The sequence below is a fragment of the Aphelocoma coerulescens genome, chromosome 2, assembly GCF_041296385.1.
Source record: "Aphelocoma coerulescens isolate FSJ_1873_10779 chromosome 2, UR_Acoe_1.0, whole genome shotgun sequence".
NCBI lineage: Eukaryota > Metazoa > Chordata > Aves > Passeriformes > Corvidae > Aphelocoma > Aphelocoma coerulescens.
Window position 1 is genome coordinate 53,537,160 of NC_091015.1, and position 288,358 is coordinate 53,825,517.

Here is a 288,358-nt window from a genome sequence, read left to right on the forward strand (position 1 = left end):
CTCTTCTAAGGACAGAAGGCAGCCAGGTTAGCATGTAGGGAATATCTGGGTGGAGGTTAAGTCTTTTCTCTCTCTACTATTTCTCTCTCTACTGCAGTAGCAGGATTACTCCTAAGTGTGGCACTTTGATTTAGGATGGTTATTTTGGGTTGCCTGGGTCTTAGGCGATGAGAGAGAAACAAGATAGTGTTATTCTCTCCCAAAGCCTGTGGGTCTTACAACCTCAGCCACACATAAACTGCGTAATTTCTGATTATTTCCTGATCTAACTACTGACTTTTTTTTCCCTGTTTGGTAGGACATACACTAAACCTCCAACTCTCTGGGTAGGACTCTGTCAGAAACTCTCCTTTAGGTCCATCAATTACGTCTCTCAGCTATTACAAGTACTCAGGACCTGGGCCAAAGGCAAGTATAGGTGCAAAGAAACAGAGTCAACTCAAAATCCAAAGATCTCCAGTAATACAAAAGAGGATGAGAGAATACAGAAAATGAATGGAAAAGTAAATTATACATAGGTAAAAAAGCAAATTTATGCATAGATACTGATGCTGCATTTTTTATTTTTTTGCCCTAATGTGAAAGTCCCTCTTTGAAGTAAAATTAGCAGTAGCATAGTACTTTGTGTTTAATCAACATGGAAACTACAAATGAAAGGGCAGCTAGATAGATAAAGAAAGTAATTATATAATCTGAAGAAAACAGTAGCAGTAATTAACTGAAGAGTTTTATGGCTTTGGACTTGGATAGGAAATGAAAATACATAAAGTGCAAAACTTAATTCTAAAAATGTAGACAGATGTGGTGAAATGCCACAACATTATTGTTGTCTGTGTGACACTGAAGAAAGATAGGGGTATGCTTCTAATGGATAAAGAGTTCTTTTCAGAGAAAACACAGTAAGTCAGACAGGAAACTACAAAGCACAATTGTTTTATTCAATTTCAAATTTGAAGCTAGTTGAGAGAAAAACTGATGCCAGTGGCGGCAACAATACATTTTGGGTGGCTGATTATAACTACTGAATTAAATGTATAAATTATTTTGTTGAAGAAAGGGAATGTTCTCTGCCTAAATCCTTGTGACTTAGTTTGGCATTGAGCAGAGATACACACAGTACAACAACCTAAGGAAATGTTTCTTTCTAGAGCTTGTTTGATCTTCAGCTGAGGCTGGAAAGCAATAAATCAAAGCATCTCCAGCAGATGGCAACTATTCAAATTTCTGCTTTCTTTCCTGCCTGTAATGCAGGATGAATTGCTCTTACATTTTATCCAGCAGAAGCTAGTAAAGAGGGAAACAAAATCTAGCTATTAGGGCCTGAAGACTGTGGTGGCAAAGAGAGCACCTGGCTTCTCATCTCAGTTCTGACAAAGATGAGTTATGTGATCCTGAGAAAGTAATTTAACTACTCCATGAACTGTGAAGATATAATAAACTCAGCACATAAGACACAAGTGGGTAAAAGTCTCATTGTGCCAGCATCCAGCAGTGGTAGGAGCACCGGATAAAGTCTCTAGAGGTACTGAGCATTGGCTTTGCATCATCATCATTTTTTTTATTATTTTTGAGCAGCTCACTCTATTTATATAGAGGTAAAACCACTGACCTATCAGACTTCATAAAACTGTCCATCCAGGCTTTGTGCTGTGCAGAGGGTTGTTACTCATATATAGCGAATTTATTTATCCAAGTCTTGTGTGTGCTTTGGATTACCTGTGTTCAACCTGCACCACATGCAACAGACCAAACCTGCTGCTGCTGCCTCAGTCCACAGGGCTTCCCACCACTGACAAACTGCTGCACGATGGTCTGTTCACTGGGCTTGGTCAAAAACCACCAGCAAGTCATAAGTGTTTGCTTGCTCTGTACCACATCCTTAGAGTGACACATCTATGTGTGACTGTCATTGCCTCTTTTGCACACCCATGTGTGCTTTGAAAGACCATTGTTAGCCACAGCAGAGAGTCTTCTGGAGCATCTGCTCCTTCACTGTCTCTGCTTTGTTACATCTTCTGCATGGTACTGTGTGTCTCAGGTGGAAGCACTCGCACAGACTGCACTGGCATTCCTCCAAAGCCCACGGGTGGCACAAGTTGACTGTGACTGGAGACCAGCTTGCTTGATATTGGCCCCACATAAGTAAGCAAACCTATTTCTTCAGACTGCCCATGACTGAATTTGGTTACTCTTGTTTTGTTAAACCATTTTGTTGTGGCTGTTCATTAAAAGATGGTTAACAAGTGAAGTGGTTTGGTCTTCATTAATTCACATTCCTGCAAAGAGAGAAACCACTTGTAAAGGAGCCACTTGTTTTTAAGCTTGGTCCAGGTGTGGCAGTGTCCCTGGAGCAGCCTAGGCTGATGCAGCGGGAAGCATTAATTCATAGCAGGGGTACCGTAAGACTGGCTGATCCTTGATTAGGAAGGGACTAGCTATCCCTATGAAATGATTCTACTCTATTTTTCTGTGATGCAGCAGTAGAGGAGCTATTTAACTGCACTGCTTAATTCTGCTGAAAATACTGATGTCTTCATGTGTTATGAAATCTTGAGGGACTGAGTGAACAGTATCTGTATTCAGAAAATTAGGTTCCTTAGCCCTGAAGGATCATGTTTGATCAAGGTCCTCTAATGCTTTTTCCATTATAATAATTTTGCAGTATCATTCAAGACAAGCTGGGAAGATCATTTTATGAACTATTAGTTGGCTCATTTGTTCTTTTGCCTTTAACATCTGAATACCTCTATACTAAAAAAACTTTTCCTCAGGGACATAAATAACTAGATGCTAAATGGTGGTAACTTAATTTTGAAAATGTACAAATTGGCCACAGAGTTTCCAGAACTGAATTGCATTACCGCATGTTTTTACACAAGTCACTGTAGTAAATTCTGTAGCAGAGCTCAGAAATAGCAGGGATAGCAGCACTCACAGGCAGCAAGATTTGGCTAAACTGACTTCTTACGCAACCTCCCTGTGGCGAGGTCTGACTTTCAGAGCTATATTCTGCTCACTCCAGAAAACTGGTATTGATTAACTTTGCTTGCACAGAAAAACATGTTCTATTGCTTTCCGTTAATGACCAAAACCAAGGTTTATGCTCAAACTTTTTGTTAAGTCAGGAGGGAAGCTGCAACAGCACCTCCTGTGTAAAGATGGCCCTGAAGCATTTGAATCATGGCCATTCAGTCCCCCCATACATTTGCTATGTGTTGAAGTCCCAGTAAAGTAACTGCATCAAAGTGGGGAAATACTAAATGAGCCCTAGAAGATGGTATCTCAGAAGCTTCAGGCTAGAATAGTGAGGGTAAGTGAACAAGAGAGAGTTCCAGGGACTTTGTGAATAGACATTGCTCCAGAAAGCCTTGGTTTTCCTGGCCCTTTCCTCATCCAACCCACTGGGCTTAGGGCAATCCCAGCACCTATCTCACAAGCTCTGTCTCTCAGCAACAGTTTTTTCCAGCCAGTGGTTCTTTTAACCTTTACCCCAGGTGGAACTTTGCCCCCAATACTCAAAACTATCAAAACACAAATATCATGTTCAGTGAAATGTGAAGCAATTGGAGAATCCAAATCCATCCTCCTCATGGCACTTTGATATTTTCTGCCTCTTGTTGTGAGGTTTCTAGATACCTTGCCAGCACTCTGGCCCCAGCTATCCCCCTCCTCCTCACCTCTCAGAGAAGTGCTGCTGATTATTTTACTCAGATATTTACATAAATATGACACACTGAGAATCTGAGCTTAGTGCCTTTGCTTTCAATTCATCTTGTTTGGAGGATAATTGCTAAGCTCCTGTTCAGTGAGCTGATGAGGTTATTGTTTGTGGGCACAGAGGCAGTTTTCCAAACACTGACATTAGTGTTTTTATTAACATTAAGATGAACTGGCTGGGGTTAGAGAAGAAAAGTGGCTTGTAAAAGGACTATCAAGCAGCACAGGGAGATCTAGGATGTCCAGCCCATGTGGTCTTTGGGCAAAGCAGCCCTGGAGAGGCAAGAGAAAACAGCCCTAATCCTGACTTTAGTGCACACACAGCCTAAATCAGTGTTCTGAATGTTGCACCAGTAAGGGAAACAGCATGTCCTGCATCACTTTTTTCTCAAATTTCTTTACCTTGCATGTTCCCTTTCAGTTTCCTAATTTCCTCAGTGTCACTGGTGAGATGGCATCTGCTGTGGTGACACACGTTGACCGTGGACCTGCCATAATGGTCCCGTGTCAGCAGCGCCCTGGGACCACACTGTCATCCTCCCTCTCAAGGGACCTTTCTGCCAGTCAGGATGGGGAAGAGATGGGACAGCAGCCCAGTATTGTGGTCATTAGCTGTCTCCTGCTCTGGGTGCTGGGGGTATAGTGTGGGACTCTGGACAAGGTCATGTGGATCTGATGGTTACTCCCTCATTTCAGTGCTAGAAACACCTCAAATAACTTTTAGAAAAACATTTTAAAGGTCTTGTCACAATAGAGTGTGTGGGATTAGATCTCCTCTACCCTCATCCCTATGTGATCTTCATGGCTATCTCGCTAGCCTAAAGCCTTCATCCTGATCTACTGTGACAGGTCAGAACAATTTGTGCTATTTAGGGAATCAGCACTGGGCCCCTCTCTCACCTTTGTCATTTAATTTGGCCCTGAAGCCATTGGCTCAGATGATTAAATCAGCTCTGGAATTATGAAGGGCTGGGATTGGCAGTAAACATGTCATTTTTTGGTGGGTGTTGATGTCATGCTTGTGTACCTTCATGGACCAGTCACGAAAACCCCGGTGTTCTTCTGGGCTGCAGAAAGTGGCAGTAAAACTTTGCAACTCAGTTCCTCCAGAGCTCTTTTGATAGAAGCATCCCTGTGTTTCACAACAAGGAAAGTCATCAGGGGTGGTTGACCTGTTTCTCATGCCCACATGCTCTCCTAATGAGGGAATTTCCCTGCAGGGAGAATAGGAAGGTTTGTGCTGGCTGTACCATTCTGTCATGTGCCTCCTGAGACAATACATACTGGCCCAAGGCTGCTGAAATCTGAATGGGACCAAAAATATCACTCAACAAATGTCCTTTATGTGAAGTCCAAGGATGTTAAAGTGCATGAGAGACTGGAAATGTTTAAGATTTTGACTATCTAATTCAAGGTATCTGATGTGGTTTAGTGAAGGAGGTCAGGTCTTTCTAGGGAGGTAGAGGAGAATAGCCAAACCAGAACAGTCGCTGTAGAAATAGCTGTCTCAAAAATCACAGCTCTTTCTTGAGTGACCACACTTTTTAAAACTGCTTTTTTACCCTGTTCAATTCTCTGTGTACGTATATATTTTTAATTCTTTTATATCTCAGCAATTTCATTAGCAAGAAACACCTGGTTTGGCCCCAGAGGGGAATGCAGGGAGGTAAGCATATCCACTCTGATCTGTGAGCAGCTGACTTTCCCACTCTGATTCAGATGGCTTAATACTGAAAAGGCATTTTGCAGTTTCTCTAGTTTAGGCTACCACCTCAGTAGATGTAGGCAACTGAGATGGAGGCTTTGCTCCGGCTATTTCGTGTTGTGCCACGGAGTGACGTCACTTTTCCGCTGCGAGATAATGGGTGCAGAGGTGAAAATTGGCTCACTAGTTATGGGTGGGAAGGCTTTGATAATGAGTCTGGGATGTGGCCATGTGGGAGGGCTCTTCTTCTGTCACAAGAAGTGGCAGCTGCCATCCCGCTGTGCTTCAGGGCAGCAGGGAGCTTGTCCCACGGCACGGCGTAAATACACGGCGTAAACTGAGTCATAGCAGGGGCTGGGGGGAACCCTGGCTCTGGTGTTCAGTGTGCAAGAGCCAAGAGACCAGCACAAGGAAAGCCACCAAAACCTCTCATGAGCCCATAAGGCTTTGCTCATAGGCAAGGATTTCAGAGTATGGCCATGTCATAGCAGTGGACTTGTCATTACAGGGAAGAATTCTGCGACCCCACAGGTATCACAGGAAAGGCTATGACTCAGGTTATCCAGAGAGGTTCTGCCACCTCCATCCTTGGAGGCTCTCAGGACCTGACCAGCTAAAGCCCTGAGGCACCTGATGTGATACAATAGCTGACCATGATTTGGGCAGGAGGCTGGAGTGGATGTCCTCCTGTGGTCCCTTCCTACCTCCCAGGATTCCACAATGCTGTGACCTGAGCAGGCAATGCTTGCTGTACTGCCTGAGCCAGTGGGCAAAGCTGCAATGGAATTGCATTTCATCTACTTTGCCAGTCTTATGTATATGAGATGAAACACATGCCACTTTTCTGTCATTTCTCCTGACTCTTCTTCACATTTCCCTAAAGCTATTTCCACTCCAGGTACAGAAAGGAAAAAACAAGAATAGGTGTTTTCAACAGAGATGCAGGTGTGGTATCTAAACTTTGAAAAGAGGCAGATTTCACAGTAAAAGCAGAAGGGGCAATACTGGGGGAAAAACCACTCAGAAAAACACATACAGAGATGGTATGAGAGACTTTATCAGTTCAATATATTCAATCTTTTTCTTGTGGTCAACGTCTACCAAAAGAAACTTCTCCTGGTACTCTCCAGAAATTCCTAAAATAATGTTCCTGTACTTGAGCAAGAGATGCTCTCTACATCAATTTAAGCTAAATAATACTTTAAATATTAATCACCTCTCTCAATAGTAATGCTGCAATTTGGGATGGCACAGATTAATAATTTGCACCTGATATAGCATCATCTATATCATCAACATAGCCATATTCCAACCCCGAAACAATCTTTTGGAATGATTTCTTCAATCATTTGAATGTTTCTCTGGCTTAGGGAACTTCTACCAGAAGCACACTACCAGAAGTTAATTTTAACAAGATTTTTTTTGTTTAGGAGCTGCAAGGATATTTGCAAATGAAAAATGAAAATACATTTGCATTTTATCTACACTGGGATGTCGATTTGCACCTAACCCAGACCTGTGGCATGAATTTGCAAACAGTCCTTTGTCACCAGTCTTGGAGGAAAAGGTGAGTTACAGGACACAGTGTGCTGGGGTTTCTGAGGTGCCACTGGGCTGCTCCCTCCATGCTTTGACCCAGCTGAGTGGTAGATGCAGCTGAGACTCCCCCTTGTCACTGTGCCTCTTTAAGCTGTTTTTTTATACTTAAATTAGTTATCAGGCTGCAAGGATGCGCTTCAGAGGTGGGCAGGATGGATGGTGGTGCCTGGGAGTGCTGTGGGACTGGCTGTGCCAAGCACCACTTACACTGGCCACACAGGATTTTGCAGAGAGTCAGAGCCAGTGATCCTCCAGTCTCATGGCCCCCTTTTCAGCAGGTGAAAGGTGTGTCCCTACTTAACATTTTTCTGTACACATCCAGCCCTGGAAACAAATGGGGGTGGGACAGGAACAGCAGGATGTGTGCCTGGATAACACTGAGCAGTTCTGTCTGCGGTGGGTGGTTATAAGCAGGGTTTTTTCATTCTAGTTCTCTTAGCATCATCTTCTCTGCTTTGTCTTTTATTAATTCTTGAGTAAATGACAAATATTTTTACTGCCTCTTACACCACCTCTCACTTCTTGTTAGTATTCTCAAACTTTTACCTCTCTTAGAAAGGATTTTTTTTTTTTACTGCCAGCATCTGAGGGGGGAAAAATGCAAATACTTGGAAATCAGTTTATCATGGTTGTTTTATTCCTCCTTCAGCTAGGAAATTTTGCAAAGGCTGTATTTCTGCTGGACGGTTTACAGTCTTCTAAGATCTATGTATATTTTTCCTGAGATTACATCTACCTCCAGAGAAAAATTTAAAAAAATATATAGTCTGTGGCTGCTCACTAAAGAGTAGCCAGCTTTTGCTGAAGCCCAGGGGTGAGACCATACCTGTCAAAATACATACCTTATGGAAAACAGGAGAAATTCACTTAGATTTCAACAGCTGTAAGAATCAAAGTCTTCAGAAAGCTTTGCATGCCCTTGTGATTTATTCCTTTTACAGCACCATGATGATTACCCCACAGCAATTTAAGCTGTTCAGTTGGTAACAGATCCAAGGAAGCCTGCTTTCTGACAGATTTGGATTTTTGGCTCTTGTATTTTTCCCTGCATATCTCAGCAGAATTATGCAAGTGTGGATATAGCAGTGGCCTGTGCTCGTTGCCTGTAGGGCAGCTCTTCTCCATCCTTCTGCTGCCCTTCTGCCTTCCACATGTTCTCACAGGCTTTGAGGCATGGAGTCCTTGCTGAGATGTAGTTGAAATTGTCCTTTGGATTAAAAGTAATTATGTGGGCACTCACAGATAAGACGATTCTATACCTCCTTTTCCTAGAAAAACAGGGTAAGAGAATGTGTCACTGATCAGCAGCATAGAGCATTTGCATTAAAGAATGAGAACAGCTCTGGGGTGTCAGGAAAGTAATGTATGCACAGAGCCTGAAATGTAATAGCAGGATACACTCTTCTGCTCAGATTTGTTAATAAACTGCACAAAATAGTAATTTAAATAGTAACAGTAATAAAATGGGATTGCACAACCTGGGGGCATCACAAATGACACCCATCTGGACTGCTAATGCACAATCTGCAAGGATTTTTTTTTTACTGCTTTGCCTCTGAGTGTGTCTGCGAGGCCCCATTTTTCTCTTATATACCCCCTTTTTAATATAGTTGTGTATAAGTTATGATATCTAGAAAGAATAAGTAACCAAAATCACTTATTGCGGCAAAATCAGTTATCGATCCATTTTCATTGGAACATGACAGCCCAAATCATTTACAATGGAGGACACTTCCTCTCTCAACATTTTGTTACTGTAAAGCAAGAAACCCTAGAAGTTTTAGTGTAACAGACAAACCAAAACATTTCCTCCTACCATCACTCAAGGGAATGGAACAGAAAATTCAGCTGAAACCTTCCCTACTTTCTTGCAAAGGAGCTGTCGTCACAATTTTAGCCAGAATGGTTTAAATTTAACGCATTTAAAATAAAAATAAAAAAAAACCCCAAACACATATTTTAAAGGAACAAGCATTACAGCTTGAATGCCATACTTGCCTGTACTAAACCTTAGGCTGAACTAGTCTGCCAGACTTCAAGGCAGGTTGGTGCAGGCTGTGGTCAGAGAACTGATAGGTTAGTGGCTGGGGTATAAGGGGAAGGGTGGCACATTCATAGCAGCTTCCTAATGAAAATTGTGGTTTACCTTTCAAAACTTCTTTTGGCAAGCTGTGAATTATTTACTGTGAGGGTGGTGAGGCACAGGAACAGGCTGCTCAGAGAAGTTGTGGAGGCTCTATTCCTGGATGTGTTCAAGGTCAGGTTAGATGGGGCTCTGAGCAACCTGGTGAAGTGGGAGGTGTCCCTGCCCATGGCAGAGGGGTTAGAACTAGATGATCTTTAAGGCCTCTTCCAACCCAAACCAATCTACAATTATATGATCTGTGTGTGGCTATTTTTAAACTATAAAAATATAATTTGAATTTTGGAAGCCTAAATATGGTGTGATCTTAAACCTCTTCATAGAAGCGTGTGTTGCAATTCTGATGTCTGACTGGCTTCAGCCTCATGCAAAACCCAAGAGGCTCTTTCTGTGCTTGTTTATGCCTAGTGTAGCCTAAAGGAGAGTGTTCGCAAACATTCCAGCAAGAAAAATTTGTTGCTCCTGTAATGCCATGGGTAAGAGGGCTGGTCTTGGAGCCCTTGGTTTTCTTGGATACCACTCTGTTTTTGTGCAGGCTGTGTGAGAGCTGAGCTTCCTGAGATTCCCCAATGGAGGCAGTTCCAGCAACCTGCTGGGCAGGAGTCCCAGGACTGTGGAAGCATCTGGGCTGTCTCCGGCTGCTCTGTGCTGGCTTGGACCCAACTGCTCTGGCTCCAAAGACTGCCCAAATCAGCCCTCACCTTTCTTAGGTGCAGCACATGCAAAAAAAAAACCTAATCAGTCCTATTCCTCACTGTTTCTGTCAAACAGGAAATGAAATCCTTTAGTCCAAAGTGACTGTTCAGAGCTGTGGCTATTTTAGAAAAGCCCTTTTTTTTTTGGTGTTACAGCCTTTTTATATAAGAAAAAGTTGAATCTATCTCCTTTAGCCTCTAAAAGCAGCCTTGTTCTGACAGCTTTGTGACTGGTTGCTGAGCTGAGCAGCTTCAAGGAAAGGAAAAGAGAGAGAAGAGACCACAAGGTACCCAAATATTAAAGGAGAGGGTGGCTATGTGGGGGGATTGCCATGTTAAAAGACAAAAAAAATCAACAGGAAATGCCATCTGGGTCCAGCTCAACTCTGAAATTTGGATGCAAGTGAGAGTGTTTCCCTGAAATGGAAGTAGGAAAAAAGTGTTGCTCTGCGTCCAGCAAAACACAGCGTCTTCCCAGAAAGCAGCTGTTTACTTTCAGGCACTTGATATCAAGCAAAGGAAGTAAAATACTTGATTTGCAGAACTGCTCACGAGCAGCCCAAGGCTTTGGGCATGCATCCAGGGGTGCTGGAAATCAACATTTAACTCCCATCAATGCCTTAGGGAAAACAGACCTCAGAATTTGGTAAGCTTACAAGACTCACTTTTCAGAAAAAAAAATGCCTTTGCATGTATTTGTTTCTCTTTCATCTGTCACTTATACTGTGGGCCACCATGAAAGTTAAGCAAGCTGTTATTTTTGTGGTACCTTAGGGTTTAGAAAACAAAATTAAGGTGATATCTTTGGAAATGGCAGTAGGAAGGTGGAGAAACAAGGATCACCTTTCCATGCATAGCGGTGGATTCCTAAAAGCACAGAAAATCATTTGAGATCCCAGTACTACAACTTCTACTGCACAGACACAACTGAAAACGTAGTTTCTGTGTCTTAATTTGCTGCACAAAAGCCACAGGAGCAGACAAGCTGGCTAAGGATTAGCTTCACTACTTGAAGTTTCTAAGGGGAATCACTAGAAAATCTGTTTATCTTGAGCCTCGAGGGAAAAACCAGAATGGTATTGTCCGAAATCACTGCCTAAGCAGTGATGATTTTTTAACTGTTAGCACAGCTTGAGAAAAGACATATTGCATGCAATGCTGGGAGCTGATTGTTGCTGTGTTGGGGACGAATTGGAAATTAAGACTCATTTGTGTTAAAATTGGAACTTAAGAGTCATTTGTGTTAAATTAAAAAAACCACAAAGCCCTAAAAGTATTGAATTGGCTAATTGCTATGTTTATTATCTCTGGGCTCAAGCAATAAAAATGTCTGCTCTACTCCTGCTTTCTAACTGCAGGGAAAATGGTCTGAAAATGGACTGAAAGGACAGAAATGCTGCTGTTTCCCTGTAGTTACCTCCTTTGTAGCCTTGGAGGGGCAGCCAGCACACAGACCAGCCAGGTAGCAACGTGGTTAGTCCATGAAATGAACAGAAGCCCTGTACCCACGTGCTGATCCACTGCCTTGTAGGTCCTGTCCAGTTGTGACTTTTGGGTGTCTGCACTCTAGGTCTCTTCAGTGTAGGTCCTTCCTGACCCTGGATGTGCTCCCTTTACAATGGTGCCATGCAAGGATGCTCTGTCTTGGTCATAGGCATGCAGGAGGGATCTCAGGAGATGCAGCTGCAGTGAGCTCTCTGTACAGTTACCCACACGCCTTCATCAGCTCTGTCAGATCCACAAATCCTTGTGTGAAACACTCAAGTGGCACGTGAGCCTGTAGATGCTTGGAGAGATCTTCCATTAAGGAAAAAAAAATGTCCCCTACCTTGTTTTGTTGGTGGGTGTTTAATCACTAGTTTGATACATTTCTGTTTGTCAGCAGGCTGGTCCTGCAATAAGCTGATCTGTGAGCTTCTGTAAAGGACACCTAAAAATGTAATGTGCCAGTTTGCACCAGCTCCTCTCAGCTTTTATTGTGCCATCCATTCATATTGCTCTGCTAGACATATTTGCAATCCAGCCCTGTAATCAGGAGTCTGAAAAGAGTGGCTGCACTGGATTTGCACAGCATATGCCGTCCCAGAACCACTGCCTTGCCATCAGCCAAATCCTGGACTTCATTTCTCCCCATGCCAAGTCAGACAGAAAACTCAGGAAAAGAAAAGGTCATCCATACAGAAGATGTGACATTTATAAAAATGGACAGGTTGGAAGAGGATTTGCTATTTAAGACAGACACAATTAGACTAGCTTTGCCCCTCTAGGCTCAAGCGAGTGTAATTTTGCCGGAGGAACTGGAAAACTGATGAAGGAACAGTGAGCCTGGGTATGGTAGAACCCGCCCACTTTCCCAGTGCCATAAGGGTTTGCACCATTGGTTTGCAGTCCATTGCAGATGTTGTACCAGTAGCACCTGGGAGACTGGCTGGAGAGCTTAGTGGCTCCAGGTAACCCAGCTAAACAAAATCAATCTCTCTTAAAAACAGCTGGTGAAGGAAGCATCACAGCAGAGCAAATCTCTGGACATGTTTAATGGAAAGCACTTGGTGCTCCAGAATCCTACCCAAGAGCAGCATTCAGCATGTAAAAGAGTGTAGGTGTGTGTGAGACAGGAAAAAGATTGTGGGGGACCAGTGGAAGAAGATACTGCTTTTCTTCCAATTATTATTTTGGATCCATCTGGTGTTTAAACCAGTCTTGCCAAGTCATAAGAGAAAAGATCTGCTCTTCAGCAGTATTGCTGTGAGTCCCAGCTGATTCATGTTCATGGATCATTAGGGAAGTACCTGGGGAGGAAAAAGCCCTTCCAGGACCAGGAAAGCTTCACAACTTTCCCCTTCTTATGCTGTGTGAAAAACAATCTGGAGTTTATAGGGTCAGTCACCCACTCTGACTGCACTGCTACTAAAAGGAACTGAGAAAATTATTTTCTTAAAATGTTATATTACTAAAGGTGGTCATACCTCAGTAAGGTCAGGAAAATCTAAAAAGTCCTATATAGGTAAAATACAAGTTCTAAATATAATATAGATAATTAAGTATATGCATACTGTTTACTTTTGGCCACATCAACATTTTGTCTCAGCTGACACCTATTTATCAGCCTATCCCAGGAACATATTTTGTTATGCAGTGTGGAAATTCAGGTTTGAACAAATGGTGGTATTTTATATAAAACCATGAGTTGAAATTAAATTTTCTAAAAAATAATTGCCTGTTTCTGAAGACTATTACAGCAATTATCTGGGGGCAGCTTTTTGTCCAAGGATTTTTTTTCAGAATTTTATAAGCAGTCATTACTGAAGAACTGTATCAATCTGTGGGGAGGCATAATTAAGTTCATGAGGCAAAAAATTAGTGGAAACATCCATCTTTAAAGACTGAATAGTTCAAAACTTCTGATTTGCCCATCTGACTAAAGTCAGCTTCAGAAAAGGTTTTGGTTTTTTATGTCATCTTTTAATAAAGATTTCTCACATCTTTTTAAATTCTAGGAATTGCTAGAATAAACTAGAAAAGAGAAATTACAGGAGTGGGTCAGTCTTTTCTCTGCTGTTCTTTCCCAGACAGTAGGGCTTTCCTTTTTCTGTCTCCTAGAGCATGTTTTAATATTCTCATCCACGACACGTTAGTTTATATCAATGTGAGATTTCAGGGGAGTTGTCTGTGAACAGTGATTTCATTATTCCTTCACTAAAGCTTCCAGGTAGAACACGTAATTTGGAGCATTTTGCACAACAGGAATATAATTTCAGGTTTTTCACAGATAGTTTCAGAGTTTGAAATTATACAAAATACAAGCCTTGGTCCCCCAAAGGCCAGTTCTGACCCTGGTAGCTCACTTCCTCTTCCAGAGGGGACAGGGTGGCTGTCCCAGGTAAATCCAGTGCAAAAGCCAAGGATGTGTTTTGTGCACACCCAGAACACTGTGGGGCATTTGAGGATGCTGTGTGATCCAGCAAATCTCAGCCTAAATCAAACTCTCCAGATATGGGGCCACACATCTTCCCTTCTCCAGGCACCCCTGATCCCTAAACTGCCTGGGGCAGGGAGGGTGGAAGGAATGTGTGCTGTTTGGTGCAGCATCTCCCACTGGGCAGGCATTGAGCTCTGCCTATATTCCCTCCAGCCGTGAGTCCGCTCCATGGGCAGCCTAGACCATATAGGATTGTCACTTAGGGCAGCAGCAACACACTGGTTTTGAAATGGGCTTGCTTTGGGTTTCTGTGTGCCCAGAGCAATCCTATGTGATAAAGATGCTCCCTTTCCCCTCAAATATTGGCACAAGACTGTTCTTTTTTTTCCCCTAGAGCTTTTTTTGCATGCATGTTTGAGAGAGTGCAAACATACCTATTTAATCTAGATGATTTAAGACTGACAGGTCGCATTACCAAGAACATGCTTAGTCTCATCTCATGCATAACATCTGTATGAGGAAATTTGCCAGTGCATCATTACAAACACTGCTCCAGGAAAAATGCAGAGGTGGAGGTCTCAAAGGAGAGGCTGTTCGCTTGACTGTGTGGGCATCACTCCTCAGGACATTTTGGCTAAAAAATTTAGGTGCTGGAAAATACCTTGTTCCTTACATGGATGGAGAGAGTAGGTGAGAAGCAGATCCTGCTTTGGGACCAAAGGGATTTCTGGTGGAGGAGCTAGAAGTTGGTGTTAGTGGGGGGGGAACCCATGCAAATACACCCACTGCCTACTCACAAAGGACATCCTTCCTTAAGAGAAACAGAGGGAAACAGTGCAGTCAGCAGTGTGATCAGAGAGATACTGTACCCTGTACTGTGGGACTAAAAGCCTCCTGCTAAGAGAAAGGTGTCTGCTTAGATTGAATCTGTTGCAACTGAACAAGCAGCAGACTGGCGCTCTTGGAGGAAAAATATAACCTGTGGGTGGTTAAGCTCCTCCGGAGGAGTGAAGGAAAGAACAGAAAATTTATAAAGGTGTTACTTGGGAGAGAGATAAAAGGGAAGTGTATTCCTGCAGCAAAAATAAACTGCATTATAGATTAAAATGGGAATTTGTTGTCAAAATTTTAGGGAAAGTATGATCAGTAATATTTGGGTATTAAAAAGCCTGTGAGTAACACAAAGTTTATCAAGCAATAGTGCAAAGAGCCAAATGTAGCTAGGAAAAAACATGATGTTGAAGGCATTTAAGCTAGGAGTTGTTGCTAGAAAGGGCTTCTGTTCTTAGTGCTTATGTAAATAAATAAATAACACTGGCTTCTGCCAGATACTGGGTAATTTTTTTTTCTTTTCCACATTCAATAAAGTACTGGCTTGTAATGTGCAATGCCACTGTTTTTTCCTGAATAGTAAATGACTCTGAGCTTTGTTCCCAGCTGTTGTTTAAAGTTACCAGAGTTTAAAGGAATCCCTGCCCTGTTAAAACAGAATTTGGAGCTTTCTGGTTCATTTTTTGTAGTCGGGGATGGGGGAAGCTTTCTGCTACAGTTAGTGCAAACACATCTTGAGTATATTTGTCCATGCCCTGCAAAGATTTAAAGAAATAATAATTTTTTCTGCTCATTAATAATAGGAATAATTAATTTCCTATTCTCAATGTCATCTGCTGTTCTCCAGCACTCCAAGATGAGATTCCTTTTTAGGAACGAAGCAGGTGAGGGAACTTCCTTTGTTTCTTCTGGGACTGTGTGATGTGGAAAAGTAGAAAACACCTCTTCACACTTAAGACAGGTCAACTCCACCGATACCCTGGATTTATCCATGGGTAGGAATCAGGTCTGCTATGTGTGATACTTCACGAAAGTAATATAAACATCAGACATCTGTTAAAACAAACTCAGATCTGGGGCTGGCTGTGGTGTGCAGGTAAGCAAACATCACTAAATTGGTGCAGGACTACCAAAGTCCCAGCAAAAATATTGCTGCTGGCCTCCCCAGTGCATGTGCTGGTTGGAGTATCTCGCTGAACCAGTTCTTATTTTGTAGCCTAGGATTAAGGTGCTGAAAACAAAATTCCTTTTACAGTATAATTCACTGGTGACTGTGAAGAATTACTGAGTCCAGTGTGTATTTTTAAAGTGAAGTTCCTGAGTGTATTTCACTTTTTTAGTATGCATTAGTTGAGTATTTGATAACTGGAGGGTTTTTAATTTTCCACTGATATATTTTCCCTGCAAAATAAGTATTTAATATAATGCTATTGAATTCCTATCACAACAGTTGTCTCTGTCTTAATGCCAATAAGAAATTTAATTTGCCTCGCACGCCCTTCTACTAACCATGGTATAAACTTATTTAAATAAAGTGGTTATCATCTCCTTAGAATTGCCAATGCCTTCTTCTTGGTTGGCAGAGCTGAGTAGATAATTTATTTTCAGCCACTGTTAGAGGCAATAGGAAGAACTTTCAATTAATTGCAGCTGTCTTGGCAAATCTGATCTTTCGAGGCAAGCCAAGACTGTGCAATAGTCTCCATTAAAGCTGCTGCTGAGGAAAATTGCAGACAAAACTTATAAATTGGTTGTTAATTGTGTGCTTGATTGGTTAAACTGTTTGTGATGTTGTGCACAGTTCCTATTATTTTACAGAGGGAGACAAAAACCACAAGACTTGTGTGCATTATAGTAGTTTACAGGAAGCTTAGAAGGATGACTTGGAAGGGGAAAAGCCCAGCCAAATTGTAGCAAATCTCTGCTCTGTTTCCAGGTCTTAATCTGTCATGCATATATCAAAACAATTTGCAGTAACTGATGTGTCAATTTTTCTACTGCAAATATGTCAGGAAACTGTGTAAGTGATAAAGGCAAAAGGTATATGATTTTTTTTGCAGTGTTGGATTTCTGGATTAGATAATGATCCCAAACCATGAAATACTAGTATTTTTACCTAGAGTGTGTCTTGTCATCCTAGTTAAACATATATAGTAAATTATGGGGTGACCCTACCAGCATTCTGAGTGTCTACAGAAGCTGCATGTGGGGGAAGGAAACTTAGTCCATCTTTTTGTACCCTTTGCAGCACATCTATTTTTAAAACCTCACAGAGGATTTTGTCCCCATCCTCTTCAGAGCACATACACGTCAGCACTGCTTGTCACTTTTATTTTCCTCTGACTAGAGAAACTTGTAGAGGGAATTTCAGAAGTATGCAGACAGCTGACATGACATGAGCACAGTCAGGGTCTGATGGCAAGCAGCTTTAAGCCATGCTTGGAAATGGGATCAGGTTTTTTTCCTCCTCCCCCAGATTGCCTCTTTCTTTTGTTTTGTTTTTTTTTAAAGACTGCAATTCTGCTCAGCATTGTGTTAGGGAAATTTCCAAAATCAAGATGTCCTGGAGAAAGCCAAGAGAGAAGAGGCAGAAGCGCACTGAAACTGCTGAGAAGATGAGGTCAGGTCCAGCCCAGTGAGGTATGAAGGGTCTGGCCCACAAAGGGTGGCTTTGGGACAGCAACTGCTCTGCATCCTGAGTGCACAGTGAGGAATAACAGAGTTGATCCACTGCTTGGTGCCTGTGCAGATGCCACTGAACCCCACGGTGGAATAGGAGCAGCACCCAACTGAGCTGCCAGGCTGCGATGTGCAGTGCAAACAGGGGTTTATTTGGGGTGAACTACTGAATGATGGCCACAAATTAATTGGGTGAGAGGATGTGGGTCCTTCCAGCCACTGAAAATCACAGAGGGTATTCAGCTGGTGGGGTTAAATGTCTATAATTGTATGGAGAGAAATGAGCAATTGGCAGCCAAGCAGGAAGTTCTGGACACAGTTTATTGTGTACCAGGGATGTTTCTCGGTACCTGTTAGAGCCATGCATACAATTCCTGCTCTCCTCGTTTAGCAGCTTGTGGCTCCTTACTCCCATAGACACCCTGAGCATGTCTCTCCCTGGTCACAGAGCATCCCTTCCCTGGGCACAGCCGGCTCTAGTGACATTTCCTTTCTCTTCTCACAGCTGGCTCCTGATCAGATTGCTGTGTGTGCATGCACCCAGGGCAGGGAGTGTTTTTGCTCAAAATCGCTGTGCAGGTGGTACCCAGTTGCTCTGTTTAAGCACTGTGGGGAATAACACGGGCACAGCCATCAGCTCTACCAGTGCTGAGAAACCAAAGCCTTTCCTGCCTGTTTGAGTGGGTAAAAAAGAATTTGGCACCCACTGCAATCCTCATCTCTCTTACCCTGTCTCATGGCAAAGCCACATCTTCTCCTTGCAGACTACTTCCTTTTCTGAAAAACTGCCTCATTTAGGGTGATTTGGGAGGAAGCAGTCCCTGCTCTTCGTGCTTTCTTGCCCATTCATTTCACCCTAACATGCAGAGATGGACGATGTGAGATCAAATGCATTCAAAGGAATGGGATGCTGAATGTCTCCTTGTACAGCCTGGACACTTTGTTAGGACATGCCTTGGTCAAACCACGGAATGAGAAAGAGCACAGGGGTTTGTAATGCTTTTCAGGGAAACTCTGAATTTAGCTCAGCCCAGCTAGCCTGGTTACATTTTATCATACACCTGGGAGGGCTGAGGCCAGGAGAATGTGGTGCCTGCACCCTCAGGATTAATTAATTATCGCTAATGCAAGAAGAGAACCTTCAATTTAGGTGTGCAAGGCCTGGGCTATAAAATGCCCCAGCTCTTTAGTGCAGCACCAGTCTGTTCTTGCATTCTTTGCTCTCCTAGAGGAAGGCTGCACACCCCAGTCTAGCTGCAGAGGGGCTCAGCCTCAGGTACCAGGGTTAGCAGGTTGTGATAGTCCTGAGGAGCTTCCCCTGAGTGGGAGCAGCCTAAGCTGGCTGGGGAGGGCAGATGAGGCTGGGTGGCTGCAGGACTCTGAGGTATGCAGGAATATATATCCCAGTGTGGGCTGACCTCTCTCACACCTGCCTCGGTATCAGTGGAGTAAGACAAGAATCTAACGTGGAGATAGGCATCATTTGTCCCTTTGCTTGTTCTTGTCTTTGTAGAGATCAGAAGGATCCACAAATGAGAATTGATGCAATATTGCCATTAAGATGTGCTCTGTAACTATCTAATTCTGCGACTCATGGGTTGCTTCCAGAGTATTTCTTTCCTTTGCTTGGCCATGTGGGTTTAGTATTAACTCCTTTTATTTTTTCCTGCCTCACATCTCCTGGCTACCTTTCCAAATTGTGATTAGCTTTAAACACTTGCTTAGCCATCCTTGACACTGAGCAAGGCTTCTCTCTTCTATCTTAATAGTCTTTTCTCCTCTGACAGCAAGGTTATATACTTTCTCACACTGTCAAGTATATGATCCTCTTCGCTGAACTCCTCAGCAAACATTTCATATTGCCATCAAGACTAATGGTGCTTACAAGCTGAGTTTTTTACATTTAATTTTAGTAATCTCCCTCTGTTTCTACACTCAAAGCTGCAAGCTGCCAGGCTGTGATGGGAGAAAAAAACCCCCATTAATTTTATAGGCCCTGAATAACTGGGTTCACTGAGGTTGTACCTGTGAAAGCAAAACAACCCGCAGTGCAGAAATTAATCTGGGCTCACCATGCAAAGAGCTGTATGATGTACCCAGACTTGGAAATTTCCCCTGTGTCTCTTCTCCCTCTCATCCAATTGATTGTGCAAATGCAGTGGATTCCTGCTCCAGGAATAAAGACCTCAGCATCCTGGTGCTGTGATGCGGCTACTTGCTGTGCTGCAGTGGCTGCCTATGCCGGCCTCTGGAGAGTTCAGCCTTGAAGGAGACCAGGGTTTGTTCCTGTGGCTGAAGGAACCCATTAACATAAGCCTTCGTCAGTGGAAAACAGTGAGGTAAAAACTTGTCAATGAGTCATGCTGAAAATCAATTTCCTCTGTAGTTTAAATCATAAGGAAGATGGATGTCCAGGGTATGCTGATCTGAGCATAATCCTTGCTGACATACTCCCTGCATTCCATGGGACTATGTGGTGGCCTAATCCAGAGAGTATGCAAGTGGACTTCAGTGTTGACACATTCACCTGTGTGCTGGCACTGTAGGTTAAAGGACACCTCTCAGGCCCAAAGATAAGCCAGGGACAGTGTGATTGGGTCCTTCTGGAAGGAGAACATGGGAAATGTGGTAGATGAAATTAGGGCGATATTGGGGAAAACGGGGAACCTGAACGTGTCAGAGCTGTGATCAGGCTGTTATTCATTCTCTCATCAAGCTGACTGAAGTGCAATTTGCTGGATTAAAAAAATAATTTTTGGATGGCATTTTTTGGCCCACCACATTCTGTGAGCTAGCTCACTATGTGAGTGCCCAAGGAGAGAAATCATGACTGAGGAGGAACACAGTGGCAACGTCATTTGAATATAGCCTCAATGCAGACTGGCTTCTCTTGACTAAGGAATCCAGCCTCAGAGAATTTGGGCTATTCTTACCATTACAGTGTTTAAAATGGCAATTGTCCCACCTTTTCCCATTCATGTGTTCCATTTTGCTTAACAAAGAGCAAACTTCAAACAGCAATTCGCTCTCATCACTTGAATGCTGTTCAAGGTGACGTATAAATCATGGATTTGTGATTTATTCTCATGCTATCACATGACTATTCAAGCTCAAATCCCTACAGAGAGGAGGTATTTTAAGAAGAAATAACATAAATGTGACCAGACAATTGAAGATGTCTGTTGTCCTTGTCCATGGACTACAGGGGCATGCACTTCATGAGTACTGCAGAGAATGAACTCCAGGGGCATTGTGCTTTCTTTGCTGTGGTGCAAACACAAAGGTCAGATTTTAATACGAAAGGTCTTGACATTTCCCGTAGGGAAGATTCTGTTTCAGACCAGTAGAGGGAGAAAGCAGGCCAAAGACATAAATTAGTGCTTTTCATGAAGATTTATGGGGGGCGGAAGTCTAATTTATCTCTATAGTTAGAGTGCAAGAACAGTTGTCTGGGTTGCTGCTGGGCTCTTTGCTGGTGCCCTTTATAATTCCATTCATTAAAAAGCTAACCAATAGTAAGTACATGTTATATTTTCCGGGCAGGGGAAAAAAATGACAATTTCATTTAAGAAACAAAGTTTTAGTAGTCAGTAGCTCAAAAATGCTATTTTGGCAAGGTAAAAGGAAACTATTTGCACCTATGAAACACTTGTTGCAATTCAAAAAAGTTAATCTTCTGGAAAGTGTATAAGGTGCAGTGTCCCAGAAGACCATTAAAGAATCTTTGAAACAATAAAACATAACAATAAGCAAAATAATAAATGTAGTCACAGATTTTGGGAAGTGATTGAAGTTATCACTCTCATTCATGATCGATTTGGTACAACATAGGCAGAGAGGGGTAGAATAACTTGCACATTCAGACCCTACAAGACAAGGAACAGGCATTTAGGAGAACTACCAAAGTAATCACACCCAGAGAGTAATGAGGTTGTCTGAGACTCATCTTGTTGGTGCACTGTTTCAAATGTAGTTGCTCTGGTACAGATTCAGATATCACGCTCCTCACACAGTCTATTCTCATTTCCTTGTAGAAATGGATGTGACTGTCATTTCCAATGGAGTGTATTCTCTCCTTCCCTTGGTGTCTGTAGGATGTGCTCCAAAGTGTCTGAATCTTATTGCATTTACTTTAAAATGCATATCATATCAAATATTAAGACAAATTTGAAGCAAGCAGCATGATTTTATAGCAGAATGCAGGTGGGTTTTTACTGTGTGTCTCTCTCAGCATTGGCTCCATAGGTAAGCAATACCTTTGGGAAGCTCTGTCTCCTGCCAAGGCCATAACAGGGGAGCTTCAGAGGAATACTCAGCCTTGATTTCTACCCCAGAGCTTCAGAGGACCTTTTATACGCTGATCCTGGGTCATTACAGAACTGGAAGAGAGGAATGAGATGCTGCGCAACATGGTAATACCAGGGCTACATCGGGCTTCAGAGCTGCATTGCAGTGTCCTGATGTTGTTGGAAATTCTATAACAAGGCCAGAATATTGTTCACTGCTTTGGGGTGGAGTCTCTTAGTCAAAATGAGATCCTGTAATTCTTGAGGGGAATGGCGAGGAGGAATCCGACTTTGTTCCAAAACAATGGTATGACCTCTCCAAAAATGATGTGTGACACCTGTAAAATGAGAGTTTGTTGCTGTTGAGAGCTCTTGGAAATGTTTTTAGGGATTTTTTTTCTTCCCATGCATCTTTAAAATTTTGTCTTTCCCGAGTTCAGCTTTTGATGGGTGAACTGGTCTCAACCAGAACCTTGGCTGTTTCACTGTTGTTTTTTTCTTGTATTGCTGAAACCACCCTTTCACATAACTTTTACTTGAAATAATAAATTTAAGTAGTAATCCTGCAAAGTAAGACACAAGTTATGTCCCAACATGATCACACAAGGGAACTTGGAAAGGTGTGAGTTTATTTTCTGCCTACGGGAATCACTGACTGTAGTCTCTCTCATCACTTGTTATTACAGCACCATCTCTCATAACATACCAGGCACTGTGTAAGCAGAGATGGAAAAATTGCAGATTATGTGATTTTTATCTGTTCATCTAGTGACTTTAAAGGAAGACCGAATGAGTCTGGAAAGACAACTCGTGTGTATCCATACATAAGGACTATCTTGGTTGAGATGCCATATTAGCCACAACCTATTGGGAAAAAGATTTTAAAAGTTTTAGCAGATTCCCTGACATCTACAGGCCTTGTTTTATCTGAATGGCAGGATCTGTGGTCTACAGTTAGTTAATTTTCCAGTGAAGATAAGGAGGATAGATTCCCCCATTAACAACTGAACACAGTACCTAATTTGTACTTCATTTATAGTTTTTGTTTTGCCTTTCCCTGAGTTCCTTAGATCTGATATACCAGCTTCCATGAGTGCATGTATCTGGTCCCCTAAAATTTTCCCAATAAGTAGGAATAAATGTTGAGCTGACCTAGAGCTGACCACCAAAGCTGGTGCCTCATGTCCTGCTCTCGAATTCCACTTGGTCAATAGACTGAAGGAATTTAATTATTCATGCAGCTGGTAAAACCCTATGTATTTCTGTCTTCTTATAAAGAATTCATCCTTATCCTCACCATTTTCTGTTCAGAGAACCTCACTTCACAGATAAAGCTGTGTTTGGGGGCTACAGGGAGCCTGAATTTTCTCTGTTTATCCATTTGCATTCCCTTTCACTTCTCCACTGGCAAAATGTACCCTTCCACCAACTGAAGAACCTTGATAATGCCTTTGAGAATGGAGTACTTTCAAATTGTTTGGTACTTCATATGGAGATTTTTTTAAATGTTTATGCATGTAGTAGAGGTAAGATTAAATTGCTAGAAAGGGCAATATAGCTGCAAGTGAAACAAATGAACCTCAGATATAAAAGCTAAAGTCTTTCAGCAACACTGGCTTGACAATTTATTTGCTATGCTGTTTGAGGGTTTGGTTTGGGTTTTTTTTTGAAAGAATTATAGCTTGCAGTGGAGCTATTTGCATCAAGTGCATCGACAGGGTATTGAAAGTGTAACTGAATCTATTCCCATTAATGCCATTTAATATAGACCATCGAATGGTTTGGAAATAATGAAGTCACATAATGCTCATGGTGTATGCTGGGTCACTACTAATAGCTGCTGTGGAAACCTTATTGTCTCTTCTACCACAGCAGTGCATAATTGTAGCAGGTTTGTTTTTTCAAGGATTACATTCCAGAGCATTTCAGAGAAAAACAGAAATTAATGACCTCCACCAAAAGTAGTTTCATTAAAGGAGAGCAAATTTCTCACTTTTCTGTGACAGGTGTGGTAATAGGAGTGAGGCTGCATTTCAGACACCACCTCAGGACCACTCCAGCTTTCCTGCTCAGGCACAGGGAGATAAAGCTACAGAACCAGGAGCACTTGAAATAGAATGGGCTGAAATCTCTAGTAAGAGCTATGGGCCATCTGCTGTTCCAGAAATCAAGCAGTGATGGCTGTAAAAGTTTAATTGCACATTGATGGAGGCTGGCTCTAAATGGGTTTGCATACAGGGAGGATCCAAACAATGCCAACTTGTTACAGGGAGCATGGTAGCACGTGAGCAGCACACTGATACCAACCTACCAGCACCTGGAAAACTCACCTGCCCAGGAAGGCTGTTGATGGCCATGATCTGCCTAGGTGTATTTAAAGAAAATAAACACTGGTCTGCAGCTTTATATTTCAGTTAGGGTCTAATGCTTGCCCAGTTGGGCAACCATCCTTCTAGCCATCCCAAGTCCTGCTGTGAGGGCCACAGGCATCTTTCCTCACACAGAGATTCTTGTCAGCAAAGAGCCAGTACATAAGAATAATTCCTCATAAGAATGACCACAAGAAAACAACTAAGGACTTTCAAAGTGAATGTCAAAGGGGTTTTTTTAATCAAAAATATTGTTGGATTAAGGCTTGGCTGCAGAGCTTTCTGTTCCTGGTATCACAGATGGCCTGGGCACAATAAGACTAACTATTCTCTGTGCTAGACCCTATTTCAGTAAAAATTATCTATAATTGTTTTAATGACTTCGTTAATGATTCACAGATATCTTATATGCACTATTTACTCATCAGCCTTCATTACCCCACGGCCTACAGCAGAGATGCCACCGAGGAGAACAACAATAATTGTACTCATAGGAAAATGAACAGTTTGAGCTGTGCAATTAGAGACTGGTCTCTCCCCTTAAATACTTAATTAATAGATGTGGGTATTCTGCGTTTTAAAATTCTAGTGGTTGTATTTTTATACATTCACCAGGAACTTGCATGAGGAAATGAAGCTTAGTGTATAAATATTTGTCTGGAGTGACACACCTATTGGTCTGAGAGCTGAGAGTTTCAGAGCTGAGCCGGGAAAGAGGATGTATGTCATCTGGGCCTGGGTCTGCTGGAGTGCTGGCATATGCCAATTTGCAAACTGGAAAGGTAGTTCTCATAGGAATAATAAAACCAAGACATTCCTGTAGTCTAGCTGTTGTTTGGGCAGAGGGGAAGGAGTTAAGGAATAAGCCTTGCAGGGCTGATGCTGGTCTTGCAGAAGAGGAGTGCATCCGTGCAGTGCCTGCAGCCCTCTGCAAGGACAATGCAAGGTGAAGTGACACGGTCCTGTCAGACACAATACCTTTAAAACAAGATGGAAAAGTAAAATGGCTTATCTGAGGTCCCAAGGCAGATCTAGAAAAAAGAAACTTGGTTGTATTTGGGACAATCCCTGGAGGATTTGATTTGAATAAAACCACACAGTCATTTCTGCAGCTTGTGACAGATATAATCCTTCTCCAGTACATCCCATGCTCTTTTGGGGGTAAATTAAATAAGAAGAATTTTACTTTGTGTGTGAGAAAACACCAAGGAACAAACTGATTATAGAAAATCCAGGGAGAGGAATTAAAGTGTTCATGGGATAAGCTCTTTGAAACAAGCACAATGTATTTTCTATGTGCTTGTATAGAACAAGCTCAAGGGGTACTGAGCATAATCAAGGCATGTGAGAGGTTGTGCAAGAATATGTCAAACAGTAACATGATTAGATGTGCCAGCATCCAACACATCTACTTTCACAATACTTTGACTCAGTCCTTTTCTGGAATGGTGCGCTGGCAGGCAACTTTCTTTTAATTGCTTTGACTGTTGCTGATTTGTCTCTAAGCTTTGGGTTTGGGAACAAAGAAACTATCTTTCTGAAAGAGTCATCATGGAAATAGCTTCTTCTTGGTAATTTTTATTTTAATGTCCATCTCTGCTAGATGTATCATGGAGAAAAGATTCTCAGAATATCTGTTACTACTGCTCCTGGGTAAACCTTACCTGTCAGTGTATCCAACTAATATGGCCCAGAAACATTTATGAACTAGCCTGTGTCATTTGCAAAGAGCTTGCTTCACTGTCACTAGGCATTTTTGCTGTTCACAACATCCATTTTTTCCTCAGCCATGTGCCACTGATTCTGAACAGATGAATACCACAGAAGGGACTTCGATGTAAGATGGCTGCATAAAAGTTTATACTGTGCACAAAATTGTACTGATTTCCATCTGATGCTCTAACGGGAAGGGGAAAAAAGTGAGCAAACTTTTTCTCTTTGAAAAGATGAATTTTCTCTTTGACTCAGAAGTGGTTAAATCCTATATCCCCAAATGATTGGTTGGAAAATTCTGCTGATCTGGTTTTGTTGACCTTATTTCCATGCGGAAATTGCTGGCAGGATTAGGGTTTCTTTCAAAAAAAAAGAAAAAAAGAATTTCTGAAAACTACTTTATTCAGGATGTACTAAAATATAAGAAATTAATATAAAGTATTTTAATTTTGACTAATCCTCCTTAAAGAAATTCACTGGTTTTGTACTGCCTAGGATTTTTAAGACTCTGTTCATGAGGATTTGTTACATTATTGCTGTGGTTTTGCTTGTAAAATATAAGCATAGAATTATATAATGTATACTCTATGCATCTGAGGATAGTTCTTCTGTATAGAGTTATATTAAGGTACAGAAAAGCATTTAACACTATCACCTTCATTTATCAGCTTTAGCCCAAGGCAGTTGGGTTGATGACAAGATCGATTTTAATAATTTCAAATAATGGAAAGCATCAATTTATTTGAATAATAGGTATTTTTATGAAAAACAACCTTCTAGAGTGTATTCTTGTAGTCTGGCTCTAGGTATCAGAGGTGTTAAGTAAAATAAAGAATTCTTGATGGTGCTAGAGAATTGAAGCAATGAACCCAAAAGAGAGCTGCAGGCATAATAGTTTTAGATGGGTTTGTTTTAAACCCAAAATTTCACAGCCATCTGTTGATTCTGGTACAAAGAAATCAAATGAAGCTGAAAGAAAATACCACTAAACACAAGAGATCAAGAGCTAAACCAACACTCGCCCGTTTGTTCAGCGCTTGAATCTGTGAAGTCAAATCTGCCTTAACATGAGCATTTTCCTGTTTAGTTGGAGACTTGCACAGTTTTTCTTATTCCTCCCCTGGGCAGCACTGAGCTTTTTCTCATTTTTTTAGTTTGTGAAGAAGAGAGCGGAGCTGAGCCTTACTAAAGATGCTGCCACATCCTCAGTGCCACTTTGCACAGGACACAAATGCAGCTCTATAGAAAAGCTTTGGTGGACATATTCCTCCGGCTGCTGCTCATCCTCGGATTGGTGACTAAGAAGGAGTTATTGCATGAAAGGTGGGGCTAAGTAGAGAAAAAGACTGAAAAAAAAAAAAAAAACAAACAAAAAACTACCCCCTGAGGATGAAGGACACTTCATGCATGTGGACATGAAGGACACAAGTTGCATGTGTTTCAGCCACTGTCACAAAATGAAGTCCATTCTTCGGGGAAATTGAAGAAGTCACCACACCTTTTTAAGAATTTTCTTTTTACTTGTGGAAATGTAGGACCTTAATCTTGTCCTCACCCATGCGTGTTTGGTGGCAGTCATAAGGGAAGAGCACTGAATCTTCATTTCTTTGCATGTAGCTTCTTCCACAGACACCTTCAAGCTTGCATTTATGCACCCTGAATGAATGAGGAAATCTGCAGCAACAGCAATACAGCAGCATCGTATTCTCTTCTGCAGCTTATTCCCATTCTGATTATTCCCATTCTTTCCAATTATTGTGGAAAGAATTTCCCTATTTTCCCCTACTTATTACGTATCATATGTTTTTTCTCTACCATCTCTCTTACTAACTCATATTCCTGTTGTTGCCTTTTCATTGACCACAAAACCACAACCACAACAACAAAAAAAAGGCCCCTCCTTTCTCTCCCTGCACTGATCATAAATTGTTTTTTCTGCATTAGTTACAGTTTGTCTGCAACTGTTTTCATTCCAGTTGTGAGAGTTTGGTAAGTTTGTGTCTTTTCAAAGGGTTCGCTTCCCTAAGTTCTGTTGCTGATAGTTAAATACCACAACTCCCTCAAGCTGTCTCCTTTACTAGTGTAGGTATGTAACCTTAATTTTCTCTTCTCTCAGCTTTCCTCTTTCTCTTTTCACACTTAGCATTTGTCAGAGCTCCTCCATACACTGTGAGGCTTGCAGGGCAGGGAGCATGGCTGTTGAAATCTCCAAAGAAAAGTTGTGGCAAACTGCAAAAGCAAATTTTATGCCCTGTGTACCGGTTTGGCCAAATTTAGAAATATATACTCTGAGAGAAGGCACAACCACCCCTCCCCCACCAGGTTCGGGAAAAAAAATAAATTTTCCTCGAAGGAAAGTGAAGAAGATAAAACAATTTATTTAACAAACACACGGGAAAGGAAAATGAGGTTAAATGGTAAAATCTTTTGCTGTGGAGGAAAAACCTGGGATAGCGTTAGAGTCCTCCCTTTGGTCTCCTCGGAGCTGGGGCTTGGCCCAGGGCCAGGCCCTCTGTGCCCGACGAAAAGTCCTCCCAATGTGCTCTGAGGCTGAAAAGCAGTCCAGTAGCAAAGGGAGAAAAATCCGGAATTCTAGAGAAGGGAAAAAAGCAAAGTCCAACTCTCAGTCTCTCTCTGGAGAACCAGAAACTGAAACAACTGGCCAAAAGCTGACTGGAACACCAAGCTGGGTGCTTCCTCACTCCCCTGCCGCGGCTGGGAAGAAAAAAAAACCTCCTATCTTTAAGTGACCTTGAACAAGCTGCAAACTGCTTTGAGAAAGTTTTGCTCAGTTTTTTTCTTCTCCCTCTCAGGCTCAGTTTAGAGGCACAGAAAGGCACAAAAATTAATTCCTGGGCATAGGCAGCGATATGGGATACACATCATAACGTCACCCCAAGACACCCTGCCACCTAAATACTGTTAAAAATGTGTCCATTCTTTTCACTTCTTTCTCTTCTTACTCATTTTCTTATGTCCTATGAATAACTTCACTATTTTAACTTATTTATTATAATACTCCATGTTTTGCATAGATATTTTGTAAAATTATTTCTATTTATTAAGTTCTTTAAGACCCTAAGATAAAAAGGTTACAAGGACTTCCAAGCTATTACCATCAAATTATTGTTAACTACATTTTGTGAAAATACTCTGAGGTCTTAAGAGATCAACTAAAAGCAAGAGAGACTTAATTACTTATTACTGTCTTTATTTGCTGCCCTGACATACCAGTAGGCTGAAATAAATTCATAATTGGTCTCTGTGGCTAACACAGCAGCTGGTGGCTTTTCAGCAGGTACTGTCCACATTTGCATCTCCAATTTCCTTACTGAAAAACCCTACTTTAATTGAGAAGGATAGGACACTTCATGCATGTGGACATGAAGGACCCATGTTGCATGTGTTTCAGCCACTGTTGCAAACTTCACAAAGTCCTCCTGGAGTGTTCTGTGATTGTCAATGAATAATCCAGCATGACTGTGTGCATTGGCTAACATCATATTTCTGCATCCCCCCGTGTATCCTCTGAGGGAATACTAAACCAGCACAAATCTTATTTTCTCAAAAGCCAATATATTTGAAGGTTTTGCAACAATCGTCTGCTGTACAAAATATGGCCAGAACGCCTGATCATATGAACTCCAAAAATCTTCCTATGGCTAGCAGCCCCATTCCATGGATGCTGACGGCAGCGGGAAGTTCTTTGTAGAGTGGGACCTCCTGCCCTGAACTCTTGCTGTAAGACTAAGGCAGGGTCCCACAGGTCCTGACATCAGCCTGTCCTGACCTCCTTAGACCAGTACAGCCAGCTGGGTACACAGCACATCTTAGGGACAGCCTGAAGAGTCACCTGTTGGTCACTGCAGCCTTGGAGCCACACGTTATGGCATCACTGGATTTAGCGCTGAGCATTCCAAGCAATACGAGCCTCCTTATTTCAGTCTACATTTGAAGGCCTTTTTTCTTTATGGAAAAAGGCTGTATTGTGACAAGAGAAACTCACCACCAAGAAAACACATTATTTTCTTGTCCTGCACCCCATTATTACCAGATCTGCCTCCCATTTTTTACAAGAATTTTCCCATGCTGCTGCTTAAGCAGCACCATATGGCAACATGGTTGGTGTTTCTACAGATGTGTTCCCCGGGTCTGACTTCATTTTTGCTTCTCTCCACACTGAGGTTATTATCACTGAAAGATTGCATGGTCTGTAGTGTAGCCTAACCATGGGGAACATAAGGAAAACTGAGAATTTCAGAGCTATGTGAGACAAGCATGCAGGCCAGTCAGCCTTCCCTGATGACCGCTCACTCTTGCCAGTATCCCTTGCACCTCTCAGTGCCCTGCTCCTCTCTGCAACTGCCAGGCACTGGGTGGGAAGGTGCTTGGGCATGTGTTGCTTGTGGGGTAAAAATTCCCATGCCACCACTTGGGACTTGTCTTTGACTGGATACTTTATCTTCCTGAGACTTCTGTTTATTCTGCACACTTATTCAGATACTTATTTTAATTAGTCAGTGGCTATGTCTCATGTGATTCCAGTGAAAGCCTGGCATATCTCAGTTTCCCCATCTATGATCTGGCCTATAGGGGTGAAAAAGATTTTATGCAGGTTTGAAGTTCTTATTTTGGTTTGGTTTTTTATTGTGAATAGCATCCATCAAAAATACTTGCTACAGACATAAAGAGAAGTCGATTTCTTTCCAAATGAGACACCAAAAACCTGTAGATGAGGACCAATAGGGCATCCAACAAGTAGGGTGGAGATACAGCCAAATAGAGAAGTCCAGCACAGTATCCACAAGATGATTACAGTATTTCTTCACTTATGCATTGTTCCCTTTCCCCTCTTCTAGTTCTCTCAGTTGTTAATGGCTGGCTTAGCTGTGCAATAGATTAATACCTTCCCCGTGGAGTACTGTTGCAGTAAAAACATGTAAATGTAAACATGTAAAAATATACTGATTTACATGTAAACATGTGAAAACATATTGATTACTTTACTGGTGTGGAATGAAAGAGTCTCAAGTCCAACACTTTACCTCCAGTGGAGTAGAATGCGAAGTATTACCTAGAAAGGAAAAAACTCCCTGTGTACCTAGTTGCACAATGTTGAGGCAAGGGCATGACATTACTCTTGCACTCAGCTTAGTAGCTTGAGTGTGAGGAGCAGGATGTCAAACAGTTTCATCTGTTTGACCTCATGGTTGTATAATCATAAGCACTATAGAATTATCGGTGTTGGTGGCTAACATTATTCTTCCAGTGTTTCAGCTGAAAGTGTAAGACTGGAGAGGGGTTTCTATCCAAATGTTTTTTCAATTATTAAAAGTGCTCAGTGTGTTATTGATTACTCTTCTAATACAGGCCATATGTGACCTATCGGTTAAGTCAATCCCTGATTTGTTGCCATGTCACATTGCTCTTGAGAAAATGTTACTGCTGAAAAAACCTGGTTCCTTTTCTTGTTTTCATTTAAAGAAGTAATAAGTTTCTTCTGTTTGGGAAACATCAAGACATGTATTTACCTATAGATGTGTTTGGGAAATACAAAATGATGTTTGATGCAGAGTACTTCCTAAAGTTGTTTTTGTTTGTTTGTTTTTTGTATACACATTTAAAATGAATGTGATGTCTGCCTCAGAGTGGCACCCATTTTACTAACACAGGCAAGTGTAGGTTAGCATAGAAGTAAACGTTTGCTAAACCAGTTTATTTGTAATACCGTGAAATTAATGTAAACAAAAATACTCTCCTAGAAAATATTTTCTTTGAAAACCTGCCAAGATTTATTGAATTCATCTGTCTTGACAGAGCACTTCAGCTGAGATCAAATAAACCCATACCTTGCAGTGAACAGCTGCAGCTATTTTAAAATGAAGTTAAGCAAGCATGGAAAAAGAAAAAAAAAAAAACGGGAACGACAAATAACACCAGGGGAAAAGTATTAGCCTGATACAATACAATCTGCAGTGATTCAGGACATAAAAAAGCGCTTCCACGTTACAGCGGTGACTCACTGATGAGCTAAACGACTGACCAGGCCGCACCTTCCTTATGACTGCCCGATGCGCCGCATCCATATGGCTGGAATTCTCGCCCGTTCCCAACAACCGGCCTCTCTTTTCCTTTGCTAGACACCCGCCACGGGCGGCCCGCACCACGGCGGGACCCTGACAGGCACCGCCTGGCAGCACCTGTGCCTCTCCCGGCCAGCTGGGGCTTAAGTGGCGCACGGGCCGCAGGTGTTCCCCCGTCCAGCTGGCGTGCCAGCGGCGGGCGGCCCCGGGGCATACACCGCGGCGGCGGGAGCCCGCTCGTTGCCTGTCGGGGGCGCAGCTTTAGGGATGGATGCGCACCGGGGCGCGGGCGGGGGGAACGCGGAGGTGCGCGCAACTCCCGCCCCTGCCGGGCGCGCCGCCCCCGCCCCCCGCCCGTCCCCTTCCCGGCGATTGGCGGCAGCGCCCGAGCAGGTGCCGGTGCGCGGCGGGAGCTGCCGCCGCCGGCACCGCAGCAGCACTCGGTGGCGCGTCCGGCGGGGTGGGGAGGGCTGAAGGCGGCGGCGACGACAGCGACAGCAGCAGCAGCAGCAGCAGCAGCGGCGGCGGCAGAAGCGCCAGCAGCAGCAGCAGGAGACAGCTGCTCTCGCCTTGCGCCGGCCGGTGCGGAGCGGGACCGGGGCACCTGTGCCCGGCGGCTCCGCGCAGGTTGTGGCCGGGGCCCGGCGCGGGGCGGCCGCAGACCCCTCCGTGCATGAGCGAGGGGACGCAGCCGCCGGCGGTGGCTCTGCCCGTGCCCCGAGCGCGGGGCACTTCCTGCCTGCCTGCCATTGTGGTGCAGCCCTCGCACTTGGCCGGGGGTGAGTACGGCCGGGGGCGCGGCCGCCGCCCCCCGCGGGCCGGCACTGGGCCGGGGTGGGGGCTCCCCCGCCGCGGCAGCGCGGGGCCGGCCGGCGCCGTGGGGCGGCCTGCGGCAGGGCCGTGGTGCGGGGCCGCAGCGCCCGTCGGGGGCGGCCGGGCTCGGGCCGTGGGGGGGCCCCGCGCCGCTGGGGAGGGGTCGGGCGGGGCCGGGTGTCGGGGCGCGCTGGTGGCCGAGGGGCCGCCGCCCTCCGCGGCGTTCGGGGGTGAGGCGGGCCGCTGCTCCGCGGCAGCGCGGCATTAGGCTCTCCTTTAATTACCGGACAGATGTCTGAGCAGCTTCGTGGTGTTCTGCTGACAGCGTGGCTATTCGAGCGCTGTCACTGCAGTGCATCATCATCATTATCATTGGAGCGCTTTAGTCTTGATCAACTTCCCCGGGAGCCCGGGGAGGGTTTCAGCGTGGCGCTGCCGCTGTCCCCGTTTCATGGGAGCATCCCGCCACGCTGCGCTTGTAATTTATGCCTCAGACAGAAGCAGCGTGCGTTTTCCTAGTATCAAGGTCAGTTTATCGTAACTGCTGAGGAAAATACCATATGGCTCAGACTGACTTTTCTTAGGGAATCTAATTAAGTAGGAGCCTGTGTTGTGCTGGGATTTGTGTTATGTTTCAGGCAAGCGTAACCGAATTAGATTGCAAAATGCCTTAGAGTGTGCGTGCGTCCCTCCTCAAGCATGTTTGTGAGGACATTAATTGTAACTAGCAATCTGTTTTGACATACTATGCTTTTTGCCTTGTATCTACCATTTTACTATTTGCTGCGTTTCTGAAAATGTGGGTAGCTGCCTTGCTATGGAGCCAGGAGTTTTTTAGAATAAGCACAGCAAAGATTTTAGAAATAGAGGTTTTTACTCCTTCCTCTCATAAGCCTTCTGGAAGGCTAGGGAGAGAGAATGGAGGGATAGTTAGTCTAGCTCACACTACCAGATATCTTTCTGATTTTGACAGACCTGTTGTCAAACTGGACAGGACTTTATAGTTGCTTATTTATGGTGATAGCTGTTCTCAGTGAACTGCATTGAGACCATTAAGTCTCTGCTGTTAAATGTCAAACAGTAGTGTTTGCCGCTTAATTCTACTTTTAGAAAGTAAACAGAGCTGTGCAAAAAGCAGAAGATGCTGCATCTTGTACGTAGTCCCTCAGGCTACTGCCTTACCCATCGTTACTCAGGTATCAGATTGTATCAGAGTATATTTACTGATGCCTTATGCCCAAGCATCTAAAAATGTACTTGGCGGTTCTGTTGCCTTCCTGGGGAGTTTGTCAGGTAACGTAGTACAATGCAGTAAGAAACAGGGGAGTATCATTTTCAATACCTGTGGTACGTTAATTGCCAGTAGTGAGAATGCACACAAGTCCATTCCACCCTGGTAACCCTCACGGGGGTGAAAGATACTTAGAACACTACATCCTGTGACAGGATTTGCCTCTTGGACCTGCTGCCTATTCAAATGACACAGTATTGTCCTTTCAGGCAGGGTAATGCTTTTTTGTCTTCATCTGAACCAGTGATGTCTGGATCTAGAAAACTAAGTTAAAACTTTCAATTATTTTCCTGAGTTGGTTTCTTGCTTCCATGCTAACCTGATGAATACATCTGAGTGCATTACATAGAGTGTACCCAAGTGTATGAACGCAGTAGGAATTCACCTTTCTCACTTCATACTTGCAGTAAACAGAACACTTGAAGGGCTTGTATTTAAATGAAGAAAAAAAAAATCCCCAAAGTATGCATGAGTGATGATGAAGAAAGGCTGTGTGTACCAAGTGCACTATTGTTCATAAACAGTACATCTGTATGAAAATGTGACTCCTTTGTATTGCTGCCAACATTAACATGCCCTATTGTTATAAGACTGGAAACTGCGGTTGGGCAGCGTAAACCACCTTAACTTGCCCTTGGAAAGCTGGACAAGTTGAAAGAAACTAGTTGAATACAGTTCCATGAAAACCATAGGGACAGCTTTTCTCATTGAGAAAACCCATTGAATTGTTTGAGTGGATTAAAGCTGCCTTCCCGTGGAATGCTTTATTCACCTTCCTTTTGGATGCAGGTAGATTATTTTTTTAGAAAGATTCTTAGGGATAATAAAGGCTTCTGGCTTACCTGTGAACCAATGACAGCCAGAGAATAAACCAAGTTTCTTATATTCAGAGATTTATAGCAGCTTACTTTCAGAAGAAGCATTTAAGGCTTAAGGGATGAGGAATATGACTTTTTGGTGTGAAGTGAAGCACACCATGCTATTCCTCAGTTTACCAAAAAAACTTTACCTTTATGATATAATCAGGGAATTTTACAGAAGGGCTGAATACAATGTAATTTGATAAGACTTCAAACGGTGGTCTAGTTTTGTGCATCTCTTTGTGAGATTGGTCAAAGATGCCTATATCCAAAATTTTGTGAATTTACAGAAACCCAAGAGAAAAACCTCCTGTACATGTCTGACATACCAGTAATTTCTGTTGTTCATATGGTAGAGTAGTGATTACAATGTGCTTGCTATTTAACTTTCAGTTAAAACATGCTGGGTTGTTTTTTTTTTTAACAATCCTGTAGAAAAATGTCATGCTGTATTTTTTTAAAACTTCATTTTCAGTAAATAAATATTATGCTTGACATTCTGTGTCCTGAAAATAAATAAAGCACACTGTAGTGGAAAGCAGTTTAATGAACCACCTTAGCAGTTTTATTGTAGAGGAAGAGAGTATAAAGACTGCAGTGGTTTGACTGGTCAAAAGCTGATATCAGCATTATTGCAATAATGACAGATTTTTAGATCTTATGGATACTATTCAGGGAATAGGAACACAATAAATTTCCAGGCTAATATGCATTAAATTTCAACAGCACAGCTATATATATATATTATACTTATTCAAGAATGTTACTCTAGGAAACCACCTCATCTAGCAAGTTTTTACTGACCAATTAGCCCCTGAACTGAGTAAAAGAAACAAAATCTCTTGTTACTTTTTATTACCTTTATGCTTCACTTACCTTTTGATCCATTGACCATCATAAAAGGAAAAACTAATATTGGTGTTTGGTGTCAGATTATTGGAGTTATTACTATCTACTGGTTGTTTGAAGATATAAAGCATTACCAGAGGAAATGAAATACACATTCTTCAAGGCTAAGTATACCTCCAAACAAAACATCACCTATTGGGGTGGAGCTGACTACTGTGGAGATTAATCTTGATGAGACACTTTCAGTGACATTGTCTCCACTGGCTCATGGTGATCAGTTAGTTTTCTAGAGTTTTGCTGGCGTTGACTGGAAGCAGGAAGGCAGCTCTAGCCTGTCCTCTTGCTGAACACCCAAGCTAAAGTTCTGCTGTGGAGCACATTCAAGAAACTTGTTCTGGACTCTTCCTTGCAAAATGTGCTGCTTATTGATGGAGAAGTATAAATGGCGCACCTACAGTTTCTGGATTAAGTCTGTTTAAAGGGTGCTGAGGTAATGTTCTGTAGAAAGTGAAATGTAGTATCTTCTTGTGGTAGCAATCTGAAACATAAAGTCTCATTCAAAGGCTGTTCAAGTTCATGGCATTCCCACTGTCTTTAATGAGTCTTGAAGCCAGGCAACAGCCTGAAATCTTTGGGGTTTTTTAATAATAAAACAATCCCTTCCCCAGCACCCTCCACCTGTCTCCATGCAGAATAGTAGGTGGTTCTGCTGTTGTAAACCAACTTTCTGCTCTTGGAGGAAGACAGTACATAATCTGTTGTTTTCTTTCTCTAAAGCAAAGAAAGCAAAATATAACTTGTGGAATAAGTGAATCTGCTCTTGTGATGAGTTTTATCTCTTCTGAAACTAATACAAGAGCTTCTTTTCTTATTAGGCATTACTTGAGGGACAGAAGATGTTTTTAGTGGGGTTTTCTTCTGCCGCTTTTGAGCTGTATGAACAGGACTTTGTGTCCCAGGGTAATCCAAAAAGGAAAGTGCCGGTTTGTGCTATTATGATTAATTGCTACAGCGTGGATGTGCAGTGTATGATTCAAGTGCTGTTGACAGAGATGCAACTAGCACTGACCTGAAATACCTCAAATTTCAGAGGTGTACCTATTTTTCTAACCATTGTTAATCTTGAAAGAAATTGATTCCTTTCTTTTCCCTTTATGAGAACTGGTCCTTTTGCCCCTCAGAGATCATCCCCAGGAGTGTTTGGTGTACCTTTCTGGAAGTTCTTTCAGTGCTTGTATCTAGCTGTCATAAGTGCTTTGGTATTTGTTTGACAGACCGTGACTTGGATTTAAGTTAAATCATAGTGTGTGAATTGGAGCACCATCAGGTTTCAAAAGCAATTGAAAGAGCTTTGGGGAGGATTCAAAAAGGTGATGTTGTTTTTCACTATCTCAGCTTGTCTTGATCTAAAAGTCAGTGACAAAATTTGTCCATGTGTTGATTGCTGCAAGCACAAAAACCATGGGTTGAGTCCCAAATGAGAAGAAAGCAGTTCACCTCTAGAGGAGGATAAGCCTGATTATTCCATCTCCCACACTTCTTTTCTAATGTTTACTGGTGAGGTTTCATATTCCTGCTGCAAGGTAGTATTACAGCTCAAAAAGAGGCAAATCATTGGAAATACTGTGGACTTAGGTTCCACACATGATTAAGTGAGGATCCCTAGTTAGTTCCTAAAGATGATGGCTTGGTTATGCTGTTCAAGTAGTAAATTATGTGGGACTTTAAAAGGTGCCTGTGCTAGCTGGATGATTCCCCGAACCTGTAAGAGGATGAACTGGTTCTGTAGCTTAAACTAAAGGAGCTGTGACACTGCTCCAGTTTGGATCCAAGTATCAGTGAAGCAGCAGTCAAAACCTGACACTGAAGTTGGCCTTTGAACTCCAGAAGTTGACTCACTGTGTCTTATGCTTGAATATAAAAATTCTTTATTTGTATAAACTTATGATCCAGAACTTCAGATGTGTTTATTGGTCTAGTTTCAGGTTATCTCCATGTTGTGCAGTGTAAATACAAAAAAAATTAGCCAAACACTGGTCCAAAGCAGAGCCTCTTTTGAGCACAGTGTGGAGTTGGTCCCAGTGTCAACAAACGAATCCATTAACTCCTCCACGTGACAGATTAACCCAGCTCCTTTGGTTTGCAGAGGCTTTTTCCAGCTCTGGCTCTATTTTACTCTTGTTTTATACCACTTGACAAATAGTTATCTAAACAAACCAAAGACAACCTGCTCCTGAAATCCTTTTTTCAGTGCACAGGGCATAAGGTGTGTGTCAGCCAACTACAGCTCATCACAAAGTCTCAGTGAAATGGGACATGTGGCTTTATGCATGTCACTTCATTGTTGTATCTGTTATGATCCTTGCATTTTCAAGGATAAATCAGGGTTAGAAGCATTTTGCACAGTGTGTCACAGTGAATGTGGAAGGCACAGTCTTAGGAACTTATTTTAGCTTTTTTTTTGTTCATTTACTTGCTAATCTGTAAAATTCAGTAATTTGCAGTGGGGTTTCCTGTCAGTGGTTTGAATTAACAGTAATTTACTGTATTAAATTTGTTTTCACATCTGGCAGCACTAGAGAATACTGCCTCATTGTGGCAACTGCTGTTGGAAGCATTTTCTTACTTCTAAAAATAGAACTTTTGTCCCTCTTCTAGTCCTGTAGGAAGATTCTCTCAGTGAAAGTTTAGCTCTTGGCTAAATCTTAATGATATGTTCATGGTTGGTATTTCACAAGAAGGATGAGGGATATCAATTAGTGCAACAGATGTTGTGGGAAAAATATCCATTTTACTGTGTAGGATATTTTAAGTATGCCTGTGGTATGTTTGCATATTGGTTGGATTTTATATTATGGATATTTTGGTAGCAGTCAAGAAATCCACACTTAATTGTTTACTTTTGTATTTTGCATGGATTAATCACAGTATGTCTTTTAAGTTTTGATGAGTTTCTTAATTTATCATAACTCTTTTGCCTGTATTATTGAAAAGCAGAATTATATGCAGATGCAAAATGTGTAGTGCTTCCAGAGCTGTTTGAGTTTTTACAAAAGCTTCACCTTTTGTCTGTGGTTTTTTTTTTCCATATTAAAGATGTTAATAACTCAGATGAGAAGGCTTATCATCATTTAACTCAATAGTGATACTTTGGCATCTTGAAGTTGTAAAAGTATCTTAGTGGACCTATTTTCATGGTTAGTTTGTTGAATGTTATCTGTAGGAGGCTCCTCTCTAGTTCTAACACACAGTGACTGCTGTGGTGCTGGGGAAGGCATTTAACTTTGAAATACATACTTGTCACATGCTGCTCCACAGCTTGTACAGTAGTGGAACTTCTGTATCATTCGGTTGCTTCAGGTCATACAAAAACCAGGATGTTGGCATCTGAAATAGGGATCTGCACAGTAGTATCACAGAATGGGTCAATTTAGAAGGGACTGTCTGGTCATCTGGTCCAACCTCCCTGCTCAAGCTTGGCCATCCTAGAGCACATGGCACAGGATTGCATCCACATTGTTCCTGAGTATTCCTGATGGAGGGAGACACCACAACCTCTCTGGGCAGCCTGTTCTAGTGTGTGGTCACCTGCTTGAAAAAGCTCTTCCTCATGTTCAGGTAGAACTTCTGTGCATCAGTTTCTGCCCGTTTCCTCTTGTCTTATTGCTTGGCACCACCAAGAAGAGCCTGGAAACATCCTCTTGGCACCCTCCCTTCAGATACTTAGAGACATTGATGAGGGCTCCTCTCACTCATCTCTTCTTGAGGCTGAATAGGCCCAGCTCCCTCATAGGAGGCCCAGCCTTTCCTCTTCGGGGAGGTGCTTCAGTCCCTTAATCATCTTTGTAACCCTTCACTGGACCCACTTCTTGAGCTCCATGTCTCTCTTGAACCCAGGAGCCCAGAACTGGACACAGCACCCCAGATCTGGCCTTACCAGGCCTGAGTAGAGGGGCAGGATCCCCTCCTTTGGCCTGCTGGCTGCACTCTTCCTAATGTACCTCAGGACACCATTGGCCTTCTGGGCCACAGGGACACTCTCCTGACTCACGGACAGCTTGTTGTCCACCAGGACCCCCAGGTCCTCCATGGAGCTGCTTCCCAGCAGTTTGGCCCCCAGCCTGCACTGGTACATGGGGTTATTCCTCCCCAGGTGCAAGACCCTGCATTTGCCTTTGTTGAATTTTGGACAGGTCCGCTCTGCCCATCTCTCCAACCTGTCAAGGTCCTTCTCAAGGGCTGCACAGCACTCTGGGGTACTGGTCACTTCTCCCAGGTTTGTGTTGTCAGTGAACTTGCTGAGGAGTCATCTGCCCCATCATCCAAGTCACTGATGGATAAGTTAAGTAATATCCTCAGTTGTATTCTCTTATTCCTTCCTCCACAAGAAGGGAGATTAATAATTGAGCCTTCCCAGACTATGGCATTGAACCTGAGTTTTTTCTGGGTGCAAGTACTAGACTGGTATTTCATATATTTACACTGGTAAAGTGAGTGCTCACTTCTCTGCCTGCCTCTTAAAATGAGATAGAAACCCAGCAATTCTTTGAAGGAACCAAGAAGTATTCACCATTTCTTTCATCTCCCTTCAATCCGTGTGGCTCATTTGAGGGCCATTGATTGTGAAAGGCTGGGACTACAGGTGTCTCAGGAAAAGGTTGTGGCGTGTGTAATACAGCAGAGGTGGGTGAATATATCTTTGCAGTCCTCACTCTTGAGCTAATGCTGAGAGGAGAGGTAGGAGTACAAATGAGCTTTTTGTTTAGTATTCTCTTCATACTGGCTCAAGCTTAGAAAGTACAATGTGAAGCCTGATTTTCCAGGTGTACTGGTTTGTGTTTTGATGCAAAGGTGGAAGAAGGGGCATAACTCAGTTCAGTGGCTGCTGCTCTCTCTGTGCAGGGAGTCTGGGTACTGGGCATTAAGGTCTTAGCCCCCCTTTGCAGGTTAGGCATTCAAAGGGAAGCCCTTGCAGTCTTGTGCTTACAGATGTGCAAATTTCTGGTTGTGTTGGACTCTGGGATCAGTTGCATTCCCTAAGTGCACACGCTGGCTTTCTTGCTGGCCTGTGATGATTCACTCTGGAGTTGGTTGACAGTCCGTTACAGTAATGAGCTGAATTTCATGCTTTAGATTGAAGGCGCATGGAGAAGAGGCAAATCATCCAAGATAAAATTACGTGTCAGCACATTACTGCTCCAGTTTTGTCTTTTTCTCCAAGCTGTCTTCATTTCTGGAAGAGTGATAGTCAGTCTCACACAATCAGAATACTGTCAGACCCATCATCTTGACTACACATTCTTCCATAAGACAGTTGCTACTAAATAGAGAAAATAGAACTGAGCATGATTTGCCTAAATTCAGCATAAACAATGGAAGAGGAGACTCAAGTAAAATGAGAATATACACTAACTGGAAATCCAGTTGCTGTGAACTATGTGCTATCAGTATATGCCAGATAACCTATGATCTTTAGCAGCTGTGGGGACAAATTTTGGATAAGACTTTCCTCTAGCTCAGTTTAGCAGAGAAGATTATTCTGGTCAATCAATTTAGTTTTTGTATCACATTTTGAGTTCCCAATGGGATTTATACTTGTGTTAGGCCTCACACATAAGTATAAAATAGTCATCTGCTGTTGTTCAGATTCTCTTTTTAATATGACTTTTTTTGAACCATCAGCGGTAGATGACAGAAATTATGTCCTACAGTCCTAATCTTTAGTATTTTCTAATTTTTTTTTTCTATTTAAATGAAATGGCTTCTATTTTTTTAGAAACAGTTTTATATGCTGTGTTCTGCCTTTGGGAGAGTGCTATCCTTAGATGAGAGTTGCCATTCTTTCTTGAATGGAATGTGACTTCAGTGAGATTTTTAATTCTGTGTCATGGTTTAACCCACAGCACTGTACCAGCTACTAAGAAGAAAATGAACTCTATCCCAGCTGTCACCAGGACATTCTGCTGTTTCATATTCAGTACTTAAAATAACATAAAATATAGAAGCAAGAAGAGTGTGAAACTCATGTTCCTAAATAGATCAAAATTTAAAACCATGCCTTTGACCTCTGAGGTTTACAATTTCACCCATTATAGTATATTCCAGCACTCTTTTAGAAAATGTACATATAATTATTGTGATAACTTGCATTAATAAGGAACATTTCTCCCAGAAGGAACTGAATGATCTTCATGGTTTTTTTTTAAAACCTGCTGCTTTACCCCTTACCATCCCCAGTGGAACAAATGTAACTTTGCTCAGAAGCTTGCCAGCTGTTGGCCTTGCTTTTTTGCAAATCTCACATAAAATTAGTCCAGGGCTGAAAGGAAGATAATTTTTTTTTTTTTTTTTTGCTTTTGTTATAGACTAGGAAATAAGTGCAGTAAAACACAGTTAAAATCAGTGTGGGTACAAAAAATAACATCCTCTTTCAGATCTTTGTCTTACATCACATTTAAAATGTGATACAACAGATCCAAGTTCCATGTTGAAGTCAGGTGAGCTATATTTAATTTTTCAGTCAAAGGGGTGGCTTTTTATTTCTGATGAGTAGATTTTCCCTCTTCTTACTTTGAGACATTTGTTCATTTCTAGTGTAGAGAGAAGAGCACCCAGTGGTTTTTTGTGCAGCTTCTGGACATTCTTGAAGTTTAAAAAAGATTAAGAAATTTGTAGCCAATATTAATTATACATCATTTTAGACTTAATGATGTGCTAGCTGTAATAGAAATTAATTTAGACAGTGATTTTTTTTAAGTGTTGGGTTTTGGCTAAAGTCTGTTTTGTTCAAGTGTGTTGATGTAACTCAAAGCACTATTCAGATCCTATTTTTGTCACCTTATATTTGTCAAATAAAGTGTGTGACATTATGTAATTTATATGCTAAATGTTGTGACATCTGCATTAAAAAATTAGTATAATGACCTCATGTGGGCAGTGTGGCAACTTCTTTTGGACAGTTCAGTAAACAAAACTTTTTAAAATATGAGGGGTGGTGAAGGAGCTGTGTTGAGGACAAAGTGCTTGTCTTCCTCTTTGGCTTAGAGATGTGACTATCTTGTATGATTTAAAAGAAAAAAATGTCCACCAGTAAGATTATACAAGGAATTCCTTGTACTACTGAAAGAGTTCTGGAAAGAATGACAAGAAAGATTGAGCAGTATTATTTGAAAGACTGCTGAAGGAAGGAAAGATGAGCTTGTTGATGACAGAATCAAAGATCTAATTACTCGTAGGTTTCTTCTTCTTGATTTTCTACCTAGAAAATACAGAAGTGGTAGAGTAGCAGAACAGAATAGAAAAACTCCGGTGAAAAGTTTGGTTGCTCCAAAGCCGAGACCATGTGGGGGAAAGGTATTCTGTATGAAATATTTCAGTTGCAAAGAACTGGGTTGAAGGAGTTTGTGGTCTTGGTTCCTCAGTTATCAGATTCCATCAACGCACATAAGCAGCATTTTAAAGCAAGACTTATACTGTGTTGTGGAAACCGGTGACATCTTGATTAAAAATGTGCTCAGAAATGGAAAGAATTGTAGGATATTCTTGTTTGGGGAGCTCTCTTCCAGATACACACTCTATATATCCCTGAAGCCTTCTCTTCTCCGGGGTGAGCCTGTGAAAGTTGCTCCCGTCCCTTAACCATCACTGTGGCCTTAAGTATCTTTCTTGTTCTGGGGAAGCCCAAACTGGACACAGGATTCTAGATGCAGCCTCACTTGTGCTGATTGTTTTGCTACAGCATAATACTAAGAGGTCTGTGTTGTACAATATTCAGGGTGACCACTTGCATAATTAGCTTTATAATGTGGTTCTTTGTTAAGCAGAGAATCTGTCTTAAATATTAGTTGGCACTTAGCCCACAAAACTTTTTTTTCTCCCCACCACAGTAATGCTAATCATCTGCTGAGACTCCAAGTCCAAACAGTTTAGCTGTCATATGGGTGACTAGGAAATGCACTACTTGCCCTTGTTTCTTGTGTTGATGCCCTTGTCCTTGTTAAAATTCACAAGCATTGTGTTCAGTTCTTGAAAAGCATTTAATTTGCTTATTTTTCTTTTTGTTTGGGTTTGGTTTTGTTCTTAAGCTTAAATTCAAGAAAGGTTTTCAATGTAGAAGTTTTTAGATTTTAAAATAGACTGTCAGGAGTGCTAAGATTAGAGTATTATTCAAACAATACCCAATCGTTTCTTGTAAGCCTAGGCTTTCCTGTTGCAGTGTTTTAATTTGTTGAGCAAAAGTTTTCTAGGGAATAATACTATTCCTTGTAAAGTCTGTGAGATCATAGATTTTTTATTCAGTTTGAGATTTACCAAAGAATTACTCATGAAGGCTACAATCTGAACAGCCTCATGTAAGTTATTTTAATTGAAGCCAGAAGTTATTTTAGGCTGAGAAGCTATTTTGTTGTCTAGTTGGGGTTTTTTTTAAGTATAACTTGTTACATTTCCTCTAGAGGATTTGCCATTGTGAATTTCCAAAATGCATAATCCGGATCTACCACAAAGAGGACATTTGAGAATTGTTTATAAATATTTATAAACTGCTGTGATACTCCCAGATCAGAGGTGATTTAGTAATGTGATGAAAAATTATTTCCTGGGAAAAAACACAGAAGTTCCTTAGAGGTTAATGTAATATTGGAATGCAGACTGAGAATACTATAGAGAAATAAACCACATGAAAATCAGAAGTTAAAGGTGCTTGTGATTTTAAAGCATATATACTTGGAATTAAGTCTTTGCCAGCCTCAGAAAATCAGAGGTGGTGGGGCTGCCCACTTATTCCCAAATTTAGGGGTAAATTTCCCCTTCTAATACACACTTACAATCAGCAGTGGCAGCTGAATCAAAGGGATAATTTTCTTTACTGATGGACCAGTTTGCATGTGTGAAAAAAGATTATTTATTTTTACACCATTTCCAAAAGGATTTTCATGAAGACCTGAAGGGAGAACTTATTATGAAAATGTTAATTACAGTTGTTAACTTGATGCTCGAGATACTAGGAGATCAAAGATGGAATTCCAGTTACGTTCATCATCTTGTGTCCCAGAAGACTGTAGCCCTAGCATGAAGGTGTCTCCACCACCTTCAGGAATTGCTTAAAAATGTTTTATTTCCTTTTACGTTGTATCCTGTATTTTCCCTTTCAGTGTATGTGTGTGAAAAAAATTACTTGGAAAAGTCCTGCTTACTTCCCCATGGATGTGGCTTTCCTGTAGTGAAGCCCTTCCATGCTTTTAGAAAGTCAGAGGCGCCTTTGCACCCAAGTGCTTTGTGTGGGAAGAGCTGAGCAGCTATCCCACAGCTGAGCAGATAGCCTGAAGGGAAGGATGTGTCCCACGGTACTTCATGCTCTGTGTTTGAGCTGCAATGTGAGTGTAACCTCAGCAAGCCCTTCTTTACCTTTTCTTTTGCTTGCCAGTGCTCAGTGAGGTTTTGGTACAAGGACTGTAGGTGAAAGGACAGAGGAAAATCTTAATATTCTGGTGAAAATTTTGAGAATATTTATGAACCTGTGTGGCATTGAAAAAAAATCTTGCCAGTTGTTCCTTGCTGTGTTCTAGCCAATCTTTAACATATATTCTTGGTCTTGCAAATGTGATTAATGAAGACCACACATAGTCCTTTGTTTCTTTGGCACTTTTCTTGTACACAAATCAGTGTAATTTTTTTTAGAAGTACATTTTTATAGCCTTTATTAAATATTCGTTGTTATCTTCCTTAGTAGATTCAGAGTCAAGCCAGAACATTGTGACCTTTTTTTCTTTGTTTTTGCTGTATGGTAAGCATGTGTCTTGTTGGAGGAATCTTGTCATCTTGATTTCACCTAAGCTTGTATTACCATCTGCTTGGTTTTGGTGAAGTGTTGTTTTCTTGAACAAAGAGTTTTCTAAATTTCATGGATAGCCTAACCAAAACAGAAAAAATAAGCAGGGCCCTCCTTCCATGTAGGTGTATTTTTCTTGTTTGAAGAGTGGCAATCAGATGATTGTAGGAAGGTAAATATTGTATTAAAAAAAAAACCCCACCAAGCTAACAAAAAACCCAAACAAAACCCAACCAACCACATGCCACATCATTATCTGAGTAGCAAATGAATTGTTATGTTTAGAAAATAAAGCTGATCTTTTTTCCTCCATACTTCTACTTGCTATAGTACTTGGTGCACTTAACTGTATGCCATAGCAGTGTTCCTTAGAGGTGGGTTTTTTTTTGGGCCAGAACCAGCTTAGTTGCCTTATATAGCCTCATTCACTCACCACTCACCATGGATCAAGAGGCAGTAAGAGTTGCCTCTTCTATATAGTGTAGGAACTATAGTGTGTTCATGGTTATTATATGCATTGCTGGGAGCTCATAACAGAGGTTCAAAAACTGTCTCATGCTTCTGAAACCATAACACAATGCGGAGATGGACACCTCATGATTGCCCAAATAATTGCATAAATCAAATGACAAAAGTAAATACTGAGGGCTGAATTTACTAGAATTCAATTAAATGAGTAAAAGCCACGAGAAGATAAATTAGAACAAATTTCATTAGTGAAACTTAATGGACCAATCTCTAGTTCTTTATTGTACCTTCAATTCATCCATAATATTAACTACTACTTTTTCTCCTCCAAATATGGGAAATAATGATACAGTGATGATAGTGACATCTAAATCTTTCCAGTCACTCTGGAAAATGCATTGAAATTTATATGCTTACTTTTTAAAATGGTGTTTTAAAATAATTCCTGTTTTCTTGGTTGGCAGTATAAAATAGTTTTTGAGTGTTACAGCAGAGTATGTTTTCTGTTCATACACAGTCACAGGGACCGCGCTGCAAAGAGTTTTATAAAATCATGGCATAAAATCTTAAATGTCTAAACCTGATTTGACCCGACTTAGTTAAACATGTTCCTTTTTGAGAGCAACACTGAGGTCTGTCCTCAACATCTCTTAATATCCCAAAAAATGTATCTTTTCTATTTATATTTAAGTGGGAGGTGATTGCTTTCAGTGCATGGAACCTGAAAAATAATTCTGAAATGAACCCTTCAGGTTGTACCAGGGAAGTTTAGATTGGATTTTATGAGCAATTCCTTCACTGAAAGGGTTGTCAAGCATTGGAACAGGCTGTCTAGGGAAGTGGTTGAGTTGCCATTCCTGGAGGTATTTAAAAGATGTGCAGGTGTGCCACTTAGGGACATGGTTTCGTGGTGGACTTGGCAGTGCTGGGTAATGGTTGGACTCAATGTAAAAAGTCTTTTTCAGCCCAAAAGAGTAAATTGTTTTCTTTTCTGATGTTTTCAGTATCAGCTTTCTTTTTGTTGGGCAGTTATGCTTGTGATCTCAACACACTTATGAAAAATATGAGTGCTTTCAATTTATTTTTCTATTTTATTTTCTGTTTCTGATTTCAGATATTCCTTATAGTTGTTCATATCCAGGACCCAGTGTATAATGGGGAGAAAACTGGACCTTTCTGGCTTGACTGATGAAGAAGCAGAGCATGTGCTCCAGGTGGTTCAGCGAGATTTCAGCCTTCGTAAGAAAGAAGAAGAAAGGCTGAGGTAAGGATAAAAACAGGATTAAAAATATTGGTCTATTTTGATTGTTACAAACTGGCTTTGGAGGAAACCAGAGAACACAGCTTTTTTGTGGAGTTCTATGCATTAATATTCATTCCTGTCACAGAAGCAAGAAATATTCAAACTCCTTCACATGAATTCAATTATTGAGTAGTAATTAATTTTTGCATTTAGTCTATCCTAGATTAAGCCACAGCAGTGGTCTCTAAATCACCTGTGTATATATCCTGGGTAGAGGCTAAGTAGTGTTTGATGTAGCAAAATCAAAAGTTTATCTTAAGGGAATTTTTTGCCTGCTGTAGTCAGTTCCTTTTTTTTTTCACTCAGAAACTTTGTCTGCATGCAAACATCTCAAAGTGGAGAAATTAACCCATCTCTTTCCCCTGAAACAGTTAAAGGGATATGTTATCCATTGTATTGAGTTAACTTTGCTTTCAGTAGTCTGTGTACAAAATGATCACAAGCAGAAATAATCCAGAAGAAAACAGTTGGAACCTGTTGGCAAGGTAGCTGAGGAAATTCGGTGACAAGGGGACTACGGATAGAGACCTGAATTGGTAGATGCAATATTTTTCTTTCTAGTTTCAACAATATTTTCTTGAATTATTATGCCTGATTTTTTTATTACCTTCTTTGAACACATCATTATTTATTATCTAGAATGCTCTCTATCTATGGTTGGCAAATGCACATTCTCTTGCTGTGCTACTCATATCTCAAGCATCATCTCTTTCTTTTTTGTTTAGTATCAAACTGAAGTCAACAGAGCAGGAAGATGACTGAAATCAACAGAAAACTAGGCATATATAATATGTGCAATTGAAACTGAGAGGAATCCTGTCTCACCTGGAACATTAGGAGCACAAAATGTGTCTTGCAGCATAGGCCTAATTCAATTTTGACATGCTGTGCGAGTTCTTTCTTGGGTTGGGAGTGCACGCTTGCTGCAGGGAGAAAAACTGGATGAGGATGGCACACAGAGGTTTGGTTTGGTTTTTTGATTGTTTGTTGTATCATGAGTTGTTCTGATTACTTTGGTAATTTTTCACAACACAGCCAAGAGATTCTGGAAACATTTTAAGGAGGGGGTAGTGCATGAGCTTTCTCTCTCTTTTTATACTGTGACTGGTTCTATCTTACTGGAGCAAGCATACCGTGGTTAGGAAGTGCTGGGGCATCTTGCCTGTTCTATGCAATAGATCATAGTGGCAGGAGGAGGAGGAGGGATGGAAGACAGGCACAAGGAAAACTGGCCAGAAAGCCTGGATAGATAAAATTTTTGCTGGTGTTTGTGTTTTGCCATTTTGCTATTGAAGTTTTTCACGAGACTTAATTGAATGATCACAAGTAGAAAGCTGGTGTGAGAAGACAGCTAAAACACTGGAAAGGTAGGAGAAACACATGGATGCAACTCAGCTTGTATGTGAGTATGTATTTCAAGTATATATGACTTTTTTCTCCTTTCAAAGTTTTGCACGTATTAAAGTATGTTAAAGTGCTGCAAATAATGAGCTGTACTGACAAAGTAAAAGTTCTGAAATTCAGCTGATATTTAAGATATGAATTTAAGTAGTTTTAATGACACTAAAAATTGCCAGTGAAGTTCAAGGCTTACTTCTGACTTAAAAGCTATGACTTTTTTTTTTTTTTTTTTTTTTCCTTTTTTAAATCAAGCTACTTTGGTTGGTTTTGGTTGCTTGGTTTGCAACACATTTTTTTTTCTTACTATGTGATTGAAAATATATAAGAAAATTATATGATCTTGCTATAGATTAGATTTTTCAGCTTGTAAGAAAAGAGATTAGATCTGCTTTGATCTTCTGGGCTCTATTGTGTTTGTGTTTAGAATGTTATCAACTGGCAAAGTTTACAGTATAGTTTCACTTTAGAAGTGAAACCCTGTAAGGCTTTGTAATCTTTTCTAAGATAAAAAACCTGGCATATATTTTACATGTTAGACTTCTAGACTTCTTTTAACAAATTCAAAACCAATCTGAAGGTCTGGTTTTGTGTTTCTTTTTTTTCTTCCTGTAATTAATTTGAGGTAGCAGCATTAGACTTTAAATGGAACTGTTGAAGCTTTTGCATGTGATATTTTTCTTAAAATAGGATTTCTGTATAATTCTTGATATCATAGATAGTTTTATTTTTTGGTGCTTTTCCCCACCAAGATTTAAGTAGCTCTTTCACATATCTCTCTCTGTATTATTCCCATTGATAACAATTTTTCCTAAAGATCAAGAAATACTTAAGGGAATATATGATCGATTTCCCCTGTATCAGGAGAATAATGAAAGCTAAAAAAACTGTGAGTGGTTGATAACTTCAATTTTCCTTTGCTAGTGGCAGCTGAACAATTAACTAGCCACAAGAAGTGAGGCTTATCTTTACTTCTAATAAATGTTTTTAAAGTGATAAAGTAAATGACAACCATTTTAGAGCTAACAGTCCAGTGTTTTTTATAATATTGCTGGTTTTACATGTTAATTTATTTTTCCATATTCTGTAAACAAAATGACATATTGTATGGAGAAACCATACTGATGATCTGCATTTTCTGCTGCAAAGCTGTTTTAAATTTCTCTGCAGTGAGGTTTCTTTGCAGTGGTTCTCTAATTTAAGTCTTCCTCAGAACTTTTATCTCCTACTGTTATCAGACAGGTTGCTCTTGTACATTTTGTGAAAGAAAAAATTAGTTGGCTAAAACCAGTAAGATAACAGTAAGATAAAAATGTGTATATGTTTAGTGAGCAGAGTGGTTGCTTTATTATGCCTTACTGCTTCATACTGGTTTAGCTTCTTTTTTTACTAAGGCTTTTGGCCTGATATGTCTGATAATAAGATTTTGGTCTGATAATAAGATTTACTGTGTCACTTTTTCACCCATTATCTTTCTATTTTGATTACATGTTCATTTTGTTCTTTGGCATTAGTGTTATGTTTTTATTTACTTCAGTGTTAGCATAGTCACCCAGAGCCATTGTGGCTAAAATTATAACAACGACTTGTAAATAGATGGGCTGAGTTTACTGTGAATCGATTGAAGCAGACAAACCAGGCAGATCTGGCATAACTGGGAAGGTGATTGGTTTGAGTTTCTTGGTGTGTGTGCTCAGGACAACCTTGTGTACATCCCTTCTGCCACTGAAGCTCTGCAGGCTGTCTCTGGGCTCCTGGGACACTAAGAAATCATAGGTGGCTTTTTGAGGAAGTTGACTGGACATGCTAATGATTTGTTTCCTCATGTACAGATTTATTAATCTTGAATTTCAGACTGCATGCAGCTGCAGGATGTCAGCAGTCGGGAAGATTGGGCTGTGTTGAGGGTTAAACAGCTAATATTTTGCTGTGTATAACATCTTTGTCATATGTGCCGTTTGGGAGGGATTGTGTACTCTTTATTAAAATTTTTTTTCTAAAGAAATGACAGAGGAGAGATAATAAGAGCTTCCAAGGTCAAATGTGTGTTTGTGAGGTAGGCCTTTATACATAAACAGGTGTGTAAAAGTGTTTGCTGTCTTTTATTTGTTGCCTGCTTATTTAGTTCTCAAGACTAAATGTACCACTGTTTATTCTCCTCCACTGTGGGCAAAATCAAGTCCTCCTTTGTTTTTTTTTTTTTACAATTACTACTGTATTTATAAACATGTGTATCCATTTGTTGTAGGTCAGGAATGCTGAGAAGTCAAGGTGTTTTAAATAAGTGAAATTATAATTTCACAGCAAATAATTGATGGATCATCTTGTTGTGGTGGATGTTCCTGATCTGTTATGTTTTAGCCATGTGGACAGGTTAAAAAAGGGCTGTTCTGATTCTGAATTTAACATTCAGAATGACTGCAAAGGGAGGAAAATTAGAAGGGCAGAAGGATTCAGGCATAGAAAGGGCTCAGTGCTGATCAGCTGCAAGAAGAGCAGATGCTTTGCCTGTCAGCAGCTACTTCACTTTGGAGGCCATGGTTGGAGTGACTTCAGCTGTCCTGTATTCATTGGCTAAGAAAAGTTTCCATCACGATAGTGAATGCTGGATCAGCCATTTGCATGGTGGTATTCTGGTGGTAAACCTTAAACTTGCATTGGGCAGGGATGAAAAATGCTTCTTTGCAGGCAATGTGATTCTCTTTTTGTTTAAACCACTGCTGTTAATCACCACTGCTGAGAAAATGTATTTACAAAGGAAAACTACTGGTGCCACAGTACCAGTAGTATCAAAAACTACTTCTGGTGCCACATGGATATGTGATCGTAACACATTAAAAATTAATATACTTATGTGGGGTTTGCTGGAACAGCACAAGGAAAGTGTTGAGAATGACTGTTCCCGACAGGAAGAAACATCACTTTGTCTTGCTTGGTATTGTGTCTTTCCTAGCTAGGTTGCTGAATATCAGCTTTGCTACCTGTTTTCATACAGTCACATTTTCAGGTGTAGTAAAGACAAACGCAGCAATTCATTATCAATTTTCCAGAAGTGTTTTATTTGCAGAAAAAAATGAGGTTCCTGTGCTCACTGGCAGGCCCTCTCTACTCTGGTTGTTCTAATTACCTTTTTAGCCAAAGAATGGGTAAGGGATTAGACCAGAGCCTTGTGTAGAATATTATGAAAGGGTTTAAATTGCTTTTGCCTACTTTCTTCTTTTTGCTCCTTTTGCAGCATATCCCATTGTAGAATGAGTAGGCCTGTGAAGAGGCTTCTGAAGAAACAAATTTTCATACCTGACAAAACTCAGAAACCAGTTTGACACTTTCTTGTCAGACTACAGTAGATTTCAGTGTTTTTACAGTATGTGTCATGGGTCTTGTAGTGGATAAAATATTGAACTCCTTCCAAAGCTGGCTAATCAAAATATTGTCAGTGTGAGTCATATCAAACTGGCAAAATGCCAGGACAGACATTTGGGTAGCTATCTGTTGATTCTACATATCAGTTCTTGTTTGTCCTTCCTGTGGCAGGCTTGTATCAAATACCTTAAACCAAATAAAAGCCAAGCAAGAAAAACCCCTGTCTTCCTTCTCCTCCTCACCTCCCCACAAAGCCATTTTATAGCTATTTTCCTAGTCAGGAAGGAACAGGAGATTGGTCTCATTGTGTCAAGCATCAGAGTTCCAGCAGATGAACTTCTGATCAATACCTTATTGCTTGAAGTGATTTCATAAGGTCAGCCTTCCTTCCCTTCACTCTGATGAACAGTGTGGGGGAAGCCCATTACTCTGACCTTTTCTTTTTTTTTTTGTTTTTGAGCAGGTAGTCACTGTTCTTCTTCCTGTGCCTGCTCATTAACTCCCCAAGGGATCCAGAGAAGGAGGCTGTGAAATACCACTTCATATCCCTGCTTCTGCCCATGAGGCTTGAAAGGAAGGCCACTCTGCGCTGAGGAGAGTGGCTAGCACATCTTTAGGGGCTGTCCTGACAGACATGTTCTCTCCCTGTGATAAAAGGTCTTAGAGCAGTTTACTCCTCTGAGAAAGTTGCTCTTTGTGATTCCCGTGTTAACACAGCTGCACACTTCTCCAGTGCAAGGTTCTGCTGAGCTGTCAAGAGTTTAGCACTCATATAGCTAAAATTATTTTTGGGTGCAAGGAGTGATTCATCAGAATCCTAGCTGCGTCTAAACACATTATTTTGCCAGTGCTTTGACTTGTAAAACAAGATTAAAACATATGTAGGGATAGGGCACTACAGCTGTTTCCTGGAAGTAAGGGTTTATTAACAAGATTAAGAGCAAGACATCTTTTTTTATAGCTTATCACCAATTTTATTACATAAGGTTCCAAGATGCAAACCTGTTTTCTGTCTCACACAGACTGTCAGGATTAAGAGTTGTCAATAACTGCATGTGTGTACTAGATGACTTACACTGTTACTGTGTAGCCCTCTCTCAACAGCTGTGTTTAATATTTTAACATATATCCCTTAGCGGTGTTTTAGGTCAGGATAAGTTGCTTATCAAAAAATGGCTACTTGGATGAATTCTGCATGAAAGTCAGATAGCTGGTGGTTGTTTTTGCTGCAGTCAGTAAGGAGGCACTTTAAAGTGCATTTAGAAACTGTTACTTGCTTCTAATTTCAGGAAATATTGATCTAAGTGTGCTGCTTGCTATGGAATAATGCTGTGTTTGGGGTCAGACCAGGAAAGAGGTGTCTCAGCAATGATGCAAGGTCTTACCTCATGTGCAGTGCAGCAACATTTTGAGTCCTTTCTGTGGTTTGCCCAAAACTCCCTGCTCTGACACCACAGGGTCCTGGTGCAGAGATGGTGAGTGTGTAGGTTCTGCTGACTCTGACATTGATCCCTGCCTCACCGGTAAGTGGAGAAAGTGATTGCGGCTGACAGGACAGTAGGATCTAGTTCATGCTTTACAAGACAGAAATCAGGGCGCTGGAAAGAATCTGGCTTTTGAAGCAAAGAACTTTCATCTGGTTTAAGTTAGAGATTTGGGCCCAATTTTTATTCTGCCTAATGGAGGAAAAAATGCTGGGGTACTTCCAAAGAGCAACTTAAGCTTAGTTGCCTCTCAAACAAGTTCTGCACATCTTGCTAGTGCGTGCCTGTGACTATCATGGGAACCCACTATGACTGTTCTTGCCATCTGAATGGCATGAAGATGCTGTAGGAGAAGCACAGATGGAACTTCTCAACAAGTTCTGCCTGCCAAGTATTTGAATATAGGCAATTCCAGATGTGAGTTTTGGCTTTTTCAAGATGTATTTACGAATGCAGTTACAACTGAGAGGAAATGCTGGTAAACCAAGCATCATCTCTCATGTTTCTTCATGCTTATGAAAAGGTGCAAAAGAAAAAGCCTGATTTTACGGGATATTAGAGAAACTTGTTGAGAAAGAAATGTCTCCAGCTCACATTTCTAATATTGGACAGGCCACGGGAGATGTAGCTGAAGTGCATCCCACATTCAGTGTGCCAAGCTTGCATGAACTCTGGGTAAGTCTTTAAAGGAAGCAGCCTGATGTTGTGGAGATGTTATAAAACTTATTGCAGGCTTTTTTTGTGTAATTTGGTCTTCATTGTGGGTTATGACTAATCAAATTATTGGCTACAATTTAGCTAAAAGGAATGAGTGTTCCTAGCAATAATGAATAGCTATAACGTAAAATCAATATTTAATCTCCGATGTCTCGTGTATGAAGAGTCTGAGCTGTTAAATGTGACTTGTAGCAGTAATCTTCTCTCACCTAACTGGCCCTGCAGTGTGGGAAAGAGACGTTCTCTTGCATATGAACTCCTGTCTTTATAGTTTAGTCTACCTAAGTGTTGGATTCTCTGTTTGCTGTTATTATAGCAGTGCAATTGGTACTTTCAAGTTATGGCAGAACATATAAATAAACATGAGAAGAATGGCTGCATAATGTCTTTTATTCAGGATTTATTCTTTGTATTAGAGTTTGGAGAACAGGGATACTGTGAGTGCATTTCCATATAATGTTCACTAACTTGTAAGTAGTGACAAGTGTTACAGTTTTGGAAGAAGTGTTGTATTTAAAATGTGGGTTGATTTTTGGTTTGGAGTTTTTTTATGACAGAAGGGAATGGTTTTGCTGTAAGTTACTATAGCAACATGCCATAGGCCTGTCCTTGTCTGCACCAATCTGGATGGATCTGCCTGAAGCTGCAGGGCTTCCTATCTTCACTATACTCAGCTTTGGTTCTCAAGAAAATAAGAAATACTGCTCATCATTATGAAGTTAGCTCATTATCAATCTGAGCTATGACTTTTCATTTAGATCTAAAATTTGGCTTGTAATCCTTTTTTTCAGAAACATGCATTGCAGAAGTGCAAAAGTACACCTTTAAGAAAAACTAATGGCTGTGAAAGGAAAAGACTTCTGCTTTTACCTACAAAGTAGTAATTATTCTTAAGAAGTATTGTAATATTTCAGAGATAGGACATTTAAGGAAATTAGTATTGACTTGAAGTTGGATTTGTTGATGTTTTTATTTCAAGTATTGTTGGTGAATCAAGGGATAGTCTTTGCTTTGCTTATGTCAAGCATTTCCATGCTCTGTGTTCTCCATAGACAATGAAATTTATCTGGTCATTTTTTGTGGCCAGTTTCTGTGCCCCCATCTGGGAGTAAAACCAAGAACAGCTGTTAAGAAACAGCACAGGAAGGTGACAGAGTGAAAATTGGCTGCTGTGAAGTTGAGTTGCCCTTGCAACTGAGCAGCTGACTATGGAGCTGTATCCTACTGTCCATGCTTTTGATTATAAAAAGGTGCATTTTGAATACTTCCTAATACTTCCTTTCTAAAGCATATGAAGAACCGAAAGCATCTTGGAGTCTGCATGACACATAAATGTTCTGTGTGTGGAAGGAGCACTTTGGGGAGGTAAGGCTGCTGTATTAGAGCAACTTGAGTGTTTTGTTCACTATGCCAAAGCTTAGGGAGTATGTCACGAGATCTGCCTCAGCCTATTGAATCAGCAGAGGTGAATGTTAATAAATGGCTTTGGTGGGTTTGTATTCACCTAACACCTCATCCTTCAGGTTCTCTAGTACTCTTGTCTTGTGCAGCTTCCTACTTACAGATGTGTCAGAGGAATAAGCTACTAGATGGGATATGGTTCTTAGAAATCTGTCCTGAGTCCAGGAACCTGTGTCTTGAGAGGTTCATGGAAAGACAGCTGCTTTATAAATTACTTGTGCCAGGTTCTTCACTATTATACCTCATTTCAAAATGAGTTGTTGCAAAACAAGTTGTAGCTTAAGGGGAGGTCAATTTTTAGTGTTTATGAGTATTTATACTTTATAAGTACTTATACTTACGTGATTATGGCAAGTTCCAAGGACTACCAGTCAACTCCTGTGAGGAATGGAGCTGACTGATTTGAGGTGTGTGTTAGAGATTGCTGATCTCTGTTTCAAAAATGCCAAAATTTTCAGCATGAAGTTTTCTAAATGAAATTGGTGAACATTTTCAGCTAAGGGAAAGAGGGATATGCATGTGTGGGAGAACACCTCAGATGTCAAAACACTTTGTCAACACTTCCAAAGTGTAGCTTCAGAAATATCTTTGGAGGTACTTTTTAACTGTAACACATTCTGCCACTTGTTGGTTCATATTTGAAATAAAATGGATTTGCTTTTGTTACTTCTGTGAAAATAATAAAAAGAAGAGTAGTAGTAGTAGAAAGTAATATGTCAAGTTTTGCATTTATAATATTTAGATATACAAAAATAGTCTGCTGTATCTCAGCTGAGGGTATTATGCAAGTTAATATACCACAAAGTTTTGCTGCAATGGGTGTTGCCTAACCCTTGCCTAACCCTATGATAAATGCAAGATAATTATAATTTACCCTTGAGGGGTACAGTAAGGAGCTTCATGTTTGCCTAAGGGGGAAGGAGCTAACATATGGGCAGTTACTGCAGTCATACTTTTTGCTGTAATTTAACTTGGGGTAAATTGTTAATCTACTGTTGTCTTTATTTACAGTTGGTATGTATTTGGCTCTGTGCCTGAGGCGAGAGCAAGTCTTTGAACTGCACACTAGAGTTGGTTTTGATAGGAATGAATTATAACTGCGCAATATATTTGCTTATGCCTCTTTTCCTTTATTGCTGTAATAATTTGATTCTCCTTCTAGTTATGACTTAAAGTTCTCCTGAAAGCAATTGAATTCAAATATACTTTTTTAAGCTGTTTCCTCTATGGTACTTACTTTACCCATTCTGCTATCCTAACTTAATAAAGGAAAATAATAAAATGTCTTTATAAAGCTGGTTTACAACAGAATTAGTATCTTAGAGCATCATAGTAAGTCTTCATTAATGCAGTTCTTCAGTGCATTAGGAAGATGCAAACCTAATGCTAGTTTATGGCAAATTATGTGTGGTTCTTGGTACTGTTTGGATACAATTTGGCTAGTAAATATTGGAAGATATAGACTGCAAATGATGTGGTGTTTCTGCAGCACTTTCAGCTTGAAAGGATAGTCTAAATTTATCTTGGTTTTGTGAAGCACATTGGAAATGGAATGAAGCACAGAAGTCAGTGTTTGCATCTCAATCAAAAGAAGCGTAAATCAGGAAGCAATTAAAAGAAATGCCTGATGGAGGTGGCAGGGATTTAATAATTTTTTTTTTTTTCTGCTGTACAGAAACACTTTGATTGAGATTTAACAAAAGAATCTCTAATGTCTCTCTGGGCTACTGTGTGGCATTTGTCAGCGAGGGTGGTTGATTATGTGCTGGTGGCATCTCTCTCCCTTATCCCCCTTCAGTTTTCATCAGTGCATGATGGACTTGAAGGTTTTTCTCAGAGCGTAGCACTAGGAGAGAGGGGACCATTGTATTGTGATAGAAGATCTGTCATTAAAGGGAGGTAGCTCATTAGTGTTGCCACTGTGGTCCTATGCTTTAGGGTTCTTGAACCTGAAGGAGGTGATGAGTTATTTGCTTCTGTTTTGATTTTGTGGGTTTTTTTTCTCCTTTACTTTCCCATTTAAGAAAATAAAAATAAACTCACGTTCTTCTAGTAGGAATGTACGATGAATTTTAAAGGCTTTTTTGTAGCTGCATGTAGGCTGCCAGTTATCCTGGAGATAATCCTGTGGTAATTCTTCCATTACTATGGTCACACAAAAGAGTGAACCTGTCTTTTCAATTGATGTTCCTTCAGCTGATAGCAAGATGTCACCTGTGACTCTGTCTTTTGAAAACTTGAATTTATTGGATTGTGGACTAATATGAAGATAATCACACACTTGTATGGCAGGTATGGAATAGCTCTTGTTAGATAGGGGAATGTAATCTAAATAATGTCACTAATAAAGAAATCTGCTCCATGCCATAAAATACCATTTGAAGTTTCTATATGCTTCATAAATATTGCCTGTTGTTTTTTCATGGTTATATTATTACAAGTAGCCGAATTCAGTGCATAAAAGTGGCATGTGAATTTGTGTTTCATGTATAGCTAATTGATTATCTAGATTTTAAAAAAAGTAATTTTATAGTAAATTAATTAAAATTACTGTGAATTTGCATTTTTTTTTATTTTCATATTTTACGCACCTTGGTTCTTGGGAACAATTCTTCAGTGCTAACATGAAACCTAGTTATCTAGTCTGAGCTGTGAACTGACAAATTTGTTCTATGGTAAGTGGTCAATGTGTAAAACTGAGTTTCTTTTAGTTCAAAAAGGAGCTCTTAAACAGTTTATATATCAGTCCAGACTTGTGAATTTTCTGCGTCTCAGCAGGCAAAGTATACAGTAGCCTGAGCATTGTTTTCCCTCTGCCACCTGGACTTCTATTATTTTCCTCATAAGTTTTAATGTTCTATTATTATTATTATACAATACTAATAATATTTAATATCTACTAGTTTTCTACTAGTACAGTATATAATAGAATACTAATCAGTACAACCATGCTAGCAAAGTGTGCTTTCAGATTGCTAGAGCAGGTGATAAATTAGAGGAAGACAGCCTCTGAAATAAGAGCTTTATAACAAGTCAAACATGTATCTTCATGTTTGCCATTAACCCAGGCTAGACTTGAAGTTTTCCAAAGATGCAAACTTGAGATTTGAAAACTAGCTTAGAACTTGGAAAGTAGCCCAGTTTCAGAAAGGCTGGACACTGAGATTGAATTAACATTCATGTGTTTGGAGTATTGTTAAGCACAGATTCTTTTGGATGACACTTCTGTCAGCAAGCTGTAAACGAGGATTTTCCTGGCTTAGATTACGTCAGCTTTCTCTAAGTACCTGCTTGAAGGTGTTTTTAGTGTTTTATAGTGAGTCTGAGGAGGAATAGCCTTTAAATTCTTTACATTTGCCAAATTTTAGTTTAGTTCCAGGCTGGTATTTTTATCCTTTTGTAATCTGAATGAAAATGAGGACAGAACACAAGTATTAGTAACACAAGAGGGAATAATCTTCCTTTCTAATCAAACAAAATATTATTCTAGGCCTTAGTAGCGTCTATGATCGCCAAAAGTGTTCTTGTGGCTGACAGTTCTCTCAAACTTCATTTGTCTTTAATCAGTCTAGGAAGCAGTTCCAGGCACTCTGATGCAAATCATTTCTGCCCTTGGGTAATGTAAAAAGATGCAGCATTCTATTAATCAACTTAGGACTCAGTTTCATAGAAGGAAGGACAGCAACTCCACCATCATAGAAATTTACTTTGTGGACTTTTTGGGAGTACTGTGCTTTGACCTACATTTCTCTGGCTAAGCTGATAGCATTGGCACTTTTTATGATAATATACACTGTTTTTCAAAATTCCCCTCGGTCTCATGTTTACAATAGCTGAGTTAAATAAGGTAGGTTTCAGATGCATATCAGTAATGACTCCTGCTAGGAATGGCAAGTAGGACTGCTGAGATTCAGCAGTTAAGTGGTCTTGTAGACTATTGAACAGGAAATTCCTGACAACAGCACTCTACATTAAAATGCTCTTTTAAGCAAACAGGCCATACAACATCTACTTTGAATGAATTAGAGCAGAGGATAATGTTGCAAGAGGAGAATGTGATGTCATCACTTTGAGCAGAAATTATGATCTTAAATGTATATATTATCTTGGTATGGCAAGCATTGCTGCTTTAGCATCAATTATTGACATTAGCATTAATTACAATTAATGTGATGGGCAAATCAGCAGTACATAATTGTAGTGTATATGAACAGGTAGGAATTTTTAAAACTGTTCTGATGCTTTTTTCATTCAGTGGAAAATCCTCTAATACTGATGTTTTTTGCAGAATAATAATTTCAGAAACTTGCAGAGCATTTCAGTCATGTATTCAATGTCTCTGCATTTAACTTGCAGCATTTAACATGGTGGCATTTTCCTTTGATTAGTTTGCTTCAGCATTTTAGACTTTGTAATGGTGATTTGAGTTATCCAAGACAAGGGAGATTAGGAAAGAGATGAAGAAGGAATATCATGGAAGTCACTGTTATCTGGTGAAATCTGATGTTCTCTTTATCTTCTTATGTTCTCTTGATTTTGCTGCCTCTATTGTGGTTTATGAGTTTAGCTCAGTTGGCTTGGCATGGATAAAACTCCTCTTCAGTACTATGGATTTTTTCACTCAAACAAATACTTTAGTTTTAGATAACAGCAATTAGCATGGAGGATGTAAAGTCAAGATTTAGCCTTTTTCTTTCTGAATAATAAAAACCAAATGGTGAGGCACTACAACTCCAAGATACATATATATTTAAGTCTTTGCATTTTGTAGCTGCCTAATGTAGCAAAACTTGAGACCAAAACAACTTACTGTAGAGATGCTTATGGATATTGGGTTTCATGAAGCAGACAGAAATTGGGTGACAGAAATTACAAACACTGTATCTTTTTATATGCTGCACATCTTGCAAAAACAAACATTTTCCATGGCTGTCTGTGATGAGAAAAAGTCATGATGTGTGTTGGTGCTGATTAGATCTACGTATTGATACATATGGTACATGTTATATGGGTCTTCTCTCTTTTTAACTCTTGTTTCCAAGTATTCTGCTGCTTTGCAAAGCTTTAAATTGGGCCTTGTGCTCATTTTCCTACATGGCTTGTGAGCTACTATTTACTACCTCATGTTGATCACACATGATGTGCTTCCTAGAAAAACATTTAGGTTTGCTTTAATGGATAAGCAAATGTTGAGAAGATTGCACATATTGTGCACATACAGTTTCAGAGTTTGAGAAAGTAAATCCATTTCTATGGCCATAATAAACCACACTGTGGTATTTGTTGCAGAACCTTTGAGTTATATAATTGCTCTCTCTGTCATCAATGTCAGAAAAGGCAATGAAAATACTGTATTTAAACCAAGCTCATGCATAGTCCTGATGATGGGTTGTTTAAAAGTGTATGTTGTTTCCTGGAAGGAATCATTTGACGGGGTGTCCACTTTCCCTCCACATAGTGTGAAATCTGGTGAAATTACCCAGGAAACTGACTGGAAGGGGAGCCTCACACAGAAGGAAGTTGTGCAATGAGCAGCTGCCATTAAAAGCAAAAAGGCCCAGTGTTTCCTGTGTACCAGAGCCAGAGGCCATTGGCATTGCAGTGATCCAGGCTGTTGGTTTAAGGCAGTGAGTGGGTAGGAACTTTCTTCTGGCACTAGGATTTTGTCATGCTATCCTTAGTATCCTGCTTCTTCCTTGGCTCATGAAGCATGTGGTAGGGGAAAGAAATTGCACTCATCTGACTGAAGTGAGTGTCTGTGTGTGTGTACAGAGGATTTGGGATGTGATCTGGAAGCTCTTCTGTGTGATGCCAGAATGGACTCACAAATCTGTCCTACCTTGGGGAAGAGAGGAAGGCTTCACAGTTTGGCTGACTGCGATTTAGCAAGGTACAGCAAGGTGTGATGGTGATGACTTAATGAAACCCTTTAATGTACAGCTGGTACAAAAAACTTGAATGTAAAAATTCTTATTTGAAGTTCCATATTCACTGTTTCTTGGTATTTTTTGATCAAATGCATTCAATATCCCCTTGATACTAACTGCAAACTTGACCGCTGCTGCAAAAGTTGAGCTGAGTTCTTTCAATTCGATTCATTGCTGTCCTTTAAAATCCCTGAAGCACTGGTGAGATGGAAGTATTGCTTGTGCAGCCTTTTCATCACCAGTAGGGTTGCATGACTGTGAGAAATTAGATTTTTTTTTTGTAAAATACTGCACAAGAAGTAATAAAGCCATCTGTGTTTTCAATTTAGCAATGTTATGTCTTCAGGGCTTCTGAGGAATAAGAAGTTATATACTGATTTTCATCAAACAAGTATGAATACTCACTGGGAGAGAGTCTGTAGCTTAAAAATTCGGAGAGTTGTATTTCAACTCAAGTTAATATTTCTGGAACCATCATCTCACAAATCCACCCCTGCGATAGTAAGAGTTCAAGAGTTAAAATTTTAGACGTATTGAGCCGTTTAAGACTTGTTATTTACAGTTGTTCTAATGTTTTTAGTTTCCATGGGTTAGATACAAATCAAGTACCATTTCTGTGTCTATCACATAAAAGGCTTTAGCTTTCATTACAGACCTAAATCTTCAATAGTTAGTGAACTGGGATTGTGTCTTTCATCCATCCATTTCCAATTGTCACTTCAGTGTTAATTATGAAGAACTAAATTGTCACGTGAAAGGCAGTTTTAGTTGATTGAAAACACCCATATTGTGGACAATATTCATATTTACCCTACTTCAGCTGGTTTCCACTAGCATTGGCAGATAATCTGTCATTAAGTTTTGTACCTAGAAGTGAATTTGTTATTAAAATGGTTAACAGTGAAGTAGGCTTTTAAGGTCTTTGTCTGCTAATATTTGTCTTATGCAAGAAACAAACAAAAAAGACAAAATCCATATGACATATGATTGTACTAGAAATACTTTGATTTTTTTTTTTTTTTTTTTAATTTCTGGACTCATCACAAGGATTTTGTATGTGAATATGTAAAATTTAACTTCTTTTTTCTGAACACTGAATTACACTATTGATTGCTATTATACTATTTATTTCTATTACTTCCAGTCCATACTGAAATATTTGTCTATACATCGTGCAGTAAATTGCTGTAGAGAAAGTTGAAAGTAGCGACTTACAGTTGAAAGTCTCAGAATTTATATCTTGTGGCAATTTCTTATTTGTTCATATAATAAATAAATTTCTATTATTTGATTAAATTTTGGCTATAAAAATTAATTTTCCTATACTTAAAATTGTGAAAGATGTTAATCTTACTGTTAGTTGGAGGTGGAGTTAGTGCAACTTTTTCCCCTTTTCTTCCTAATTTCATTGACCAAAGGAGAATATGCTCATCCTTCCTTTTTCTCCTCCCTGTTTCCAGATGCATTCTCTGTTTCATGCTTTGGGCAAATGCAGAGTTTGTACCTCCAGTCTACTGTACCTTTTTGCTAATGAATTTGATTACAGATTTGTTTGTTATTTAGTTACTGAACACAGCAGTGCAGTGTAGGCATTGTATTGATATCGGGCACTGAGGCAGTTTTTCAGCATTCTGTGTGGCTGTTGTTGCTGTTAGATGTATCTGTAGGGGTAGTTACCTTTCTAGGGGATAATACTGTAAAAACTTTATTGCCCATCTGAAGAGAATTTTAGATGGCTGAAGTCTATATCCTCACCAGCAAATGACTGTTGGAAGAAGTTTATCTACTTATATAAGAGAAATGGTTCCAAACTCAGTAGATGGTAGCTAAAACACCCTCACTGCTTTGAAACGGGACAGGCATTCACTTAAATATTCTTGAAGCCTTGCCATGGGCCAGTTTTCCATCTTGACAGAAAGAGAAGAGGGACTAATCTTCTGAGTCAAGACACTCTAACGGGGACAAATCAAAGCTCTGTTCACTCACTTGCATTTCTCTGTACTTCTTTTCAGCTGGTCTGGTATGGTTTCATTAACTCTGAAATGAAGAGAGTGGAAGATCGTAGACAATTTAGGTCAATGCTTCCCAATAACGAAGAGATGGGAGAGCCTGCTTGTCTCTTACCTGTCCCTTCTTACTGGTAGGAGGTTGAGAACACTTGTAGAAGAGGGACCTTTCTTGAATTGACTGCCATATTCTCTGCCCTCCTTCGAAAGCTTTTCCTTTTCCCTACAGATCAATGCATCCCCCTACATCCCCTTCGTGTCATTGCATTGAATGGTCTCAGGGCTGAAAGGAGCATATTCCCTGATAAGTCCCTGCAGGGCTTATTAGCTCCCAGGCAGTATGAACAAGACGAAATTGTTCCTGGAGTCAAACAGATTTGTTGTGTGTCTTACTGTGTCCAGCATAGATGGAATCCTAGAAAAAAAACCCGTGCAAAGTGTGTACATGGAAGAGCCTTGCAACAGAGAATCGACTGCTTTTGTGTAAATGGTGTTTCATTGTAACTGTGTGTAAGGGAGAAGATAAATCACCTCAGTATTGTCAACCCAGATATTAAAAATACAACTCATCCTCCAGTAAATAGTTTCTTAAAAACCTCTGGGTTAAAAAAGGCAGAGTTATTAATTTTCCTTTTTATGTCCAAAGGATAGCATTTCCTACTCTGTGTAGAAAAACAAAACCTAAAACACTTTCTGTTCCTAGGCAAATAGAACTTTGCTTTTTAGGAGTTTTGCTGTCATCTTTCAGAAACACTCGGGGAAAGTAAAAAAAAATACAGTGTCGGTTTCTCATTTGTATGAGCCTCATCTTGTTCAACAAGAACTTGAAATGTGTTGCAGTGTTAAATAATCTATTCCTGACCTAAGAAAAGCAAACTTGTCTCTTCTGAATGTAAACATTAAAACATGGCTATGTTTTTAAAAATGTCTCTTACTGTAAGCAGTATATGTGGATTTATATTGCTTGCTTTTATATAATTAGCTTGATGACAGCTATAAGTTGCTCATTCAGTTGGAAGAGCAGACCTTTACAGTGTATCAGAAAAGTCTTTCAGTTTGGTGAACTCACCAGAACTGAAGTTGTGCAGTGATAATTGGTTCCAATATATTTAGCTGCCAAGTGTGTTAGAGTGGCCTTTTTTTGAAATGTGAGTCACGCATCCCTGGCAGAGATAAATGCAGGATCTTTGAGGGTTATTTAAGTTCTATAAAATCCCCTGTAATCAATTTGATAGTATTTGAGGGACCACAGATGACAGAGGCATGGGTCAGATGGAGTTCAGAAAGGTTTCTTTATTTTGGGGAAATAAGCTTAATCTGAGTTGAGTGTGCTCTTTGTTTTTTCCTCATCCCCTGCAACTGATTTTTAAACCACACTTCTGATAGAGCATTTCATAGTAAAGGTATTCTGGGAGAGTTTTGTAGTTAGTGGAATAAAGTATTTCACAGGACAAATGCAACCTTCACACTTCTGGCATGTTAGTGCAATCGCTCTTATCTCCATGAAACGTTTCTGATTGCTGTTGCAGTAGCACTGCTTTGACCTCATCTCTCTCTGCTGATCTCACTGCAAAGTTCTTCTATAAAAATGTTGCATTCACACTGTATGTCTAATTCTTATCTGTTTCTGATTAATCTGTGTGTACTGCCAGCCTCTTTCCCTTGCAGGCTTGCACCTTTTCTTTCCTGAGCATTTGGGCATGGGTCAAGAAACAGAAGAGGGTTGAACCTGTCCCAGGAGTGAGGAGTACTTATCTCACTGTAGCTGAAGGGAAGCTCTAGTACAGTGTAAATAGTGTAGCATTTCATCTGAAATTAACTCTGCTATTAGCTGCTATGTTTATTACACAAATTCAGAATTGGTCTCAACTTTGCTCTGCCTCAGGGGAATGTGGGACAAAGGAACTCATTTGCTTTTGTGGTCCTGCTCTGAAACTGGCAGCCCTGTGTCATTCTGAACTGTGCTGCTTCTCAGAGGTCTCCAGTCTGGCTACTGACCCTTCATACAGGAATTTGAAACCGGACAGGATTGATGTAGGTAGAGGAGAAGCTGGTAGCCCGTTTAAGCACCCTGGGAAATAAACCTGATCCTCATCTAGTAGACTTATAAGCTTAGCTGAGCACATACTCGACCCGAGGAAACCAGCAGTGTTCTGTGGGTACAAAGGCTGTAGCTGGGTAGAGACCCTAGCAAGGGATTAGCTGGGTTCAATGATGTGGGCTCCAGCCTCAGCCATCCTGAGGGTGTGTTGGGGTTTTCTTTGTCTTCTTGAATTTGAGTTAGGACTTTGGCCTTTCTTGAAATAAACTTGTGTATCTGATTTAACAAGGTTTTGTTCTTGCTCTTTGTAGTATTAACAAAAACCAAAGGTTTAATCTTGAAGACACAAGCTCTATGGAACCATGCACCCATGGAGATTTGTCAGCTTTAATCCTCTGTGACCTTCTCAGTAGACCATAAGAGGACTATTGTTGCTGTTTTGGCTTGTACTCTTTACGTGTTGTAGCAATGGGTCCAGTGATTTAAACTTGAGTTTTTTTCCTTTGTTTATTAAGGAATTCTGTCAATTAGCTATCAACTCGGTTTTTATTTTAATGAAGTAATATATAAATAAGTATTTTCTGTTTGCCTCACTACCCCCCAAATTGAGGATATTCAGTTAATAAAGAAATGTTGGAACAGGGGATACTGGCAGAAAGAGAGAGTTTGTCAAGCTAGAACAGTTTCTTTGAGGGAATGGGAAATGGAGGACAAATAATTTTGCCTGTGTCAGGCTACAGTAGAGGAAGCAAAACAAGTCAGATTAGAGTGGCACGCAGATTTATCCTTGTGTATGAACTTTGACACATTAATCAGTGCTAACAGCTGGAAGAGTTGGGACAAAAAAGTTTGGGTAATAATCATATAAAGGCGTGAAGGTTTTTTGTGGGGTTTTGATGGAGAGTGGGGAAGTTGTAAGACCAGCTTTGACCTGAATATCATTTTATGATGTCTTTTTTGCTAAACTTTAGTTTCATTCTAGTTTGCTATCGTGAGGACTTCTTACTCATTTCATTCAAGAATTTGTGTATTTAATACTCCCTTTTTCACTTTTAACCTTTCCTTCATCCACATACTGTCTTGTTTTCTAACTGTCAGAAAAGCTAAAAGATGCCAGTCTTAGAATCATGTCCTTCACACTGTTACAAATAAGTCTAAAATTCTAAGAGGCTATAGCTTTTGGGGAACATTTTGTGCGTAGATATTTCTGATGTGAGTGAGACTTTTATCAGACTTTTCACAGGTGGAGTTGGTCATTGCATTGAACCTGTCCTTTGTTATCTATTAATTGTGAGGTTAATTTCAAAAATTAAGTGGTATGTGCCTGTAAAGAAAATATATTCAAGCTTCATGTTATTTGTGCTTCTGTTTAAGATGTTGTTATTATGTTTTTTCATCGTGTTACTAAGAATTTAGGTTAGTTGCTGGCACATACTGACAGGTTCATTCCCAACTGGTTTTCAGCATTGTTTGCTCCAAAGTATTGATAAAATATTAACATTTTCAGAGGTGCCTTACCTTCTATGCTTGACAACCTCCACCCTCAGCTAATAGCATTGAAGTGCAGTGTTCTCTGGGCCGGACATGTCGTGCTTAACTGATACCTGTGAACCTCAAGCATCCAGATCCTGCTTTCAGAAAAGATGTATTCCAAGTGACAGGTTGTCTATAAGTATATATGTTGTTCATTTAAAGTCTGCTTGGGACAGTTTCTCTGCAAAGCCGCTGACCTTGGCATGAATACAGCTATAAAACATAATTTTAGAATACAGTGTTGGAATAGCAGCTGTTGTTGAAAAATAGATGGAGGACTTGAGGTTTTGATTTTCTTCACAGTCTTCCACTAAATTTCAAACCTTTAATTTTTAATGTTTGCGAAACACTTTAAAGTGTGGCAAAAAATGTCAAAATAATTTGTTATCTTTCTAGTAAGCTGAAGAGTGTGCTAGTGTAATTCACAGTGGGCACAGTTGCAGCAGTTGATTTAACTTTCTACATATCCAGTAGAACTATTACCGGACCCTTTTTTTAAATTTCAGCTTCATTACATGAAGGCCACAGGAATAATGACTGTTTTTTGTCTGTGTTTCTTCAACAATTTGTTGTCAGCTTGTGGAGCCCCTTACGAAGATGCAACAGCAGCCCAATTCGTGGTATGTTCCCAGTGCAGCTGCTTTGGGTGAAGCTGCCATCCACCTCTGCACTGAGTGGTCTTTATTTCCTATTGTTTGTCTCAAATTACAGCATCTCTTGTGGTGGTGGTAGGAATTGTCCCAGGTGAAGGTCATTTGAGTACAGCATCCTGCAGAATCCCTCTTCCCTTGTGTGCTGGACTAACTGGGGCAATAATGGCTGCACTACTCCCAGCACATGAAGAGTGCCTTTGGCAGCAGAAGCACACCTTGGTGGCTGGTGCTCCTTCTCAGCAAGGGTGGCTGAAGAAGTAGGTTATCTTTTTTTGACCTTTTTTAATACATGGCACTTAATGGCTATCTTTATGACTGAAAGTATCAGGAAGCAGATCAGTTGAGTAGAAATGTGTGGGTTTTTTTCCCTCGTAGAGGTAATTTTGTAGTGAGCAGCTGTTCTTTGGTCTGTTTGAAGCTGATGTGTATTATTCATAAAGTCTAGATTTGTTTTAATAAAGATAATTCTCTTCAGATAACATAGGAAAAAATATTCGGTTTTATTTGGTTCCGGATCTTTGTGAACCTGGGGCACTGGTCATGAACAATAGCTCTGATATTGTAGGTTTTTTATTTGTGTTAAATTAAATGGTCTGGATTTTTTTTTTAATTTTATGTTTTTAACTAGACCCCTTCCATAATTAAAAATGTCATTTGTCCTTCCTCCTTCTGTATGTTGGAGGACATCCAGAAAGTTAAATGCAGGCAGCATGAAGTAGCTAGAGAGCTTGAGAGGGCCAAGTTTCTTTTTCAGCTTCTTTTGGGACACATTTAGTTCAGGCTCAGACTACCTTTTCAAACTAATGAGTGTTGGGAACACTTCTCTTGTAAGCAAAGCTGATATATTGGTGATTGTGTGTGTGTGTATATATATATATATGTGTTTGTATATATATATGTGTGTGTGTGTGTATATATATATGTGTTTGTATATATATATGTGTGTGTGTGTGTGTGTATATATATATGTGTTTGTATATATATATGTGTGTGTGTGTGTATATATATATGTGTGTTTGTATATATATGTGTGTGTGTGTGTATATATATGTGTGTGTGTGTATATATATATATATATATATGTATAGCTCTGCTCTACTATAGAGTTTTATCAGCCTACCGATACCGGTGGCTTCTGACTACAGCATGTGAAATAAGGGTAGCTTCATACTGAAAGTACAAAGACTCTTATTAAAAAGTCAAAAATACCCTGAAGGTCATCAAGACTCTGTATTGGTGGGAGATTTCAGGAGTATCTTGAAGCTCTAACCTGAAATAGTGTGATTAAAAACTGACTCCTGATGTATGATTAGTTTGTGACACATTCTGTGTGAATCCATGTACTTCCTGACACTTGTTTAACTGTGCAAGCGTGACATCCTGTGGTGCTACTTTTTTCAGTAGAGTTCTCATTTGTTTTTAATTGGGAGTAAAAATAAATTTCATTGTCTGGGAGAATTTTCTCATCATTGTTTTTTCCATGCATTAGGCTCAGTAAATGAAGCCAGGGGTGCTTTCTAGTCCTGTCTCATTAAGAGGCTGTTTCAGAGAAGTATGAAGTGTCCCCAGCTCTGATTCTCTCACTGAGAGCTGAAAGCACACAGTCCCTGCACAGCAGGTGAGGAGTATGACCCCACCTCAGTGAGAGGGTGGATCCTGTAATGTTATCTTGTTCAGGAAGGGTGCAAAATTGAAAGAGTTGCATCTAGTTTGTGGTTTCAGAAATATTTTGGGATTTTTTTTCCCCAAAATCTTGGGCATTATAATCAGAGGGCACTTGTAGAATAGTGTATCCTCTACTTAGTGTTGGATAATAGAGCTGATGAGTTTGAGCCTAAGCAAGATGTTTTGGGTAGTCAAACCAAATTAATGATTCATTTCATGTGAGGCCTAGAACTGCTGTGGGGCTGTTCCAAAAGTTTTGATTGAATGCCTTGGGGCATCAGGGAACATGTTTTCATATATTTGCTTCCAGATTTTTATTCCATCAGTGGTTAATAATTGATGACTTTAAATTTGCAATGGGGAAAATCCAGTGGTATTTAAACTGGCGTACTGTAGATGGATAGTTCCGTTCAGATGCACTTTAACATGAAAATTGATGGATTAGAGTTACTGTATTAGGTGATGCATTAGAGTACTGTATGAAAGCTTTGTCTTTGTACTGTGCTTGTCCAGCTCAGGGTCTCATTTTGGAAGCAATGTGGTCTTTGCCTGGCCTTTAATCTTCGATGGATCTTTCTTCTTGTCCTCTATTTCTGCCATGGGTAGCATTATTCCTGTGAGAATTTCATACTTGATTGATATTGCCTTATTAATTAACCTTGCCAGAGGCTTATTCAACACTGTGATTTATATTTAATATCAAAGCATAGTAAGAAAGTAGAAATTTTTTGCCTTATTACTTCTAAAAGTAATTGTCAAACATAATTTCATCCATTTTAATTAAAGTATTGATCCAATAATAATACTTACTCAGAATTTTGCCTATCTATGCATATTGTGCCATCTTCTAAAGAGTGCTTCATTGATGAGAACTACAGCTCAGCATTTAATAAGATTGCTGAGGTTTGAACAGCATATGAAATTTAGAGTGCAGTTTATTCTGAAAATGGTAAATTGCGATGCTGCTTACTTTCTTTGATGTTCACAAAATCATAGCATTGCTGGAAGGGACCTCTGGAGGTCATCTTGTCCAACACCCCTGCTGAAGCAGGACCACCTAGAGCCAGTTTCCCAGGGCCATGTTAAGGTGTCATTTAAATTTCTTCAAGAAAAACTCTGCAACTTCCCTGGACAACCTGTGCCAGTGCTCTCTTTATCGTGGAGGTGACTGCTGTTTCCTGATGTTCAGGGGTAACTTCCTGTGTTTCAGTTTGTACCCATCACCTTTGATCTTGTCCCTGGGAACCACTGAAAAAAGCCTGGCTCTGTCTTTTGTGTGCCCTCCTTTCAAGTATTTTTGAAGAACCAATGAGATGCCCCACTGAGCTTTCTCTTCTCCAGGCTGAACAGTCCCAGCTCTCCTCATAGGAGAGGTGCCATAGCCCCCAAACAGTCGTAGTGGGCCTGTGCTGTACTCCTCAGTATGTCCATCTCTCACTTGTACTGGAAGCCCGGAACTGTCGGTTTCTTACGGGTATCGTGAACGCCCCGTTTGTTTCAAAGTTTGATGTCGACATTTTTTAAATGGTCATCAATGTGATTAACCTATAGCAAGGACTCAGTCTCCTGTAGGACTTTTTTTTTTTTCCATCAAGAGAGGGGAATGAGCCAGTCCCATTAGGTGTCAGAGGGAGGTCTCATATTTTGCATCTCTGTAAAGCCAGTCCCACTGACAAGATGCAGCTCTTGTGTGGGTCTGCAGGCTGACTGACTTTTCAGGAGCCATGGTATTGGGAGGTGGTCCTTGAGGAATGATGCTACTTAGTAAGTTATGACACTGTACAAAAATGGCTGAGGAAGAAGGAGAGCTACCAGACCTCAATTTGCCCCTTTTTCGTTTTACTGAAGACTTAATTTCACAGAAAAATGTATTGTAAAGACAAAAGTCAGTCCATTTCATGAAGTGCCTCAAGTTGCAAACTTGCTAACAGCTTTGAGAAGACAAGACAGAGTAAAACTCCGATCAACCTAAGCTACATGGTGCTTCTAAACTAGAACCTTCCTGTCTGCACAGTTGCTTGAGACTAAATCTGTTGTAGAGAGCTGTGAAAGTACTTTTGATCCAGGGGAGTGCTTGTTGCTTTTGAGTTGGGTTTCTAAGGATAGGTGTAGAAGAGGTCTTGGATGGGTTCAGTTTGCTCTGATATGGTAAATACCATTGCATGAGGATTAAGTCAAGGTGTAACTTGTAGGCACAGCACAGCCTCCTGTGAACTGTTTGCAGAAGTAGGACTCAGTAAGTTTGGCTTTCTGAGCTGCTCTGAGCATTTCAGTAGTGATACGTCCTTATTACCCTCTATTTGTGTTTTGTTCTCTACTTTTAAAAAAATTTTAGTTAAAAGGGATCAATAATAAAAAGATTGCCATAAAAGATTCCTGCTACTGCATTCTGGGAAGCGTATGAAAAGATACGCTCATGTCCTTTTCATAAAAACAGGATCAGTGGTTCTTATAAATCTGTCTGCTCCTGCTCACTTCCAGTGTGACATCCTAATCCTCTGCATATGACAGACAATCCTTTTCACAGCAAGCAATTGTGAAAAATATTTACGATTCAGAACATTAATGCAAGTTGGGTTTAGGCCTAATTAATTGTTATTAATGAATATATTTTTCATTACAGGGAACAGAATTTTAAAAGATGTTGTGAAGGTACCTTAGGTATATGTTACTTTAACGTTGGCAAGTCAGTTTGTACTGGCTTTTTTTCATTTATTGAACCCCAGCTTTTTAGCTCAAGCAGCTTTCTTCAGCTGCATATAATCAATATTCTCAAAGTATAAATGGTCAATTACGTGAGGTTGACTTGCAACAAGTCATCCTGGAATACAAATTCATAGTGCCTGAAAGACCTACTGCAAAAGCATTTATTTCTTACTGGAAGAAGATGAAAACACGTTTCTCAAGATTGGATTGGGTTGAATTGTTCCTGGTTGGTTTGGTTATTTCTTGCTAACCAGCTGTGTTTCTGTATCACAGTTACTAGTTATTTGAATCTCTGTGATTTATCTTTTCTTGGCAGAAAAGAACTTATGTTTAAAGCCATTCCCCCTTTGTCCTGTCACTCCATGCCTGTATAAAAAGTCCCTCTCTTGTGGCCCCTTCAGGTACTGGAAAATGCTCTAAGGTTTCCCTGGAGCCTTCTCTCATCCAGGCTGAACAGCCCCAACTCTCTCAGCCTGTCTTTGTAGCAGAGTTGCTCCATCCCTCTGATCATCTTTATGGCTCTTCTCTGGACTCTCTCCAACAGGTCTCTGTCCTTCCTGTGCTGGGATCCCAGAGCTGGATGCAGCACTGCAAGTGGGGTCTCACTAGAGCAGAGCAGAGGGACAGAATCCCTTCCCTTGCCCTGCTGGCCACGCTGCTTTGGATGCAGCCCAGGACACATTTGGCTTTCTGGCCTGCAAGTTCATGCTGCCAGCTCATGTCCAGCCTCTCATCCATCAGCACCCCCAAGTCCTTCTCAGCGGGGATGCTCTCAATTCATGCTTTGCCCAGCCTATATTTATGCTTGGGATTGTCCCGACTGCATGCAGGATCTTGCACTTGACCTTAAAGAAGCTTATTCTATTATTTAGAGGGGATGACTTAGCAAGCTTAACTATAGAGGTGCACAACACAAAATTCTTTAGGGGGAAAAAAAAGAAAAGATGAAAGGCTTGAAATTTCCAGTAATCTTTATTAATTAAGGATAGAAATGCTTTGCATTGCGAAGTCAAGATAATGTGTAATCCTGGAGCTGTTGTGTTATAAGCACACAATAATGTTTAACTTGCATTTGTGGTAAGACTAAGCAAGTTTTCTCTTCATAGTTATGTCACTAGTTAAACAGTGTCCCTGAGTTTTTAAAGCTTGTTAATTTTTTGGACTAGATGTTACATGTCTTTTGCCTGAGACTGAGGAACAATGGCTGTGAATATAGAAGCCTTTTTTTCTTTGCAGAGCAATTTTAGCAGAGGAGGTTAGTGGCACTGCTGTACCCTTGTTTTACTTGCTGTACCCTTGTTTTAATCTAGTGTTTCTAGTTACAAATAGGATTTTAATTTAAAAAAAGAAATAAAAGGAACAGCTAAAAGGGAAGGTGCTTGGAGTCAGGATGAATAATGGTGAAAGTTAGAGCCTCAAGTAAATGTGTCCCAATTAAGGGTAAAGTCTAAAAAGAAAAACAAAAGCCTCAGAAAGCTGAATGGAAGATCTGTTGAAAATAAAAATGCTTCCTTCAATCAGTGAAAGCAATATCCACTGAAGAAAATGGAAAATATGTAAACTCTGACATTTTAAAGACAAAATAACAAAAAAAAAAGACCTAAATTTGTAAGTGCATAACAACTATTAATACATAATAAGCAAGAAACAAGTTTGCCAGGGAGCCAGCAAATCTAATAATTAAAATGAAAAGGAAACAAAATAGATGGATAATGTGACTGCAGCACAGTTAGTTTAAGTATTTTTTCATTGGAGTTCATGTGTGAAAAACTCAAGAGTGTTTGCCGCATTTAAATATTAGGCGTTTGCAATATGTTGACACTTTTTCATTATGGAGAAAGATTCTTGTGATTCAAAAGCAACTATGAAAACTTCCAGGGGACTTTGTGGTTTCAGTATTTAAATGCAGGTGGAATTAAACTTTGCTAAGTACCAAGCACTGTACGTGGTGAAGAAGAAAAAAAACCTTAAAAACCTTAACCTTTAAATTAATAAATCAGCTGTTACCATTAAAGAAGGACTTACGTCTTAGGAATTGGTTCAGTACTCAGTGGCACTGGACTGTCTAGAAGGAATCTAATAGGATATTTGCAATAGACTAGTAAAGGAATAGAGAACAAATCAGAAAACTTGGCTAGTTCAAATGCATGAATCACTAACACATCCACTTTTCAATATTATGCGCTTCCCTAATGTTATAGTTATCTTTAAAATATGACAGCAGTAGTAAATGAATAGCAAAGGTTGTCATACTTGATCAAAGGTATGGAATATTTTCTGTCTGAGGACTAAAACTTCTCAGAAAAAAACCCAGCTGTATGGGGATAGATCAAATAGGTTTTCAAAATCCTGTGTGTAGTAAAGAGTGTGACTATAGACTTTGTTTTCATCATTTTGCATTGGTGGTGTAAATTATAGTACATGGTTGAATAGGGAGGAAACGGGTTATTTAAAAAGAGCAAATGAATGAACAAGCTGATGACTCTCTTCCTTCAAAGACCTTAACCTGTTCGTAGTGGTAGTGCGGCCAAGATTGTCTACAGAAAATAAAAAAGTATAAGATTTGTAGGAAGAGGTTATATCCTTTATTACAGCAAAAGTCACAGTCATTAAAATCAGAGTAGTCTGAAAAAAGCCCTGTGTGTCCAAAATGCATGTCTTCCTTCTTCACCTCCCCTGCTGCATTAGCTTTTCAAATAACCAAGTTGTGGAAGTTACCATGGATTAAATAAACATGCAAGTTATGTTTAAACTGCATAGTTTAACCAAAGGAAAAGCATTTCTTTAGAATGCAGATTTTCTTGCATCTGTACTGGGTTCTTCTAATGACTCCATGTCTCTCCATGATAGTGTCAGCATTACAGATTGATGTGTTTGTGTCAAAGGCCCAATTATTTCACTTATTTTTAATCTTTCTGGCAGCTGTTGTGCCAGTAATTCATTTTACTGTAATCTTATTTTTAGGCTATACCTTTTAAGTTTGACAAAGATTTAAACTGATTATCCTCATTTCCAAATACGTGGCCTAGATATTGATAATGTCTACATGTTCTTAATATGCCCAGTTTTGAAAAGCTGTATGACTTTGTACAGCATGTACAAATTATTGTATGATCAAATTATTTGATCCATATTTATGGCTAGCTGTAGTCTGGCAAAAACTCATGTCTTTTGCATTGTTTGCCTCTTTTTCTTGAGGAAAACTAGTCTATTCTGAAAGAGTCTAGTTGGCATGCCTGTTAGATGGAGTCCCTTTAGAAAGGGAATTAAAGGAGACCTACTAGTAAGCAGGGATGTGTATGAATCATCTACTCTTTATACCAGATATGAAAATATTACTGTGTCAAATGGCAGAAGGATCTGTACACTCTTTACTATATGTGAACATCTCACAGTTAATCCTTTTTGTCTTGTCCCGAAGACTGAACTGATTTTTATTTTCATTCTATAATTCCCAAAACCTTCAATATATGGCCTCTAATCTTTCAGATTTCAAGGTCTGGAAATGATAGCATTCTCCACTGATAAATCTTTAAAAAATATAAATATAGCAGTGGTATTTTAAGAAAAATTAAAGTAGTCTTGTGTAACTAATCAGTGACTTGAACAGATAGCCCTCTGGCTTGTCAAATTATTTTCATTAAACATGAGTACTGTTAAAAAAAGATTGCAAATTTATTTTATTTTTCCTTCTGAAAGTTAAAAACTGACATATTTGTTTCCTAAGGGAAAAAATGGGCCATTTCAGTACTCTTGTCCATCCAGATGTAAAGGCAAACAGTACATCTTGCTCATCCTAGTGTTTTGGTGGCCTGTCAGATTTCAGTTTGCTTAATTATTTTCTACTTTTTCTGCTTATATACATATGTTCGTTCTTGTTGTTTCTGCTATTTTGTTGGTCTTTTAGACTCTTAATATTTTGGTTCCTTGCCCCCCTTAATGTTTTCAGCTTTTTGACCTGTAATTATATGTTGTTTTCCTGGTTTTGAATTGTACTGTTCTGCTTTACAAGAACAGCTTCTGGCTTCTGAAATGTCACGCTTAAGCCTTTCCTTCCTCCAATTGTTGCTTACCTCACTGAGAAATAAAGAAAATCTCAACTAGGAAATTGCTTGACCCTTTCACTCACTTGCAAATCATCATATTTGTCAGGTTGGAAAACTGTACAGCATTAATTTTTAATTCACAAAATACTTATAAAGTAATATGGAGTTGACAATAGTATTGTTCTGTTTGGAGAAATAGATAGAACATTAAATCAAAGAAGCAAATGTTTAATTTGAGAGAAGAAATTTAAGGATTTAACTCATTCTCTCCTTGCCCCTTGATCCTCTCTCAAGTGAGGCTCACCGTTTTAGTGTGACTTTATTTCTTGTACCATTGACTTTATTCTGGTCTGCTCACACCCTGAATACTGAATGAACTGTGCCTTGGAATGGGGGCTGCTTTAGTGGCAGGTGTTGCTGCAGATAGTGATGGGCATCTTGTTCTTCAGGAGGGTGACTCAGGAGGATATAACAAGTCATGTGTGCTGCTTCAGGAGGGCTGAAAAGCAAGGACTGGAACAGGGGGTGTTGAAGCAATGTTTTGGTACACAGCTGCCATATTGAGAGCAACTGGTTAGTGGCCTTGTAGTTTGAAATCTACCTTTCCAATCAAATTGGATGGCTGCAACCCCTTAAAGGGAACGTAGTGTCCTCCATCACCTCTCAGGAAGAAGGGCAAACACCTCTGTGAGATGGGCACTGGCATGCTGGATGTGGACAACTACCAAGCAGACATAGTGTACCCGGCATCCTCATTTTCCTAGTGCACCATCTACAAGCTCACCTCACTATTCAGTTACAAACATGCCTTAATCTAATAGAAGCCTTTATATCCTGTTAAGTGTCAGGAGAAAGTTATACTTTTACATGCCAAACATCCAGATGAGCTCCTGTTTCATGATCTTGGTGGGCAGATGGCCTGAGATGCTTTGTGGACATGATCATCTAGACAGAAGAATGCTTTGACTAAGGCCAAAATGGAATCTAGCAGTCACCATAAAGTAATGGCTCAACTACAAAAGGCAAGCTTATTTCAACTGAAACTTTCAATTGAGACATAGAACCTTTACTGTCTTGCTTAGTTTTATTTGTTATTTACTTGTATTTCACTGTATCTGGTTCTTACCTGGAGAGCCGAGTGTACAGTGAGACTGTTTAAAAATTCCCTGTGGTCACTATAGCTTTGAATAAATTTTTAGAGTAGGGACAGGATTAAAGTTGTTTGCAGAACTGGGGTTTTCTCCTCAGCTCCCACTGTTGGTGCGTTTATTTCTTTCAGTAGTTGGTGCATTCAGGATGTCAGGGTTATGTGTGTGTACCTGTGTTACATCTCAAACACCAGGGACTGGATTGGATTCACTTTTTACTGTGATGAACCCTTGGGGAAGGCGGTGAGTTTGTAACATGTGAAGTGTGAGAATAAGAAATACTCTGTGCCTTTTAAATAGTGCAGAAGTTGTTCTTATGAGGGTATGGAAAGGGAGAGGTTGCAGCTAGAAATGGTACAGGTGGAGAAACTGGATAGCTGTGTGGAAAGGGCATTCTTGTAAGCAGAGCATAAGCCTGCTGCTGACCCATTGGGCAGCTAGAGACAGCCTTGCAGCAGTCTTGTCCAGCAGAAAACTTGATTCTGTATTGCTTGTCATTGGCTGTTCTCTTTTGTGGCAGTAATAACTCTTAGGTAGGAGCTCCAGAGGCAGCATTTGGTTCAATAAACTTCCCAGACATAGGGAACCATGTATTGCAGGTCTCACAAAGTGTAATGACAGACATCCCTGTTCTGACAGTACAGCTGACAGGAAATGCTCCTCCCCAAAAAGGCTGGAGTAGAAATACTGTCAAAACTGAGGGAGTAAGAGGAGAAGGAAGCAGTTGGTACCATCTGGTTACACACACAATATTACAGTCCTCTCCCTGGTTATCCTTTCTTTTCTTCCCCATCTTTGGGGGCCTCTTTGGGGGCTCCCCCTTTGCTTTCCTGAGCTATATTGTTGTTGGAAACCACTGGAGGGGTCAGACCCCAGTGAACTCAAACTGAAGCTGGAAATCCTGTTAAGTACCAGTCAGCATCACCATCCTCAAGAGGCACTTGGATTATGAATTTATAGGTTCTATTGATTTTTTTTTTTCCAAAATAAACTTGCGGATGTTGCCATGTGATACTTGAAAAAGACAAGAAGCAATCAGTGCACTATATTTGAACATTGCAATTATAAATAGACAAAATGGGTGTCTTTAAATGATTCATTAAATATAAGTAATGGAGCAACTTTGCCTCCTTTTTTCTAAAGGAGAAGAAACAAAGTGCACTAATGCTTGACTAAAATTTTAGTTCGAAAAGACACTCTCAGTACTGAGGTAACATATTTACTCTTTATTATCCTTTATCTCAGGATCTAGATAGTTTAGCCTGACCTGGTTGGTGACTTCAGATAATTTTTAGCTGTAATTCCATAAAGCTCCAAAATTTTTTTGTGCCTCAGGAAGACCTGGGTGTTAGTATAGGTCTGAGAGTAAAGGGCAGCATTCTCTCCTGTCTCCCTGTATCAAGAGTTTAAATGAATTTATATAGAACACAAAATGAAAAGTATTTAACACTATGGTTTAGTGCTGCAAGATTTAATTGTTAGATAAATATTTGAGTGCTGAGGCCTCCATCTTATTTGAACATGAAGTAACCAGTCAGTGGTTGGGGAAGAAGAAATCCATGTAACTTTTTTTTTTTTTTTAAGAAGAAAGAAACCCAACAAAAGAATGCAGTTAAATACAGAACTATTTTTTTGTTGTCATAACGACACCTACTTGTTTCTGTATCATATAATTTAAATTTTGAGGTTAAAATGTTACAGACATACTAGCTAGTACTTCTAGAGGAAAGGAGGAGAAATTAGAGGCCAGGTGGAGGGGGTGGATGCTGCTGTTGGAGTGCAGTCGTGTTCTCTTAGACAGCCCCCCAGGAGAAAGGCATGGAAGGGAAGGGCAAAGACCAGAAAGAGCATTTATTTCTGCAGCCAGTGCTCAGTGCTGAGGGCAGGTGGGAAGCATGTTCCCTCCTTAATTCTGCCTGGCAAAACTTGATGAGTTTGTGTCACCACAGGGCTGCTTAAGGCACTGGCTTCAGTATTGCCTTGAGCTGCTGACTTGCAGCAGTGTTGTGCAGAGGAACCATCCTGGTTACTTAGATTACACTTTAAGCAGAGGGCATAGAGAGGCTAGGGGTGAGTGAGGAATAAGAAACCTTTCAGGATTTAGCTGGTGCTGGTATCTATGAGCCCTCTCCTTTACGCTTCAGGGAGAGAAGAAAAAGATGCTATGACTTTCCTTTGATGCGTCAGCCATAAATGCTCTCTCATGAGGTCAAGATTGGCCCCAAGATCACTAAAATATAGGTAATGAATTTACCTCTGTTAACCAGCATTCTCCAAACAAATATTCATGGCTTCTCTTGCAACTCTTAAAAATTTATGTATATTTCCAGTCAAACAACTGGTGTGAGTCAGGTGGTTTAGCTCTGATGTGTTTGGTTCCAGTACCCTGCTGGCCCAGTTGAGTTGGCCCAGCAATTAATGCACAATCTTCATCTGGTGACAGTATTTGGAGAGTGAGGTGGTGCTCTCACAGCTGATAGCAAATCATCTTTGAGGAGATGGCATAAGTTAGAGGAGCTGAAATTATGGGAATGACAGATAATTGCAAAGAGGGGGTAAGCACAAAGTGGGAATGTGTTTTGGACGTGTGCCCTGCAGGTTGCAAAATATCTAGGAGTACTGTGATAACAAAATGCAGACACGAGTGGTAGAGCATACAATAAGAAGTCATTTTAAATTAGAGTACCTTTTTGTAAATTGTTTTAGTACTGTAGCATGCAAAATAATGTTTACCAAAAAAAGTTAGAAAGGAAGCTGTTTCTACAGTAATTGCAGTAATTGTGGAAATTCAGAAATGGAAGAATGGGTGTTAGAATTTGCTTGGCAAATTTTTGACTGGATTCCATTTGTTTTAAAGGTTAACAAGAAACATTTCTCCTAGGTTTACAGTAGCCAATTCATTAAGATTTTTTTTTCTTAATGAATGTAAATTACTTGTTTTTTTGTCAATGTCCTGCCATTTTCCGTGGTCCTTGTGAAAATCAAAGCTTCTGTTTTGTCTCTTATTACTTCCTTAGTTGAGCCTGTGAATTTGGACTGCTGTTGACTCAATATATTTTGTTGCAGATTGTTTCTTGTGGGTGTTTTTTTTTTATTATGCAGTGTGTACTGTAATGAACACTTTTTTTTAATCAAGTTTGCAGGTTCTACTGCATCTAGGGTCAAATGAGGCTGTGCAACAAGGCAATGTTCGTTCAACAATATCTCATTCCTAAAAAATCCCATCATTTTGCTTTCATTTACCTCAGTTCTTTCTGCACTATTATATGCAGTTAAAAATAGCATCAAAACCATCTCCTTTGAAAGCACACAGAGTGTAGGGAAACTTCTCTGTGAACAGTGAGAGCCTGCTCTGTGTCCTCTCCACCCTAGCAGTGCTAGCTCCCCAGGTATTTTCCTATGGCTCCCAGGCAAGGAGCAGTACTGGAGGGAGCTCTCCTGGTGCTGTTGGGGTGATGGGGTGTTCTTACTGCCAGGCCTGTCAGTGATTACCAAATAGGGTAGTGGAATAGCTTAGCTTTTAGGCTAAACAAAACTGCTGTCCTCTCTGTTGGAGTCTAACCCTTCTGGTCACCTAATTAATTCTATGCAATCTGGACTTTACCTCTTTCTTAAATAGTTTTGAAACCTGCTAACAGTCTGAACCCACATCAGAAATACTGCTCTGAGAGAAACATCTTGCAATAATCTACTAAATGCAGGCAGATCCAGATTTCTTTTCTCCTAGATAAGAGTATTCAGATGCTCTTAGACACAGCCAATCTTGGGATTATGCTGTATCTGTTAAGAAGTGCTTCTTCAGCACAGTGATTCATTCAAGTTTCTTTCTGTTTCATAAGTTTGTCCTTCATACCCTGTGGCTTGCCATTGATTGTGTTCACAAAAATTTGTTGGTCTCTGAGTTCCTCCGATTTTGCTATGATAAAGTCATTTCCTACATTTTAAAATTGATTAGGAAGAGACAAATTTCTGTATTTCATCAATACAGTACATATTTGATATGTATAGGCATAATTTATGGGTCTAATATATCGTGCTGTTTTTTGACCTAGAAGCAGTGACATTCTGTTTCTGTAGTTGCTCCTTAGACACATCAGAAACAGTGTAATTTTTCTCTATATCTGTATAGAGAAGAGTATGATCTTGTACTACAAAGTAATGGATCGTTTTTGACTGTTCTATAAAGCATTATGAATCCTCTCTAAGGAGAGGAAATGAAGTTAATTAAGCACGGTATTAAATCAAACTGTTTATTTTTCAGTTCCATTTAGCTGAAAGGCTACTGTTAAATTTTCATGTTGGAAGTAACTTTTATTAAATTTCAGTGTGTGGTCAAGATGGCTATACAGGAATTCAAAACAACATAATAGACTCCATGTTCTTCATTCATACTTTCTTGGAGTAGGGATATAGTTCACCAAGGGGAAGCACAAAGTCCTGCCCCTGGAGAGGACTGGAGGGGGCACCAACATATGTTGGGGGCTGCCCAGCTGGAAAGCACCTCGTCAGAAAAGGACCTGGTGAGCACCAAGTTGAATGTGAGCCAGAAGTGTGCTCTTGCAGCAAAAAAAAAGCTAATGTTGTTCTGGGCTGCATGAGCCAAAGCAGTGTCCAGCAGTTTTAAGGTGGTCATCCTTCTCCTCAGCACTGATGAGGCTGCACTTGGAGTGCTGTGTCCAGTCCTGGGCTTCCCAGTACAGGAGAGATATGGGCATACTGGAGGGAGTCCAGTGAAGAATATTAAGGAACCAGAGCATGTCCTATGGAGAAAGGCTGAGAGAGCTGGGACTGTTCAGCCTGGAGAACACTCGACTCAAGGGGAAATAACCAATTTTTCATAAATACCTGAAGGTCGGGTACAAGAGAGGACGGAACCAGGCTCTGTTCAGTGCTTCCCAGTGACAAGACCAGAGGTGCTGGGCACCAACTGAAATGTGGGAAGTTTCCCCATGAAAATCAGGAAAATTTTTTTCACTCTGAGGGGTGACCAAGCATGTTGCCCAGGGATGTGTTTTGAATTTGCAAGCCACTGTAGTAAAAGCAAAGCAGAAGTGGTAGTAGCTAAATATACTCTATATGAGTATAATGGAAAAGAACAAAGTAAAGTAGTACTCTTACATGTACTGTGGTAATATAAAGGACAGTGACACATATATATATGTGTACAAATGTCACATTCACTCATTCTGGGGGTTTAATTATGCAAAACATTTTGTAATTAGGAACACTGCCTCATTAAAACTAATTGCAAAATATAGAAGTTTAGAATATCATATACATTTGTCACTCTTTAAGAATGAAACTACTGACAAATAATTAAATTGCCAATAATAAAGCCATACAGCAGCTAAATAAACCCCTCACTGTAATTGGGTAGGATTGTACTTTGTGATAATTAGTAAAATATGAGGCATTTTTACTCTTTAATCATTTCAGCTGAAAAAGACAGGATGCATACATCATCTGTACTGCTGAGAGCCATAGATATCACAAGAATATCATCAGCAGAAGAACAGAAAAACTGAAAGGTACACTATGTGCATCACATTTTGTGGCAATGACTCTACAGACCCCTTCCTCCAGAATTTTTTTCAACAGCCTTTGCCATTCCCATTAGGGTTCCTATGTTTAAAGAATCAAATAATTATAATACATCGATGACAAGGATATAAAGCTTTTTGCCTGAAGATCACAAGTTCAAATTTAAATATAAGTGGCAATGACAAAGTAGTTGCCCTCTGTTGAGCAGTCTGTCTTAGAGGGAGTTGTTGGTCCTAGCCTGGAGCTCTGTGGAAACATGCCCATGTAACACATGGCATAGGAGTGATCAGCTTGCCAGAGGGCAAGAATTAAATGGGCATCTGGACACTTAATTATTCTGACTCCTACAATGTATGTTTATTTTTGAAAATATGTGGTCAGAACAGCAGTCGAACCCAGTTGGACTGCCTCTGAGTATTTTCTTTGCCCTGACTCTTTCTGAAGCTGAGACGTGATAAGAACAAGCTCAGAGATCTGTGCATGCTTCTTTAATATAATGCACAAATGGATGTATTAAGTGAGATATGTTTAGGGAGAATTAATTTTTCATGTATTTTGCTTCGACTAAGCTTCTCCAGTAATGTCAACTGTAAAGCTGTCCTGACTCTTATTATTCATAAATAAAATGTCTTGTTCATTATTATTTATAAATTTAAAAAAAGAGCAGTTGTTTGGATGGGAGATGAGTTTTTTTCCTTTTAAGTATTAATGAAGAGTTTTTTGCTTTTATGAACCCTTTCTTATAACTGCAATTCTGTGGCCAAAATGTATTCTTGTAAATGCCTCTTGCATGCTTTTTAATCTAATAAAAATACCCATTGGCATGATTAAGTTACACTGGAAAAATTTGGGGTTAAAACTGGCTTTTAGTGCTACAACTAAAATCTTCCGAAAAGAGACAAAGCTTTTTAATTTTACACTTTTTTTCCCTCTCACTTGTATTTCAAATATTTTTGGGGTTTATTTTGTTTGGTTGGTGGTTTTGTCGTTTTGTTTTGGGGGTTATTTTTCAATTCTTTTAAAGCAGCGGGAAAGATTCAATCATGAAGCCCCTACTACGTTTCAGGTTATGTGCTTTTCACCCTTTATTATGGTCTACCACTGTTGCCATATGGTCATTACCTATACAAGGGTTCTCAAGTCTTCAGTTGAGAAGTCAAAGGATTATTGTGGAATGTTTTAACTGTTTCATCATTTGGGGGTATTAATTGTGTTCATTCTTTTGCTTCATAATGCTTCCTGCATTTCACTGTTACAAAAAATATTCAGCTATCCCTCAGCTCTGTCTAGTTACCAAAGAAGCATCCTTTTCAGTCTCTTCTCTTACCCCAATAGCTTCCAGTTATAGCAGTGAATATTTTCACTCTGAAAATTTACTATATTTTAAGAACACAGTAAAATGTGGATAATAGAATTTAAATAGGGCTACAGGCCTAGCATTCTGAGTGATTTCCAGCCCTCCCCTGAACTAATTAAACCACCTCTTTGCCATCACTGTAGTCTTCAGAACCAGAGAAATCTTTTGTCTTGAAATCTTGACAGAGTGGAGAAATCTGTCTTCATTTTCTTTTCCTATCTGTTTTTGCACTCACTTCGGAGGATTTCTCTTTTTCGTGTGCTGGTTTTGTCTTTTCTTGTGCATCCTATAAGATCTGTTCCTTGCTCTTTGATACTGTATATCTAATTGTAGGACTGCTGTCCTTTTACTGGTAATGAGTTGATCCATCTGTACCCTAGGCCTGTCTCCTTTTTGGATCAAACTCAGCCTTCGCCCCTGAAAAAAACCAAAATATCTGTGGGACTCTAACTACCTCTTTGTAGCTAAAATGGGGCTTCCAAACTTTGCTTGGTCTGCCTTCTGCTACCTTTTTCCTTGCCACAGATGAACTCATCATCCAGCCCATCACTTTGAACCTGTAATCTACTGGTACTTTTATGTCCTGGCCTCTGGGCTGTATCAAAAGGGCACATAATATCAGCTAGTTGAGCTGCCAAACATTATCTTTCTTTTCTGTATACCTTCAGAACTGTAGGCCATGCCATGATTAAGATTTCATCTGTACAGTCTGCATGCCTATTGCCTCACATGCTTCAAGCATTCAGCAGCAGGTTGATTTTGCTTGTTGACAGCCATGTTCCAAAATGCTGAAGTGATGACTAGAACTTATGTGTATGGGGTTAATTTTTTAAGGAAAAGGTGTGTTAAAATAAAGAAATTAAATGGAAATAGTTTATTCCCTGAAGATAGTCCTTACTGTGTACAAAAGCAGTAATTTCAGATGGATATGCTTTACTATGTGGTATTTTCAAGGGAGATTTTTCAGTGATGCTCATTTGAGAGCAGTGCAAGAAAGAAAGATAAAATAGCTGAGATTTACAGTTGTGGCCTGCTGAATTTTTATTATTTGATTCGTCAAAGCTGAGCCTAGACAGTTTCCAAAATGTGCCTGTTCTAAGTCTGCTGTCGTGTCTCAGCTGAATCCTTCTAGTTAAATATTATTGTTTCATTGCATTAATTAGGATATTTTTCAGACTACAAAGACAAAATAAACCAAAACCCAAATTTCCAAATATAGCTATTCCAATGAAAATTAAAAGACTAGTCTGCCAATTTGAGTTCACCTTTTATTTGGCTTTTCAGTATGTAATGAAATGTTTCTTATTTATTTTCTCACACCTGTAACATGCTGTAGTTGTAAATTATGCTTCATTTGTCTGGATCAAAGTAGGGATATCTTTTACTATGGCAAAGAGAACAGTGAACAAGTTGGAAAAGATGCGTCTAAACAAATTTTATTTTTCACCCATCTGCAAACACAATTATTAAGTTAACTGAAAGAAATGTTATTATATCAATTCACAAACTACTGTGAAAGAATCTTCATTGCTGAGTCCAGTCATCCTAGAAGTCATGTGTATTTTGAAATCTGGACACATTCTAAGGTGTTAAAAATACAGCCTTTAAGATACTCTGAATTAGACTGTCTAGGAATGTTATCTGAAGTTGGTCAACTATATCTTGTGTCACTTTGGAATACTGAATGCAAAACCTCTGAAATGAAAAAAGATGCATTGAAGTTATACAGTGTGACATTTGATAAACGGGGAAAAAAATCTTTTGCCCAGTGTAAGGAGTGCCCTCCTACTAGTTTGCATGTCTCTGCATTTAAAGTATATTGAAATGTAAGTAATAAACTTTTTATGTTGCCTCTTCAAAACAGGGGTTACTTTTCAAATGTAAATACAATTTTCATTTTTACTCTGTGAAGTGATCCCAAGGGTTGGCACTGACATTTTCAGAGTCAGAAAATCAGACAAAATTGATCAATCATTTCTCGGCTTACCTCTGTGTGAAACATTGTTTTTTGTAATTAGTTTATTTTACAAACCTGCTCAGTCATTTTCCTCACTATATGCACAGTCCTAATCCTTGGATGCTGAACTAATTTTTGAAGTCAGATTAAGGCTTTAATTTGGTGTTTAAGTATGAGATACAGAAAAGAAAACTACCCAGATGTACATGTCAGCATACAGCTGATGTGTTCTTAGAGGAAAAATCCTTGAGATACCTTAAATCTGTGAGTGATGATGGATGCCTTCCTTTTCTATTAAGAGAGGAGAAGGAGCTGCTGTATCTATTCCACAATTCCGTTTTCTTCACCTCAAAAATGATAAACTTTCAGGATGTACCTGAGGGAAAAAGAAATTTTGATGAGATACATTTGGATGTGCAGTTTTATTCTGAAGAATGGTGCATTTCAAAGCAAAGGATCTATTAATAAGAAATAACCACACCTATTTCACAAAATAGTTTGAAAGTTGGGGGCTAGAAGATCTTATCTGGGTCTGTGTGCTGTGGCAACCACAGCAGCTATGGAAGGAGTTAATGTGGAAACATTCCCATTTTTAAATAGGGGAATGTTATTGGCAAGTGTCAGTCTACTTGAATCAGGATCGTCCTCAATTTTCCTGGTCAGGTCTGTTTGTTATGTTCTGTGCCCCCCTACCCAATCTTCTCATTTTCTCCTTATTCCTTTCCCTGCCTATGAATTTCAGCCTTTTAAAAACATGCCAAATACATATGGTGAGCATTTAATTTTAAGAAAGATGAAGAGACATAGAAGGGACCTTTGGAAATCATCCTTTTTTTCTAGGCTTAATAATTTTTATTAGGTAGATATTCTTTTTTAAATATTTTTTTTCCTAAATCTCAGATCATTCCAGTTGAGCTGCTGACTGTATTTGCTTGGTGCCTATATTCCTGAAAAAGAGTACCTTACCCTGGTTTGATAAGCTCAGCTGAGACCTTACCTGTGTAATGCAGGGTGATTTCAGGTGTCTTTTAGGCTGTTGCTTTGTCAATGCTTTGTGTTTTTGCAGTAGTATTGTAAACATTGTTGCCTTGTACTCAGCTTTTGCTACTCTTCTGGACTGCTCCACCACTGTCTTCATCCTGTGTTTGCACAGTCGATTCTCTCTGTGTAAGTCTCCTGCCTTGGATTTGTCCCTTGCTGAATTTCACAGAGGTTTCTTTTCAGACAGTTTACCAAATCTCTGTTATTTTGAGTTTCTTCTGACTGCCTTTGTCATCTGCAAACAAACATATTCTTTCTTCAACCTCATTAATTAACAGTGAACAGCTGGCAGTGCCACTTTAATCTCTTTCCCTTTTGAGACGTCCATTGAAAGCTCCTCTTTGACTATAATTGGCCAATCCATTCAGCATCTACATTTCTTATGTCAAGACTGTGCAGCACAGATTAGCTCGACTTTATTTTTAATGGTTTTTATAAATGGCATCTAAATATTTAGCTTGTAGAGTTTTCATTAAAAGGTAAAAGAGAAGCTTGTTTTGAAGGTCACTGAAAAGCTCAGAGTTAGTTCTTGCTGTAATAAAAACAGCTTTTTCTCTCAGGTGCAGTTAATGTGAATTGCATAAGGGAAGTTGATTAGCTTGGATTTTGCTGCAGGTTGATTGCACTTAAATAGGACATAGTAAAAGAATTTAAATGTTGCCACAATTTCTTTGTTCTGTTAGAAGCTGGGTTGCCTGATACTAAAGGGTATTGTTTTTAAAACTGACTGACTAATCTACATCACCCCATTCCCTTAAATGGTCAAAATGCTGAATTATTTAGTGAGGTAATATGGGAGACCCTCTGAACTAAAGCAATTTTGCTTCCATGTTCCTCATGCTCATGAGAACTCCTCAGTCCCTACATTAGTCTTACACAGCCTGGTTTGCTCCAGTGGTCTCACAGAAAAAAAAGAAAATCCTGTGACCAGAGGTGAAGTGGAGCTTATACAGAAAACTTTGATGTCTGACCTTCGGGAAATCAGTTTGTCCCACACCGTTTGGAGATACTTGAGTCCTTACTTCCACTGATTTCCTTAAATGTCTAAATGCCTTTGAAGGGCCAAGCCTTTCCATGTATTTTGAGTAGTTGAAGTTGATGGAAGGCTGTGCTCAACACAAATGTGAGGCTCCCTGCCATTGCAGGCAGTGATCATAAGTGATCTCATGTTTATCTGAGTGAAATCTGACCCTCCAAAAAAGAATTGCCATTCAAGTGTCTCCTCACCTTCACAGCACCTCTGAATACATTAAAGAAGATGGGACCCTGGATCATATGGATTATGTAGTACCCTAACACCAAAATAAGTAAGAACAAAGATACTAAATGGCAGTCAGGTGCCAAGGTCTTCTGGCTCATGAAAAGTGAAAAGGGATGCTGGATTTTACTGTGCTATAGACTTTGGTGCTTAAATTTTCCCACCAAATTCTAGCCTCTGATTTTCTTTAACTTGAATGTTTTTTGATACATACTAAGGGATATCCAATATACCTGTATGTTCTCTTTACATTATTAAACATAAGATTTGCTCACAAAGGGGTTCATTCTTCCCACAGAATTCTTTGTGCTTCCTTTTTTTCTCTTTCATAAACTCTTAGGGAATTTTTAGGTAGAAGAGTCTCAATCTACCACTAGCCTTCAAAATGTTTTTTCTGGGCATGATAGTCAAATCTGTGTAATAGTACATTACTTTCAATACTACCCTGGAAAACCTTCCTCCACTTCATTGTTCTTCGTTGTGTTTGTATTCCTTCCTTTTCCCATCGAGTTGTGTTGACTGGTACCTTCATTACATAAAGAATGAATGTGCATGGGTTGTGTCCTTGCATATTTCATGAAATATGCATTTGCTGCAAACTATTTCAAAAATTTTTGGTAGGTCCTACAGAGACAGTTTTCTTCTGAAACCACATTTGACTTCTGCTGTGAATTAGATCTCCATGTATTCCACTGTGAAAAATATTGAAGGATGATGTCTTTGTAGTCCCTTTAACTCCAGTTTGGAAAATAAAGTTTTGCCTTACTGTTTTTTGAGATTTTTGTGTCTTGAATGGATCCTGTAGTTTGTGTTGGCTTTACTCCAACCCAATGAAGTTGCCTTTGCAACAGGTGATTTCTTTCTATATCACCATAATGCTAATTAGTATGCTGGAATTATGAAGTATCACCTTTATGACTATAAGAAAACACAGCAGCAGTGAACACAGATCATTTTGTTTCTGCAGCTTTTATTCGATAATATTTTAGTTAATTATAATTTGGGAAGAGATAGCTTGCCTGCAAGCACAATTCACTTGCCTGCATGATTTAATTAATAGTTAATGATATCAGGATCCCTACATAATTAAATTATGCACGTTTGTGTGTAAATGATTCTTTACAACTGACATTTTCACACTGATAGCCTCAGGAAATAAGAGCAGTTTTCTGTATTTTCAGCAGCCTTCTTGCTAGGCTCAGGGACCTATTTCCCCTCTTGCTGAAGGTGATAGGTGTTTGGCTGGAGACCACTGTGGGTTTAAAGAAAATGGTTTGAATAAATGTAATTCTCCTGTCTGGAAATTACGGGATGCTTTTTTTGAGTGTCAAGAGCTGGCTGCATGCTATTTGTGCAGGGACTTAGCCCCTCTCTGTGCTAGCACCTGCTTCCCTGTCCGCATTACATTTTCCTGTTTCCTTTTAAAGCTTTGTAGTCTTTGATAAGCACCAGATTTTTCTATGTATCTCTTTCATTTTAGTATGCACTTAATCTTCAATTGCATTATCATCTGCACGCTCTGGTCTTTAGTCTGTGCAGTCTTTTACGCATCCCTGAGAGTTTATGATAGCCAGGTAAAATTGGGGGTGCAGGTCAGAACAGAAGTGGAGGCCAGAAGATTTGTCAGATGTTGCACGAGAGCTTTCTGTAGTGCAGGTCACTACCTCTGGTGGCCAAGCTCTCAGCTTATAAATGATAATTATAAATTATAATATAATTATAAATAATAATTCCTCTGCATAATAATGAAACATAATAATGAAACATAATCATTTCATAATAATGAAACAACCATTTCCAAGGTATTGTTTTGTACAGTGTAGAACAGAGTGCAAAATATGTGGCTGAGAGATGAGTTACGATAATGTTGGTTCTGTCCTTTGGACTTTGGAAGTATAAATACAAATTCTTTCAGTAACTGGTTGAAACAGGCCAGAAAGTATGTTTCTTTCTACCTCTTTAAATGTCTGTATGTGCGCACTGAGAAGTTACAGCACACCATTCGCAGAAGCAGCCTGGTTTGCCTGTGTCTGTTTCAGATCTATTTTTATGTACTGCTTTCATTTCAAGGTCCTGAATAGCACTGCTTGTTTGTGAAATTGTGCATATCCTGAATCTTAAATTTCTAGTGTATCTAAATTTGTACCCTCCTAATGAAAGTGTCATAAATAGGCGTCCTTTAGAGACATAGCATATTACGGATGTAAAAGCAGATAGAGCCAAGCCTAGAATGTAAAAATTTGTAATATAATGCTCGATGATTTTATACCAAAGAAAGAAACCGTAAAAAACCCCAACCATAAAAAACCTACCATAAAAACTAACTTTCCCTTGGATTTTTGACGCATAACATTTTATCCCTTTATATGATTACATAAATTTTTTAAGCTAGCTCCCATGATAGTGGAGTAATTGGTATTTTGAAAATTAATATTTAATGCTTCAATTTGTTCTGTGGCCTGAATTTATTTGTTAACTGTGAAACACAGAAAGAAACATAGTGGAATAAAGATTATTAAAGCTGAAAGAATTTCAAAAGTATTTCATTTTAAACCTTGTGCCTGTTTTAGCTGCAGATCTCTTTTTTCTTTTCTTTTTTTTTTTTCTTTCTCTAAGATGGGTAGCCATTTTCATTTTCAGACTTCTGTAAGTCTGGGAATTTCAGCATTGTCTGGGTCAACCCACATGGAACTGTGTGAGGTATTCATAGTAATATTGATTGGGAGGGGAAGAATCTAATTTTGAGGTTACCAGAAAGAAAAGTGTTGTCAGGGATTTAACTTAATTCTGAGATCAGTTGTTGCAGTAGTGATAAACATCGGGCTGTCACTCTGTCGCACAGCAGCTTTCCCTGAAATGCCTTGGAACCACATTGGAATGGGGGGGTTGTGTGCCATCAGCTTGATATAGAGGAAGAACAAGGAAATGCAAGTCTGAAGTGACTTTAGAGTGGGTACACTGGTTTGAATAAAGGGGAGTGAGTATTTTTTACTGTTTTACCACATGTCCTGGTATATAGATATATTCAGTGAGAGTGTATGTGGTGAATCTCTCATCCCTTCAGAGGTGTGTTGTACAGGAGAAAAAGTGAGCAAGCAAAAGAATATGGTGAAGCCAATAGAGACAGAATTTCCTAAAAGGTAAAGGCATCAGGAAGTCTGCCTTTGGTAAAGGTGAAGGCAGGCAGAGAGGAGCTGGTTTTGTAGCTTAAGGTTGCAGATGTTATGGCCTGAAGTGCAGTGCTGAGCTGCATGGGTGGGAGGATAGTTCAAGCCTGTGAGTGGTGAGGCCCTCCATCCTCCCTCAGGCTCCTTCCTGTGAGCTCCGGAGGAGAGGAAGTGAGCCGGAATATCTGTCTTAAGGTCCACTTCTTTTTGTCTTACTTCTTGTCTTGTTTCTGCCCTGTGCATCCCCATGTAATTTAGGGCCATGTGGACATGGAGCAAGCATGGAATTACTGTGGGACAGCTTTATGTGTTTCTCCTCTCCTTCTCAAGACTTTTGAACCACTTCTAAGATTCCTGTTACAGAAAAAGTAGCTTTTCGTTATTCCTGGGTACATAGTGTACTCGGAGCTATCGAGCATCGATATACATTATTCAGATTCTATATAATGGCAAGCAACGAGCAATGTACGTAATCATGAGATCAAAGAGACTTGGAAAACAGCAGAAAAGAGGCTGTCTCCTCATTAAATTTAGAGCTAAGGACACAGGCAGAAGTTGAAATAAACTTTTTTCATTAGGGAAAAAAATTATTGCCTGCAGAGGATCCCAGCTGTTTGCCTGATACTGCCAGGCTTTAAAGTCCTTGCAGGGTTTGTGTTCTGTGCACCTATTTCCTTCCTAATGCTCCTTCCTTGGGGAAGATAATCTCTGTGAGAAGGGGACACTGTGACCCAGAAACAAGGCAGCTCTGGTCTTGGGAGAGCTGGGGGAACATTGTGAGCCCTGTGACCAAGTGGTTGTGTGAGTCTTGGCAAGTTAATTCTCTTTGTTTCTCAGTGCTTTGCCTAAGCAGTCAGGGCAGGCAAGGCCAGTTACAAGCACACTTAAAGCTTCCTACTGTACACAGATACAATGCCTAGTACAGCATAGTCCTCATTGTAAAAGGCCTCAGTGCCAGAGAGAGCACACATTGTGAGCTGTGCAAAAACACACAACAGTTTCAAACAGACCCTCCTGGACACATCGTAGTGTAACACAGCTCTGTGAATAAGAAAGTCAACACTTACTAATGTTTTTAATACTTTAAACTTCAATTTCATACTGTAATCTTTTGACTAAATCCCCAAATGACAAAGGTTTGCGGTGGCTAACTGTAGTGGAGGGAAGCAATGGGATAATGTGCTGGTTAACAAAACAAATATTGTAAAGAATTTGCAATATTTTCCATGATTAACGATTTTAATTCTGTTCTCCCAGGTAAATTTTTCAGATGTGTGCTTTTTGATTACCCAAGAGAATGGAATTGCAGCTAAGCAATATTAAAAAATACATGTTATGTACCTAATAGGCTAGCACTGTTGAATATACATAGTTACAATTCCATAGCTTTTTTTTCCTGAGTTTGTAACGTTAATAATTTCTGAATTATTAGGTATTTTGGATGTTTTCTACTGAAAGAAGCAAAAGATTTCTTAACAGCAAATGTAGAAATAAAACTGCAGTCAGCTTGCTTTCCACAGTTGTGAAAGGTATCACCATGCAGAGCTAAGTTTTCATTTCATGCTATGTTTTCCAAAAACAACAAAAAAAGATGACCTCTAATCATAATCTAAACTGTATGATGACTTACTACTGAACATAATGGGAACTCTCATTTTCTCTCTGAAGTAAATATTTTAAAACATGCAACATCCCAAATTCAAATGATCATATTTGCCTTATTAAGATGGTATTTGTGTGAAGTTCAACACACTTTCAGTAGTTTTAAAAGGGCTAATTACAGTGGCAAAGTTTCATAGTTTTTGTGGGGCATAAGACTACTGAGTATCTAATGTAGTAATCAGTATGCTAACTCTGTGATCTTTTTTCTACTTCATTGGGTAGCAGAGGTAAGGAGGTTAATATTTCAATCTGCAAAGTTCAATTATTTATGATGCAAGGGGTGGGAGATTTCCGTGAAAAATCAAAGCTGCTTTATATATAGGTGCCAGTGAGTTGTAGTCCATGTTCCAGTGTTGAGCATTACTCCTGGTTTACTTGTTTGTACCTAATGTGCTCAAAAGGCTGAAGGTCCTCAGGTGTTCAGTGAGGAAGCAAAACAGAGCAACAATACCTTATTTTGGTTGCACAAGGCTCTACTGCTAAGCAAGTCAATGCAGAATCAGCCTTTACATATTGATAGAAGATGGTGGAACAAAAAGCATATAAACCCTCACTAAACACAACAAAAGATCAGGAAAATTAAAATGTTACTATCTTTACTATTTATATTTAGAGAATTCGGCTCTCTTGCGTTTGATCAAAAATCATTTAATTGGGTTTTCTATTTCACAAGTAATTCCATCTGTGTATGTTCTTGCTTTAAAGTTGTTTTAGGTTCTGTCTTGCCTCTGGTGTAGTTTTTCATCTCCATGAGATACGGCTGAGTATGGTGTCTGCCTTACTCAGGAAAGATACAGTCTGTGTCACTGTAGCTTTGGAGAACCCAAGAAACCTTTATTGTTTATTTCATGAATAGTCCCATTTCATAGCTGGAGACTAAGGTTAATAAGCTAATGTAGTTAAAGCCCAAATGTATTCAGGAAGGACTTTGTGAAGATGAATGTGTGACCTCTTCAACCCTGAAAGAATGAACAGCTCCTATGCTATAGTCTCTTGTGCAAGAGGAGGAAGGAAGGAATGGGCATCAGAAAAGCTGATCTAGACACACTGCGGGAGCAGGGCTACATATCCTGCGCTGAGGCAACTTGGCCTTGTCACTGTTGGAGGTATTGCCCTGAGCAGTGCCCCAGCTGGCCTCTTTTCTGGTTCTTGTCCGTTCTGGGTCTCTAAACTGGTTGCTGTCCTACTTTATAGTGGAGAAAAATGCCTGCTCTCATAAAAGATGATTAAATGCCCTCTACCTCTCTGAGAGATATTCTAGTATATAAATTTAAAGGGATTGTCACAAAAGCCTTACATTTCGTTATCAAGTCAGATAAATTTCCATGCTTCCACGTCTTCATAAATGTAGCTTAACATTTTTGAATTGACTGAATGTGTGATTATATAAATAGAATCTTTTTAAAGGTCCTTTTAATAAGGAATAGCTGAAGTTTATTTCTATGAGAGATGTATATTTCTTGCCTGGGTGTTGCCAATCTTTTACTCATTTGTATGGAAGTGAAAAACTCTGTTTTTCAGCCCTCCCTAAATAGCCAGACCACAAGGGTTTGAGCATATTTATATTAGAAAAGGATACCTTTAATAAAAGTACTTTTTCTTTTTTTCCCCACCAGAAAAAAATGATGCCGGTGTATGCTTGTGAGATATTTAATAAAAGAACACTGGGAAACTGTGTCTGGGAGATTAATGCAAGCCCTAAGGCTTATTTCTATATGTTAAAAGTGAAGCAGCGTTTCTTGAAAATTTAATGTGGTGGTGGGGAGACTATCCACAAAGTGGCCGTTGAAAATAAAATGAGACTTCATTGTTCTCTCCAAGTAATTTGAAATGGAAGAAGTTTGAAGCTCACCAGAAGTGCTTTATATAATGAAATGTGAGAGATTGTTTATTCCTGTATGGCAACAACAATATCCATGTACTCAGGGTTCATGGAGCTGTATGTTTGTCTCATAATGGCAAAACCAGATTTATCTTGTAAAGGGTTGCAAGGTCACTCAGCAAATGACTACAAGTTTGAGAGCTGATGAAGCAATGTGTAATTTCAGCAGTAATTTTGTATACTTGTGTATCTGGGTGTTCTGAGTAACCTGTGCACTTGTGAGTGATTGGCTACATCTTACACTATTTTAAAGATGATGAGAATGTCTGCATGCTTATCAAATGAGGGCATGCTGATTTTTTCTGGTGTGTGTGTGTTTTTCCCTTACTGACAGTCATACTGTGATTACTTGATATATACTGTATTTTCAGTGATGGTATGGAGCCTAGACTTACCATCTTGAGCTGAGATATATACTTTAGGCATGTGAAAACAATATAAGGTTCTTCTAAATCAAATTAAAAAAACCCAACCAAACAACAGAAATCCCCACAGTAAGTTCCAATCTCTGCTGTTATTTAAATAGCAATATTTTACCCTATTCTGTGGCATGGTGTTTATTCAGTTGTAATAAAATCAATTTTCCTTTTGTTGGGGGCTGATGTGTGTAGAAATCCATCCAGTGGGAAAAAAATGCAGTTAATTATAATTACTGTTGTGTTTGCCTCTGTTGGCAGAACAGTCTGTGTCCACAGGGAATCACATGTCCCCTCCATACAAAGTAGAACTGTATGTATTGTGTAATCCTATTTATTCTCCTTGTGAAATGGGTGACTGCTGAGTGGATTTAGTGGTTTTATCTCACTTCATTCACATAACGTGCAGTATCAGAAAATGCACTTGATATACCTGGCCTGAAAAGCTGAACATCATGTACCATGGAATTCTGGAGTAAAACACAAATTTGAGTATTTTTGTAACTTGCATTGAAGTTTTTACCACTTTAGGTTTCTGATAGAATTTCTTCTTTCCCCAAGCTTTTCTCTTTGTACAGGATAGCTAGAATTTTATAGGTACTTTTATGTGCCTTGAACATATCCTGTCAATGTATGCTGCAGATTCTTTGTTTCTTTCATCAGCTTCGGATGAAAGCAGGAGTATCTTGAAATAAGACAGATTAATTTTCAGAATAAATTTTAAATAATTCTGGCTATCTCGTGTACCCCTCTCCTGGTTTTCACTTTCAATGGTCTAAATTTCGTGTAGATACTGGTTTTTGGAAGCTATACAAGTAAACTCCCCTATATTGGAAAAATAGAAAACTGAACACTGGTAAGACCCACTAGTTGTCCTACTCTGCCCTACACATATATATACACACAGTTGAAATATTTAGTTTCAGAAGTGAAGATAAATGAAGTGGGAAAATAATAATTTCTCTGTAACCTTTCAACATTCTTGGCTTACTTTGTAACTACAATTGAATGAAATATTTGAAGTGGGTTCCAACAAGTTTAGATCAGAATGAAAATGCATGGAAAAAAATTTCCACAATTGTAAGCTACCACATCATATTCTCGTTCTTGATGTGTTCTTTCAGGTTCTCTAACTCTCCAGAGAAATCTTAGTTTATCCTGCTGAGTATTTGTAAAATTAATTAGGCCTTTATGGCTTGCCCTTCTTTGTTGAAATTCATTTAACTAAAGCTGTCATGAGTAATTATAGGTGTAGATTTGTAAGAGGCAAAGGAAAAACTTTTCATCTTTGCTACTTTATTGTTGGATATTTTACCTCTATTAAAAATTAAAGAGACATGGTTTTGATTGACATTGTGTAGTAGTTTGCTGCATGACAAGACTCGGGCAGCATTAAGACTATTAAAGCAAGTTTTATTCAAACTCTGGAGATGAGAAAATGTGGGGAACATGAATTTTAAAGAATCACAGGCACTTCCATACATCCAAAGGTTAAAACCTAATTCCATTTTGGTGTGATACAAGAAATTTCATGAGACTTGTGCTCTTTATTGCAATGTCAGGTGAAAATTTCACCAGAGTGAAAATAAGAATTCTTCTTGGGAAATTTCAGTGCAAGAAAAATAAGAGTAACCTGAACTCGGTCAGCTACCTGAGGAAATACCTTCTAAACTAAAGTGTAAAAAGATTGCAACTTCCTGATGTAGATTTCCTCCATTTCTGGTGCTATGCTATTCTGTATTTTAATTATCTTTAATAAGAATTTTCAGTTGCTCAGCTGAGATGTTGAATGAATGAAGTAACATAGGGTGGATGCATCTTGATTGTTGCTTTTGATGAGTTAGAATACTGCAGTCTTTCCTGAAAAAATTGGATCAATTTGGATAAGTAGGAATTCAAGGCTTTGGAGAGATCTTGAGTTATTATTTCTGAATATTTAAGATTGAAAGTAGCTGTGAGGAGTTCATCTCTTAAAGACTGATACCGCATCATTGACTTAGATTGTAGTCTTTCAGTCTTTTCACCTAGCATTCATTTCTATAGCAGGTTTCAATGCCTGATGGGTGATCTTACTTTGTTAACCCTAAACTGCTTTCCATTTGCAGGAAAGCTTTTGCATGTCAAGTGGAGTACTTTTTGAACTCTTCTCTGAAACTTCTGTGTCTTGTGGTTTCAGCCTGGGTGAAATTGCTTCAGAATAATCCTATCTGTGTGATTTACTCAGGAAATGTTTTCACTGTGGGCTCAAAAGATGATCAAATGAGTCAGTGAGGTGCATAGTACAAAACATAAAGCAATATCTTTAGAGTACATAAAAATAGGACAAAGGCTAATTTCATGGTTGGTATCATAGAATAGCAGAAGTAATGAATATTAGTTACAGAAAGATTTGTTGGATTTCAAAAAACTTTCCATAGTTAATTTTGTAAAAAGTATGACATTAATTTTTAATAGACCATCTCATGTCTGTGCCTGTCTTCCTTTGTAAAGATTAGTCTTGTTCAGCTGATGGATGTGAGTATAATGTGTACACTTGAGTCAAAGAGGTTAGATAGTCCTAATTCCAACCTCATTAAATGTTTATCATGTACTACTAGCCTTTGGACAGACAATAAGTAAGTATTTTAAATCTATTGTGCATTTTCTTGTCCACTGTGGCCTTTAGTACCTGGGGTGGGGGAGAAAGAGAGGATGGTGTAAAGTTTGTGTGTTATGGACCTGAGTGTTACACTTACAGAAAGCAGATAGTTTCTCTAATATTCAAACTTAATTGATTGTGTCTCCTCTGCCATCTCATGCAAGCTACTACTTTACACAGTTTCTTAGATAAAAAAGCTTGTTTTGACAGATGCCTAGTAAGGTGTGAAAGGCAGTGGCATGAACTCCACAGGAAAGGATGAATGATCGCTGACTGTCACATGAGAAGAAGGAAGGTCAAAGTGTATTGAATTAGAAAACATAGGCATGTGTGTCTTCCCATGTCCTCATTTGACCATTTCTGATGTATGGTGAAAGTGGCAGGAGCTCTTTCAGTAGGTGTACAGCTCCCACAGCTGTTAGCTTGAATGCTTGTTGAACAGCAGGTCTGTAACACAGAGAAACCTCAGTTAAACAGGCGAAATAAATGTGGTGTGCACCGAAGAATGAGTCTGAAATACCTCAGAGGTCCTGCAGCCTAGCACAGTCAGGCTGAGATGTACTGCACAGACCGAATAAGTAAAAAACTACTGGAATAAGAGAGAGGGGATAAACAGCAGGTGTTAGGATATGAATTAATGTGTTTAAATCGAAGTGAGGGTTCACATTGAGAAGCACTGTTAAACACTGAGGGGTAGTGAGCTTGTAGTGCTTACTTGCAAAAATTTTAGAATCTCCATTTCTAGCAGTGTTTTGGAATGAGGAAATATTCACTAGGAGCTGTATAGATGTAAGTGATTCAGCCTTGGCAGGAGGTATGAACTAAATGTTCTCATGAAGACCCTTCTCTGCCCAATTTGCCATAATTCACCTTGTATAACCTAGGGTGACTGGCTGCCTGACACACATTCTCAAAAAGCATAAATTTCTCTGTCTCAATGTGTCAGGTGAAACACCAAGACAGACATCTCAGCTGCCTTGATCTTTGCTTCTGTTGCTCAAAGCACTTTTATTTAGCTGCCCTTTAGTAGGACAAAAGACAGGATGTAGGACACTGAAGATAACTGAGAAAATTTGTATTCAAAAGTTGTTTGAAATTCCATGTTTTGAATTTTGAGTAAAAACAGTCTTGAAATTAAAAAAAAAAAAAGGGCAGGAAAAATACAGGTGAATACAAGATGCTCAGATATTGTATGGCCATATTACTTGGGAAGAAAAGCGTCAAATTTTGACCTACATGCTTTTTATAATTAATATCCTTTTGTCCATCAGCCACAAAAGCTTAGAGTTTGGTTTAATAAAATACAAAGATCTAAGAATACTTAATGAAACTTTTAATTTAGTCTCTTTTGTTTCACATTATCTTTTCAGTCTTAATATATCTGCAGTAACCAAGGTTGCAAGTAATTGCAGCTAAGGCTCCCGGTAGTAAAATGTCTTGATACTGAAAATTAGCCAGATGAAGTTTTAAGGTATCCAGCACCAAAAGAGGGGCAATATTTTCTTACCTAACCACTGTGAGAAACAGAACAGTGCCCAGATCTTTTCTTTAACCTGTGAAGTACAAGTGGTATTTCACTGTATTCTGAAACACACTGGTAAGATGCAAACTGTGGTCATATCACGACATAACTTCATAGTATCAGTGATCACTAGGCATGGAGTCTGTTGGTAATCTGTGTACTGGTCTTTCCCAGGCAATTAGTCCTTCTTATCCAGGCCAAGAGCAAATGATGGTTGTTGACAGCTGGCTGTTTATATGAACTTACAGCACTACACCCCGCTGAGTATCTCCACTATATCACAGAACAGGCTTTTTTTGAAATTTCAAATTGTTCTGAAATTGCTGCTTTGTATTGAGAAAAACACAAAATTCTCTAATGGCCCAAATCCCCATCATGCCCACATGTTCGAATTTAATTTCTTTAATATGTTCTAATGTATCCCCATTGCATATGTAAGGAACTGGGGGAAAGCTTTTTTTTTTTAAATCAGGAGTGATACTTGTGTTGAGGAAACCTAGAGAAGTTCACCCTCATGCTCTAATGGACCTTATCTAGATATTGGGTTAGCCTGTACTCTGACCCTTCTTAGGATGGCATGTCTAGAGGCAACCAGGGTGGTCTTTTTCTTGGGAGGAAAAAGGCATGACTTTGACTTCTGCTGTGAACTTCTTTTTCTGCTCTGGAATTTAATAAACTCAGGATTTTTAGTTGATGAGACATATGGAGCCATTAAGACTTGGCATCTGTACAGCTACTTTTTTCAGTACAGCAGAGCTTTCATTCTTTCTTTTAATAATAAAGTGCCAATAACAAACTAAGTGATTTTATGCACACTGTTCTTGGTGCTGAGTATGTTTTCTTTTCCCATCACGTTTTTTGTCTTATATTTTTACATTTTTGAGACTGTTGGATTTATGCATCTAATCATGTTGCAATATGTGAGAATAAAAGTCTATAATGAAATTAAATATGAAATCTATTGGAATGTGATAGCTGTTCTTTCTGATTCTTAAATTCTCTCATAAAACCAACCTAAACTCCGTGTTAAGGCACCTTTACTGTATTGCTTTATTGTACTGAGCAAAAGAAGACATTACAAAAAATAGAGGATTAATGTTTAAGTATGTTTTGTGAGTCTGACTGTATGTTTCACTGACTTTTAAACACAGTGTTTGCCAGGATTTTACAGTACTTCACATTTTTTTAATCTATAGAAATACAGAATTTATCTAGTATATCCATAAGAAAGAACAAAATGAGGATTGACCCAATTTACTCAAACTGAGACACATGCAAAGCATAAAATTGCTAACTAATAAAATTAGTTTTATTGCAACAGATTATTTTTATTCCAGTAATGCTAGGGATTTGCCTGGGATTGCATTAATCACTTAAGGCTTCAAAGGGCTATAAGAGACAGGTTATGTGAACTTTCTTGCTAGACACTGATACATCATACCCCTGGATCTTGAGTGTTTTCTGACTGTACTTTTCAAAAGGAGGACAATCCATTTGTTTACTGTGCTGGAGCAAAGATGATAGCTCATGGTTCAGGGCACACATTAAGGAAACTTGATCACACATGCAGTGATTTGGAGATGTGCTCTGTGAAAGTCTTGGTCCCAAAAGCAAATGCCCAAAACCTGTTCGGCTTCCTTAGAGCTGTTGTTAAATCGTTGGCGTTTTTTGCTGAATTTGCTAAGCTTTTATCTGGCAGTGGTCTGCGACACAAATATTAAGTAGCAGAAGTGAATGAGTAACTGTAGCTTTTCTGTCTTATTGGATGTGGAAATCAAAACAAGATGGAATCAGGAGAATTGCAGGTCCACTGCAGTTACATCAGCTCAGGTAGAGCTGCCCAGTGTTACAGCTAATTCAGGTATCTCTGTTTGTAAAGTAGCAGAATTTGCATGGAATTTTGTGTCAGTGCACCAATTCATTTATGGGCACCACTTTTGGGGGGGTATGTGCTGCCCTGCATGTGTGAATGGTACTGGGCACCCTCTTAAAGTCAGCTTGGACTCCTCAGTGTAGTGTTGATGAATGTGCTGGAAGGTGTCCGGCTTCCACCTGTCAACACAGTTCTCAAGTGTCTCAGTGTCCTTGAGAGGGGTTAGATAGGTATCTATCTCCAGGTAAGGGGAGTGCTGTTGTAGCAAGGCATAAGTCAAGGCATAACAGTTCTTGTGAGTGCCTGGTGAAGCTTGGCTTCAGCCAACCATGTTTTCACTGCTGGGAAAGGGGAAAAACAGTAACTTCCTTGAAATGGACACATTTCCACTTACTATCCTAATAATTAAGGACAAAGATGTCATACAAGGCATTCAATATAAATTTTTCTTCATAGGAGAAGTTTTCATATTTATTGTCTAAGTCTGTATTTATGAAAAATGACAGTCTGAAAGTTGCATTTTCTGCTTTTGAAAGTTTTGGCAGCAGTGTGCCATGTGTAACTGCACTTATTCATCTCGCCAGCATCCCATGCAAAGGGCAAGAAGGTTTCACTGCTTTTTCCAAAGATTTAGGTTTTGTTAGTGTATGCATCCTTGTAAACTGTGCTTCTACTGAAATATACTCCTACTGAGTGTGCACCCCACTGCTACTCAGCCAAAGCTTGTAGTGCCATCTACTTGATACACTGACAGGTCCTAAATTTAGGAGCTAAAGCAGGTTCCAGTCAGAGTGAGACAGAGAAAGATTGCTAGGATAAGGATCTTGGCATATTCATTGCTGGTTTGCATTCTGGGCTGTAAGCCTTGCATTTGATGGCTTCACATTTGGCAGGTGACATTTTTAGGAGCAGTTAACATTAGGGTGAAGAAGTGTGCCTTGTAATCCAGCCTGAGGCTTTGGGGGAAGGTGGTAAGACTGTGTGAAAGAGAAGCCGTATGCTGCTACTCTGACTTCTGCTCTGTGCACTCTTTCTTCCTACATTGTTACTCCAGTGTTACCCCATACAAGCAAATGAAACTGGGTTATTTTCAAATTCCCAACACAACTGTTCCATCTAGTAGCTGTATTACAATCAGTTGATGTGACTCTTCACATCAGTTGCTTCACATGAGCAAAAGTTAACTTCAGTGTGATTTATTTGAATCATCCTAATTTTACATCATTAAAAAAAAATCAAGCAAAAAACCCCACAAGAAATTCACAAATATTTTTCCTTTCTGAACGGAACATTTTTTATTCATCTTAAGTCACAATAGTTTCAAACATCTAGTTATGGTTACAAATATAGTGGTATTATCCCACCTGAGGATGGTGAATGCTGCCAGGAGGCTGTAATTGGGAAGTCTCATGATTCCCAAAGAGCTGGACAGACGAGTTGTGCTCTGCTTTTTTTCACAAGCAGGTTGTAGCTAAGTTTTTTCAAATGTGCTTAAAGCCTGCTGATTGGGGTAGGAGTTGTGGGTGACCTATACTAGCTTAATTTGGAGCGTAAGAACTGACTGTCCTATAGAGCATGTGAGTAGTATTTGGGTCAATTTTGTTTATGTTAAGTTACTGGTTACTTAAAACAGGCAACTTTTAAAATGTAAAGTTAAATAAATTTAACTTTCCTCTCTGAAGAATTATGTGAGTTACAAACCATAGTTTGGGGCTCAAAGATTACAAATTGTGCTTTTCTGAGTACCCTATCACTGTAGTATTTGAATGTTTTTGTGATTCTTGAAAGGGAAGTACAGTCTTTCTTTCTTCTCCCTTGATAATAGTTTTTTTTTACAAAGGAGACTTACTCAAAGAAAGCTGAGTAAAATCTGAGCAATGCATCAAAACAGCTGAGCTACTGTGAGACTGTAGGAACCGATCATGTAAATTTTGCCCCTTGATTTGTTAGGGCTTGGTACAGCATTGCTCCTCATGTGAATAGAGAAGATCCAAGCTCAAGCTGGCTGTCCTGTCCTGTTGCTGGATACACTCCTTCCCAGACACAAGAATCTTGCACATTCAAAATTCAGAAAAAAAATCCACAATAGGTTGTGTCAGGCTTTGATTTAGTGTTTTTCAGACAGGTTCTCACTGGGATACAGACGAGGGTGGTGAGAGTCAGCTATTTATGCAAGACATCAAGACAGCAAGACCTGCTGGGGAGCATCTTTCCCTCCTCTTCTAGTGCTCTGTGTCAGGAGCTGAGTGGGGAGTCTGTGTCTCAGTGGGTTTCTTATGCTTTTTCTGACTGGACTGGGGACCTTCACTTGCCTAAAGGACATCTGAAGAGCTTCAGAGTGGGATTTGGTTCTCTTCTTCTTCTTACTTTGATATTCATGTTTTCAGACATAGTGCTTCATTGCAAAGGGGCAGGGTGGAAGGGCATGATAAGAAATCTCTTGTACTTGCCACAGCCTGGAAATGTAGGTTTGGGAAATGCTTTCTGTGCTTGTGGGACAGTAGGTGGAGCTGTTTGTTACACACTTGAAACCTGCTCCTTCAAAAAATTAGAAACTCAAAAATGTCATTGAGAAACAGTTTTCATTTGCACTGATGGAGTGATGTATTTAGCACTACTTTGGTCACCTTATGGATCTGAGATGCTAGTTCTTTAAAGATCTATCAATTTAGATAGAAGAGTAAACAGGTGTTTTAAAAATAATGCAGCTTCTTGAATGCTGTTTTATCTGTCGAGTCTTTATTTTGCTATTAATGTAATTTTCCATATTGATCAAACGGAGCAGCTCTGTCCTGCTGTGCTGCACTTGGCTCTTCCAGTTTTGTCTTTATGTAAGATATCACCTACATTTGCAATTAAAATGCCTATATATATAATATGATTCATTTTATATTGGTCATGTCACAGTGTTAGAGTTGATAATTTACTTTTTTTTTTTCTTTTTTGCTTTACCATTATAAAAGATTTTTTAAACATAGCCCTTTGGAGGACCAACATTCTTCTCTATACCTCCATTTTGCAAAAGTGATATAAGTTAATTTTTCCTACACTGAACAATGAGAGATCCAAGTATCAGCAGAGTGACCTTTGATTAGTTTCGTTTGCGTACAGGGGCTCAGTTTGATTTACATGAGATGGAAGAGCTTAGCCTCAGAAAGGACGGGCCTGTTTGTATTTTATCCTTGCTTTTCAGTTCTTTGTCTGAATGAGGATCAGGTAGATCCAAAGAAAGAATCCTTTTGCAGAGGGTGGTCTGGGAGTTTTCTTTGAGAACTGTCATCGCTTGCAAAGGTCCCTGGCTCCTTCCCTCTTTGATGAGCTGCTGTGCTACCTGCTGTTGGAGGTGTTCTACAAGAGCTTTCTCAAGCCCTTTGGGTGGTGAAATCAAAATGTTTGGCTTAAGGGAAGCTGATGCTGTAACTGAATTTACATTGATAAATTTATGTTGCCTGTTTGCAAGTTTAAAGAGCAAAGTTACTGAACTAAGCCTCAGAATCCATAGTAGTAATAGATATTCTTCTTTTTTTTTGCTAATGAAAGCCAATAAAATGGTAATTGCAGTTTCTTTTGCCAATCTGTACTTAATAATAACCTTTGATAAAAATGAACTTCTTTCATATAATAGCCTTATTTCCAGTGTTGGCAGGTGAGAAAATTAAAGGAAGCATATAATTTAATTTTCTGCAGCAGGTAATGTAGCAGAACATTATGGTACGCAATCAAGAGCACAAGCAAAGTATTACTTGCAGTTTTTATTTTCTTGGTGTTGTACTGGACATCAGTTAATAAGGTTTATTGGTGAAATAATCACATTTACTGGAGAAATAATAAAAAATAAACAGCAGTATGTAATTTGCAGAACCCCTGGGTTCTCTTGCTTAGTTAACTGTATACTCAGTAAAACTATTCTTGGCAACCAGAGGGATCTGCTTTTATAGTATTACATAACAACCAGCTGAAGTCAGGAATCTGAACTTAAAAAAATAATAGCAGCAACAGCAGCTCAGCATCTCATTTTAAACCTAAATTACCTAATGACTTCTAAAGCGAATTACTCAGTAATGAAAAAACAGCAGTGCATCATTCGTTGCTGCTTTTATTCATCTTACCATCAGCTCTGGAAGACTTCAGGATGTTCCATGAATACAGGATTGTATCTTATTCCAGTCATTTGAAAGCTCCTGTGTAGGTGATGGTGTCTTTCTGTAAGTCAGTGATAGTAGATTACTCATTTCTGAAATACTTTTGGCATTTTCTTGGAATGTGATTATTTTCATAAAAGCAGGAGTTCCTGCAGGCATATCCCCTTTGATTTTGAAAATCTGAGCAAAACATTTGGCCGCAATTTTGGCTGTTTATGATGAAAACAAATTGAGGTGCTTTACGGAGAAAGCTTTGGAAAATGTGGTTAGAACCAAACCAATTGCATCGTGTTTGCTGAATTTGCAGAAAAGCTGAAATGAAGCTTTGGAGGTGTAAATTATCCCATTTGTATCAATTCAGATGGCAATAAGGATGCCCTTAGTGTTAACTATTTTTCTGGTCATCAAAATGTTTAGGGTAAGAGAAGTAACAGTCTTATTACTAGGATTTGACAGGAAGATGACGTTTCTTTGTGGAATGACTATCAACTCAGTTTTGATTACCTCCTTTGGTTTTCTGTAACATGGGTGATGGAACTTGCCAGTGAATTAGTACAACTAAATTGCTTTTTAAGGATGGGGGAGTAATTAAAAAAAAACAAAACAAAACCAACAGCAAAGCAAATAACCAGAATTTTGAGCAGAGATATCAAGAGGAAGCTTTCTGGAGAGTTTTTTAGTGTGCTGTCAGAGGAGGAGGATGAAAAAGGAGCCCTGCAGGAAGATAAGGTCAGTTAATAACTGCATAAGAAATTTTTTGCATTGGCTTTTTTTTTAATAGTGGGAGAGTTTAGAAGAGTTTTCACATCAGTCTCTCACTGTGTGAGGGCTGCCTTAATTGGAAGTGTCAAGAGTAAGTTTTAGACTAAATCAGTAAAGAGAAATTAGTCTCCAGAACCAGATGGCAATTGCTCACAGGTTCTACAGGAACTCAAAAATTAAGTGTTTGAACTGTGGCATGAAAATTGTCTCCTAAATTGTTCTTGATACCAGGAAAATTAATGGATTTGACATGTGATGCTGGTTTCTAAAAGGGGATGCAGGAGTGGGCAAGCTGCACACAAGGAAGACTGACTTCTATACTCAAAGAATAATGAAGTTGGTAAAGAAAATAGTCGTACTCAAACCAGGAATACTGTGGAGGAATCCACCTGATTTTGGAGGCAAAGTCACTCCATGCAAATCGAGCAGAGGGCCTTGAAGGATCTGACAGATGTGAATTATGGTGATCAAGTTGCTATACTGCACTTGGATTTAGAAGGTTTTCAGAGAGTTCACTCAATGGAAGCTCTTGAGGAAAGGAAGCTGTTGAGCAATAAGAGGGAATGTATTTAATGGATTGAATACTGATTTTTAAAGATCAGGCCAGGCAGAAAAATAGGGTTAAATCATCACTTTTCTTAGTATTAGATTATTACTGGATTTCCTTTAAAAACTGTGTGAGAATAAATAATGAAACTGGCAGATTTGCTGAGAAAAGTTGCACAGAGACTTCTGTTTCTTAGTGATAGGGCAGCAAAACAGCATGTGAGACTGTTGAAAAGTTCAGGTTTTTTATCCACATACATGTACATATCTGTACAAGCACACTGATGTTTCCATAGGTGATATGTTTTCTTAATTTTAAGAAAAGCAACAAACATACCTACCAACCTTAAGGCCCTTGTAATATAAATGTTTTGGTAGGGAGAACTCAATCCATCACAGAAAAAATGTTAATGATCATCTTAATGTGCACTATTTGAAAAATTTGCGCCCCGTTTGTGATTCATGTTGTTGTTACATTTGGGAAGGTAATTTCAGCCATTTGGGAAGACTATTAAAGCATTTTTATTTTGCTTCTTTATTCAAATGTTGATAGCTGTTTTTGCTTACTAAAGGTGGGAAAGATCTGTGACTGAGTCACAGATGTGTAGAAAATTATTTATTTAGACCTACACAGAGCCAGAAAATGACACTACTGTAGCTTAAAGTAAGTTCTTGAAATAGTTTCAATTGTTATATTTTCTCCTATAGAAGCGTAAATGGGCATGCAAAAAATATATCTCTTATGTTTGAGGAAGAGAAAATTTTCTTAGGCATGCCTGAATAATCTGAATAAAAGAATATGTGATGAGATAGTTCATGGTTCAGAAGATAACCATTTCTCGCAAAAGTTGTTGATGTGATTTGGAGGTCAGCTGATTTTCTACAGGCTGCAGTGTTTCATGTATGTTTTGGTTATTCTGAGGAGTATTTGCATGCCATTGTTTTGTTAACATAATAAAAAATATTTTTAGCTATTTATTATATTAGACCTTAATCAATAGGATGAGAAATTATAATAGAGTTGGAATCGTCTTACCTTATGTTTAAATTAAAGTATGTTTTCAATTTTTAATGCCATTATCTCTAGCAACAAAGAAGAAATTAAGATGCATCCATTATGTATATCTCCTATAGCACTTTTCACTTGCAGGTGTGATGGTGCCCTCCAGAGAAGTTGGGTAAATGTTGCCATCTCTGTTTAGCAAATGAAAAAAGAACGAAACCAGTGTTCTGGAGGATTGTATTGTTTAGGAATTGTGTCCAATTTCAATTAATCCATTAGTGTTTGTTTAAATATTTAAAAAAACAGTAGCCATGACATCTATAGTTTATATCATACTCCATGTGTCAGAGTTAAATTTCTAGTCTTGAACCTTTTTGCTATTTTCTCTGCCTAACTCCATAGTATTAATTGTTTCAATTTCCAAAAACATTTGGGGAAAAAAAAGTCTCATTAAAAAAAAGAATTTGAAGAAAAGGTCATGATGTTATCAGGAGGTTAGAAATAAAGAAGTGTTATAGATTAGAAACTGCAACTAAATTAATAAGTAGGAGCAAACTGTGAATTTTCAGCTCTAGTTAGAGGCATGTGGGGCTTCATATTAAAGGGCTTCTATTCATTAGCTTATTAAACAATAATTTAGAAATTAATGGCAAGGTGTTCAGAAGCAACAGAAGGATTTCAGTTAGGTGAAGTCAAAGGTGTCTGCAAGGATGTAGGATGTAATGGTTTATTTCAAGCTCTGACTGGACTGGGGGTTTTTTTGTTTTAATTTTTTTCCCTCTTTTTTTCTGCTTTTTGCCCTTTTGACTAATGCTGGTCAATGCCACCTGGATAGAGGGACCTAGCCAGGTGTGCTGTACTGAGTTTGAAAACTCATGGGAAATAGGTAGGAAGATGCCTCATCAAAAACTGTGCCTATGCAAGGTAGGCACTGGAGGATGTAAAGATTGTGATGAAATGTAGTGCTCTCTTAATTCCACTGTCAGTCTGAAGGTGCCTTCTTGCCTGAAATAGTCATTGCTTCTGATAGGGATAGGAGCTAATAGATAATAATGAGAGCTTTCATTAGCAGCTTTCTGGTTAAAAGAAACATGAGAGTTTGCCTTACAGAAGGGCCAAGAGAGGATACAATGAAGGTACAGGAGATACTACATGGTATAGAATTAAATGTTCTTGTAGTTCCTTTTGATAACACTTGTACCATCATCAACTTTACTCTACATAAATCCAATTATTTTTGCATGGTTAGGCCAGGGAATTAATTTTTCAAATAATACTGAAGTTCAGATTTAACATGGTTTTTTGAAGAAGCAGACAAGCAACAAAAATTCATGTTATGAGTCCTTGATACAACAGCAACTTGCACTCTTTGAAGAATAAGACTATTCCTACAGACAGGAGCAGGGAGGGAAAAGACCCCAAACTTTCGTTGTTCCAAAAACTCCTGCCCATCCCAAGTGTTACATGGACCATAGTCCATCATGGAATTTACTTTCCAAGCCTAAAGTCTGTCACTTCACAACTGTTAGTCACTAAACTGAAATATGGAGGGGAGGGGAAAAAGGAGGAACAGTACAAAGAATAGGCAGGGGAGGTGCTCTGATCAAAGTGGGGGAGGTGTGTGTAAGCTTCAAAGTCTGTTACAGACAGCCCAGGATGCAGCCTTGATAAACTATTGTAATGCTGATTGCAGATTTTGATTATGTGCGCTTCAAAAGAAAAAAAAAAACGGGTGAAATTTAATTCTGAGATTTATTTTTTAAGTGAAGGCTGCATGAAAAAGCTGTTGAGATAAGTTGCTAGCTGTTGTTTAAACAATTCACTGGAAATGCTTTAAATACTCAATTCTAAGTTTAAAAGTTTAAATGTCTCCCAGGCTTGATGTGTGTGAAAATCCAAATTCGGAGAGCAGAAGGAGGAAAATGATAATGCTACAGAATAATAGCAGCAAGAGCAGAGTGTACAGCAAGAATACTTTCTGTATGTCACCTGCTTTACACACATGGGTTTGGGCTGGCATGGAAAAAGCATGGTTCATGCAGGAGCATTTTGATTTTTTTATATATGTATGCACAGTAAATTTCTATGCTAGGGTACCTGATATCTTTGCAATATGCCAATGAATTCCTTGGTCTCTGGCAGACAATTAACAATACCAGGTGCTCCAGAGTCAATATAAAGGAATGCGCTCAGTGCTCTAATGCTCAGGAGACTGAGTGAAAGCCTTAAGGGAGGCAGATGATTTTTAATTAACTCAGGTTGAGAATTTTGCTGGAAAAGATCACCAGGAGAAAATTAAATTAATATATTGGAGAATCTGAAACTAGTATTTTTCTAAAAAAAAGCGAGATAGATTTTTGCTTCTACTTAAGCAAAATGTGGGATAATCAGGTTTAAAATTCATATTGGTGAAAAAAGTAACGGACACAGTATTTATTTAGCAGTATTTGAGTAAATAAGCATTTTGCTTATGAATGGTGAAATTTATTTCCAGAGGGCAGTACTGTAATGACACTTCCATAGTTCCTTTTCCTTTAGCAACATTTGGAAACGTGAAATGAAGTGGGAATTGTTACTGCATGGTTAGGCCTAGTATTAGATGAGGTAAATGTTACTGGCCACACTTCTCTGAAATGTTACCAACGCTCTCTGAAATGCATCAGTTGCCAGGACTTCCTTTCTGGATGTGCCAGCACAAAGCCTCTCATGAGAACAGGTGTGCGTGGTTATTGCTTGCACCGATTGTGGGATGAATTGGTGCGTTAGCAGAAGGTAGAAAAACAGGAGGAGCAGAGGTGAAGGGTGAAGTTGTTTCTTTGTGCAGTGTTACAGCATATGTACTGTTAGCTGATGACCTGCAAACACACAGGCTGTTGAAGGGAATGAGTAAAAGAAACCACAAAACAAATGTTAAGAATAAATTATTGGTGTTCTGGGAAGGCTATCCTAAGTAAAATGTTGAATCCTATACAGTGTATTTTAATATAAGCACATGTCCAAGCTTAAGAAAGATCTCCCTGTGGGGAAGAGGATTATTTTTACTGACTTGGAGGCAACTTAGATTGAGTTACTGAATTATATAATTGCCCTTAAGGATCCACTTTCAGTGGCTTGATTAAATAGTACATATCAGGATAATTGGCACTGGGAAGTCAGAGACATCTTAGAAATACCCAGCCTGCTAATTAAAATCAATGCCATTGCTCTTACCATTTTTTGTTCCTTCCAAGTGGCAGATTCTGTTATGCATGCTGTATCTGATGTAGTGTGTAATATTAAGATACTGAAGTAGGTGAATTTTGTGTCACTCATATTAGGTCACATACATTCATACCAAAGTGTTGTAGGTTAGGCTGAATGGCTTTTGTTATGCTCTTACCTTATTGAAAGGGCAAAGCCCCTGTCAATCTCAGATGTGAGAATCAGGGTCCTAATTAAATTTAGATGCCATGTTTTTATTTTTATTAGGTTGTTTTGGGGTTGGGGCTTTTTTTAGTAGTGTTAACCAGGAAGGCAAAATGAGTCACTTGTGGTTTATTGAATAGAAAATTAGATCTCCTTGGATAAAATACTTGCATGCTCTCGAAGAGTTTGGTTGGGGTTTTGGTTGTTATAATTGCATGAACACAAATGTAACAGGCATATAATACATATTTTAAAATGTTTCTCCAATTTATGTAGCTCACTTTTTTCTTACTGCATCTCTGTTTCTTTGATCTTTTACAAACTTGCCTTTATGTTCTCTTGATTAAATAATAAATCTGGGATGTTCTACCCTCTTGTAAACAAATATCTTACTGTTAAGGGTTTTGAAGAAGTTGGAGTCATTGATGACTTTTGAGAAGATTATTGGAGAAACTTCTCAGCTACACAGAGTAGAGGCAATTTATATAGTTTACTTCAGCACAGCATTTTCTTTTACTTGGATATTTGTAGTATAACTTCAAGATAGAAGAAAAAAGTGCAAATATTCTGGTATAGTGTGCTGAATATAACCCATTTTGATGGAGTTTGACAAAAGCTGATATTGTACTAATTAGCAATAGAGAGTAAAAACTCTATTTCATCAAGGCTTTTGGATTTTTAAATTTTGAGATATGCAAAGAGAGAAGAGAGGAAGAAATTTAAGGGACTTGATTTTCAAGAAAGGCTAAGCCTTCACTGAAAAACAAGCTCCAGTAAAACACCTGTCATTCTACATCCCATAACTTAGGAACCAAATATCTGATCTTTAACATCCTACTCGAGTTATATGCAGTACGTGAAAGATGTGATCTAATATTCACCAGTACCTGTACAGACAGACTGAAGACATTCAGAATGCAATTTTGAAAAATCTGTCCTGAGCACAGAGTGCAGATGACCAAATCTAATAATGACATTGGGTCTTTTTATTGCTTTGCGTTGCTTGGTTTGTGCTCTGGGGTTTAGCTGAGCAGTGTACAGCCAAAAATCTCTGAAACTGCTGGTAGCTTTAATAGCATCCCTATAATTATTTATTTATTGAGTGTTATTTGAGCTTAGTCTGTTCATTTTCTAGCTATTGAGTGTAACTGATGTTGATCTGTCCCATGTGAGCCTTAACTGGTATTTTTGCAAAGTTAGAGATTCAGTTTTTTAAGTGTGCTGGGGAGCTTAAATATATTTGTAGAGTGGTTTAAGTACTTCTTGGGCACAGATTGTGGTGGCACTGTTCAGAAATGAACTGAGCTGCATTCAAGGGAATCTTTATAACTTCAGTGTTTCTTGCAAGGAGGAAATACTTCAGATGCTACAGCTTTCTCTATAATTGATTATGTGTGTTAGAGCCTGTGCATGCTTTGCCTGTATAGCAGAAAGAGAAATGCTTTGCTTTAATTCCTTACTGATTTCAAATAATGTTTTTTATAAATCAGCTGCTCTTCTCAAGTCTCTGTCTGGTTTTTGAAATAAGGCTTTGCTTTGATTTATAAACTATTGATTGTATTCAGAGCTTTTGTTTTATCTGCTTTTGTAGTTACACAGATATAATCATCATACTGAATTCCTCTAAAGCTTTGCTTTTTTTTTTTTTCTCAAGGGGAGAGTCCTTGATTATAAGTGTTGGTGCATTCCAATTTGTGTTTCAGAGCTCTCAAAAATGTTATGTATAATTCGCCTTCTGCTTTAGGAATGAATCTGTGCAACTGTTTTTCTCAGTAAAAATAAGCATCTGTCAATCAAGATTTTTAGAAGATTTTTGTGTTTTCCTGTAAGTTATAAAATACTGCCTTTTTAATGTCTGACTTGCACATAGTGCCACAGTAACTGCAATTTGCACCCTTAGCCTACAATGGTGGTTTGAAACAACCTTGAAATGTTCAGGAGCATACTAAAGAATTGTGTAAAAAATGTACATAGCCTTGTTTGTAAAGAAAACCGTCATCTTGCTATCTCAGTATTTGCTTGTGTTTTTCCTCTTTTGACTGAGCATAAGTGGCTGCTAAACTTCCAACAACTAGCTCCTGATTACGTGCTTCTTCCACCCCTGCTTGTGGGGAGAACTACTTGACTTTTGGTTCTTGCGGTCCACCTTTTGACCCTCTATGACATATTTTCTGAATTTAACTCGCACCTTTTCCAGGATGTTTGTACTTTAGACAGAAAATACATAACAGTGTAAAAGCTGTAAGAAGTGTGGCATAGGATAGAAGTGAGCAAACAAACAGAAAATGAATGGTGATTGCTTTGCTTTCTTTGGAACGGAAAGGGATGGGAAGGCAGCTCCACAGTTAGGGAATATTTATAGAAAACATAGGTATGCCTTTTCTAAGCAGTAAAATCTTGGTTAAAAATGAATTTTAGAACTGTTTTGAAGGAGATTTCCACTTGCATTTCTCTTACCCTCCAAGCATCAAGTTGGTCACTCCTTAGTCTTTTCACGTATTTGCAATTAAATGTGTAGAACTAAACCGAACATTTAATTTCTTAAAAAGAAATATTTCTTTTCTCAACATTAGAATTTTTAATTGTTAATTGTATAAATGTATAATTTTTAATTATATTGTTATGGTTCCCACTGGAGGATATTCTTCCACTTGAAATTTAATTAAATGCATTTTGATATTTGTTATAAGTCAACCAATATTTCAGTTACAGAGATAGTCCCTTGCGATGACTTAATCGTGCAAGTTTTGAAGTCCTGAATTTATGGATATGCCAATGATTTTATATTCTAGTTATTTTGAAATATTAGGGTTTCATGATCACTCTTCTTTTTTTCCTCAAGAATAAATATTTGGTTTTGAGAACTAGTTGTTACTTTAAAAGCAGTAATTCTCCTTTTGATGTATTTAATTTTAAATCACTTACAGTCACACATCAGAAGCAGATTTAGTCTGTAATTCAGGTGGTGGTGCATCAATGCAAAAGAGAGCTTTAGGAGAGGACTATCTGCTGACAGTTCTCTGCTCACAGACTGTCACTCCTGCTGCTCAGCCCAGAAGGTAAATCCAAGCTACGTGTATCTATGAGGAGGGCAGCTTGGTAGCGCTTTGGTTTCATTCGAAAGCATGGTAAGGGAAGGAGGAAGTAATCAAAGCACAGATATCTGCTAGGCAGCAGCAAAGTCTGAGAAAATGTGTTTGTGTTTTCGTGAGAGAATCCCTAGGTTACTCTGTACCGATTTTCTACTGCTGAATAAAAACTGACCATCCTCTGGTAGCATTTCAGGCCATAGCTACAAAGGTGTAGCTTTTGTCTCCTTGTTCCATTACCCTGTCCGTCTTCTTGGACCACAGCTGATGAAATTCCTGGAGCGACACCACCATGAACCAATGCAGTGCTATGGAGAATTAAATCAGTTATGTTCGAAGGTATTTCAAACTAACTGGTGCAAATTACAGTCCTATTGGGAATGCTTTATAAAGCTACATTTTAAGTATACCAATCCAGAATATGTCTCGAAATGAAGTGGGTGTATGATACACTGAACTTCTAATGTTTCTTCAAGGGAAATTTTCAAAAGCCCATGCACAAGTCTTGTGGCCCAGCAATTTCTTTTAAAAGAGGAAGAATTCCTAATCAGAAGTTACAGCTTTGGAGCAAGCCTACTCCTCCTCCCTTGTCACACTATGGTTTACAGGCTGGTTTTGGTGTGCGAGCTAGATTCCTTTTGTAAGTAACTAAGTCAATATTTCTGAACCAGTGAATCACACAGGCAGACAGGTTCAGACTCTGTGCAGTGTGGGAATGCTTGGTGCAGGGAATCACACTGTCTTCCCTGAAGCAAAGCCACAGAACTACATGCTGTGGAGGTGTGTAGGCCTTCAGCATTGTCTAGTTCAGGCTACTGATCTGCTCTTGGTGCAAGCAGATCTCACAAATTCAGACACAGCCACAGGGTCTGCGCCAAGTATGCAAACCAAGTCTGGGGTTTGACTGTGCCACAAACTCCCCACAGGGGAGATGTCTTCCATCTGCTGCTTTTGAAGAGAGAAAAGGCTCAAGGGAGAGAAGAGAAGCATCAGATATCTGAATGATACTATCCACAGAAGAACTGAATAATAGTATTTGAAACTCTTTTATTATGAAAAAGTCAGAACAAAGTGACATTTTTAAAATTCAAAACACATTATTTTAAAAATGGGGAAGAACTATTCTGTCTTTTCCAAATGTGCACCACCTAATCATCTTTCTGAATTCTAATTGTGAATTAGGTGAATTTCCATTTTTAAAAAGCTTTTGTGTTATTTTGGTTGTTTTGACATTCACCAAAAACATCCCACCGAAGTATGTTTGCTGTACTTCATATTGATAGATAGCTGATTGGGAAGATCAGAGAACACAGGCTGAGAAGAGGAATGAAAATGGCAGCTTTATGAAGTTCTCCTTTGTCCATTCCTCTCTGGGACAGTTCACTGACCTTAGCTTTCTGTGTCCAGGGTGAGGCATACTGTTGAGGGCTAAGGAAGATTAACTGGAATTCATATAGCTGTAGGAGCATCTGCATGAGAGGGCTTTAATTTATCTCTAGTTCCTTAATATGCTGTTTGTCTGGTAACCTGTCTGTCTTTTCTCATCTCTAGCTGAATTGCCTTGTCAAGGACAATCCATAGTACTGCGTTTCCATGGGGATGGGTATGGAGAGTACTAGGTGGGTGAGAATCCTGGTCTTCATTTGCAAGGGATATTGAATAATGCAATTTATCTGTAAGTGTATACATGCTCACACACATATGCAGAGTAAAACTAAATAGCAGCACCTCTAGTCAAAGCTAAAGAATGAAGATGGTTATTTTCTAAAAAAATTCTGAATTATTTGGGGTTTTTGTTTTTCATGGTTGCTTACTGATTTCCTTTCAATCCATTACTGTAGATTCATTTGTATGTTAAAATATCAGTATGTTACTAAATTTGCAGAAACATTCCCGTAATGAAAAGTTTCTGGATTAAGTTAAGAACATCAGCTGTAAGAGAGCCAAAGTATTACAAAAATGTTAACTGAAGATCATGTCTTTGTTAAATACAGGTGTTTCTATAGGAGTAGTATATGCCAGTATTTTTTTAAAGGACTACCCCAAATATGTGTGTTGGAGTGAGGAGGTGGAGGTGCTGTCGATATTTCTTGCCCCCTTGCAAACATTTGTCTGGTTTGTAAGAAAAAATATGATGCTGCTTTCAGAAGGTATTAATATTGTTGATATGAAGCACACCAGGGTAAGACATCACATTACATATAAAGTACATTCTGTGAAAATAGATTCTTTTGTCTGCCAAAATACTTTTCTTGTGTACGATATGGGTGTGTGGTAATTTTAAGCTTCTAAGCTTAAAATTTTGTTTGTTTGTCTTTAAAACAAATGAAACCTACATGGAAATTACAAACAATTTCTATTGTTAAGAAAATAGTTGTTTATATGCTTAAATCTGCAAAAATAATGAGCTGCTGTTTTTTGCCACATGGCAACTCTTTGGAATTGCAGGGCTTCAGTCTTAAAGCTACTTGAATTGCAGTCCATGTGGAATATCAAAGAACAATACTAATTATATGTTAGGAGCATGGGCAGTATGAAGAGGAGTTGGACTAGGGAAGTGGACTTTAGGAGCTATATACATGCAGACTTACTGAAAATACAATGTTGAGTGCTACAGTTGCAAGGAATTCACACTGAAAGCAAGTTAATGGGAACATCATGGTGTGATTCTGAGATTTCACAGGAGTCTCACCTGAAACAAGCCCGTGGATGGCCTAGAGCATTTGTTAATGCCTTCTGCTCTCTTCTTTTGGCACTTTAGGGTTCTTATGGTTGTTGCAGGAAGTGGCAAAATACTCAGTGGACATTGGTGTGGGAGGGTACGTGCTGATTTGTCTGAGCTGCATTCCCCATGGAAGGTTGTGGAGGACATGGCTTTCCCAACGTTCCTGTCCCACCTGGGTTCTGGAGTGGCAGTGGTCGGGATGGCCAAATTTCAAAGCCGGTTTCATTGGGCAGAAGGCCTTTGAGTACACAGCATTACTCATCCTGTCTGTACACAGACCAGGATGAACATCTTTGGGCTGCTCTTTCTAACAACACACTCTCAGTCGTCTGGCACTGACTTGTCAGGCTGTGAGACCCAGTTCTGTAGTGAGCTCTACCGCTTGTTCTGCTGCCTGCTCTTGTTTATTCTGCTGCCTGATCTGTGGGGAAGGGTGAAATAACAACAGTGATGCTGGAACAAATCTTTGTAGGCCTGTATTGCTAGAAGTCCAGCCAGGAAGAGGGAAGAATGTTGCATAGTGAATACCTCAGGGATTTTCAGAGCCACTGTCTCAGCTACTGTGCTGCTGTACACTAGCCAGGCTATGAATTGTGCTTTATAAGGTCAAGCCAGATGGCACTGTGAAAGGAGCACTGAGAGAACTGTTTAATGTAGTAGGAGTGTTTCTATTATTAAACAAAATTTTTCAAGTTAATATGGACATAAAATTTGAATTCCAAAAAAAGGTGGCCTCACAGATGCCACCATTGATGCAAAGAATGTATTGCATGTAACTGTGATGGAAGAGTACGTACATTTAAAAAAATATTCTCACTAAGAGTTTTTTGGTTTTTTTGAATTGAAAAATGTTTTATTCTAAAGAATGCTTGTCTGTATTTATCATTCTCTAGGGATGAACCTGTACTAAAAGTCAGGATCTGATAGGAGAAAGGTTCCAAATTCTCCAAGGAGAGGTACCAGATGGGCAGTGAGAAATAAACTTCAGGGAGAGCAAAATGACAGTTATCAAGAGGAGATGAGATAAAGGGGAATGTAGCAAATATTCATGTAACCAAAAATCACTTTCAAATGTGGGAAAGGAAAAAACAGGGAAGCCATATAAGAAAGCTGGTAAAGCTAATGATGTTTTGCTAGGTTGTTAGGAAGTTTGATAGGGTAGTACAACATAAAGTATTACCTGTTTGTAATCTAAGTGGAAAGGGCTCCAAAATGCTATTGTAAATAATAACTAAAGCTTACCATTTTGTAGTCACATTTCAGGGCTGTGGCATATACAGGTGAAATTATAAAAGAATCACTTAGACTGTAGTGGTTAGTGGTTTAATATGGACATAATAGGGAAAAAAGGGGGAAAGTTTCTGGCTTATCATCAGCTGCAGTTGATGTCCAGTATGGATACACACCTTTTGATTATTCTCAGTCAGACTCAGGATTTAACCAGAAGGTCCTGTAGGATTTAATCTGCAGCAGAAATGCTTGTCCCTGATCCTGACACATTATTTCACCTCAGACCACCCAACCTTACTGCAGACTGAGCTGTAACTGAGATAGCAGAGCAGATGAGATAGAAGAGTGAGGGGTAAAAACTATGTCAAAACCCAGCTTTTCTTTCATATGTCTCGTGGCAGTAAAAGAATGGGAGGGCAAAGGAGTCTGTACTCACAGCACTGTCTTGAAAAAGATCATTTCATCTTTCATGTGGAGATTTCCAGTATCTGCAGAGCTCCCCAGAATATCTGCTCTATAATTCAAAACCAGCTTCACTCTTGCTGCTCCACTTGCCTGCAGAAGATTTCAAAGCCTATCAGTTAAATGTGGTGCACAGCCTGTGCTCCTGTGATATCCAACATGACAAAAGAAAATGGGGTTAAATAACAATGTCCCTTGACAGTTTGTGGGTTTACAAAATGACAAAGAATTTAAAATAATACCAGTATACTATTTATTTAATTTATCTACACTCTGATATGTCAGTCAGTTCCAGCTGATGATAGACACTGACTGACAGTGCTTGTGCCAGCAAAAGAAAAGGAAACTTCCCCTATTAGCCATTAGCACAGTGTCTATAGAGTCATACAGCAGCAGTCACTCACTTTATGAAGCAACTTCACCTTGGCACGAAATTGTTAACAGATTAGGATAGAATCTGGTATGACAAAATAGGTACTGGCCTGGGGCAAGTGCACCACAATTTGTCTTGGTGCTGACTGGATCTCTCCCTCTAGCAAATGCAGTGCCTGATCTGTGTTTTTTGACAAGGGTAATTGTTGAGTATGTTGGCACTTTACTGATTCTATCAGCAGTTTAATTGGTTCAACTGTGGTTAGCACAAAACTTTCACAGGTTAATCTTCACAACATTTATTTTATGGCATTTAATAAGAAATATGAAGGTGTCAGTGCAATTTTTTTCCCATTGTAAGGAGTTTTTGCATATCTTAAAAAAAAAAAGTCAAAACCAAAAAACAAACAAAAACAAACCAAAAAAACATCAACAGTGTTTCCACTGTGATGGATTTTTTAATTTTTAGAAAGAAGTTGTCCCCAGATCAGAGCATAGCATATATGCAGCATCATCACTGTTTGCTCCCACTTTTGAAGAGAGAAGGAAAGAAAAATATAAAAATTGAGTTTTGATAGGAATACACATTAATATTATAGAAATTTAATTTTATAGAAATTAAAAGCTGAAGAGAAAAAAAAACTCAAGAGATGCTAGTAAGATCTTAAGTAAAAGGACACAACTGCAGTTGGAATAATTAGACTGTGAAATATTAATCTTCCTGATTTTTGTACAAGTGACTTACTCATAACTATTTATGTTTCTTAGCACTCAACTCCCCCTTTCTCCCCCTGAAGACTTTGTGTTTTGCTTTTTTGCTTTAGGATGTTTTTGATGTTACTTCCCCCCCGCCCCACCCCATTTATGGTACACTCCCTGATGTCTAATCCTCCCAAAAATGTCAGCTACTGCTGCTGGACTGATATCATTCTGAACAGATTAAAGTGATATGTGTTCCTCAAAGGCTCCCCAAATGCAAGTGGTGTGTTTGCATGTGTGCTAAGCACGGCTTTTTGATAGTACCAGCAATGTGTAGAACACTGTTTCCTGTGCTGAGTGTTAAATATAGCACAAGGAACAATTGTGATAGTGTTGGTAAGAACTTAGGAAAAAAAGCCTTGATTATCAGATAATGAATTAACTTGGCATTTGCTATAAAGGGACATGGTACTATCCTGTGCTCCACTTTTTCAGAGAATAACTAGGGTTTCACTAGGGGAAATTTAGCAAAGACATTACAAAAACAAAACTGCTGGTGATGTAGCACTGGAAGTCTGGAAGTTGTGTTAGATGCCCATTTTGATGGAGAAGAATAAACTACTTTAGAACAAGAGGCAGCAAAAAGAAAATAGCACTGAACCCTTAGAAGGTAAATAGTGATGGAGGCATATGCCTGCTGGTTCTTATTGTGTACTGCAGGTGGAAAATGTGTGTGGCCCTGTCAGCATAGAGCTTCACCTCTATTTGCACCATGCTACACTTTGAGACACAAGAAACGTGGAAGGGATAAGACACTGAGCAGTTTTCCCTGGCAATTTTGCCTAGTTCTCTCAGATCCCTGCCCAGGAGTCAGGCTTATAAAACTTCCAGTGGGTGCCTTTCCTAAATTTAGCAGTAGTTTACTAACCTGGTTGGTCTGTTTCTGAAGGTTTGGGAGGTTGGGTGAGGTAGAGAGGAAGTAAGGGCTGAGATGAGAACCACTCCTAGTTATCACAATATAGGACCTTGAACATCAAATTGAAAACATGTGAGTGGGAGAGAACTTTCAGTCCCATTCAGCCTGTGACTCCCTCTCATTGTTCTCTAGTAGTCAAGGAGTAAAAGACTGTCATGTTCTCCACAGATTACAAGATCTTTACCCCAACTCCAGCATCTAGTGCACATCTGGCAGGTTTAAGGAGAGTGGAGATGAGAATACTGTGTACACTTTACCCACTTAATATGAAAAGCCCTTTGTTCTCCAGCATTGCAGCTTAGAGGGTATTGGTAAAACTTGTATTTTTAGGTGATCTTTGTAGCCCAAGGAAACTCCTAGCCCAATAAAGCAAATTCGGATTGACTGTGGGAGTGGAAAAACATGAGGTGCAGTGGTAAAAATGGTCTCTCTGAAAGGCTGGAGATGGGTACATCAGAATTTGTTCATCTGCTCCCCAGAAAATGCAGAAATCCAGATTCTGTGCTAAACAAAATGCCTCATTAGCATGTTATGTGTAGGTGAGTATTGAGGATGCCTGAACAGAAAAGTGTCTGAAGGCATTCTCTTCTGTGGAGGGAAACAGCATTTTAACAGTTGTCAAACTAAGATTGAAACCAGTTTTAAGACAAATCAATGATCTTCATGGACTGCTCTGAGTCCACTCTGGGAAGTGAGATAGTGCAGAGAAGAGACACAACCAGTTACCCAGCTGAGCAGAACACTGTTCTCCTCAGAAAAGCACTTCGCAGTGTGTGCTGTGTGTTCATTGGTCTTTGAAGTAAAAAAAGCTCTAAGGCCAATGGATAAAACATAGCTTATTCTATGATATAACTATAATTTGAATTAAGAGGACAGGAAATAGGAGCCCTCATCTGTAGTACTGAAGGAGAAAGTTTCTGCCTGTCTTTGATAACTTGTAGTCAAAGCACTGCCTCTCTGTTCAGCAGGAGGGAGTGAGGTGAAGGAAATGGGATTATATTGTAACTCCTAGGAACATTGTCCTTCCATTTTCCTCTTTTCCTGTGCAGGCAACTAGAATAGATTTAACCTCTACTCTACTGGGGAAGATAAAAGGTGTTTAAACAGCAGGAAAAATTGTATTTGTCCATCACTTAAGAAAGCAACAGAGCAAATGGGAACCAGTCCAGCTGGACTTTGCCTTTAAACTGCCCGGTTCAAACTCCTGAAATGGGGACTGGTGTGAGACAAGAGTAAGATGGTACAGCCCAATAACTGGGCTCAGAGAAGCCCTTAGAGAAGGCACAGAGCTGCATTTTGGGGAGCCTGACTGACAGACTTGCTTATACAGACTCTGTCTCAGAGCTCAAGCCAGCTATCAGGTTTTCACCAGGGACTGTTCTCTTTGTTATATGAAAAGCAGGTGGGGTTTTTTTTAGCTTTATGTTGTAATACAATTGCCTGCCTTATGGACTCCTTTCCATTGCTGCACCCTGTGAAGAGGTTTGGAGTGTGATCACCCTAAACTTATACATTTAGCAATGACTTTTTAAAGCTGTTTCTCAAACTCAGCATAGGCTTCCTTTCAGTGTTGTCTTATTCTGGCAAGTTGTCAACATGTATAGTACTGTTGATTTTGCAGTTTGACGTTAAAGCTCTGCCTGGCTGAGTCCTTGCATATTTAATCACAGTAATGCCTCTTGGTGGGAAGCGTACCGAAAAAAAGGTAACTTTTAGAAAGGCTTTTCTCAAAAAAGCTTGTATTTCTGTTTTCAGGAGGTGAAATATACCAATTGTTTTAAAGAAATTTATTAGAGGAGAAGGCATTGTTCAAGTAAACATTGAAGAATTATGTTTAAACCTTCCAGAAAATAAGAAGAAACAAACCATACCAATGAAAGCTATTTAATTTATATTTTAAGAAGTCACAAAAATGTAGTGGGTGATGAGGGGAAGACAACTATTCATCCTCAGAATATAATAGCAAAACCTACATCCAAAACAGTGTGATGGAAAGTGTTCCTAATCTGACTGTTTGTGGGAATTACATGCCAGGAGTCTATCACCCAAAACATTGACTGAAATTAATTACATATTTTTAAATGCAAACTGTGTAAATTAATTGATAAAAGCTTCTAGAACAATCTAATACACATCTGTGTATTTTTGAACTTATTTGGAACTTGGAACTCATAGTTAAATAAAATGTTCTTTGACAGAATTGGTTTTGGTGATAGACATGCTGGGTACCTATTGAGTATTTTTTGCTTCTTTTGTACTTGTAAGCAATCGGTGAAATGCAACCACTTGAGAAAGAAAATGAAACCCAATCTGAGATTCATTCACACAGCAAGAGTTCTCTTCTCCACAGGTGCTTATTACTATGTTACACATAACCATAACAGCTGAGCCCCATCAGTTGCGACTTGTGATGTGAATAAATCCTGTCATTCCTGCTTCCCACTGTTATGTGCTTACCCCAACAGGGACGTTTTTTGTGCAGTCATATTTTGTTGCTTGTTTTATTTGCACACATATTCTAGGTATACATCTCTGAATACATTATGTTCCCTCCTTGGAGAAGTAAGCCCACATGAGGGCACGTTCAGAGAGCGAGAGGCATTCCCTCTCTATTCTCTGTCCCATCCCCCTCACCTATGTTCTGTTGGGGGAAACAGTGTTGCATGGGGAGGAAGGGGCAATGTTTGCGATGTCTGAGTGCTTCAACCTGCTTCTTAGGAATAGCTCCTGCACAGGTGGCTGTCATCCTTTTGGAAGCGAGTTTCACTTCATGAGACAATCAGTTGTTGTTGGCTGCTCCCCTTTCCTTAGAACATTCTTCTTGCCATTTAAACATCCTGAAGGTAAAGCCTGAGGCTTTCAAACTTGGGATGCCTTGAGGTTCAGCTTGTACCTCCTGATTTTCAGTGCCACAAACTTTCTCAGTGTATCAAGATTGAAGCCCACATCATCCCACTCACAGTGATCATCCAGTGATCACCCATCTGGAGTTATGTGCAAGTAAGGTTTTCTCAGTATTGCTGACAGTAAACCAGTGCCTGCTTTTCACTTCAAGTATTTTTCCTCAAACCAGGCAGGTTGAATTGCCCACCAGAGTTAGGCAGCACTTTGCTTCTATATGAAACCCATGTTTTGCTTCCAAGGAAAGAGTTTGGAGAGGAGCCTTTTGGCTTCAAATGACAAGTCCAGTTGACAGTCCCTTTTGCCATTTGACTCCTTATAGAATACCCTTTGGCAGGCAGTGCCTGAGAACCTTAATTTGTTACAGCTGTCAGAGACATGTGCATTGCTTTCTTTTCTGTTCTGCCTGGTTTCCTGTGGAAATGAGGCTTTTTCTGTCACGCTCTCTCTCTCCCAGCCTGTCCAACCCTATCCTATTTACTTTTTTAATCCATTGGCCAATTTTAATCCTGTTTAGCACTGAGGCAGATGCCTTAATGATATTGAGTTCTACCACTATGATGAATACTGGCAGCCAGATAGAGGAGAGAGATATAATTAATGCCTGTTCTGATGAAAAGATTTCAGTGTGTGCTCAGCTTTTTCTAGGTATCAGGCTTTATTAGCTCTGTTGTGAACAGAACTGCCTGGTTTTACATTGTAAGCATTATTGTAGCCCTCTAATTGGTGGCTTTGCTTCTCTGGTTTATCTTGATATCATGCATCAGAGCCCTAATGAGGGTTCAAAATGCCACTGAGCATGACAAGGTTGAGTGTGTGGGCTGATACTACCAAGCATCTATGTTACTAATCCTGGGAGATAATAGAACTCCATAAGGGCAAAAATCTCTTCTTTCGTCACTCCCCTGGACCCCGATTCCTTAGCAATTCTCAATTAATGGGAAGGCCAGCATCTGCTGCCTGGGGTCCCTATCCTGAGGCAAAGATTGCAGCATCTTGGCCTGCCAAACACTTTTCTACGCCAAAAATCCTCCTTGAATCATACAGCCCTCACCTTCACCAGCTTTTGTTCTGGGACCTGGAGTTCCTGCCTGACCTTCTGTGCAGAAATAGTGCTGTGTCTCGCCCCAGTGCTGCAGATCAGCATGCCTCCTGTGGATGGAGGAGTGACGTGGAGACAGTTCACTTCCTCTCTTGTTCCACGAGGAAGATTGTCCACGTAGAACCAAGGTGGGAGGGAGTAATGGAGATGAGGGCAAGCTAATCTAGCCATCCCATTGAATCTGTGGGATAGTTCCATTTACCTGAGGAAGCCAGTTTGACTTGCATAATTCAGACGTTTGTCTCTTACATGATAATCTCTTACCTTTCTCCTCTTGCACATTCTGTAAAAATGTGGCAAAACAAGCATGTTCTGCCATCTGGACGAAAAAAAAATCCTAAAGAAAGATTATTTACTTGAAAGTCCAAAGAGTATCAGCTTCAACACCTAGTCTAATTTAGTCAAACCCTTGTATAGGGTGTGCGCAGCAGAAACACACATCATTTTCAAATTTTAAATTTATAAAAGTCATATATCAGGAATATGCTTAAATATGATGTATGTGTGAGTTCAAAAATTATATGGTTTAGATCACTGCTTTACTTGTCTTTTAGACTTGAGGTTTAGAATTGACCTGTCAGATTTTCATAAAACAGGCTGGTTTTATTTTGAGTTATGAATCTGAGGAAAAAGTGGCAAATAAGTTAATGTATAGCCTAGTAATGTGATTCTTTTTAAAATTCCAGACTTGGCTTATAATGATGTTCATAGATGATCTTGGTTGAGTTCCTGAATAAGTATGCAATAAGTGTATTCTTTTTTCCTGTAGCAAGATATTTAAACATGAATTTAAGAGGAAGTCAGCATGTCATGATTAAGTCCTCTTGCAGTTTAGTCTATTTTGTGGTACCTCTAAATTTTGTTTAGACTTTTGTGTTACTCTAGTCTTATAAGTTGTTTTTATCAGTAATTGGAAATAGTAAGGTACTCACCACTAATTCTGTGAAATAGAATGAATACAAGTATGTATATGCTGTGTTAAAAGCTTTGATTTCACTTGTTTATTTTACTTGTTTTTCATTGATTCTAATTTTTTCTTCTCATAGGGTATGTCCTAGTTGTACATGTCAGAAAATGTGCAATGAGTTTGCAGACTTGTCTGCCTTTACAACTCTTCCTTCTGCATGCTTTTTTATTGCTACTGTCGTGGAATATATTGCCTCATTTGTAAATATCAGAAGCATTGTAAAATGGGAGATAGCAATTGACTTAATACTGCACATACACAATTTATTTCAATTTTTTTAATAAATGAGCTCTTCTGCTAGAATACTTAGGAATAGAAGAAACATTATGCAGAGTGCCTGAAAAAACTTTCACAGTTGGCAGTTGTCTTAATATTGGTCCTAACTAGTAAAGCACCCAAATCTCTCTGAAATGAAGGATGTCATTAACATCACTTGACAATTTGGAGCTATTATGATTAATATGACCCCATGGGTCAGATCTAAGCAAACTTTTTGTTTTCAAAACTATTGGTCGGAAGGATTTTTTTATTACTGTACACCAAGCTTTTTGACTTGCATAAACTGGTTTTTGATTTGTAAAGGGTTCTGAGAACAGCCCTGAATATTCACATGGCATCTATGGCCTGGCACATCTGGAGTGCCTGGAGCAGCAGCCTGGCTTTCCTTGGGGTTGTCTCTCTAGAACCAAGTAAATTTTGCTCTGATTTGTGACTCAGGGAGAGTTTAAGTGGGTTGGCCATGGGTGACTTACGGGAACATGGGAGTTTTTGCTTCCCAATTCTAAATTTAGAATATGCATTTCTCATATTCATTTCACATCTGAAAACGTTATTTATAGAGTATAACATGAATATGTGAAAAGAGAAGAAGGATTTGCCATTGAAATTTTGTTTATATTTTTGTTCTTTCCCTTTTCATTCCAGTGAAATGAAGCAGAAGTTGGATGAAGAGGGCAACAAGTGCAGCATCCTTTCCAAGCAGCAGAAGTTCAACGAGCACTGCTGCATTCGCTGCTGTTCCCCTTTCACATTTCTTATCAACAGCAAGCGACAGTGCCAAGAATGCAAGTACAACATCTGCAAGAGCTGCAGCACTTATCAGAAGAAGGAGAAAGCTTGGATTTGCAGTGTCTGTCAGCAAGCAAGGTAAAGGCTTTTGTTCAACAACCCGTGCAAAGCAGCTGTGGCCTGACCTGAGCTTTTCCTTGCATTTGTCAGTAGTTAATTCTGGTGGGATAGGACATGAAGTACCTGTTTATGTAGGGGTTGATTTGTTCCTGACGTGCCTGGTTTTTGTAGAGGTTAATTTGTTCCAAGAGCATTTGGTTACCTGTTGCATTTCCCAGGCTTGTTTAGCTGGATTGATGTAACAGCAGGCAGTAATTGAGCATGGCTTGTGCAGGACTGGGATGTCCTGAAACTCCTGGGTTACTAATGGAACCTGAGCACAGATGGTGGTAAGGCAGTTAATAGTTTGGCAGCTAATGCCACAGATGGGTCGGGAATGGAAGGAAGAATATTTGTGAGTAGATCATCCAGCTGTGACTGTGTTTTAGAATGCTTTTCTAAATGTCAGCTTATTGGTGGGGATGCCTTGAGCTTACTTTGGCAAGTACCCAAAGAAAATAGCAGTGGAACCTGTTATAATTCATAACATCTGTTAAGAATATGCTGCTGGGCCTCTATTTGCAGAGGGTATCAGGGATTCACTATTTCACCCTTCTGAGGGTAGCTGAGCCCCAACAATTAAAGATAGCACCAGAAAAACAAAGCAAAGCACTTAATAGTAGCAGAGGGGCTGTTCCTTGGATGGTGACTGATAGTCCCTGTCTCCAAGTTCCAAAAGCAGCCATAGCTGTGGTGACAGTAGTCCTGATCAAGACCCTTTAACTCAGACGAGAAGGGTGAATGAAGTAACTCATTTCCTTATGGTTTAGTTTTGCCCACTGGTGACTAAATCAGCTGAGCATATGTGACAAAGATGGGTGTTTCTTTTTCATCTTTCTCTTTGGTGGAGAGTGCAGGATGAAGACAAGAGACAAGTCCCTTTGCAATGCTGTATGATACTCCTGTGCTCACCAAAGCCTTCCTATTCCCTCTTGTTTCCCACTAACACCCACTTGAAATGTAAGCTCTACTATAGTATCTGTGAATAAAGTGTGTGTCCTTTGACACAGGTCCTTAAAATCATAGGGATCCCAGATGGACGATGCTGTATTTCCAAACATCAGTCTTTGAAGGTGGTTGTGTTCTTTGGGGCACCTGATCCTTCTCCACTTTTTACCTGGGAAAACCTACAGAAACCCCCTTTTCCCTGGTGAGGAGGCAGATGAATGACAGGAGTACCTTTTCCAGCAACACAGAGCTGTGGAGCCAGTGCTTGTTTCTAACTTAGTCATTCAACCATTTCATATTGCACCTCTTTTTTCCATTTAACCTGAGTTCACCCACACGGGCAGCAGCACGGCAGCCAGGTTTGTGGATGCTGATGAACTGCATGTAAAATACCTTTTGCTGACTCCACAGAAAATGCCTCAGAAGAATTTAATTTCAGAAGAAAAATCTATAGCTATATTACAAAAATGCTATTTCTGACCCTTGAAGTCAGGGCTTTTCCCACAATCCTGTGCAGCCCTCAGAGTCACCCACCTGTAACTCAGTTATAAACATTTTCTTTATTTATGAGACCTGAGACATAGCTTGAGTTATTTTTCAGTGAATAAATTAACTAACACTGCTACTAATCATTTTATGTTCCAGTTTATTGGTCTGTACTACTTACAAATCCCTGTAGGTAGATCAGGGGCTAGTATTCCTTAGGAAGGGCTGGTGTATTTTGATCTGGTGGGGACTTGTGTTCTGAGGGGTGGTGGGGTGGTATGATTTTTTGGGTTTTAATTCTCAGTATTTCTTCTGGGAAAAAACACAGGGGAAAACACAACAGTCTGTTGTGAGTTCCTGTTGTCTTCTCAGTGATTTAATTCCTCAGGTGGACTGTGTCCTCCTGCCCCTCCCCAGCTCCTCTCCTTGTGTCTTTTTTTTTTCCTTTGATAAGGCAACACAGGTAGTGGAGGTGTTTCTGGGTTTAGCTGTTACTTGCCTGCACATCTTACTGCACAACAGATAGTGAGCTCTAGTGGGCTAGAAATATCTGAAGACTGTGTTCTACCTGTTTGTGCTCATCAGCTCCCCACTACAGCAGTACTCAACCCTGAGTTTTATGTCCAGCATGTATTTAGAATATGTCAGTGAGTTCTCTGATGTCACAAGCAATTTTCTCCAGTATAAAAGGCTACAAAGGAGGTGTAATCAAGTGAAGCCCTTCAGTGTGGGTTTAAAGTCCTTCTGGGAGCTGTACCCTTTTCTTTAGACTCTCTTATTTCCTATTATCTTCCTCCAAATGAGTGACATCAACTTTGGTAGATTTTAAGTAGTCTCCTGGCAGATTCCCATGCCAAAGTGATGTTGACACTGAAGAAAATCTGACATGTTGAGTTAGTCTTTAAGGCTTGACCATAGTGGAGATACCTGTTCTGTTGAAGATGATTTTTCATCTTCCATGGCAGAAAGCTGTATTAGCATTTAGCAGAGAGCAAAAATTCAGGTTGGCATTTGAAACATAGAACATTTGTAGAAAGACGGTCAAAAAAGTTAATCTCTACTTCTTCCAAAAGCAGAAAACTCATCAATAAGCCAATGAAAACTTCGGTGTTTGAATTCCTTTAAAGCACATCTCCTGTTGCAATGCATCTTTTAAAAGTCAGAAATTGGGCTTGGTATGGAATCTCAGGCTCAAAAATGTCTTTACAGCAATGTCGGAATTAATCTTCTGAAGAGCAGGAGAACCTTCCTTCAATTTCCCAATTTCCCAGATTTAGCACACATTCTGCAAATGCTTTTTGATTTGGAGTTATCTCTGAATACTATTATTAATGTTCTTGGGGTTTTCTTCTCTCATATGTATCTTCTTAGTCTGTAAGTACTCTATGCTAAAGTTATATAATACTCATTTCAAGGTTTTGATTTGTATAGTGCAGTTGGGATTCTTCCAAAGCTTTGTACAATGTCTCCTTGTTAGACACCTGTCAGACAATGTATTTAGGCAGCTTGCTGAGGTCTGTACTTTTTAAGTCTTCTTGGCTTAGTAGATTCCAGACACAGTTTCTTTGCCCTCTGGATTAATGCTTTTGATGCCAGACACAGAGGTTCTTTGCTCATTTAATAGAAATAGGGCATGCTTTCCATGTGTCTGAGACCACTTTTCCATTCTCCAATGAGCCATATCCCAGAACACCCTGCTTGTGATACTCTGCTTTCCAGTTTAACACTTATACTAATAAAAATAATTTTTTAAAATAGCATAATCCATTAAAATGCATATTTTTGCAGGTTGTCTAAACTAATTGCATTTTACTTCTGGACTGTAGTATGAGTATGTAGAGTCCAATCCAAAATAAGGTGTACAAACAACTGGCTGTCCACCTCAGCTTTTCATGAGTATCATGCATGAATCCCCCTGCATTCTTGCTTCACTTCTTCTGGTCTCACCATCTGTATGTCAAAAGATTTCTGTCTCTGTTGTGAGTGGGAGCATGGGTACCTAATCCTTTCATGCCTTCACATCCATGTGTTGTGTAATTTTCTCACTTGTTCTCAAAACTCTTGCTCAGGTGGTGAGAGTGCATCACTTAGTGGACTCTTGCTTTGCTTTCTTGGGCCAGGCCATGGGTAGGAGGGTCTGCAGGAAGTCATTATTCTGCTTTGTAAGAGCTGCTATGTTGGTGATGGTCCTTTGCTAGTAACAGCTATTAAGAAACAGAGACCTAGTCACTTTTCTGTGTCATTAACTAGTGAAAAAACACAGTCATGCTGCACATACTCAGACTTCCTGCAGTCAAAGTGATGTTTTGGGTGGCTCAAACCGGGTCCCAAAAATTGTCGCACTGGTTGCTTGCAGCACAAATTTATTTGAAAGTTTAGGAGAACTGCTCTTTTTTTATTAACTTTGGTTTTTGTACTCCCAATTTAACTGCTGCTTTTAAAATGGAGAAAGCGAAAGTATCTCAATTACCTTCACTGACTCTTCAATCCAGAGTTATTGCTGAATGTTCATTACATTTTCTTTTGAGTTTGTTGAGGTGCCTGGTCAAATATAACTAGACTGTAACAATTTGCATCAGTAGAAAATGTAATTGTCTTACTGGAACTTGAAAATTAGTTAGACTAATTAGATATGCCATGGGGATTTTTCATGCACATCAGAGTAAGATTTGAGGAAATGCATTAAGGTCTAGTCTACTTGCAGAACCCAGTACATTTTTCTGCAACTGACATGTATTGGGATTAGCACTAATGTAAAAGTGGAGCAATGCTTCTGATAAAATGAAAATTGCAACAGAAAATAAAAGTCTAGACTCACTTGGCAGGCAGAACACTCTTCAAATAGAAAGAAGCTTTGCCAGCCTCAGGAACAGTCCTAAATAAAACCTTTATATTTAATATGGTTTTGTTTGGAGGACTCTGTAAAACAATGTAATGTGTTTTAATGTCAGCAGAACAAAGCAGGTATTTGTGGAAACATGATAAAGTTGAAGTTAGCCTACCCATAGGATACATCTCTTCTGCTTAGCTGATACAACTTTTAATATAAAACTCTTTACAGTCTTTAGAGGGAAAAAGAGGAAAAAAGCACCAAAATTTGGCAAAACCTTGGTATGGTACTTGAGGAAAAGTAGTACTTCTAGTTAATAACTGAACTTTGTATTTGTTCATCAGTGCATTTGGCTGTAACAAAACAGTCAGTTTCAGGACTTAGTTTTGGAAAACTAAGGAAGATATAATGCTGCTTAGCAATTGTGTTTTGCTTTCAAGCAGGCTCAACCATCTGGTAAAAGGAAGCCGAAATGTATTTTAGGTAGTCTGCCTCAGCCATAGCTTGGAGCTTTGTGTACAGTTTTTGACAGTTGCTATTTCTGCTGTTTGAGGTCCCTGTCTGACATTAGTGAGAACTTCTACAGAACTTGGAAGCTGTGACATTGTCAAGTAAGTGCCAGGAAATGTGTTTTTGCTTCCGAGATCATAGAATTGTGTAGGAACGTTCACTTGCTCTGTGGCATAGCACAGATAATTAAGTCTTAGTTCTACCATGTGCATGTTGTCTTCATTTGACCCATATGGCTCTTGTTCTGCTTTTTAAAAAGTTCTCTGAATGATCCCGTTCATATTGTACTTAAGGCATTTACTAATTTTAAGTAAATTGCAGTGAAAATTATTTTTCTCAGCTGTATATACTTGTAGAAATTGATGCAATTCCTTCCAAAAATGCATGCTGCTCTATTCAATTTTTTTCTTCCTCCTTATCCTGCCCCTGTCTCTTTGTTTTGTATCCTGCCTCTTGACCTCCTTGTCCTTACCATGCTTTAGCATCTCAGTAGATCATAGACAGCATATCCTTTTGCTCACTGTACCCATGAAGAGCAAGGACAAGAGCTTTGATTTTGCACAGGAGCCAAGAACAGTCTTTGGTTTATTCAGTTGTTCCCTAACTTGAGGAGGAGAGAGAGAGAGAAATGTGCAAACTGGTTGCTTTGACAGGTTGATCTCTGCTGGGTTTTTTGCTATACTGATCTATCTTAATTATTTTGAAGTATGCACTGTGAAGATTTCATTTCTGCTAGACAGAATAAAGCTGAACTTGCATAACATACAGCAGACTGCATTGCTGCACTCAGCTTTAAGAAAAGCATCTAAAAATGGAATTGAAGAGGAGAGTAGGAAAGAGAGTTCTATTAAAACAGCTAAATACAAGTGCTAATTAGGCGATCTTTTCTAGCTTTAAGTAGCCTTGGAAGTGAACGTGTGCCTGAATGCTTGGAGGACTAATCAGTGTTTTAGAAACTCTGGTTCCCAGTTTTAGCTGTCAAGTGACCTTGGGGAAATTCCATGTATCAGGTTTCCTCATGTGCAGAATGGATTTGATGATCCTGAGGTCTTGGAGGTGAGTGGTTGAAAAGTTAAGTGCTCTGGTTGTAAAGCACTAAGTGTTATTAATGTACTGTTATTAGATGAGTTTTGCAGCAGTCAACATGGCTAAGCCTTTGGGTTTCTCAGTTGCACAGAGAGGTAAGTGCTTGGATTTTTGTAGGGAATGAATGAGGGTAGAGTATCATGGCTTTATGTTCAATGTTAATATATAAATGCTTGCTTGTGTTTGGCTTCACCTACCTTCAGCAAGTCATTGTAAGAAAGGCTATTAAACATTTTCCCTAGTAGGAATAAATATTACGTAAATAGCGTGCAAAAATATTGGGACTGCTAACCTGGGAGGAGCTGGATATGAAAGGATGTAACAGAGTTATTCCTCATAATAAGCAGCATACAAATTATAGGTTGGACTTACTTAACCTTTCAGTTTTGCAAAAGCTGAGGGACTTTCAGTGAAGGTGACAAATTAAAAGCTAATTAAAATTGCACAAGATTCTTTAAGTATGGGCACTTAAGTGTCAGGTGGGGACATCATGCCTTACAGTACCTGAGATGGAAAATCGTAAGTATAGAGCACAATTTATGGAAATTTTGTCAATTCTGCAACTGGAACTTCATGTGCTGTTCATCATAAAATGTATGTGATAAAGCAAGAAGTCATGCTGTGGTTAACACTCCAGCAGTAGCTTTAAGCAGAGCAGAGTGCCCTTTCACATAGACATATCACTGAACATTTTTTAATTAGCACGAGTGAAAGATGGCTACCTGGTTTGATGTATGTTTGTTTCAGCATTTGGTGAGTCTTCCTGTTTTCTTCTATTGTATTTGTGCAGACACCAGGCTTTACCAAAGTACAGAAATCGGTCTGTTGCTTCAGCTGAGGCTGGCATTCCCACCTTAAGGAGTGAAGACAGCTTACGGCCTGCACTCTGCCAGTCCCCAAGGGACATACTGTGTGCATGCTCTTTGCTGCTTCTATTCATAATGTGTGGTGGGGCCCACTGTGAGTTGAGGAACTGGGAGGTGGTGCCATGGTGCAGTGAAGGAAGCTGCTTCTCCCACTAAGGCACCACATACTAAAGATAAATAGCTTCTATATAACTTGCACAAGGAGAGAAGGCTATTTTATACCTGTATTGTATGCCTCTCTGACTCTCTCATTTTAGTCTATATATGAAGACTATTTTGACTGTCCACAAGTAATTCAGATTATTTTGCCAAATTATATTATTTTTATCCTACTTCCTATTGATAAAGGAGCTCTATGCTTCCTCAGTGCTTTTCTTTTCTCCAAAAGATTTATCCTGTTAGCTGTGAACAGCTGCCCAATTATGTGTGGGTACCCTTAGAAGCATTATAAATGCTGTGGTTAGCAAAGGGGTTTTTCTTCTTGGTGAGAAAATTGGAAATCCTCCAGACTTGTAGCCAGTGGCAGCGAATGGCAGTAACAAATGTGTCTTTCCTCTGGCTAGTGCAGTTTGCAGTATTACCCTCTTAAAGTGTTCTTGTGTTACCAAAGAAGTTAAAGTGAGAATTTAATTTGTCATTTTAAAAAAGATTGACCACATCAATAAATAAATCACTCCATGTTCCTGTTGTTCAGGCCCACCTCTCACATGAAATAGACACTGAAGCACTCACTGCTTAAGTGTCTCTGGTAAGAATGAGATTCTACATTCACATGTTTCATCCTGCTTCTTCAACTTGAGGGAAATGGAAGGTGGAAAAAGCAATTGCTTTGTGTTTCTGACAAAGATGAGGTTTTCCAAACTTGTGTGCTGAATTAAGTATTTGGATTTCTTGTACTTTTTTTGTAGCAGCATATCTTTTCTGCATCTAGGTTTTTGTGAAGTCTTCTTTCAGATAGGCACTGCATGAGTCTGGTTAGAGAGTTAATTACTCTTTTTACATCTTCTGCTCTCTCAGCTTTCAAAATATGACCCCAGATTTGTGGATCATGAAATAAGTGGTGATGGTTGCCAGTTACCTGTACTGGAAGTGCATTTCATGCACTTTCCTGTCTTACATCCCCCCTGTGTCTTTTGCTAGCGCTGTCCAGGCAAACATCTTGTCCATTTTAGCCCAGGAGCTAACAGAAAGCTCTTTCATTGGTCTTTCATTTATCTTTATCTGTTCACAAATAGGATCATGTTAACATAGTGGAAAAGCCATCTCTGACCTAAAGCTGTCTTTGAGTTTGTACCTCCATTCATTTCAAGTAGTTTTATTCTTTTTTATTTAATTAGTTTTGCAGAAGCAACTTCAAAAAATGAAGATTGAATTTTGAAAGAGTGCCTAAATAAAAATTGCCTGAAACCAGAACCCTTTTGCTTGATGAAGTTGTGAACTCTTTGGAAGTGCCATTTCATCATAGCAAAAAAACCCCTTTTGTTTTCAGATTAGTATCAGATTTGTAGTGCTCTTGGGATTTACTTTGATAAATTGTTGTCATCAGAAAGGTGCTGTAGTAGAATGAAAATTCTTCACAGTAACTGGAAAATACTGTGGGACAACATAAAAATAATCATGCCAAATATGCCTTCCATTCTCCTCATACCCCCATCCCCCACCAAAATATTTGAAAATTCTCCACGTTTCTGGGAATCAGCGTGGTGTGCCTTTACAGTGTGACTTTTGTCTCTAGATGTTAGAAGCCAACAGGGAATTGCTAACACTCTTTTGGAGGGGTTTTGTTAGTCCCTTTGTTCGAGGGCTGTTCTGGGACCAAGTGCCCAGTGCCTTCCCTGAATGAACATTTTGCTTTGGGAAGGAATCTTTATAAGGTAATGAGGTGGGTGTGGGTGCTGGATCTGTTATACTGCCTGTCCTGATTGTTTTGATTTGAAATTTAATATGCTGTAAAACTTGTTGTTATAATTCGGCAAGGGATGTCTCTGGGCTATACATGGGAATCAGATGCTGATCCTGGTTCATTTTGGTTTCCTCTCTTTTTCTGTCCGTTGATGTGAAGACTTGTGGGGTGCTTCTCCAGGCCCCAGACTGAAGGAGCCCTCCTTCTCTTTTCATTAAGGTCCCAAGAGATAATTAGTGTTGAATGAAAGTTTGTTCATCTAATTAGGAAATACTGTTTCCCATAGTCAATCATGCTCTGAGGTTGTATGTGAGATTAACAATGTAATGGAGACATCATGGCTCTCATTGTTTTCAATTTGCTGATGACAGATTTGCTTTTTGTTCGCGGTTTTTCCTGGCTGTTGATGTAGGGGCTTTTAGAACAGTGCCTGGAATATGGAAAATTGAATAAATTTATATTTAAATATAAATTGAGATAGAGGAAACCCATATAAAGAATGGTAGTTATTGTGTCAGGAGTCACAGTTGTAATTTTGTCTCACTGATGTGTTTGCAGGACTTTGTAACCTAGGGGATTTCTTGAGTTCTTTGTATCTCAGGTAGTTGCAACTGTCAAAAGAACTTTCAAACTCTGGGTTGATAAAAAGTGAATTAGTATCTATTAGCAAGGAAAAAATTTATGATGACTTGTCTCAATCCTGCAAATTCATCAGTGGCCAGGCGTCTGTCTGTGGTGGCAAAGCATACCTCTGATCAAACATGCGTTTGGAAATTGTCCTGGGGGAGAAAACTGTAGAGTGCTGTACTGAGAAGTGTGAATGCAGCTCCGCTGTGAGCTACATTTTGAATGACTCTGCCTCCTGTGCTTCAGAAATCCTGAGCCATTCATCTGTGGGGGGGGTGGTGGTGTGAAGTAGTTCTCTTACATGTTTTAAAAAACCCCACCACATTACAACTGGTGCTTTTCAGTCTTTGGCATTGTGACCTATCACAAAATGCCCTCTTGTGTATTGCATCTAGGCTCAAAGGGCTATTGGATGTGAGGAAATTTAATGCTAATATTTTGGAGCATGTCTGTATCAACACTGCTCCCTGAAACTCTTTCTCTGAGTAAAGAAGCTAGACCACTCACACAGAAAACATACTTATCTAGTGTCTATGTTAGTCCTGGGCATAGTGTGGCAACAGTGGTTATTTTTCTCCTAATGGAAATTATAATTAGAGATTGAGTATTCTTGAGAGACACCAGCTTTCAAAGCAGTCTTACATGGGTTGGGGTAGAGAGGGTTGGTTTTGAGACCTGTAAAAGCATACTTTATTGAGTCCATTCTGTGTGGTACATTTAAATACTGTATTTTCCATTTTTCGAAGTGTTGCAGTTGCTACCAATAAAGGTGGTTCTGGCAAGAGAAACAGCAACAGAGTAGAGTGAAAGGAGATTGACAGGAAAAGTCTAAGGAGGAGGGTGGGGGAAATAGTACAATTGCAGTTTGAAAAATTAGTCATGTAACGTGTCATTGTAATTCCCAACTGGCAATTAAACAGCACATATCTGCATAAAGGATTAGTAACACTAGAGGGTAATGTTCAGGATCTTGAACAGCACTTCCAGTATATAATTTGCAAATGGTTTGATGGATACCTGCCTCACACACTCCATAAGCTACCACATTCCAGTGCTTAATATAATTAGTCCTAACAAAAACAGACCTCCAGCTCTACAGGTAGCTGGCTATGACTTGACAATATGTTGCATTAATAGACTTAAAAAAAAAAACCATAAAACCAACAAAACAAAAAGGGACAGCCAGCCAGAAAAGTTAAAATGTTTATTCCTCCTCACGTGTTCTGTGCCAGCCCCCAGGGCTGTAGTGGCTGGGCCTCCAGCAACCTCCTCTCTGGTGACAAGAGAGGTCCAAGGTGAAACAGAGCAAGTGATTAACAGCAGGTTCACAGGGCTTGCAAAGGAAGCAAGTAAGAGCCTGAGAAAATTGCAGAGGTAAATTCAAAACAATGCACATTCAGCTCTCTGTAGTGTTACCACTTTTGTGATACCTTTTTTTAGCAACGGCTCACTTTTGATGGGATTAATGGATGCCAAATGAGCTTCTCAGGTGATCGGCATGGACTAGCTACAACAACAGCATCTAGAATAGTCTGGATGTGAAAAACATTGAGGAGGGAGTTTTGGGACAGAAACCCTCTTTGATCTCAGACAGCAGGGACTTCAGCCTTGCAGCCTTTATTTAAATCTGCTTTCAAAGGGATATGGAGCATTGTGCTAAATGAGCATATATGTCCCCTCTGGAAGGTTTGCTCCAAGTTTGGCAGTGTCCTTCCCACAGCTGCCATTGCTCAGATGCACCAGTTACTGATATTAGAGCATCATGTGAGAAAATTACGGTCTCAAAATTCTGAAAGTCAGGATGTAGCTCCCAGCTTTCCTTCAGATGATCTCTAAGGGCAGCTGTGTTAAATTTTGCATGTCCCAAGTCCTTTTTGGTGAAATATAAAAGATGATGATGGCAGTTCCTTTATGTTTAAGTGTAGGGCCTCTCAGGAAAGCACCACCTTAAATTCGGCTCAGATCTCAGGCACACAGTACAGCTGACGGGTGCTACCAGGATGTAAATACAGACCAGCACCACTTCTGGACTCTCTTATTTTATACAACAGTGCGTGGTTTGGCCTTTTTATGGGCTTAGTTAGCTTCTGTCACACTCCTGTCACACTGAAGATTCTGCTTCACTCAGTTCACATGTACCACTCCAGTTATTAAAGGGCACATTGAAAAGTTGCCACTGCAGCATTGCTTAAGCTGAAAAGTGTTGTCAGAATTACTTTGTAAAATACAAAGTGAATGTATGCACTCTCACTGTTGAAGCTAGGCAATGACTTCTAAATTGTGTTGAATCTCATGAGCTGTCTGATATTTGCACACTTTTCATTTAGGTTATGAAGACATCATTGTGGCTTTCAAAATTATTTGGACACTTCCATTTTCCTGGATGGTTGCTGATGCTGATTCTGTGAATTTCAGATGTCTTTGAATGGTTTATGAAGGGTAGAAGAACTTCAAATCAAAACATAACTTTGATGTATATTTAAAGATAGAAAATTAATACACAGATCCTGCTGTGGAGGAAGAGGGTGTTTCCTCTATGTCTCTACATATGCTATATCACAGATATATGTATGAGGACTCATAGAGGTTATTTTTTATAGTACATGAAGGGAGGAAATATTTTTATTACTCCGTAGGTGACAGAATGCATCAGGTGAGGAAGTAGAAGGTGGACCTGCATTCTGCTTCCTGCTCAGAAGGTGCTCACCATCTGGTGTTGAGTAGATCACTCTGGCTTTCCTTTTTTTGCTCCATTATGAGAGAAATGCAATCCCTACCTTGATAAAGCTCATGTGAACTTTATATATATTATATATATATATAAAATTTTTTATATATATATATATATTTTTTTTTTTTTTTTAATTTTTTACTTGCTGTCATACAGACCTGGAGTGCTTAAATAAAAAACATGGATGTGACAGGCTCCATATGGAAAATCAGGGTTTTGGAAGGCTCCAGGCTCTGAAAATCTTACTATGCCTTGAATGATGAACAACAGATACACCACCCACTTAACTAGGTCAGACATTTTAAAACTTTTCTCCTGCATCCTCTGTAAGGATCAGTCCAGAGCCTCGTCTCATCTATCAGAAGTAGGGTATCTCTAGTCTACTTTTCTCTGTTATCCTTACTGTGTGTCTGTGTGCTCTGTGCCTTATTTTGGCCAGAGTTCAAAGAAGGGCTTTCCAAGGCAGAAGAGCGTGCTACTTTGTTTTACACACAAGGTAGGTCCATGGTCAGAAAAGCATCAAAATGGCTCAGATTTTGCTTCCCTGTGTGCTGTAACATGGCAAAACAGTGGGATGGTGGGGACACAGAGCTGGGGTTTCTGCCTTCAGATTAAAAAACCCCTACTCTGTGGGCTTTTAAAAGTTGTTTCCCACTGCAGTGGTGTGTTTTTTCAGCAGTCAAGGCAGTGCAGTTGAACCTGAGAGACACCTGTTGGAAAAGCAGCCTTTCGTGTCCAAATGATTGTCAAGTGAAATCTGAAGAGAGCTCACTGGAAAATTCCTTAGTGGAGAACATAGCAGATGGGAAATCTTGATCAGAAAAAAACCAAAACATAAAAATAAAGCCTTGCATTTAGTGAAGGGAAACACCTCCTCCGTAGTAGCTGTCTTTAGCTGCTAGGTTTCATGGGTTTAATAACTTTTTTAATAGTGAAGAAAAAATCTAAGAACTGTGATTCTCCTAGTTATCACATAGACGTTATCATACATTCTAACAGACTGTTTCAGGCTTGTGTCCAGGGCTAGCTGATTTGGTTGAAATTGGCCAGCTGATACAATAAACTCTAAAAATTCTCTTATAATGAGATTTTTCACAAGTAGCCTGGTCCATTGTGATGGCATTTCTTAAATAATAGCAAATCCTGTTCTTGAAATCAGGTATGGGTGTATTTTACACAAATGGCAGCTCCACCTGTTCTTTCTGGGAGGACCAGCAGATGAAGTTTATGAAGTGCACCTGGGGAGCCAGGTCAGGAATGAGAGCTTAATATAAGTGAGAATTTAGGTTCTGTAAGTAATTTCCTTTTAGCAGAGCTTGTAGATACAGAGTGAGCTAGCTTATATCCTACATGTTTCATCCTGCATGTTTCAACTAACTTCCATTGCTATAAGGTATGTAAGAGAAAATCAGCATGTTATAAACATGGATCTTGCCCTTCACTGGTAAGATCTGGGTCACTCTGCAGGCATGCTTTGTGTATCGAGGAGATTGTTGTTTAAGAATTATCGATGCTTAAATTATGTTATTTATTTAAATTACACTTAAATTCTGTTATTCACATTTTGCAAGAAAAAAACTCAGATACTATGTGGTGGGAAAGAATTAGCTTAATCAGAGAATGCTTTAAACTGGGACTCTGTATTAGCCAGAATTTCCTTAGTAGTGGGCAATTTCTGTCAAGGCAAGCCAGAAAGCATAACTGCCTTAACATGCTTTTGTGATGGCTTTTTCATGCTAAAAATGTCTTTTGCCTTTGGTAGCAAAGATTCAGGCAAATCTAAAGAGATCTGGGGTGGGGAACCAGGTGCTACAATCTTTATTGCTTCTCTGTGGTGAGACTTTTTCTAATCCTGTCAGAACAACAACATACTGGTTGTTTGACTCTTTTCCCTATTTGACATATATGTAAGATAAGCAGAAAATCTTCTTCTTCCCTCATTTAAAATGACTTGCTCTCACTCGTGAACCATCTTCCTAGAGGAGGTAGAGTGTTCTGTGGTACATAATATAACAAATCTGAAGAGCTCCTGCACTGGCACAGCGCTGTTTCCAGAGCACTAAGGTTCTCTCCTTTCAGGCACAGATCTCACAGGTCTGTTCTGCTTTTAATTCTAGCTGAATAATTGTCTCCAGATGCTTCTATAGATTCATCTCGATCTGAACACTGCCCTCAGAATAAATGCAGCATTTACGGCCCCTGAAAGTCTGCAGAAAGCAAAATGCTTCTGCCATTATCATTACTGTTGGGATTTATTAGACTGCTGCTTTTATGCCTAATAATTAAAAAACCTGCAGTGTCAGGGGATATTGCCACGGGTCTGAAATAAATTAATTCAAGCTTACATCAAGATTTAATTGAGCTTTGCTTTTTCTTATGACAAGGAGCTGTACCATCTCACTATTTTTTTTTAATTGCTAAGTTAGTCTGAGTTTGCAATAGAAAAAAAAATTTTTCAAGAGATAATAAGCTCTTCCCATTAGGTGAGCTGCCTAGCTTTCTGCTTATCCAAAAGTATCTCAGGTTTTGGTTATTTTCCTCCAGTTACTCCTGTTTTCCTAAGTTTACAGTGAAAGATCACAAAATACTTAGGGTCTTTTAACTGGTTTACGCAAAGCCTCTGCAAGATGTCATTTCAGGTTCTGTGTTTGCTAGGATTTAGTTGTGTGTAAAAGTACCATGTCTAAATGACTTTTCTGTGTATTTACAACCTCTTTGGCCTCGTTACAGGAAGGACATGAGAAATGTTAATTTAGGATATTTAAAAATCCACAATGGTGCTGTCAGAGGGAGGAAAAACCACCCTGAAACCAAATTTGCCATTCAGATTCAGCATGCATATATCTAGTGGGATCATGTGGTCCTGGTTTAGCTCATATAAATAAATATGAACTATAAATAAATATTCACTAACATCATCTGTGAAATTTACTTGATGTTATTATGTCAATACTGTTTGTGCTTCAATAATTGAAGTTCAAATTAATTAAATATTTGAAGCAGAGCTCCCTCCACAAGAGGGATACTTCACAAGAGGTATCCTTCATATTGCTGCTAACATTAACAAATACCTCTAGGGGGTTGAAGTAAATATTTTGAAAATTTTACAGATATCTTGATTAATTTGAATTTAATCTAATTTCAAAGTAATTTCTCTCCATAATACAGCATAATGACAGAACAGGGCAGGTTGTTCAGACTTCCCATTTCACTAAATCACTGAAGCCTTTTGTTATGTATGGGGAATTTCCTCTTAGGACATGGTTTTTCTGCCATTCTCTATAATGAAAGTTTCTTTTCCAGCAGGGAATTAAGACATGATGACAGAAACTCTTAAAATCCCTTTGCTGTCTCAGAATTACTTCCCCTGTCTTCTTCTGTTCAGCAGGACAATCTTTTAAAATGCACATTACTCACTGATCTCTTAAAGAGAGTAGATCTCAATGCTTTCTGGGGCAGACAGTGACTTTGAGCTATCCCTGCAGTGTTCAGTATTGACGTATTCCCAAATGAACCACAACTTTTGTTGTGCCACACTACAGTATGAGTGGGAATGAAAAATATTCTTTAAAAATCTTTAACCTGGGACTGTGAAGCTTATAGAACTGCAGGCTAAGATTGGTACTGCTTTTAGCTGTTTATGTAATTCTGCCTTACAGGTACATACTTTAATGTGGCTGGGATCTATTTGAGATGTAAGTTGACCTTTTAGTTTGGTGGGTTTGGGATAACACACACGAATTTGCAGATTTTTATTGCTTTTTTAACCTAAGTTTACTTCTACAGACTCTTGACTGCAATGCCAAATTGAAATAGGCTTAAAATTTAAACCCAACTGTTGAAATTATAGAAGGGGTAAAAAAATTCCTAGACTTTTGGAGACAATCTTGGCAGTTCATTTCCCAGTAAAAATACTAGGAATTTCAGCTTGTAAATAATAGTTCCGGTACTGAGAAAACTCAGAATAAATGAACAGACAAGTAAATGAATGCAAAGAAAAATGTAATGTACTCTGCAGAGAAATCCGTTTCTTTATGATTCTGTGCTTACCCCAGATACCTGCTATTTAAAACCTGTGCCATTTTCCCAGAGACCTTCTATTTGTCATTGGTCTTTGATTATATTTCCTTGGTAACATTACACTTTTCTGTTTTCCCTTTCACGAGCTTTACCTTGAAGTATAAGAGTTGGTTATTATTGAGAAAAGATATAGTTCAGGTCAATCTTAGTGCTCCTGGTTACCTTTACCAACATTATATTTTATCAGCTAATGCAGTAGGTTTACTCTTTGCATTGGTAGTGACCTAGTTGTCTTTCTTTGCTCTTAAAGTTTCTTGAAAACATTTTTAACATTCTATAGAACCAGGAGGGCTGCAAAAAGAAAATCGCTGGGATAGGTTAAACACAATCTAACACTCTAAATATCTTAGTGACACAAAGGTGTTTAAAGAGCATTTTAAGCTGCAGTGGTGAGCACACGAGAGATATGTCTTGCAATGATTAAGAAAGAAGACTGAAGGATAACTCAAACATATGCATTATAAATTCTTTTCAGTCTGTGATTTCTCACTGGTTTGCCCACAGGACATCTGACTTGTTGTAGTCCCACTGCAGAAAAGAAAAAAAGGACTATCTAGAGGTTAAAGCTGTTGTTTGTTTCATTTGTTTCAGAAACTGAGAGTAATGTGGTCAATAAGCCAAAAATTGGTCTGCAGGAACAGCTTACATTTCTTTACAGGAATCTTCACAGCTTCTGTAGTCCATTTGCATAGAAAAAAAAACCAAACAAACCAAAGAAGTCTTCGTCGTGTGCTACTGGACTGAGACCTATGTGCATCTTTAGCAATGTCTGCATGTTTCTGCAAACCTTGCAGGTCTTTGGCACTTGAGGCAAGAGGAGCAGCAGGTGGTTGTTACCCTTTGGGAGGCAGCCTGAGAGTAAAACGCCATGCTTTGTCAAGTTGCTTCTTAGAGATCTGTCAACAGCAGATGACTCAGGCTCTGCTCCTGCCTTTGCAAGGGTGTGTGCTTTAGTGAGCATTTATTTTTATATAGAGTGTGTTGGCAAAGTCACACCATGCTGCAAAGTCCCTGTAAACTTCACTGTGGTTTCTCAAAATCACATAATTTTGCCAAGGCTTCTTTTTTTTTTTTTTCATGGAGCAAAAATGCACAAGCTTTCTGATGTCTTTCAGAAGTTGTCCTCCAACACATGCAAGAGCAAAGCATCTCAAAGGAGAAATCAGAAGATTAGTGTTTCCACATATGTGAAAAGTGTGTTGTTCTTTAGCCTCATCCTTAGAAATTCCAGAACAACATTGATTTTTTTTTTCCAAATATTTATTGTAAGTCAAATTCCCAGCGAAAACTCACTTAATTCAAAGAGCTGAAGTTTATCAAAGTAATTAAGAACAGATGGAGATGTCAGGTAATCTAAAGAGAGTAACAGTTAATTATAAGCCAGTTTACAATATACTTCAGACATTATCTGCCCACCTCCTGACAACCTGTAATTAGCTAACTTGGGAGGGACACACTTCCTACCAGTGATGAGTATTTTCCTCTCTTACTGTGTGTCTTCAATGGTGATGCCAATAAATCTTTCTCCAGTCATTGTACCCCTTTTGTGCCTAGAAGCTAATTGCATTACAGGGTATATTTCTCTTCCTCTACACTTAAGTAGCTGGTTTCAGCAAGGGAGCCACCATATAAGGGTGTCACACTGCCTTGGAGCCACATTGCTTTCTATTCTAATTCTGCCTGTTTTTGCAATGCGTTTTCATTTGCTGGAAAAGCATTCAGACACCAGCAGGTGCTGGGATACCGCAGAAAGCAAGAGTCTTGTTTCCGTTTCAAGCACGTTTTTCCCTAATTTCCATTCTCATAGTGGGGATCAGGGATTTATTTGGGGTTGTAAGATGTGCTCTGTGAGGCAATAAAACCTGGTCTGCTCATTTGGCTGCAGCCTAATTAAAATCTTGGAGTTCATTGCTGTAGTGGAGCCATCCATGTGCTGTGGTTAAGAACTTCCATCAAGGCTTTGGTAGATCAGATTGTTCTGCATATTGTTCATAGATTGTTCTGCATAATGCCAGATTTCAGGCTTTTCTGTGCAGAAATTATCTCCTTGTACTTGTTTTCTCTGTTGTCAGGCATGGTAGGGCCTTAATGTGGATGGACTTGCTGCAGAAATCCTGTGTGATACTGAATAGCAAATTCTAGTACTGTTTTCTTCTGGAGGGTGGCTTGCTTTCGTCCTCACAGCCTTCTGTGGAAATTTCCTTTAAAGCCTGAAAATCAAGTTATAACCTTAATTAACACAGAGCTGGGAGTTGTTCCAGCATGGATTATTTGATCATGTGAGTGTGGCTTCTCTTGTCTTGGCAAGCCAGGCTGAACTCAAGATCCTTTTACTGCTCCTGATGATCAATTAAATGTTAACCACAAAAGGGAAAGTTTAGTAGTGGGAGAGATTTGCCTTTTCTGAATTTAAAGGTGACATTGGGAACAGTAGACCATATTGAAGTTAAATTAAAAGTATTGCCAGCTTCTCTTTAAATTCTACTGTCTAGGTTATCAGTTGTAATCAACTGTTTCTAAGGATGTTTAATCAAAAAGCACAAGATCAATACAACTCTAACGTGAAAATAACAGCATTTTTTGTGTGTTTATAGTGCAGTTATGTAATAATTTAAAATAATAAATATTTATGTCTGTAGTTATCTATGTGTATGAAAGATAATTTTAAACAAAATTTGTTGTACACACGTTCCAAAACTCTTTTCATAAGTCATGTGAGCTAGCATGGAAACTTCATGTCAGCATTACTTAATGGAACATACCCTGCATAAAGAGATATTTATATTATTTCCTGGCCCAAGGGAGCAATTTTGATACAATATGTTTGCAACACATGACTATTTTAAATAGTGGTCAGACATGATGTCCAAGCTGTACTTCTTCAATTTGCATACATTATTTGTTGAATATTTTATTTTAGAGCCATTGGATTTTAAATTTAATTACAAAGGAGACCTGCAGTTTCAGAGATTTATAGAGTAACTTTTAATTTTGTGTCTCAAAGACCTCTTTAAATAAATTAATTTTTTTTTGAGACATAAAACAAGTTGGCTATGGGTAGTTCTTACAAAGAACTTTGTATAGAGGAAAGTATGAAAAATTACAGTTTCATGCATATGTTCTCTTCTAGTAGAAGAATACTCAGTTGTGATTATCTTTTTGATAATTTTCTGTGATACTGGGCAAAACAGTCCACCTCCAGGTAGAATACTGTATGCCCAGGCATTTTAGAAACCTGTTGGAACTAGTACTGTGAAATCTTAATCCATATTTCTCCTCTCTTGCTGGCAGATTGGGTTTGTGCCTAGAGTAACTGAGCTTTTCTTTTGCTGGAAACTAGGGTTCCAACAGAGTGCTGCACATCTGAAAATCCTGAGGAGCTTTGTTTTTCCATAACCGAGTATGCCCATTCCTGTACTAATTCTTTTGATAAACTAGCCACAGTAGTCTGCATTGTAGTGTGAGAAACCCAAAATTTAGTTTGGGTTTGTTTTTTGTGGTAAGTCTCTTGCTTTCTTTGGTAACACAACAATATTGACCTGAAAGTGCAGATTTTAATTATACTGAAGTAAAATCCATGTGTGACTTAAGCATATGGTGGATTTAGGGCATACAGAAGGGAAACCACAGCTTCAGTTTTCTTACTTTACTATTGATCTGTGTTATGAAATTAATCTGTTTTGGAAAACCTCATTTTTTTACCTTTGCCATCTTAGTAGGGTTTTTAATGTTTTGGGGTTTTTTTCTCCAGGAAACTACACTGCATGAATTTCCCAAGCTTGCCTTTTTTTCGACTCTAGTTTGGCAATTTTGTGTTTTGAAGTGTTTCCATGCTGTGCAGATTACAAGAGGAAGCCAGAATTGCCATAGCCAGAGGTCTTAGTGTCTGACTTAGTGAATCTTAAGACCAGTTCGTACATCAAGATTGTCATCATAGTACAGAATTCAATATTTTAGCTTGTAAGATGCATTATAAATCTAGAATTACTGATTTCTCAATCAAGTCTGCCTAGGAATAGTGGAATTTTTACTCTTCAGAAATACAGTTTTATTATTCATTTTTCCCCAGGGGAGGAGCAAGCACTAAATATTTTCATTTAATAGTATGCTGAAATCTGTGAGCTTATATTTTAAGAAAGTTAGAAGGCTTTATGATTGGTAAATTAAATATTTAAGACACTTTTCTTCCTTCACTTAAAGAATTCTGACACTGTCAGTGTCTGAATGTGAGTCTGTACCTTTCCTGCATTAATAGTAAATTGCAATATCTTCATAAATTGCATTGTTTCACTCTCTTTTTGCAAATTTCTCTGACTTTTGTGCCAGACACGATTATTTCTGTAAAGTAGTATCCTCTATTTTCTATAATGAAGTCAGTAACATAGTTGCCTTCAATTTAATTTCTGCATTTTCACTTTTAGTGGGAATGAGGTAAATGAGTGCAGTTCACATGCCAAAAGGTGGAAAGGAGTGGAATATACACAGAAGCTGTCACAAGGACACAAGATGTAAAGGTGAATTACCACAGCTTATTAAGGAATTAATTACTTGTCACATTTAAGTCTTAAGACTGGAATTAAATTCTTCAATTTGATGCAATCTGTTGTTGGCAAAAGGAGAGAAAGCACACCAAGAAACCATGGGGAGATATTTGCATGCACCTGCACCAGCTGTAGTTGGGTCATTGCAAGCAAACTGTGCTGTTTATGTACTGAAGCACCAGCAAATCACAGTGTCATTGAGGTTGGAAACAACCTCTTGGGATCATCTTGTCTACCCCCATTGTTCAAGATAGAGCAGGTTTTCCCTGAACATATCCAGCCAAGTTTTTAATACCTTCATGGAGAACCCAATAATCTCTGTGGGCAGCCTGTTCTACTCTTCCACCACCCTCAAATGGAAAAGAAGTGTTTTCCTGTGATTAGATGTAATATTTTGTGTTTTCATTTGCCTGTATTGTCTCTTGTCCTGTCACTGGGCATTACTGAGCAGAGCCTGGTTCCCTCTTTTGAATTTCCTCCTATCAACTGTTTATACACATTGGTAAGATCCCTCCACTAGTCTTCTTCCTTATAAAGACTCTCAGGTCTTCCAGCCTCTCTTTATCTCCCATAGATGGTCTAGTCCCTTAATCATCTTTGTGGTTTTGCCCTGGACTTCTCCAGTAAGTCCTTATCTTTCTTGTATTGGGGAACCCAGAACTGGACACAGAACTCCAGATGCATCCACATCAGTGCTGAGTAGAGGGGAAGAATTACGTTCCTCAACCTGCTCATGATGCTTATCCTAATGCAGCCCAGGATGCTGGTTGACTTCTTTGTTTTTGCAACAATGGTGCATTGCAGGCTTATGGTCAGCTTTTTTCCCAGCAGGATCCCCTTCTAGGCAAACCTGCTTTCCAACCAGTCAGCTGTCAGACTCTGCTGGTGATTTCTGCTTTTCCATCAAGCCAGTCATCTCATTGAGGAAGACAATGAGGTTGATTAAATATGATTTTCTCTTTGTAGCTCCATGCTGACTGCTCCCTTTTTTGTCTGTTATGTGTTAGGAAATGCTTTCCAGGAGAATCTTCTCCATCATCTTACCAAGGATTAAGGTGAGGCTGACCCCAGCCTGTAGTTACCTGAATCCTCCTTCCTGCACTTCTTGAAGATCAGAGAAACATTTGCTGCCTTCCAGTTTGGGGGATGAAGGCTGAATGTGTAGTACCAAGGAGGTGTGTTTAAAAACTGAAAGAATTCTGTGTGATTTTGTTCTGGAATTAATGTAATAAAATATCGATGCACTCGAGAAAAGTTGTCGGAATGCAGGTAATTGAATTCCTGTTCCATGAGGACACCATGTGTGACTGTTCCTCCTGCTGAGTTGTCCAAGTACTATGGTATATGCTTATTAGCATTATCTGAAAAACTGCTTCAGGTACACATTCATGGAAGTTTTGTTTTGCATTTGCGATGCCTGAAGTGACACTGGTGCAGCCCTTTGAAAACGTAGATGTAGGTCTTTTGGAAGACTTTACCGCATTTTGAAATGGCATTTATGGGGGATGAAAACCTGTGCTTTAAAAGGACAAGTGCCCTGCTGGTTGGAGTGGTGTGAGAGGAGCCAGGATCTTGATCAGTTGTCAGCAATAGTTCATGTGCAGTGCCACGCTCTGCACAGACTTTGCCCTGCCAGTTTGGGAGCTACTGCTGACACCTGTACAGTTTTCTGCAGGAACAGATCCTTTCCCAGTTCCTAATGGTGTCTGCCCTCAGCTGAACTTTTGAGCTGCACTCTTGTCCAGGGTTTGCTCTGGTAAAGGCACATGATGTTTGTAGAGCCTTCAAAACTGCAGTAACCCTAGTCTCTCCTGGCAGAGGAGTAGCTGGTAATCAGTGTATGCTTTCCAGTCTCTGTGTCTGGGAGCCTTGCTTTCTTCCCTTAACAAATGTTCTCCATGGTATTGTTTCTAAAAGTGCTTGTGTGGCCTCGATTACAGCAGTTCAGTACTGTGACATTGTCATCATGCTTTATTTTTAAAAATGACAGCAGCAAAACAGAAATACCAATTTAATGTCACATTCACCATGGGAGATTCAGTCTAGTGGAGAGAACAATGGCCTGACAATCAAGGGGTCAGCCTCTATTTTTGGTTTGCTCGCTGACTGTCTGCGTGGCCTTGGGCAAATTGCTTTCACCTCTCTGTGCTTCTGCTTTCCCTCCAACTCCCTGCCTGTCTTTTTCATTTAGATGATTAGCTCCCCTAGGCAAGGAATGCCTCTTGTTTGTACAGTTCTCTGTGTTTTGTTGGAGGCCTTGGGGTCTCCAACCCTGTAACAACAGGGATTCACATCAGTATTACCACTTATCTCTCATATACAGATCTGCGGAGCCTAATTTTCACAAAGGGATGGATGTTCCTGGAGCTTGTGTTAATAGTGTACAACAGAAAGCTATAATGACAAGAATCTTCTTTTTTTGATGTGTCAGACCTATCACATCTCCAGGGCTTAGATCAGGACTCACACAAGTGTTGTTCCTGCTGATGCTGGTGTCACTCATACAGGAGCATGGTGTGTCCTGTGCTTGTGTACATGGCCCAAGAGTGAGATGTGCTCAGTCAGCTCATGGTCTATCAACCAGCTGGCCCTGCATATCTGCAAAGTATGCTCATATTCAGGCCTTCAGCCACATAGCAAGTTTTGGAATAGTTGATGCCCTGTGTCCCTGTGTGATCTGTGTGCATTGCTGTTTGGAGTCTGGAGTAGCCAAAGATCTTACACATGGTTAAGAGACCCAGATCTACAGGAACTAAGAGAATAGTCAGTACTGTCCTCACTCAGGGCTGGTTGGAGCCATGCACTATTGTGCTTGCATGTAGAAGCAGACCAGGATACCCACTGTTAACCAGCTGCTGAAAAGGTAAGCAGCATATAAATGCCTTGAGCTCATGATTTCCCTAATCCTGACTCGTTAGAGTCATTCAGCCTTGAGGGAGTGCTCTTCTTTTGAAAGAGTTTTCAGCAATTGTTTTTGCCTTTTCTCACAGCTGTCACCAGAGCAGGCACTGCCTGTTGGGCTGACATTTGTGTGTCACTCCCCTCACAAGCCCCTTCCCCTTCCCCATCCAGAAGTGTCCCAGCTGGGCTCTGTCATACTTTAACATGACACTCATGGTCTTGCTTGCGTTACTTGCTGTTCCTTCCTCGTAAGTTGTCAGCTGTTTGTGTTTAGTGACAACGTGATGTCATTGGGGGTTTCTTCTTCACATGCTGCGTGATTTTGCTGGCAGTCATGATTTTATTATGGATCCTGTCGTGATTTCCTTTAAAGCTTCCGTTTCTACAGTAATGGAATGCTCTGGGTTCTCTCTTAAAAATAGTTGTGATGCTCAGCTCTTTAGAGCAGAAAATATGATTCTAAAATGCTAGAATATTGAAGCAATAAGTAAAAATACATCAGTTTGTTCTATTTCTTATACTCTGAGTTTTTAAAAGTTCAGGATTGACAGAACTAATTACATAATATAGGGAAAAAATTATAACCTGCTGCCACCCACTGTCCATGCCATTTTAGTGGTACTGAACACCCACCTCCCAAAGTGGAGAATGCACTCCCATGATGGATCCATATCTCATCTCTTGTCGTGGCAATACAGGCTGGGATGTGTTCATCTTCCAAAACATAATATGACTGTGATGATTTCACCAAATACAAGTTCAAAATGGACAAGTATTATAATAAGATGTGTCGGCGTGCTTTTAATTTGCATAGGAATCAGCATATATAAACCACATGAGGATGAAAATTCTCCCTGAAACTTCTCTGAGTTATTATTAATGGATTACCAAGTATAGTCATTACTGTATCATTGTGAATACTATTAATACAATAACCATTACCATTGCTTTTTTAAAACAACTAGTTGTAAGTAATGTTGTTGTTTTAAAGCTATGGGTGAGGGAAAATTGGGGTCGTATCCCATAGGGATGGTCATTAAAGTCAGCATGGACAAGAGACTGTAGTAATTTAAGAGTTAGAGTTCCCTTTAAAAGTCTGCTGTTAGCAGTATTATGTATGAAAGCAAACATTTCAACTCCTGTTGTTTAATGAAAAAGCTGCAGTTGTAGTCAGGTGCTGGGGCTGCCTGTGAGATTGCATGTGAGGGATGCTTAGATTCCAGCCCAAGGCTGGAGGAAAGTGCCAGAGCCACACACTGTATGTCAGCTCAGCCCCTGGAGCTGTCCAGGAGCTGCAGCTGGGGATGCCAGATGAATAATCCTCATGCTCAGCCTGAGGTTCAGCAGGTCTTCTACACTCCACTTACATGATGGCTGGATGAGCCTTGCACATATCTGATAAAAGTCTGATTGTCTGGCACATGTGCTGTGTAGATATGCTGGCCATTTTTATGTGCAGAGTAATTTTTTATCTGTTTGGTCACTTAAATTACTGTTCAGTAGTGGGCTGTAAACAGGACTGTCTGAGCACCTGCAGGGGTTAATGTCTTCATTTTTTGTTCATTTTCAGTGGGGAGAAAACACTAAAGAATACATTGGGGACAATGGTGTCTGTAAATTCTAGCAAAATTTAAAAAGTGGCAAATGAATCTTGAGGAGGGGTAGTAGCAAGGCTGATTTTGCAGCTAGATTTCAGGCCAAAGATATTATCTCACACCATATTGCTGTTTGTCTCAAAATGTACATCACGTTACAGGAGCTGTAACAGGGAGGTGTTGATATTGCTATGGGAAATGTAATACTTTTCATTCCCTAATGTTGGTTATTTTAGCCAACTCCCTGTGTTAGATCTTAAACAGTATATCAGAGCCTTAAAATCTTTGCTGTGCCTATCCTTGTGTGGGACCCCCGTGAAAGAGGGACATACAGCATGCCTTAGCTGAAGAGAGAAGCAGCTTCCTGAGGCTTTTCTTCCCTTGCTTTCCCTAGCACCCCCTCCTTCGCTTATACTAGCACTTGAGAAATTCTCCTGTTATTCCACTGCAGGCTGTTCCGCTGCGAGCGAGCTGCGTGTGCTGGGGAGAGAAGCGCTGCTGAGAGGAGCTGCAAACACTGCGACTGCCCTCCAGCAGAATCCTTCTGTCCACCTGCAGCGTAAGAGTTCAGCTGGGAGAGCTGGGAATGGGGGGATTTCTGTTCCCCCCACCCTCTGCCTTCCTTCTGAAAACCTTACAGTTCTTCCCTTAATAATGAGGAGTACATATGCTATGAATAAAATATTAGTGCAAAGTGGGGAATATACTTTAGGGGTGTTCATCCAGAAAGGAATATGAAACAAAGCAGGAATAGAACATGGTTACTACTTCAGGTAAATCTGCTTATTTCTTTATTATTACCATTTGTAATGATGATACCCATATCTTTGTCGTGCATGATAGTACAATGAGATGACTTCATTCTTTGTGTTGTGCACCACTGTCCTTGCAATGCAGTTCTTTCAGTTCATAACATTAGTGTGTGACTTAATCATAGGGTTGGGATATTGAATTATTGATGGCAATATTGAATGCTGACATGCAGTGAACATGACAAAAAATTCGAAGTTTTGGTTTTCTGAACTTGTGACAAATGTATCTCTGCACAATATTTATCTGGGCTGTGTTGGGGGAGCTTTGATTTTCTTGAAGATGCTTTGATTTATCTTTACATTTATTATGACCTTAAATTGTGTTTTGAAATAGCTTAGTCCCCAAATGCAGACTTTAAAAATCAAATCTGGCAACAGAGAGGCTTACATAAGTAAAATAATTTTACTTCTTACATTTATGAGTAAATATAAATGTTTAGTCAGTGTTTATTGGCATTGCTGAAATCCCAGGCAATGCAGTGCTGTGTGGCTGCCTAAGGAAGGAGACACATCCGTAGCAGGAGTTTCCTTGGACATATAGACTTGCTGAGAGCTCACTGATGCAAAGTAAACTACTTACTGATTTAATGATGTTTTGATGATCCACAGTGTTCTCTGTAACTGATGTAGGACGTGTTTTCTTCAGCATTGCATCTATTTTTTGTATTGACGGTGTTTTGACAAACATTCCATAGTGTTCCTGCATATTCTCTCTTAATGCCTTTTAACTGCATTCTAGGAAGCAGCATTAACATTAAACACTGTTTTCTCCTGCTGCAGTCATAACAGAGGTTTTACAAGCATCAACGTGAAGTCTTGCCAGATGCATCACAGCATCTGTGTTGTGATGCTGGAGAAGTGGTGTGTTATCCCACTAATGTAGGGGGAATCACTTCTGAAGTGAGCAGAAGCTGAAACATTATTACACTGCATATACTTAAGCATAGGTAATGGGAGGATAGTTCTTCCTTCTGTGTTCTGTCTTGCCAGCTGCAGCAGCTTCAAAGTCTTGGATGTTTATTTTTATTGTAGAATGGACAGCAAAAAAAAAAAAACAAGCTAGGCACATTCAAGCAACTGATTGTTTTGGTTCATTGTGAAATATATTCCGGTTCTTCTGTAAACACAGCTTTAAAGGATGTAGTGTCTCTCTTGCAAGTATAATCAATTTAAATGGAGAAAGGGCATGCCATTAGAGACTGTACCTTGAGCTTGTTGCTGCTGAGTTGTTCCCATCTCTTCTGCTTGTGCTATGGAGATGATCTACTGTCTGTGCCCATGAGTTTCTCTGTGTACTGTTTGTAGAAAATAGGGCTGTGAATAACTGATAGTTACTCATCATTCTGGAAGCAACAAACACTGTAGCTCTGGCTGTCAGTAGAAAAAGTAGCTGCAAAAAATATTAAAGCAACTCTAGCCTGGGGATCCCAGTTTTTTATAATAATAAAAACTTCGGTGGAGTTTCCTCCCTTGATATCCAGTCTGGAAAAATAACTCTGTTCTGACTCTCTCCTTTGCCAGGAGGCTAATGAGAAATTTCTGCCATACTCACTAATGCTTCTGCAATTAAAAGGGAAGGCCCATGTAATTGAAAAATTGAGTGTGCAGTAAGAAGGGAAGGCTGAGGGAGAGCCCAAGAAACCAGCTGTACCTTTATATATGCCCAGGTTAGCAGCAGGGGGACTTCTTTGAAAGGACATGAGGTCCACTTGTTTGTCCATACGAATTTTTGGCTGCTGGGTGGGAGCTACAGGCAAGGTATGGGAGTTTGGAACAACCTGCCAGTCAAGGACTCCTGCCTCACCTTCCTTCCCAAGTTTTTGGCAAAATAATACTTAGCTGCCTACACGCGCCAGAATATTGCTCTACTTCCGTGGCTCCACTGTATGTGGTTGGATATTCAGTCTCTCTCAACCAAGAAGCTAAACACAAGGATGTGGCAGCAGGTTCCACTAAAAGTATTGTCTTTGTTGCACCTTTACAAGCAGCTGTGCAGGTGCAGGGTAACACTTGCACCAGATTTGAGGTGATTTTAGTTGCATGCATTGACATACTTTCTTAATGTCTGAGTTGTCAGGGGAATGTTAGATGCCGTACAGAACAAAAGGGCTTGCAGAGTGCTGTGGGGAGGAAGCAAAGATAAACCAGTGTAGTAGGGAAAACAAAGGGGCCAGATTTAGTTGCCTGGTGTATTATGAGCATGAATTTACCCTGGCAGTGCCTGGGAAATGTCTGCAGTGGTGCAGGGTGCTGGCAGGTGTCTTTGGAGTTGAGCTCTGACATATGCTAAGCACTTCTTTCCACCTGCTCCTTTCTTCCCCTCTCGTTGAGTGACTTTAAGCAGCCTGTCCTTGGTGTTCAGTCATGTGGGTAGTGTAACAGCCCCACGGTCAGTAGCCAGTTCAGTCAGGTTTCTCTTGCTGTGCCATTCCACCATCTTCTGATGGATGATTGGACCTGGCCTCTGTTTTCCATATAAAGATTTCTTTGTTGAGCCTTCACTCTTGCAAAGCCCTAAAGGTCATGGCAGGCTTCTGGCTGTAACTTCTGAAGAAGGCCAGTGAGGAAAGACTACAGGGTCTTCAGTTCCAAGTGCTGACATTTCCCTGTGCTGTGGAACTGGACTTCTGACCCTGGTCCTGGCCTGGCTTCAATAGGAAGGGAGTGAAAATTGTGATTATGTAACTGGTTGCTCTCACAAGTGACTTGTTATTAGTTCCCCAGTAGAAACCTCTGTTATCCAGTGATCATAATTCTTGGGGAATTAAAAAACTAAAGGTGAGTTTGTGACTTACGTATGAATTTAGGAAAAAATCATTGGAATCTAAAGAAAGAAGATCTGCTTGTGAATCATAAAATTGACACAAAGTTACCCCATCCTAAACTTGTATTTCAAAGAAAATTACCAATATACATAATCTTTGAATACTGGTAAAATAGCAAATGACACAGGTGCTTTTTAAAAATATATTGATCTGAAAGTGATGTTTGAACATAACCTGAAAAGAAATACCTGAAATATTTTGGGGCTTTCTTATGTTCTCCCATTCAGGAAAGCACTGAACAACCAGAAGTCTCAACAGGTACAGTCGTAGAGGGCCATGTCTCGTCATATTCATTTGTAAACTGTTTATACAATGTTTATACAGTAGCAAACTTAAGGTACATTTTCTCTTCCGTTTCCAGAGGGGTTCTCCAGTGTGTCTCCAACTGATAAAATATATTTCACTGTATGCAAAGAAGTTAAAAGATATAAGAATGTTTGTGTATGTTTGTTAGAAGATACTTGTTGTCAATTCATACAAACAGCAGACTATTTTATGTGTGTTCTTAGAGGAAAATACAACTCATGCCTACTTTTATGTCTTAACATATATACACTCATATATATGAAATATGAGTGAGAAGAAGACATGGAAAAGCAGTTATTCTGATGGTGTAAATGTGGGAGAAACCCCATCCAGCTGGCTAGGTATGGAATCTTATGTCAAATATTATAGCCATTTACCAGTAGTTGACAAGACAAAAACCTGTTAGTTAATTTCATTTATAAGAGCTGGATAATAAATTTAAAGAAATAGAGAATAAGCACTTTCCCAGCACTCACTGAAGAATGATGCCAAGAATGCAATTAGTTTTGTTACGTTGCTCCAGTTGTTTATGAATGATGCAGAACACAAAGGTCTCTCCTGCACAGAGCTGAGGTGTATTATAACTTACTCATTAGTCACAAACCCATTTCCATATGCCTTGATGTACTGCAATAGACTGTGTCACCCTTAGAGGAGCTAATCATAAACAAACAGTCAAAAGCAATTCAGTCATTTTGTTAGTTGCTCTTAGGATGAGGCTGATGACAGCCTGAAATGCTCCATTGTATCAGACATTAATGGCCTCATTCTACACCCATACAGTCCATGGCAAAGCCACCAGCACATTCAGAAGTGCAGGTGTTTGCTATTTGCACCATAAAGTCCCTGATGAGGGCTGTATTCCAGCTGCAACACGTGGATGAAACAAGTAGATGAAAAGGTAAAAATACATAAAATAATCACATGATAATGGATAATCATTCTGTAGTCTCAGTGACCCAGCTGACATTTCCCTCACTTTGACAGAATAACTAGGCTGAATATTTTTAGACACTGTGTTTCTAGTCACTCCAATCCCTCTGAAGAGCTTTCTTTTGGTAAATTGAGGGATAGTGATTTTGTTTGTTCATTTTTTCCAGGCATTGTTGAGGTGAGCAGGAAATAACAATGAGCAGCTAATTTCCTTTGGACTCTGAAATAATGTATTCTGTAAGAATTAATGATTTTTATCACAAGCATAGCTCAGAAGTCTCTGTTGCTATACAAGGCTCCTGAGCAGGAAACAAGTACCAGATAATTGCATGTCGTCAGTGTTCGAGTATGAAGAAAAATAAGGATCCCTTACAGCAAAAAAGGAAAATGCATTGATTCACTAAGGCAGAGTTAAAGAGTATCTGGGTGAACTACTGTATTAATTATCATCAATCTTGAATTTTTCCAATGTTCTCTTACCATGAAATGTACGTAAAGCAGTAGTAGTTCTGTTCCAAGGAAAAATTACCTGTCTTGCCAATTATAAAAATTTTTGCATATTTGGTTTAAGGTTTCTAATTAAAGAACTGAGCTAGATTATCACCACAGTTAAAATAAGACATGAAAAGTATTAGGAAGCAACTTTACTGAGCTGATAATTGGCTGCCAAACAGGGTCTGTTAATTTTGCAACTGTGAAATCTTGCTTACATCCCCTTTAGCCCCCTGGTTTTCCCTTTTATAAAAGTGGATAATAGTATTCCCCACCATTGTAATGTAAATTTGGCTTCCCTGGAAGAAATCATTGTTCAGAATTAGAGGTAATGCTGCCTCTTTATGTCAGTTGCTGGAACATGTAATTCAATCTGCTTTCGTGACACAAGCTTCATCAAACTCATTATATTGACCCTAGCTTATTTCCCCTGAGGTTCTGGTGGGTTAATAGCCAACGTGTCAAATATTACTGCTTCATCCTACTTTAAATGCAACCTGTCTTTTTTTCCCCCTTTCCCCAAACCCCAGTTTATTAACACAGAAATGTTGTCTTTGAAGCTGTAAGAATTGTTTTAACGAGAACAAAAAAAAACCAAAACAAACTCCTAACTCAGTTTTATTAGATTTATCCTTTTAATGAGTGCAGCTACATATATCTAATTACAATTACTGAATTCTCCAGCCTCCTCTTTGGCCTACAAAGTATTAAATAAGTTCCTTATAAATTTTTAGTCTCTCAAAAAGGTAAAACAGCCTAGAAATCTGTAGTTTTTTAATTGTCTACAACTTGACTAAATGCAAAGTTTCCCCTTGAGACATAGATAGCTGATATTATTACAGTGCTCAGATGTGGTCAATGTGTCAACTCTGCAGATAACTAAAAAAATAATAATTTCTCTTTTTTTAAGCAGACTAAATCCAGCAGCTGAACTCTTGACTGTGTTTCTCAGATCATACCCTGCCCTGGGGCCCGTGCACGCTATTGGGGACAAAATGACCTCTGCAGTGGATCAGTGTTTTTATGTTTTATAGCCTAATCTAAAAATCTCTCATTCCATTTCTACGCTTGAGATGTAAAAGGCATCAGGCCATGTCTTGACAAGTGGTTTTTGCCTTTTGACACGGCACCTTGCTCCTTCATTGCTGGCGTTAAGAGCTGGTTGTGAAACACCTTAGGTTATAGACCATGGGCTGGTTGAATTCCAGGTCTGTCATGCAAGCATGGTTCTTAGTATCTGTGCAGCTCCTTTTGTGAACTTCTAGTTGCAGCTCATGCTTTGTGGCAAAAAAATTATTCCATATGCTAATTGTGTTTTTCATGGAAAAAACCTTCAGTCTGACACATGTTTTTTTTAAAGATCTGTTTCACAGATAATCTTTGTGGATGTGTCTGTAGCTTTTTTCAGCCCCGTTCTTCTGTCATATATAACTCTCCTTTTTTAGTAAGTCTCATTATCCCTCAGTTCAAGGTAAGAGCTGGTCCACTTCTCACTGCCTCTTTCTTTAGGTCTGTTTAGGTCTTTGCTTAAGACACCTAGATAAGATCTCTTCGGTTTCTAAATATGTTTCTGATCTATATCAAGTGTCTGTATGAAGGTGTATTACTTGTGTGCATGTTATGCACACTTTATTCATTCATTTACATTTTTGGGGGGTTTGTTTTGTTTGTTTGCTTGTTTTATTTTTTGGGGAGGGAGGGAGGTTCACAGCTTGGTGATCTGTATGAGCAATTTAAAATTATTTCTTTCAGTGTGTCATCTTTCCTTGGCAGCCATGAAGCTCAGTTCCCATCACACTGCCCCATTTGTTCATTTCTGATCAGTCACCCTGAAGAATATGGTCTGCTTTGGCCAACACTTGAATGGAGCTGCTCGAGTTGTATGACAGGACAATAGACTCATGTTCCTCAGTGCTGCTGTCACTGAGCTACCCTGGGGGTCACAAAAAGTCTCCAGTTGCCTCCTAAATGGTTAATCCATGAGCCGCTGCTGCTGCTGTCCATTGTTAGTGTCCTATCTGGTTTGTAATAAGGTCACTTACTTAAAGTGATCCTAATTGTGTTTGTGAAAGCTATTGGGGTATTTGAAAAGTGGGCTGATCTTGTAATGGAAGCAAAATGAACTAGAAAAGCAGTTGGCTCTATGAAACAGTTGCATTTGGGTCCTCCCTAAGTTGCATTTTTAACATCTGTACAGGGTAATGCAAGATCACCAAACTTTTCATACAAGAAGTAGAAGAAAGTGTGTGATTCTACTTGGTCCTAAAAAAAAGATTAAAATAATAAGTCTGAAATAGAACTTACAAGTAGGATTTGGATTTAAAAGGGAAGGCTACAGCAATTAACATCTACTAGTCTGCTATGAAGCCAGGCTGGATTGTGTCTGACAGCCAAATGCTATGGGCATGAACAGTCAGTGACTACTAGAAAAGCCTTTGTTTCCCTGAAACAAACCACAAAGAATTTTTTGTGACACTATTTGACCATAACATATAGTTTATTTACCTTCTGCTCAAAGTTAAAAAAAGAAAATATAAAATTTTGGGAGGCTAAATGCATTTCTTCAACTGCAAAGTTAAAAGCAACATGAGGGGCTATACTAGGAAATGATGTTGCTACTTTATCAACCTCCAAAACACATTTGTGCAAACAACAGAACAGTTATATACATTATGTGAAGAAGAAATCACAGTTGTACTTTTAAAGTGAAAATCTAACAGCAGAAAACTGGACAACAAAGAGAACTTGTTGTCCTTGTTCAGAACACAAGGAGATTTAGAAAGGCATTGCCCTTCGTGAACAATTTTATTTTAAATCTTTGCTTCCTCACTTTTCTGATGACGTAGGAATAACATGGTAAAAGTAGGGCATCAGAAGAAATGATAGGAGTGGAAAAGTTCAGAACGAAAAATCTGGAACAAGTGGAGAAACCCCAAAGCACTGGACAGTAATGACAAATTATTCTTTTTCAAGAGCTGATATTTTTTTTTTTTCATTTTAAAAAGTATTACCTATTAAACCTATACTAGTTGAATTGAAATATAAGATGGCCATTTCAGAAGTCTGGGAATGAAATAACCTAATAATTTCAAATAAAAAGTAGAATTTGATCAAAGAAAAGCTTATTTGAAGGTTGTTTCTACATTCCCCTTGTCAGCATATACTTTTCTATAGATTTTCACATTATTAATGCCTGTAAGCATTTCAGCTCTGAATATGAGCTCATCATATGGGAAGAGATGAATGAGTGTGATCTGAAGGGCTCTGGGATGTGGTTTGTGGATTCACAGTCTTCTTAAGCTTAAGAACCAATAACACATTTCCAATAAGGGAAATACTCTATTACATTTGTTTGTATTCTTCCGTGATTTTCTGTATCAGCATGGTATGATTTCAGTGCTTTTCCCTGGTGATAGCTCAGGAGCAGAAAGCTGGGGCTTTGGTGTTTTGGTGGGATTTTTTTTTTTTTTTTTTTAAACGCTTTGTTAGAGGAAATGATTGCAAAAATCCCTTTAGCAATAGCTTCCAATTTTGCTGGATGCTTGCAGAGGCCAGTAAACTCTGCAGCATAAATCAGAGAGGGGAGAGTTGGTAACTGACAAAAGTGATTTTTCTTCTGTGAAACAATTTATGAGCACATTTGCTTTCTGGAAGCATAGGTTAATACCCTTTAAATATGCCTCAGAATAAATCTTTCTAAAGAGACACAAAGGCAATTGAGGAATGAAGGAAACGTGAAGTGAAGCAAACACAGCTTAAAGCTAGTCCTGCCCTTTTGCATCAGGAACCTTGCTTCAAACTCACTCGATTTACGAGAAGTTTTGAAGTACTCTTGAACAGATTCTTGAGGTGTTTGGCAGCTCTGCTGCGCAGAGTGCAGGTAATTCAGGAGAAATCCTGACCTGCTGTGTGGTGCTTCTGACTTCAAGAGGCACATTTGTAACTCCCGAGCACATCCAGTGTGGGAAGTCTATAACACATTCGTCATTGCCTTTAAAACATGCCTGGGAATTGGTGTTTTCTTGCCCAGTTTCCATAATGATCCACAGAGTTTCAGTAGCTTTGTAACTTGACCAGACTGGAAGCATTACAGGAACAGTAACACAGAGCTCAGGCAAATTCTGTAGCAAACAAGTGGGTTTAGGGAGAAAGCTGAGGCTGAGATTTTCTAGCTACTAATCATATTAGATACAAAAGGAAATCCCAGTAAGACGATTTAAAGAGAAGTGGGAATGAACAAAGATTCTGTTTCAGATATTTGTGTGGCATCTGTAGCACAGTATTTCATAACCTTTTATGTAATTAATGTAAGAAGAAAGGGGTGGTGGTGTTGTTGTTTTAATAAGCCCCAGCTAAAACAAAGGGCAGCATCTAGAAACTCCATCTGCTGAGTCAGTCTGTAAGCCTGTGGGTGTTTTTTGGGAGGGAGGAGTATTGCTGGTTTTAATATCATATCAGGGATGGACACTAAGATTTGCAACATGTGAGCAAATGTGATTCTGTCATTAGGGCAGAGAAAGAGTTATTTTTAACTTTCTTACTCTAATGCTTCTACTGAGCTTGGCATACTTGTTGCCTTTTCTGTGTCATTCAAGCTGCTGCTATAGCTTTGGCTGTACTTTGGCTGTCATCATTTCTTGATGAAAGGAGAAGTAACACCTCTTTTGGGGAAGACTTGCTTAGAAAACTGATATGTCCTCTGTTTAGACTTGTTAACTAACAAATTAATCACATACATTTTATGAAAATCAGTCTCTATCAAAAACTACGATGCCAGATGAGAACAACATTTTGGTAAATAATCTGTTGGATCTTAGGTTTCCTTTCTGTTACCTGGAGTACAGTGAAGAGATTAAGAATATCTAAGTTACAAGAGGTGTTTGGCTAGTCAAAATAGAGTTAATAAAGTAGGCTTTTGGCAATGACTAAAAGATCCTAGTGGCTGAAAGTGCTCATGAACTTTATCAAAGAAGTTATCTTTTTGGGAAAAGATTAAGCCATTCATTTAGTGTTGTCTCAGACTAGAAAATGCTAAATTTACCAGTATTTTACCAGTGTAACATATAGTTCAGTGGCATTCTTGCATTCGAGGCATGGTTCTTCCTGGGGCTGTCCCATGAAGTTTGTGCAAAATAAGGTAGGAGAATGTGTGCACTTAAAATCCTCCCTTACTTCCTTACTTCCTGACTTTGGATGGAGAATCGAGGTCAGTGAAAGTAGCACCATCCATTCCTGAAGAGGTTTTCATCCAAAGTAAGGCTGCAGGTTTTATGTATGCCAGTGATGCATGTTGCTGCTGCTTCACAGGGCTTGATCTGTTCCATGCTGGAAGATGGTAACATTGCCACTTTGCTCAGTAGATCATCTTTTAATCTGAACTATTTAATCATTTGTTCCCTGTCTCTTGTTACTCAGCGTATTTATCACTTGACTATAAAGTGTTTTGAAGTTGAAGGAACTTGGTTTTGTCAGGTATGAGAAAATGCAAGGCCAGTGGACTGACAGGTGATGTGTATTGAAATCCTGAGGGCTTGTGAAGATTTACTCCTTTGATATCATCAATGAGGACCATTTCACTTGTGTACCCCATGGAAAAGAGATTTTAAGTACTACTGAGCTACTCGTCTCTGTGCTTAGCACTTTTATTCCATCTGTAAAATGGAGGTAAGACTTGGACATTCACAAAGAAAGCTTCTCAGTCTGCAGATCAAAAAGTGCTGCAAAAGCCTTGGACTGTGTCAACATTGGTCTTCTCTTGGTATACAGATTCAGTGATGTTCTGGGATGTTAGCCCCTAAATCCTGGTGATGGAGCCTAGGACTTCATCCCATCTGATTGCTGAAGTATTAGGAGGAATAACAGCAATTCAGGCTTGGGGTTTATGAAAAGTCCTGCCAGGGTTTCAGTTGATGTTCATGCCAGCCCATGTCTGGCCAGTGGAGAAACATGCTTCTTAGTGTCAAGTGATTCATGTGTGGCTATGAGGAGCTGTGCTTCCAGACAGCCTTAGTCATGCAGAAAACTTCTCTGCTTCTGCAGGGGACTAAGCAGTACCACTGGAAAAACAAGCCCCTTTGATAAGCCTTTAGCAATCAGTTTGTTTCCATTTCTCTGGGGATGAAGAAGTGCAGAAAAAAATCAACTGAGTCTGTTTCTCTTTCTTTACCAGCTGTCTCATGTCACTTTTTGTCTCTGGCACAGCCTATCTCTGGAATCTTCCTCTAAATTGTATTGCAGGCAGCAAGATAGGAATTGTACATTGTCAATAGTCCTCAGTTCATTTACTACTTGCGTCATTGGGGAGCACAAGTCACACGAATAGCCTCATGCAACAGTGTCTGTTCTTTCATAATCCCTGTTATTCACTTGTTATTCTGAGTCATTTGATAAAAACTTCGCCTAATTCATTTTTAGTGGATTTGCTTGTCTGCCTGTTCCTTCCCCTGTTCCACCAGCAGTAATACAGAGCTGGTGAATGACTTGACTGGTCTTCTGCAGAGGCAACACAATGTGTATGAGCCAGAAGGTCACATGCTGGTACAAGCTTCTCTGATTAATCCCTTTGTTAGCATCTGCTGGGATATGTTTTTTGGCGAGTGCCAGATACCTGGGTAGTAGGTGGAGGAAGGAGTAATAGATGTAAGGAGCACGGTAATGACCTTCAGTGCTGCTGCAGTTGGTGATGTGTTGTTCTCTTTGGTGCAGGTGTGTGGATGTGAGCAATGGATCTGTGCCCCTTTCAGCTTCATCACCACACGCTTATAAATCAGCAGCATGAGGAAGAATATACTTGTGCATGTTAATGCACAGGTAAAGAAACTGAGATGAGATTTCCCTTTTTGCACATCACTGTTTGGGGACACTAACTTAAACCCAAGTATTTTCTTTCAACATCTCTGTCCTTTAAGTATTTCTGTAGGATTTAAATGTAAGTCCTAAATGACCAGGTTATTTGGGATTGGTTGTGTTGATGCTGCTGAAGGAATCTGTATGTTTTGGAGGCTGGAAGAAAAACATGCAGTTGGTTTATCTGATGCTTTATCTAGAAATTAGGTGGTGTACCTATACTGTACTCCACAGTGCTCAGTGCAGCAGAATTTGTTACCCAGTATCTCTGCATTCTCATGACTTTATGGGAACTCTCATTCCTGGAGAATTCAGCTTCTGCCTGAAGTCCTGTAGTGCAAAATTTATCTCTCTGTTCTGTGCATGCATTCATATTTTTTGTTTCTGTAGAAAGGGCACAAACAGCAATACCAGTGTTAAGGTACTACAGCTGAAAGCTTGCTGGCCAAGGTGAGCCACCAGATTTTATATCTGAAATAACACTCATGCTTAAGTTATGCCCTCTCAGTGGACAGCAGGAGCAAAGTAAAAAGGAAGAACCTGTTGTCACTGCATGGTACTCCAGGTCTGGAGAGTGTTAAGGGGAAGAAAGTATCTGCTGGAGTTCTCTGGTTTTTCTCTGGTGGATCTACTGGTATTTTGCCCTGGTTTGGGACAGCTGATCCATCAGCAGCACTGAGAGTGCCTGAGCAGCAGTGATCCTGGGCCTCCAGGGGCTGTGCATCAATGGTGTGTAGTGGGTGAGTTTTCCTGAAGCCAGAGATGCCACTGATTCTGCAGACCCTTGGCTAGCTGGCTTCTCACAGTGAGGAGCCCTAGTGCACAGGCAGGAGCTCTGTCTGCGTTGGGCTGGTTGGTAACTGCAGTTCTCAGGGGAACTCAGGTCTAATGGCAGTAAAAAGAAAGGGAGCAAGTCTGAAATGAAAACAGAGAAGTGGTGCACCCGAGCCTGAGGGTGGACAAGCGACATCACTTTGGTGCAAAGGCAACTTGGTTTGAACCAGAAGAGTCAGCATCAAACACCAGTGTACGTTTTGTCTGTCTTGTTCCTAAGATGAAAAACAGTGTTGCTGTTAGTGAGGATTAGTAAATGGATGTGCTAAGTGATAAAGAATTCATTAGATCTTGTTGTACTGGAAGCTAAGGATAGCCACCACTCTTACTTCTGGGGTACTGATACTACTATAAAAAGTGCTAATAGCCTTGTACCTCCATTGCAGGTCTAAGTGCCTTTCTAAATAGTTGCTGCTGCCTAACATAGATTTCAACATGTTTTCTTGAGAATGTCCCTCTCTGGGACTTGCATTACTGGCAGCTTTAGGAATTTGTGATTTGGTGGTCACTTTTCCATTTCTATGCAAGAGCTTTTTGTGCATTGTTACTCATCAAAGGCTCCAGTAAAAGTTTTTACTGAACTTTACACCTCTGGCAGTGTCTTCTCACAGCCACTGAGGCAGAGGAGTATATGCAGTTTCAGGAATACAGTTCTGATCAATAATGACACCAAGATAAATATGAAGTAGTGTTGATGCTAACAAAGATGTTGATGTAGAATAAAGAAGATAAACCTATATGTAGGGTTTTTTTTATTAGAACATTTTTTCATTCTGAGATTCTGTGGTACTTTCTAATGAAGAAATATACCTATTCATTTTGGACATAATCCTGAGTGTTCTAGAAACCAGCTATATTCAAAAAAAAGCTGACCCATCTATTTCAACCAGCCAAGCTTGGGGAATGACAAGACATGAACAAATCTGGTGTTAGAAATACTTTTTAATCTCTAGGGCTGTAAAGATACGATTTCTATTCTACAGAAATCTTGTAGGTTTATTTCCAAATGTCTCCTCTCCTAACAGAGATTACCTGTTGTAAGAAAGATTTTCAGAACAATTACTTCGAAATTTTTCTTCAGTACAGCAATTGTCCTTGCTCCAAATTCAATGTTTCCTTTTTGCCTATATATAATTTCTGTAAACTAGCACACTCTTAAATTCTGATTGCAATGAAAATGTAGTAAGTGGAATAGAAAATAGACTACTTAATGTTTTCTGTTATATTCCTCTTGCAAAATTTTGGTTAATCCTTCATCTTTCCCTTTATCTGATACCAAATTAATCTGCAAAAGTATTCTGAGGCGAACTCAAGTATGCAAGATGGGGGTGTGTGCAATCTTGTGGTTGTGTTTCTTAATCCTAAGGTTTGTGTTAAGCATAAACCCATTTAATATTATCTGTTTCATGTCTTTTGGTGTCTGGGGAAGAGGGCTGTCTGTAACACAGAACATTTCTAGTTTTACATGAGTATTTTAGGACTCATTAACCTTCCTTTTGGTCTGCACATATAAACAAGAATCCCAGTTTTTATCTTTACAGTCCAGCCACTGTACCTTTGGTTTATCTATTCATGACCATTGAAACCACAAGTGCCTGACGAACTATACAAGTGAGTCAGCTGACAATTTAGAAGTTAATTTAAGAAGCTGCTGCTACAAATTACTTCATATCAAATATCATGAAATAATAATGGTCCTAATACTACTGTGAACTGTCTGTCTGAACTTTGACAGAAAGCATTGAAATGACATTTAAAGAACTGAGGCAATCATTAACCTATCTGCCTCTGCAATACTCCTCTCTGACCTCTTGTTTAACAAAATAGATGTGCATGTTGTTTCCCATGATAGTTCTCTTCCTGCAAGTATTCATAGCAAATGCATGCTTAATGAGCTTGTCAAAGACACTAATTCTATGTAACCTTCTGAAATACATGAACCTGCAGGTTGTATAATATTTTGAACATGTTAGTTGGCAGATTCAGTGCTGTACTAAGTGAAATCAACCCACCTGTCTCTCAAAAGAGTGAGGAAGAAATTTTTGGTGGCGTTTTATCCTTTCAGCTTGGACTACACTTACATAAAATGTCTTCTGTTCTTTGCTACCTGCAGTAGATATTTTGTCCTGCATTTCTCAAGATCACTACCAGCATACTGTCAGTGGGGGCATTCTGTCCCAGCAGGCAAGATAGGCAGTCTGATGTGGGCAGTGGGTGGCTGATTTCCTTGGCCACCCCCAGTTAACTCTCATACCAGCGCACCAAGTGTCACCAGCAAGCTGCTGATGATTGCCCAAGATCTTAAGTCTTAGGTGAAATGATTTCACTTCTCCTAAAGTGAAGAAAAGTTTTATAATCAGATAATCTGTTTCTTTTTTTCCTTTGATTTTTGATAGGTGAGGAGAGTATCAGTAAACTCAAAGTAAGAGTCAGAAGAATTGGCAGACACAGAAGACTCAGCTGTTGAAACCAAGGCGGGAGGCGGCATTTAATTATAGTAGGGTTTGCTAGTCTTGGGGTGTTAGTTGGCTAAAGTGTTGATGTGAATTTGGCATAGTGGGTGTAATGCACAGAAGTAAGACTTCAAGCAGGCATTTTGTTTTGAGGGAGGATTAGGGATTTTTGGGCACCCCTCTCTGAGCTGGACTGCAAAAGAATTGGAACAAGGAGAGGAAGGGGATGGAAGAAGAAGTCAAGCACAGGTGAACCCAACCCCCTTTTCTCACCATTCTGATGCTTCACCCTCAGAAGCTGTATTAGGCTTTTACGATGACACCTGCCCATCAGTTAGACCATGTTAGTCCTGCTGTGAGGGCTGAAAATAGGTACAGGCAGATGTCTTAGCAGACAAATATTCAGGGCTAACTGTTCTGAGTTAGTTTCAAAATCAAACCTAATCTTTCACTAGGAAGATAAAATATTTTCAAAATACAAATTTGAAATATTCCTATAAAGAGTATGAATAAACTTATTATTACTGTGCCTTCTTTGTGGTTTTTAACATGCTTATCAGCACCACGTAAGACCCAAGCCTCCATCTGGGACATCTTAATGGCAATTCTTACCAAAGCCATTGAAAGTTTTTGGCCCACTCTCCTTTTCTGTAAAAGGCAGCTGTTTAAAATATATTTGCTTTTGTTGAGAAAGAAATTAGGAAATACTGCTTCAGCACCGATGGGTGTCTTACAGCCACCTGTGCCACTTCAAGTTCTCTGTACTCAGACAAAAACAAAAGCTGTGATAGCAGCTGTCTTTATCAAAACCAAAACAAAACCTGTGAGTTTTAAGAATAGAGAAAAGGCAGTGGTAGAAGCAGGGAGGGTTGTTCCTTTTCTATTTTTGCATGTGTCAGAGTATTTTGACATTAGAAAATGAGGACAGTGAAGAGGAAGGGTTGAATGACATTGGGGAAGGTCTAAAGATCAGTATTAACTGTGGTTAAGTTGGTCAGAAACTCTTTTGGGATGGATGTTCATACCAAAGTGCTTCATCATCTTTTTCAGGTGCATTGATTCATACTTCTGTGATTGCCATCCCATACCCCCTTCATCGGTAAAGGGAACAGAGGTTGCAACATGCTCTTCAAAAAACTCCTGAAGGAAGGCTAAGACTAAGACTTGCTTTTGCATTCTCTAGTATGAGATCTGCTACCCGTGATCCATACAGGAGGGGGGAGGATGATTTTCTTCAATGGCTCTCTAGCCACAGCTCACATGGGGAAGTGGTACCATGGTCTTGCACCAGAAGACTCAAAGAGAAACAGGAGCCATGAGAGATCATGGAGCTGGCTGCTGCTCCTGCCTAGTCAAATGCCTTCTGGGCTCAGGCAGGCAGGGCTTTGGGAAAGCCTCAGGAGAGTCATAGCTGCCAGCTGAAAGTTCATTCGTTGAAGCAATGGCCAGCTGAGGATATTATGTGAGGTCGACTGCTTCTTCCCCTTCAGCCAAAACGGCCCATTTGCAGGCAGCGTGAGTCCCTACATCCAGCTATATGGATGAAGAGAGGTGATGAACTGTTAGTTTTCTGGCTGTGACAAAAATTATTTTCTCCCAAATAGGAGTAGTTTGGCTTAAGGCCACAAAGACCTATTTGTAGAAGAAAGTATTATGAATAGTGTATAACAAACCCCAGACAAGATTCCATCTGCTGGAACTTTGTGTCTAAATATCCCTGAAAGAAGCTTGGGTACAACGAAGTAAAAAAAACAGACAGACATGCCTCTTGTCTTTTCCGTGCCTAATCATCACAGTCTCAGGTCTTTTAGGTGCTGGAGTGTGTCCAAAGAAGGGCAACCGAGCTGGGGAAGGGTCTGGAGCACAAGTCTTATGAGGAGAAACTGAGGGAGCTGGGGTTGCTTACCCTGGAGAAAAGGAGGCTGAGGGGAAACCTTATCACTCTCTACAACTGCCTGAAAAGAGGTTGCCCAGGGAGGTGGGTGAGTCACCATCCCTGTAGGTATGTAAGATGGGGCATTTAAGGATATAGTTTAGTGATGGACTTGGCAGTGTTAGGTAAACAGTTTGACTCAATGATCTTAGAGGTCTTTTCCAATGGTAAACAATGCTATTCTGTTCTGTAGAACTACTCATGTTTGATTTTTAAGAAACAACTGGATACAATCTATGTTCAGCTACATTGAAAAAATAATAATGAAAGAGTGTGTGTCCCACTGTAGTAACTGTCACTGTGCACTCTAATTTTTTATTTCTCTTTTCTTGTTACTCTATTCCCAAATTGCTAATTAGAGTCAACAAATTGGCTGTGGAATACAAGAAGACATCATGTAGTCTGCCAAAAAGAGTGGCTGGCATTTGTACAAATTGGGTGATGATGTGTTTGAAGACTTAATGTTGGAAAAATCTTTCCGCATTCTCTTCATCCTCCCTGTCCTCCTACTGAAGTGACTCAATTTCAAAGGCAGCAACATATTGCTCCTTTGTTGTCAGAGGTTTGGTTAGCAGAAATTAAATTCCCCATGAAAAAATTTGGTCCTCTGCCAATTAAGTTTTGTCACTGTGCCAAATAACCACTAAGTGCAGGTCCTGAGTGAAGGGCAGCTTGAACATAACCCAGCTGAAGTGTTGTTGATAGTGGCCGCAGTATTTTGGCTCGGCAAGCAGAGGAGTCTTGAATGTGTCTTCTGCTGCAGGGTAACGTATGTAGAACTGCTGCAGTCGTGTGGTGCTGCACAACATATGGACGTGTGTTGTGCTGTGTGTCCATGTGCTCCCTCCCTGTGCCTCACAGCTCACATATGGGTGTCTGAAAAAGACTGTTTAGAGTGGAGCTGGATGTTCCAGTTCCTTTCTGTGCTGAATGTGTCTGAAATGGCAGGGTTGGTACCATCACTTGCTTTTTCTTGGTGATTTGCTATCCTCATATCCCCGTGTATTGGCCAATGATGTGCAGTGGCTCATTTGTTCTGAATTTGCATGGTAATACAAAGGTTAAAGCAGAGTCCTGATGTTAATTTTCCAAGGATATTTTTACTGGCACAGTGGCAGAACATTTGGATACCAATGATACACAAATTACTGCAAGTATTATTTTCCAATAGAATCAAAGACTATTATGAAAGCTTTTCCTCAAAGTAACATGCTACAGATGGATTCAGAAGTGACATTGGATCCAAGGGTGGTATCAGGAGGGAGAACAATTCCCTTTTCTTCCAAAATCTCCTACTTCATGGAGCTTTCAATTAGACTAGGATTCAATAATTTTCAATAAGCCCAAACTTGGAGTGATGGTCTTGTTTATAAAAAGGGAATATAACTAAAAGCATTCATCTAGGCTGACCTGACTCCTGCTACTGTGGTGTCTTGGGAAATTGAGCCTTTTTGATCATACTAACCAAAAATATTTCTAGAATATATTTCCCCATTGATAACTGTTGTCTTGAGGAATTATGGTCTTTTTTGAATGAGGCAGCATGAGAAATGTTAAAGCCTGTAGGTGTGGGCATGGAGTTTTTTGTGTGTCATCCCAGATCGTCTGGGAATAAAGGCAGTGTTTGGGCCACAGGGCACACAGGCTTGTACAAAAGGATTTGAATGGCAGGAGGTTGCTGGGATACATGGTGTGTGTTTGTGGCTCCTTGGCTGTAAAATGGGAATGTCTTATTTCTCTGATACATTTCTGGGCACAGCAGTGAAGCTGTTGGAACAGAAGCAGTGCTAAGTAGGCTTAATGCAGATGATCACTTTTCAAGATTTGCGTCTGCTGTCATATATTCAGCCATTAGTAATTCTTGCCGTATATCTTAACAAAACAATCTGCAAAATCCTTGGCTGCAGGCTGTTTCCAAGTTCAGATATGCTGCTTGTCTAGTGGATTTGGAAGAGGATTGCATGCATTGTCACACTGCCTTATTCGACCCTTTGATCTCACTCACAGTTCTTCATGCGTAAAGATTTTGAGTGTTGGTTTCCTTTTCTCTTCAACACAAGCATCTAATCTAAAATATCTAATTTGAACAAATTGCAGATATGAAAATAGAGCTTTAAGACAAATGTTTATTGGCTCAGAATTGGAGAGGGGTCAACTTGAGTGGAAAACACAAGCCTTGGAGTCAAGATGTCCGAATTCCTTTCTCAACATGATAGGTTTCCAAAGTAACTTGAAGCAAGTCTTTTGGTGTCTCAGTGAGTTTAAAGGATATTTGGCCCTTTCTTTTATTTACTATTTGAGGTTTTAGTTGGCTTCCTTTTAAAGATCTTAATTCCTTTAAAATAATGGCATTATTGTCAACGAGGTAGTAAGTTTCAAATAACTGTCGTATATTGTATATACTTACTGATTGTAAAGAGTAGCAAAAAAACATATAAAATGTAGCATAGAAAATAGGATATATGTAAAATAGTTTTACTAGCTGCTTCACCTACCATAGAATTGTTGCACTTTTTCCTTTACAGAGTTCATCTCTAAAAAAATTAGGAGTTGGATCATAGGTTGTATCACAGGATTAGTAGCTGGCTCTGACCTGAAAAAATACTTTGGTTACTATTTATTAAAGAAGTTCTCGGTTTTAACTCTGTTTCTAGACATTGCCTGGAAAATCTCTTTTTGCTGCCTGTGTTTTTGTTTTTGGTATACTTAATAAGTAATCCCATTGTTGCAGCTTGCAGAGTATTTGTTGTTATTATCTCAGATTGTGTTATTTAATAGTGTTGATTAGATGTATAAAGGATGATTAGATGTATATAGTATTGATTAGATGTATAAAACCCAAATATTTTAAAGCAGCACTACTAACCTGTCATTATTCTAGGTATGATTCATTCCAGGAGTCAAATGTCCATGTAGATCCTCTTATTATTTTCCTTTATACTCTTGATACTTTATATTAATACGGACTCTTACTTTTGGGGACTGGGGGCGAAGAATGACTTTTTTTTTCCCATCTTGAAACTCAAAGTCAGGTGGGGTTTTTTTCTGATTTTTGTGTTTTCCCTCCTTCCCTGGTGTTTCTACCCCTGAGGTCTGTACTCCTTTTCAAAAACGAACTTATGGAGAAAATGAGGAAGAGTATTTTTTTAATGAAAGTTCATCATAACTAAAGGAAAATTGAGGGTGAACACCCTTGAGTAGTCAGTATGTATTTATTTCCTATCTAGAAGAGATAATTGTTTTTTTATTTTCACTTTCCTTTACACAGTTACAAGATTTAATGTGTCCATCTGACTCCATATAGATTAATCTGTCATCTTAAAAGACTAATCTGTTCTGTTTCTCAATTATACAATTCTTTTACTGCTTTTCTGGGTCCAAAATAATTTTTAACTTGTGTTGGTTGAAAATATGTGTGCCCAATCCATGAAAAACATCCTTTAAAATGGTTATTTAATTATTTTCTCATGAGTATTTTTGTAATGGAAATTACTTTAGCACACCTGCACTGTCTTTGTAACAGGGCAAAAGCAGAATTGCACTGGCTGTGAGGTAAAATTTAAGCATTATGTATACTGGACATTACATATCCCTGGTTCTGCCAGACTGGTGAGTTCTTGTAGTCTGACCTCCTAAAAGAAGGTCAGTGCATTAATGAACCAGCACATACACAGGGAACATTCTTAATGTATTGCCTTCTGCCTGCCTGCCCTAGTACTCTGCAAATTTGTCTTCAGTAATGCAAGCAAATAATTTATCCTGCCTTCACATTGTCCTAAGAAAAGGAATAAGAATGGAGAAAAAAAGAATGACCAGGGGCAGGAGCAGCATGACAGTTACCTACAGTAACTCACAAAAGTACTGCATATGTGCAGAGAGAAGGAAGATTTCAATGTTTTTAAGACATCTGCCCTAGCTGCAGAGGATAGACAGACATGCACCCCCCTCTGTCTCCAACCCACCAGGGCTCAGCAGCCATTTGGCAGCCTGCATCATGAGCCATAGTAGCAGCTGGTAGTTCAGAGTACAACCAGCCTGCTCAGTGGGTGATCCTAGTAGTTAGGATTGCTTCCCCAAAAACTGCTGTCAAGTTTCTCTTCTCTATGAGAGGAGTTCTGCTTGAGAAATGACCTAAATTCTGGCTCCTTTGAAGAGAGGTGAGAGTAAACGATGTCTCAGAAATGACAAATGGCTTCTCGTGGCCCCATCTCTCCCTGTGGTCACCACACACAGGAGGGATGCCCAAGTAAAAATACCTCCTGTTACTGCAGTGGGACCTTCCTCTGCCACTGCCAGGTGAAAGTACAAGAGTGTCTGTATGCAGCAAGTCTGCATTAAATCCTTTTATTCACTATGGGCTTAAGCGACATGTTTGGAAAAACGTTAGAAGGAACTTAGTTTCCTTATTCTTCAAAATTGCCTCTGTGGGTTTACCTTAATCAAACATCAAAAGCTATGGTAGTGATACCTTGTGCAGTTAAAGCAGAAAGAGACATCTAGGCCAAGTAACATAAATCCTTTATCTACCAGATATTCATTTCAGCTTAATGGGAACTCAGAAACCCTCGGTATGCATTTCTTTGGTCAGTGAAGCAGGGGCTCTTCTCAGCTGAGCCTTGTGGACATAGCAGAGGAGGGCTTTGATGTTTGCGCTCCACGCACTGCCAGCAGCTGAGGGCCAGCATCAAGGGACTCAAAGGCACACTGCACGCTGGCATCAACGTGTGCATGACCAGGGTAGCTGTGCAGCTCCTCCTGTTTCCATCCCTCCTGTTCATACACTGATTCTTCTAGTTCCTCCCATTTTTCTTGGTTGATCAAACTTGCTGATGATATGCACACATGCGTCTTATCACAGCTGGGTGGTCCTATGAGGATACCCCCTGCCTTCTGCAGATGAGAGGCTTGCCTTGGAGAAGGCAGGAGAATTGTATGTATGGCTTTGAAGATTTCTGCTGTTAGAGAAGTGAATCCTCTGGACAGCAGATCAATTTTACCCAGAGGCAGGACCAGTTCTGAGAAACAGCTGTATTTCTCTGACAGTCTGGCTAATCTGTGTTTTGTTTTTTATTACTTTGATACAAGCATTTGTAAAAACAGAGATTTGGGTTTGGTTTGGTTTTTTTTCATTTTTCATTATTCAAATAACCGAAAATCCATATGAAAAGTACATTTGTATGTGTGCCCAGATGTAGAGCCCCTGTTAGTGAGGCCAGCTGGGATTAAAGTCTCATTTGTATAATTTATAAAGGCTTTGGAATTTTTCCTACGGTTTTCAGCCGTAAGCTGGAATTTGGCTTTTGTCAGACTGCTAGACAGCTTGCACAATAAAGCTTCTAACTAAAAATATTTTCTGTGCAACCCAGAAAACCTCACCATTTAAAATGCAGTGACTATGGAGATGGTTTGAAATAACAAACTATTAAAAAAGAAAAAAAAACCAATAATCGTGCCCTGTGTGCTTTCAAGGCTTAATCAGTGAGCTTCATGCATCAGTAGCACAACATACAGAAAAGCAGAAATGGTAAGTAACTTAGGAGGCACACACGGGATGCTCACTTGCACACAGCAGTAGAATACCTTTGCACAGCATCAGATACCCTCTGATGGGTTGCCCTTGGTCCATTTGGGAAGAGCTGCTGAGGTGCAGTGGTTGACTGAGCCCACCTTCTGGGGCTCCCCAACTATTCTACTTCTAGCCCATTTTTCACTGTAATTCAAGGAAATCTCATTGCTTGAACTGCTGGATAAACATCTGAACCCTGTCCAGGTAGTTTGCTCTCCGGGGAGTGCAACCTCACTCCATCTAATTCTTCCTCCTGCCACAATGGGTGGGTGGGTAGCAAGGAAATACTTTCCTTACACCTCCCAGCTAGGGACCTGCATGGGAGGATTTGGAGGTGCCATGCTCCTGCTGGATAACACAGCAGTGTGTTCCTTAAGCTGTTCTGTGGCTTGTGGAGTTGCAAAGTGACAAGTATGTCATCTCACAAAGGGGTGGTGGAGTCACTGTGTGCACAGCTCCTGGAAAAAAGCAGTGCAGCCTACTCCAGCAGAAGTTGGGCTTGTGGGGTGAGGTAACCAGTACAAGAGATTGGAACTGAAATTGCATCTCTTTGCTCCCCAGCAAAGTATTTTTTAAATTATTTTTCACCTTTTTTCCTTCTTTCTTTCTTAAATAATCTTGCAATGAGCCCAGCTTTCTCTTTGGTTTTGCGTGGTGGTGAATCTTCTCATCTTTGCTGGCATTTCACAGCTGTTTGTTCACAGCTTTCTCCAAATATAAGAACAGAAACAGACCTTCAAGCAGAGGATTGTTGTCTTTTTGGTGTTCTTGAGCTCTATATTAAAAGCCCTTCTAATCAGGATTACAGAATTAATTTGCATGGTTTATCCTCTGGTATTTTTTTCTGATGGAGCAGAGTTTGTATCTCTTTTGTGAAAATTTTTGTGCTTCATCGACCTTACTTTTGTAGTTGTTCGGCTGTTTTTCAAGAATCTGTGGATTAAAAATGAAGTTTACAGAAAGAAAAGCCTTCGTTTAGGTAATTTGAGTAACTAATTAAAGTGCCTTTATGCTCTGTATAGTTTCACTTGGTAACTGCTGTGGTTATGGAAAACATTTCTCATGTGGGTGAATGGTGCATTTATTCGTAGCCATTTATATTCGGTTGCATTTTGACTGTAAATAACTTTTGTTTCAGCAACATGAACACAAAGTTCAATGAGCAAATGCTCCCGAGGGTGTTTTGATGTTTCTCTCTGCATTTGAAAGTTTATTTACATAAGGTTTCCGTATGAATTTCCCTTCACTTCAGTGGGTAGGTGCAAAGGATAAATTTGTAGTAATAGCACAGCAGGAAATGAATGTCTCTCCAATTGAGAATTTATGAGTATCTGGTGCTGTTGTTTCTTAAGAAAAGCAGCAGGATGCGTTCATTTTGAGGTACTGTCAGTGTGGATTTTTGTTCTTTTTGTGTGCCTTCTTTCAGAAATCTGAAGTAAAAATTTCACTGATGCATTGTAGCAAGTAGAAATAAATATGACAGGGACAGCCAATAAATGTGTGTTCAGTGTAGCTGTAATAACTTGTTTTGATTCATGTTTATTTGCGTTTTGCTTCAGCATGTTGTGTGCATGGGAGTGTCATAAATTTACTAATGGTGAAGTATTGATAATTCTTATGATTTGCCTAGAAAAGTATCTGGTACCAGATGGCCAGGACATAAAATTTCTTTCCTTTGAAAAATACTGGGATATTGAAAAGGCATTTTATTGCAAATTAAGATGGGGGGAAAAAAGGAAAAATTTACATGAAATTTCTGGAGGAAATTACTTAGAGGGGAAAGATTTGTTTCAGAGCTAATATTTTTTATTTTTATGATTTTTGCGTCATGAAATAAATTCCTTGGATCATATACAAATGTCAGGAATGTATCCTCACAAAAAGCACTTTGAAGCGAACACATGGAATGTTTCATTTCTGCAGTATCCACACCTTCCAGCTTTTACAGAGGGATTTGGACTTGTTTCCATTCAGTTTCAAAATCCAGTGGTTACTTACTTAATTTTCATCTGGGTTGACAGGTAGTATTAATGAGCTGTGTAAAGATCTGCATTGTAATGAAAGGCTTAAGAGGGAAATACTTGGCAGTGTGGTGAGGAAGGAATTTCCAGGCACTGAATGAAAAATGTAGAAGGGCTGAGAAAAGAAGGGGGCAAGTTCTCTCCTTCCATTTACACCTGTGGTGATGAGGACTACAGACCAATTTTGGCCACTGAATGATCTGCAATAGCTGCAGTAACATCTGGGGCTTGTTGCACACCAATCCAGACGTGAAAGCAAGAGTCAAATGAATAGAACTGGGCTTTTTGTGCGGGTGGAGTTGGTAGTGTTATGGATATGACCATAAGGCTCCTTGTGAATGACAGGCTTCATGGTTCTCTGATGTGGCAGAGCTATTTGCTGATCAATAACAAGGTGTAACATCTGAGTGCCAGTGAGAGACACTTTTAACCTCATTTATGAAAGTGGCATCCATGTAATTGTCAGTTTAAAGAAAAGGTGGAATGAAAATAGCCTACACTTAGTTTGACCGGCTTGTTCTTTCTAGAGTTGGCAGTTTCTATGGTGCAAGTGTCAGCAAGACTTTGAGGGATGTGTGACTCACAGCATTGTATAGCCCAGATTCAGGATCAGTGTGGCATGTCTGGTGCTCTCAGTGCAGAATGTCATCCACAGGGACTGCGCTGTGCTAAGTCACATCCCCACAGTTACATTTGGCTTTCATGAAAGAGTGCTGGTTCAGCCTCAGCTTATCCATTCTGGGTCTGTGCTTACAGAACCATATAGACCACTTAGATATTTTCTTACTCATCCTAGGGAAAAAACAGTGGGAATGATTAGATGACTAGAAAACACGATCTGGGATGATCTGGGATTTGTTAGCCTTTTTAAAAAAAAGGAAAAACGAAAAGAGCAAACATCTTAAACTGTCTTGTTTAAATAGAAACAAGGAAGGTTCAGCTTAAATGTTAGGAAAACCTTTCAACATTAAGATAGGAAAACATTGGTGCGTGGCTGGGGAGCTCTGCAGCTTCAGCAGTCATTAAGAACAGGCTGCCTGTATATCTGCTGGGAATGATAGAGGTATAGCTCATAATGTTTGGGGGCAAGGGGAACACCAACGTGATCCCATTTCTTTTATGGCATAGGGCTCTGCCATGGTATCTTGAAAGCAGCAGTAACTTGTACTGCAAGCTCTCTGCAAGCTCCCCTGCAATGCAGCCTTTTGAACTTTATGGTTCACAAGTCAACTCTGAATAAATAAGCATCAGTTAAATGAGGCTCACTTTACAAAGCAAAAATGGAGAAAGAATATTCACTAATGACTGTAAGACATGGCAAACATCCTTCTAAGCATGTTGTTATGGCAAAATTTTATTAGCTCATGCTGAGATAATGTCAGGAGCTGTATTGGATGTGGCCTCTTACATCTTTTACTGCTAGTAGATGCCTGAAGAGAGGTCCTGCCCCTTCTTCGGTCACTGCTTTAACTGCTGTTAACTCTCCACAATCATGCTGTCACCCCTGGAGTTTATAGTCAGCTAAATTACAATGAAGCACTGGGTTTGAAAACCCTCTTCTTTTTAAAAATTGACTTTAATAACTGCTGCAAAATCCATATTTCACTTGGGTTACCCTAAAACAAAACACTCTTTCTGGGAGCAGCAGGTCATGTTGATCTGTCAAATACACATTTATTTGTGAGTCAGGGGGTCCTGACATACAGTCTCACAGGGAAAGTACAGGGCAAAATAGCTCAGTTAAAGGCTGATGTGTTCTACTCTTGTGTCTGTTTTCTTACTGGAGGAAAGAAAGACTAGCACAGAGATTACAAATTGCAATTAATCTTTCTTTTTTTTTCTTTTATTTAATAAAACGTGGGCTAAGTCTGTGATTTTCTTAAAAGAGGGGCACTGTATCTTCTCCAGTCTACTTTTCAAAAAGGCTGTTAGAGGCACATGCTTGACTCCAGATTTTTACATACTGATTACTGTCCAATAATTCAATTATGTGTTTAAGGATCAGCAATCTCATGGTTTATTTTAACATAGATTAGATTAGATCAGTCTACCACTGGGCATATGAGTCAAAAACATATGGCACAGAGAAATGTCTGTGAATGGAGAAAGGGTTTTTAGTGAATTTTGCATACCATATATTTAAGATATTTCTCCTTTTTTAGTGACTTTTGAAATATTATCTGGTAGAGGAAAATGTGACTCTACACAAACTTTAACTCATTTTGAAACCAGCACGTTACTTGCTAGTTTTCCTCAGCCTTTCTACAATGCCTGTATTTTCACTAAAGCTTTTTTCCGAGTTTTGCATGCTGGTGTTACAGAGCTTTGTTGCAGCATCTCATGTCAGGGCATGCATGGGGCATCTAGAGAATTAAAACATAGATCCTAAAGTGAAGAAAAGTGAAGCATCTCTATATGGCAAGTAGCTGCAGACTCTGATTGTCAGAGAGCTTTGAGTGGGCCAGAACTATGCCTAGATTGAGATAAAGTATAGCCAAATTTATGGAATGTAAGTCCATCCCTATGTGTCTTTTGAGACTGGTTTGGTGTAATGTCAACTGACAAGTGCTGAGTGTGCTGAAGACAGAGTATCTGTTCACTTGGAGCTTTCCTGTCATCTCTTCCATGTCATTTCCAGTGGCCAGACAGAGTATGAGGCTAGGTGAGCCTTTTATTAGACCTAGTATGGCTCATTATCTTATTTTTATGAACCAGTAATCACTTCCTGTGGCCTGCTTCATAACACAGTGATTCCTGCACTTTTGCACATGCTGCTGTGAGCAATCCTTGTCATGTCCCTTTGGAAAGGCACTGAGACTTGGTTTAAAGGGCCAGGGTGGTAAAGATTTTGGTACTACTCTGAATAACCAGGATTAGGTGAACTTGTTACAAGTTTTGGTCTTTTTTCCATTCATGAAGAATATATAGGTTTTCTATGTAAAACCTACTTTGTTTCCCTGATCCAACTTCTTGACTTCTGATTTTGAAGGTAAAGGAGACAGTAAGCAAATTTGAGGGTTGCACATACTGCTATCTTTTGTAAACAAACAAATCTTTGTTTCCTCTCTGCTAACCTTAATTTGTCATTTCTTGTATGTTGCTCCATGCTGAAATTTAAAAATCCAAACTGGAGCAGTGAACTTCTCAGTGAATGGTTAGGAGGATGTGGTTTTTTGGAAGTGCCCTATGTAGTACCATCCTGTTGGTTGAGCTCTCTGAACAATTAATCTACTGTTGCCTTCAGTGCAGTTACTGGGCCAAGTTCATTTCTGCTGGCACAGGAAAGTCATGATTTCACTGGGAGGGACATGGACAGTTGTTTTGTTCCACTTGGGAGAAAGAAACATGATGTTTTCAGTGGAGTAGACAGTTTTCTTTCTGGGGTAGATGCTTTGACTCGAGACAGTCTCCCCTCTGATGTTACTGGATTTTGCTGACTGCAGAGCAGTGTATTCACTGTGCCCTGCTGTGGCCTTTCCTGGGACACACCTGCGTGGGTCAGTGTGCTGTGCTTTGACCTGTCACAGTGTAATCCGTCGCAGCCCTCTGCTGTGGATAATTGGAGGAAGAAATTTTCTGGAACAGCACTTCTTGAGAGATAGGTGACCTGTAGAATGCCATCAAGAGGAAAATAAATTGGATTTAAACTTAAAGCTTGGGAAGGAAGTGTCACAACGAGTTGGCAATCATCTGCTGGGATAAATGATTAGGAGCTGTTGTTCGTTTTTGAACAACTGCTTTTCATAGACAGGGAATAGATGCGAAACAGTTAGGGAAGCCCCCTCTTGAAATGACATGAGCTTGGCCAGAGTTCCTGTTCAGGGCTTCAGGGTGCTGAACTTTCTCAATGTATATGGGGTTTTTTAAGTCTGATTTTCAGAGAACTGAGCATTGGCAGGATATTCCTGTGTGTAGTGGTTTTGTGCTATAATGATTCATCCTGAAGGGGATGAAGGTGAACTTGGAAGTAGGTTTGATTTCACTGAAATGGAAAGAAACTGAAAACCTTTAATTCAACAGTTTATAATGAGCAGTACATTACAAGCTCTAAAACATCAGCCCAAAAGAAAAAGCAAATATGCTATTGGCAGAAAAATAACAGTTCAGGATGTTGAGTTTGAAGAACTTTTACCCCAAAAGTAATAAATAAGAAGTGACAGGTTAAATCTTAATTGTTTCTCTGGGCACCAGGTTGAGGCCACTTTGTGCTGGGAAATGGAAACAAAGGCCTTGAGCATCATATTGCATGTAAGTCAGTGCCGGCAGAGAGCCCGTGTTAGGGGGGCTGTGACAGGCAGCATGCCTGTCACAGCTTAGTCTGTATTAGCTTGAGTTTCCCAAGCACTGATTCAAAACATGGCACTAATGCAGCCTGAGGGAGATGGATGTGCAGCTCCCCAGGAGGGGCCAAGGCTTCCAGGGCGTCAGTCCCGCAGCACTATTCACCCATCTGTGAGGAAGCATCAGGGTTAAAGGTAAGAATGTTTAACTGCAGCCTGGCTCTGTCTCCAGCCCAGCATTTGGCTAAGCAGTTCTGCTCTGGGGGAGTCCTTCCCACCGGTGCCCAGCTCTGACAGAGCTCAGTAGTCAGTCTTCTCCTGGCTCCCACCCCCTCCATCACTTCACTCCTGGCTGAGCCTCTAGGCAGTTCAAGGAGCCTAGGAAGTGCTTTCAAAGAGTGAAAGCTAAACACCGATGTTGCTTTTCCACTGACAATTTGCATTCCTAATTTTTCTTAAGTTTGTGATGTGCCTCTCTCCTCTTAAGTTCAGAGCCTCCCCCCCAGAGCAGCAGTTCTGACCTGTGCATAGTCCCATGTTTCAGAGATGGTTTTGATTGGCCTTTTAAATTTTCTTAATTTTTAAAAATTGTCACATCTGCAAAAGTAAAAAGGTCCAAGAATTGTAAAGCAGCTCCATTCCTAAGTGAAACGAATCAATTGCTGAATGCTGATCTTGACTGCCCTGAGGCTGGATGTTGCAGTAGGTCATGGGCACAGCAGGAGAAGCACAGGATGGCAATTGAGGGACTAGAATAGTTTACTGGCCTGAGTGTCAGCACAAAACTATGGAAGAAATGTTAACATAGGTGTGAAAAGCTGAAAAAGGAGGCTTCATTATCCAGTGAAAGTCAGTAGCAGGGAAAATTCAAGTGATTATGTGTTCACCCTGACAAATAATGTAAGCATTTGTAAGATTTCAGGAAGCACCTCCTGACTTACAAAAACTAGACTGCAGCTCAGTAAGTGACAAGTTTGTCTTGTGGGGGGAAACGTCTCACAAAGTCCATGGAAAATGAAAAATGGAAAAATGTTGTATAAAACACTTTTTCATAGTCCAGCTTGTATTACGAATACAGATTAAGGTCATAAATATTAAATTGATGCTATCTTTAGAGAAAAGTTCTTGCAGAAGCTTCATATTGCCTTTAGGCCAAGTAAAGCCTCTCAACTTTTTAGAAGAAGAAAGAATTAAAGTAGTAAATCAGTGACTAAAGAACCTCTTGTGTTTTGAGTACTGTGTGAGTGATGTCTTTCATGTGATGATCTTCTGGTCATCACTAATAATGAGGGAGATGGTTCATGTCTCCACTCCCCAACTCAGCTAGTGTACTTTTTTTCTTCAGGAAAATTCTAGAACTTTACTATTTGGGTGTTTCAGGTGAGAAGTGTACCAAAGACCAATTGTAAAGATTTTACTGGGTTTATCCCTTCTCATGGTGCTGCTTGATTAAGACAAACACATCGTGGCACTAAAAAAAGGACAGAGGCTTTAGAATACTTGTTCAAGTTTTAATGTTAAATCAAATGCATCTTCCTGGCTTTCACACTTTATAGTAGGACAGAATTTTAAAATCACAGTATTGTCCTCTGCCGAAAGCACATCAAAATGTAACTCAAATCCATGGCAATATTATGTAACATAAATAATGTCCTTAGTGTTTACAGATATTTAGCAATAAAGACATAGCAGTCTTTGTGGCACAGAAAGAGCGAGAAATAGCTTCAACCAGTCCTGCTTCTTTAAAATGCAGACAGATAATATCCTTTAAGTGTGAACTTCCATTTCACGGAGAGAACTTGTACACTTTCATTTAAAGCTAATAAGGGAAGTTTCATTCCAACAATTTAATGCTAGCACTGTCAGAGTCTTTCATTATTCTGGACTCATGGACCGCTTTTGCAGAAAACAGCATTAAAATATAGGGCAACATTAAAGGATTTTGAAATGAGTTGAAAATGCTCTTATTCCTCTTTTGGGTGAGTCCTTTATTTTAGTATCTATAAGAGAAGTTCTCTCTTCTCCAAATCCTTTCTCCATGGGAGGAATCAGCAGGGACATTGTAACTTACTTGAAAGTTAAGAGGCTGAAAAGCTTTAGAGGAGGCATTGTAATCTGTTATAAAACATGTTCAGGACCTAAGCATTGATTTGGAGTTGTTGGTAGCTCTCCAGCTCATAGGAGAGAAGCATGAGATGATTAGATTACAAACAAAGTGTTAATCCCACAGCAACGAGGAAACTGAAAAAAAAAAGAAATAAGAAAATCCTTGTGTTTACACCAGATTAACTACTATGAAGAGGAAAGCATCTCTGTTCACGGTTGCTTTGAGATGTATAATCTCTATCCTTTTGACTCTTCCAAAGTCCACATATGGAATATGTTATCATTACTAATAAAAAACCTGTTTTAGTTGCAAAGCATTCTCACCTCATCAAGAAATCAGTTCTGTTAGCTTTCTGCTTTTATACAAAAAGTATTTATCAAACCCAGAAAAACATGATGACACAGGGAAAAAGATGAGGAAGCAAGCTTGCAGTGAATCACATCTTTTGTTTTCCCAGGCTGCCAGGTCAACATTCATAACTGGCTGTCTTAACTCACACAGAGTGTCCAAAGATAGGTGACTCTCTCTTTATTTTGTCTTGTCACTCAGTCTGAATATTAAGAACTGTGTCTACTTGGCTTCCAAGATGACAAGTTTAGAGTTTTGAGGTAATGTAGCTGAGGTTACTTGGTAAACATGCTGAGGGAGTTAGTAGGGATCTTCAAAGCCCTAAAACAATGTATTTGAGGACTCTCAGTGCTGTGAGTCCCCCAGTGGTGATGGTGCTGCAGTACTTTTCTGTGGACAGCTTGTAGAACGCTGCCTTCACTGGGCAGAAGAGCATCCCTTCTGGTCAATACCTCCTGCTAAGCCAGTTCCAACCCAGTCATGCAGTTTTATCCTTCATAATGATTGTGACTCTGTGCTATTGACTGAAATCTTACCCTGTCAGACTCTGTAGGAACTCAGTGGACAAAAGTAAGTAAAATTCAGCAAGCAGAAGACATAGTATTCTGATGCAGTTCACATGAGAGCAAGTCCTTCCTGCCCACAAAGAAGGCAGGTTCTCAAAATGCCAAAAGTTACAGGTTTGGGAGAGAAATGTTCCTCCATTCAGATTCATCACTTTGCCAGCAGTGAAGCAGCAGTCAGTGGGTCAGGTCTTGAACAGGCATCCTAACAGACGTCTTGGTGGCAGCATTATGGGAATTCAGAAACCCTGTACTTCACAGACAGACCAAGGCATCCTTCCTATTGCTTGTGCTTGTGTACATCTGTGCACCACATGTAAGGACGTTTTCCAGAAAAAAACACAAAAGGAATTTTGCCCTTGTCACATGTTAGTGATATTTGTATAGTGGTGAATATTGGAACTAATCAGCCTCCTGGGATCCATAATTAGGCTTGGGATATTATTGTGCAAATAGATATTAAAGGGCTAATATTCTTACATTCTCTGTAAATATCTCTTCTGCATCTACTTGCTGAGACAGAATGCAGAAAAAATAGGCTTCTGTTCCATTATGTGCTTTTTCTTCAGTTGTCTTCTGTAGAGCAGCTAATGTAACTTTAAGGGTTCACAGTTTGAATACGATAGGCTTCATTGATTTTTAATTTCCAACTGCTAGTGTTTGCTTCTAAGCACTTTCCAGTGATGACAGACAAGTGGACTATATCATGATGTTCTGCTTTTCATGAAGTGGATGTTCCTTTTTATCAGTATACTGAAACTTAAAACGTCTGGATTCAGACTGGAAACACGTAGTTGAACCCCCAGGCTCAGCATGTTTGTTTGTGTGTTTTTTACTGTCTCCTGAAGTATGGTGCTGAGTAAGAGCTACACTGCCAGTCTGTCAGTAGGTGACAAAACAAAAATTGTGCATTGTCACTTGCCTTGCAATTCTCAAAGAACAGTCCAGAGTCCCTGAAGGAAAATTTAAAGGTGACAGTGAGACTGTCATTCTATTTTGTTTTTCACACGTGGCCCCGGGTTTAAAAAGTGGAGTTAAATCATCTAAATATGTTAAAGTCTGGAAATGCTTAGGGTCCAGCACTCCTGATGGCAACATCATTTCTTTAGGAGTTCATATATTGACACTGAACACTGACATTAGCCTTTTGTTCTCACAAATCTGCTGTTAAGAATAAATCAGCTTTAATTTATAGGTGGAACCCTAGGATCCACCCCCAGTGACACCCTCAGTAGGAAATGTACAGGTCTGCGGTGGATTACCCTGCAGTCACCTGAGGTGGCTGTTGCCTGGGAATATGGCACAGGTTCTCTCCATGCACTGCTGAAGGAACAGGTGAAGCAAGTTGCCACATGCCACACTGGAAAAAGTACAGAGCTTGCCGGATCTCTCGGCTTTATAAAGTATCGGAGCTCTGGGGACAAATCTGTTAAGATGAATTATTGTTGTCAGTGATGCTTCCTGTGAAAAGTGAGAAACCAAACTGCAGCTCCTTCTGCTTTGAGGTCCTCTGATTAGGCTTTGTCTACTCTAACGTTTTCCACAAATAAGAGCAGAGATGTATTTTTATGTAAATGGAGGGGGTTTATGGCACACTGATGGGCTTGTGTTCTTACATTATCTGTAAATCTGTGTAAATGAAGGCTATTTTAAAGTTCTTTGCTGTTCCAAGGCTTGTTTGTATTTTACAAGAGGTAGTAGTGTGAGCATTATAATGTAAAAGGGGAGATCACCTTGTCTGATAGTACCAAAACCAAATAAACCCTTGAGTAATGTGAAGAAGATATTTACTTACCACTTAACCTGTTGGGTTTTTTCTTGCCTTCGTATACCAGACACTTGCAAAGTACAAACAATAAAGAATTAATAGGTTTGTGATCTGAGGTCTAAAAGATTTTTTTTTCAAATTCATTTGTTGTAGAATCATTCCAAATGTGTGGTTTATCTTTCTGTTTTAGGCTCCTAAGGACCCAGTCTCTGGATTGGTATTATAATAATGTCAAAAGCCGCTTTAAGTGTTTTGGGAGTGCCAAGGTCTTGAAGAACTTGTACAAGAAGCATAGACTGGAGAGCGGAGTTTGTCCTGATGCGATAGGTAAGAACAGCTGTCTTGATTTCTTGTAAGATTTATTCTTACCTACTTAAACACACAAGCTGAGACAATGGAAATTCTGAGACTATTTCAAGAGAGATTTTTTTAACGCAGTTTTCCTTTTTGCAAAAGAAGTATCTCAGTGGAAAGAGAAAAGAATGAAGTGTCTAGAGAGCTATTTAAGAGTTCAAACAATGTTTAATCGTAATTATGTCACTGATACAGAAGAACTGTCTATAGAGTAAATTGCAGTTTGTATTCTAGCTTGTGTCCCAACATTTATCACAGTTCTGAGTAGTCAATGAGTGAGAAAATAATTTTGCTTTCAACATTTGACCATAGGCGTGTTTCTGTGGTGTTTTAAGCAAAATTTGATTAACATGAGATCCATTCAGTATCTAAGTTGGCCAAAATTGAGATTTCCTTACTTAGAGTTTTGCATGCTTAAGGATCTGAAACTGGGCACATTTTATTTTTGTATCAATGTTTGTAAATAGGTAAAAGATACTGATAAAGTATTGACATCACCTTTTAAGTGAAGACATAATTCTCCCCTAACTATGCTGTTCTAATGCCCCACCCCATAAGAAGAGTGATTGGAGATAGAAAATGGGATTGAAGAAGTGGAGCTTGGTGTCATACTGGCAACTTCAGCAAATTACTTAAAACACATCTAGCTGAATATTTACATTTCACTGGATTTATTGGAGCAGATAATTTACTATTGTAATTCTTTCAAAATTTGTACAGAGACTGTAATTTTTCTATAGTCCTTACTTTGTTTTTTCCTGAAAATACATAGGATGATATGTAGACTTTCTAGTCCTGAGTGGAAATTTTAGATGTTTATTATGAAAATTGACATAAAAGCTTCTAGGGGGAAGCGACCTATTCACTAAATTGTCAGTTATCAGTCTTTTTCCTTTTTCATTATCAAGTTCATATTTCTTGAAAAGATTCCTTAACGACTGAGAACAAATATGTATAAGGACAAGCAAATCTGTTTCAGTTAGGGCAGAAGTGGGACAATGGAGGTAAAAACTGTGGCAGCGGATGCTTCCAAAGTTTCATAAGATGTATTGCTTTTATTTAAACCATAGTCTCAGCGAATGGGTGCTTGAATGGAAGTGTGAGCGATGCAGTGATGAGTTGCAGTGGCATGTGTGCTCTCGGTGAGACCTTTCTAAGGAAGGCCTTGGAGTCTAAATGTCATTGCTAACTTTCTTCTACTCTCCGTGTGACTGTTACATAAACCTTTTGTTCCCTTTGAAGATAAATACTAGTATAGGTGTCTGGGTTTTGCCGTGTTTATACAGCATTGCCCTTTAACATGTAGAATCTATTTCTACCCCAAATGTCATAGTAAAAGCAGATTCTCAGTATTTAGCTTCTACCATGTAAGTTTTATGCCTAGTAGCATCTTCATCTCTTTTTTACTGTAGTAATAGTTTTTTCCATTTGAAATGAATGAGAGGTCTTTGATATAAAAGCAGTCATGTTTTGTACAAAAGCTGCTGCAGTCATTATTTATCCAACAGCAGCAGCTAGGAGGAATTTTCCAGTTATCCCTCATTGTGTGTGCAATGCCACCATATCTTGAGTGAATATTCTAATCTAATAATGCCTCTGTTGTTAATGGGTACTTCTTACAATAACGCATGACTCTGTCTTTCTTTTTAGCAGAAGAAAGTTTGTATGAAGGAAGCTTTGAGAATGAAGGAAGCATTTGTGGCAGTGACTCTACATTCTACCAACAGACAGAAGGTATGCTGCTAAAAACTTGTTTGATTAAAAAGCAGTCCTTACACTTTCAATCACTGGACAAGTAGCTTAGAGTGCTGGTAAGTCTTGTCCACAGATCCAACAATATTTTGGCTGAACCATTCAGCAAGACACTAGAAGTCTTTCGCTTACCATGCTGTGATATCTTTCTTCAGCATTACACCTACTACATGCCATTTCTAGTGTGATTTTCTTAATGTTCAGTTTTTGTTACTTCTTTCCCATTTCTTTTCCTATGCTCATATATTTTTTCATTCTCTTTCTTATATTTTGTTGTTCCTGCTTATAAGAACTTTACAAAATTCCTTTCAATTATTCCCTCCAAACTATTTTGCTACAGTCTAAAATAAGCAACATAAAAAATACTAAATGTTTTATTGTATCTAAGATTTACATTAACGAAGAAACTTAGAGATTGCAACAAATTTCTCTGTCTGAAGTTTTTTATTTCACTGTGCATAATTATGGATTGAGGAAATAACTTCTTTATGAACAATATAAGATTTGAATGTGTGTCCAGAATATGAGTTTGAATTTTGCAGGTCATTATGCAAAATGTGAACATATAAAGAACATGGTGGTTTTATCTTATTCTTCATCTAGGACACAGCATGATGGATACCCTTGCTGTGGCCCTACGTGTTGCCGAGGAAGCAGTGGAAGAAGCTATTTCTAAGGCAGAGACCTACAGTGACAGCCTGGTAACACTTTCCAAAAAAATGTGTTAATTTACATAAGGGAATCATGTTTCTTTTAATATGGGTAGTGGTACAAACCAAGTAGATAAAACCATGAAAAAGTAGTGACTATCTCATGATATATCTAAAGGGTTGGGCATGGGTTTTATTAACTGGTATCCAAGATGCACATTGCATTTCAGAAGGTGATATGCCCTTGAAGTGTCTGTAATTTCTTCCCACAATGTCAATAGGGCATATTGCCCATTTCCCAATCTATACATTTTCTGTGGGAAGGCTTTTTTTATGTGATTTTAGCAAATACAGATATCCATTTTCATGCAGGACAAGCAGAATGAAGCTTGTTACTTGCAGGAGCACAAGGAGGACCTCATAGAAGAGCTGGCCACAACCATTGTGCAGAAGGTATGGCATGCTTATTTTCCCTAGCTTGTTTAATAGCCAAATCACAATGTTTTGCAGCTCAGACTCAGCTAACAACAAAAAGGATGACACCAATGTAGAAAGTGAAGTAAATGGACTATGGCAGTATAGGCTTCATCTCTGATAGAGATCAGTTTATGAGTAAGATCAATCCAGTGCCTAACCTGATGGCGTACATGCTCAGAGCTGAGAGGTGCCACTCCCTGAGGTTTGTGATGTCCTTTCTTGGAAGGGAAGGCCCTTACCTGATGGAATTTTACATCTGTATTTCACTTCCCCACAGGCACAAAGTTTTCTAGAGGTATGGCTCTTGACCATATATATCACTTCCGAAAAGACATGAAGTTTGCCAGTGTAAAGAAGTGTGACTTCTGACCATACCCTCTATTGAACCCTGCATCTGCAACATGTTCAAAGAAAACATCAATCATTAACACAGAATTCTCTTAATGATGCTGTGAGAGAGACTCTCAAAAAATCACAGAACCCTTGGTGTGTCTGATTTCTGTGGCTTTTCACGTAAAGCTCAGTCTTCTCCCTGCAAAGCTCACAGTTGGCAGAATGAAAGTGGAGGGCTAGTGGGAAAAAATACCCCTTGAGTTTGTCTGGACAAGTAAGTGAGGCAAGATGAGCATGAACAGCGCATTGTTAAGCTCCTGTGATCAGTAAAGTAACCACTCTGCTAAGTTAGTCTCCTTCCATGTGAAATAAGCGAGACGCTGCATCTTTGGATGGGCTGTGGCATTTAACAGTGTGTGGATCACACACCAAAAGAGGAACATATTGTTTATAAGGCTGTCAAGAAAAGCCAGAAGAGCAGCAGCTCACTGGAAAATAATCTGTCTTCTTTTTTAATGGTGATGTTAGAATATCAGTTCTGTTTATCAGGTCTTTCATAGTCCAGAGCCTACCTCAGCCAAGCTTGAATTGCTACCATTTTTGTCAAGAGCTGCCTAACAAAATCTTTTACGCCATAGTATAATGTTCTGTAGATATTTTATTTTATTTGAGTTGTGGAAATGAAGTGTAGCAGGATGTAATCTGTCAGTGTAGGGAGACATGATCGATCTCTATCTTAAGATGGTGTAGATTTTCAAGAATAAAAATAGTGTCTAGAGACCTTAGACCTCATTGTTTTCACTAGAATTTGTCAGCGTGTCATGGGAGCCTTTGAAATTCCCCTCATATCTAGTATTTTATGTTTCTTGGCAAAAAGTATTGTCTGAGAAAATACTTGACAGTTAGATGCTGCTGAAGTGTTACTGTAGCAACAGGTTTCTATGTTTATGTAATTCACCTCTGGTATTCCTACAGGCAGTATTATATATTGTATCGATGCTTATGTGCCTGCAAGCAGTAGTACTTCAGCTGAGAAATCCTTGCATGAGCTACAGCAAGAGCAAAGGGAAAGTCACATGTTTCTCCTAGGGAGCTTGCCTTGAGACAGGGTTCATCTAAATCTTCTCCATATGGCTCAGACAGTATTTTCCAAGGAGCACTTTTCTGTCCCCTCCCACCCCGTTTTTGCCCTACCCTGCAGATTATAAAGAAGCAGAAGAGCAAACCCGAGCAGGCCGAGGCCGACTTGGAATGGCCGCCCTCGCGGAGCAGCGGCCTGGCATCCGTCGCCGTCTCGGATCAGAGCATGCTGACCTTCCCAGGGAGCCGCAGGGGGTCCTACACCTTGTGGGTGAGTGGCACAGCGCAACTATCCATGTTTTCTGGTGCACAAAAGCAGAAGGTTGCAGTCATGGATACGTATACTTGCTGTCTGGAATGGTATGTAGAGACTTGCAGAGAACAAGCATTAATTCTATGTCTGGCCACACTGTCACTCAGTTGCATGATGGGCCATGGAAGTACATCACAGACATTGCGTTGTTCTGGTGAGTGTGTTGGGGAGGGCTCAGTTTGTGATATGAGCAGTCTCACTGTTTGATTTGAATGCTAACAGGACTCAATGCCTCAGTGTTTATTCCTCAGAACAGTTTTTCTGCTCACTTAACTTTTATGTATGTCTTTGCTGAGTGTTATATTTTCTTTTGTATAAAGTTAGGTTTCTGTAATGTTTCTTTTTCTCCTTAGGCATCTTACAGAAAACAGCCACCACCAGCAGCAAGAAAGTAAACCCAGCTGCAGAGCACCATTTATGTCTTACACTAAAGTGTTTCCTCCTTCCACTTCTCAGCACAATGTCTTTAGCTCCTGATATAAAGCTGAAAAAAATCTGACAAGCTGCATTAGTAAAAGTTTTAAAAGAGCAGCGAGTAAAAAGAAATGAAAATAAGCTGTAGGCTTGGACCAGCACTTTGACAATCAGAGAGGAAAGACAGTGACAGATGAGTTAGTTCCAGTGCATTTTGACACTGTGGTTTAAGCTGCTGCTCCAAGTGCCCTGCTGCTGTGCCAGTAACTGCCTCTCCCCCACTAAGCAGAACCACCAGAACTGAACGTGGGCTATGTCCTAGTTCCCAGCTAAGTTTGCTCACTTACACTCCCAGTGAGAACAGATTTATGCCAGAATATTGTCTGTGTGCCAGAATTGCTGAGATACAGACTCGCATCCTAGTCTTCTACCTATTTGCAGAATGAAGGGGTACTGCCTGTAATGTGCTGCTGTTAATAAGTGATCAGAAGTCAGGGTGAGCATGACTTAAGTGCTTTGCTCTGTCGCTCCTAGGCAAGTTGCTTGTAGAATATAAAAGCCAGGAAAGAGAGAGTTAATTTTGCGTCTGACTCAAATGAGTTTTCTTCCTTAAGTTTAAGGACAGGACTTGGATGAAAATGCTGTTCAAATCCTCAGTCATTATACCAGAAGCCTGCTCTGCATTTGGGGAGTTAAGCTTGAACTCAACACATTTTGAAATTCTCTTCTGAAGTAACAATTTAGTCCTGAATTTTTTTGCCAGAGGGAGGCTCATTGGTTTGAGTAATAGTAGACTTTGTGAAAAACACTGGAGAAACAGAAATGTCACACTAAGGTGTGAACAACTTCAGAACCTCTGTAGCCATCAGTCAGTACTAGAGATCCAGATGTGTACAGTATTTTATAAGGACTCTCTACCTCTGTACAGGGTCTTTTGCCACATTTGTCACCATTTGTTCCAATTGTCTTCCCACAGTGCTTTAAGGAACATGAATGAATCTGGCCATCTGCTGTGCGATTTCATCTCTCCCATAAATTTAGTTTCTGCCTTTTGCTTTGCTAGGGTTGTGTTATTCTGTTCTTTTCTCCTTTGAAGTGTGTATGTGTTTATTTTTGCTTTGAATAAAGGAGAATTTTGTTAGTATGAGCAGACACCTTTGTAAAGGAAGTATAGCTACAGTCATTCCCATAGCTAAGATAGTTGCAGTTATGTTAGGCTATTAGATAGCAGAATTAAAGTCACAAAATCTGGGCCTGCTGGAAAGTCTACTGAAAGGCAATTTGTGCAGAGCAAATGCAGAGCACTTACAGCCTTCTTGATTGTCCTCAACAGTGCTGAAACAACTCAGCTTCCTCCTCCTGAGCTTGCTTTCCATTCCACTTTGTTTTCATTCAGCTACAAATGGGGAGCATGCATCTGTCAGTAGATCTGCAGGACTAAACCACATTCTCTTCTGTATGTCATGCAGGAAAGTTATCTTTTCTGCCAAACGAATTGCAATTTTTTTTTTCTTTTCAAAACAAATCTTAGCTTCTGCAGAAGCTGGCAGAGAGGCCTTATGCCCATTCCAGGCAAAACTCCTTACTGCCTCCCAGGAACTGTTGAGTGCAAGTCTGTAACAGCAAGTCTTCCTGGATTTCACTACAATAAGTTAAGTCTCCTTAGCTCCTAACTGATGACATCAGGTTGACAAAAAAACTCAAGCTCTTGATTTGAGTATATACATCCTAACACTGAGCTGTGTGATGGCTTAGTTTGGGCAGAGATCTGCCTGTAATGATAAAAACCTTTACACGCCACAGCTAGCAAGGGGTCTGCTGCAACAGATTTATTAGCACAGGTGTTCCTACTGCAACCAAGGTTTTGGTAGACAGACAGTGGCCACAACAATCCCAAGGGAAGGAAGAAGAGAAACAAGTTTTCATTTTTTTCTATCAAAGCTGTCCAAGGACACTATTACTGTGTCAGAGTTACATGTGTGAACCTGTTTCCCAATAAAGGTTATTTAACTAGAACTTCCCGTGTTCGAGTATGTCTTTGGTACCAGGCTAACAAATTAGCAGAGGCAGGGTAGATTAAATAAAAGGAAAGAAGAAACATGATTAACAGAAAGACAGACGTACAGGGTAAAGGGAGATAAGGATAGCAAATCTTGAGGCAGTCAGAATTGCATAATTTAAAACAGAAGATTTATCTTGGAGGAAATATTTTTATTTGTCTTCTGTGCACGAGATAATACGTGTGCTTTTGCTAGCACAATGAAACTAGTAATATATAACACAGGGCAATTGCATGCTGTAACACCGGCCTTTAGAAACCCATATTTATTATTCCATTGCATTTTATTGCCAAAGTTACTTGCTTACAGTGTCAGGGGGTGCTGTAATAATCCCAGATATCACCTTGTGGTTTCACTTGCCAAGCAATTTCTCTTTTTATCACAGCTATTTGTATGCATCTCATCCATATCAGCCAGAAACTACCCATGGTCTCTAGAAGCCCTGCCTTACCTCCATGCTCATCCAAAACCACTTGCTTTGAAAAACTAATTAAATATGATAAACTTCCCCACTTCCCCCCCTACTATTGACTGCTTAACTGCAGTACTATGGTGTGCTAGTAGCTATAGACATTGTCTTTTCCCTTTTTTTCCCTCTCAGGTTTTTTTGAGATCCCTTGCCCAGGCTAAAAATAGTGAAACAGGGCTGAATATTTTATTTCCTCATTTCATAAAAAGAGATGGATGGCACCATCTGTTTCTCATTACCAGTCAGCAAAGGCTGTGCAGTGTTGGGATAGGAGAAGTACAGAGCAATGGGTGGATGTTTCTGTGCTCTCTCAGTCCAGTTTGCCCACCATACATCACTGCCAGCCAGAGAGCAAATGACCAGTTGGCATATTGTATCCCATTTAAACATTGATGGAGTGAAGGCACCCTGGTGTGTTTTAAGTGTTGTATTAGTGGTCTTTATTTTACAGCATAAAGATTGCATATACAAACAGAAGCTCATCCATAATTTATAGCATATGAAACAGCTAGGGATATAGAGAAAGGGAGGATTTCATTAAATACACATTATGATGCACCTCAGGGGAAGCAGAAATATACTGGTTAAGCTAATTATAAGGTCCACAGTGTACTGACAGTTGTTTATTTTTTCCTTTTTTTTTTTTTTTCCTCCTTTTGATTTGTTTTAAAGAGAAGGAAGGTTCCACGAGCCTGAGGTCTAACACTGCTTTGGAAATCCTTGGAGGTTTTGCAGCTGCTCTGTACATTTTTAGGTTTGTCTCAAACAACAGTGCTTGAAGAAGACCTTTTTGAGGAGGAATCCTGTTCAGCAGTCATGCAGCACAGTGGGAGAGCGATTTCAGATGAGGGAGGCATAGCACTGCAGGAAGCTGATACTAGCTGCCATCAGTTCCTACCTGCCAATGACTGCATCAGAAACATCATATTTATGTCATAATTAATAAATGTGTCGTGCTGGAGGGAAGATGGAGGTTTTTACAAGAGCTGGCATCAGATGCCAGCTTTCTGATGCAAGAGCTGGCATCAGAAGGTTGCATGGTGTGTATTGCTGGGACCTGCTTCCAATGAGGCAGGTGTGCATTCACCCAGAAGCCCATCAGCTGGATCCCGATGGGTCATTTGCTGTATTGTTTCCTTTGAAAGAAGTCAACTGCAGGACCATCTTCTTTGCACAAAATGGGATAGAACAGTACGTTTTGAGATGGAAAAGCACTTGGTGCTCTAAAAATAATGTCTCTTTTTCATTAATACTTATTATTGGAAGATCCAACTTTCCCTAAGTGCTTTCCAGGTTACAGATAATACTGGCATCTGCTGACTCCGCAGGTGACACTGTAACATTGTAATCTGGTCGATTTCCCTCCTTCCACTGCTGCAGAAGGATAGGATACAACTAGTCTGTGATTCTGACTCAGCAAATAGTGCCAGTTTTAAGGCTGAGGTCGCTAAGTAATCAGTAAAAGGCTAAACATGACAGCGTTGTCCTTTTAAAGTTGTTTGTGTAGCTTGAGTTTGTACTTCTTCTTGAGATGTATCTCTAGCATAAAATTACTGATTTTTGGTTTCACATACTATCCATGCACTTGACAAACTTCCAAGAAGACAGTTTTCGATGCTAGGTACATGATCAAGCCCATGCAGGCCTACATTCAGCTGCATTGCACTTAGTGTCAGCAAACCAAGATAGGTTTTAAGGCATGAAAGAGAGTAGGAGAAAGGACAAAGAAGGGTGGTCATTGTATAATGTCGTTTTCTGAATAATTAAGGTTGTTCTTGCAGGTTTATTTTGTTTTAAAGATTCTATCATAATACATTCCTGGGTATCACAGAATTTTCAGATCTCACTTAAAACCTGTGATGCTCAGAGCTGGGCTGCCTGACAAACCTTGCTTTATTTTTAGATTAAATCAGGGTGTGTATTGCCAGAGGAAGAAGTAAATAAACACAGAACACTTAAGGCTTCCTCTGGTGTTTGAGTAGGAGATACAGTGATTCTGTCTGATGGGTGAGTGCTGTGCAGAGCACAGCTTTGTAGATGAGGGTCAGAACAGGACATGAAAGGTTGCACAGGGAACTGAGACAGAGATGGATAAAAAAAGAATAGTTGTGTTTAGTGAAGAATATTGACTTGAAAAAAATGGTGTGTTTATGTGTAAGGCTGCAATTAGACCTGAGATGCAGGTGCCAACTCACCTCCTGCCCCTACCCTCTTATACACAAGCACGCTTCCAGAGAGGTGTGCTAGTAGCAGAGTAAAATCCTGCTGTCCTACACCAGAACCAGGGATCTGGCTTTTGCAGTTGCTCAGCTTTCTCTTCTGTAAGTAAAGTGGCAATACTGTCATCACAGATACTAACTGAGCTCTCAGTGTCTTCGAACTGGGAAGCGTCTTCCCTCTTTGTTCTTAGTTTCATTTGTTCAGGTTTTTTCAGATGTCATACAATACTCAAAGTGGGAGGAGGGAAGAAGAATGGGCTGTGGGTGAACATGTGAGGAGCAGTAATGGCTAAATGCACAAGGGTCCCTTGTAAAGGCACTGCCTGGATTTCATTTGCCTTGGTATATCTAGTCTCTATTCCACAAACTTCAACAGACTTGTTCACATAAATCCATTACATCGATCAAACTATGATATTTTATGCTCCTAGCACTTTCCTGAATTGTTAACCCCGTAAGTACAATAAAAGGATGTTTATACTCATATTCTGGAATCAGTATGAAATATCCATTATTGCAAACAAAGCAGTAGCACTTTCACATGTGGGGCCAGCTTTTTTTTCCTTTTTTTTTACACTATAGGTGATGCTGTAGAGCTACTGGCATGCCTACCAGCAATGGGTTTGTCGAGGAATACCCTCTTGTGTCTCTACCTTTACAACCCTTCTCTCCATCTGCATAATCAATGTCAGCTAATCCGAACTGAACCAAAATAAATGTGCACCCAAATGTGGCTCCACATATTACTACACAGCTGTGCAATTCATCCTGCTGACAGACCCATTCCTGATTAGCTAATCATTATTTCTGTAGTCTTTTTAAAGGAACAGTGCTTCTAAGGGAATCAGATGTCTAAGAGGCCAGAAGAAGGATGGAAACAATCCAGTGCAGCCAGGATGTGTCTGTCACTAGTGAACAAAAAGCTAGCTTGGGCAGACCCTAGGAAGACTATTCTAAGTATATTCAAAGGTTTTGCAGGAGAGGGACCAGTCATCTTTGCTTTATCCTAGCCTGCTGTTCAAGGGTTTGCCCTGATGGCTGGGATATCCACAAGGGGTGGTTAGGAGGGAATTTTCTTTCAACTGAGTGTGAAAATCTTTTATTCATCTGCCTGTTCTTGCCCTTTCTCAGAAGGTTGTTAACAGATCCTTTGCCACATACAAGATTAACTAAGGAACAGATGCTTGAAACCCTTGGTATTTCACTCCCACTGCTAGTTGTCTGGACTGCATACATTTGAGCAGAGTGAAAATCACTTCCAGGATAAATAGGCTGTGGCAGAGTGGCTCCATTTGCAAGCTCATACTGTCTCCTTCCTGGTGTGGGAGTTTTCTTACCAAAGGATGCCTCAGCTGTTGATGCCTAGGGACTGCTACTGTATTTGCTACCTGACCTGCTGGTTCTGTCTGTGAATTGATGATATTCACAGAGCACAGCTGAGAAGGGGATTTGCTGCACCACTGGCAGGCATAGCTGCAGAATTTGCAAGGGAGGAGAGGGGATTGATAAGGTTGCATTTGAGTCATCTGAGTTTATGTGTCAGTTCTAGGTCGCTTCCCTGAATAAACAAGGTGGTCCTTAAAGCCCAGCTTAACAGCTGCCACTCAGGTCAGAGCTTGCAGAGCACAGGATTCTGCTGCTCAAATCCAGAGGTACCTGCCCTCAGCACTGGCGTTGAGGTCCTTGTGCCTGCAAGGGCTCCTACTGTGGTGACCCTGCAGCTGCCTTGTGGCACCCGGGGTTCTCAGTCCCTCCTGAACCTGGGAGAGTCCTTGATCTATTTCAAATAGCTGCAGAATAAATCACTGTTTTATGACTTATACCAAGCTGAAGCATGATGTAAGGGTGGAAACAGGGTGAAAGAGGAGGGAAGTGAGGGGAAAAAACATGCATGATCCAGTTGTGAAGTCCTATCAGATGCTTTTGGGACCTATTTTGAATTAACGTTTTGGCTTTTCTTTAGGAGAAGGAGGAATTACCCAAACTTTTTTATCTGTTGAGGAATAATGTAGTGCAAAATCTTAATGTTGTCTCTCTAAACAATATGCATACATATAAGGAAGTTGTTGAAGGTAGAGAATCTATAGATCATCAACATTAGATGCAATATTCATTATTGTGGTTTATAAAGTTGTTCTTTCTTTTGGTTACAATTTTCATTTATTCAGTGTTCAGAAGAGTGAACTTGAAAGTTTTTATTGATAGAAGATGGAATATTTATATTTATTAAGTAACAGAAGGTGGGATTACTTTTTATTCACTCCTTCCTTCTTTAATCTTCAAAAACCACTTTGTCTTCTTTTTTATTTCTTTATTTAAGGCCATCAATGAATTAGATTATTCTTTTTAGTTCTAGGTCAGTAAAAAATGAAGGCTGAGTTCTCTCCGTCCAGACATTATAAACTATGCAACAGAAATCCCTGAAGAGGGATTTTTTAAAAAGGGACAGTAATGTGCCTGGAATTGTAACAAACATCTCAGGGGACGTGCCACTAGGCAGGATTTGGTGGGGAACTCATCTAACTCAGGTGTTTGGAAATGCCTGTCAGTACCCCAACTATATTTTGTGAGCCATGCTGCATTGCCCAGCACTCCAGCATGCAGCACCTGCCTGTGTGGGGTGTGTGCAGAGCCCAGCGAATGATCCGCGGGGCTGCAGTGCCATCTGCTGATGCACCAGTTCAGTGCAGAAACCAGCAGTGTCCGACCGAAAACTTACAGGGCAGCCTTTTTTTTTTCAACACATAAATACACCTAAAATATCACTTGGCAAAAGGGTTGTGGGTTTTTTCGCTGAGGAAACAGAACTTCTGGTTAGGAAATATGCCAGGTATCTTTAGCTCCTTTCTTAACATCTGAGGTCTTTATAAACCAAAACCAAAGTTCCTATATTTCTGCCTTCTTTTGAAAATTGTATCTAGGCTCCTGTATTTTTTTTGGATACTTTGGGTTCTTCTGCCCTGAGATCTTGCTGCAGTCCAAGCATGTAGACAATCGATAAAGCTTGAGGGATGTGGTTCCTTCATTTGGTCAGTAAAAATCCCTTGTTCCAAAGCAAACCAATCCAAGAGCCTGTTAGGGCAGCTGGCCTTACCTCCAGTACTTCCATGCATCCATTCACAGGGAAACCACATGGAGCCAGGCAGGCTTCTCAATCCTGTTCCCTTATTTTCAGTGTTTTCCTTCCCATACAAATATCCCCAGGGGAAAGATGTCCACTATGGATCTACAGATGGGCTGTTATCTCTGTGAAGACGGGAGGCACCGATGCAGCACAGTAATGTGTGCTTCTGCTGCCTGCACAGGTCAGTGCAGCAGTGAAATCAGCCCACAGGGAAGTAGGATGTAGCCCATGCTGCAGCTGTAGGGCTGTGGAGTTATCGGTGCTGGCTGAGCTTAAGTGGATGCACATGTGCCAGCCAAGATTAGGGCTCTTGCTGTGTAACCTCACACCAAATAACTAACCTTTTAGTTTGCTCTTTATTTGCAAAAACAACAAAAGGATGTCTTGGGGTCGTTTGCATTTCAGGTAGAGTCATGAGTCAGGCTGCTAATTGATTGGAGATAAAATTGTAGACAAACATTTGCTTTTGTGCTCTGAAAAATACAGTCAACTTAGACTGGTTTGTTCTCACACCAGGATATGTCTCTGTCCTGTTCCTACACCAAACTTGGCTATTGACACTCCTTTTTCATGTCATTATCAGTGCTACCAGTGATTTGAACTGCTCAGGAATGAATGTTTATGGTTTCTTTCCACCTCTGCTTGTCTGAGGAAATCACAATTCTACTATCTGTCCTGCCAGCCCTATCTAAAACTAACTTTCAAAACAAGAAATAACCTAATCCTCTACTTTTATTTATTCTTCTGAATTGGAGCTTATGAGAACATTGGCACTTCTTGATCATTTCAGTCTCTCCAGGTACAAGAACTACAGAGAATTGCAAATATATTAGTGAAGGGTGCAAGTTCAACAGCATCTTCCTTTTTCAGGGTCTAAAAGCAGGGGTGCAGCCAAGCTATTTTATCATGCCATTACTTTTCTCTCCTTGAGTCTTCTGTGACATTGAACCATCCTCAGTGAGAAAAGGTGGCACTTCTAGTAGAGCAGAGCAGTCCAAGACAGATTTTGTCAAAAATTCACATAAAGTGTAGAAAAATAATGAGGATGGCCTCAAGCCAAGCTTTGGAGGCACCAAAAGCTTTGCCCGTTGCTGTATTTCAACCGGATTTCCTGAGATTAGTTCCTGCCTAATACCAATTTCCTGCTCCACAGAGACCTTGCAGAAACTGTGGAGAGCAGTGTCCCTCTGATCTGACCCAAAAGTTTTAGCACACAATTTCAAAAAATCAGCTTTTTGCTAGGTAAGCTTGTTTGGTTGAGCTTATTTCAGATCCTAGGCTACTACACCACATGGGACTGTGTCCACTTTCTTTTCTGTGCTTCCTTGGTTTTCAGCTATTTTTATCCTTCAGGCTGTTCATCTTCTCCTTTTTAAATCCTTCAAGCTGTTGTGTCTCTCCTAGTCCTTCTGAAAGCTTTATCTGCCCTATAGTACTGATGCACCTGAGCTGGCTTTAATTTGCTCGGGCACTGCTGGCCGCAGCTTTGCTGCCAAAGCATCAGCCTGGGGGCAAGAGTGCCCAGCTCCTTCAGGAGGTTCCACAGCCCACGCCAAGTTCTGTGTTGTCAGGGTTAAGCTGCTGGCAGGTCTTAGGTGAGTTGAGAGCAAAGACCAGACGCTGCCATCACTTCGATGGCATCACTTTACTGTGATATTTGTGAAATGGTGAGTAGGCACACGAGAGGCTGCCATTTAAACAAAACAGGAAAGCTGTCAAACACACAGATTTTACATAACAAGAAAAGCATGTTACTCTCATTGTCAGAGTCCAGGTTATCATTTTACAGACTATTTAAGCTCTTCCCGATATTCTTCTTCTTAAAGATCCAGTTCTTTGAGTAATAAGGGAAGATACTGGTTGAACTGTAGGCTATTCCTGCTTCTGGGCCTTCTGGGTTTTTTACCTCTCTTGTTTGCTATATGTACATGGAAGAAGAATGTGCCCTGAGAGAATATTCATGGTACTGTGAAGACAGTGACAGCCACAACAACTTGCTGCTTCCAGTATATAACAGCTTTACCACAAAGATTTCAAAAGATGTGTCAGACACCAGACCTAATTTATTGAAAGCATGGCAAGTCTTGTAGTTCTAGCTTTACAATGAAGTGAAGTGAACCACAACACAGTTAAATCTTGTCACAGTTCAGGTGGCAAATTTGTGGCAGAACTGTTTATATTGTCCACATATCCTGTCAGGATGAAATCAAAGTTCATGAGCAAATTTCCTGTAGTGAAACAATTTATGTACCCGTGTGCATTGCATTAAATTATTTTATTACTTTTTCAGGGTTAAGAAGGATTCAGATGATCTTGATCAGTGAAAGATCTAGTTCAAGGTTTGGAACAGACTAAATATACACTTGAATATAGCTGGCTTGTAAAAGTGATGCACCTGAAAGATTCCCTGTAGTAAAATTGCTTTGAGTGTGTTGTGAATAGTTTATATCACTAAATTTAAAAGGAAACACTCCAATGCATCATATTAGGACCTGTGTCTTTGTATGGACAAGATTAACAAAGTTGTGCAGTCACTGTAGTTATAGAAAATATTTGATTCTAGGGCAATAATTCTGGCTTTTCTTCATGAATTCAGAAGCCAAGCTAAACCCTTGGGCTTAATTGTGTTTCCTTTTACTGCTGAGCCAAGGATACAGGAAGATTTGCAGTTAATTAAATCTTCTGGCATAGTACATGGGTCCCACAGAGGAGCATTTCAGATGAGAGGAGGTGCAGCCAGAAAATGGTGTAAGTGTGGCTTTCAAGCCAGCAGGGCTCCCAGCAATGCTTGTGCTGTCCTGGGAATTGAAGGGCCTTGGAAATAACTGAAAGTCAAGTTCTCCTTTACCTCACCTGCACCAGTGCAAAGCAGACCTCTGATACAGGCAAAGACTGGCCCTGTTGAGAGTAACAGATTTAGTTAATTATTTGTCATTTGAACATCAGTAAAAATGTACAAGGATTTGAGAGTGCCAACTTGGCCTGTGCAAAGCAGCTGAGCCACTTGAAAACCTGGCATATGCAGTCTTCTACTGACTCTGCAGGGAAGGCAACTCGACTCAAGCTCTGTAGCTTTGTTTCTAGAACTACGTATGTGATTTGATGTGCAGGAGTGAGTTCTCCTGAAATCAGCTGGACACTGTCAGCTTTCACAGCTTTTTAAAAAGGGCAAAATTTAAATGTGTCTTCTGCAACTGACCGACTTCTCTGTGCCTAGGTCAAAACTAAAATGTCTGATCTATTTATGTGGAACCAAAGGAAAGTTCCTTCTCCTCAGTAGAAGTCAGGACTGATTAACAATCACAACAGTATTTTACCTTATTGTACCTTGAAATGTGACCCTCCTAGAACTAAATAGATGTGCAATTGTAGGCTATATTGAGTTCATTAGTAAGACTGCATAAAACTGCTCAGCATATTGGGTGTTATGTCTGTATGTCCTAGCAAACAGAATTCTGCATTAAAATCAGTTGAGTTGCATATCTATTTCTGGGGAACAGGCTGTTTGTTTGCTTTTTTTTTAATTTTTAACTTCTGCAAATTGTTACACCAGATGGCCTGTTGAGCCAACAATAGATCATCATGTCTCACTACAATGGGATCCCTTTCTGGCTAGCTTGAGTCAAAGCACTTAGTTCTCACCAAGCATATTCCCAACACTTCACCTTAATTATTTCTCTCCATCTGGTCCATGGTAGTATAAACAATTTCCTGCTACTTTACATAGCATCAGAAATGCACATAAATAAGCAATCTAAAGCTGGAACAATTCTTTTGAATACATTAAATCCTATTTGTGATGGTAGCAGATCCCACACTCCATGAGTTACTGAATACTAATTATGGTAAAGGGTTGGATAATTAACTACTTGTATTTTTAAATTAAACTCTTTGCTTTTTAATCCCGCAGAGGTCTCAGTCTGCATTCTCCCTGGCTAGCGAAGACACGGCCAGTAAAGGACAAGACCTTGCGTCGTCTGTGACCGAGGCTCTCCGGAGGCAGCAAAAGGGACAGTCCAGGAAGCAGAAGGAACGCAAGCTCTCTGCATTACCCAGCTGGAAGAGTGTAGACAGGCTAAATGAAACAAGTAAATATTTCTAGTACGAATAAGATTCTTTTTTTGGTTCTCACTCACATGGAATAAATACGACTTAAAGCAAGGACCTTCTCGAGGGCGTTTTTGCTGACCTCTGTGCTTTCAGAGGTCACATATAAAATGTATATTTGATGTTGCTGTGTCACAATTTCATTGGGCTATGTCATTGCTTATTTTAACTTTCTTTAAAAAAAAATTATTCAAAATTTGGTTCTCTGTGAAGTTGGATTTTGGATTGTTACAAAATTTAGGCAACTACTTCAGATACATTTCAGAGCTTCAAAGATGCAAGAGCCCAAGGGCTCTTCTTTGTCATTGGTAATCTGTCCACCAGTTGAAGGAGTTTGCAGCTGTTCATTGTATCCCTTCTGTGGCACAGGGTGACACTTTTCATGAGGTTACATGGTGAGCCAACCATTGAAATAATTCACGTTTAGAATTCCTCCTCGCAACTTTATTTTCAACCCTGATGAATTCGCAATGCAGTGTTCTGTGCAGCCCTACTCACTGGTGCTTCCAGACTAGTTTCAGGAAGCTGTATGAGTAGGAACTTCACAGAGCAGCAGCTTCCCTCAATCTGACCTCTGTCATCATGCATTATGTATGGCTGTAAATATGGATGATGGATGGTGAGCAGCTTTCCAAGTCAGCTCCATTCCTGAATCAGCACCCTGAGATAGGATGCAATTCCCTGCTTACTTCTAGATGACATAGAGACAGGTTGTCATTGAAGACACCAATGTATATAAGTATTTGAAGGGAGGGTGTCAGAGGATGGAGCCAGGCTCTGCTCGGTGGTGCCAAGCAATAGAACAAAAGACAACGGGCAGAAACTGATGCACAGGAAGTTCCACCTGGATATGAGACAGAACTTCTTCATTATGCAGGTGACCAAGCACTGGAACAGGTTGCCCAGAGATGCTGTGAAGTTCCATTCACTGAAGATACTCAAGAACCTGGATGCAATCCACGTGCAGGTTGGTTGGACCAGCTGACCTACTGTGGTCCCTTCCAACCTAACTCTTTCTGTGCTTTTGCAATTGTGGCTCCTGCTCTTGGGGTGGTCCTGTTTCCATTGCCTCTGTGCTGGCTGAAGCATTTGTGAGGCCACAAGAGTGTAGCACCAAGCAACTCCCCCACCAAAGAGTTGATTAGTTTTTACCCCTACAGCTGCACAAGGGGAAGAGCTGAACTCGTTGCAGCAGCATTCCCTGGCTCCAAGTGTTGTCATCCTATGACAGAATCTGCTTGTTCTTGCTTCTTCTCTTGTAGCAGCTGTAGAACCCATCTGATCCCTGTAGCACGTTGGTTCATGAAGCTGTACAAGCAGAAAACTTCTCTTTTGTGGGGTGAGTTCACTGCTGCTGTAACTCCCACAGCTGCCTCACTGCACGCTGGCAAGCAGAAGCAGTCAAATGTGTGTTTGGGTTTGGTGGGGACCTGGGATCAGGGCTGCCCATCTGTTCAGTTTGTTTATCTGTACTGCCAGTTGATAACTGGGGAGACTGAAATGTAGACAATTTCAATACTTATCCTCCCCCCTGAAAGAAATTCTTCTTAAAGTAGTACTAAAATCTGATTTAACCAAGTATGCATTACTCTGTGAATTTTTTAATCAACCCACTGTCAGAAGTGGTTTTCTCCTGGGCATCTTAGTGGAAAGTCTATTTTCAGTAAAGCAGTTAATTTGGTGCTTAAATTTAAGAACCCACTTGAATCCCGTTGCATTCAACTGTTGAGCAATTTAGTATTTAACAATGCTTAACCATAGCAGAACAACAAATTGACCCAGTTTCTTTTCAGGTGCTCTACTCAGAGGATTTTTTCCGCTTTTTTCATCAAAAAAACACATTTGTGCTGAAGTTGTGGTGCCTATTGAACTAATAGTAAATAGCTGATTGTGCTAATATCTGCAAACATGGTCTCACCTATGCAGTAATAAACAGCTTTGTATCATGATACAAAAAACAAGAGAAATCTCAACCAAGAATTTGGTGTAGTGAACATCAATGGGCTTTTTAGGCATGTAGCCAAAAAGTAGTTCACAATTAATTTTGGTTACAGTTCATATTGGTTTAAATGGTGACTCAAGAGCCAAATTATGATACTGGCTTTTTATCCCCCTTTATCAATAGTTTTACAATGACATTTCTTAAATCTTTTTTTCCTTTTCACATGGATGAATTATAGCTTATGCCCAAACAATTGTGTGCAAAATCCATTCTTTCAAGTAAGTGACTTTGTTTTGAAAAATCAGGAGGGGAGCCCTTGACATTGTAGAAGCTGGGACAAAACTGAATCAGCTTTCTGCATATAGAGTTGCAATGGCTCTCTACCCTGTTTGGCCCTCTAAGATGTAATCAACTACTCTCCTGTCCTTTTTTCAGTTAACTGAGGTTGGTTGACTGATTCTCATGTGGTTAAATGTGGTGTTGTTAAGTAGAATAAGGGGGTATGGTTTGGGGTAGAAAAAAAGTTTGTGGCTCCCCATTGCATTTGTGTAATGTGGTGCAGCTGAACTCAGTTCCTGTTGGAGATTTATATCCTGCAGAGCTGTTGGCTTTATTTGAAGGAACAATGTTTTAAGGAAAGTTCTTTCTCTCAAGAGAACTTTATACTTAGATTAGTGAGTATAGTTGGGAAAAGTGAACAAGCAGAAGTTTCTTATGCTTGATAGCTTGTTTGGGTTTTTTTCTCCAAAATCAGAGGTTACAATAAAGAATTATTAGTCCTCCTTACACTCCTGACTTCATTTACAGCCTTGGTTGGTCACTGCTACAAGAGAACTAGTATTATTTCGATTTCCTTTTAAGCAGGAGTAAGAATTGTATTTTCTCAAGTTCTCTGAATTGACTTAAAACTTAGTAAGTGAAAACAAGCCAGAAGGATTCAAATGAGTAAGAAATGCAAAAGTTGTCATAAAACTCTCATAGCCCCTAAGTTCAATTACCATGTTATTTTTGTTTTGTTTTTTGTGGGGGTGTCAAAATGCCTAATTATATTCTACAACAGACCTAGATATTACTGTGTCCACTTGAAAATAGTGATGTTCTGCTTACCTTTTGAGAAAACTAATGGTGTATATTAGGTATTTCTATAGGTTTCTGAAAATAACAAATTTGAACCCATGGAAGGACTCCGTAAGTCTGAAAAGTTCATTCAGTAGGCTGGATTACCGTGTAAATCCATGGCATTATATATTTGTTCAAGTGCTGAAGAAGGCAGAGTCGTCACACATCCATATTTCCCATTAGGGGAATTTTCAGTTTTGATTGGAAATTAAATCTAAATTTAGAGGAAATGCAATTCTCAGAGTTATGAGAGTTACACAGCATTTTCTGACCATATTTATGACTTTTTTTGATTTTTGTGTTGGAGTTGTAAAACATACTCTGAAAATGTGGAAGGATACAAGAGAAGCAGTGCTTGTGTCAGACAGAAAGCTCATTTGGTATTTTGTCTGGGGTGCAACAACAGCAGCAACAGCAGCCATAAGCAAGAGTCTAGGAGATATTAGGACAAAGCAAGTATTTTTCATACTGCCTTTGAGTAGGCTCTGAACCTCTAGAGCTTTCAACTTAATGACTATCTCAGCTAGAAGTGTTTTTCTGTATTTAGTAAATTTTAGTGGATTCCTCCTCCATGTTCACAGCCGTCTCTGTTTTATCACACATAATTTCAAGCATCCAGAACAACCTTAGGCAAAACGCCCTTAGGTTTGGTATGCATTGCATCCCACTTCTTTCTTTTGTTTGTTTAGAACCTTGTTTTCTCTAGCTTCACTTCATGCTCTCTAGTAGTTAGGTTGGAGGAGATTCCCCCATCTCTTTTAGCATGTATTCTCTCAGTCTTCTCCAGATGGCAGAGCTCTGGCTTACTTAATCATTCCTTGAATGGACACCATTTCAGAACCTGGTACAACCTTTGTTGCTCTTCTCTGATTCCTTTTCCATCTTTCCTCTTCAACATGAGGGACCAGAATTGCACACAGAATCAGAGGCATTTGCAAAACTCAGGATTTCTACATGTCTATATGCTGATGTCCCATCAGGCTTTCCTAATAATTCTTTTAGAAAAAAGCTTTGGTCCAAGTACCCCCCCATTTTAGTCGTCACCATGACTTAAAGTGGTGGTTTCTGAGTAGTAGGGCAGCTTGCCTCTCAACATGGGAGAGTTCATGTGGCAGCAGCACTTGTGTTTGTCTGTTAGTTCTGTTGAAACCTTCAATCTGTGGCAAGTAAAAGCAGCCTTTCACAGTGTGATCACAGTTGTTCTTGCTTCCTTTTCATAGGTCCACCTTCTGTTTTCCAAAGCACCGATGGAAACTGGGTGGCTTTGCAGAATGTCGCTCTGCCTCGCCCTCGAATGCTTGCCAAACCAAAGAGCCAGGTGTTCAAAGCTTTGGAGAATGAGTCCAGCATTGTGTCTGCCTATGACGAGATGGGCTCGGACAGCGAAGATGACTATGACTGGAATGTGGCCTTGAATAAGCTGCGGCAGAGACCTCGACAATTGCCAGGGGACTTCTGTTACTCCAATTCCCAGTATGGCACTGAGTGGGTTTATGGCAACGGTCAGTACCAGGCAGTGACCTCCCCCTCCTCCGGGCTGTACACCAACACTGAAACAGTGTTCTCCGATTCGGAAACATCTTCAGTAAACTCTTCCCAGGAAGCTAAAGGACCTAGCAAACTTCTCTGGTTGCAAAGCAGAACTCAAAGTGATGTGCCCAGAATGGAAAAGAAGCACTTCCACGGAGAACTAGATGTAAATTTCAATCCACAGGCAACTAGCTTGGAGTATTCAGACAGCAGTGAGACTGAAGAAGTCCGTTATGATCTAGAAAAGAGATCAAGAAGGTGGAAGAAAAACAAAGCCATCTCTGAAGACTTATGTGAAGAAAAGAATCAGGCAAAAGCCAACAAGATGAATTTAAGTCAGGTAATTGTGTTTGAGCTTACCAAATGGATTCTCAAAAAGAGCTGGGCAAAACTAATTAAGCTATGCTGGCAATATCATGTGAAGCATGAGTGGGAGGTGGAGTGTTCTTGCAAGCTTTATCTTCCTCATGCCTCCTAAATGAGAAGAAGAAAAAGTAGGGTGTTAGATAGACAGGCTTTACCTTCTTCTCAAATAGGCCACTTTCATCTGATCAAAGACAGTGTTAATGTTGTAAAATACAGTGCTCTTGAAAAAAACCCTCAGGATTTGTCAACAGCTAAAAAATGTTAATTAATCACTTGTTTTGTTGTGCTGAGGTTTTTTTAACTTCTGTTTTCTTGGTATAAGAAATAACTCATATGCCCAGGAATCTGCTCTGAAGTTTCTGCAAGTGTTCTGGTAAGGGATAAAGCTAATGAGCAGCAGAAATTCTAAAAGGGCTTTTTGTGAGATCCAGCCCAAGTGATGTCTACTTCTAATTGGTCACCTTATGATGAGTTCTGATGTCTTAGGGTGAGTGTTTGCAAACTACTTCCATTTAAAAAAACTTGTCAATTGATTAAGAAAACAAACAAAACTCAAACACACAAGCAAAAACCCCAGACTGTAATATCTCAAACTTGGAAAAACTGTTTATACAACTTGAAGACAGCAAACATTTCTTCTAAATTACAGGTGTTGGATAACCAGAAAGCCAAGAAGTCTCCTCCATTTGGAGTTTGTCCAGACCTGGGACTGATATTAAGGGATCCATTTGTCCCCCAGAATTTTTTTAGCAGTACAAGCACACTAGATCAGGAGACTACTGATCCCTTGTTCAGTTCCATTTCCCACATCCTACCCATCTTAAATCCTGAAGCTGCATCATTGCTGCAGCAGAGTAATGGGAAGCCTGAAGCAAGGAGCTGAGGGTTGTCTTCTCCCTGTGCCTCTGACTACAAGCAGCCTGATTCAGTCTCAAAGCTATCTGACCAAATTTAGGATACCCGGAACAGTTTTTCTTTGCTTATGCTACTAGCCTGTATTTCCCATAGAAGAACATCAGTACAGCTGATTGCAAGTCAATATTAGGATTCTAGGATTTCAGCAGGGCTTTAATGCTGGGTGTCATTAATTCTGTATCCATTCCATCTGCTTTTAGGACAGAGTATGGGTGTTTGGGGTGTTCTGTACTGATTCATTTATACTCGTGTCCTCATATATTTATAATCAACAGTTGTTGAAGGGGAGTATGATGTATTATAATGTGATCTGACAACATATCAGCGGCCATTATTGACTTCTTAGAACATCAGGCAGAACTACAAGGCTTTACAGGGACTGCACAAAGACTGTATCTTGTACACAGACTTCTGCATTTCGCTTTCTGGCTTTGTGTATTTGTGCCTGATCTCTGTGTGTCTCTATTCATATTGTGGCTTCCTAGTCACAAAAGACAATATGCAGAGCATGGAAGATCAGAGGTCACAGAGAAAGTCCTGGAGACATAGAATCACAGAATCATTTAGATTGGAAAGACTTTTAAGATCATCAAGTCCAGCTGTTAACACTGCAGGGTCCACCACTGAACATTGTCCCTAAGTGCCACAGCTGCACATCTTTTTAATACCTCCAGGGATGGTGAATCAACCACTTCCCTGGGCAGCCTGTTGCAGTGCTGGATAATCCTTTCTGTGAAGAAATTTTTCATAATATCCAACCTAAACCTCTGCCACATTCATCCAGGTGAAGTCAGAAAGGCAGGGTGCTTCCCAAGCATACGTGATGGCATCCTTTAGCAACTTAGTGTGTGCTTCAAAGTGCAAGCTGGTGTGGAAAATGATTCTTCTTTCCAAGTCCTTTGTGAGTTGCTTTGTCTCTTGTGACCTCTCTGTTGTGCTCAAAGGGCAAGATTTGGGATTCTAACCCACTCTCCCCTTCATGTTACCCTTTAGGCTGTTCCTGCTCCCCTGCTCCCTAGCTTCAGTGGGGCAAGCAGAGGCTCACTGCCTGCAGATCATGCCAGTGTTTTCAAAGCAATGAAATGCTCACTATGAAGTTTATGTATGGGTGGGTTTCCATGTGTTTAGTTTGTGTTTGGGGACACACACACATACACAGAGGTGGCTGATTTGACAGCTGGTGTTCACATTTGTAGAACTTTGACTCCAGCCTCTGGCAAACAAGCACTGCTGGGAGCAGGAATGGACTGACTACCACAATTTATAGCAAGGATGTTGCATGGTTGAACAATTCTAGAAAGGAAGTAAAATTATCATGTGTGTAAGGAATCTGCTTTAATGGATGAAAATGAATTAGCCAGGCATCATTTACATTGCTTAGAAAAATGTGATTAAAGGGATGTCAGACTTTCCTATGTTCCCCAGAGTAATGTATTGATCTTGGTAAAATGGTTGAGGCTGCAGCATGGAGAGCCCTACATATAAACAGTTTTACAAAATGATAGTGTAGGTGTGTGAAGAACTGCAGACAGCACAGACTTAAGCAAGATTGACTGCTGGGTCTTAAACCAGGCATAGCTTTTCACATGATGAGATTATGCAGAATTTGCAAAGACCATAAAAACTCTTCTAAACTCTTGTTGAACCAAGATATTAGACACTGAATAACTGATTATATGTCAATTGCAGTGAAGAAACACACTTTTTCAGTACTTCACTGCATTGCAATATAATCTTATTTTATGGCATTGTAATAATAAGATGATAATTTGTTAACCATTGTGTTTTCATCAGCATTGTAGAACAGGATTTCAGTTTATCAGTCTAAAAGTTGGGGTTTCATTTTTAATTTTCAAATAGTGAAGGTTGCTTTTTTGTTTTCTACTCTCCAAGTTTCTCAGTGAGATGAAAACATGTCCTTTCCCCTTTCTGCTCTGAGTCTAGAGAGTTGTAAGCAATTATGTTCTGGAAAAACTGCAGTCAGTTCATAACTCACAACTGAATTTCAGTTTAAAATCACGTATTTTTTAAATCAAGATCCAGTTCCTAGATTAGGATAATGCTGTGGCATGTTTTTAAAAACTATATTTTAGACACGAGAGTGGAATGCTGACTTTGTGACTGAGAGATAATTTTTTGTATAAAGTCTTCAGTGACTTAGAAGGGGAAACCTGAGAGTAGATACCAAGATGTACTGTATCTGGGGAATTTTTTGCTTAATAATAAGGAAAAGAACAAGTTCCTTTACTGAGCTGCTTGTAGAGATGCTACAAACACAGTCATGAAGCAAGATATGAAAACTGTCCTGATAAAACTAAGGTCTTGCTATAAATAATTTCGGATTGCTTATGTACCACAGAAGAATTAAGTTTCTGTGGGGATTGAACTGGAAAGTGCAAACCTTGCTTTTAATGATGATTATTTTTCAAATTGTAACTTTTTACAGAAAATGGACACTCAAGCCACCAATCTTTATCTGATTTTATTATTAATAGTTATAATAATAGTTGATACTATTAGTAATAGTAATATTGATATATTGGCTCTCATTATCTTTTTGAGAGAAAGGTATGGTTATTGCTTAATGTAGCTGAAATTCTTGTGTTTCTGATGCAAAGTGGAGGGGCTTAATTGCTTCAAGTGAAAGAAGTGTTCTCATTATGAGCTTGCTTCTTGGATCAGGAGACCCCACCTGTTAATTACAGCCCTCCTGCCCTGCAGCCAGGTAAGGGGTGAGCACTGTCAGACTGCCTGTTGCCACGGGATGGCGCTTGGGATGTATTCTTTGAAAACAGCTCCCTGAAATCACTCTGGCTCATGATGAGAAACTGCCTGCAAACCTCACAATGTGTATATTCTCCTAAAAACTTTCAGTTTCTGGTTTTTGGTTTCTTATATGAAGGAAACTTTATCTCAGGAGTTTATAGTTTAACATGGATTTTGTTCTGGAGCCTTTTTTTATTGTATTTTGTTTTTGTCCACTGTGATTACCTTGGCTTATCAGTGATTTCTGTGCAAGGATTTGGACACTATGTATGCATAAAGGTGTATTTCTTTTCTCATTGTCTCCTAAAAGACTTATGCTTGCATGGAAACACTTGATTTTCTTTTAGTGAAACTGGGTTTGTGGCTGTGTCAGTCTGCCAGGTCCTCACAGAAACTCAGTTTTCAGATAAAATGGTAGCCCTTTATTCTTGTTTGCAGATGTTAGCATTATGTATTGCTGATAGATGCAAATGGGAATTTACACAATGATTTGTGTAATGACACAAAAAATGTCATAAAACTTACCAGAGTGAAAATGTGAACAGTAAAGAATAACAAAGTTTAATGCAGCATCTATTAAGTAAATATTAATAGTAGTACCTTTCAATTTATTTATTTTTTTGTTGTCATGGCTGCCCATGCATTTTTTAACTTGTCAATCCATGAAAGAGGTATAATCTCCTCACAAATAGTTTGCTGCCACTATCTGAAAAGCCCAACACACAAGTCAGACAGCCTACTGTTAACAGAAACCACAAAGTGCAGCAGTGTAAGGTACCATTATCTCTGCATGTGCACAGGAATTAGCAGCTCTTGCAAATGTAGATAATCCACCTGCTCATTTTAAGGAGGTTGGAAAGCTAAAAAGAGGGTACTAGGCGTACCTGAGCCCAGCTGTAATACAGTCAATATTCTCAAGATGAGTCCTCCCCCAAGAAACAATGTGCATTCAAAACACAGATTTAGCTAATGCAGAGTGGGACCCTCAGATTACCAAGGCAGCTCATGACTTTCATCTGTGCTGGCAGACCTAGCAAAAAGATCTTTAAGTTGCTGCCATGTGTGATCCTATGAAGACTGGCATTTTTTCAGGATCGAGAGAAGTTGTCATATCGCTGTTGTCAGTATGGATTCTTTAGATTAACTAATGGTGCTTTCCATGGGTGTATATGTGCATTGCTGCTCCAATGAAGCTGCTAACAGTTAAAGCTAAGCAGATCTATGTAAGAAGCCCCCAGAGGACTCATGCATGTCCTGCTGCACAGTGAAGTCTGTCAGTATGTTGGTACAGCAGTGAGGAGGTGGGAAAATCCACCACTCTGGACTGCCAGCCTCCCTCTCTGCTCCTCTAGATTTTATATAAATATCTATAAGCTTATTTAAACAAGAATACCAAATTCTTGTCTTTACAAGCTTGATCTGCTCAAATGTCTGCACAGAATGGGATTTTCTTCTTTTCCTTGCAGACTTGACCTCAAGGTAAACCGTGCTCAATCTGCATCAACGCTGCTAGAGGAAGCCCACACCCTTAGTGCAGAGCTGTAATCCTAAACCAGGTGTTTTGGTATATGAGAGGAGGTTTTTGGAGGTACCAATTAAACAAATGGAGGTAATTTAGGTAAAGAGGGATTCCAGTAATTGGCTTAGACTAGATACCTAGCTGCAAATAGCTCAGTTTTAATGAGATGTATCTTCACTAAACTGTATTCTCATAAAATACAAGAGCACAGTCTAGCTGTGCTTTCTATTCTGTATATCACATAAGTTATGCTTTTTTCTTTCCTGGGTACAAATTGATGGACTGATTGATTCAGCAACAGCTTCCAGATTTTTTTTATAGTAGTTTAGTGATTTGTGAGTATTGGTCATTAGGAGATTGTTGCTTGGGGTGTAATACTGATAATCGTACTGAGCTGTTGAGTGACATGCAAGATATGTCTGAAAAAAACCATCTCTTCTTACAATTTGAGGAAGCACCATTATGATTATAAAAATAATTATAACAACTATTATTATTATGAAAATAGTTTTTTAATTAAAAAGCTGAAATACACAGTCTTTTGCATGTATGTAAGAGCGTATCATATTATAGAACTGAAGTGAAAACACACTGATTTGAAATCTTGTTCTTGATCATTGAACGGCTTTTTAGCAGAAAAAGCTTCTTTTTAGTCTGCAAAAATTGATTGTTTGGGAAAAGAGTTTCAGCATAAACCCATGGTTCCCCTTCTGTTGTAGCTCTCAAATTTCTATTGTTTCTTCAATAGAATCTTCTGATTTTCCAAAAGGGCCTTCTGCATCTTGAAGGTGAACTAGAAAGCAATAATTTAGTTGTGTAATTGATTGAATTGCAAATAACTGCAGACAAAAATTGTCCAGAACACTGTGAAAGTGCTGAACAGTACAGTGCAGTTGACTGTGTGAGAGGTGAGAATTGACATTATGAACATGATGTGTCAATCCATTAAAAGCAGTTTGGTGGGTAGGGTTTGTGAGGGAGTGGGCAGAGTTAACATTTCCTGTGAGAACTGGAGTCACTGGTTCATCCATAAACAGTGCTGCTACAGCTGCTCCTGTTGATGTATTTCCCAATGAATGGAAGAGAGAACACAGATTTTAGTCTCTCCAGCAGTGTCTGGTCTTGTCACAGTATGAGAGCCTAAGGCAGACAGGAATAATTTCCTCTCTGAGAATTGCTCCAAATCATCCTCCTAGACCTGCTGAGATGTGCCTACCACTCTGGTCCCAGGCTGAATTCTTCATAGCCTCCTTCTGGGTGTTTTTGCACAATTATGCTCCATTTCAAAGTACCTGTCACTTTTTAACTCACCTAATTCCATCTTATTTCTTGGACTTGGCTGAAGCACCAAACAAACTACTACTATTCAAAAATTTCTCTCAGCAGTCAGCAGGGAGAGAATATTTCCAGAAGGCAGTTAGCATTATAGGTGAAACTGGCTGCTCTGGGATATGCCTGTCTCTCTCCAGGGACTGTAGTGGAAATCAGGGCAAATTGGGTCCTAATCAGACAGCACAGATCCAGAAAATGAATTGATATCTACCTGGGGATTAGTTTTTAGAACAACTGTGAAATATTCTCAGATTTTGTCAGCAAGGGCTGACAAAACTATCCCCTTTCCTTCTTATTAAATGCAGGCCAGGCACCCAGCTAAACAAAATTGCAGAGACTTTGCTTCTCTTCAGCTTCCAAAGTGAGGGACTTATGGTCAAGTCTGTAATACCTACTGTTCTTAACTGACCCTGTAAGTGTTTTCCACTTTTAAGAATCAGAGTCAGAAAAGAAGGTGCTCCTGAAGATTTAACTTCTTCCAAGGAGGTTGGCATTTGGAAAATAATCAGCTCTGCAGAGGATCCACCCATGCAAATAATCACTGGGAAAGCTGACAGTCTTAAGCAACATCATGTAACAAAAGAGAAGTTTTTCAAAACTTGTTTCTAGCAGTCATTAATAAAAACATGGCTAATGCTCAAGAACAAGCAGTCAGGGAATGCAAGCACAGCTTACAACTGAAAGCTGAACACAGATGCCAGGTTATGGGTTATTTCATTCCCACACCTCACTTTTATCTGCACTGTGCCTGTGAGGGATGGCAGTGCTGGGAATTGAAATGCCACGTAGGCATATTTTATTAGTTGCACACAGATACATAATGATTCTGATAGTTCCTTTTTAGGTAATATGAAAATAAGCAGAAATGATGACTATAATCCAGCAAGTGTTGGTTTATTGGCATTCCTTTTTTATCAGAACACTTAGTGTGCTTTCTTTTTAGCTTCCCTGTGGAGTAATTGTACCTATAGTTTTCTAGGAAGCTGTTTTTCTTTCTGTGCCTATGCAGGAATTATATGTTCTTTTCTAATTTCTTTGTAGGATTTTGATGATTTATCAGAAACGGATATGAGCAATGAGGATCAGCACCATGATGTCAAGCCTGAACTTATGGAGGATGAGCTTAAATCCAGGTTATTTCAGCTTGCTGCTAAAATGAGTGACAAGGAAACATCATCTGGTGAAGAACAAGAGTCAGAACCTGGAATAGATCCGGAAAACCAGAAGGAGAGTTTGTCCTCAGAGGAAAATGGCAGAAGTATTCAGGAAGAGTTAAAGAAGGTAAGTGGTCATTCTAAAGGAGTGGAAATAGTACTGTAAGAGTTAGAATCCAAAAAGAGAACATTCTGGCTAGAAAACTGAACACAGTTGCTATAAGAAACCTGAGGTCCTTTATACCACCCTAAACCCCTTGTGTAGATAAAAGTTCAGTTAAGGTGTGTGTTCCTCTCTGTGAGGAACAGGCAGCCTACAGCATCAGTTTCAAGCGGGGAACTTAGCTTGTGCAACAAAACTGTTAACTGGGTAATACTAATGGAGTTATACTTTTTGATTTAAAAACATGTCCAGTTTTTCTTTTCTTGTCCTTGTTAACCAGACAGTTTAAGTGTTTTTTCCATCCTTTTAGTTGCTCCTCTCCTTTTCGTATCACCTAGTTCATGCTGATAACATAGATTGTTCTTTGGCATCTTTATCAAAATATTTACTGTTTCTTTAAAGCTTTCCAACCCTGTTACTCTGTCAGCTAATAGGCTTCTGAGAGTAGTAACATTTTCTAATGAAACTGAAATTTGGTGTCTTTTCTGATAGTGCCTGAGGTCCCTCATTTGTGCCATTTCACCCTTACAATGAGATACCAGATTTCAGTGTCACTCTACAGGATTTACCACCTCCTCTCCTCCCTTTCTGCCCCTGAATTTCTCTTCAGATCATGTGGTTGTGCTTGAATTTGGTGCTACAGGATTCCAGTCCTGCCCCTTGCCAGTCAAGCACACTTATTCCTTAGATCCACTTAGGCTTGTTCTAGTCTGCTGAGTATCTTGACTTGCCTTTTCGAGTATTGCCTGCACAGCAGGTCAGCTTTGACAAGAGACATGGACAACTCTCTAAAGAAAATCTATTTGTCATTTGGAAGGTGTTTTGTTCAAATGATACAAAGAACTGATATAATACACTGGGAGGTGAAAAGAGGATCAAGTCATCCAGGCACATGATAGAGATGCTGTCCAAGTGTGCAGGAGCAGTGTCACAAAAGCCAGATCCCATCTGGAGTTGAATCTGTCAAGAGACAAAAAGGGAAATAAAGTCTTCTGCAGGTCTATCAGCAACAAAAGGCAGATGAGGGAAAGCTGGGCTCACTACTGCAGTGACCTGGTGACACAGAACATGAAAAAGGCTGTTACACAACATTGTTTTCACCTCAGTTTACAGATAAGATTTTCCCTCAAGAATCCCAGGCCCCTGAGACCTATGGGAAAGCTTGGAGCAGTGAAGACTTATCCTTGGTAGAGGAAGATCAGATTAGCAAATATTTCAAAAAACGGGATGTGCACATGTGCATGGGGTCTGATGGGGATGCACTTCTGAGACCTGAGGGAACTGGCCCGTGCCATTGTGAGGTTCATCTTTGAAAGATCATGGCAATCTGAGACATTCAGAGCTACAAATATTGTTTATTTTGGCTTTAAAAAGGCTTCTAGCAGTCAAATGCAAAGGGAAACACGAAGTCTTGCACCTGGGAAACTATTAACTCATGCAACTCTATTCAATATTGGTGAGGCCATTTCTGGATTGCTGTGTCCTCGTCTGGGCTTCCCAGTACAAGGGACCCATGGACACACTGAAGTGAGTCCAGTGAAGGGCCACAGAGATGATTAAAAAACTGGGACATCTGTCATAGGAGAGAGCTGGCATTGTCTATCCAAGAAAAGAAGAGAAGGCTTGGGAAAATCTCTTCACTGTCTTTAAATATCTGATGGGGAAGAGTGAGGAGTGTTTAATGTGGAAAATAAAGTGGGAATAGAACTCTTTCCACTGACAGGAATGGAAGCAGTGGGTGCAAACTGAAATACAAAGAATTACATCGAAATGAAAAGCTTTTTCCACTGTGATGGTGCTTAAATACTGGAATAGGTTTTCCAGAAAGATTGTACAGTCTATGTCCTTGGATATAATCAAAATCTGACTGGACATGGCCCTGGTCTAGTTGACTGTGCTTTGAGCAGAAGTGTTAGACTAGGTGATCCCCAGAGGTCCTTTTCAAATACAATGAGCCTGTGACTCTCTGATTCGGAGTTATTTAGCCATGGACTACACAGGAGTATAAGTACCTCTGTTATCACGTATGCAAATACCTCCGTGATGTACACACAACCTTTCCAAAGAAATCACATGAAGGCTTTATTGTCAGTGCTTGTTAGCAGCATTTAATTTGTTTTTCTCTGGTTTGTAAAGACAAAACAGCAATATCACATAATTCAGCAGCATATATGGCCTAGCTGGGGTTATAACATTATGCAATTGAAATCCAGAATTAAAGGGTGTAAAGAGGACTTTCTGAAATGCTCCTATATAGAGAACTGAGCACAGAAAATGGTGAATGTATGTTGTTGGTGTATTTATTCATCTGCATGCCTCTACAAAGTAATATTGGTTGTTTTTTCCTCTCCTATTTGTGTTATTTCTTTAACATTTGTATGTCAGTTATTTAAAATAAAGCAAAGATTAATGTTTTTTTCCTCAGTAAAATTATCTAAAGTTTAAAAAAAGAAGGGGCTTACCATGTTCAGCAAAAAGGGAATGCTTGGAGTTCCTAATCCTTTATTTGGTTTGGATAAAAAGTGCTCATCATTAATGGTCATAGTATATAATCTTCTTGTCTATAATAAAGAAAACAGAATATTCCAGTACTCTTCATGGTCTAGACTTCAACAGAATTGGCAGGGGAACCTTCTCCAGCTGTGGAGAAACAAGCATGCTGTTCTCATTCTTATTCTTGACAGTTGTCCTTAGAGGTACTTTAAAATCTTCTGACATGTGCCTTCTCTCTGGAAAACTGGCTGGCCAACATCTTACAAGGAAATACTGAAGATGACAGTGTGTAACCCCAGCTGTGGCTGTGGCAGTCTAAAATATGAAGACACCTAAACTCATAAAATATGCACTAACTTTAGGATGGCATGTGAAAGACGGGCATAGAAAACCTATTTTCAGGCAGCCAGTAATTTTAGATACCTTCAAAGCTATAAGTCCCAGTATGCTGTCTCTTTAAATAGCCTGATTATTGGAGAATGCACTTGTAGGGATTTACAGATCTTTCAGACTAGCACTCAACTTTATTGGTCAGAGTCAGCCTCCTGACCTGGGCATCATATTCCAAATTAAATATACAGAAGCATTAATTCTGCACCATTAAAATGAGAGCTGGAGTGCCTAGATTCTGCTTTTTGTTCCTGAACATAAATACTGCATCTTAGCCATCTTGCTTATATTTTAGCCACACTGCTTGTCTTTGTTAGCCTTTAATCTTCTGTTCTCATAAGTTTATTCTGGAACACTTTATCAACTTTAAATTGCTGGGAATTTTTTGTTCTCGTACACCTGATCATGGAATAAGACTTAAAAAAAACATATATTGTTTTTGAATTACTGGAAATTAAGTACCTAATGTTTATGAAAATCTGACCTTCACCTGTCTGTACCTTTAAAAACTTGGAATTCTCTTTTTAATGGCAACTGGGAATCTCATGTAATCAGATGTTGAGCTGATGCTTTTAAAAGGGTATTTAGTATATTAAGATCTGAAGCAGTGGTAAAAATTATCTTTAATGGAGAATTAGCTGAAGTTGTTTGGCATTTATGATTCTCAGTTCTCAACTTCAAACCGAGCTTTTGAGTGGTATGTCAGCCTTCAAGATGCAAGTTTGAATATGACAACCTTTATGTTAATTATTTAGTTCATCTGGGATACCTGAGGATTTAGGTGGGTATTAATTAACATGAGTTAATTTTGTGATTTGAACTTAAATCATCTTAGATTTTCAGCACCCTCATTTTCATTATCACTCAGTTTGTGATTGCCTGAAATGGTCTTGTGGAGATTCACAGCTCTCATTTTAAAACAAACATAATCCTGTAGCAGACTTGTTTTTATGGAAAATGTTTTGTGCTTATTAAGCTGCAGAAGTAGTTCGTGGTCTTTTGGGTGTATGCAGAGCCCTGAAAAGTCCATTTGTCTTAGCTGCACCGTGAAAGGCCATGGTTTGCACCAAAAGCCACATTGAGGGTAGAGTTGGCCTTCAGCCCCTCTAAACTTCAGGTGTGAACAAACCAAAACTCAAATTGTGCAATTGTTGCCTTAGTGAAACATCTTGTACTAGCACAATGATTTGCACAATTCTTTCTGTCTTGCTCTTTTTTTTTTTTTGATTGGTTGTTTAGTTTTTGCTTTACTCCCCAAACCCTAAATGAATGCCTAAAGAAAAAGGCAAAATGTAAATTCCCTCGGAAGTATCTCACTGGTACTGATACTGAGAGTGGCAAGCATGATGAATGGGATGTATTTACTTCATACTCTCCTCTGTCCATTCTCCTTCTCTTTTAATGCTTTCATGAAGATAAATTGACTGGGTCTTTATTTCATGGTATATGCCAGAATTACATTCCAGAAGACGATTTTGGCAGGCTGCATTTTGAATGCAGTCTATCTCTGTGACCACTTTATCAGAAACTATAGAGATTATGTTAAAAAACAGATTAGCCCCTGCCATTTTTTCAAATTGCCCACAGAGCATAAAAACTGAAATAGTTGTTAAAACCTTACTTGTGGTTTTTTTTTCCTCCTTCTACTTAGTACTACAACTTGCTTAAGATATACAAATGAGCAAGTTAAACTTCCATAGTAACGTGGAGTTTCTCTTCTCTTTGCATTAGTTTGATGCAATGTGCTGTGTGCTTAAGGAATTTCTTTAAATCCCTTTATGCATTTACTTCTGCTCAGAGGCTCTTACAACCAAGGCTTAGTAACTGTTTAAATTCTGCTGTTGTCTGTTGACATTACGTGACACAGTAGCTCTTTTCTGAATGACAACCTCTAAGTGAGTTTGTTAAGTAGCACAGCAGGATCCTGTTTCCTAAGTGAAACCTCCCCAGTCTCTTGACAGTATGAATAACAGCATAAATAATCTTTTCATTAAATATTTATGCTTCCATCCTCTGGAATAATTTTATTCTTCTTAAGTTTTATAAAGCTTTATTTTGGGGAAAGTATGTACTACAAGTAACATTTTTATGTGGATTTTTGCCAGAGGCTTGTATTATTTGTTTCAAGAGATTACATCTTACTTTTTCACCAGGTAAATTAGCACTGTTCAACTACTGGTATAATGAGATTGACACTTGTTAGAAAATCTGCCTGGCCTCTTTTTTTAGCAAGAGGAGTAGCCATGGGTGCATGTTACTGCAGAAGAGAGAGCCAGCTCCCTGATGTGTGTATGCTCGTGGCTGTGCTCAGGGCTGGCCTTGGAGGGGGTGGCCAGTAAGGGCTCAGTAAAGGAGGTCAGGCAAGCATGGAGCTCACTGGACTCAGTCACTGGAGAGACATCTGCTGACAGCCTTGATGGAGCTGGACAATGGCATTGGACAGTTCATTGACGGGGTCAGTGAATCCCTCCTGTGTATCACAGACCTCCTGAAGCATCTCGGCAGGGATGGCTGGGATGCTGAAACAGCAGTGCTGTAATACCAAGAGTGAGCCTGTGTCTTCTGGTGGCTGGGCTTCTGTGGGCATTTGTGCTGGTGCAGGCACTGTCCTCACAGAAGATGATGTCATAGTTTTTGTGATCATTATCTTGCAACTGCCTGAACTCCTGGGTATTTTGGCTGGTGTGTTGGTTCAGGCTGGGGTTAATAGGAAAGTGCCATCCAGCTTCATATGCCTAAAAGCTTTAGAAGTCTCTGAGTAAAAGTTTCTAAAGGACTCAGAACCACGTGGATCACTTGGGCAAGAAAACAGCATAAGCGCAGTAGTTTTGCTACATTGCTGCCATTATGGTAGTAATGCTGAACAGTGTAGTACAATGGCATCTTCCTGGGTTAACAGCTTGGAAGATATTTGTGTGTCTGTTGTTTCACATTTTTGTGTGCAAGATGCTCAGACTAATTTTTGTGTTTTCATGGATCATTGATTTTAAGATTCTGTTAATTAATCTGGGCAGTCTCCCAAAGTCCAGGATTGAAAACCTAATGTCAGCAGCATTGTAAAAAGTGATCTTTAAGGTTTATGAACTGCAGATATTCTATGCAGAGGATTTTGAATGACAGCAGAGAAAAAGAGATTTTGTTGAGGGAAGGTGAAAAGAGATATAAAACAATAATCTTCACATTGGGCTAATGGATCCAAAGTTTTAAGTTCTCAATTTAACAAAGCAGTCAAGTATATGTTCAGTTTTAAACTGAGGTTTAAGTGGTTTGCTGGAGAAAATTCCCATTCAAGGTATTTTTACTATGTATTTGCTATTAATCAGTCTTGATCCTGTTTGTTTTGTCAAAATCTGAGTCTTCTGTTTGAAGCATCAAGACCATAAACATTTATTTTTCAAAGTTTTCAAAAGTGAGCAGTGTTGTTTTTGTACCTCCTTTCTGGGGTCAATAGAGTTGCATAAATATGGATGTAGATAGACCATCTGAGATATCTTAGAGTGTCCCACAGGGCCTTAGGCTGCTAGTCCAAAAGAAACGTGAATCTCCCAGGTCCATGTTATATCTGTCAGGGTTGTTTCAAAATCCTCACATACTTCAAGCTGTTTCAAAATGCACTTTGTCTACCTGTGTTTAAGCAACTGAATCAAAGCCCTGTTAGATCTACTGGTGAAGTGCAGAAGAGGTGACACTTCAGCTGGCTTCACATGGGAATGCAGCATCTTTGTAAACAGCTTTTTTTCTCATAGTCTCAGTTTTGACACTTACATGCAAGCCAGCTCTGCCCAGTGTGCATGCAAGGGGGATCTCCTTCAGTTCTCTCCTCACCAAAGATTTATTTACTTAGGGAGAAAATGTCCAAGCCATTTTACAGGTACAGTTGCAGAAAATCAGTGAATTTTAGTGTAAGCTGCTGGAACAAAATGGTGGGAAAATAGACTAATTTTTATAACTATTTTGTCTTCTTTTGTAAGCTGCCCAGAGACTTGGCAGTGAAAACTGAGCTCTTTCAGATCTAGCTGGAAGAGTTTCAAGGAAATGCTGCTCCTCAGCTGGAAGATACTTCTGTCACAGCACAGCCAACAGGGCACCTGTGGTTTTGTCATTACTTCCAGGCAAAACCAGCCAGTTTAAACAGGCCTAAGGAAATTAGGGGGATTACTGTAAGCCTAGTGGCTGGTCACTGGAGACTTGTACTATGAAGGGTTTTACTTGTTTGTTTTGGGACAGTGAGGCCAGGAGAGGGATAGCAGTAAACAGTAGGAAGTGATTTGGCATACGACATCTTACTTAACTTAGCCCAGGTGTTTCCTACGTGGGCATCTGACTGTGGCATAAGCGAGGTGCAGACTCTTTGGTAAATGTGTCCAAATTGCAGCCATATACACTCCAAAAGTGAAGCTAGATGGCTTTTCTTCTTCTTAACACCACTGCAAAAGTATTTTTCCATTCCTAGTGACACTTCTTGTGATGGTAGAAATAGTATTTTCCCTCTATTTCATTTTATAAAAAATTGTATGTGATTTGCAATATCTGTCTCAATGGGGTCTGTTAGTCTAAATCCCAAAAATAAAAATAAATTAGGCATTGCTTTATTTTAAATGTTTTAGTAATAAATGTAAAATCTAAATTTTATGGCATTTTAATCTTGGTAGTTTCTTTATCCTTGCTGTTTATCCTAAACTTCCATTAAGTCTGAACCTATATAAATGTTAACCTCTATAGCTGTCAATATAACTTTTCTGCCTTTTTATTTAACTGCTTCCCACTATCTAGGAAAAACAAAAGGCTTTTGATCTTCATTTAAAGCTGCAGTTTTTATCCACTGTATTGCAGCAGGTGAGAAAGCTTTGTTTTGTTTGTGTCTTCTTACATCTCTTATGTAGTAAGAGATGCCATAACATGATATTGAGGGTTTCCACATTTCCCAACCAACATTCTCAAACTCAGAACGTTTTCCTGGAAATATCAGGCCTGAAAAATCATACCTTCTGGCCACAATCAGTAATCAGTGCAGAAAATTCTTTTATAATCACAGTTAACACTTGGAGCAGACTGGCTCCCTTGTTTGGCCTTGTGGTGAAAATTTGGTTTTATCAGTAAAGAAGAACAGAAGACAAAGATAAGGTGTATGATCTTGCTATTCTCATGTACTCACCTCTATTATGAAATTTGGAAGGAAGTTTTCTGACCATAGTGGTCTTCAAAAATCTTTCTAAGTTCTCAATTTAAAAAATAACCAAAACCCTTAATTCATTGCTGAGTTTGTACAGTAAGTAGATATTTTCTCACTTTGATGTTACTGACTGTTGCTTATCATTCTTCTAGGTGGAAAGAGGTTTCATATTCTGTGCTATTTGAGTCTCAGCTTATGAGGATCACATATTTAAAAAGATTTTCATTATATTCCCCAAGCAAATATATGCTTATCTTGTATTTTAAAATACCTGCTTTTTTTAGTATGTCATACATCATTCTCAGTCATAAAATCAGAATCACTTTTTTTGTGTCAGATTAGCAAGACACTTCTCCTCTCAACTTTTTCTTTTTTCCTTGCTCTTAATTCTGTCCTATGAGTTTTAATCATCTTTTAATTACCTTGATTTTATTTAGTAAAAATATCAATGGTGACTTTAAAGAAAAAGTATTCTTCCAGTTGTGTAATGTCACCAGTCTGTGTCCAGTGTAGATCAGAATCCTGCGTGAATTTTAAGATGTAAATATTTTAATTTCCAACTTAGACTATAATATTTTGCCTCTTGGAAAATCACTTCCTTTCTCATGATTATAGGCAACTTGCCTCTAGAAATAAGGCATTAAAAATTAATAGGCATAACATTGGTAACTATATTAGGACAATGGATTGAATTAGTAAAAATGTAATATTTAGCACAGTCAAAAAGAGAGACTTTATTTCTCTGTGTTATACTTTGGAGACTATCAGTAGAATAATAACTCTCAGTCTGTAAGATAATTTTGTTGGGTTTTTTTCCTAAAGGAATGCCCATAAATGAAGATAGTGATGTTAAAGGTCTAGGCAGGAAGTCTTAAACTTGAACAGAAGAGTAATTCCTTAATATCACAGTTTATCATAGTACACTTATCTGCCATCAAACAGCCAAATTTAGCCTTTTTTTTTCCCCCACAGTCTTCATGGTAATGAGTGGTTAGGGCTCACTTTTGGGCCGAAGATCTTTTGAAGGTCAGGGTCAATGACTGTCACAGATAGTTGGGCATTGATGGCTCTTTTCTTCCCACACTGTGACTGGGATTTTGCTGGCCTGGGAAGGGTTTTTGTTGGGCTTTTCAGGGCCTTCTCAAAACTCTACAGTGGACTCCCATAGGGTGGGGAGATGAGGGAGATGGGTTTGGGGTTTGCTTTTGTTTTCACCCAGCTTGGATTCAGTCAGGTTACCCTGACAGGATGAGTTAATCAGTGGAAAAGCAAAACTTATTTTCTCCCCTGCTCCCCTTAACTCCCTACAAAAAACTGAGAGATATCGACTGTGACGCAGTGCATGATATAACACCTTGACACTGGAGCTAAAAATGACTGCACCACAAGTCATCAAGGATGTGGTCAATACTGCCAGGACTGCTCGTGATGGAAAGGTGTTCTTGCTCTACTTCTTGATCTAGCTGTTGATGTCACTGTTCTCTGTTGAATTGCATGTCACCCCTCCCATGCCAGTTTAAAAGAGCCTAATGACATCATAGTGGCAGAAAAAAAGAAAACACTAATGGCTGAGTATGATGGGCAGAAAAAAATAGTGCTAGGGATAGAGAACTTAACTACTTTAAGAGCATCAAAAATAAAAGCAATAATGTTCATGAAAAGGAAAGGATGTGAAAATGTCACAAGCTGCTGGGATGCATACAAAGACTTGAAGCTCACCTGCTCTAAGCAGTTTGGATACTTAATACTGCTTCAGTTTTATCATCCTGTTTTCCTTCTGTTACTTGTGCAAGAATGCAAATAATGGTCTATAAAGCACCTTCCAAGTGTAGCATGCTTGAGTTAAACAACACAAGAAATATTGTCAGCATCAACAGGGAAAGGAAAGAGAGACAGCAGAAGGACAGGGAAGTGGCTAACAGTCAGTAAGACATACCTTAGACCACTGAAAGATAATCTTCTCAAAACAGGAATACTTTCCATCTGACAAACAGAAATGACAGTTAAGAAGTTTTACAGGATATTTGTTATATTCAGTGCATACATGTATGTGTGTATGCTTGTATACATGCACATTTTTAGCATTTCATTGGTGTTAAGACTTAACCACAAAGAACTCAGAGAAATCAAGCATGTTCTTTTGACTGTGTCTTTAACATATTTGTGACCATGGATATTAATTACCATAAAAAGGATAAATGCATGTTTTCCTCATTCCATTAAACGCTTAGTCTTAAATTCAGTAAAAAATAAGGTTCTCATAACTAGTAGAAACACTCATACTTGGGTCTGCTGCATGGATTTGATTTGGGAGCAGTGGTGTTGATTCAGAAGTAGGGTAGCACAGTTGAAATCAGGATGCATCCCAGGGTTTCAAGAAGAATGGTAGCACTTAGCTTTCCTGTGCGAGATATTTGTATCAGACATCTACCACATCCATATTAGTTCTTTGACTCACTTGACAAGACAGAGCCTGTGTCACGGCATAACAGCTGTCTCTGTGAATCACTTAGAGGTGTAAACAATGACTTTTTGGCAAGGGCGAGATAAATAAGGCAACCAAGAGGTGTTTAGAGCAATTTGAAATCCACCTACCAGGGTGATCTTGATGTGTGTGTGTCTGTGAATTTTAGGTGATTTTTATATGATCTTGTAAATCCTAAGTTTGACATGGGTGGCTGGGGAGGGGAGAGGTTCGTGAAGCACAAAAGCCCTGCAACACACTTTCTTCTTTTATTATTTTTTTTTAATTTATTTTGAGCTTTTCCCATTGCACTTTAAACAATTATATCTAGAGCACCTCACTATATTTGCAAACTGACCATTTTGGAACGTGAGCTGTTTGTTAACAGTGTTTGACAGTTGCTCAGAAGGAGGGTAAAACATATGGAAAACCATTAACTGAGTATCCAGTTTTTTACAAATCCCATTTCTGCACATATGGAGGATTAGATTGGACATTAGGAAGCATTCCTTTGCTGTGGGGTTGCTCAAACATTGGCTTCCTAGAGAGGTGGTCAATGCCCAACCCTGTCAGTGTGTAAGAGCCATTTGGACAATGTCCTTTACAACATGCTTCAACTTTTGGTCATCCCTGAACTAGTCAGGTAGCTGGACTAGGTGATCATTCACCATCTTCCAAATGAAAATATATTCTATTCTATTCTATTCTATTCTATTCTATTCTATTCTATTCTATTCTATTCTTTCCTGTTGAACTTCTTTTCCCCTAGCCATTACCTATTAAGAAGCTAGGGTATTTTTCACTCAAAATCTTGATTTCACAAAGATTTCAGATCACAGACCACTTTACCTGGAAAACAGAAGAATGATTTTATAGTAATTGGTCTGTGAAAAATGCCAATATGGATTCTCCTATTGTGGTATAAAAATAACTTTTTCTAGTTCAATTTAATCTTTTTTTGAAATTCATCATTAACTACAAAGGATAATAAAAAAACCTTAAGAAATAATGACACTAAAGTTACAGTTCTTGAAATGGAGAACATACATCAGTGAATATGATGAAGAATATGTAGTGTCTAGCCTTCATCCTTTTTTGTTCACTACTCACAGAATATAAGGACTAGGTACTTGTGGAAGCAAATAATAAAAGAAAGTAGCATTGATTTGTCTCTTCTTTCCTATAAAATTATTGATCTGTTTTTAACCTAATTGGCACTTGTGAAAATAAATGGAAAAAAACAGTAGGCTATTGATGGGGTTCAAGTATTTGTTCTCAGTAAGAGAGTCCCAGGCCTGCTTGTTTGGGGCTGTGTTGGCTGTCCTAACAAGCTAAAGATCTGAGTGCTGCAGCATACTGTATTTGCTTTGTTCTTCTTCTCTTGAATCTCTCATTCTAATTATTTCTTGTAATTCAGAGGAGTAACAGTGCTAAAGATGCCTTAATGTATTGATACACAACAATTGAATACGTATTGCTAAAAATGTAGCTTTTCAGTAAAAGTCTTATCCAACTTAAGAATGGACATCTGATTAAAGGAAAGAGATAATGGAAGTAGGTTTCCAGTTAACCCATCAGAATTTGTGGGAATCAAAAGAACAGTATTTCTTCTATATCCTGCCTTTAGACATTTTCAATGTTATACTCCTCTGTACCATAGAATTTACTGTATAGAATCCAAAGACTGTCCGTTTCCTCAGTATTGATCCACAGATATTTTGTTTGTGAGAATATTTACAGACAGGTGAGCCCCTAATTCACATGCATAAGTATTTGCAGATTTGAGGAATGAATTAAATTTTGGTCTAAAATTTTTCACACTTTCTTTTAGGCAAAGCAACATTAAAGGTATTGCATATATATTTAGTGACAGCATTTTTATTGGCTTAAACAAGCTTTGGTTCAATCTTCAAGCTGTATAGTTTGGATGTTGAGCTTGGTGCTTGAAGGTACATCAGGTGAAATTTTATTCCTCCATCAGAGGAGTTGTCCTGAAGCTTAAAGCTATGTGAGAATCATAAGAATCAGGACAGTTAATTACAAATTAAAAGTAAGGAATACTGCTAAAAAGGTTTTCAGTTGTTTTTAAAAAGTTGATAAAACTGCATGCTTTTCCTTGGTATCCGATATAATTTAGTCCATATTAAAAAAATAGGTAAACTGAAATTTAAAATAAAAGGATATGAATGTTTGCACACTTACAGCTCAATCTTTTTTTTATTTGGGGTGATCATTTAATCCATAGTAAGCATTTTAGTAAAATGCTATCCTTACAGGCCTGCTGAAGATTGCTTTCCCATGTTTGCATCTGCAATGAAATGGCTCCTGTGGATACAGACATAGATGATTGCACATCTCTTTGCCAGTATCCAAAAAGGAAAATTGTGTTTTAAAACATGTTTAAAACACTCCTGCAAAATCAGCTTTATGTAGCTCACTTAGAGTTTAAAACTGGATATCTGTGTGCTCCTTTTGGATAAGATTTGGACCATACCTCCAGTAGAATTGTGTTGTAGAAGAATTGCATGTGTATGTTATTCTGCACGCTGTAGCACTGTGGGTATGTGGAAAGGGGAGGGAGGAAAAGATAAGTAAACTCCAAGCCATTACTTGGTTCTCGCCATGGTCTGTTTGCAGCACATAGCCATGGATATGGTTTTAGCATGGCTGAAGCTGTGGGTAGTAGAAGGTGATTTATATCTTACTCCTCTGTGCTAATTTAATGCTGTTGTTTTCTCTGTTCTTGTAACAAAATAGAAGTACTCTGCTGTCTCTCTCTGCAACATATCTACAGAAGTCCTGAAAGTCATCAATGCCACTGAAGAACTGATAGCAGAATCCACCGATGCCTGCGATTTCCCAGATGACAGTCAGGACAGAGGGAGAGGAACCCTCCCGCTGGGCACAGATCCTGTCAGACTCGATGAGCAGCTCACCACCCTGGAAGAAAATGTAAGGACATGAGTCAGTATGTGAAAGAGTCACATGTGTGAGTGAGCGCCCCTGTGCGTGTGCACCAACTCAAAAGGGAAAGCACATGGGCAGCATCAGTGGATGTTCAAAATTAATTTGGTGTTTTTAAACAAATACACAAACAGAAGAAAAAATCGTGTTTCAGCAGTGCTTAGCTGTGTTGGTGGGGGGTTTTTGTATGTACTTTAAAATATTGAGGGGAGGGGGAGCTGGATGCTTTGGGGTTTACAACTAAATTTAGAAACTCTATCTCAAAAGCTCGCTTATGCCCTCCAAACCCTTGTGGCTGTGTGGCTACGCCATGCCTGGCTGAAACCACACATCTCCCAGTCTCAGCACAGCCTCATCACTACAAGGGCAGGTGGGGAAAGCATGTTCCCAGTCACACAGAGAAGTGGAGAAGCTCTTCCTCCCCCCACACATCCCCAGTATACTGTGCTGAGCACCCAGGGAGCTGGAGCCGCCTCCTGCACTGCTAGAAAGAGCAGGCTGGAGAATCTGAATTAAACAAACATTTGTTTGTCCATGTCCAAATCATCTGTCTTTTTTCATGAGTACCTGTCATCTGCAGGAGAAAGTACAATGCTGAATCATAGAGGGAAGTCACTACCCATTGGAAATTTTTGTGAATCCACTTAATGGAGTTGGTGCACTTGAAACTTTCGATTTTCTCTTCCTTCCACATTTAAGTGATTACATTTCAGTGATCTGTCCCTTCATTAGGAGCTCTTAAAGATCTCATAGGAATCTGCACTGTCCCATTATAACATCCTGATCAATTCAAGAAAACAAATCCTGTTTTCCTTTAGCCCCAGAAAATTTACAGACAGAATCTCCTCTTAGGAGATAAAATCAGTTTCCTCCACAAAAACACATTTCCACAGCAGCTCCAGGCTAAGAACTGAGTGGAAGATACTCTATGGCACTAAAAGCCAGTCCTGGCACCAGACTTTCAAGAAATACTAAAGTGTTCTAGCTCCAAACACCACAGAATTCATCTGGTAGGAGAATGAATATGGAATAAAAATCCAAGTCCAGGCTGGACCACATCTTCAGAAGAACTAAGAAATTCTGCAAGACAGAGAGCAATTTGGGGAAATCTACTCCCACTGGATTTTTTTTGGAGAACTGTGTTGTAAATTACCTAAGGTGCATGTTTTTTTTTCCCCAGCTGCACTCTTCTAACCCCTCCCAGCAGTGTGGAGCTTTGGCATCTGCGGTGCTGTGGCCTCCAGTCATTCATTTGGGCCAAGCATTTCTCACTGAGCAGACACTGGGCACAGAGGCAGAGCATTTCTTGCTTTGTCATCGCCCTCACTGCAGCATCTCTGGTTTAGCTTCTCCCAGTTCTCTGCAGAATTCACAAGATACCCAGCTCAGCCTTGCTGTGTCCTCACAGTATATCTTTCTCTGTTCCTCTGTCACAGGACATGAAGTAGGTGGCAAAAATTTCACAGTTTTAAGATTTCAACATTTCAGTCCCTGGTAAAGAAATCCAGGAAACTATAACTTTTCCCATTGGAGTTGGGGCCATATTTACATGAACCACAGGCTCTTTGCAGCAGCTTCTGCAAGAGGATCTGGGTGTTTATAAACACTTTGTTCATTTTTGCTATCTCTAGCCTTTTGAGGACTGTGCATGCAGCAGTGTGGAGAATGTAGGGCCATCTGTAACAGCAAAATGTTGGGGTTTTGTGGAAGCTGTACATATCTAAATGATGGTCAAATAAGTCTCCACAATCTAAATGTGAATGTATGAATAAGGCCATCATTTAGGGGAGGCCTGCAAGGACACCATTGCTGTTTGGAAGTGTAACAATTGTTCAGGTAAAGAGAATATTCTTTAGAAAAATATTTTCTTCAGATCCAGCTGGAAAATGTTCATTAACATTTCACAAATGTAGGGGCTGATTGAGTTATGGAAAAATTGATGAACTTCCTTTCTCACATTTTTTTATGTCCCATTTTCTTGAAATTTGTTTTTCACCTCTTTAAAAGGACATCTTACTGTGCAGTTTTTTGCCACAGCACTTAAATGCATCTTTTCTTTAACTTTCTAAAGATGCTTCTGTTCAAAATGTCCTATTTCCTCTTTTTCTAAGCTTTTAGATGTGACAGGGAAATCTAAAAAAAATCACCTTTTAATCTGAACTGGCTGTGGTATGTCATACTTAAAAGATGTATCATTTAAACAAATGGAAGGAATAATTAAACCCCACAAAAACAGGAGCATTTCTATTTAAATCATCATGTTAACTTTACGGACCACCTGTGTCTCCAGGTACTTCAGCAAAGATGTTACAACAGATCACTTACTTCTTCTAGGTATGTTTTTCAAAGATTTCATGCCTGCAGTTAGAATGTGTTCGTACAAGATGCAATTTGTATAGATGTAGTGATTTTGTTTCTTAGCAAAGTCACAATCATGAAAAAAACCTATCTACAACTGACGCAGAGAAAAAAGAAAACTATTGCAAGCAGTTAAGAAACACTAATGAAGTAGAAAAATAATAAAAAGTAAACACATTTTGATTTGGTCATTCTCCACCATTTTGATCCATAAAGTCAGAATATTGCCATAAATTATTTTAATACCTCTTATGTCAAAGAACTGAATGATCCAGGAATTGTGGGCAGATATAATGACTGGAGTGGAAGACGTATAAAATGAAGGTGTTGGCTCAAGGATGTGCTTCAGATCCTGTTTGCTTGCCCCGTGAACCATGGCGTCAGCCACAGCCATGTTTAATTCATGCTGGGTTTGTAGCAACATGGTGTTTACTGCTATTACAATGGGGAAATCAGAATATATATTTCATTGCCACTGTGTTGTTACCAGCCTCATGGAAACAAGTCTCTTGGCTAACAAGTAAATAGGCAAAGTGCAGCATTTTCATGTGGTTCTGCACACTTTTAAGCACAAATGTCAAAAGCTAATGCTTGAAAATTACCCTTTTCTGTAAACCAGCGACCTCCATCCAGCCGTGTACCTTAGGGTGTTTTGTGAAATAAAAGAAACAATAAAACACAATGTATCACTAATTACTGCTCTGAGGATCTGAATGGGAAATGAAACCTTTAGCTGTATTTATAGATACCAGAGGTGGGCCAAAATAGTAAGAGTTCTTCATTTTTAGGGAAGAACTCTGAATTACAACATCAGTAATTCCCTCTTATGTAGCCCAAATAAGCCTGTTGATCCTCCACACGTTCACTCAAAGGCCCAGGAGGTGGGAAGGTTTTGCCTGTTGTGTATTTGGGTGAGAGCAGGATGGGATGGAAAATCGTTATACATATAAGCACATTTACTCCATAGGAAGTTAATAACTATTTGCTGCTGAGCAGTTATGCATGCAGTTTTTACTGCCAGAAGGCATTTAAGTGGGTTTAAAGAAACACAGATTTGTATGAGGCATAATCTGTTGACTTCCCTTTATGCGACTGAACATCAGTAACAAAAAAGACAACTTTTCAACTTTCTTCTTTGCCGATCAATCTGGAACAAATCTGGTTTGTAGCACCTATGAAATCTGTAATGCAGCCACCTCGTTCGTCCCTTCTCTTTGTGGATGTGTGTTTTTCCGATTATTTCCCCATAACTTTTGTCTGCCAGGTAAATCTCCCCGTGGTGGGCTAGCAAGCCAGGAGGTTTGCAGGTATGATGGAAAATGCAGTCTGCTCAAACCTGCATGCCCACAAACCAGAAGTCACTGACACCTGTCCCTGCCTTGGCCCTGCAGGTGTACCTGACAGCCAGCACAGTGTATGGGCTGGAGGGACAGCTGACCAACCTGGAAGATGCTGCACGGAAGATCAACAGTGTTACTGAGGAATCTGAGCTGGCCGATCTGGAGGATCAGGTGGCCACAGCAGCTGCCCAGGTTCATCATGCAGAGCTTCAGGTGAGGACAGCAGCTCCTCCCCATCTGCAGGTTTTTCACTGCCTTGCCTAACACCCACCTCAGCGTACACACTTTGAATATTCTTTCGTGGTGCCGTAGTCTGATGATCGAAGGATGCTGACAGCATCACACAAGCTGAGCAGAGCATAACTGAGCTGTGTAGCTCAGCCCAGCCAGATGTACTGTATCTGTTTGTTTCTTCCCTCAACTTGGTTTTGGACATGGGAGTGCAGCAGCCTCTTACTGCAATACTAATGCTGGACTGCTCCTTGCTGCCAAGCAGCTCCCATGGTGCGCTCTGTGTCATGTGTGTGGCCCTGGTCAGACTGCAGATAGAGTCTGAGACAGTTTATCTAATCAGCAACTTGTAAAGCACTTCCCAAAAGATGCCAGTGTTGGCAGCTTTCTACCAACAAAGGCCAATGCTGAGCCAAGCACCTAGCCTAGGGCTTGCATGCCTGTCATGGGATTAGGTGCTAAGGAGCACATATCCGAGCCAAAGGCAAGGAATCTTGGGCACTGTGATCTAGCACCACTCTAGCGGGCTCCAGAAAGCCTGGGGCTCAGAGCACATTGTGATCTGGTGCTAAAAGCTGAACAAGATAATATTGCCAGAGCTCAAGGGGCTGACATGGCTTTCAGCTCACTGCCCAGTCTGTACCCAGCAAGACTCCCTGACCTGCCTGTGTCAGGGTTTAATGGGAAGTACCTGGTGATTTTACTCAGTGGAAGCATGCTCAACTCAGGACTGAGCAAAGATCTGAGAACCTGACATGTCTCTGATGTCAGAAATGCATTGTTGCACTGATGCCTTAGGTTTTAACGTTTATATTTTTCAAATTCTGTACTGCTTAGTGTGTAACTCTGAAGTTTCTTGTAGCCTGGTAATTTCTGCTCTCTCATGCTAGGTAGACATAAGAAAGCCTCTCTGGGCCTGCTCTCCAAGGACACCCAGACCATCCTAGGCCCAAAAACTATAAACCAAAGAGCCTCTAAGGGGGGAAAGCTGAGGGGAATTACATCATTAAACTGAAGCCAAAGAGCCTCTAAGGGGGGAAAGCTGAGGGGAATTACATCATTAAACTGAAGCTTTAATTGGAGAATTAACCCTGCTATGCAAATGAACCAAACCTATAAAAGTGTGAAGAACTCGTGCCCTGTCGTCCACCTTGGCAGTAGCCTCTGGCCCCAAGAGGGTACCTTTGAAGGCCTTTCAAATAAATACCTACCTTATTCCCTTACTCCTGCCTAGTCTGTGTGTCTAGGAGGCCTCTCAAGGCATCAGCACTACTTGGCAAACTGGCAGTGGTGTTTTGTTGGCTTTGGTCATTATCTTAGGGTAAATCTGTTAATGGGGGTGACAGGGAAAAGGAAAGAGGCCTAAGCTATGCAAGGAAGCCAGTGGAAGATCTTCTGCAGAGTGAAGCCAACTGTGGCTTCAGGTGTCATTATGAATCAGGAGCTGGGTTCTGTGTCTGACTTCCCTGACTCTTCTTTCTCTTTGTCAACACTTGTTTCCACTACTCTCAATATCAGACTACTTTCCCCTGGCAATTTGTTTTCCATTCAGTATTTTTATATAGTGTGTGCCTGCATTTATGCATGCTTGTATTTAATATGCATATACATTTGAAGTATAAATACTTAAGATCAAATGTTTAGATTTTGTGACAGAGGATGTACTTTGCGTGTGTATGAAATTAATTTTGAGTTATGAAATGTGTCCCACAAAGTCATTCTTTGAATGTAGCCTTTTAAAAACACAGCTTGAATGTATTTGGGATTGTGCAGCTAAAGGTAATTGGGAGATAGCAGATGCAGGTTTTCTCTGCTCCTTTCTTTTTTTCCTCAAAAGGAGTAAAATGTCTCTTCCTTGGAGTCACAAGGTAGGTTGGATTGTTCTTTTACTCCATCTTTACTAACAAATTAAGCCCCTTTTAATGTCAGGACTAAAGAATGCAGGAAAGTGTCAGAATTGCTGAAGAAGTTAGCCATCTGTTTATATTTTCTTATTAAAGAGGATTTTACTGGGGGAGGGTTATATTTTAGTAGTGGCATCCACAGTAATTTTAAAACTTCTTTTCCCCCCTCCCCATCTGTCTGTCTCTCTCTTTTATTTTCTTTGAAGATTTCAGATATTGAGAGCAGAATATCAGCTCTCACTGTTGCAGGCTTGAACGTGGCTCCCTGTGTTCGCCTGACAAGGAAACGGGATCAAAAGCAAACAAACCAGGTGCCAGAACATTATGTTCAAAAATACATTGGGGAAATATTGCCTCTTTCTCTGTAATGGAGTTGAGTAATGCATATGTGTTGTTTACAGATGCATACAATAGACACATCAAGACAGCAGAGGAGAAAACTTCCAGCTCCACCAATAAAAGGTGCGCTTGAATTGTTATACGAATTAGAGAGACGCTCTTTATAAGATTCAATATAATGTACAGGTTAGCAAAGTAGGGAAAAGTTTAAGTTATGAAATGAACAGAGAAAGCCTAATAGACTGTCCCATCCTCCTCATTTTCCACATACTTGCATTATGTAAAATACCCCTTTGTCACATTAAAAAGCATCACCACTTTCTCTTCAGTGAAAGTTGTGACAGTGACAAGTAAACAAGAGCAAAGGCAGAAGGCTGAGAAATGTTGAATACTTGAACCTGCAAGAGGGGTGCTGCTGCTCCAGCGTGGCTGGGGTTTACTTTGTGAGACCCAAATGGTCATAGTGTTTTATTTACCAAAAGCCAGCTGCCACCCTCCACAACCCACCACTTCTTTAATGTCTATATTTGCTGATTTCAGTCCATATGAAGTGGCTCAGCAATGTTCCTGGTATGTCAGACAATGGCTGTGAAATGTCTTTATAATATCAAGTGGGTTTTTTCTTTTATGATTTTTTGTGGATTTTTATTGGGGTTTTTTAAACTCTGCCGTGTGTTATCTCTGACAATTCTAGGGCTTGGTTCGCTGCACTCTTCTTTTGTAATTCCACTGATTGACATGGCCTCAAACTTTAATAAATTTGGAGTACCACAGCCTGCTGTTTTTAATTTAAATTAAATCCAGCTTTCCTCATACATCTTAGGGAAAGTTTTATCTCTCTAGAAGCTGTGACTCTTCAGAAGTATTTTTATATCTGCTTCAATCTCTTACGTGAAAAATCTCCCCTTCTGTATTTTACCCAGGTGAAAAAATAGATAGTTCTCCAGTAACCACTGTCAGAACATTTAACAGAAACTTCATGCTTCAAGGATCTCTAACACAAAGAACTAAAGAAAGAAAAAGCACTGCCAAGGACTTAATGGTAAACAAATGTTTTCAAAACTCTGTTAAAAGCTGTTAAATAAAGAGATAGCACTATCTGTGTAGGCAGCTGTATTTCAGCATCTTCAGAAATCTTTTTTTTTTGATAGTTTGAGGAACAAATATGACCAGGGTCCTGGAAGATGTCTGATTATATACCATAGAATAGCAGCTCCTGAATGTCAGCCTGTGATAATGTAGCCTGGCTGCCAGGTCTCCAGGAATGTGTTACCCTTATTTTTTAAAGAATAAATAAATTTGTCATCCCCTGCATTTCAGACTTCTGAAACAGACCCTCACAGAACCTGCTGCACATTGTAACTTGGCAGGTGAAAGTCACCTTGAATTTCACTAATTGTTGAGAAATGTTCAAAGGTTACCTAAGTGGAATTTAAGGGGTAGATAGGTCACACATTGGCTCTACAGGGTTTGAACAGAGGCTTCACTCAGGACACCCAGAACAGCTGTCAGTCATTTCTTCTAAAGCAGCCATAGCAGGATAAGGAAAAAAAGCTGTCTGTCCCAAAGCAGTCTGCCACAGGATATGTGGGAAATATGTGGGGATGTGAGAAGGGCTGGCTCTGTTCTTCAGCAGGCTTGTTTAGTCCTTCACTCATGTTTTTTCTTTCCTGTCCCTTTCTGTTCTAGGAACCTGCTATAGGATCTGCTGTGATGTACTAAACTTACACTTCCCTACTGCCAATAACACACTGCCTAAGGCTGTACACTTGAGTGCCTTTTCTTAACAGCCATTGTGTATGTCCAGCTGAAAATGGACCCTCAAGAACCCACAGAGCCTCAGTTATAGGGCTGCATTTGGATACCTCACTGAGAAAGCTGTCCAAGTCTTCAGCATTGTGGTCTGCTATAGGAAACTCTGCCTTAAAGTTCTCAGAGGACTCTAGACAGGATGCTGTGTTTCAAAAGCAAGGCTCCACATTTTAAGATGCACTTTTTCTCCCTATCGATTGTACTAAAGTATGTTGTCTTTAAACTGCAGTATGTTTTTGTACACTCAATCAATCATAATTATAGGCCAATTAATCTGCCAAAGCAGACCTGTGATCCTTATTTTCTGGCCTCTTACTATTCATGTGGGCATCTGTCTTGTCAAGCAATAAGAACAACTCTGTGCAGTGTGTGCTGCTTTTCAGCTGCTTGGAGGGAGAGGAGAAACTGTGTACCTCGCTCTGCCCCCAGGGAGTCAGTGGAAGTCTTGGGAGGGTTGGTAGGAGGAGGAAGACTTCTCTGTTCACTGAGAATACATTTCTCAGACTGAATGTTCCAGCTCCAGAGCTAGGGATACTGCTCTAGGCAGCAGGGGTGTCATGCTGAATCAGAAACTGGTGGCCACACATGTGGACCAGATGTCTGCTGAGTTATGATCCCAGTGTCTGGAAACATCTGAACACTGTTAAAGAAACCAACACCTTCGTATGTGTCATTCTTCTTGGCAGCGTTGTCCACTTGGTGGTGACCAGCCATGCTGTAGTTCAGAATAAATTCTGTCCAAACCTTTAATATTGGAAAAAGGAAGTGAAAGCATTGGGGATGAGATTTCTGCTGACTGACTAGTAGTTGTAGGGTGGCTGCAGCTTACAAGAGATTCCTTTCTGATATTCACTGGTGTTTCTGAGAAGGAGGCAAATATAGCCCAGACATCAGTTCCTATACTAGTCTGGAGTCCCCAGAGAATAGCTGGGGCCTGTTGCTGGTGCCACATGCACCCCTCTACCACTGGACCGCTCTGAATTGGATTGTGAATAGAAATATTCCTTCTTTCATTTCTTGAGACCCTTAACAGGTGAGTCAAACTGCAAGGCCCTTTGGCAGATGCCCAGGAGGGAGGATGCTGCTTACAGGGTGTCCCTCTTACCCTTTTGTGGGAGAACATTGCAAATTTGTGGTATTTTTTGCTCTGAAGAATACAAAGAAGGTAGTCAGAGGAGGTGAGAAGCCAGTGAATCCCTTACCTTCCCCAGCAGTTGCAGAGCAGGTACCCAAGTGCAGATGGGGTTGATGTGAAATGTGTTATGAAAGAAGGCATGGGCTGGCAAGTTCCCCCTCAGCATTAAGGAGTGGTGAGCTCTCTCAAGATCTGTGAGTGCCAGGAAGGAGGGGAATTCCTTCCTTCCCTGGGCTCCTAGTGAACACCCATGAGGAGAGTGCCACACATATTTCCTGCCATGCAGCAGGAAAGCAGTTCCCTGGGACACCAGGCCATGAAATGTCTGTGGTTGGGCAAATACAAGCAAAACAGGGCAACTTTCCTGGCTGGATTTAGGGGCGTGAGTGGGGAAGACAAGGAATGGCTGGATGGGTTGATTGGAAAAACAGTGCCAGTTGCAAATCCGCCATCCACATTTGACATCTAGCTTGTCAGTCCTCTGATGTCCAGCTGCATGTGAGGAACCCTTGGAATAAATAAAACCATCTTCCCACTTGTAAGTGTCACTCCATCCCTTCAAAGAATTTCCATCTGCCCAAGATCTGACCCAATGTGTTGGGTGAAAATTTCTGGGTGAAATTAGGCCTTCTTTTACTCTCACACAATACTAATTCTCTGAAATTGGTTTGCACAGATGTGAGGGAAGAATTTGGCCCACTCTGTTTAATATATAAATATATATATAAAACAAATAGATTTTATTTATATATGCAATCCAGTAAAGGAGATTAAACAGAGTAGGATGCCTAGTAATTTTTTTTTTGTTACTCAGTTTCCTCCTCCATTGACTGTTCTCGTGTATGTATACAATACATTCCCAGGTTCTGGTTTATGCAGGTATGTGTGTTATGAAATGTCATTAATGGTGGTTGGTCTGCATATTCGTCTAATAAATAATAACTAATATTGTGTATGTAATATCAATACAGAAATGACTAATTTTAATAGAATAAATCTTTGGCTTTTTGTTCTGTTAGTGTGATTTAAACAAGCCAACAAAGTTTGGAGTAGGTTGTTTTCCTTAAGAGGCATGAAAAGCAACTATTATCGTGTTACAATGTTAAAATATTCAGTCTTCTTTGACAGACAAATGTGTACTGTGTAGGCATTGCAAAAAAAAAACAAAAACCTTAAAAAAAATATCCCACCTGCTCTAAGGCATTTGAATTTTTACAAATGTTTATCGTGCCAAATACGTGCAAAGATATAATTTACTGTTTTAAAAAAATCATAAAAGCATATGTTATAGCACACAAAGAATTATTTTGTCATCAAGTGATTTCAATCTTTAGTGTTAATATTTATATTTAGATTAATTTTTATAAATGAAAATATTTTAATGGGTAAAATGAAACTATATGACCTATTTGATGAAGTCTGAGTGAATATTAAGCTTGCCTTGTTGTTGTTATCTGCATACTCACCAAGAATTATTGTCAAGAGAAATTATAAAAGAGTAAAAGCGATTTATGAAAAGAATGCCTTTTCAATTACTTGATTCATAAAGAAAACCAAAAAGTTCTTCTCTGTTGTTTGGATTTATGTGCACTTTGGCCCAGAAGCGTGCAGAACCCACAGCCACACCCAGTGCTGAGGCACTGCCTGTCCACAAGTGACACCGTCACACCTGGGACATGGGCATCTCCACAGAGGTGCCGGGGTTTGCCGAGGGCAAGGGGGCACGCTAGGTTCACACCTCCTCCTCTAGGATTGGGGTGGGAGGAATCCTGTTAGGAACACTGGATGCTGTTCTTCAAACCATCGAGTCTGTTGGGTGAAATATCATCTCAAGCACAGTTTCTCAGGCAGAATTTCTTGATCTCTCTCTGGGATTGCTACAAAAACTGAGCAGGAACCCTGCCGATAACCTCGGTCTCACACTTCCAAAGTTCCTAGCAATGAATGCCGATCAAAATATTTATCAGCATATCTTCTCCACCATTAAAGCACTCAGTAAAATTAGTGTGTTTTAAGTAACACTTTGGGTTAACAACTTTCTTGTATTATAAATGGTAGTAACTCCCTTATTATAATAAAAACCCATCCCTTGCTGACAGTCCATTTGCAAAAAGAGAAAGAAGGATTAAAATGTCTGCAATGGTTAATTCAACCATTATTCAATTTTAGTAGTAATTCTCACAAAGCACAACTAGAAGTGGAAGTCCATTCAAATTTATCCTTTGCAGAATGATTCATGACCTGGATTTAACCATCTGTTATTACCTAAATTGTAAATTATCTTTTTTGGATATAAATCATAGATTAAACTCTATTATTCCTCCTAACAGTTATTAATCAAGATGAAACACATTGTAAGTAACACTTCTTACAAAAGCAATACAGCAAAGTTATATTAACATGAGTAAATATGGGTATTGAGCTGCATCTTCAGGCTTATTGATGTGGACTAATGTAGTAGATGGTACGTGGCTTGTGATCCTCAAGGAGTGAGTTTAGCTTGCTCAGACAGTGTACTTGGAAATAATGACATTGTTTTAAAGGGAATCAACTCATTCAGGCCCTTTCCCCTTTTGGATAATGGTGCATGGTTATATGCAGTAGGCACAAAACTACTCCAAGGAATTCAATTAGCCAACTGGTTTTTTCTTCAGCAGGGAGAAAATACTTATCTTTGATAGGAGCTCCTCTTTGTTCATTAATATCCCTCCAGCAGTAGAGGATGAATCATGAAGGGCCAGTGGGTACTTCAGGGAGACATCCTTAGGAGTGGATGTTAACAATCTCTATAAAAGCTACACACAGAGAACCAGCATTTCATGCCATTAATGCAGGTACATTAAAAATTGGTAAGAGCCTTTTGTCTTTCTTCCAACCATTGCTTTTTATTTTTACATATTAACAGCCATTGACCTTGAAATATGACAGGAGGGTTTAAATGTAAATGATACATTTAACACTGTAGAGTTTAAATCCCAACCCAAATGCTGTGTGGGTTTTGGATAAACCTAACAGTGAACCTAGCAGCGAACAGGATCAGGAGATTGATGGGGATGCACAATGAAGAAACATTTTTATAAGCTGTGGTGGCACTCAGTGCTGGTGTCCATGCATTGTCTTTTGCCTGCACCCTGAACATGTTTCTTTTTGAAGGTACTTGGCACGAGAAGCAGAAAAGAAGAGCAGCGTGGGATTGCTAGGCAAAAGCAGAACTGTAGGTCTGAGGTGCAGGGGAGGGCACAATTCAAAGAACAGAGGTTGGATTGCCACCTTGGGGAACAGAAATCACCAGTCATTGTCCTCTGTGTCCAATAATTTTTGCTCCCACAAAGCATTCAAGATGAAATCCAGGTGTCTGCTCACAGGCCTCAGGCTGCCACGACTGCTTCTCAGCTGCCTCTTCCCAAAGCGACCGATGGGGCGAACACCACGGCCCACATACCAAAAAGGGTCGATCTCAGGACCTGCAATTCAAAGCAGTCAATGAGGATGTACCACTGCACTTGGAGGCAGCATTTCCTGAACATCTTGAGGATGTTAGACAGCTTACTTGCAGCCCATGGGGAAAAAAAGGGAAAGGCCACAGACAGACGCACAGCTTACTGGTGCCTTTGAGGGTTACTTTCCGTGTATAGAGCCCAAAGGAAGAAGATTCAGATGCAAAATTAATTGTCATCCATCTGGGATGCAACCTGCATTTCTAACATAAGCCAAAGGGCCCATCGAAATTTTCTGCAGTAGGTACCAGGTACACTATTTCTACAGGCTAACAAATCCACTGGATTGCAGAGGGGGTTCCTACATGAGAGGTAAACACGAAAAGTTAATTCTTGTTCACTTAGGAAGTTGTTTTCATGGATGACTTTTTTTTTTTTTCTTTTAAACCTCTGACACACAACTTATTTTGTGGTCTAGTGCAGTTTTGGAGCAGGTGTGGGGAGGAGTTATAGTTGTATTAAAAGACTGTAATATTAAAAAGATTATTTTAAAATATTAAAGACTGTATATTTAAAGATATAGCAGCAGGAAAATTCTAAAACATGCTGGAGATTATGCCACCCTAAGGAAATGCCAAATTGTTCCAGAGCTAGATAACTGTCAAGAGCAGGAATAAATTACAATTTAAGTGCATTATATATCATCCCAGACACATGAAAGTCTTAGTCAAGGCAGCAGGATTTTCCCCTGTGTATTTTGATGCTTGAACAGAGAAAAAAAATCACTTTGCCTTTAAATTTCTCCATAAATACATCTTTTAAGTCTTTCAGCGCAGTGTTTAACAGCCTTCCTGCTCAACAAGACCCAAGAAACTTCCTTGTTTTTCACCTGTGTACCTAAAACCTGAGGTTCCCAACATCTCTAGTCCGCTTTAATGGGGAGAAGTGTGGCACTGAGCCCAGACACCTTACTCTCCACAACCCCTCTCTTCTACTCCACCTACAATTATCAGCCTATGCTCCTTAGGGGAAGATGAGATTTCTTGATAAGATTTTCTGAAAAATCTTTTGGACTGTGTGCTAGTTTTAACTTGGGATACATGGTATCACCCTCACCTGGCTACCTTCAGTTCTTCTCAGCATCTCTGGAGATAGATACTTCAACCACTTGTATTTGGACTTTCAGACAACTCACAGTCCCAGACAGAATTGAAGATGTCTGTAACATGAACTTAAGCTTCTGGCCCTTGCTTTCTTTTTGTTATATAGAAGTAGTTGTATAGGTCTACAGAACACAGCTGAAAATTTGGTGCTTAAATATTTGATGTATATCACTTTACATTTTCTTGTCTATCCTCTGCATGTTAGTGTCTTCTCTGATATTTATCAAAAATAATGCTATTTGCCTTGGCTAATTAAGGGCTGTGAGAAGGACATGAGGTTCTGTATATGCACTGACAAGTGCAAATGGAAGCACAGGGCCTCACACCAAGGTTTCACCATAGAAACACTTGCATGATTTGCTGTTGAACTTTGCCTGACAGCCCAGCCCTGATCCCTCAGTGCAGCAGAGACTGTGGGGTCACCATGTCAGGTGAGAATCATACTTACTTCTGTTGTCTATCTGATGCTTAAATGGCCTGCTCTGTCCCGAAGCAAAGCTGAGTGACACCAAGAGCATCAGGACATAGACAGTGACCAGCTTTAAGTGGTTTGGGGTCCACTGGGCACGTGGTGTCCAGGAGGTTGGATGCCACATGGCAGAGCAGTGCTGGGAAGGCTGTAAGGAGAAGAGTGAACATGGGGAACACGTGTGAGTTAAAGCTCTCAAGGTGAAGGAACGTGTCAACAGTAATGGTATGTTCCTGCCCATCAGATCCATTTCATGGCTCTAAGTTCTGTGGAACACTGATGCTGGGGATGTCCTGAGCATTTCTCTTTGAAGGCAAAGGCTATGAAGTGGGCCATCTACTGAGATAAAAACTGGAGACTTTTTCTCTCCAGCAGTGAAAGCCTTCACAGGACACACAAGTCCTGGCCCTGAGCTCACTGCTGATTCTGTATGTCTCTCTGTATGACCACGGGCATTGGCCCCCAAAGTGTGTTTTAGCCACTACCACCAGCATACTTTCCTTGCTTGTAAAACGTGTCTTAACATTTGTGTTTACACACTCTTTTTACAACTAAATGCATTTCAATATGAATGTCAATGCTCCTCCTGTGCCATCACACTGGTTTTTTGCCAGTGTGCAAAATTACAATTTCCGGTTACAGTTTCCACTGGTATGTCCCAGTCCTGTAAAGACACCCAGATACAACAGAATGAGAAATCCCTCCCAATTCCCACAGGATAGGCTGGGCAAAACAGAAGGTGTTGAGCTGGGAAAATTGCATCCAGGAAGGGGAGGGAGCCAGGCTCTGGTTACCACTGTCTCCGGCATTTTGTAGAAGCTTCCTTGCAGCAGCTCTCCCAGCTGTCATGCCAGGATAGTCTGTCTTGTGACATGCAAGGTCTGTCTCCACATCTGACATCCTGGAGCCTCTCTCTATAGAGCAGGAGCCTATTTGCTTAAGCATCATGTAAGTGATACAGATAGATGGGCACAGAGGCTGTAGGAAATCCTCTCAGCTGTGCCTATACAGAGGCTTCTCTTTGTGTATATGCAGAATTTTTCCCCAGTTGCTGCCAAAATCTTAGCCTGCCTTCATTACAGACAGAGCAGGAATGAAAATATTTGATGCAAGATGCTTCCAAACACACCAAACAGGCAACACAGCAAAAACACATGAAGAAGTTGGTTGTGTCTTTCACTAAAATGTAGTCAAAAGCTCCTTCGCCCCCAGTATTCAGTGAATGTTTCTCAAGGGCTTTTTCCCACACTGACAGTTGCTTACCAGGCAGCTTAGAGGAAAGTGATTTTAACTCATGATTTCAGAACTTCAGATTAACTTTTTCTAACTTGAATATCTCATGACAATCAGGACTAAATTATCTTAGTATGTAGAACCACATGGGATGGATTCTGCCTTCAGTTTCAGCTGGGGTACCTCGCCTGTTGCTCCATTTTTAGCAAAACCTTAGGCTCAGTGAGAAAAAGAAGGTGTTTTGAGGCATCTCTCTGGTGTGTTTACAGGGCTGCTGATAGGTTTTCCAGGTTACTTGCTCCCTGGTTTTGTGTCTTGGGTTTTTTTTGGGAACCGAGTTACAGAAAGAAAGAGCTTGCCTTCAGCTCATTGCTGATGAAAGACAAAAACACAGGGAAAAGCTTTTAGCGCACACTTTTTCCTAAGCACTGCTGTGTCTCAGTACCCACCAGCTGGTCCTGTGCCTGAATCAGCCACTGCAGCCACTTTATATAGCATTGATATGTATTGAACTTTTTGTTCATACCCTTGTCTTGGCTAGTGTTTCTGTGAAGAACATTGCTCCCAACTGCTCCTCAATAAGTAACATGCCACCCCTAAATAATCAGGGGGCTCAGCATCTCTAATCCTCCCTAATTTTTCCTACACCTAATTGTCACACCACCGTTTATATGGTACTGTTTATGAGGTGCTGCTCGGAGCATTTCTAACACCCAGCTCCATCTTGTGACTAAGCAAAAAGCCTGGTTACCCACACACAAGAGTCGTGTGGCTGAGAGATGGTCTGTGATCTCCTCAGGTCCAGACCTACCTTAGCCCACAGACCTGCAGATTTCTTCCAAAAGGAAAATTGGAAAAAAACAAGACCTCACAGAGTCAAGCTGTGTGCCTCCATTTTCAACTATTAAATAATCATAAAAATTTTAAAAACTGACTAGTTGCAACAAAACTTGACACAATGAAAAGTTTCAGGAATAATTTTGCTCCTGGAGCTCAGCAAAATTCAGTGCCACTGTCATTTGATCAGCTTGCCACTTCTGCTTGGTGCCCAAGCATAGTCTTTAAATTTTGTCTGAGCAACATCTGTGCAGCAGTCTGGCAACTTTAATCGACATGAGAGGGGAAAGTTAAAGCCACAAATGAAGTTACAGTGAAGCAGCAGTGTCACAGCTTGCCATGGGTCTGCCTCACAAGGAGTCAGGGACCAGACTGGCTCTCCCTCTGGGCACACAGGGGCTCTTATCATTCCAAACCCAAGCTCTGCTGCAGATCCATCAGCTATAACCCTACCACGGTTGTCCTCGGAAGACAAGGTGCTATTAACTCTTTACAGCCTAGACCAACATCTTCCTTGAGATCAGCGGCTGTGTACACCCCCTGCGATGCAAACGTGAAAAGCCTTCCTGTTCGAAAGCAGCGTTGGAAGCACCACCGAGGGATAAGACCCCAAGCAAGCGCAGGCCCGGGACCAGGCTCGTTTCAGCGCCGAGCGGCAGGAGAGGTGCAGGCAGTGCTGCGGAGTCCTGCCTGTGCTCTCCCGGCAGGGCACAGCACTGCCCGCGGGGTCAGACACCCTGCCTCGCCACGGTCTGCTTCGCTAACAAAAACTGGGCAAAAGTTACTGAGCACAGGGCACAGCTCTGTATGTTAACGTTTTGGGCTAAAGTCCAAAAAAGAAAAAAGGAAATTCAGCAAGAAATAACCTGGACAAGAGCTGAAGCAGATAGGGGAAGGCACTCACCTGTGTGCACCAAAGCTGCTTCTCAGGTAGTCGCTGCTCCAAGCAGGGCAGCTGATGGGGGCATGTGCCTTTTATACTGGAGGGAAGTGGACTTGAAGCAGGGAGGGGGAGTCAAGAGGTGGGCCAGCAGGACGTCAGCAGTACTAGTGAGCAGGATTTAAATTTACAAAAGCAGGAGTAGGAGAACAGAGGCTCTATTAGAAAGCCATTGATCAGGGAAGGAGGCAGGGATCAGGAGTTGAGGATGGCACCAGGGGATTTTGGGGGGGGGGGGGGGGCATGGCAAGACACATGACTGAGGCCCCCAGGCCCACCAGGAAGAGAGCAGAGGGAAGGGGGCTGCTGCCATGCCCCTATGAGTGGGGGGGCACAGACAGACGGGAGCAGCTACACTTTCTGCAAAGGAGAGCCAAGCTCTCTGTGCTGCCCAGCCGAGATGCTCTGTCTGAAGAGCGTATCTGCAGGAAGAAACACTCATGGCTGAGGATGAGCTGTGGGGAGAAAGAGGAGATGGACAGTGGGGAGCTATCAGAGCTAGCAAGCTGGAACAAGTCAGTCCACACACTCCTTCCCCAGCCCTTGTTCCTCTTGCTGTTGTCCCATCTTTGTGTTTTGCTTAGGATCTTACTTGATGGCAGCTCTTTTTTCATTCAGCCCCAGCCCACAGCTGGGATCAACCCACACATGCTTAAGTCACACTGCAACACAGCACACAAGTAGCTGATGAAATCAGTAGTGATTCAGTGCTTAAGCAGGCCCTTGCCTGTTTTGTGGCAGAGAAAATTTCATCTGCGTGAGGCCAATATCTCAAGCAATATTGTATTTTTACAATAGGTGTCTCTTCTGAGTGGTTATTTTTAACTCTGTCTCTTGACTAATGTGTCACTGCAGCCTTGCTGTTAGGGATCTTGCTGCTGTAGAAGCTAAGACCTTGTTTACTCTGGAGGTTTGCAGGGGAGAGCAGCTCCGCTCCTCGGGCACCATCCTGCAGAGAGGCTGAGATATGAAGCATTACTGGGCTGACTGGGAGCTGCAGGCTTTCTCTTCACAGACCCAGGTTCCTGCTCTGCTCCTGGTGAGGTGCCCGAAGGAGCAATCTTAAGGTTGTACTTTGAAAGGGGGCTCTGAGGCCTGACCCCATCCACAAACTGAGACTGCATAGGAAATACTGCAATCCCATTAGGATGAAGAGGAAGTTCAATAGCAAATATGTTCAGTTTTTCCATAAAGACGCTTCTAGCTGGGAAAACTTGAATGCACAAATAATGCTATTTCACCGTAGGCACCTCTCAAAAGAAATGAAATTATTTTATTTCCTAGGGGCAGTTTGTGGGGTGCTTCTACAAGGAAGCATGGTGAAATGCTGCCTGGCCCTGCCCTTACTCACCATCCAAGCATCAAGTATCACTGGGAGAGTATGGTCACTAATTGCAGGGATTTTTCTTTTCTGCATAATAGTTTGTTTTACAGGTACATATATGAACAAAAGTGGTGAAGAAGCCTGAGAAATACTCTTCTGTTCTCCAATTTCCACCCAACAACAGCTAAAAGAAGTGTCTTCCTCATCCAAGTTTTCAAGAGTTTACTCAGACTACTCAGGATCACAACTGCAAAATATGAAGAGCACTTCACGTCCATGGTAGCACAAAAGGTCTTCCTACAGCTATCACAATCAATAATAGATATACATGCTTTTCTCAGAAACTTCCTTTTAGCATGTTCCCTTTGAACCTTGCAAACACTCCCTACCTAAAAATCAATCTGCATCCAAGAACCAGGCAGTGGCTGTGCTTCTGCTGTGCTAATTTTGTGTGCATGTGTGCAGAGGCTGTCTTCTTAGTAAGTAAAACCCTTCATGGCTTCTCATTAGAGATCTTTTCCCTTACTGGTTTTCACATTTATTTTGACCAGAAAATGTGAGTATTCTTTCATGACCTCTAATGGGCAATTGCCGGAGTAAAGGTTTCTTTTCTCCAGGATATGCAGGACCTTGTCTTGTTTTGTTGTTTTGCTGGTGATCCTATCATCTTAAAATAGAAGCAAAAGTTTTTTCATCTCATTTACTTTGTCTAGTCTTGCTGGCACTGCAATGTGAGCCTTTCCATAGCACAGATCATTTTCACCGATTGTCACCTACATGGAAGTTACCACATAAAACAAAATTATGCAGTCTTCATGTTAAGAATACTTGTTTATTGATAAAGGCTGCTTGCAAATAATACGCCATACAAAATAAAAAAAAAACCCTAACCAGACACAAAAAACAAAACACTACTAGGAGAGCCAGCATTTAAAATGCTCTAATATGAAAATTTACCTTCATTCTGGCCCAAAGTTGATCTACTGCAGTATCTTTGTTTTGACAGTGAACAACAAAGAACATTTATGGAAAAATCTAAAAACAGTGCAGCATTATTTTCACATTCCCCCACAATACTCTTCTCACAGACCCTTGAGCCCTGTGGTCCAGAGACTTCCCAAACCAAATGTTTCTTTGTGGTAGGTAGCCCTTGATGGGCTCCTTCTCTTTCACTGTTGCTTCCTGAACCCATGTAAATTCTCAGCATCCACAAAATTGTGTGCCAAGGACTTCACAGCTCTTTCTGTGCTACAAGAAGGATCATGGCTGTGCATCTGTTCTGGACACACTACTTTCCAGTTTCAAGAGCTTTCATTTTCACTTTCATTCAAGTATTTTCATTTTCGCTTTCAATCATTCTGACTTCATGAAAGGCTACTGCAAAATGTCCTCAGCAATGAAGAGTAATAAATTATGTGACAGTCTGTTTAAATGAGCCTCATCAGGCATTTCTCTTACCAAAGTAAACTTTACTCCACCCTCATTCACTGGATGTCATCATTTCTATCCACCAGACCAGAACTGAACCACCACAATGCTATGTACAGCACTCAGAAGCTTTCACAGAAATCATCCTGGCTTCTCAGGGTCTTTTCAGGCAGCTGTGACTTTATTTTATTTTGTTACCCCATTCATAATAGGTCTTATGCTTTGGCTGACAAAAGCAAGTCAGCTCATGCAGCACAGAAATGTGAAAGCCATTTAGACTTGGGAGGAACTGGGAAAGATCTGTCAGGGGAACGAGGGTTGTGAAAGACTGAACCAGAAAGATCATCTTGAGGACAGCTTGGTCTGTAGGGAAGGTGCAGAGGTTTGTGTGTTAAAACTTCCATTCTTTTCCTGTTTCTGAGGGAGAGGCTGGGCACATGCTGTCTTCTTTGTAGAAGATCCTTGAGAAGAACTCAAGTCCTGCCTCACACACAATTAAAGACTCCTGCACAGAAAATTCCTGCATAAGTTATGAGCAGGAACAGGGCTGAGCCAGCTACTAGCTGGAGTGTCTCAGTGGGAAGGCTGACCAGGGATGCACCAGGGATCAAACTAAATCAAAAGGCAGTAGATACACAGGTGTGAAGGGCTGTGAGGAGAAAAACAACTTCCCAAGGTAAGGAGAGGTCAGGCTTCTGAGCAGGAAATGCTGAGGAGGATGAATGGAGATTATACGAAAGTATTGCCTGGAGGCTGGAGTGACCCAAGAGAATGAGGTTCAGGGAGCCTGATGCAGAGAAGTATTCTTTGACAAGACAGCACCAGAGGCCAACAGTGAACTACAGTTTTAATGACAAATTCTACAATTTGGTTTTCTCAAAGAACTAGTCCAAATCTTTTTTCGGTACTTCTTTTGCTGCTCAGAGCCTTCCACAAACAGAAGGTGAAAAACCACAAAAGCAAAGACATTTGATGCAGTTGGATGGAGAAACAGAAACTTCCCCCCCCCTTCCCTCCCCCACCCAACCCACCACTCTTATTTTTTCACATACCAGTCTGGGAATAGTTTGCAAATACTGCCTGACCTATGAATCTGCCCAGCCTTCTGTAGTGGGGTAGAGGTACAGTTGCACTAAATGAGTTTGGAGGACTCATGAAAAGTTATATTCAAATCTATTCAGAAAACCATGCCAGTTCACTCAACTAGATGAAACTTCTAGTAACATTTATCTTTACAAAGAAACTGTTCTTTATTAACATTCAGGTTCAGAGAACAGCCAGGACTGGCTTTAGTTTACAGCTACATTTTTTTTTAATTTGAGAAAGAGGACCATCTAGTGGTTAATGCCAAAATTATCATTTTGTTTGCAATCATTATTGAGTAAGCAATGAAACCCCCACGTTGCAAACGAAAGTGTGTGTATCTTGAAATGGGACCGTGTACACAAGCCCAGCCAAACTACACATAACCTTGTCTCTCTTGAGTTAGGCTGTGTATACAGGTGTTTATCATCAGCACAGTTTCCAGTTTGCCCAGTGTCCCAGTCAGTACAGGCGTATTGGGGCAACTTGTTAGCAAGTTGCTTACAGCATAGGCTCAAGCAGCTCAAGCATAGGCTAGAGCTCAGGACTCCAGCCACTCTCCACAAGCCCCTCCTTAGCACACTGTGGAGGCTTTGCACCATTGTTGGAGCTTGGATGGAAAAATACAAGTCAGGCTTGGCATGGTTACAGCCACCTTCAAAACTATTCTGCTGATGGGAGGATTTCTTCTGACTATTCTTCTTCCCTGATAGAAAGCTACCGGGCAGCCTTCTGCACAGAGGTTTGGGATGTGTGGAGGCCAAGTGGAGCTGGATATTGTAGGTAGACTCATGTAGTGAGAGCAGGGAAGTTCAAGAAAAAGAATCAAGGTTGGAAATATTTTTGCATATCTCTCAGGGATCCAGCACTCTGACATTATTTTCAGAATGCAAAAGTTAGGCCAGCAAATGCCAGCTTCTGGTGCTGGAGTGGTGGAGAATTTCTGTATAGAGTAGTTGCACTGCTGGAATGCAGGACAGAAATTAGTGCTGCACTAACATTTAGTGCCATTTGCACGTTTTATGCACAATTGCTTTGTCAGGCAACTTAAACTGCTCTTTGGACACCATGTGCTTCAAGCAGTAATTTGTTCTTCCAGAGAATTGCTGTGTTGGAAAAATGGGCTGGGAATGGCACAGGAAACCCTTTTTTCCAGGCCATTGCAGAGGACAGGTCAGCATGCAAGCCTGACATTTTCTGGTAAGGCAGGCTGCAGGGCCAGGTATGGAGATCTCCCTTCAAGAGCAAGCCCTAATTAAATTAAATTTTGGCTTTGGAAAAGCTCCTAAGGTATAAAACCCAGAATATTAGTATGCTGCACCTGAAAATAATAGTAGTATATATTAGAATTGTGTCTGTAGGAAGTGAAAAACAATATTGTTCATTCTGGTTATTACAGAGGGGCAGGTGCAGACAAGGGTGGCCTTTTACAAGCACACAACAACCAAAGAGAGATGTCATACAGAGTCCTAAACTAAAGCACAGGTTTAGCCCTACTGCGTGGGTGACTTTTTTCCTGATGCAAGGCTTTCTTGTGCCATTCCCAGCCCATTTTTCCAACACAACAATTCTCTGGAAGAACAAAGTTTCTCCCACTGGTCTGGGTTACCTCAGGGGCATCTGAAGTGCTTCTGAGAATACCCAGTGAAGGTGAAGTTCTGCACTAGGGTGACATTTCTTACAAAAGTGTACTTTATGGCTTCAGTATGTCATATTTATCATCTGTATGCCTGTGAGCCCCTGATTTTAATCCCTGCATCTTATCCAGTCATAAACAACCTCTAATGATTCACATACAGCTTGATAGATGAACTGAAATACAGTAAAAGGCAAGCAAGGGGATCTGTAATTGCTATTCATAACCAGGTCTTGCAACTATTACATTTAAATAGCTTGAAGCCGTGATCAAGTTAATTAGAGATTATGTTCTTTTCTGGCACTACGGTTGGCAGGTTATACATTAGTCATGGAAAGACAAGAGTCTCATTCCCAAAATATTGCTTAAACTCTGATGTCTAATATTAGTGAATGAGATTAACTTCAGCCTCAGCTCTAGGACAATCTAAAATTGAACAGGTTTTGAAATCTGAAATTTAACAGTTTTGAAAATCTGAAATTTAACAGTTAAGCAACAACATCTCTCACCTTCACTTAGGTTTTAAACTTATTTTAAATGCTTCTACCTCTTTTGGTTGCTGCTGGGCTATGTCTGCTTTGCCCACCTTCCTTCAGTCTGGTGTGACTGGCAGCCCCTCACAGCCAGGACTTTCACAGGTCTATTGCCACAAGTGACTGCTCAAGAGCAATGGGAAGGACTCAGTCAGCTCAAAGGACCTCAGGACGGCTGTCCTGTTGAGGGGCGATAGCAGGAGAAGCACATCACCAGCAGGATGCCACCTGCCTCAGCACACAGACACCAGAGTTTGGTGCAATGTGCTGGCACAGACAGGATTTGTGTCAGACCTTAGTGATGGATGTGACATCAAGACCTGCAGCTCCCTCTGAGGAGGACAGCAAAGGGAGAGCTCTTTGCATTGACACAGAGGCCCTGCCAATTCACACGGACTTTGTGGAAGGCTGTCAAGAGAACAACGAGGGTGCTGGCCACCACCTTTATTTTAATTGCTGTGCAGTGCATGCCAAGCTGTGCAGTTGGGGGTTGTTTCCATTCCCTCAGCAGTTGCCAGAAATATTCATTGTTGTTTCATTTTAAGGATAACAAAGTCACATCTTCTTGGCTTATAAAGGAGCTTTGTTGCTTCCCAGACACGCAATCTCATTTGTCTGTACATTTGTCTGTAAACTGTAGGATGAATTCCACAGAAGTCCAATGAGCCCATAGGACTGGATTAACCCTGCAGTAGGAATTAGATGTGTAAAACTATTTTAAATGCATGAAGATTCAGAGTCAGCACAAGAACTGACGTAACAACCAGAATACTCAGCTAAACCTGCAGACTCAGACTTGGGGTTTGTGTCTGAAGAGCCACTGTTCCTTTCATCCCTGGCTAGGCCTGTCATCAGCCTTGTCCTCCTTGGCTGTATCAGCACAACTGTGGCAGAATTATGCAAGTGGAGTGGACCTGAGTCTTTAACCTTTGAGTTTATTTTTTAACTCAAATCAGTTTGCTAATCTGGCTCATCCCAGTGCCCCACTGACAGCAGTACTGGTGCAGCCAAGGTAACAAAAAACAGTGGCTGGGAGAAAAAAAGAGTGAGGGACCTGGTTTGCCACCGGGAAAAAGTTTCATGGGAAGATGACGGGAGAACAAAAGATAAAAAAAAATCTTGCAGAGACATAGGATTAGGGAAAATATATCAGAGCCAGAACTTCTTCACATTAGTAGTAATACAAGTTTTCTGAGAGAGGTGTTATCGATGTCCTGGGGTCATGTCCCTGACGATGGGTATCCTGAGCTTCCTCAACCTTCCCAGAGGGTTTCTCAGTGTTTAGCTCTGCATCCTTAATCCACGGGCATTATCCAAATTGTGGCCTCAAGCTCTTGCCCCTTCCTCCCATTACCATCCCAACAGCGCCTTTTGCAGCTGCTTGGGAATGAGTTAAACAACCCTCATCTACTGTCCATAGTGCAGTGAAAGGTTTAATCAATGATGGTAGCAAAGGGTAAGCAGAGGTGTTGTACCACGGTAAATGGCCTTGCTTTCCCCATGGAAAAAATAAAAGCTTCCTTACAAAGTGCCAGGACTAGAAACTTTCTTAGACCAGTGCACACTGGCATTCATAAAACTACTGTGCTGCTGATCCAGACCTTGGATCTCAGAAAAGAAATATCCCTTTGATATAAGAGGATAGAAGTTTAGCATAAAAGCCAAAAAGAGAAAAAAATAAAAGAGAAATACAGGTTCTGCCAGTTCTGCCAGTGGAATTAGCTTATTGTAGAACTGCACAGCCATTATTCACCTCGTGAGGACTGGCAAGCTTTGTAACACCTGCACATCTTTTTAAAGGCAAACTTTTCTCATTGCAGCCCCTACACTGCTGATATCCTCCCAAAATACGGATGGTCAGTGAGCGGCTGTCACACAGGAGTCCCATGAGGCCACATGCCAGCCATCCGTGGTGGACCCTAGAGACTGGGGAACAGCAGCTGCACCCACCTGAGAGGGTACAAAGTTCACAGAATCACAGGATAGCTGGGGTTGGACTGGACTCCCAAGATCATCTGGTCCAACCCTCCTGCCAAAGCAGGGTCACCTCAAGCAGGTGACACAGGAACATGTCCAGATGGGTTTGGAATGTCTCCAGAGATGGAGACTCCATGAACGCCCTGGGCAGCCTGTTCAGTGCTCTGCCTCCCTCAGTGTAAACAAGTTCTTCCTCATGCTGAGGTGGAACTTCTTATGTCTCCAAGCCATGCCCAAAGTGGAGGCCCAGGCAGTTTGTGGGGTGCTGACTGCCTCCTTCACCACACTCAGCATTTAACATAGCATTTTGTCCAGTGAGGGGGGCCTGAGGGAGGGGGTTTTCCAACATATTTTAGTGGGGAAGGGGGAAGTGCTCTCCCAATTTCAGATCAGCTTGAAAAGCACCCAAGCCAAAGGGATGTGAGTATGGAAGGGCCTCCATGGGGGTCACCCTTTCTGGGGCATAGGGGTCCCAAAGGGCCAGAAGCATGGAGAACAAGGAGCTCCAGGAACACACCAGCACTGCTGTCGGGGATCCACTGAGGAGAACATTGTTGTGAGAAAGGACATTGGTGTGCTGGAGCGGGTCCAGAGAAGGGCAATGAAGGTGGTGAAGGGTCTTGAGCACAAGTCCTGTGAGGAGCAGCTGAGGGAGCTGGGGGTGTTTAGCCTGGAAAGAGGAGGCTCAGGGGTGACCTAATCACTCTCTACAACTGTCTGAAAGAAGTGTAGCCAGGTGGGGGTCAGTCTCTTCTCCCAGGCAACCAGTGACAGGACAAGAGGATGTAGCCTCAGCCTGCACCAGGGGAGGTTTAGGTTGAACATTAGGAGGAATTTCTTCATAGAAAGGGTGATTACACATTGGAATGGGCTGCCCAGAGAGGTGGTGGAGTCACCGTCTGGACGTGGCACTCAGTGACATGGTCTGGTTGACATGTTCATGTTCAGTCATCAGTTGGACTCGATGACCTCAGAGGTCTTTTCCAAACTAACTAATTCCGTCATTCTGTGCACCGGGCTCCTGAAGGGCTGTCACGTGCGAGACGCCATTTTGTGCGGAGCGCGGCGGGCGGCGCCCGTTGGCGGGGCCGTGGGGCGGTGCGGGCGAGGGGCGGGGGGTCCTTCCCTCCCTCCACGTTTTATTTCCCTTTGCGCTTCCTCCTCCTCTTACTCCTTCCTCTCGCTCTCGCACTCCCTCTCGGGTTCGCTCCCCGCGTCCCTCTGCTTTTGTTACGCCTCCCCTCGCTCCCTCCCGCTCCCCGCCCCCGCGTGGCACTGCGGAGCCGGAGACGTGACCCGAGCGGACTCGCTTCCCCGCAGCTCCAGCCTCTCGCCGCAGAGTCGCATGTCCTCGATCCAGAACCTCCAATCCTTCGGTAAGAGCCACCGGCGGGCCGCCACCGCCGCAGCCACCCCCTCGGCAAACCCCCCCATCTCCCGCGGCCCCCTCGCCGTGCCCCCGGCCCCGCCGTCCTGCCTCCGCGTTGCCGAGGGCCGCGGGGCCCGCCGCCCCCACGGTGACATTGAGCGGGTGTCGCCGTCGCCGCGGTGCTCCGTGAGGCAGCGCCGGCGGCTCGTCCTTGTCCTACCGCGCCGCCGGCCTCGGGACGTGCTCGGTGTGTGCGGCGGAGAGACCTCGGGCGGGAGGCTCAGCCCCTCGCTGCTCCCGTAGGAGGTGCTGCCATGTTCTCAGCTCTGACACCCCGTATCAAGGGCTCATATCCTTTCCTAAGGAAATAATTTCATCAGTTACAGTCGGTTTGCTGCCTTATCTTATTCTCGGCAATGTCCCAAAACGCTATACAAGCCCTGCAAAGGTTATTGTTTCTATAAAGTAGCTACGCAGATGGCAGATCATTTCTCTCCTATCAACAGGGAAGTTTAACCGTGCCGGGCCAGCGGTCTCCTACTCCCTTATCTATAAGCAGCAGAAGTGAGCAAGTTAGCACTTTATACAGTAATTCAGGCTTTTGGTCGCAGTTTTGACTGTAATCTTCTGCACGTATAAGCCATGTGAGAAGGTTACGTTCAGTCATGACTGGGGAGCTCACCCTGTGCTTAAGGAAGGTGCCGCCCAGAGGATTCGTTCGAAGGGATCCAATGTTGACACCTACAGTGCTGGCTTATCTCCAGCTTAGAGCCCTAAACTCTGCCAAGTTTTCTTGGCTTATTTCCAACCTGGAGTCCTAAACTCTGCCAAGTGATCCTCCTGCCCAAGTCCTCTTTTTCTTTCACTTTTTCTTTGACTAAAATTTGCTATTAGTCTTTGTGCAACAAGTTGTGGGAGATAGTAAAATTCAGCACGATTTAACAAATTTCATAGTAGAAATTGAGCTAGTCAAGATTTCCAGTGCTGTACTTCTTTCCTGTTGTGCTTGAATCCTCATTATGCTTTCAATGCCTTTAATGCTCATGTCATTCTTGTTTCTACAAGGATCTGTTAGTCTGCAGCTGAACTACTTCTTTTTTGTGTTTCTGCTGAAGTTCTACTCATTTGGGGCCTTTCTAGTGGATGGCAAAACTTGGTCAGCGTTTTTAGATCTGAGTTTTGAATGGAAGTTTGGGAAATTGTAGCTTGCATGGCTATTGAACCTACATGGGCTCTTAAATATCGTTCTGATTAGTACAGAAAAATTATTTTTGATTCTTAAAAAGTAATAAAGTACTTTATGCTTCAAGGTTTATTTGGAGCTACTGATTAGGAGACTTGTAGAACTGTACAATTTCTTGATTGAATGTTAAATATGTTTTTGTGGAGTACAGAGAATAAGAAGCGTTAACCCAGAAGCCCCCTTCTTTCTAAATGCCTTTCTGTTTTATCTGTCCTAGATAAATGCTAAGCTTGGAAGAATTTGAGAACTGACCTTTCTTTAGTCTGAGCCTAAGTTAATTTTGTTACATTTCTTGACTAAAGCTGCAGACTGGAGGGGTTCTGGTTTACCGGCAGCCTCTGACATCTGTTAGAGTGTATCTCTCTTTTATTTCTGTTAGTAGCCACGAGTTACATCCATGCCTTAACATTCTGGTAGTGTGGTAGTTACTACAGTGTAAGACTTCTGTTATTGACCTGTAAGGGAGTGCGTGTTCTAGAGCTTTTCTATTTCTCCGTTCTTATCAGTTGATCTGATAAGAGATACAGTTGCTTTATTTCACTTTAAATGTATGCAGCTGTCTAAAACTTATGTGCATTTGATGTTCTCTCAGAACCATGTTTTCAGGTTCAGGATTTACAGTTTGCAAGAAACAATGAAGTAAACTAACACTGTAGCAGAAAATTGTTCATACCTGGCAAGGAAACTGGGTGCCTGGTAGTTGAGAGGCCTGTCCTGAGTATGTAGTGTAATGAGACTTAATACAGCTGTAGAAAAAAGCATTTTGGTTTTAACATTGTGTTTTTAAACAGGGATTAAACACCAAGATTATACCCTGAATATAATGATAAATTTTTGTGAAGTGAGAGTCTTCCATCTTAGTTTTGAACTTGGGTGTTTTCCTTTGTGGGAAATACATGAATCTTTTTCCTCCTGCAGACCCCTTTGCTGATGCAACAAAGGGCGACGACTTACTCCCGGCGGGGACTGAGGATTACATTCATATAAGGATCCAGCAACGAAACGGAAGAAAGACACTAACAACTGTTCAGGGCATTGCAGATGATTATGACAAGAAGAAACTTGTGAAAGCTTTCAAAAAGGTAAAGTTGCTGATTTGATTTGATAATAATTATATATAAAGGAATGAGATAGCTTTTAATACTAAGTAACAAAAGATTTATTTCACTTAATTCTTTCTAGTGCACATCACTTTCATATTTGAGTCCTTTCCCTTTCTCAAAACTCCGAGCAGTGGCTAGTAACACTGATTTTTGCTAAAAAGTTAAACATTTCTATCTTACAAAGAAGTAAACAAAATATGGTCTGAATGTTTCTTTAAAATTTCACAGATACATGGTTTTGTGTGTGTAAAGAATAAAAAATCAGTTTAAAGTAGAAATTGTTTTTATTCCTGCCTCTGTTACAGCTGGGTTGTTGCTCAAAATAGAGGCTTTTAGTTTTGCCAGGATAAAAACACTTATTTTAAGTGTGGAGTTGAAAGGCTGTATTTTATGACTTTGTTTTTCATTCTTGCAATGACTATTGACCATTTCCTTCTGCACAGTAGCTAATCCTGTCCTTGCCTGAATTTACCATCAGCAGTTTAGTTTGTGTATGTATGTATCAGCAGATATGTTCAATTTGCTCTCAGAGCCAGTAAAATAGATTTAACCTTTGCCTGGCTTGGCATCAAAATAGTAAGCAGCCTCTGAGACAAAGTTCTTCTGAAAAGACTGACTAAGCAAAATCATGATGTACATCACATGTCATATAATATGAATGTTTCTCTCTTAGAAATTTGCTTGTAATGGCACTGTGATTGAACATCCTGAATACGGTGAAGTTATCCAGCTGCAGGGTGACCAGAGGAAGAACATTTGCCAATTCCTCTTGGAGGTGAGGGACTGCATATAAATATCAAAACCTCTCTGGAAGCAGTAGGGTGCCAGGTGGTACTGATGCTAATTAACCAGCTAAAGATGGCCACTGTAGTTCCTTTGTATTTTCAGCAGGAAAGTAAAATGACACTTGCAGAATGAGAGTAAGCCTCTGGTAAAAATCAAAGCACTGTAGAATGCCTTTGCGCTGTTACAACACACCACTTGTTCTCTGGCAGTGCAACTTGAGCTCTGTGCTTGTAAAATCAAGTGTTCTATGCAAACCATAATCGTGAGACTGAAAGCGTTGTAGAGGAAAGAGGCTTACTTTGATGCAAATGATGATGCAGAGTTGTTACACCGTCAAAGAATAAGTCCTAGGACTACAGAAGAAATCAGATGTCTGATAAGATTTTCTTTTTGTTTAGTCAATTCTTCTGCTGGGCTCAGAAACATTCAGTAAACTAGAAAAATGTTCCATTGAGTATATACACTGTATTGCAGTTTGTTTAATCAAAGTGTAAGATTGTGGTAACTTGATATTGCTGTAATAGCCTAAGTATGTAAGCTTTACTAAAATGCATTGTTTTTCTCCTTTAGATTGGCATTGTCAAGGAAGAACAACTGAAAGTTCATGGTTTCTAACATATCTGTACTCTTATGAAGAACCCTGCAGTATTGGTCTTACCTATCCTGGCTCTTCTGTGAAAATGAATCTTTGCAGTGAATGGACTTCCCTCTTACCTGAATATTTACAATTTGATTCAGATTTGCATGACTGCATGAAACAGGTGGTGTGTAGACTAGAAACACATAAGAAAACTTCAGTAAGATGGTAATGAAGACACTTGTGAACTTTAACACATTTCCAATGGAAATGTATTAGTGAAGATTGTTCAGTTTAGTATTCTCCACCTGAGTTAAATGTGAATTTTATTCAAATAGTGTGTGTTGTTGCTTAAAAATAAAAGTTTATTCATATAATTTCTGGGATATTTGAAATGCTTTAGCCTAAGTTTTAAACTAGCACTGCAGCCTTGCTGAAGAGTGGCTGAACTGCTTTGTGGCAAGTGTAGCTCACTGCTGATTGAAGAAATTGCAAAATCTACATGATTAAGTACTAGCCAATTAATCAGTAGATTAGCTTGATGTGATCTTACCCTGTAGCTGTAAGACTAGAGCTTTAAAGCCTGTAGTGCAGGTGTGTCTTAGTAGCAGCATAATAAGACATCAGTTGTTTGCTGTGTAAGTAACTGGATCTTCTCTAAAATTTATTGCAGTGACTATGAGGTATTAGTGTGAAGCAAAGTTGGACTAAAGCAAGCTGAGCTTCTCAAGACAAACCATTTGGGCAAAAGCCCCAAAACATTTAAAGGAAGTGGATAGGAGATATTGTCATTGAGTGAGGGGAAAAGACATTGCTTTGGCTTCTGCCATGACTGTGCATTTAAAGTTGGTGAGCAGAGTGCTTGAATGAGCTGGTAGTGTTAGCTGCAGGAGTAGGGAAGGAATCAGGCTCTACACTAACCTTTTCCTTGTTATGAAAAGTTTTCCTGGGATTAATGGTTGACATGGAGGGTTTTGTAGTCATGTTTGGGTGTTACTACAAAAAGCTCATTTGGTTTGCTTTTCTAGAAGGCAATTCATTCACAGCATTACTGGAAATTACAAAACATTTGTTCCACCATGCTTTTAAGTTAGGTTTAGTTAGAATACCAAATGCCTACAGCTGCTTCTAGGATATGTCTCGTGAAGAATGAAATCATTTCATTTGGTGAAACAAGCAGACATTGTCTTCCTTTTGAGGTAGACATGGAAATTTTTTTCTGAAACAATTCAAAACATGCTGAGCTGCAAAACCATAACAATAGTGGGAAGTGTTTAAAAAACTTCATGTGATATTGTGTATTCTCTGGAAAGAAAGAAAAAGATGTTTCTTTACTGCTAAGACTTAATAATAACTTAGCCAGAAAAAAAAATTGATGAAATTGATAAAATAATTGTTTATTACCTAAGTAAACATCAAGAATAGGCAAAATGGTATTATTTAATATCACATGTACCTGTACTTTATTTCCTATTCGTATTTACCTTTCTATACAGAAATGTTTAATTTAAATTCATTTGACCTGGTTTTTTTTTTTCTTCTTTTAGATTTTTGAGTTCAGAAATGAACCCTTAAGGCACTAGCAACAGTTAGGGGAGCATTATATGACACTTTCTGTCTCCGTCTGGTCTAGACAATTCCACTTGTAAAAATCCAGTCTTCTCAATCTCCACAAATTCTGCCTGATGTTACAGATCTTAACTGTTCCAGAGAAAGGATGTTCCTGAAGACTGTATATTATTAAGGTGCAATACGTTCAGGAGGAGGGAATGCCAAATGCAAAATACCCACATACCAAATGGAAATCCAAGAATAAATCTTACACAAGTCTTGCAGATGAGCAGAATAAAATCGTTCTACTGCAAGTTTACCTAGTCCTGGTTCTTAAGTGCTAAAGTAATCAGTGTTTTGGGGGTACATAGCAATTAGTGATTTTCATTTTATCACATGCCAGCAAAACTGATGTTCTCATTTAAAGCTTGTACTCCTGCCCAACAGGAAAAACAAGCAGTATCTTCTATTTTGCTGATATTATACAAGTAATTCTAGTGGGCTTTGAATTGAATATTAACAAATGACTAGCAGGTCTTGTGTTACTGAGTCAGTCTTCATTTCAGATGGCATTCCATTAACTTTTACTACCTAAGCTTGAGTCATTTCTCCATAGTCATTCTGCTTGGAATAAATAAGAAAAATCTTTGGGTTTCTTCTTCCTCATTTAAAAATCCTTTCTAATAGGAGGAACCTTGCAGTTGATAGGTGGCTTGGGTGGAGATGCTTGTGTTTTGACCTTTGAAGGGCAAAATTATAAGGAGGTGGAATAAGATGTAACACATTTGAAGTTTTAAAGCGGTGAGATTTGTTGTGGCAACAAACCATTTAATCTTTCTAGAAGGAAAGCAGAATTTATTTTCCTTGAGTGTTTTACACTAAAACAGTATTTCTAAGATTTTAATTAGCCTTGTTACAAGCCCAAATATCTTTGTATGTTCTGGATGAAAGGCTTCAACAATATTGTGTTTTGTCATCTTACTCTGAAACTTCTTTGTCAAAGCTAAACTTATTTGGAGTACATATCCATGTTTTAAAAATGCTGAAAATAAACAACTGTTTAAAGTGCCACCACAAAAATCTGTTTTCAGAATGAAGGCAGGTTTCAATCTCTTTATCTGTTCCAAAATAGGTTAAAAAATGTTAAAGGATGTGACCCATAATTGTCAAGGCAGTAAAAAGGAGCTTATAGTAGAAAACTCTTTTGAAATCCACTAGTAGGACTTGAGGCTGGCCAAGCTCAAGACTGCAAAGAGCAATGGTTTCTTTTTGTTGGAAAGTTGTGAAGTCTGTGTCCTTCAGACCTGTAAATCAAGATTGCCTTCTTAGTGATATTTAACACTTAATCTCAAGGTGTTACTGGATGTAGAAATGTGTTTCAAATTCACAGCTGTCTGCATAGCTTTATTAGGCTGTTCTAGCGAACTCTGAGCTGATACACTGCATAAATAAATTCATTAAATTGTCTATTCTGAGTCTACATCTACTTAATGAAGCTACAAACAATGAAACCCTTGCTGAACCCTTCACTGCTGGTCGCAGTTCTTGTTTGTAGAATGTGAGATTTAGTAATTTAAGTCTGTAAACTGCCTACTTCCTCTTACTGTGTGAGCTGTCAGGCCCTTGACTGTCACCTATGGTCTGCTACATCTGACTGTCTCAGAGATGAGCATGAGGAGCACAACTATGGGCAGATAATTTTCTCAAGTGGTATAACCTTTGAAAAGAGGAATGCCTGGGCTGTGTGTGCATACTATTAATTGTTTCAGTGATGTTGCTTAAATCTTGATTCCTGAGCTGCATTTTTGCACAGCCTAAATTAAAAATGTTTTGAAGAGTTTCTTTGGCAGGGGAGGAGGGAGCTAGTAAAAAAAAACTGTCATAGGAAATATGTTTATATCTGAAGTATCTGTTCATTAACTTAGATTCCTGGACTGCAAGACCTCTGTAACATTGTTTTTCTCTCTCTCTCTGCATCTTTAAAAATCCTAGTTAAAAGACCTTGAGACTTTGACATTTAAGGCTGTAAATACATCTAAAGCCATTTAAAACTTTAAAATGTGAAGAGTCATTGACGCTTAAGTTTCAAATATTTGAAATAATAACAATTAGGCAGAACTCCTCATTTTTTCCTAAACTGCCATCCTGCTTATAGTTGGTCTGTAGTTGCCCTGAAGATGCATGTGTTACTTACAGCCAGGTAGTAATCAGATACCCCTGCTGTAATGCCATACCCTGTCTGTAGTTTTTTAAATTTTTTTCTGATGTGCTGCACTCTTACAGGCTGGACTACTCTAATTTTGCAGTATAGGACAGGTGTACCTTGAGTTTCAGTCAGCAATTATCTTTTCCTTAATCCTTCTGCAAGGCTCTAGTGTACAGGATCCATGTGTTACACCTGTGAGTGGCTCAGTACTTCCTCACACTGTGTTAAAATGTAGGCAAGTTTGATATTTAGCCAGTTAAAGCAGGGCGGGAGGCGTTTTTTACAGGTTGCTCTGGGACACAGTAGGGGTTACTGTCCCTTGTATCTGTTCAGTGTTGATTGGTGTCACTGAGCATTTCTCTAACTAATGTGCTCCTGCCACTGGGGAGAGGGAAGTGGGCTTAGAGAGTTATGTGTCTTCAAGTACTATGACTTTCTATGTCCATACGCAGTCAGGAATCAGTCCCCTATGCATGGCAATGTGAAGGTGGTTTTCCAGTTGCCAGATCAAAAGCTCTTGAGATCGTTAAGGGAAAAATGGCATAGTTGTTTTATGTTTGCTGTATACATGTTTCATGCCTACTGTTTGCCATTTAGATTAAAAATACAAAAATAATCTCAAAAGAGGATTTGTGCTTGGCTTGCCTTTTAAAGTTGGCTACGTGCCTGTCATTGATCTCTTAATGAACAAGTCTTAGCCTGTATTGCAGTATTGCTACAGAGCTGAGACAGCAAAGTCTTTTGAAATAAAGTGTGCCAGTATTATCTGATGTATGCTTTTCTAAAACAAATGGAATTTTATGCTGTTGTTAAGAAGGATTATATTTTTTTTGGTGGAAGATAAAAGTAACATAATTTAATAGAGATGTGTGTGATCATCTTGTAAAGCAAGCTTTGATTTCATACAGAACTGTTATATTTCTTTCCTTTCTAATGTAATCTGTATTAACCAACTTAAAATTACTGTGACTTGTCCTGGAATATCTTAGCTCCAAAACAAGGTGATTGGCTTGTATTGGCTTGCGGTCTAAAACTTTGAGTAGAAGAGGATCATCTAATTTCTTGAATAAGCAAAAAGCACAGTGTTTTAGGATAAAGCCAGAAATGTGCTCAAGTTTGGTTTCAGCTCTTTTAGAATATCTTGCATCTGTGAAATGTGGCAGCACATTTCTGAAATGAATTTGGGGTCTGATTAAAAGTACTTGTGTATACAATAAATGGGACTATTTTTATTATTCTTTTTATTTTTATTTACAGGCTGTCTTTGCTGTGATTATGCAAAAAAAAATCAACCTTCCCCCAAATCAGAAACCCCACACAACACGTGATCCAGGCTCAGCTCTCTGAGTTGTGAGCAGCTGAATTCAGCAGATGTGGTTCCACGTGGAATGGTCATGCTCCTCAGTGAGAGGATTTAGCTGTCAGCGGTGTGTGCAGTCCCTCTCACCATGAGACAGGGGCACAGCTCTGTTCCTACAGTACACTCAAACAAGCCTTGGCTGTCACAGGACAGCTGACCCCAGGGAAGGGTGATGCTGGGGCTGTCTAAATGGTTCTCCCACAAATAGAAGGTTGCTATTTTAGATAGACACAGCAAATTACATAAATGCATTGAACAATAAATCTGAGCTAAGAAGGGTTAAAATGGTGTATTCCCAAGGATCCTGCTGGAAAGATCAGTTGAAGGGCAGCCCTGTTGTAGAGGAAGCAGCCTTTAGCTACTCTCTGCCAGATAAAGTTCTGTGATGGGATGCTTCCTGGTGAGTGATGGGCTCCTCCCCAGTAAACAGACTGAACAGACATCGGTGTGAGCACACCTCTACTGGTAACAGCAGGGCAAGATGGCCCTGCAAACTGATAGCTGTGTCTGACCTACACCTGCACTCAGAGTGCACATCTGCATTAGAATTTCAACGTACAGAACAAAAGCACTGTCTGGGTTCCTTTAGTGAATCGTAACCCATAAATGAATCCACACATCATTTAAAATGTGAGTGAGAATTCAGTATGAATTCCTTACATGCAATATTGAGCAAAGAGTATTTTCTGTGCTTACATGCCTTTCCTTTCAGTAAGATTGTTGCAGTGACATGAAGAAACTTTCTGATTGTCCAGTAGTGGTCCTACTTCATTAAAAATATTGTGAAGTTTGTTCTCTTTGAAAGTAGCTGTACCTGGAGTCTTCACCTTTCACTGCCATTTGTGCTAAGCTATTTTAAAGGACACTGAGGGGAGGGACATCTCTTGGGGTCATCAAATTGTATCATTTGTCCTGGTAGTAGAAGTCAGTTCAAGTACTGATTTAAATCACCCTGAAACTAGACCACCCTTTGGTAACTCTATGGAAGATAAAAATCAGTTCTGGAGAGGTTGAGGGAAGGAGGTGTCTGCACCCTGTTTCCAAGTAGAGCAAGGTAGAGCCCTTCAGGCTGTTGCCACCTGAAGCCAGCCTGAACATGGCAGCATCTGCTGCCTTATGTTTATGCTGTGCAGAAGCACCTGTGTGATTTCCAGGTCTTGGCTGCTTTTCCTAGTGCTTCAAACTAATACACAGCTGGGTCTCTGGTGGTAAATTCAAAGTACCAGAGCACTCTGGTCATGGGATGTGACCTGGCCACACAGGAATGGATGTTACTGTATCACTCCAGTCATTTAATTACTTTTTGTCTGTCTGATAAAAGCATTCTAACTTCAGGGCAGTACCCTGTGAAGAGGGAAAATTGTCATTTGTTCACTGTGGAGATTTACAGGGATAACACAAATCATCAAGGCCAACATTCACCTAAGTCATATGAGGTGATCTTTAGTCTCCTATTAGTTTCTAGTATCTTCTCAGCTGTCTCAATTTGATTTCAGGCTACTAATATTCATGTTGTGGTATGTTTTCAGGAGGAAGGCCTTAGGAATGCTTTAAAGGAAAGCTTAGTTGAAACAACTGAATATAAAGAGACAACATAAGGATCTTCCAAGTGCATGAGTTAGTTGTTATATTTCTGCAACGAGGCTTTTAAAATTCATGCCTATCTTATATTCCCCTAAGAGGCATTTCCCACCCAGAAGAGTTCCTGCTGCCTTTATTTCTGTTCCCTAATGTAGGCCTGAAGCAGTGCTTCCTCCCAAGTCCCCATGTGGAAGCTTTTGGAGAGCCTGCTGCAACTGGTGGTACTCTGATGGGCACCAGGAAAATGCAAGCTGCCTGTGATTGCGCCAGGACAGGCCACCAGCTCTGGCTGCTGAGCAGCACTGCTGTCGGATAGAAACAACAGCGGTGGCAAAACCAGAAACAAAAGGTTTGGTTCTTTCTCTAGTGGTTTAGTGATCTGACAAAGTGGCTGCTGGGAGCAAAGGGATGGAATTTTTTCCAGTTACTTTGCATATACTTACCAAGAGAACTTGCCCTGGATTTAATAGCATTGGATAGACCATATTCTTAGGATTGTGTCTTGTAGTGCTGATACTGGCAAAGCATCCACTAACTTTTCTTTTTCAAAATTTTACTTGACCTCTACTTTAGAACAGAATTTTTTCTGTTCACTGAATTTGGGCCATAGGTGGCACAGCTTCAACTGCTCGGACCAAAAGTTCTTGGAAAACCAGCAGCTTGGCTCTGTCCCCATTCTCTCCACACATTTTTGTCCATGTGAGCAGATTTAAATACTTTGGGTTTGAACATGTGGGCCTCTGATACAAGTATGAACACTTCTCTTGATGTCTTCTTCTGAAAATATGTTCCACATTTCCTTCTGCCATCAAAGAAATGTATTTTTTTTAGGTTCTGCAAAGGTCCAGGCATGAATTAGCACAGAATTCTTTTTGTTGTTGGGCTGTGAATACTTAGGAAGTCTAGATTTACAGGGAAAAATCCAGAGCAGATGTAGATTGTAGTCACACAAAGTCTGTTTTGAAAGAGTCAGTTTATACATTTCTGCATCTTTGATGTGATGTATTACGCAGGCACATAGTGGGTTTCTGTCTAATCCTGCTTGGCTGTCCCTGGTTATGCTCTGGAGGAAGCCTGCCTGTGCTGCATAAAGAAATGAAGGCACAGTGGGAAGACTTGCTGCTGTTTCTGCTTTGATCCTGCAGGGATAAGCTGTTGAACACTGTGAACCAAAGTCTGTCATGAAGCCAGGCTGCAAAGCAGCGCCGATTGAGCCACTGTTCCCTCTCCTCTACTGCCTCCATCCATCGGTTCTGCCTTGTCCTGCAGGTAAGGTCTCCAGTTCCAGGCCCATATCTTTGCCCTGTGTAGGTGAAGCACCAAGCATGGTGACGCCCTGTGACCAGAGGACTGATATATAAATGTAACGAGTAATTTAGTAGTGGTAGCAATGAGTAAATAATTGATCCAGTCACTAAAACAACTTGTTTGCTCTTTTGACCTCAGAGTGTTTTTGTCCTCCTGATGACATTTTCCCTTCCATGTGTTTTTTTGTTAGTGCTGATGTACCTTTATCTTGTTTGTATTCTTTTTACCAGAGCAAAATGTTATGTCCATCAGTGCCATATCTCTGTGAGCACTTTAGGAAATGATTGCTAATGCACACGAGTCAAAGAATGGGCCTTGGGGCATCAATTCAATCCTGCAAAACATGCAAGATTCTTTTAACCTGATTTTAATTACAATTGTTCCTTAAGCCTTTGGCTCATCAAAGATGCAAGTTTTATCAGTTTGAAATATGTTTTAAACAATGCCTGTGTAAGTGTCCATCTTGCGATTTCCAGTCTCTATCCCTAGATGTCACTGGAAGACAGCATATGCTGAAAATAGTGACACTTAAGCCAGGAGAAATTACTGTAGAGCTTGGATAGGGGAATGCGGAAGTCAAGATTTGGTAAAATTCCCAGGTGGTTGCAGGCGTGGCCCATGTGCAACTGTTCCCCAAATTTCCTCTGCCTGAGAGGTAGAGGATCTGAAACTCTGTTCCTAGATCTATCCCTTCCGTATGGCAGCTGCACATCATTGGTGACTCCTAGCTCAGTGCAGGAGCACCACAGAGCCCTGTGCAAGAGGTGTGAGGAAGAGTCCCAGTGCTCCACTTCAGAGAGAAGAAAGAAATCTACTGGGAGAGGCAGGAAATTACAGCTATGGCTTCATAACAGGTGAAAGACAGCTCATGGCAAAGTGCCCCAGAAAGAGGCAGACCCGCCTTAGTGCATCTCCACAGTTTCCACCAACCAGTGCTGCCCCTCCTCAGACAGCAAGCCAGTGCCGGGGGGTGAATCATCAGTAAATTATTTGCTTTTGGGGCTTAAACAGTCATTCTGTCTCCACTTAGTTCTTTACAGCTTGCGAGAAGGGATGGTCTTGGGTCTGGTGGAATGGAGAAGAGCTCAGTGTCTGTGTGCATGGAGGCAATGAGAGTGACTGCATGCCAGACCTGGCTGTCTGCAGAAAAGGGTTGTGAGGATCCAGCCATTCAAAGCCATTCAAAAACATGGCAGAATTCAAAGGAAGAACCTTTAGGAATCAGAAGTTTGTACATGATGGTCCTCTCCAGTGCCACTCCAGGCTGGCTGGTCCCATAAGGGTGTTTGAGTGGATCTGGGTATGGACAGTGTCCAGGGACCTGTTCCCTTCCCACAGCAGTAAGAATTTGAAGCCGCCCATTAGAGATGGTCTCCTCAAATGCTCTCAGCCATTTGAATTTCAGTGGAAATTTTTTCTTGAAAGGAGGCTGAAACCAGTTCTTAACATCTATAGAACCAAAACTATAGCTGACTTTTATTAACACTCTTGCAGAAGAGAAAAATGCTCTGATTTGGTGAATACTCCTAGGACTTTTGCTAAGAAAGGATAAAAGTTGTCACAACTGTCAATTCCTTCCTGAGCTGTAATTGTACAAAGTGTGAAGTGTATTCAGCACTTGATTCAAATGTTGTTATGAGTCAGAAGCAGACTTTCTCTTGACCTTAGCAGGATTCAGGTAGATAAAGGGAGCTTTGTAAAACTGAACCTTCCTTTTGTACTTTAACCTTTTTTATTATTCTTATCATTATTAGGAGTGAAGAATCAGCTACAGTACAATGACTTACAAGATTATGTGATTAGAAAGTATGCTGTGCCCATGAGACCAGAGTTTCTGAAACTCTGGAGCCAGTTATATATGATTGGAATTGACTTGCATCAAGTGAGAACCTGGATACAGCTGCAGAGAAATGTGTTGGTAATTGAAGCCTGCTTGCCGAAAATAATGTCTGTCTTTCTGGTTAAAGCAGGGATGTGTTCCCTGTCTTTGTAGAGGCATACAGGAGTGTAAGCCAGGCTCAGTGATGGAAGAAAACAAATTGGCCTTTCACCAGCACCTGCTGGAGTAACTCGGTTGGTTCCATCCCCACAGAACTGAGGATACACTCCATGAGAGTAATATCCTACCGTGCAGCTGTAAGGGCTCATTCCTGCCCAAGGCCCTGCCTGATCTCATCATTCGTAAGACCTCAAACCACAAGTAGTACACATAAATAGCTCGGGTCCAGCAGCCTCCCTGCTGCCATCCTTGCAGCTGTTTTACAGAACAAGCTCTAATCTAAAATGTAGCCTAACATCTTCAACTTACATGTGGAGGGACTTGCTGATACTCTGTGGGGAATCTTCCATATAAATAAATAAATATACATACATAGCATTTCTTGCAACATAAGAAGATACTGAATGATTTTATTTTTTTCCTGGTATTGTGGTCTACTGGTTCTGTTAAGGATAGCTATGTGGAAAGTCCCAGCTGCTGATGGAAATATTAGCCCTGAAGAAGGAGGACTTGTTGAGATGCCTTACTGCTCCTTCCTTTTGGGTCTTGTAGAGTGGTTCAGGTCATTCTGCATTATGTCACTCTGAGATCTGGCAACTGTAGCCTACTGCATGCTGTGATCCCATGGACACTTAGTTCTGTGGAATAATGACAGCTGCCTCATCACAGCCAGCAGGCAGCACCTCATTGTTCCTGGGGCAGGAGCAGTGACCTCTCTAGCACAGAGTGCTAAAAATCATAACTTAAAAAGAGGAAAAAGGAGAGGAGAGCAGCCAACAGCAGAAAACCGGCACAGAGCTCACACCGGTGAATCAGACGCTGGTCCCAGCTGCATTCAGCCTGGTCTTGAGAAACAGTGGTCATTTCAGGTGAGTGGCTTCATAGTAGTATTTAACTTTCATATACATTAATTGAAGTATGTCATGTGTGATAGAGATTTAAGAGTCAGACGTCTTATGTGATCCGTGGTGGTCCAGTCCACATACCTTACTGTATAGGCACAGTAGGCTAACTCAGGCATGTAAATATACCCAAGTGCTACAAAGCCATCTGCAGCTGAGGCTGCTCACACTTGTGCAGAGCTCAGAAGAAGCATAAAGGGGTTTTCTAATTTCCCTAAGAAACTAAGAAAACATATGAAGAGAAAGCTTTAGGTTTAGCTGTTCCTCACAAAGATGTACATGTAAGGAAGAGTCTGGCTGAGCTACTTCAGAGACAAAAAAGGTAGTCTATGAATAATGCCAGGAAACAGGCTATGATTTTGTGACAGAGGAAGATCTACTAATTTCATGCCACTGAAATGACTATGAGTTGCTTCTACTAAGGATAAACATGCTGGTTACAATACTAGGAGCCACCCCTCAGACCAGGAGCCCATGGCAGTAGACACTGTACAACATTACAAGATAGTGCCTGTTCCTCTCCAAATGACTTGAACAGTCAGCATTGTTTGTGGGTGTAGAAACAGAATTTCAGAACCACCAGGTTTGATGGTATAGGCCTTACATGATTCCCAGCTGCCTCCAAATGTGAACTAGGAGGTGAAAAAGTAAGCACAGACAAAATCCTGATTCAGGAGTCAGTCCCCTCCCACTGACTTCACTGGTGGCTATGCACACCCAGGCATGGATGCAGCCCACATGGCCAGCCAGCTGCTGCTGCAGCACCACCTTTGGAAACTACCAGTATTACTTAAGAACAGGCTCCAGTGAGTCTCTTAGGTGCCTGATTGCCTATTGATCCCTGTGGGACTGTACGCACTAAATTTATTTCTCTATTCAACCCAGAACTTCCCTAATCCTCTCACTGCCTTCCCTTACAAGAAATTGAATGAGTGGAACCAACTTGTTTGTTTGGGAAGCAGAGAGGTTCCCTAGGAAGAAAGGACACATAGATGTGTTTTTCAATTCTGGAACATATTCATTACAAGAATCCCAAGCCAAATAGTTTGCAGGTCAGATAGATTAGACTATAATCCTTAACAATTTCATTCCTGGTCTAGATTAAAACTGTAAATATAACTTCAGCATTGCAACTGCTGCAAGCAACAACTCATAAAACTTAGAGACCAAGCCCATCAGTCTGGATATCAGAAAGCCATTTGGAATTACATTTATACAGATTGTCTTGGGTGGTTTAATTGAAGTACTGCCTTTTTAAATGTTGTGTGGGCTCCGTGTAGGTTACTTTATCAATACAAACATTTTGTGTAAGCTTCCTCTCTCATTGCTAAAGCCAGAAAGATACTTTAATGGTTCCTATAAGAGGTGAGCTTGGACATGCATTGAAAGTGTGGATCTCACCTGCTGGGTAAGATCTGGCTGGTTTCAACTTTATTAACAGAGATTCCCACCAAGGAGACCAGCTGTAACCTGGGCTCTGCTGCTCTCCTGAGGTCAGGAGCTGCTGCATGATGGAGCCCAGTCCATGGCTGACTTGAAACCAACAGACCTGGTGATCAGGTATCCTGAAAAGAAGTCTGCCTTTGGGAGAAGCTATAAGGCTGAAAACCATAGATACCAGGCTCAATTGGTCTTTTGGAGTCTATTCATTGAATTCTGAAAGACACCATCTATAAGTCATTTTACTGTCATTTCTTTTAAATGTAAAATAGAGAGTAAAAGTTTCAGATTTGGATCCACAGCTGGGAACACAGCTGTGTTAATCAATGTTATTTCTGTACCCAAACTGGCAGTCATACAACAATTTTGACAACTGGGGAAAAGGTAGCACTAAAGCAGTTTGCTCCCAAATGAAGAACTGGACTGATTTGTATTACATAATAGAAGGGTTGTTCTGAGGACTTGTGGCACTGCTTTTGATTAAATGTTGATGACTGAGACTCAGCTGGAAATTGATTCTTTGATCAGCTCTTTTGTAAGAAAATAAATTAGGTCTGGCTGTTGTTTGGATGAAAAATTGAGGTTTCATGGGACTGGTAACTGTTCTGGAGGCATGGAATGGAGTTCTGCTGGAGGTTAGATCTGAAAGTAATAAATTGTTCATATTTTTGAGCAAATACCTTTTACAAGTAAAACTGCATACATTTAATCCAGATAGGCAGAGCCTAGAGCGATTTTAAAGGCACCTTTGCATTTTATCAAATTTCCAAGATTTCTCTCCTTTCTTTACCAGTAGCAAGTATCCCTCCCCAGCATGTTCCTAATGTTCTCTCTTCTTACTAAAAAACAGTAGTTTTGTTGGGGATTTTTCCTGCTGAAACAGTGTTCATCTGGTCACCTTTTTCAGCTTCTCTGACTCCTTGCTGTCTTCTTCAAACCTTGATCTTTTCCCTCCAGCCCCTTTTCAGCAGGAAAGGCAGAGTGCAAAAGTGACTTTCCAATAGTTCCATGGTGCTCTGCCATGATTTGAAATTCAGACTTATGGGTTTGGGCAAAGGGATGGCCCCACATGTCTATAGGAGACCTCTCCTAAGGAGCCATGGAGTTAGGAGAGAAGGTACAGGGTTGACTTTTTCATATTGCTGGAGGGAGAGCATCAAGCAAGGTGATGGAAGGGGTGGGATGGAAGGGGCTGGTCAGCTCTGTCCATCATACAAATTGTGGAAACAAAATGAATGCTTGCTGAATCAATAAATGCACCTCTCTTCAGCATTAACAAAATACTTCATTCTAGACAAGCCCAATCTCTCTGTCCACCCCCACCAAAGAAACCAAACAACTGAAATCATCTTGCAGAGCATGAAAATTCATTGGAATAAACTATTTAATGTCTATTTCTGCTCTTACTTAGTTGTGAGCCACTTTTCTCAGAGGTGAGTAATTGAAGAGCTACTGGTAGTTTAGCAATAATGTTTAATGAACTGAGAAATGATTTGCTTGTAGGAGGAGTAGTAGCTCTCTGCATATTAACCTTGTGTGCTGGTTAGTGAGAAAATATGTTATGGCACGGGCCTGCAGCTTTCAGTCTTCAGCTCCTGGGCTAAAGTCACTCCTACCACAGCCAAACCAGGCTTTCAGAGAAATACTGCCTGGGTCTGTCAGGCTAATGACCAAACCCGGTTTCTTCTTAGGGGTTTCTCTGTCTCAGCATTAAAGCATTACTCTACTTTTTAGTTCTCCTGAGAAGGCCTAGCCATGGAAGTCACTGCATACTTGGGATTTTAGCTTCACTTGTTGAAAATGATACGTTTAATCACAGGGAAAACAAGTGCTTGTAAGGTTACCCTGCCCTTAAAAGCAATATCCTGAAGGAGACCAGAGGCATTTTATCACAGGATAAACTCAGCAGTGGCTGAAGCTGATGAAGTTACCATTATGGGGTTATTTCCAGGTAAAAGCCATAGTGTCTTGTCACCATTGCAGTGCCACAAGGAGAATAATATCAGGCATTGGTGAGGATGAAAGTTTACACCCCCAGACAGTGTTTGATTTAATGGCTAATGGGGGAGATGGCACAAGAGATGGACACAAAGGGAGTATTCCCTGATATTAGTGCTGCTGGTGCAGTATGTGGTCCCTGTTATGTAGAGAGAGATGTTGATATAATTTTCAGCTCCCCTCCTGAAATGTAGCTCTTGGAAAAATGTGAGTGAACAATTGGTTTAGAAAAGCAAAATCTCTACAAAGAACCTGGCATTACAACTGGGAGCTCCAGGTGTTTTCTCTCCAGCATTAAACAGAGCTTTTTCTCATAGTTTCGCATGGGCTGAAGTGCCGGCAGCTTTCATTTCAATGCCCAAAAAATGTAAAAAGCCACCTCCATTGCAGGTTTGTTAACACAAAAGAGAGAGAAAATTAAATCTGGAAGGGGAATTGAATGACCTAGTTCTAGGCCTTCACAATGAACACCCTTGGTTTTTTATCTGCACAATAAGTGGACTTTTCTACAGCACACTAAATAAAATAGTTGGTCTGGCAAGAGGGAAGAAATATGATTGTAGAAAAATGGCCATTAGAAGTATGGGCTTCAGCTCCACCAGTAAACCCACCAGTAAACCCAACAGTAAATATCCAGTCAACATACTTGAAAAAGGTGATCCTGCAATGTGTCATCCAACAACCTCAGCTATTGTCCATTTAACTGAAATCCAAATTCTATTTTAGGGTGATGGATGTGGCAAAAATACACATTAAAAAACTATTTTAGATTCGCGTGGGTCCTAAATATTAATTTCTGTTAATACTGTTGGCTCTGGTGGTGGTCTGTTGCCACGTTTCTTCAGTCTAATGTTCATGCCAGTGTTTAGTGCTGTTTCCTTTGATTTGGTTTAATTTCTGTAGCTTTGTGTTCTATCAGTTATAGCTAAGTAAAATTAGCCTGCAATTTAGTTATAACACAATTATCAGTTCTGGTCAATTAGAATGCAGTTAAGTGCTGTGCAAACCTATTATGGTAGAAAGCAATGCTGAAATAAGAACTTGGGAGTCTAAAGTTAAAGGACACTGCTGTGCATGCGCAGTCCCCTCCAGGCAGTTTGAATTCAGCATATGTAAGATATAGACATAAGCCTTCCCTGCCATTTGCCAGGATGGGGGGTACCTGAGTCCATTTCTCCCTTTTGCCAAAGACCAGGATTTGTGGTCCACTGTTTTTGATGGCTGTATGAGATGGACTTTTCTCCTGTCACTCCAAATCTGGCTGGTGAGAGGAGGCCAGGGTCTCATACGCCCCATGGATTGTGTAACCCACAAGCCATTGAGGAATGGGTACCACACAACCATGGCAATACTCCTCAACCTTCTCCTACAGGACCTTTGGGTATGAGACCTCCCCCAGGGGCTGGTACTGTGCAGCTAGTACTGGTACCAGCTAGACTGGTACTGGATACGCACTCAGCCTAGAGCTGAGCCTCTCCCAGCCCCTCTCCTGGATGCTCCTAGGTGCCGTGGCAAGTGTCAGCTACTGGATCCAGAAAGTACTAGAACTGACTGCCAGACCCCAGTGTCTGAGCAAATGCAGTTGGTACTTCTGCCCTTTTTCCCCTGAAGCACTGGCCAGCAGTCACAGGAGACACTGGCACTTGTGGGACCCTCAGGCTGCAGGGTGATGCTGAGATGAGCTGAGCCGGGAAGTTCCTGCAATGGGGCAGGTAACTGGTAATGAACCAGGACTCTGGCTGTGGGTCAGCAGGTTCAGGAAAATCCGTGCTCTAATGGAATTAGTCTAATACACTGTACCAGCAGGAGGTTATGCAGTCTGGGCAAACATTAGATGGCACTAAAACCTGCACTTTTCAGGGGCTCATTCAAGCAGAAATAGGATTAGGAACTGCCACTGCTTGAAGGTCACCAGGAAGCGCCCTGTACAACTGGAAATTATAAGCACAGCCTAAAAAACAATTAGCTAAGAAACCTTCACAGACTATTTGCTCTAATAAGTTCATTTTCATTAGGCTGCTGGTATAAAACTATCTGGAAGAACTGTGAGTGTATTTTCAAGTGGTCACTGCCCACTGGTGATAAATTGCTGCAGATACAAGGCGTAGCTTGTGAATATCTTCAGACTTTACGTGGCAGGGCTCCTCCTGCAGGCCTCTGGAACTGTAGGGGTTTTGAAATGTCCCTGTGGCACTGAATAAAAGAGATGCTTATTGAATTGCTCTCACAGTTGTAAATCATGATGGTAGCTGGTCCAGAGACATTACTGTGGGGCCCACTTACTGAAGCTTAACTGAGACTTTAGAAAAAGAAACAGAGGGTATATGCACTGCATGTTTTGCCTTGTAAATGTGGAAGGGCTTCTGAGCAGATAAAACAAATCTTTTAATATCATATAAGCCATTTCTTCACTTAGCCATGCCAGAGCTAACAAAATCAAATGTTGTCAACTCACAGTTTAATTGCAATGCTAATAAGCTTCATGGTAGCTCTTAGGGTTTGGTTTGTTTCGTCTATTTGAAAGCCAAAACAGCCTTGTAAAGGTAAACAAGTATAGGAACTTTTGATTCTTTTATTTACCTGGTTTTGCTTTTAAATAAGTGGTTTACTCCTTCTGCTTGAATGAATGAATTCTTGAATGAATGTAAATTCCTTGCCCAAGAATCTGACAGAGTGCATTTGAAAGGTAGACTTGGACAAGGCTTTGCTCAGCCCAGCCAATGTAATCTACTCTCCCATATCCTGATGAATGTCTCAGGGCAGGCTAATTTAAGGATTGTTATTGGGGGTGGCAACAACATCATTTAGAGGCACCTCATATGACCGAACCCTTTTCACTCTCACAAGCATCCCCAGGCAGATGGGTTACACTACTCTTTGCGTACAAAGGGGTTGCATACTGGTTTTGTGCATTTGTTCATCTCTGGCAGTTTGCTTTCTGTAATTCTTCAGCATGAGTTTCACCCTGTCTGTCCATGTTTAGGAGAGCATTTCCTGGTAAACAGCACAAGCAGAGGAGGCAGTGGAACACTGAGGTGCTCATGTTTTCTAGCAAAGTAAGCCCTGGAAGTTTGTTACCAGTGCGTTCATGAGCTGTTCAGGGCTGAGAAAAGCCTTTAGCTCTCTGCCCCATAGTGAATTCGATGGAAATGAGAGAACGCTCAAACTCTGCAAATCAAACCTTGAAGTCTTTCCAAATGCTCTGAGCCTGGCTTTTCACAGGAGGCTGCTCAGACAATGCAGTCATGGAAACTCACTTTTATTCTATCTGAGGAGTCCTGTAGTGGGTAGCCAGACCAACCAGATGTGAACCAGATGTGACACAGTTAGGGCAGTGTCCCATGGGAAACACAGGTGGTTGACATAAAACAGGGACCTGCAGGCTCCACTGCCCTGTGCTGTGGGGCTGTGGAAGCCTCTGTGAAAATTGTCTGCTTGAACCCTATTTCACTGAGGGTCATGATGAGGTTTGTGTGAGTCTACATATTAATGAGGCATGCAATCATTGTCGGTAATCACTCAACATTATATATACAGATATAAAGTGTTTGCTCTCATGTTGGAGAGCTCTAAAATGAACATATGTGTCTTCTAATTTTATTCAGCCAAGCAAACTTTTAGCAAACATAAAACCTCTTAGGGAGAAATCCTTAAATTTAGCATAATGTTTTCTATCATTCAGGTGAAGGTCAGTTTAAGGTGTTTGTGATATTTTTTCCTTCAAGTATCCATTTAAAGCATCTTTAAGTAGAAATTAGTTTTCTGTGTTAATAGTTTCAAGCAGCAGTTTTAACCTCAGGTCTTCCTTTCTCATCCAGACCTGTCCTGTACAGTAGAAAGCTGCATCAATATCCTTATGTACTGCAGCAGGCCAGCTGGGATAAACGAGTGCATCTATGGGAATGAAGTAACCATTAAATTTTAATGTTACTAAAAGATATAAGAGCAGCAGGAAGCAAAAATAATGACAATTTGTTATCACAACTGTCCTGGCATTGTTTTGCACAATTAGTATTACTTTTATCTATACTTTGGGTGTCCCTTTCGTGCTAATGGTACCCTTCTGATAACAACTGCACATTAGGGGCAATGTAAGCAGAGAATAAGAGCTAGCTCCTGGTCTGAAGGTAGGAAAAGACAGGAAGGTAGGGTTCAGAGAAAGGCACACACAACTTACAGGCAGAAGGTTGTGAAATGAGCCACTAATAATGGAACTACTTGGGATGAAGGGCTCACACTGAGGTCTCTGGTTTGCTCCAGTGTTTTCCTTTTAAGTCCATATTATCATGGCAGGCATTTAAAAATACATGCAGAGAACGGAAAGGCTACAGAGGCCTTCCCTCTGTGAGTTGTATTGAGACAAATATGTCTTCCCTTGTTTGGATGAGCACAGTAACTACTCGGTGCATTTTGATATAGATAGTTGTAAGTGGCTCTTTCCCAGGGTTACAACAGAACATGAATTTAGGTGGCCACATTGATTCATTACCAGTTTGCAGTAAGATAATGTATGAAGTGAACATGAAAATCAATAAGAAAAGCAAAATGAAATAGCTTGAGATAAGCAGGGGGAGACAGAAGAAATCAATGCCATCCAACTACTATGATGGTGAAACAGAGTCCATAGGAGATCATATCAAATTCCTAAGTCAAATATTTCAAATACTGATCTGTACCTTCACCTGTGACAATAACTGTAACAGGGATTGGCATCAGTATATTCACATGATTGCAGTGAAATTCTCCAGACAACCAGTGAGCTTTTCCTCCTACAAACTATCACAGTAGGTTTATGGCTGTGCCAGGATGTGTTTTCCAGAATAACCTTTCTGTTTAGTATAGGGAGATTTACTGATAGAAGATCAAATATTAACCTGCATTTCATGACCTGGAAAAATATGCCACGTTAGGAATAAAGACATTGACTGTTACCTAATTGCTGGCTGTGGGTGTGCACAGATACATAAATAAATAAGTAGATAATACAGCAAGGTCCTCTGATTGAGAGTGATTATTAATTTCATTCAGGCCACTTCTTCAGACTTTTTGGGAGCTCTGTGTATTGTCAACATGAAAACAGACTAGATGGGTTTTCTCTCCACTTTTTTTTTTGCATAGTTTCTTATTTTTGTAAGTAGGCAGCTTGGCACTGTGGGAGTGAAGGCTTTTATTTATTTTCCCACCTTAGGACATGTCATACAGTACATTATCAACATCTGATATTAAATGCATAATGCAGATTGTATTTTTCACAGTATTTCTCCACTGACCATGGGGGTCTCTCTCTCAGTCAACATTTTTGGGTCATACCACTGAAAAATGGTTATTAGATTTCATTCGATTCTGCTTGCATTTTGAAACCTCTCTGTAAAGACAAATGGGATATAGAGCATGGTTGAGCTGAGCTGAAGAAGTATGATGTAAAGGCAAAGGTGTTGTATTACCATTTAAAAAAGTATTTTTTTAGGAGGCAACAGAGGCAACAAAGCGAAACAGCCTGGCTGCTAAAGCCAGAGTGACCTCGCACCCAGGACGCCTGCAGCTGTAGGGCTGAGATGATTTACTAACACTGTGAAGAAGATGGAGACATTTGCCTTTTTGCAGGCATTTGCTAGTGAAGAGAAATTCCTGAGAATATAATCGTTTTCTGCATAGGTCTGCCACTAATTCTGGGGGCTTTTTTTTGTTAGCTTTTTACAATTTCTTAGATAAGAAGTCAACCTTCATTTCTTCTGGCTTTTTACTCACCATCATCATCGGTCCTTTGAAATCTGTCAGCCACTCTGGCCTTGGGTTTAACAGCTGAAACTAATAAAATGTCCTAGAATGCTAGGGGTTGTCGTACTAGAGCCTTGCAGCAGCAGCAAAACTAAACTCATAATGTGTATTATTTTCTTCTCCTAAAGTGTGCAGCCACACAGTTTACACCTGATTTATTTCTAATATCACTTGCTGTTAGTGTTTTTCCCTTCCACTGGGATATAGCTGACATTTTCCCCCCAGAAGTTTATTAACATCTATTTTTCTACACTGAGCAGTATTTTAGTACCTAGATGTAACAATGCTATAACAGCACCCCTCCGTGTTGCCTTTGCTCCAAGCACCAGAGAAGTAAGTACTTGTTTCTGCTGAGGTTCCCATCTGGAGATGTATCCAAATTCTCTTTGAAGTTTGCCTTTTTAAACTTAGAAGAAGCCTACCTAGGCTGGTGACTTTGTAGTAAAGGCTGAGGTTGCCTTTTTTGAGTTTGCAATGTGAAGTATTGGAAGATACCATCACTTGTCTTTGTGTATCATTTCTTGTGTTGCTCTTATTCTTCATTTGCTTAACTGTTTGCATGCTTATGACTGATTTAATTTCTAAGGAAAAGCAAAATATCCTGACAAAATTGACATGCTTCTTTTCTGGGGCAGGTTTGCTAAGCTTCCCTGCATTCCCAGCTTACATCTTGGGGGAATCTAAATTTAAGAATTAGTCTGGTGATGTGACCCAGCTCAGAACGCCAAATTGGAATTTGCACTCTTAAATGTACAGCTACCGGGGATGATGTTTCCAAATGCAATATCTTAGTTTTCAGAAAAATACACAAAACCATTTCCCAGCTAGATTTTGTTTTTCAATGAGGAGATCATAATTTTTTACAGAATACACCTCATGAAAACTTTGCACTACATAATAAATTTGTGAATAATTGGATTGTACTTTAAACTGAACCTTTTCAATGAATTTTTTCCAGGAGACTGGTTTTCATTTGTAAGGCATCAGTGAAGGTATTCGTGAAGAAATCATTACCATTACAGATCTGGCACCTTGTTCATTTGTGTTAGAATGCTTTCTCTGCATTCAATATTACCTAAAGTATTTCCAAATATTGCCATCAAATTTTCTTCCTCATAGAGAGAGTAAAATTGCCTTTTGGTATGCAGATACAAAAATAATAATTTATCTAAGCAAGAGTAAAGCACCAGCCATTCCAAATAGCTCTTTTAAATCAATTTCCCTTCTTCTGTTGCCTAAATAATGCAATTCCTCACATTTTCATTGCTGTAAACACAGTTGCATTCCAATGTTACTGCATTCATTTCAGCTGCATTACTCTGATGTGGTGCAACCCAATGACAGGACAGCACTTGCACTGTGAGAAATGAGGAAAAAATGGGAACATTTCCATCAGCAAATGCACTCATTTAGCAGCAGAGCTGAAATGTGGCATTTACAGGAAATTTAAATAGACCTCTTCTTTGGAGAAGGTGTATATTTGTATGTGTGTCTTAACTAAACTTATCTCTGGTGACATTTGTAACTCTACCTATTCTAGATTTAGTAAGAGAAGACCATATGAAAGCCAGTTCATCTTGTCTTTCTTTCTCTTCCTTGGGGAAGGTATGGTCTTGATGTATTTTAGGCAATTGTCTGAAAGTAAGACAAATGAAATATTTGCCTATCTGTTCCATGCACCAGAAGCCACCTATCTGAGAGTTGCTATTTGCAGTCTCCCATCTCATGCTGACAATTTGCAGGAAGGGAGCCAAGTCAGAAACCAGCCCTCATTTCTATCACAGCAAAAGGAAGACATCACTCCCATCCTTTTCCTCCTTCACCTCTGCATCATGCACTGGAAATGAAGAGGATGGCAGGAGTGAGTCAGTGTTCCCAACTCTGCACAGAGTCAGCCTTTCCAGAATATCTTTTGAGTGTAACTCTCCTGTTAGTTACTGTCAGAAAATAATGCATTGGCCTTAAAATAAATCATCTCTCAACCTATCCCCACGCACACATATGGTCTGCAGTCTCCTACATCTTGCTGGGGTTTACGGTACTCCAAGGAGAGCTGTGACAGAGCAGAGCCAAAACCCCCGGGGCTTTTAGTCCAGTCAGCAGGACAGATAGAGGTAGAAATGGAAGCAGCAGCATCCAAAGTCTAATGTCCCCATGAAGGTCAGAAAAGCCTTTGTTATTGGCTTTCTTGCTTGCCAGAAAGGACCTTCTAAGAATATGACTCTGCAGTGAGTTTCTTGAGTATTTTGACAGAATGGTTTCCTGTCTTGATTAAGGAGGAGCCTTAATCCAGAATCACACAAATATGTTTTACAGGGTAGAACAGGAGCTCCTGTAAGTCTGACAGAGGCCATGACTGAAAGGTTATTTGCTTTCATTTTCTTTCCAGAGATGTAGTGTTTTTGCTTGTCAGAAACACACATTAGTTCTTTAATTTAATTTCAAACAGTGCAGAAGCAATTTCTTTGAGGCTTCTTCTCTGCAGAGCAGAAGAGGCATCACTTGTCAAGGTTAGGACTGTAAATCATAACTTTTTTTTGCTCCTCTGACTTAGGTACAACATATTTAGGCCTTCAGCTCCTATGGCCTGTACTGCTCTTTCTGTACTTGCAGGCTTTCCCATGGTGTGAACACCACGTGCTTAGGGTGGGCAGCACTTCATGGCTACCCACCAGTGCCATGGAAGGAGACAAGTGTGCCCTCAAAAAAAAAACCCTGGTTTTGGGCCAAAAGAAATTTCCTTCTGCAGTAAAAATGGGCCTCACTTTGTTACCTATGATGTAGCTAGGCTGTTTTACACAAGTAAAGAAATTAGGAACCAAGGACGAAGCAGCCCTAGGAAAAGAGATGTGGAAGATAATCACTCCTGTTTTCCCAGTAATACAGTCAGGTTTAGAGCTCTGTTTATGTGGGGGCACTCTGCTCTTACCAGCTTAATTGGAAACCAGAAGATTCTGTATTCTATATCAGATCTACACAATCTTTGCAACTCCTTGGGGAGGCTCTTCATCACACAAAACTCCTACTGCCTTTTCAGACACCTTTGTGTGTTTTCTAGGATGTCCTAGGCAGTCAAAAGGCACCATCACTAGAGTATCCATAATCTTCTCATGATTTCATTAAACATTCATTACATCTTTACTCATCAATGTGCATTTTCTACAAGTCTCTGTCCTACTCTGTGCTTCATTTTATAGTAATAAGGCTTTTTAAATGCTCTCTTTTGGAAGCCTTTTGTTGCCTTTTTTTTTCTTGCAGAATAGGGAAGGAAGGGAAGAAAATAAAGGCAGAGATAACACAGGAGTCATTTAGGAGGGATGCTTGGCATAACCTTATTAGTAAAAATGGTGAGAAATAAGGAAGAAGATAGGGAAGAGGCATTGTTGAGACATATCTTGGATGTGCAGTTAACTGTGATGAAAAAACTGTTGTCTTGTCCCTTGGTGAAAGCAAGAGGATGTTTATCCTTCAGCTGAGCCCTGTAGCTTGTTCATCCCACTCACCATCCCACAGTGAGGAGGCAAAGGCTTGGCAACAAGTATCCTGGTGTTGTGGTTTGTCTGCTGCTCACCAGTTGCGATGCCCATGTTGCTTCAGAGGGAAATTCAAGCAGCTCCCTCCTGTGGGATGTGATGCTGTGTCCCCCCAGGCTCGCTTTCATGTGGTGCTCAGCAGCCTTGCTGACCGTGCAGCTTTTGTGGGGCCACACTACCAGCACTGAGAACAAAGTAAACCACACAGAGCAGGTTAGAGAACTTTTGGCACCAGATTCTTATCCCTGAAATGAGTTCTGTTTGAAAAATAAACTCTGCACATACCTTGTATACACACTATGTGAAGACACCTGTGATGAGGTATAATCTAGTTGCTCCTACAACAGAGCGACGTGTAGGCTACTTTGCTCTTTCCAGGAAACATCAGTCAGCGAGGAGGTGGAGCAGGCTAGAATTCCCTCTACCCAGCCCAGCCACTGTGGTACCCCTTGTGCATCAGGTCCACGTAGGCAAGTTTGAGCAGTCTGTGGTGCCTCTTATGGCCTTTTGTGATGGTGAGAGTCCAAAAACTGCATGCAGGCAAGTATGTAAAGAAAATAACCCCTCCTAAGAAGCCCTAGGAAAGAAATGCTGTTCTGAAAAGAACTAAAAGTATGTTATATAAAAAACTGCATTGTTCTTGATTTTCCTTCTCTTCATGAAATTGTCTCTTATTTTCCAAAGAGGAAATACAGTCCTTAAATTAGATCTCACGGGGAGCTGGCTCCAGAATTGTGAAAATTAATACACAAGCAATTAAATTTGAAAACAAAAAAATCCCAACAATGAATCAGGAAAGAGGTCACTGACATTAAAACCAGAGTTATGCAAATTGAGTCATAAACTCTCAGCCAAATTTAGGAAATTTTTTGATCTTTAATTCACTTCACTCTGCCATCAGAATCCTTCTTGCCTATTTTCCCCCAGGATAGAAGTCCATCATTAAATAATGGATGCATAAAACCCTTTTTTTATTTCTTCCTCTAAATAAAACTCTTTAGAGGAAATTCTGGAGAGGAGCAAAAATTAGGGATGAAGAGAAACTACAGTGATGGTAAGTGACAAACAAAGCCAGGGCTTGACGAATTAATTTCATTCTCTGAATTACACTGATCTTATTTGCAGGGTCATTATATGCATCTTTGTTTTAGACTTCTGGAGAGTCCTACACATAGAGAAAGGACTGAAATACAGTCTTCATCTGATGTGAAGTACACTGAGTTTTGATTTACTCGCGTTTTTATAAACAGCTGGACTCTTGCAGTACTAGCCTGCAGAATCAGTAAAGCTGTCACTGTGCCATTAGCAAACAAAACCTCTGAAGCCACTCCATCCATGGGAAAGTGGTCACTGAGGAGCAGTGAGGCCTTCAGGTAACTCAGCAAAATTTGTTATATGACATCAAGGGAGAACTGCAACTTTTCAGGGTGGCTGGTGGGCTATGAAATTTATACTTTAGCTTTATTAATGTTGTTTACTTTTATTGATCTACCCAAAACACTTCAAGGGATCAATATGCATGTGACAGCCTGGACTGTGCTGTTCAGTACTGGGATCTCCCTGCTCTGAGAAGGCCTTCATGGCTCCCAAGCAAGGAGTTCCCTTCTCCCTGGGGAAGTGACTTAGTGTCAGACTGATTGGTATTTTAAAAAGTTGTGGCCCATAGAGATGTTCACAATTATCTAGAAAATGTATCCACAGCTGTTAGGGTAGCTAGCTAGTTAGAAACATGGAAAGACAAAGTCGGGTAGGTGTAGATTAGAAAAAGCCACAAAAAACTTCTGCAGTAATCTTTGTTCAGTTTGTCGTGGATATGTGCTATGACACGACCAGATCGTTGGCATGGGGTGTAATGGGCTTGGCACCTTTTGTTTTTGCAGCCAGTTGAATTCTAGGGAGGTGGTGGTGGAGAAAGGGAACTGCTGTCTTTTTGGCAATAGTGCACTATTCAGAGCAGAGCTGTAGTTGTTCATTTTAACTCCAGGAAGATCTCTATACATTTCAGCAGCTCAGCTGTAATAAAAAGTAGTAATTGATAGAGGATTAAGCGCTGTATCATTAAAAATTACTTGACCTAACCATTATAGATTATTAGATTACTGAAGAGAAGTAGGCACTTTCCAATAAGACTCTTTTACTCTTCCAGATTATTCTTGACAGCTCATGTAATGAAAATGCCAAGATAGCCATGTCAAATGCCCTTGAATTAACAAGGCACATTATCATGTTTGCAAATTGTTGCCAAATTACACTCATCAAAGGCATATTTTACTTCACTGATTGTTCTCCTCACAGTAATATAGAACTAAGTCTCTAGAGATGGATGTCCTTGTGCAGTGGCATTTTTATCATGCCATCAAATCCCATTAATCTTCCTTTGGTTCCCCTGTGCTCCTAAAATACCTGCAGTATTACATGTATTTCTGTACTATTATGTATTTTAATTGTCTAACACGTATTATCTATGTAAGCTATACACTTTGAAAGTGGCATTAGAATTACACACCCTTTGTGGGGGGATGAAGGTTCTATTGTCATTCATTATATGAAGAAATTAATTAAAGAACTTCTAAAAGAAATGGTTTAAGAGCCTCTTCAAAGTAATTGAATGTAGAGAGTCCTGCATTTGCATCTGATTCTGGTAGCATTAGACTGATTCTGGTAGGCCAGAACAATATCTGTGGAGTTTTGTTTTTGGTTTTTTTAACATTTCTAAGCACTGCAAAAATAACAAGCATTGCCAATTAATAACATTTTCAGTCTGTCTTGAGACAGATATGAGACAGATTGATAAATAGATAGCTGCATAACAAAATTTATATCTATATTTTTATGAGATTTCTATGTAGGTTGCATAGAAATGTCACAAAAATATGCGTAGACAGTAGTTACACATATTACCTAAAGCCCTTCTTTGGCATCTGAGATTTGTATGAACATCTCAGTTTTCATATTAAAAATATTCATGGCCCCTGAGATGAGGGAAAGAACACACTCTTCCTCTTCGGTTTTTATTTTCCCTTTTCTATTTTTCCCACAAAAAAAGAAAAGTGGGAAAATAGAATACAAATAAAAGAATAAAATTTCTTTCTTTTCCTTTTCATATTTCATAATCTGTAAATTGATCTCACTTTTTTCAAGTCTTTGTAAATACAAAATTCAGTATGCAAAACTGGTCTTGGCAGCAGAGATGTTGTTTACAATGTGTCATCTCCTCAGCTTTTAGCAAGGAACAAACTCAAAGTAAGCATTGTAATGCTGATAAGTGTAACAGGAAGAAGCACAACATGCTTTTTTATCTAGAACAAAATGGAAGGGGTGCTGGGGCTCAGAGACACAGACTAGAACAGAAAAATACACTCTTTGAAGTGCCCCGCTAGGAAACCTCCTTTAAGAAACTAAAATTTCACTTTTCCTGGGTAATCTGACCTTCAGGAGGAAGGTGAAACTTTCTTCAGAGATGAAGTTGACATCAGTAGGGGATAGGAGGGTTGAGCTCCCTTTTGTCGTCTTTCTTTCCTGTGTGCAAGGTAGCTTTAGAGGCTCCTCTTAAGAAACTCAAATTTTAAATTGCCTGCCTGTGCCAAATTTTAGATTCGAGCAAGCAGATGCATCATTTCACAAGTATGAATTTTATAACAGTTAGGGTCTGTATGTGGGGCCCTAATGACACAACAAATGTGTGGAGAACCTTGCATGGACCTAGGAAAAAAGTACAAAGAGATACATGCATCATAAGTTCATTAAAATAGTTTCTTCATTCATTCCAATTTACCTTCTTATTCTGAAAGTCCTGGGCCTGGAGAAACAATATAGCTTTTGCAGTATTCCAAGATATGCCTGTTTTCTGACTGAAATTTATGTTCCAGATTTGCCATACAATGCTTAAGAAAAAGTGTAAATGGTGATTATCAGAGCCAGCATGTAATCAGGAAGCAATTTTATTCAGGCAAAAATCAAGGACAGGGGTTGCACTGTCTTACCCCATCTGGTGTGCATCTGCATCAGGAGATGCTTGACTAGGAGGGTTTCACATCTTTTAATACCTCCATGGTGTCAGGAGCCCACAGCCAGTTCTGATTCATAAAACACAACCAAAACAGCAAGGAGAAGTTGCACTGGCCTGTTTGTTTTTTTTTTCCTCTAGGAGCTCAGCATTTCAAGTGACACAGTTCAGCTAGGTTAGTGGGGAACCTGGGATCATCTTCTTCTATAATGCATATTGTGTTCCAGTATATTCAGATAGCTACAGGTGTCTTCTCTTCCCCTAGGTTACAGATCTGCAGAGATTCAGCACAGAGAAAAATGAAAGGTGCAAGTGGCACTCTTTGCTGGCACTGTCAGAAATGTTGGGGATTTTTATTAATCTTATATCAATCCTAATGAATGCAAAATTTGAAATAAATAGAAATACAAAAATCACCATTTCAGCTTGATGTGTGGGGTCTCT

The 288,358-nt window shown here is 40.0% G+C and overlaps 3 protein-coding genes across 11 annotated transcripts; 2 read left to right on the top strand and 1 right to left on the bottom strand.

The window, feature by feature from the left end:
- Positions 1 to 32,134: 32,134 nt before the first annotated feature.
- MYRIP (myosin VIIA and Rab interacting protein) lies at positions 32,135 to 240,662 on the top strand. 9 transcript variants are annotated; one of them, XM_069007502.1, is made up of 20 exons: positions 32,135 to 32,518; positions 46,964 to 47,113; positions 67,659 to 67,702; positions 67,815 to 67,992; positions 126,920 to 127,141; positions 186,544 to 186,680; positions 188,358 to 188,441; positions 189,063 to 189,160; positions 189,482 to 189,562; positions 191,121 to 191,270; positions 203,509 to 203,686; positions 204,583 to 204,672; positions 207,987 to 208,636; positions 216,236 to 216,475; positions 229,789 to 229,983; positions 233,745 to 233,906; positions 236,035 to 236,139; positions 236,230 to 236,290; positions 237,091 to 237,209; positions 237,857 to 240,662. In XM_069007502.1, exons 2-20 carry the CDS (start codon positions 47,004 to 47,006, stop codon positions 237,887 to 237,889), a joined length of 2,937 nt encoding a protein of 978 aa, XP_068863603.1. In that variant the 5' UTR covers positions 32,135 to 32,518; positions 46,964 to 47,003; the 3' UTR covers positions 237,890 to 240,662. The 9 variants fall into 9 exon arrangements, with proteins under 9 accessions (XP_068863603.1, XP_068863604.1, XP_068863606.1 ...); XM_069007503.1 differs by having other exon boundaries at positions 188,361 to 188,441; XM_069007505.1 differs by lacking the exon at positions 236,035 to 236,139.
- A 1,326-nt stretch (positions 240,663 to 241,988) lies between these two features.
- LOC138105742 (prolactin-releasing peptide-like) lies at positions 241,989 to 247,195 on the bottom strand. The gene is made up of 3 exons (XM_069005853.1): positions 247,158 to 247,195; positions 244,163 to 244,331; positions 241,989 to 242,578 (listed from the first exon to the last, which is right to left on the bottom strand). Exons 2-3 carry the CDS (start codon positions 244,308 to 244,310, stop codon positions 242,400 to 242,402), a joined length of 327 nt encoding a protein of 108 aa, XP_068861954.1. The 5' UTR covers positions 244,311 to 244,331; positions 247,158 to 247,195; the 3' UTR covers positions 241,989 to 242,399.
- A 9,088-nt stretch (positions 247,196 to 256,283) lies between these two features.
- On the top strand, positions 256,284 to 263,270 carry EIF1B (eukaryotic translation initiation factor 1B). The gene is made up of 4 exons (XM_069007512.1): positions 256,284 to 256,550; positions 258,705 to 258,868; positions 259,563 to 259,664; positions 260,246 to 263,270. Exons 1-4 carry the CDS (start codon positions 256,520 to 256,522, stop codon positions 260,288 to 260,290), a joined length of 342 nt encoding a protein of 113 aa, XP_068863613.1. The 5' UTR covers positions 256,284 to 256,519; the 3' UTR covers positions 260,291 to 263,270.
- The last annotated feature ends 25,088 nt before the right edge of the window (positions 263,271 to 288,358 follow it).

Coding starts and splice junctions, on each gene's coding strand:
- MYRIP (XM_069007502.1), top strand. CDS start 47,004: ATGGGGAGAAAACTGGACCTTTCTGGCTTGACTGATGAAGAAGCAGAG. Junction 67,703..67,814: donor CAACAGCAGCCCAATTCGTG/GTATGTTCCCAG, acceptor TGGTGGTGGTAG/GAATTGTCCCAGGTGAAGGT. Junction 236,291..237,090: donor TCCAGCTCCACCAATAAAAG/GTGCGCTTGAAT, acceptor TATTTTACCCAG/GTGAAAAAATAGATAGTTCT.
- LOC138105742 (XM_069005853.1), bottom strand. CDS start 244,310: ATGTGGCATCCAACCTCCTGGACACCACGTGCCCAGTGGACCCCAAAC. Junction 242,579..244,162: donor GCATCAGATAGACAACAGAA/GTAAGTATGATT, acceptor TTTGAATTGCAG/GTCCTGAGATCGACCCTTTT.
- EIF1B (XM_069007512.1), top strand. CDS start 256,520: ATGTCCTCGATCCAGAACCTCCAATCCTTCG. Junction 256,551..258,704: donor CCAGAACCTCCAATCCTTCG/GTAAGAGCCACC, acceptor TTCCTCCTGCAG/ACCCCTTTGCTGATGCAACA. Junction 258,869..259,562: donor TTGTGAAAGCTTTCAAAAAG/GTAAAGTTGCTG, acceptor TTTCTCTCTTAG/AAATTTGCTTGTAATGGCAC.